Source organism: Salmo salar, chromosome ssa21 (genome assembly GCF_905237065.1).
Source record: "Salmo salar chromosome ssa21, Ssal_v3.1, whole genome shotgun sequence".
NCBI lineage: Eukaryota > Metazoa > Chordata > Actinopteri > Salmoniformes > Salmonidae > Salmo > Salmo salar.
Window position 1 is genome coordinate 7,640,586 of NC_059462.1, and position 288,358 is coordinate 7,928,943.

General features: G+C 41.0%; 1 protein-coding gene across 1 annotated transcript; it reads right to left on the reverse strand.

Moving 5' to 3' along the window:
• Positions 1-8,438: 8,438 nt before the first annotated feature.
• Positions 8,439-205,666, reverse strand: tmeff2a (transmembrane protein with EGF-like and two follistatin-like domains 2a). The gene is made up of 10 exons (XM_014163911.2): positions 204,869-205,666; positions 192,566-192,675; positions 139,872-140,001; positions 118,913-118,939; positions 34,689-34,785; positions 30,705-30,853; positions 26,820-26,879; positions 26,327-26,453; positions 19,199-19,357; positions 8,439-9,103 (listed from the first exon to the last, which is right to left on the reverse strand). Exons 1-10 carry the CDS (start codon positions 205,053-205,055, stop codon positions 9,007-9,009), a joined length of 1,143 nt encoding a protein of 380 aa, XP_014019386.1. The 5' UTR covers positions 205,056-205,666; the 3' UTR covers positions 8,439-9,006.
• Positions 205,667-288,358: the final 82,692 nt, after the last annotated feature.

Sequence of the window (288,358 nt, forward strand, 5' to 3'; positions counted from 1 at the left end):
AAATATGAACTTGATTGAAAAAAACATGCATGTATTGTATAACATAATGTCCTAGGAGTGTCATCTGATGAAGATCATCAAAGGTTAGTGCTGCATTTAGCTGTGGTTTTGGTTTTTGTGACATATATGCTTGCTTTGAAAATGGCTGGGTGATTATTTTTGACAGGGTACTCTCCAGACATAATCTAATGTTTTGCTTTCGCTGAAAAGCTTTTTTGAAATCGGAGAATGTGGTTAGATTAACGAGAGTCTTGTCTTTAAAATGGTGTAAAATAGTCATATGTTTGAGAAATTGAAGTTATAGCATTTTTTAGGTATTTGTATTTCGCACCACGCTCTACCATTGAATATTGATGAGGCGTTTCGCTAGCAGAACGTCTGTCCCTAAAAGGTTATGGTGTCAGACCGAGGCTCTGCATCTGTCCTCATGCTCCTAGATCTTAGTGCTGCGTTTGATACCATCGATCACCACATTCTTTTGGAGAGATTGGAAACCCAAACCCAAGTTCTGGCCTGGTTTAGATCTTATCTGTTGGAAAGATATCAGTTTGTCTATGTGAATGGTTTGTCCTCTGACAAATCAACTGTACATTTCGGTGTTCCTCAAGGTTCCGTTTTAGGACCACTATTGTTTTCACTATATATTTTCAATATATATTTTACCTCTTGGGGATGTCATTCGAAAACATAATGTTAAATTTCACTGCTATGCGAATGACACACAGCTGTACATTTCAATGAAACATGGTGAAGCCCCAAAATTGCCCTCGCTAGAAGTCTGTGATTCAGACATAAGGAAGTGGATGGCTGCAAACTTTCTACTTTTAAACTCGGACAAAACAGAGAAGCTTGTTCTAGGTCCCAAGAAACAAAGAGATCTTCTGTGAAATCTGACAATTAATCTTGATGGTTGTACAGTCTTCTCAAATAAAACTGTGAAGGACCTCAGCGTTACTCTGGACCCTGATCTCTCTTTTGAAGAACATATCAAGACTGTTTCAAGGACAGCTTTCTGTCCAAAAATGATGCAGAAAAATTAATCCATGCTTTTGTTACTTCTAGGTTGGACTACTGCAATGCTCTACTTCCCGGCTACCCGGATAAAGCACTAAATAAACTTCAGTTAGTGCTAAATACGACTGCTAGAATCCTGACTAGAACCAAAAAAAGTGATCATATTACTCCAGTCCTAGCCTCCCTACACTGGCTTCCTGTTAAGTCAAGAGGTTATTTCAAGGTTTTACTGCTAACCCAGTGACTCAGCCTTAGGTAGGAGCAAGCCTATATATCTTTCCGATTTGGTCCTGCCGTACATACCAACACGTACGCTATGGTCACAAGACGCAGGCCTCCTAATTGTCCCTAGAATTTCTAAGCAAACAGCTGGAGGCAGGGCTTTCTCCTATAGAGCTCCATTTTTATGGAATGGTCTGCCTACCCATGTGACAGATACGGACTCGGTCTCAACCTTTAAGTCTTTACTGAAGACTCATCTCTTCAGTGGGTCCTATGATTCAGTGTAGTCTGGCCCAGGAGTGTGAAGGTGAACGGAAAGGCTCTGGAGCAACGAACCGCCCTTGCTGTCTCTGCCTGGCCGGTTCCCCTCTCTCCACTGGGATTCTCTGCCTCTAACCTTATTACAGGGGCTGAGTCACTGGATTATTGGTGTTCTTCCATGCCGTCCCTAGGAGGGGTGCGTCACTTCAGTGAGTTGAGTCACTGACGTGGTCTTCCTGTCTGGGTTGGCGCCCCCCCTTGGGTTGTGCCGTGGTGGAGATCTTTGTGGGCTATACTCGGCCTTGTCTCAGGATGGTAAGTTGGTGGTTGAAGATATCCCTCTAGTGGTGTGGGGGCCGTGCTTTGGAAAAGTGGGTGGGGTTACATCCTTCCTGTTTGGCCCTGTCCGGGGGTATCATTGGATGGGGCCACAGTGTCTCCTGACCCCTCCTGTCTCAGCCTCCAGTATATATGCTGCAGTAGTTTATGTGTCGGGGGTTTAGGGTCAGTCTGTTATATCTGGAGTATTTCTCCTGTGTTATCCGGTGTCCTGTGTGAATTTAAGTATGCTCTCTCTAATTCTCTCTTTCTCTCTTTCTTTCTTTCTCTCTCTCGGAGGACCTGAGCCCTAGGACCATGCCTCAGGACTACCTGACATGATGACTCCTTGCTGTCCCCAGTCCACTTGGCCGTGCTGCTGCTCCAGTTTCAACTGTTCTGCATGCGGCTATGGAACCCTGACCTGTTCACGGGACGTGCTACCTGTCCCAGACCTGCTGTTTTCAACTCTCTAGAGACAGCAGGAGTGGTAGAGATACTCTCAATGATCGGCTATGAAAAGCCAACTGACATTTACTCTTGAGGTGCTGACTTGTTGCACCCTCGACAACTACTGTGATTATTATTATTTGACCATGCTGGTCATTTATGAACATTTGAACATCTTGGCCATGTTCTGTTATAATCTCCACCCGGCACAGTCAGAAGAGGACTGCCCACCCCTCATAGCCTGTGTCACGTCCTGGCCAGTATAAGGGTTAATTGTCATTGTAGTTTGGTCAGGACGTGGCAGAGGGTATTCGTTTTATGTGGTTCGGGGTGGTGTGTTTATTGAAGGGGCATTTGATTTAAGTATTCCGGGGTTTTTGGGCACTGTTTGATTTTCATGTATTCTATGTTTAGTCTAGTGTGTCTGTTTCTATGTTTGGTTAATTGGGGTTGGGGCTCTCAGTTGAAGGCAGGTGTTGTCTATTTGCCTTTGATTGAGAGTCCCATATATTAGGGTGTGTTTGTGTTTGTCATTTGTGCGAGATTGTTCTGTGTTTAGCCTTGTGCCTTGCCAGACTGTTTTGTTGATCGGTCGTTCTTTTGGTGTTGGCTTGGTTTTTGCTCTGACATGCACTGTCAACTGTGGGACCTTATTTTGACAGTTGTGTGCCTTTCCAAATCATGTCCAATCAACTGAATTGATCACAATTGGACTCCAATCAAGTTGTAGAAACATCTCACAGATGATCAATGGAAACAGAATGCACCTGAGCTCAAATTCGAGTCGCATAGCAAAGGGTCTTAATAGTTACAGTTGAAGTTGGAAGTTTACACACACTTAGGTGGAGTCATTAAAACTTGTTTTTCAACCACTCCACACATTTCTTGTTAACAAACTAAAGTTTTGGCAAGTCAGTTAGGATATTCACTTTGTGCATGACTCAAGTCATTTTTTCAACAATTGTTTACAGACAGATTATTTAACGTATAATTCACTCTATCACAATTCCAGTGCGTCAGAAGTTTACATATACTAAGTTGACTGTGCCTTTAAACAGCTTGTGGAAGGCTACCCAAAACGTTTGACCCAAGTTAAATAATTTAAAGGCAATACTACCAAATACTAATTGAGTGTATGTAAACTTCTGACCCACTGGGAATGTGATGAAAGAAATTAAAGCTGAAATAAATAATTCTCTCTACTATTATTCTATTATTCTGACATTTCACATTCTTAAAATAAAGTGGTGATCCTAACTGACCTAAGACAGTGAATTTTTACTAGGATTAAATGTCAGGAATTGTGAAAAACTGAGTTTAAATGTATTTGGCTAAGGTGTATGTAAACTTCAGACTTCAACTGTATATGATATAGTCTTATTTGAACTAACCTAATGTTAGCTAGCTAGCTAACAAGCTGGAAACGCACCAACATTTCTTTTAGAAAGTTGCTTTGAGTTACATGGTTTTCTATATTGGCATATACTAAATTCATTTTCAAATGGATGGGTTTATTGGTGTTAAGGTTATTTTGGACCACCAGGATGCTGATGTAATGCTGCCTGTTGTTTTTGTGTTCATACTGTTTCACAACGTCAACAACAAATTTGATGTTGGACGACAATAGAACGTTCATGATATCACTGCAACAACTGTCTACAGACATGTCGATAGACGTAGTATAAACCAGCCTTTAGTCTTGAATCCTTTTGTTGTGCACTGCAGTAGTCACTATGTTTAGCACATGGCCTTAATTGATGTAGTTCTGTCCTTGAGCTGTTCTTGTCTATTAATGTTCTGTATTATGTCATGTTTCATGTTTGGTGTGGAACCCAGGAAGAGTAGCTACTGCTTTGACAACAGCTAATGGGGATCCTAATAAAATACCAAATTCCAAAAATGTGCATCCTTAAAGAGATGGGTGGGGCTTAGGCTTAAGAGGGTGTGAACAAAGCTGAATGGGTGTAGACAAAGAAGAGCTTTCCCAGTAGGTGTACCAAATTATTCAAGGGCCATTTTCTCAAAAGTGGGGTTACCAGCTTATCAACTTTCAAAACAGAATTACTTTACAATTGTTCCTCAACTGTGGTGTATAATATACCATTTTCTACCTCTGAGTCTGTACTTTCATCCAATGTAAAAAGCACAATTTCAAATGTTGCTACATAAGACCGAATCGAGTTGGTCGATCACAATTCTGAAGGTAATGGGTCGATTCATTCAAGTATACGGTTTCAAGGTTGTTGTTTGTGTTGATAAAAAGTCCGTGGAAGGGCACAATTTAATGAAACCACAGGAAGGATGCTGGTAGGAAAGTTGATATGTTGTTCTTATACCCTCAGCTTCCCAATTGTCACCCTATATAGTGCACTTCTTTTGACCAGGGCGCATTGGGGTCTGGTCAAAAGTTGTGCACTATATAGGGATAATGTACCATTTGAATGCATCCACTGTAGGCCTACCCGTGGGATGCTGGAGTTGGGTATGCATAGTTTTCAGCTGACCACCGGATTCTATGGTTTACTGGCTTCAGAATGAGATGGAACGGGACAAGGTGTGTGATTTTGGGGAGAGGGGTGTGTTTTCTTGCGTGTGCATGTGTGTGTTCATGTGTGTGTTTGTGGATGTACATGTGTGTGTGCGGTCTGTCTCTGTCTAGACCGGAGTAAACACATGGGGCCATCTGGGAGATGAGGAGCCTGGGTGAAAGGGCCATTACCCACTCCAGACAACCCAGGACTAATCCCTATATACTACTTCAATTTGACAGAGGGTGCCTCCCTTCATTGCCTCCTTTTAAGGGCTCCTCGAGTCATCACGAATTCATCCATTTTTGGTCTTTATAGCCTCACATGCATGCACGCACAGACACGCTCACACCCCTCTCGTGTAAACTAGGGTCATGCAAATGGATGCAAATGTTCAACGTAATGACACATTTTAAATCCAAATATAGCAGAACATTATCAGAAATTGGATATCAGACTAGTGATATGAAAAACATCACTTTAAAAATCACACATTATAACCCACAAGCAATTACTGACAGATTTTCACATGAAATGTATGTTGCATTCAAATCGATGACCACCATGACTAAAGCACTCTTCATTGTCCACATTCTGATTGTGCCTACCTCCAGTTGGTCAGGAAGATCAGATCACAATGAAATCTCAAAGCATTTTTAATTGTCTACATCTGTCTAAAAATGTGGGCACAATCAGAATGTGGACAAGATCAGGACAAAGGATGCATGTTAGCATAATATATAAATGGGGCTTTAAGGACTGAGAAAACATTTAAACAGAGATGGAAAAGGAAGCGAGATATCCCACTCCCTCATTTGTTCTGTTTCAATGGATGTCTATGAACTAAGTAGACTAGACCCAGCTGCTATCGCATTGATGTCTATGGAGTCCCACCCCCTTAACCTGTCTGGGATAGGGGGCAGTATTTTCACGGCCGGATAAAAAACATACCCGATTTAATCTGGTTACTACTCTTGCCCAGAAACGAGAATATGTATATAATTACTAGATTTGGATGGAAAACACTCTAAAGTTTCTAAAACGGTTTGAATGGTGTCTGTGAGTATAACAGAACTCATATGGCAGGCAAAAACCTGAGAAGATTCCATGCAGGAAGTGGCCTGTCTGACAATTTGTAGTCCTTCTGTTGCATCTCTATCGAAATTACAGAATCTGTGCTATTATGTGACACTTTCTAAGGATTCCATTGGCTCTCTAAAGCCTTCAGAAAGCAGAATGACGTGTCTCCTGTCTCTGGACAAAGTACAGCAGCAGAGTTTGTAAGTGGTCTGCCTGGGGACAGTGAGACTGGAGATGCGCGGTCACGAGACATCGCCATATTTTTATTTTCCTCTTTGAATGAATACAACGTTGTCCGGTTGGAATATTATCGCTATTTTATGAGAAAAATAGGATAAAAATTGATTTTGAACAGCGTTTGACATGCTTCTAAGTACGGTAATGGAATATTTTGAAATTTTATGTCACGAAATGCGCTCGCGTATTACCCTTCGGATAGTGACCTGAAAGCACGAAGTCCTGGGAGTGCATTCTGACGAAGAACAGCAAAGGTAATCACATTTTTCTAATAGTAATTCTGAGTTTAGGTTGCCCCAAACTTGGTGGGTGTCAAATTAGCTAGCCATGATGGCTGAGCTATGTACTCAGAATATTGCAAAATGTGCTTTTGCCGAAAATCTATTTTAAAATCTGACATAGCGTTTGAATAAAGGAGTTCTGTATCTATAATTCTTAAAATAATTGTTGTGTATTTTGTCAACGTTTATCATGAGTAATTTAGTAAATTCACCGGAAGTTTTCGGTGGGTATGCTAATTCTGGACATCACATGCTAATGTAAAAAGCTGTTTTTTGATATAAATATGAACTTGATTGAACAAAACATGCATGTATTGTATAACATAATGTCCTAGGAGTGTCATCTGATGAAGATCATCAAAGGTTAGTGCTGCATTTAGCTGTGGTTTTGGTTTTTGTGACATATATGCTTGCTTTGAAAATGGCTGTGTGATTATTTGTGGCAGGGTACTCTCCTGACATAATCTAATGTTTTGCTTTCGCTTTTAAGCCTTTTTGAAATCAGACAACGTGGTTGGATTAACGAGAGTCTTATCTTTCAAATGGTGTAAAATAGTCATATGTTTGAGAAATTGAAGTTATAGCATTTTTGAGGTATTTGTATTTCGCGCCACGAGATTCCACTGGCTGTTGAATAGAGTGGGACGCTAACGTCCCACCTAGCCCAGAGAGTAGACAGGAACTGACCATTTTTTTCAATAGTAAGCAATCTGAGTGAACTATCTTCATTTATCCAGTCTTTGATTTAAAGGTAATTTAAATAAAGTTGGATTCATTTTGAATTTGAGATGGAACGCTCACGTACCATGATAAATATTTAATTTCTCAGACATTTTCTCTCTCTCACAGAATCAGATTGTTAGGATTAACCACATCCTATGGGTAAAGTGTTTCATTACACAACAATCATTGCAATCAGTCATTTATGTAACCTGTGACGAGGACAAACATCTAATTGAACACTGTTGACCTTCCTGAAGTGAAAACTAAACAACATAAATCTGTTGGTGGAATCCTGGTCCCAGAATGATAACATTCCTATGGTGTATATCTGGGCAGACATGCAGACACTCTGAGTTTTCTGCTCCACCCTTACCCCCCGAAGCTGGAAAAATGAGGGGAGAGTACAGGAAGATAGAGGACTCCACATGCTCGTCTGTGGGGTGAACTGGGAAGTTACCCCCCGCTGTGTCTGTGGAATTTGTGTAGAATCCTGCAGTCTGGTGGTGTAGCCTTTGCGTGACCCTGACTATCATTCTAGTCAGGTCAGCTTAACTTTGAACACAATAGAACCTGGTCAGTAAGACCACATCGAATATTTCTCCACCGTGGTGTGTACAATGAAAAATTATGCATTTGACAACTTGACGATCTTGAACACAATATCAGACTTGTAAAGTTACCTGTATGATATTTGAAATCTGTCAGCTGTGTATATAAAGTGTGTGTATGTGTGTGTGTGTGTCTGTGTGTGATGCATAGAAAAGACATCACCTGCCATAGCTCATCAGGTACGGCTACTATAACTTAGCTACTCTAACTCAGTTCTCTTGTATAGGGTAGGCATATGTTGAAATAGTACCTCCTCATGGCAAGACAGCTCCTCACCATCAATTACAGTCCTCAAGGGCCAAAGTCCTACTGGGGCATGTTCAGGAAGGCACAACGTTATGGAATATTCAGATATAAATAGGTTATGTAGAACAAACATGCCTCTCTGACATTCTGAATGAAGAGTCATCATGTCTTGTCAGCTGTAACACACATTTCATCACATTTCTATTCGCAATGTTCCACAATGTTGGAGTTCAGGTTTTCTTTTCTATCTGATAGTTAATTGATCAATTAATGTCACTGATTGCCGGGGTGTTTACCCACCTGTGGCCCACTATAATTGATAGATTCCAAAGTGAAGATCTGTAAATACACCTTTCATCTCAGACAAACCTACCCCACCGTTTCCTCCTGAGTGATGTTATCTTAACTGTAAATGTGAAAATTGACACCCAACAGCGATATTTTAAAGATGGGCCAAAGTTACTTTTGTGATATAAATTATTTATTTACATTACAGAAAAAATACCCCACCAAGACAATGTAATAACTATTGGAAATAGATCAGTAATACATAACCAAATAGAGCTGTACTGTAGTACCATAGTTTCCTCTCCGGTGACCTATACCACAGGTGCAAGGCATCACGTGTAGCCCCCCTCCCCCTCCCAACCCCCCATTGCTTCTCCCCCTAAAAACAACCAACATCCCCCACGAACATCAGCTAACCCACTTCAATACCCCCCCCCCCCCCTCAACACACCAACCCCCAACACACTGACCCTGTATCCTCACCCCCAAAGCCCATTGTTCAATGCATCATCATTGGTGTCGGGGCAAAGCGCTGGTCTCCAGAAGGATGAAGTTGCCCCTAGAGGCTGATCTAAGGTCAGTTTTGCATTTCGTCCCCCTCCCACCACCCAATCCTTTATAGTTCATTCAGGTTGGGATTGTAGGGAAGTACAAGAAGGGTGAAGCTGATCCTAGATCTGTGTCTACGGGGCAACTTGAACTCAGAGAGAAGCGGGTCTCAGGGTTTCCCCCATCGCGGGGCGGCTCAGTCAGATGAGGCGGGTGGAGGCGCGCATGGTGTTCTCCGAGCTGTAGTGGGTGGCATTCTGCTTCTGCCGATTGACCCTGTTGCTCCGCGGGCACTTCCTGTCCAGACAGGAAGTGGAGTAGAGGAGAGAGAAAGGAGAGAGAGAGACAGAGAGAGGGGAGGAGGTATAACATTAGAGAGAGAGATAGAGAGAAAGAGAGTACTGTAAGCCATTTGTTTTATGTTCATTATCCAAGGGTTTAATGCCGAAAACAGTTTTTTTTTCATAATAAAGAAATAGTTCTGATTTATTGACCCTCAGTTGCTTTTATCTTTTGGTTGCTCATATACTTGAAGGGAAATCAACAAGTCAAAAAGGGAACTAACTAGGGAAAAGGGTATTGAATTGCTTTGGAAATGCTTGTTATAAAAAATGTGATAGCCTTCATTGCCACCTAGTGGCGCGGTCAATGATATGCAAGTACATAGAGAAAAGTCAGCAAATACAAGATAACAAAATACACTGAACAAAAATATAAATGCAGCATGTAAATTGTTGGTCCCGTGTTTCATGAGCTGAAATAAAAGATCCCAGACATTTTCCATATGCACAAAAAGCTTATTTCTCATTTTTTTGGGGCACACATTTGTTTACATCCCTGTTAGTGAGCATTTCTCCTTTGCCAAGATAATCCATCTACCTGACATGTGTGGAATATCAAGAAGCTGATTAAACAGCACAATCAATACACAGGTGCACCTTGTGCTAGGGACAATAACATTTTGAGGGAGTGTTCAATTGGCATGCTGACTGCAGGAATTTCCACCTGAGCTGTTGCCAGAGAAATGAATGTTCATTTATCTACCATAAGCCACCTCCAACATCGTTTTAGAGAATTTTGCAGTACATCCAACTGCCTCACAACCGCAGATCACGTGAATGGCGTCCTGTGGGTGAGTGGTTTGCTGATGTCAACGTTGTGAACAGAGTGCCCCATGGTGGCAGTGGGGTTATGGTATGGAAAGGCATAAGCTATGGAAAACGAATGCAATTGCATTTTATCGATGGCAATTTGAATGCACAGAGATACCGTGACGAGATCCTAAGGCCCATTGTCGTGCCAGTCATCCGCCGACATCACCTCATGTTACAGCATCATAATGCACAGCCCCATGTCACAAGGATCTGCACACAATTCCTGGAAGCTAAAAATGTCCCAGTTCTTCCATGGCCTGCATACTCACCAGACATGTCATCTATTGAGCATGTTTGGGATGCTCTGGGTCGACGTGTACGACAGTGTGTTCCAGTTTCCGTCATACCCAGCAACTTCGCACAGCCATTGAAGAGGAGTGGGACAACATTCCACAGCCCACATGTGAAGGTGATGTGTTGCGCTGCATGAAGCAAATGGTGGTCACACCAGATACTGACTGGTTTTCTGATCCACGCCCCTACTTTTTTTTAAAGGTATCTGTGACCAACAGATGCATATCTGTATTCCCAGTCATGCGAAATCCATAGATTAGGTCCTAATGAATTCATTTCAATTGACTGATTTCCTTATATGAACTGTAAGTCAGTAAAATCTTTTAAATTGTTGCATGTTGGGTTTATATTTTTACCAGAGCGCACATGTTCAAACCTTTGCACCGCCAGGGTTGTGGGTTCGATTCCCGGGGCCACCCATATGTAAAATGTATGCAAGCATGACTGTAAGTTGCTTTGGATAAAAGCTTATGCTAAATGGCATATATAAATAAATACGTATAAGTGGTAGAAATCCGCTAAATTAATGACTCAAATAGTTTCTATAAGAATGTAAAGGAAAATGATTCCCTCAACAGTCAATAAAGGACATCAATAAACATCAATATAATGCATTATATTACAACTCCTGTTGATCTTCTACTTCATTGATACATATAAAATGGTTGGTACCTAAGTATAGAAAAGAGCTATTATGTTCGTATTCTAAATATTCTGTACCGCATTCTATAATTTGCATCTCTGACACTGTAAAACCAATGCACCTAGGGATTAATTACGCAAACCATTAAAAACAGAATTCACTAATTAACAGAAATTCGATTAAGCAGCCTGGAATGTGGATATGGGGAGACACCATTTCTATAATGAAGCACAAATTAGCCTATACACTGTGAACAAAAGGTGCTATAAATGAATGGTAATGTAGTATAGTACCTGAATGCAATATTTTCAAAATACATAGATTGGTCTTCGGCCTGTTCTTTTGAACACTTGGTATTTTAACTATTTGTTCCCTGTATAAATAAATTAAAGGGTTCGTTCACCGAAATTACAAAAAGACACATTGGTTTCCTTACCCTGTATGCAGTTTAATGACAACATATGACAGCAATCCATGCTTTGCTTAAGTTTCCTTGGCACTGTTTCCACATGCTAATGCTTTAGCATTTGTGGCACAAATCGCATTCAAATGTTGGTTCAAATATTATATTTTTTTGTGCATCATGTCCAAATCATACGAAAGTAACTAAAATTAATTGTGAAGGTCAACAAAGTCACTTATAGATGTTTTGAACATGATGCGTGAAAAATGCTAATATCGGTCCCATTACTTGAATGGGATTTGTGTCACAAATGCTAAAAAGTTAGCGTGAGGAAACATTGCCAGCGAAAACAAAGCATTGATTTCAGTTATATCTGCTGTCAGGGAAAGGAAACCAATATATAATTTTGTAATTTGGGTGAACTATCCCTTTAAATTAAATGTGTGCATTAAGAATAATGGGGAAGTGTGAGGGCCTAATGTACTAATGTGAGCGAGTCGTAAAACGCATGCGTGTCGTTTGCTACAGAAGCAATGTGAATTTGATTAAACTGCATTGAATTCAGAGGTTTATTGGAAGATAAATGAAAGTGAAAGTAAACTGACTGGACACAACCTCATAACTGTGCCTTCTGTAATTGACCTTCACAGACAGTGTCTCTCTCTCTCTCCTCTCTTTCTCTCTCTCTCTCTCTCTCGCTCTCTCTCTCTGCACATAGCCTGTTTTTTCTTGAGAGCCAGGTCTGCCTATGTCGGCCTTTCTCAATAGCAAGGCTATGCTCACTGAGTCTGTACGCACTCAAAGTTTTCCTTAAATTTGGGTCAGTCACAGTGGTCAGGTATTCTGCCACTGTGTTCTCTCTGTTTAGGACCAAATAACATTATAGTTTGCTCTGTTTTTTTGTTAGTTCTTTCCAATGTGTCAAGTAATTATCTTTTTGTTTTCTCATGATTTGGTTGGGTCTAATTGTGTTGCTGTCCTGGGGCTCTGTGAGGTCTGTTTGTGCTTGTGAACAGCTTGCTTAGGGGACTCTTCTCAAGGATCATCTCTCTGTAGGTGATGGCTTTGTTATGGAATGTTTGAAGGCTTCCTTTTAAGTGGTTAATGAATAAGTGGTTGTAGAATTTAACGGCTCAATTCTTGATTTTGATAATTAGAGGGAATAGGCCTAATTCTGCTCTTCGTGCATTATTTGGTGTTTTACATTGTACACAGAGGATATTTTTGCAGAATTCTGCCTGCTGAGTCTCAATTTGGTGTTTGTCCCATTTTGTGAATTCTTGGTTGGTGAGCGGACCCCAGACCTCACAACCATAAAGGGCAATGGGACATGCACGTTTTGTTTTTTGCCCTAACAATACACAGCTGATTCGATTATGAAAGCTTGATGATTAGTTGATTATTTAAATCAGCTGTGTAGTGCTAGGGCAAAAAACAAAATGTGTACTCCTTGGGGTCCCGAGGACAGAGTTTGGGAAACCCTGCTCTTGGGCAATGGTGTCTAGATGGAATTTGTATTTGTTGTCCTGGCAACTGGACCATTTTTGGAACACCATTATTTTTGTCTTACTGAGATTTATTGTCAGTGCCCAGGTCTCACAGAATCTGTGCAGAAGATCTAGGTGCTGCTGTAGGCCCTCCTCGGTTGGGGACAGAAGCACCAGATCATCAGCAAATAGTAGACATTTGACTTCGGATTCTAGTAGGGTGAGGCCGGGTGCTGCACACAGCTCTAGTACCCTCACCAATTCGTTGATATATAAAGTGAGGGAAAAAAGTATTTGATCCCCTGCTGATTTTGTACGTTTGCCCACTGACAAAGACATGATCACTCTATAATTTTAATGGTAGGTTTATTTGAACAGTGAGAATTACAACAAAAAAATCCAGAAAAAAATGAGGGAAATAAGCATTTGACACCCTCTCAATCAGAAAGATTTCTGGGGAGTGCTCCTAATCTCCGCTTGTTACCTGTATAAAAGACACCTATCCACAGAAGCAATCAATCAACCAGATTCCAAACTCTCCACCATGGCCAACACCAAAGAGCTCTCTAAGGATGTCAGGGACAAGATTGTAGACCTATACAAGGCTGGAATGGGCTACAAGACCATCGCCAAGTAGCTTGGTGAGAAGGTGACAACAGTTGGTGCGATTATTCGCAAATGGAAGAAACACAAAAGAACTGTCAATCTCCCTCGGCCTGGGGCTCCATGCAAGATCTCACCTCGTGGAGTTGCAATGATCATGAGAACGGTGAGGAATCAGCCCAGAACTACACGGGAGGATCTTGTCAATGATCTCAAGGCAGCTGGGACCATAGTCACCAAGAAAACAATTGGTAACACACTACGCCGTGAAGGACTGAAATCCTGCAGCGCCCGCAAGGTCCCCCTGCTCAAGAAAGCACATATACATGCCCGTCTGAAGTTTGCCAAAGAACATCTGAATGATTCAGAGGACAACTGGGTGAAAGTGTTGTTGTCAGATGAGACCAAAATGGAGTTCTTTGGCATCAACTCAACTCGCCGTGTTTGGAGGAGGAGGAATGCTGCCTATGACCCCAAGAACACCATCCCCACCGTCAAACATGGAGGTGGAAACATTATGCTTTGGGGGTGTTTTTCAGCTAAGGGGACAGGACAACTTCACTACAAGAATCTTCTGACCTCTGTGATTGCCAACAAGGGTTTTGCCACCAAGTACTAAGTCATGTTTGGCAGAGGGGTCAAATACTTATTTCCCTCATTAAAATGCAATTCATTTTATAACATTTTTGACATGCGTTTTTCTGGATTTTTTTGTTGTTGTTCTGTCTCTCACTGTTCAAATAAACCTACCATTAAAATTATAGACTGATAATTTCTTTGTCAGTGGGCAAACGTACAAAATCAGCAGGGGATCAAATACTTTTTTCCCTCACTGTACGTTGAAGAGGGTGGAGCTTAAGCTGCATCCCTGTCTCACCCCACGGCCCGGTGGAAAGAAATGTGTGTTATTTTTGCAATTTTAACCACACACATGTTGTTTGTGTACATGGAATTTCTAATGTCGTATGATTTTCCCCCAATATCACTTTACATCAATTTGTATAGCAGACCCTAATGCTAAATTGAGTCAAAAGTTTTTTTGAAATCAACAAAGCATGAGAAGACTGCTTTGTTTTGGTTAGTTTGTTTGTCAATTAGGGTGTGTTGGGTGAATACGTGGTCTGTCGTACGGTAATTTGGTAAAAAGCCCATTTGACATTTGCTCAGTACATTGTTTTCACTGAGGAAATGTACGGGTCTGCTGTTAATGATAATGCAGAGGATTTTCCCGAAGTTGCTGTTGACGCATATCCCACAGTAGTTACTGGAGTCAAATTTGTCTCCACTTTTGTGGATTGGGGTGATCAGTCCTTGGTTCTAAATATTGGGGAAGATGCCAGAGCTAAGGATGATGTTAAAGAGTTTAAGTATAGCCAATTGGAATTTGTGGTCTGTATATTTTATAATTTCATTGAGGATACCATCAACACCACATGCCTTTTTGGGTTGGAGGGTTTGTATTTTGTCCTGTAGTTCATTCAATGTAATTGGAGAATCCAGTGGGTTCTGGTCTTTAATACTGTAGTTGATTCTAAGATTTGTATTTGATCATGTATATGTTTTTGTTGTTTGTTCTTTGTTATAGGGCCAAAAAGATTGGAGAAGTGGTTTACCCATACATCTCCATTTTGCATAGATAACTCTTCGTGTTGTTGTTTGTTTACTGTTTTCACAGAAGTGGTTAGAGTCACATACATCAAGCTGATTTCTGACATGCTGTACCTTCTTTTTCCATAGTGTATTTCTGTATTGTTTTAGCGATTCACCATAGGGATGGCGTATGCTCAAGTTTTCTGTGTATCTATGTTTTTGGTTGGATAGGTCTCTCAATTTCATTCTTAGGTTTTTGCATTCTTCATCAAACCATTTGTAATTGTTATTAATTTTCTTTGGTTTTCTGTTTGACATTTTTAATTTGATAGGGAAGCTAAGAGGTCAAATATACTGTTTAGATTTTCTACTGCCAAATTTACACCTTCACTATTACAGTGTAACGTTTTGTCCGGGAAGTCTAAAAGTGATTACATTTGTTGTTGTCTAAATGTTTTTTTTGGTAGGTTTCCACACTACTTTCCTTCCATCTATTGCATTTCTTTACATTATTCAGTTCCTTTGGCTTTGATGCCTCATGATTGAGTATTGTTCTGTTCAAGAAGACTGTGATTTTGCTGTGATCTGATAGGTGTGTCAGTGGGCTGACTGTGAATGCTCTGAGAGACTCTGGGTTGAGGTCAGTGATAAAGTAGTCTACAGTACTACTACCAAGAGATGAGCTATAGGTGTATCTACCATAGGAGTCCCCTCGAAGCCTACCATTGACTATGTACATACCCAGCATGTGACAGAGATGCAGGAGTTGTGACCCGTTTCGGTTGGTTAATGAATGAGAATGCTGTCACCTCCAATTAGATGTTTGTCCCCCTGTTTGCTGAAGGTGTCAGGTTCTGTTCCAGTTCTGGCATTTAGGTTGCCACAGATTAGTACATGTCCCTGGGCCTGGAAATGATTGATTTCCCCCTCCAGGATGGAGAAGCTGTCTTCATTAAAGTATGGGGATTCTAGTGGGGGGATATAGGTAGCACACAGGAGGACATTTTATCAACATAACCCGAAAGGCCTCTCAGCAAGGAAGAAGCCACTGCTCCAAAACCGCCACAAAAAAAGCCAGACTACGGTTTGCAACTGCATATGGGGACAAAGATCGTACTTTTTCGAGAAATGTCCTCTGGTCTGATGAAACAAAAATGGAACCGTTTGGCCATACTGACCATCATTATGTTTGGAGGAAAAAGGGGGAGGCTTGCAAGCTGAGGAAAACACCATCCCAACCGTGAAGCACGGGGGTGGCAGCATCATGTTGTGGGGGTGCTTTGCTGCAGGAAGGACTGGTGCACTTCACAAAATAGATGGCACCATGAGGTAGGAAAATTATCTGGATATATATTACATTTACATATTGAAGCAACATCTCAAGACGTCAGTCAGGAAGTTAAAGCTTGGTCGCAAATGGGTCTTCCAAATGGACAATGACCCCAAGCATACTTTCAAAGTTGTGGCAAAATGGCTTAACTTCTATGGGCTACGTGAGACGCTAGCTGCGAGACACAGCCTGTGAAATATCAGGGCGGCGTGTAGGGGGCAGTATTTTCACGGCCGGATGAAAAACGTACCCAATTTAAACAGGTTACTACTCTGGCCCAGAAACAAGAATATGCATATTCTTAGTAGATTTGGATAGAAAACACTCTGAAGTTTCTAAAACTGTTTGAATGGTGTCTGTGAGTATAACAGAACTCATATGGCAGGCAAAAACCTGAGAACAATCCAAGCAGGAAGTGGAAAGTCTGAGAATTGTAGTTGTTCTTTTGATTCTCTATCGAAACTACAGTGTCTGTGGGGTGACGTTGCACTTCCTAAGGCTTCCATTGGCCTTCAGAACGTGGTTTGAGCATTCTCCTGTCACTGGGCAGATAATAGGAGCTCCGTTACTGAGTGGACTGCCTGGCAACAAAGGGATTGGATATGCGCGGTCACGCGAGCGCACCGTTCCTCCTTTTCCTTCTTGAATCAATATGCTATTGTCCGGTTGGAATATTATCGCAATTTTGCGTTAAAAATACCATAAAGTTCGATTTTAAACAGTGTTTGACATGCTTCTAAGTACGGTAATGGAGCATTTTGACTTTTCGTCTCTGGTTCCGCGCTCGTGTGTTATGCCTTTGGATAAGTGATCTGTACGCACGAACAAAACGGAGGTATTTGTACATAAATATAGATTATTTCGAACAAAAACAAAATATCTTGTGGAAGTAGCAGTCCCGGGAGTGCATTCTGACGAAGATCAGCAAAGGTAAGACAATATTTCTAATACTAATTCTGAGTTTAGGTTGCCCCAAACTTGGCGGGTGTCTGTATAGCCCGCTGTGATGGCTGAGCTATGTACTCAGAATATTTTAAAATCTGACACAGCGGTTGCATCCAGGAGTATTCTATCTATAATTCTTTAAATAATTGTTATATATTTGTCAATGTTTATGATGAGTATTTTTGTAAATTGATGTGCACATTCACCGGAGGTTTGGTGGGAATACATTTTCTGAACATCACGCGCCAATGTAAAATGCTGTTTTTGGATATAAATATGAACTTTATCGAACAAAACATGCATGTATTGTATAACATAATGTCCTAGGAGTGTCATCTGATGAAGATCGTCAAAGGTTAGTGATTCATTTAGCTGTGTTTTGGGTTTTATTGACACATGTCCTTGCTTGGAATATGGCTGTGTGATTATTTTTGTCTAAGTACTCTCCTAACATAATCTAATGTTTTGCTTTCACTGTAAAGCCTTTTTGAAATCGGACAATGTGCTTACATCAAGGAGAAGTGTATCTTTAAAATGGTGTAAAATAGTTATATGTTTGAGAAAGTTGAATTATGACATTTTGTTGTTTTTGAATTTGCCGCCCTGATATTTCACTGGCTGTGTCCCGCAGGGAGCCCATAGAAGTTAAGGGCTTTGACACCTCTCATTTCACAACTCAGTGCTAATTGAAATTGCAGTCAGATACGTTCTGTCCTAGCAAGCTTGGTAGCCTTAACTTAGCATTCAGTCCTTATAATTGTAATGTATTTTCTTCTTGGCTTTAAACGTGGCTTCAGACTAAACATTACTCACTCAGTTCCAGGTAGGATGGTGTTTTCAGGTTTATGTTGTTTGTTTGCCAGAGCATTTGCGTAAAGCTTGGAAATCTTTGGTAGTAGGAATCCTTCCAGGTGATTTTGTCCAAAATTGGGGTTGTAGGTTTGTAGTTTTGATTTGGAGTGAAGGTTATATTGTGGAGGGTAGTATCCTGTATATGTCCTTGCCGAAAAAAATCCAAGTTTATCTAACTCTAAATCTGTCTTTTTGTAAAAACATGCTGAAAAATGCGGGAGCTCATCTCTCTCTCTCTGTCTTTCTCTGTCCCTCTCTCCCTGTTGTCTCGATTTCTCTCTCGCTCTCTCTCTCTCTCTGTCATCTTGATTTCTCTCTCTCGTTTTATCTTGGTTATAGCTTTTTAAAAACGTTATTAAATGTCATGTCTTGCATAGGTCAAGATGACCTTTCCACGTTCCCTACGCAGCACCAGAACGTAACCCCCTATGATGCACTACCTCTCATCATGACATCCCCAATGTGGAAAATGGATCTCTGTTTGTGTATGTAGTCCTATGTAGGGGTGTGAACGCACATTGTGCACTGTATGTGGGTGTGAACGCACATACAGTGCCTTCAGAAAGTTTTCACACCCCTTAACTTTTTCCACATTTTGTTGTGTTACAGCCTGAATTTAAAATTGATTAAATTTAGATTTTTGGTCACTGGCCTACATGTCAAAGTGGAATTATGTTTTTCAAACATGCGGACTAAAACCTCCCGGTCTCTGTGTTAATCTCTGCACGCACAACCCAACACCTCACGGTTTACCACAGTGTGTATGCACAGCATGTGAGAGTTTACACATATGGTTGCATATTGTAGTGGTTCTCAACCCACAATCTAATTTTGCTTTGCCCAAAGTACCCCCTTGTGTGAACCTGATCATTAGGCCAATGTTCTTATGGGTCTTTCCAAGTACCTCCTGTGGCTAGCCTAGGTACCCCAAGGGTACACCCTTAGGTTGAGAAGCACTGGCATAATGCATATGCTTGCTCACACAAGTTTGTGTATGTGTGTGTGTGATTGCTCAATGTGTATGTGTGCTTGTATGCGTGTACCTGCATGTGTGTACTGTGTGTGTATGCATGTTTGTGTGTGTGTCCTACCTGGTAATACAGAGCACCACCACACAGATGATGGCCACCTGCAGAGCTCCGATGATGGAGGCGATGAGGACGTAGCGCAGCTTGCCAGAGCCGGGGACCACGTAGAGAACATTGTACTCCTTCGTTTCACACTGGGGCCCGCTGAAGCCTGAGTGACAGCTGACAGACACTCACACACACACACATACACACACACACACACACACACACACACACACACACACACACAAACAAACAAACACACAAACACACAAAAACACACAAATAAGCACATACACAAAGGTTGATGTTAGTTTGTGTACATGATACATGTGTGGTGTTTGTGTTTGCATTTGAGGTCACCACAGTACACAGGCTAATGTGTGTCTTTAAATTAGTGCTTGAAGTAACTATACGTGTGCATATATCTGAATGCGGTAGTTGTGAGTGTGTGTATATATCTGAATGCGGTAGTTGTGAGTGTGTGTATATATCTGAATGCGGTAGTTGTGAGTGTGTGTATATATCTGAATGTGGTAGTTGTGAGTGTGTGTATATATCTGAATGCGGTAGTTGTGAGTGTGTGTATATATCTGAATGCGGTAGTTGTGAGTGTGTGTATATATCTGAATGCGGTAGTTGTGAGTGTGTGTATATATCTGAATGCGGTAGTTGTGAGTGTGTGTGTATATCTGAATGCGGTAGTTGTGAGTGTGTGTGTAGGGGGGGGCTAAAAGCGCTATATTTTAATCAGTATGTCCATCTCTCCAAATCTCTCTTTCTCTTGGGAGGTTGTTACCTACCAACACCTGCATCCCCTGCTCTGTACAGGCCTACACATTCACATGTACACACACACACGTACACACACACACATGTACACGTACACACGTACACACACAAACACACATACACACACACTCACACACACACACACACACACACACACACACACACACACACACACACACACACACACACACACACACACACACACACACACACACACACACACACACACACACACACACACGATGATTCATTTCTCAGTGAGACACATGAGGGTGAGCGAAAGTCAGACTACTCTTTTATCCCCTCAACCTTAGCTATTTGTCTCTCTCTCCTTCTCTTATATCGTCTCTCTCTCTCTCACCTCTCTTCCCTCACTCCCTTCTATTTCCACCTCTCCTTTACTCAACCTTACCATCTCCCTCCCACTCCCTTTTCTCTTTCCTCACATATCTTTCATCATGATGCAGTGGACAGGTGTACTGAGAGAAAACTCTCTGTCCTCTCACAGTTATTCCAATGGAGAAGGATGAAGTGGTCTGTAGACACTGATATAAGATCAGTTTGGCTATTTATTTTATCCAAATTGTCATTTGGATAAACTGATCTTCGATCAGAGGTAAAATATCAACTTCTACCTCAAACCTTGAACAGTGGCTGTATTTATCAAACATCTCAAAGTAGAAGTGCTGATCTAAGATCAGTTCCCTCCTGTCCATGCAATCACAAAACTGATCCTAAATCAATACTCCCATTCATCAAAACACTACCTCCTCCATACAGCTGGTGGTGCCAGAGACCTTCCCCTATTTTTCCTATTCAACTATCACCACTATTCAGTATGCAGGGCATGTAGGCTTTAAGAGCTAGGGGGGTAGAGCCATGTTTCTGTGAGGGGAGAGATGAGAAGAGGCTAAAGCCCTGTGGCTGTGACCACAGCACAATCACACTGACCCCACAGGTTAATGGGCTTGGCCTGGCCATGGGCTTATTACTCACCTAGAGGGCTGGATGGGGCACATGTGATCAGGGGTGTGTGTGTGTGGGGAGGGAGGGGGGTTTCTGTGTGGGTTAGTAATTATAGGTATATGTCTTGTGTGTGTATGTGTCAGCATGTGTGTGTGTGTGTGGGTGGGGTGGGGGTGAGGTTGTGTGTGTGTCACTATCAGTGTTGGGGGTAATGCATTACAAAGTAATACGTTACACTAATAATATGACATTTTGCGGTAATTAGTAATATAACGTAATACTGTTCCAATTTGTGTAATAATATTACAGTTACTGATCAAAGATAGGGCATCGTTACTTCGTTACTTTTGTTATCATTCCCTTCCTATTACAGATTCAAAAGAAATTTGTCCTGAGTCTGACGTCCTCTCACCAAGTTCCTGTTTACGCACGCACTACTACTAACTGCTTTAGTAAGGGAGATGAAAAATATCAGAAGCGTCTAAAACATTGAGTTTCTCAGCGTGGAGGTAGTAGTAGTTAAATAAAGGTTAAATAAAAAATGTAATAAAAAGTACTCCCATTACTTTGATTTGGTAGGAGAACAAAATGACGAGAATAACTGTAAAATGTAAGCTGTGTCCAGGCAAGAAACACCTCTCCACTGCTAGAAATACAAATTCCAATCACTTGAAGCACCTGCAAAAGCAACATGTCAACACAAAACTCATAGAAAAAGAGCCCCGAGGCCTGACTACTGCTGCTAAAGATGACTGTAGGCCTACCTCATCGAAAAACAACCTAGGCTACATTTTAATCATTCAGGAAGACAGCCTGTAACCCAGGGAAAGCTGAACAAGCTTGTAGCTGGGTATGTAGTGGAGGAAACGCTGCCCTTATCCACAGTAATGTAATGTAACGTTGACATTGTTTACATTGGGTGAGGACGCACAACATTTTGGGATGTAACGCAAAAGTAATATAACGAATAGTATATCTAATTACAAGTAAATAAAGAAGTTGAAAGAAGTAACGAGTAATAGGTATTGTAGAACAGGTTGATTGCATCCTGGATGCTGATTGGTTGATAGAAGGGAGTTTATTTATTTTTATTTAACCTTTATTTTATCAGGGAATCATACTGAGACCAAGGCCTCTTTCACAGGTGAACCTTGAATTACATAAATGACAGAAAATACACACATCAATATGAATACAAAATACAAGCTTTGCAGGCGCCCGGCCCGCCACAAGGAGTCGCTAGAGAGCATTGAGCCAAGTAAAGCCCCCCCGGCCAAACCCTCACCTAAGACACGTGGCCAATTGTGTGCTGCCCTATGGGTCTCCTGGTCACGGCCGGTTGTGACACAGCCTGGGTTCGAACCCCAGGCTTTCAATATGCTTTTTAAAAGACTGCTTTTCATCTATTCAGATGCCCAAATATTTGTCAGCAGGGACACAATCAATATGGACACCAACCAAAGAACATAATTAAATCATCAGTTATTTTTATGCACTCTCGAGAACAAAATATACTTAGTTTTACCTGTATTCAATACAAATTTCAGGTCAATAAAGTTTTTCTGTAATACAATGAAGGTAACTGTGGCGCAGCATACACAACAGTACCTGGCATATAAGTGCAGGTTACAGTTTTTTACAGACAAGTCGATTTGTCATTGTAAACAGTAAAAAGTACAGGACCCAAAATCGACCCCTGCAGGACACCTTTCGTAATATCCAGGAAACATGATTTAACAACATCAGTACATACACATTGAGTTCTATCTGTCAAGTAATTTTTCAACCATTTACATGCAGCCTAGACCAATTGAGGAAAGGCTCTGAATTAGCAATGAGTGATCAACAGTATCAAATGTCTTTGACAGGTCAATGAAGAGGGCAGCACAATGTTGCCTTTTATCCATACAGTTAACCACATCATTTATAACTAGGAATGCAGCAGTGAGTGCTATGACCTGGACTAAAACCAGACTGATGTATATTTAGAGTACATACATAGGGCCACCACCTTTGTCAAGGGGGAGTACATGGGCCGAGTACCAGATGTAACTGTAAAAAAATGTGTATTAATGATTCAGCAGTCAGGGGGGCAGAAAGCTGCAGCAAAAATGGATAAAGCATATCAGCCCCAGTGGATTTGTTTTACATCAAGGCATCTAGCACATCACAGATAGTAAATTGTTAATATTAAAACAAAGATTCACTAGAAGTTGACGGGTTAACCGTCGAGTCAGCTAGAGGCTGGCAGAGGGAAGAGCAGTCAATTGACTAACCAGGGTCAATTAAACCACTGTTTTCCTCAAATAAAAAGCCTGCCGAGATAAAATGATGATTAAAAGCATCACTTATTCCATTCTTCTCAGTTATGATGCCAGAGTCAGACAGAACTTGCTTAGCCAGGGAAGAAGAGGAATTTGTACGCTTCACTGCATTTACTGTTTTAAAACATTTGGAAGGATCACCAGCAGAGTCATAGATAGAGCTTAAAAATTTGCTTGATTTAGCTTTCTTAATCGAGATAGTACATCTGTTTCTCAATTGTCCGAAAGATTGCCAGTCCACTACAGTCAGTTTTCCTTGCTTTGGCCCAGGCCTGATTTCTCATCTGAATGAGCTCAGATAGCTCAAAAGAAAACCAAGGGTTAGATCTATCTTTGTCTCTGAATTGTTTAAAAGGAGCGTGTTTATCTGCCAGAGAAATATATATGGAGGAGAAATGTTCTAGAGCCAACTCAGGGTCAGGAATACAGGAGATAGTGGCTAAATCAGAGTCGAACATGTCATGTAAAAACCCTTGAGAAGAAAGCTTTTTAAAATGTCTCTTCTTAACTTAATTAAACAAGGATTAGTATTTTGCTGTTTCCTATCTCTAATACATACTATGGGACAGTGATCACTGAGATATATGCAAACACTCCACTAGACAAATATTGATGAGGGTTATTAGCAGTGGTGTAAAATAATTACGTACAAATACTTTAACCCTCCTGTTGTGGTCGTTTCATGTTTTTTAATTCTGTGTTCCCGGTCCAAAATGACCACCCCATTATAGCTGATTATAAATCCATAATAATACATATATTATCACCTAATGTTGTGTTAGATATTTTTATCAACTTAAGTTCTTATGAACATTACAAGTTTTGAACTTCTATTTGCTATTTATGGCCTGTAGGCCTCATTGACCTGAGCTCATACAACTCGTCTTTGAGTAAAAAGAAAGCATAATGTATGGATTATTTTGACTATAACAAATACTCAGATGAAACATATTGTGTTATTTATCACAGACTACTTTGTGTCAAAGTTTAACAAGGACTCTCCTCACCAGTGTCATGATCAAAGATATGATCAAGAGCCTCACATACAGTATATCGTTTGGTCATTGTGCTGCCACAGAATGAATTGTGAGCAAGGCCTTAAAAAAGCTTTATATACCAGAGCTGCGAGAAAAATTCTACATATTATTGAAACAATGTTGCGATTGTTTGTGAGAATGCCAACAGGTGTGGTTCTATTGGTGAAAGGTTCCTGTGGGGGTTGCTGTGGGGGTTGCCATAGAAGCCAAGAAGGGGAGTGAGGTGTGTGTGTGTGTGTGTGTGTGTGTGTGTGTGTGTGTGTGTGTGTGTGTGTGTGTGTGTGTGTGCTCAAACACACATGCATGTGGGGATCTGGGAGAGGAAGTGTGTCCATCTGATGAACGGGCATGTGCCTGAACTCAATTTTATACACTAATTGTAGTCTCACCCATTCATTTCTAATGACCGGTAATTTTGTACACAGGTGTACAAAAGTTAAATAAAACACCCAAAATGTAATGAAAATCATCAAAATGTATTTTGTGTGTTCAGAAGCCCTGTGTGGACAAAGTCATGGAACCTTATGACAATCAGATTAAAATAACTACATTTTTCAGAGAGAAAACGTTCAATTCGTCCAATTCGACCAGAACACAGCAGGAGGGTGAAAGTACTACTTAAGTGAGGACAACTCTGAGCACAAAAAAGGTGTTAAACACTCGGATATAGCACCAATAGCATCAACCGTGGCAGCAGAGGGGCGGTAAATCCCAGTAACAAATACATGTTTATTCTGGTTTATGGACACATCTACAACCAGGAGCTCAAATTTCTTGGGAACAGAAATATTTAAAGTTTGGGACGCCATGAAATTATATTTTACATACCGTAAATTCCGGACTATAAGCTGCAACTTTTTTCCCACGCTTTGAACCTCGCGGCTTAAACAATGACGCGGCTAATATATGGATTTTTCCCGCTTTCAATTTTTTTTTTCCAAAAAAACACATTCTGTTTTTTCAGTTTTTTGCCGGCATGAAGCTTTCATTAGACCAATGAAATTGCTGAACGGGTTAAGGTCAAACAGTGACGAGAGCGACAATGAAAACGATCCAATATCGGATGAAGCAATTCTGAGGCTATTCAACTCCGACACCGAAGGAGATGACTTCAGTGGTTTCAGTGCACAGGAGGAGGAAGATAGTGACCAATTACTTTCTTGGTAGGCTACTGTTTATTGCTATTTTTTGATTTTTGTTACAAGCCGTGTTTTGTTAAAGCCTATTTATTTTTGTTACAAGCCGTGCTTCATTAAAGCCTATTTATTTTTGTTACAAGCCATGTTTCGTTAAAGCCTATTTATTTTTGTTACAAGCCGTGTTTCGTTAAAGCCTGTGTAAAGTTCATTTGTTTCATTGTACCGGTAGGCACCTGTGGCTTATAGACATGTGTGGCTTATTTATGTTCAAAATAAAATACAAAAATGTAATTCAGTGGGTGCGGCTTATATTCAGGTGCGCTCAATAGTCCGGAAATTACGGTATATGGCCACTCCTCCGCCTTTCTGTAATCTGTCACATCTAACTACATTATAATAATTTACTTCAATGTCTTTATCAGATACAGGACCATTTAACCATGTTTCCCGGGGGACCAGAATGTCAGGACACAAGTTCTGTACCCAAATATCAATTGTGTCCATTTTTTAAATCATACTTCGCACATTTAGGTACATTAGCCCAAGCCCCCTACGAGATTTTAAATCAGGTATTCACGATAATCCCTGCAAACTGCCATGATGACATAATGCCATAATTCCATTTCAACAAATGTACTCACTAAATTAATGTTTTCAATGAAAACATGTTGTTAATCTTTTCTAATATGTTGGCAACCATTTAAAAAAAAGCTTAGCCTTGGGCCTAAGATCAGCCCTAAGTAGGGAGTTATCACACGATAATCTCCGGGTTCTCATGCCTTATTGCTTAAATATCTAACTTTTTTTGAGTAACGACTCCAACACTGGTCACTATGTACTGGTATGTGTGTCCACACATATGCGTCCGTGTGTAGGCCTGTGTGTGCATACCTGCAGGACGGCACAGACAGTATGTTGGGATATTCACACTCTCCGTGGACACAGTAGTTCTTGTAGTGCTCAGGACAGGGGATGTACAAGCCTATGGCCACCTCTCCTCTCTGGTCCGGCTTCTCTTCTACACACACACAAACGCACACAGCACAGAGCACAGAAGAACTGAAGGTTAGGGATAAAAATGATAGGATTGAAAGGGTAAAGGTGAGTGTCAGTAATTTAGTATAATAGCGTAACTGCTGTTCATCCGATTAAAAGCTGTGTAAATTACATTTATCCACCACTGACATCCCTGATGCTAATAGTCGGCATGTTATTCAATTTGGCCTGCATCCCAAATGGCACCTTTTTCCCTATATAATGCATTACTTTGACCAGAGTGATATTTGCCCTTGTCAAAAGTGCCATTTGGGACACACAATAAACTGTCTGCCATTGTTCACGTCTTTCATGGATTTGACACACACACACACACTTTACCACCTACCTGAGTAATCTTTCCTGGCATAGTGTTCGTCTCCGGCTTTGGTCCCTGTCATGATGTCACCTGAGAAGGCACAATCATAATACAGTCTAAGTAGGATTGCTGATCTAGGATCAGGTCCCTGCTGTCTATTTTTATTCATTGTGATCTAACAGGCCAGACTGATCCTAGTTCAGCACTCTGTGAGTCTTGCTATGGACAAAATTACAGGTCAAAACACAAAACTGACCTTGAACCAGTAGCTAGGGTAGGACAGTACCTCACTTAGGAATTAAATTATCTCATCTTTGAGAGTATCATGTGGATTACAATATTTAGGACAACGTTTAAGGATTAAAAGACAAATTATTATAATAATAAATATCCTCTGAGCACTCTATTAAACAAAATAAAAGGAATAACAAACAATTATAAGATAACAAAACATTTATTTATAGTATATATGTTATAGGGATCATGATTTATCTTATTCAAATGATCCAAACCATTTAATGGTCAGTTGATTATTGCAATACAAACTTCAATACAATATAATTATACCTTTATTGATCCATTTGATGGGTTTCATTCCAAAATGCAATATTTGCAATTTGGAAATGTTGGTGAATTGACATTGATTAAAGACACATCTTGTGAAAGTGATAGAGCTATTATTTTTTCATCTTACGATTACTTGAAATATACTAAATGACCAAAAAGTATGTGAACACCTGCTTGTCGAACATCTCATTCCAAAACCTGAGCATTGATATGGAGTTGGTCCCGCCATTGCTGCTATAACAGCCTCCACTCTTCTAGGAAGGCTTGCCACTAGATGTTGAAACATTGCTTGGACTTGCTTCCATTCAGGCATAAGAGCATTAGTGAGGTCGGGCACTGATGTTGGGCGATTAGGCCTGGCTCGCAGTCGGTCTTCCAATTCATCCCAAAGGAGTTTGGTGGGGTTGAGGTCAGGGCTCTGTGCAGGCCAGTCAAGTTCTTCCACACCAATCTAGACAAACCATTTTTGTATGGACCTCATTTTGTACACTGAAGCATTGTCATGCTGAAACAGGAAAGGGCCTTCCCCAAAATGTTGCCACAAAGTTGGAAGCACAGAATTGTCTAGAATGTTATTGTATGCTGTAATGTTAAGATTTCCCTTCACTGGAACTAAGGGGCTTAGCCCGAACCATGAAAAAAAGCCCCAGACCATTATTCCTCCACCACCAAACTTTACAGTTGGCACTATGCCTTAGGGCAGGTAGCGTTCTCCTGGCATCCGCCAAATGCAGATTCGTCCGTTGGACTGCTAGATGGTGAAGCGTGATTCATCACTCCAGAGAACGCATTTCGACTGCTCCAGAGTCCAATGTCTTTACACTACTACATCCGACACTTGGCATTGCGCATGGTGATCTTAGGCTTGTGTGCAGCTGTTCGGCCATGGAAACCCATTTCATGAAGCTCCTGACGCACAGTTCTTGTGCTGACGTTGCTTCCAGAGGCAGTTTGGAACTCGGTAGCGAGTGTTGCAACCGAGGACTGATGATTTTTAAGCGCTACGAGCTTCAGCACTCGGTGGTCCCGTTCTGTGAGCATGTGTGGCCTACCACTTCGTGGCTGAGCCGTTGTTGCTCCTAGATGTTTCCACTTCACAATAACAGCTCTTAAAGTTGACCGGGACAGCTGTAGCAGGGCAGATTTTTACGAACTGACTTTTTAGAAAGATGGCATCCTATGACAGTGCCACTTTGAAAGTCACTGAGTTCTTCAGTAAGGCTTTTTTAAAACCTTTATTTAACTAGGCAAGTCAGTTATGAACAAATTCTTATTTACAACCCATTCTACTGCCAATGTTTGTCTATGGCGATTGCATGGCTGTGTGCTCGATTTTATACACCTGTCAGCAACGGTTCTGGCTGAAATAGCCAAATCCACTCATTTGAAGGGGTGCCAACATACTTTTGTATATACAGTGTATATTGCAAAGTCATTTTATTTTAGAGAGACAAATAATCATGTTTTGTGACAAAACGCTATACAGTATATTCACCCCAAACAACAGAAACCCAATAGAAAAAGTATCCCAATTGTGTTTTAAACAGTAACGCTACATGCAATTAAGTATCAATACATAAATAAATAAATATAAAAATAATCTATTAGTTTCAACTATATTGTGCAAATATCACATAGACAATTTATTGTATCCAGAGGGTGAACAGTGTATACAATGTGGGTTTTATTTTTGGGACATTTAACATTTAAAGACATGCTCCGGAACTTTGGCGTCTACTAAGTCTTTTTTTTAAACTCATTTTGGGCTGGATGTGTCAATGTGTAGTTCATACATGCATAATCTATGAGCAGAATTACTGTTTTACCTCAATTAGACACGAAATCCCTAGTTTGAAAGCGATTGTTTTCCTGGAAGCTATGCTCTGCCATTTTCCCTACATTTTCCCCCATGTGGGCCAGTTCCCTAGCAATTCGATTTCCAGCCAATGAGCTTCAGCCCCTCGCCATTTGCGTGACAGCTAGCAAGATGCACACACAGCAGAGCGAGAGAGACAGAGAGCAATGAGGTGGTGCACATATCTGCACATATGGGACGTAGTAGGCAATGTTCATGGGCCACTTTTGGCTTGTGAGTGCTACTTTCATAACTACTGGCTAAAAGGTATACAACATTACCGGAGAATGTCTTGAAGCAACTTTTGAAACATTTTATGGTGGTTTTACAGATTTTTTCGATAGGTTAAATCAAGGGAAGATTTTTGAGTTTGACTATATACACGTTAGGGAAGGATATAACGTACAATAAGGGCATTGAAAGTCTGTCACAATTAATTTCCCGGCCAAGGATGGATTGATTCTCATTGTCGTAGTGACACAGCCCACTGTTTGCAGCCTCCCTATGTTTGCAGGCAGTAGCCTATTAAGGTAGCCTATTAATGTTACATTATTTGGGAAAACATTTAGAGAAACTAACTTATGACTGAACAGACAAATATAATGGAAATTATTTGCTAAATGACTCAAAAACCATATAGGACGTTCCATCCATCTGGACAGTAAATATAGCCAGCCATATATTTAGAATTTTGAATATTGTTGTAGATCTAGATATTCAGTTACATAGTATTTTTTTAATATTCCCCATGTATATGAATGTTTAAGTGCCATGTAAATGGATCACAATGTTCATTCTGTTAATCAGAGCTATCATGGCTGCCATTGAATGTTGTAGTGTCATGTTAATGCATCAATATGTAGAAGCCTCAAAAAGTATGAGAACAGCCATAACTCATAGACATAGAATAGGACCCATGAGCCTTCATTTCAGATGAAAAAATGCAAATGTAAAAAATATGGAATCAAACCCTTCATTTGCAATGAAAATCTAACAAATGTTGCTGTCACAGAACCCAACCACAGTGCCCATGCTTCATTATATGAATTGCTGGGCTCCATTTGCTGGGCTCCACATTTATGCTTGGTGAATAGGTTGGGTTCTAAGACATAATGATGGTGTTTTGTTGATGTGGTTGTGTGGTATTGCTTTGCACTGGATCAATTGTTGGACAAAAGAAAATTACAAAGGCCCCAATTGCTGATAAAGAATATTAACATTGTATTCAAGGACAGGCATGTTTCCACGTCAATATTCTGCAAGAGGAGGTTTTGATGGTTGTAAGGAGTTTGAAACTTCCAATATAGCACACATTTTATATTTGCAATTGATTGGTCTCCTAAATTACCAAATATTAATGTAATTTAAAATTAATTTAATATTAATGGGGCATATATTACTAAATATTAACGTAGAAAGAGGAGAAGGGAGAAGAAGAAGCAGAAGAAAGAGATACAGAAATACGTTTCGTATACCGTAGTAGCATATCTCACCTTGACAGTGGCCCAGGTATTTGACCTCGATCCGCTCCTGCTTCTGACATGACTCCTCCTTCACCTGGCAGGGGTTGTCATAGGAATGGCCATCCGAGGCGCAAACCGGGTTGAAGCTGATGTGGGAGCAGTCGATGTTACACACGCACCTGTCGCAAAGGATGGTGGAACACATCAGTAGTGGTCACACCAAAAAAAGAATAGAGTGATGGAGAACTGGAGTTCTTCAGGATTTGTCATTCAGTGAATCAGCGCCTGTGTCGAGTGTAGTCTATTGTGTTTCTTTTATCACATGTATGTGTGTCAGAGGGAGTGTTTGTGTGTGTGGGTGGGTGGGTGTATGTGTGTAGGTGTTTGTGTTTTTACTTTATGTGCACGATTCAACTTGTTTCTTTGTGGTGGATACTGCCTGTTCTGTTAACCATTTAGTCCATGAATTTCACTTTATATCTCAGTCGGAAAGTCTCTATGTGCATCTGAGCGTGTAGTGGGTGTGTGTATGTGGGTACGCACAGTACCAGTCTAAAGTTTGAACACACCTACTCATTCCAGGGTTTTTCTTTATTTTTACTATTTTCTACATTGTAGAATAATAGTCAAGACATCAAAACTATTAAATAACACATATGGAATTCTTGAGAGAATGCCAAGAGTGTGCAAAGCTGTTATCAAGGCAAAGGGTGGCTACTTTGAAGAATCTAAAATATAAATATAAACATTTCTTTAACACTTTTTTGGTTACTACATGATTCCATATGTGTTCTTTCATAGTTTTCATGTCTTCACTATTATTCTACAGAGTAGAAAATAGTACAAATAAAGAAAAACCCTGGAATGAGTAGGTGTGTTCAAACTTTTGACTGGTACTGTATGTATGTACGTGAATGTGTATATGTGCATAACTGACTGACTTACTGACTGTCTAACTGACTGTGTGTGCGGTCTTCATTGAAACGACAGTGTGTGAGAATGTGCGTGCATGAGTTAGCTTGTGTGTGTGTGTGTGACCCAAAGCGCTCAGTGAGCATGTTCAGCAGAAATTACACCAAAATTGCAGTCCCTAGACAGTTCTTGCTGAGTAGCTCTGAACGTTAGACACTGTAATTATAAATCTGTCATTATACTCTGCTCCTTTTTTATTTTCCCCTGGCCCAGAGCTGTCTATGAGGAAAGCACTGGCCTTGCTTCATACCCGCTCTCTGCCCAATTTGCATACTGCAAACACACACATTATCACACACACACAAACACTCTCGTACATAGAAATATAAATGTACATACTGTGAAATGGTATGCATGACCTATACGCACACACACACTCGCACTCACAAACAAACAAATAACACATACACAATCCCCCACCTGTTATTACCACATATACATGAATGCACATACAAAGACCCAGAAGTGACAATGCTTTCAGAGGCTTGCCATCCCGAGTGGCCATCTGTGGCGGTCATCAAGGATAATGTCTGTAGGCCATGCATTTTTAATAGAGCTTCTCACTTTCTCCACAATAGGCACTACCACTGCAATACTGCACTGCGTCAGCACATCCTCACACACACACACACACACACACACACACACACACACACACACACACACACACACACACACACACACACACACACACACACACACACACACACACACACACACACACACACATACACACACACCCACGCATGGGCGCACATTCTCTGGCCTACATATGCACACACACATAATATACAAAGGTGATAAGAATGTCGGTCTGTGTTTGTGTTTTAACCTTGCTTTTGTTGTTGTTAAACATTTCTGTAAGTTTTTACATTTCTTCATGGCTTCTGGAGGACTTATCCTTGGTGGGCTAAAAAAGACCCTAATAAAATAAAATAAAATCACACACACAAACGTACACTGAGTGCACCCCCTTTTGCCCTCAGAACAGCCTCAATTTGTCGGGGCATGGACTCCACAAGGTGTCGAAAGCGTTCCACAGGGATGTCGGCCCATGTTGACTTCAATGCTTCCCTCAGTTGTGTCAAGTTGGCTGGATGTCCTTTGGGTGGTGGACAATTGTTGATACACACGGGAAACTGTTGACTGTGAAAAACCCAGCAGCGTTGTAGTTCTTGACACACTCAACCGGTGCGCCTGGCCTACTACCATACCCCGTTCAAAGGCCCTTAAATATTTTGTCTTGCCAATTCACCCTCTGAACGGCCCACATACACAATCCATGTCTTAATTGTCTCAAGGCTTTAAAAACATTATTTACCTGTATCCTCCCTTTCATCTACACTGATTGAAATGGATTTAACAAGTGATATCAATAAGGGATAAAAGCTTTCACCTGGATTCACCTGGTCAGTCAGTTATGGAAAGAGCAGGTGTTCCTAATGCTTTGTAAACTCTGCGTATATCGAGACGGAGAGAGAGGGAGCAGAGATGAACAATAAGAGCGTGTATTGGTGTGCCTGTGTGTGAGGAGCACTTCTTAGTAGGATGTGTCTTATTGATTTGCACAGTGCCATGTGGTTTACACTCTATCTAAACTCAATGATTGCCTGCAGGCTTCCTGTGTACCTGTCCTCTAACGGCCACTTCCAGTCATGCACACACACATGCACACACATACACACACATGAAAATACACACACAAAAACATGCACATACAAATGCACACGGATACACGAATGCACACACACACGAACGCAGACAGAGGTACGCACACAGGCAGGCACACACTCTATCATAAAAACACACACACAAATATACATTTACATGCACACACAAACACACACACTTGCAAACACACACAGACTTTGATCTTATATGCACGCAAGCAGACACACACCACACAAACACACCTCATCACGTGCATGCACACACAGTCAGTGGCTAGACCACTCGGCACCCTTCCCTAGCCTCTTCCATGTCGTGCAAAACCACAGCTATAAACCCTATTGCTGCCGAATATAACATTGATTTTTTATAATCCCCAGCCTCATATTTCAGAGTAATCCTTCTAAAGGACTGATGGACAGAAAGAGGAAGGGAGGGAAGGAGAGAGAGGGATAGAGAGAGTAGGGGGAGAGAGACAGATAAAGAAAGAGAGAGGGAAATAAAAAGAGAATGATAGTAAGAGACGGAGAGAGAACGATGGGAACAGAGGCAGTGAAGCATGTTTGGGGCACTGAAGTGGGACTGAAGCAGGACACACACACAAACAAACAGATTGGAATGGGGAGTGTGTGTGTGTGTGTGTGTGTGTGTGTGTGTGTGTGTGTGTGTGTGTGTGTGTGTGTGTGTGTGTGTGTGTGTGTGTGTGTGTGTGTGTGTATGTTGGGGGATAAGGTGTGGGGGCCATTAAGCCTGATAAAGACCTTTTCCACCTTCCCTCTCTTGGTCTGTGGCACTCAGTCCATCCACCCTTTAAAGCCTATCCTCCCATGGGGCTGAAGAAGTCAATGGAGTTGAATTAGGGTTAAAAGAGGTGCACTGATGTGGCACTAAAGTGTTGGAAATGTAAACGGTGTACCATAAGGGAATTAAGGGTTGCATAAATGTGGTAAGACACAAAAATACACTCAGTCATTAATTTGTTCTTTCATTCGTCATTTGCTCATTTGTTTATTCATTTGTTCATTCTTTCATTCATTTAACCCCAATCAATTTGCTTATTGCTGAGTGCTGTGCAGAAATGAGTCGGGTACATGGTTGCTCATGTACTTGTAATGAGGTAGCCCTGCATGCCACTTCAACATCAGGGAAAGGGAATTTCCTCTTGGTTTAATGGTCAAGACATTGATTTCTCCCATGGGAGACCAGGATTCAGACCCCTCCCATGACATTTAGTATGACCCGCCTGGGGATTGAACCCCCAGCCTCCTAACTCAGGGTGGACACTAACTACAAGCCTACTGAGTTGGTACTACTGTTGCTGTTAACTTCCTGAATGAGTTGGCCAGCTGTGCACTAACCCTGAGGTTTACTTACCATACATCCTCAGCGTCCACATCACACTCCGCCCCAAACTGGCATATGTCACAGGTGGACGTCTCCTTCTGCCCAGTCTCTGCCGACCCCTCACCTCCTGAATGAGAGAGAGAGAGAGAGAGAGAGAGAGAGAGAGAGAGATATAAGTCTAACTAATTCATTTATTCGATGTTCTGAATTTGATTCATTCTCGCTGTTATAAAAATATGTCAGCATGCAGCCAGGCAATTCCTCTTGTTTCAGAGCGTGTGTTCACTACATGACAGGAGCAAGTGCACAGATCTCTCATGCACTAAATTATGTCATGTTAGAATGTAAGGATTTTTCTCCGCTGGGAGAGGACTGCAGATATTAGCATGTATGAGCCATACATTGACAAGTCGAGTCCACACAGAAGGTTTAAAGGACATTTGAAGGTCCACATTTGCATCACTTATTTAAAATGGTCAACTGGCCACTCACAACAACATGTGACATAACAATATGGTTATTTAATAAGCATATTAGTGGCCCATGCAGGTTCCATGGTCCAATCCACTAAGCCTTTGGTACCACAACTATCACAGACCCCTATTAGGCCCCTATAGACACCCATATAAACCCTGAGGTTCAATAAGATCCACACTACTTCTGCCAAAAAAAACTGTAAAACCCATTTGGCGAAAATCTCACAAGTCCTCAATCCCACAATGTTACCATGACCCCTAGCAACCGGAGCAAGGCGTCTCAAGTGCCTCTACATCCACCGTATCCAACAATCAGCCCATACTGTCTCTCTGATTCCTACTTTCCCTAACCTCCTTCCTTCCCTCTTTCCCTTCCTCCATCTCTCCCTGTCTCTCTCTCTGTCACCTGAAATCCCTGCTGATCTTTCTGGAGTCTCTCCTTTATTTCATCGTGATGATTTCTTTTCTGCAGTGCGCCGGCGGCTGGAGGGCTTAGCCCCCCACTGGTGCATAGCCACGACTCATCAGTACCGGGCGGGGGAAAAAGCAATCTGCCCAAACTCAAATTGCGTATCCCTCCTCTGAGGATCCCTGGTCCCCTTTCCCTCTTCCATCCCGGCCCTCTATTACTGAGTGCTATTTTTAAAAAGGTAGGGCCCGTGAGGAAGAGAAAGAAGAAGCAGGGAGAGAAGTATCATCTCCCAGTATCACATCCTTCATTTTTCCCCCAACTTGGGTTGTTGGAGTGTGTTCCCTTGTGGTGTTTGGAAATAACTTTTGGACTGGATTATCCTGGTTTATAGTCTAGCTTTCATCTGGTTTAGTGCCTGTTTGACCTGGTTTGTCCTGGTTTGTCCTGGGTTGACCTGGTTAGTCTGTTTTATTGTGTTTATTACATCAAGTTTTGTCCTTGTTTTGGTCTGTTCGCTGTTTGTTTTGTCTACTCTCTTACATACATGTAACTGCCAAAACATTGAAAACACAAGTAAATGAAGGATATAAAGTATCTGCTTCCACACAGGTGTGGTTCCTGGGTTAATTAAGCAATTAACATCCTATCATCCTTAGGGTCATGTATAAAAATGCAGGACAGTTCAATATTGTGGCCATTCATTTAGCTACCATGCTAAGCTCTCATAGGATGACAATGCCGCATTCCACAGGGCATGAGTGGTCACGGAATGGTTTGATGAGCATGAAAACGATGTAAGCCATATACCATTGCTTTCTCAGTCACCAGACCTCAACCCAATTGAATACTTATGGGAGATTCTGGAGCAACGCTTGAGACAGCGTTTTCCACCACCATCAACAAAACACCAAATTATGGAATTTCTCGTGGAAGAATGGTGTCGCATCCCTCCAAGAGTTCCAGACACTTGTAGAATCTGTTTGGTCTGGTTAGTGCTTTGGTTTGTGACCATTTTCTGACTGTTTCGGTGCCTATTTGGCCTGATATTTTCTGGTTTTGTCTGGATAGCACTTTCTCGAGGTTAAGTTTTCTCTGCTTCAGCAATCATTCTTACCATGCACATGCATTTGCCACGAAGTCCTTACACACCAGTAGAAAGGATAGAAAGGTAGAGAAAAACAAGAAAGGAGAAAGTTTCCTTGCAGTGAGAGTTTGAACATTTCTCCCCATTCCTCAATTTTAGTTTGAACCTGTGTCTGTGCCCTCAGGTCTTGGCAGAACATACATACCCACACACCCACCCACCCCTCCTGAATGCTTAAGATGCTCTCTCTTTTCCTGTCTCTGTGAAGACAGAACCCAGTCAGGCGAGAAATGTGTATATTCTGTATTCATGGGACTACTCTATAACTTAGATCTCTCCAGAAGGTAAGGTGAGCCTCAATTATCTTTGTCTGCAAAGCAGTAACAACACAACGATACCAACTGCAACTCAAACCAGAGAAAATATGCAAAAACGTTGTATTCACACTCTATCCCTCGAAAGCAATTTAGACATTTAACTTTATTTCAAAATATATCATACAAATTATACAAAAGTCTGTGTTGTGTTCAAATAAGGGTTCAACAGACTTGAGGTTGACAGTTCAATTATGTTGTTAATTTTCCTATCCAGGTTGAATTGATATGATTGACGGCTACTGATTGGATTAGCATACACAGATGTCTTCTACTTTCTCTGTTCTATAAAACTTTCAATCGTTTTATACTGAAACTGCATTTCAAACTGCATCCTTTGCCTCTCTATACTGTGTCAAACGCTACGTACACTTCACACAAATATTCTCACACACACACACACACACACACACACACACACACACACACACACACACACACACACACACACACACACACACACACACACACACACACACACACACACACACACACACACACACACACACACACACACACACACACACACACCTCTCTCCCCACCCACCCTACATTGTCAGTACAATTATGAAGTGACTTAGAACAACAGGCAGTGCTTTACCCTCTTTCCCTCATTCTCTTTTTCCTCCCAATCCCCACATCCCAGACTACAGTAGATCTGTGTCTTGGTAGCAACATTACACAACATCTCCCCTGTTCCTGTCTACTATCCCAAGTGTCAGAAGACACAAGCAGACAATGACTGTAACAATTAGCCATGTTTGTGCTCTTCACATCTCCCGGTATCGATCGGAAACAGAGGCAGACCAGCCCCCCCACTTGGAACCATTAGTAGGGAGGAGAGTGGAAGATACTACGCAGCACTGGGTTATAGTAATAACACCCCTGCCACACACAATGGCACGCATGTGTGTATGCACACACACTCATATACAAGCACACACGTATACACATGCACACACACACACACACACACACACACACACACACACACACACACACACACACACACACACACACACACACACACACACACACACACACACACACACACACACACACACACACACAAAGAGAGAGAGACATACAATCAATCTTTACAAAGGGGATGACAAAGAGAGAGAGAGAGAGAGAGAGATAAATGACATGCCAGAAAAGACATGTATAGTACAGTTAGATTTTGTTCTCAATAATAGAGCTCCCCACACTGACCAAGAGCCCTCTCTCAAACGAGAGAGAGAGAGAGAGAAAGAGAGAGAGAGAGACCGATGAAGAGAAAAGTCGAGCGAGAGACCGATGAAGAGAGGCAGAGCGCGAGATTTAGTGCACTACAGCACCACCTATCACAGGGATGATGAATGAAGCCCACACACCTCTGAAAAAAACACAGCGGTTCAAGAGCAACCTTGGTTACAAACACAGAGAGAGGGGAAAGGCATACACACTCTCAAACACACACAAAAGGGTGCATCCACAGATGATGAGGACTGTTGCTGGTGTGTGGTCACTAGGACAATGCAGCTTCAGAATGGAGTAAACCATATGGTTCCCTGTTATAACTGGTTGATCTCCATTACATTTCGACTCAGTAGAGCGTGATGATCGTAGTGTCAAAAGACACCATGCTACTTTTAATACTTGAACTGGCAATTAGCCAGTGTGCATAAGCAATGTGCAAGACCTCAATTCAAACAAACCTTCATTGCAGTATGTTTTTCTATTCAATTGATATAGCAGAATATGATCGGCTACTGCAGAAATAGCAAGTAGACTCCTGAAATGTAAATTTTACAAGTTTTCAGGAAAAAGGGATGTTGATATTATAACAGCAAGAACTGTGCTGGGTGAGCCATTCTTTTCTGTGGCAATTCCTTAGTATGGTGCACCACATCAACTCCAGTGTGGCACTGCTGCACTCAACAAGTTCAAAGAATTCAACTTTGAAATGATTTGAATTTAAAAGTTCAACCACTGACACTGTCAAGACATGCTTGATGGAATCTTGCCGTTTGGTGTAGGCTACTTCCAGGTCGAGGTCATTGATAGGGACTACGCAATCATGAACTACATAGAGTAAAGGACTATACACCATCTGAACCATAATCTGTCTGTACTGAGAGACCATCCATTATTAGAAGACTTGTACTGAATTAAACGATTAAAACAATCAATCAAAATGACATTATCAACAGCCGGATGCCCCTAAGCATTGAATCTACGAATCTGATACACAGGTCCCACGTACCAAGGAATAGAGGCAGCAGCCAAACAATCCATAAACATAATGGACATTGATATTGAAAAAGGTGAAAGATGATACCACTGAAGCATAGATTACATTTTTCCATTTATTTTCTTTTTTATTTATTGTTTATAGCACTTTTTACAAAGCCATTTGTCACCAGCAGCCTAACAAAAAGTCCCTGCCTGAATCCCCAAAAGCAAGCCAAGGGCGACAGAAGAAATGACAGGGATGACAAAATGACAAAGAATATGAGACATGGCGATAATGACTGCGATGTAAATAATGATACTATTAAGGGATTTGATGAGAAGCAACGGCAAAACACAAAACTTGCAAATATCCTGCAGGGGAGGATGAGGAAAGTAGAATTTCTATGAAAAAGAACCATCAACCATCTCAAGCTTCAATTTTCATAAAAGGACACATGCATATATTACCTATACTTTGTATACTGTATATTACAGCGACATGTTCAATTGGTTTGTATGCCATTGGTAAAGTATCTAAAAAGGTTGCAAATCATTTCAAAGGTAGAAAACAACAATAAAATAGAGGTTTAAAAACGAAAAGATTAAGGGCAAGTGCAAATGTCTAAATTGGTGATGACATGTTTAAGCTTCGTTGTTTTATTTAATCTGAAACAGTGACAAATATCATACAGCTCTAAACTATGTGTGGCCTTTGAAGATTTCACCATTATATTTATATATAAGGTTATTGAAAATGTGGGTGAGCTATAGGCTTGCCTACACACTATAGTGCAACGGATTGGATGACTGATCGGTCTATCCTAAACCATTAAATGACAAAGAAATCCTTTGAGGGACCCCAGGATCCTAATGTTGACAGTGCTAGATGATTTAATGGGTAATTCTCATGCTTTAGCACGACCCAATCATGTGCTGACACCTATCACTCCACAATGAGGCGTGCTCTGGAATACTGATGAAATGATTAAATATTGTTAGAACAAATACTTTTTCATGGCTTAGTAGACAGTGACACCTTTTACAACAACATTCTACTGTATTTTCACTACATTTTTCAACTGAGGAAATGCAGGGACATTATCACTTTCCCGTACCCAGAATTTAATCCTGTTCCTGGACTAAAAAGCACTATCAATGGACATTTTCCATAGACCCAATGAAAATCATGATAGGTCTAAATCTAACTTCAAACATGGTCTGGAACACATACGGTATGTCAGGCTCAAGAATGACTTCGGAATTGGACGTCTATCCATGTCCTGAGGACTTCTGGAAATGCCTATATAACCGGCCACTAAGGGAAACAGTAAATCAAATCTAATGTAGTTATTAACATCAAGTAGGCTTGGGTCTTGCTAGGGTGCTGTGGATGGGGGTGGTGGATGAGCGTAATCCCATGACTCTAGATCCTATGACTCTGGATCCCATGATTCTGGATCCCATGACTCTGGATCCCATGACTCTGGATCCCGTGACTCTGGATCCCGTGATTCTGGATCCCGTGACTCTGGATCCCGTGACTCTGGATCCCGTGATTCTGGATCCCGTGACTCTGGATCCCGTGACTCTGGATGCCATGACTCTGGATCCCATGATTCTGGAACCCATGATTCTGGATCCCATGATTCTGGAACCCATGATTCTGGATCCCATGATTCTGGATCAGAAGGTTGCGTGTTTGATCCCAGTGGTGGACACTCGTTATTATGATTTTTTTTTTAACCCTATCCCAAACCTTAACCCTTACCTTAAAAATGTGGAATAAGTGCCTAGTTGTTATGTTTTAACCAAATCGAAAACCTTAACCTTCTAAATTTGACGTTTGGAGCAACTTCGAAATTTGACAAGAAACAGAACGATATTTGAGCAGGAGGACTCAACCCAGGGTGTCAAAAACACTTCAAATTTGACATTAGGACCAACTTCAAAATGTTACATTTGGAGGAATGAGTATAAATGTCTAATTCTGCAGTTAAATCCATACATAATAGTTACAGACTACCAATGTGGAACAACATATATCAGAAAAACTACTTGGTTTACTGTAGTAAAATAATTGTTATTTTCTATATTTGCAATAGGCTAGTTGTCCAATTGCTCACCCAGCGAGGCTTTACATTTTCCAAATATCACAAAGTCAAATATCCTCAAACAATGTTTAATCATCTATTTCAGTCTTCGATCTCTCTTTAGTAATTACTAGTGCTGAGTGCTTTTTGAGGTCGGTTCAGTTTCAGTTCGATTATTTAAAAAATAATCACGATTTTTGACTTGGGTTTCGATAATTTTATTAAACATTAAATGCACTATGCATTATGTGGGTTGAATGCCATAACACAGAATAAAACAATTAATAAAAGTCCCATGATGGTAGTGACTGCCCATCACTGCTTATTTATTCACATTACTTTAATAAAATATTACATTTGTTTTCTTTAATTATTATTATTATTATTATTATTATTATTTCATTCCAAGTCCTCATTTCAACAGAGCTGCTGCCTATGCTGTCTGACAAAATCACTATTTTAGTAGCTCTTCAAAGTAAATAAGGCATACTTTTACTACTTCTGAATACCAATTTCACTGAAAAAACTGGACAAGGTGGGCTGTCACATTTATGAAAACATTATTTGTGATTTATTCAAACATGTTTTGTTTCCCCTCTCAAAGCGATTTCATTGCTTGCAATCAATGCAGCATGAATAAAAATCAGGTCTACTAGTTTGAATCATGTAGGGGAATGTGAACCAATAAAGCAAATTCATGATGAGTAATGAGGAACAATTCAAACCTCGTGAGAAAAGACTACCTAGGATCTTGGTCACGGTAAGCATTGTGATTGATTTTATTCAACGTTTGTCTGTGTGGTTGTAGTCAGAATTTGATTTTATTCAACGTTTGTCTGTGTGGTTGTAGTCAGAATTGTAAGCAGTAACGTTATTAGTGATTGCTCCATATCCACATTTTGTGCTCTTGAGTCTGAAACATTTTGGCATGGCATTCTAAGGTAAAAGACAATGTTGCTAGCTAGCTTCTATGAACAGTGAAACAGGACTAGGTCAAGATTAACATTTTGCAAGGAGGTAATGTTAGTTGGCGAAACACCATGATATTTACCAATTGGTCAAGAACTTTGAATTCACCAAGCCAAGAACTAATTAATGTTTGCTGAGGAGTGCACACCGCTTGAGCTAGCTAACTAATGCTTTGGTGCTTGTGCACGACATCATCTGCAATCACTTTGCAGCAGCATTTAGTGTGCCATTTAAAAAATATATTTTGTGAGGTAAAAGTAATAAAAAAAAAAAGTTTATGTATTTGCATCAAAACAGACATTTTGCCCATGGCTACAGTTTGCCCATTGCTGCCTTCATGTTGTAAATGTGGTGCAAAGGTGACATACAGACTTATTGAAATGGGATGTGGAGTTCATTTTAGCACTTGAACAGTGTTACTTTACATTATGGGGGTCCATTTATCAATACATTAAAAATGATTTGACAAAAATAAAAATCATTCAACGTATGTGCATATGACTGGATGCATGCATAAATCAATAGATCATTGAATCAAACATTTCATAATGAAAAAAATTATAATTTCATGAACAAAATTTTTATTTAAGGTCCATGATGCTTGCCTACTACATTTGTGCTGCTTTGTCTACCCATTCTAAGGCTATACAGTGTTGATGATTACTGTTGTCACGTCCTGGCCAGTATAAGGGTTAATTGTCATTGTAGTTTGGTCAGGACGTGGCAGAGGGTATTTGGTTTATGTGGTTCGGGGTGGTGTTTTTGTAGTAAGGGCATTTGATTTAAGTATTCCAGTGTTTTTGGGCACTGTTTGAGATTCATGTAATTCTATGTTTAGTCTAGGTAGTCTGGTCCTATGTTTAGTTAATTGGGGTGGAGACTCTCAATTGAAGGCAGGTGTGGTCTATTTGCCTTTGATTGAGAGTCCCATATATTAGGGTGTATTTGTGTTTGTCATTTGTGGGAGATTGTATGAGCCTGAGAAGACTGTTCGGTGATTGTGAGTTTGTTTTGTTGTGTTCATTTTGAGTTAATAAATGTTCAAAATGAACAAACACAGTCCTGCTGCATTTTGGTCCTCCTTTACCGACGATAACCGTGACAACTGTTATTAGACGTTGTTTTAATACCAATAGAAAAATTGCTCCGAATGTCAGTCTTTAGGTTTTATGGTATTTCTATTCTCTTTTTTTCAGTGTTGTGTGAATATGGAAATGTAAGGGGTGTTCAGAATTGGTGTCAAGTACGTCCCAACTTTTGCATCATTACAAGTTAAAGCACCCACATTACGGCCGTACTGTCCGTTACCCATGTACATACATTGACTGTCCATGTGCATTTAAGACCTGGAATGCCTTAATTGTGCATCAAAGTAAAGTCCACTCAACGAAGGTTACTCCAAATCTGACTGAGAAGTGGTCCTTCACTGGATGTGGCGGATGGAAAACCAGTCTGAAATACAAACTGGCAAACTACCGCACTCGCCTGAGAAGACTGAGATGTCCAGAGGTGACGATAAACTCCTTGAAGCACAAACCTGCAGGGAAGTCAAGTGCAGCATATGGCGTTAAAAAGACAAAGAGAGCAGAAGTGAACTTTTGCCCCACATATCCCTCAGGAGAAACAGAAGAGAGCCTCGAGGACATGTGGAAAGCTCTACTTTCCAATGTGAAGAAAAGGAACAACAGAGACAGTGAAGTTCAAAATGGAGAAGATGTTTGCATACAGGAGACATGAAGTTGTCCGTGACGCACACCTTGGTAGAGGACTTCACTGCAGATGGCCTGCGCTCTTTGAAGTCATTCAGGTAAGTTAACCATGCTTGTCTTATTGTTGATCTATTGGGTATGTTATCTGAAGGTAGAAGATTATTGTCCCTCAGCTTGCCACATAAGTGAGCCTTATTCAGAGTTAACACAATTTGTTCTGACTGCCTAGTTATTTCTCTCCCTATAGAGAACCCTATAGTTTGATGCTTGTGTGATCATCTCCAGTCTATTTTCCTTTCTGCAGTTTTTTATCTAATTTGTTTAATTACTATGTTCAGGTCAATGCTGAGTTTAAGAGAATCACCACAACCCCACCCCACACCAGTCCAAATGTCTTTCTCAACTTGAAATACACTCAGATAACCTGCTGAAGTTGTTCCAAAGAAGAGGAGGACAGCTGGGCAGAAGACTCATATCAATCATGGCACCTATGGCTGATGTAATAATTCCTTATGCTTCAAAAGACACATTCATATGTAGTTCTACACCAAAAGTTTATTCAAAAATCGTTCTCTTTTCTTAGAATAGCAACATAGATGTTGGACGAGAGTGCATCATAAAGGGAGTGTGTGTCTATGGGTGAAGACCCAGAAAACCTTGTTCAGGAATATGTGGTTTGTTAATAGATTGAAGTGTTTCCTTCTTCCTTCTTCTTTCTCTTCCTCTCCTCCTCTCCTGTTCCGTGCCACCATCATATTCTATCACTAGCTATTCTATTACTGTGTCATCTCCTCTGTCTTCCATCTTGTTTCATTAGCTGCGGTTAGATGCACCATTTTTTTCTTCTGAATGTTATTATTCAGATTTGTCTTTTTTTATTTGCATGAATGCTGAATACAGTGATCAAATTGGCTATGTCTCAAATGTAATCTGAATGGAAATCTTGGTTAGAACCACTTTTAATTTTAGCCTTGTAATAGGCGGAGTTCAAATATTACCAGCAGTTCTTGATTTAGTTGACACTTAAAAGGACTCCAGTCTTGATTTATTTCCGTCTGTTTCAAGCTCTTGTGCTTCATGAGCTATACTTTTTGCAATCTAGAGTCCCTAACTGTAAACACTTTATTGATGAATGATTAATCTTGTATGATTGACAAGTTTTGCCTTTCTGTCTTGTTCAGGGCATGGATGAAGAGTCCACCAAGGCAGCCATTGAGGACACAACTGTGGGGATCTACATTATCAAAGACCATGCTTTGAGTGAGGAACCAGAGGACACTGGGATTGTCCTTGAAGGCGTCAAGGTGCTGTAGGATCTGGGCAATGTAGCATTTGCTGTTGCAATGCTGTTCGGCCTCATGCATGACATGAACCTCAGTTACCCTACTGAGCTCCGCTATACCTTTGAAGTCTTTCTGAAGGTTTTTTTGGAACTGAATGGGGACAAACTTTCTAACAAAGCTGTTGCATTTAAAAACAGGCTGTTTCAGTGAGCTGTTTTGTTGTGTTTAAGACTATATGTTTGACTTATGTTGAACTTGTTAGATTGTTCACAAAAACTCAAAACAGAATGAGCATGTCCAAAGATGGAGCTATTGTGATTTTGTTAGATATTTTGTATGGTGTTTTGAGTAGATGCTCTTAATTTCTTTGCTGCTTATGGAAAAAGTTCAGTTTCTCTTTGTAGTGACTTTTAGTCAATAAAATTAACATGCACAAATATGTACGCATACCTACCTCATTCTTTGTCTATGTTACTCCTTATGAAAAATAACTACCTAATTTTGTAACAAAATGCATTAGAGAGAGTGCCCAATCATTGTGAACACAACACTTCTTATTGTTTTTATACAGATATATAGCCTACAGCACTGTGATTTAGACCTGTGCCATTCATTGAACACTGAATGTCAGTGAATGGACACTGATACACATGGTCTCTTGCTCCTTGGTTCCACATCTTTTTATTTCCCTATTCATTTGTGTAAATTCAAACACTAAAGTAGGAAATGGCAGCATTTAATCTTGTGCTCACATTAATAATTATGTAGAACCTTCTACATAATTATGAGCAATATCATCAATAAAATAATGTTCATTATTAAGTAGTGATCAGGTTTAGGGAACATGATCAAATCCATTTGAAGCTACACATTTACTTCAAATAAAATGAGCTTTACCAAATCATGTTAAATGTATTCTATTACATTACAATATATTTACTTGAACAAATTATATTTGCTTGACAATAAAAAAAGTAAACTGAAAAATAAAATGTGTTTGTCTAACATCATTCATGTGGAACCGATATGTAAAGTAAGTAAATTCAAAGCACCATTTCTTTCAGTTAGATCATGTATTTTCAGGTAGAGATACCTCTCCAAGCAACTTCTCTCTATCCCTCTCGATCGTACATTCTTCTCTCCCTCCCCGTGTCTGCCCCACACAGGCCGGACAAGTAGTAATGCAATGGATTATAGTCATTGTAGTTAATTACCATGTTTTCTGTACTAAACTATGTAGAACATTTGTCTCCCTAATACATTGAACATTTCGGGCTTGATTCAATTTATCTCCAGAGAAACAGCATTGAGCTCAAAGAAAAAAACAGAACGAAATGGAACGCTGGGCCACGATGGGTAGCGATGCTTTGTGGGGTGTCAGTTGTTGTGTGCAAGGGTCCCTGGTTCGAGCCCAGGTTGGGGTGAAGAGAGGGACGGAACCTACACTGTTACATTGATGCTGTTGACCTGGATCATTGGTTGCTGCGGAAAAGGAGGAGGTCAAAGGGGGGGGTGAGTGTAACTGATGTGAAATGTCTAGTTAGTTAGCGGTGGTGCGTGCTAAATAGCATTTCAATCAGTGACGTCACTCGCTCTGAGACTTGAAGTAGGGTTTCCCCTTGCGTTGCAAGGGCTTTTGTGGCGCGATGGGTAAAGATGCTTCGTGGGTGTCAGTTGTTGATGTGTGCAAGGGTCCCTGGTTCGAGCCCAGGTTGGGGCGAAGAGAGGGACGGAACCTACACTGTTACACTTGGCACACCTGTATTTGGGGAGTTTGTCCCATTCTTCACTGCATTCTTCACTCCTCTCAAGCTCTGTCAGGTTGGATGGGGAGCGTCGCTGCACAGCTATTTTCAGATCTCTCCAGAGATGTTAGATCGGGTTCAAGTCCAGGCTCTGGCTGGGTCACTCAACAACATTCAGGTACTTTTCCCGAAGCCACTCCTGCGTTGTCTTGGCTGTGAGCTTAGGGTCATTGTCCTGTTGGAAGGTGAACCTTCGCCCAAGTCTTATGTCCTGAGCACTTTGGAGCAGGTTTTCATCAAGGATCTCTCTGTACTTTGCTCCTTTCATCTTTCCCTCGATCCTGACTAGTCTCCCAGTCCCTGCGGCTGAAAAACATCCCCACAGCAAGATGCTGCCACCACCATGCTTCACCATAGGGATGGTGCCAGGTTTCCTCCAGATGTGACGCTTGGCATTCAGGCCAAAGAGTTCAATCTTGGTTTCACCAGACCAGAGAATCTTGTTTGTCATGGTCAGAGTCCTTTAGGTGCCTTTGGCAAACTCCAAGTGGGCTGTCATGCACCTTTTACTGAGAAGTGGCTTCTGTCTGGCCACTCTACCATAAAGGCCAGATTGGTGGAGTGCTGCAGATATGGTTGTCCTTCTGGAAGATTCTCCCATTTTCACAGAAACTCTAGAACTCTGTCAGAGTGACCATGGGATTGTTGGTCACCTCCCTGACCAAGGCCATTCTCCCCCGATTGCTCAGTTTGGTCGGCCGGCCAGCTCTAGGAAGAGTCTTGGTGGTTCCAAACTTCTTCCATTTAAGAATGATGGAGGCCACTGTGTTCTTGGGGAACTTCAATGCTGCAGACATTTTTGGTACCGTTCCCCAGATCTGTGCTTCGACACAATCCTGTCTCGGAGCTCTATGGACAATTCCTTCAACCTAATGGCTTGGTTTCTGCTCTGACATGTACTGTCAACTGTGGGACCTTATATAGACAGGTGTGTGCCTTTCCAAATCATGTCCAATCAATTTAATTTACCATAGGTGGACTCCAATCAAGTTGTAGAAACATTTCAAGGATTATCAATGGAAACAGAATGTACCTGAGCTCAATTTCGGGTCTCATAGCAGAGTCTGAATACTTATGTAAATAAGGCAAACTTATTTTCTTTGTCATTATGGGGTATTGTGTGTAGATTAATGAGAAAAATACATTATTAAATCAATTTTAGAATAAGGCTGTAATGTAACAAAATGTGGGAAAATTCAAGGGGTCTGAAAACTTTCTGAATGTACTGTATATTCTCTCAACTCCCTTTCTTTCCTTTCCCCTCCAAAATAACCCAAAATGGCCATGAGTCCGTGACAGGTAGCTAGTAACAGTACAGTGGGAACAAGTTTGATTTATAAGGTCCCAAACTGGGTCATTCATTTTGAATGGATTAAGGGGGTTTAGAATTATTGGAGGAATTAAAGCTTGAAACTTCCTTTTTCACAGCTTTGAGAGGATTAGACCCTGTTCTCTCTCTGGCTCGCTGTTTGGCTGCTACTGCTGTGGTGGCAGAGAGTGGTTCTACTGTACTCAGGTCTGCTTCCCAAATGCACCCTTTTCCCTTTATAATGCACTACTTTTGAACAAGGCCCATAGAACTCTGTTAAAAAGTAGTGCACTATATAGGGAAAGGGGTGCCATTTGGGAAGAATCCCACGTCTGGGAAGGCTGCTCTGTGTACCACTGTGTACAACTGCTCTTCTCTCTTGCCCACTGGGCACAAGGTCAACTGCAGAAGAGCATTCTTCTCTCCACTCTGTATGCACGCAGATGGACAGAGAGCAAAATATGTCCGGCACAAACATATACATACTGGTTCACGTGGACGTACACACACAGCCAAGCACGCTCATCCTCGACAATGACATAACGCGTCTACACACACATGACCATACACATTCAAAGTAGATACATGTTTACGTATAAACAAAAGCATGTATGCACACACATGCAAAAACATGCACACACATGCATATACGATATACCCATAAGCATAGTATTTTGAACACAAACATGCAAGCACGCACCCACACACCCACCCACAGAAGTGCACACGCACACATAATCCATATAGTTCTCATCACATCTTGCATCAGCATGTTCATTGCAAATTCAATTAATTCCCCTCTACAACCTGCAACATACTTGCTCTCTAAGCCCCATGTTGTGCTTGATACACAGCAGTAAGACAGGGAAGAACAAATAGCCTCTCTCTCCCCCTATCTCTCTCTCACACACACATCCACACTCTCTCTCTCTCTCTCTCTCTCTCTCTCTCTCTCACTCTCTCTCCATCCATCTCCATCTCTCTCTTTCTACCTCTCTCCGTCTCTGGTGTCTGTGTCTCTCTCTGTCTCTCTCTCACCCCTTCCATCACCCCTCCCCCCTCTCTCTCGCTCTCCATCCATTTCCCTCCAGAGCACTCAGTGCAGCACGCATCAAGTGCACTCTCAGTGGAGAATAAACTCCTAGTAGCAGCTATGAGGAGCAGCTTTACATACGGTATGCTCCAGAATAGGTCTGCACCAGGGACAAGAGCTGTAGAGGCTAGAGGGGCTAGAGGGATACTTATTTCTGTCTAAGGAAAGAGGGGAGGAGGTTGAGACAAGGTAAGGTAAAAGAGAGGGTTGGCCTGGAGAGGACATTTGTGTGAGTGTGTTTGTGCATACGTGGAAAGAGAGACAAAGCTACAGGGTTGAAAACATAGGATGTCTGAGAATGATGTATGACAATACACATTAGTTATAATGTGAGAGAGTTTCAGATGAGAGCAATGAGGATGATATATAAGTCTGAGTCTGGTGTTGGGTTGAAACAGGTGTACCAAAGCACACAAACGACTGAAATGTCCTTTCATGAAGATGAATATTTAAATATATGAAGTCAGATAAGACAGCATAGGACACTAATTATTCAGCCTTAGCCTATCTCCTCAATGCACCCTTTGTGATACTACAAAATACCCTGTCATTCTCCAGAAATGCTATTCAAAACAACTTAGTCAAAACACCTTACACCTATACACACAGTATGGAATCAAACCCACAGCTCTGGTGTTGCCAGCACCACTCCAACCCACTGAGCCATGGGAATAGATTCTTGGCTGTATTTTCCTGTTGACTGTGCTATGTGCTGCAGAGTGTGAAACAGAAGTGTTTTAGTTCCCCATCAGCCCATCTGCTCACTGATACGGAAGATATGGAGATAAGACGCTGTTATGGCCAGGCGCCAATACAGTACTAGAGATTAACACCGGTAACAGGGATCCCGGGACTGTCCCCGGACCACTCTTCACATTTCCCGAAAAAATAAAATGACAAGATCCGGGAAATTACAACATTTTCTCCCAATGTCGCACTAATGCAATTCCGCAAAATACAGAACATGCGCAGCGGCAGATTGGCAAAAAATGTAATGGCACATTATCCAAACAGGTATTGCATGGAAGCCTTTAGACTAGCGTATTTACTTCACAAAAAGTCGCCTTAAATTCAAAGCACACCCATATTTGACACTGCCAGACTGCACATGAGACCAGAATGCAATTTAGAGTTATCATCAGAACAGAACATTCGTTCCAGGTCTGACGAATTGAATGCATGTATCAAATTCTTGTTTATATTAAAATTCCCAAAGTCATATCCAAACATTATACTAATTTAAAGCAATAGTCATGTGGTCACCAAGATTATAATTTCAGCACCGTTTTGATTGTGACAGCGTCATAGCGCGGCTTTGGAACAAGAGTGGGGAGTCGTCTAGATAGAAATGTCAGATTTTTGTTCTCACTGAATCTCTTGTTGGATATTTGGTAACAATTAGGCTGGGGAAATGTTAGCTAAATTGAGGTGAGTGCTAAAGATAATCTTTATTCTAGTTTGCTCATATACAATATTAGTTGATCAGAACATTTTGCTAGCATGTTATACAAGTGGATTTTGCACTTCACTCACGTAGTAGCCTGTCCTACTCCTGACCAAAAGCCGGTGACTTGTCTGATAATCAATCAATGTGATTTTGTTTTACAAAATCTCTGTCTGTATATTTGTTTAATTGATTGCTGGCTGGACAAGTGGAAATGGTAGCTCATTATTTATTTTACTAATCTATCACTGATCAAAAACATTTAAATTGCAATAATGTAGCCTAAATCGAGTGTATTATTTATCTGTTGACTCACGTCAATAGAGGCTATTTTCCTATAGCGCCAATCCCACTGAAACCCTGTCTAGTTTGAGAATTCCTAACCTTAATCTGTAATCCATAGGTAGCATTACCACAGCGCTATAACATTTTCCCCGCTTCTCTGCGCTGTCTTGTATTGCTTCCCATATGAGAGCTTCGGTAGAGAATGTGCGATCAACAAACAGTATAAGAGTAGATATAGATATTTTTTTTAAACAGAGTTGATCTCAGTTAAGATACCTTGATATTTAAACAATTTTCTCTCTTCATCTCCCTGTTATTCATGAGCTGATCTGATATCTGCATAATCGTCAACTCAATGTTAGGAGACATTCTGTTACTCGTTTGAAGTTATCTAGCAAGTTTAGCAACTTCAGTCATTTGACTTTTGTTTGACTGCCGTTACAAAGTTTGTATGATTCGACAATGCTATAGCCAACTTGGGGTGCTCTCTGAGACCTGAGCATGCGCTGTGTCGAGATAGCCTAAGCCTACTGCTGTAATGCACTGAATTATTTGAGGCACATGATAACGCTTTGAAATTATGAACGGCCTATTTCCAATTCACAACAATGTCATTGGCGATCAAAGTAACACTATCATTACTAACAGTTTCACTTTCTGTGAAATCTTTACACTCACATCTACAGTTGAAGTCAGAAGTTTACATACGCCTCAGCCAAATACATTTAACCTGTTAGGGCTAGGGGGCAGTATTGACACGGCTGGATAAAAAACATACCCGATTTAATCTGGTTACCACTCCTACCCAGTAACTAGAATATGCATTTACTTATTACATATGGATAGAAAACACCCTAAATTTTCTAAAACTGTTTGAATGGTGTCTGTGAGTATAATAGAACTCAAATGGCAGGTCAAAACCTGAGAGATTCCTTTACAGGAAGTGGCCTGTCTGACCATTTCTTGAACTTCTTTTCCATCTCTATCATTTACTAAGGATCTCTGCTCTAACGTGACACTTCCCACGTCGTCCATAGGCGCTCAGAGCCCGGGAAAAAACAGAATGTCGTCATTCCAGCCCCAGGCTGAAACACATTATCGCCTTTCTCAAGTGGCCGATCAAGGGACACTGGGCTTATGCGCATGACCCGACCGCCCCCGCCTTTGGGATTTTTTCCTCTGTTTGCCGAAAAGGAGATTCCCTGTCGGAATATTATCGCTTTTCTACGAGAAAAATGTCGTAAAAATTGATTTTAAACAGCGGTTGACATGCTTCGAAGTACGGTAATGGAATATTTAGAATTTTATTGTCACGAATTGCGCCATGCGCGCGACACTTCTTTACTATTTCGGATAGTGTCTGGAACGCATCGAACAAAACGCCGCTATTCGGATATAACGATGGATTATTTTGGACCAAACCAACATTTGTTATTGAAGTAGCAGTCCTGGGTGTGCATTCTGACGAAGACAACAAAAGGTAATCAAACTTTTATAATAGTAAATATGATTATGGTGAGTGCTAAACTTGCCGGGTGTCTAAATAGCGAGCCCGTGATGCCTGGGCTATCTACTTAGAATATTGCAAAATGTGCTTTCACCAAAAAGCTATTTTAAAATCGGACATATCGAGTGCATAGAGGAGGTCTGTATCTATAATTCTTAAAATAATTGTTATGCTTTTTGTGAACGTTTATCGTGAGTAATTTAGTAAAATGTTAGCGAATTCCCGGAAGTTTGCGGGGGTATGCTAGTTCTGAACGTCACATGCTAATGTAAAAAGCTGGTTTTTGATATAAATATGAACTTGATTGAACAAAACATGCATGTATTGTATAACATAATGTCCTAGGGTTGTCATCTGATGAAGATCATCAAAGGTGAGTGCTGCATTTAGCTGTCTTCTGGGTTTTGGTGACATTATATGCTGGCTTGAAAAATGGGTGTCTGATTATTTCTGGCTTGGTACTCTGCTGACATAATCTAATGTTTTGCTTTCGTTGTAAAGCCTTTTTGAAATCGGACAGTGTGGTTAGATTAACGAGAGTCTTGTCTTTAAATAGCTGTAAAATAGTCATATGTTTGAGAAATTGAAGTAATAGGATTTTTAAGGTTTTGAAAATCGCGCCACAGGCTGCCAGTGGCTGTTACGTAGGTGGGACGCAAGCGTCCCACCTAGCCCATAGAGGTTAAACTCAGTTTCACAATTCCTGACATTTAATCCTAGTACAAATTCCCTATTTTAGGTCAGTTAGGATCACCACTTTATTTTAAGAATGTGAAATGTCAAAATAATAGTGGAGAGAATGGTTTATTTCAGCTTTTATTTCTTTCATCACATTCCCAGTGGGTCAGAAGTTTACATACAATCAATTAGTATTTGGTAGCATTGCCTTTAAATTGTTTAACTTGGGTCAAACGTTTTGGATAGCCTTCCACAAGCTTCCCACAATAAGTTGGGTACATTCTGGCCCATTCTGCTGACAGAGCTGGTGTAACTGAGTCGGGTTTGTAGGCCTCCGTGCTCGCACACACTTTTTCAGTTCTTCGCACAGATTTTCTATAGGATTGAGGTCAGGGCTTTGCGATGGCCACTCCAATACCTTAACTTGGTTGTCCTTAAACCATTTTGCCACAACTTTGGAAGTATGCTTGTGGTCATTGTCCATTTGGAAGACCCATTTGCGACCACACTTTAACTTCCTGACTGACATCTTGAGATGTTGCTTCAATATATCCACATCATTTTCCCCCTCATGATGCCATCTATTTTGTGAAGTGCACCAGTCCTTCCTGCAGCAATGCACCCCCACAACATGATGCTGCCTGCCAACCCCGTGCTTCACGGTTAGGATGGTGTTCTTCGGCTTGCAAGCCTCCCCCTTTTTCCTCCAAACATAAGGGTGGTCATTATGGCCAAACGGTTCTATTTTTGTTTCCTCAGACCAGAGGACATTTCTCCAAAAAGTACGATCTTTGTCCCCATGTGCAGTTGCAAACCGTAGTCTGGCTTTATTTATGGTGGTTTTAGAGCAGTGGCTTCTTCCTTGTTGAGCTGCCTTTCAGGTTATGTCGATATAGGACTCGTTTTACTGTGGATATAGATACTTTTGTACCCGTTTCCTCCAGCATCTTCACAAGGTCCTTTGCTGTTGTTCTGGGATTGATTTGCACTTTTCGCACCAAAGTACATTCATCTCTAGGAGACAGAACGCGTCTCCTTCCTGAGCGGTATGACGGCTGCGTGGTCCCATGGTGTTTATACTTGCATACTATTGTTTGTACAGATGAACGTGGTACCTTCAGGCGTTTGGAAAGGATGAACCAGACTTGTGGAGGTCTACAATTATTTTTCTGAGGTCTTGGCTGATTCCTTTTGATTTTCCCATGATGTCAAGCAAAGACGCACTGAGTTTGAAGGTAGGCCTTGAAATACATCCACAAATTATGTCAATTAGCCTATCAGAAGCTTCTAAAGCCATGACATGACTGTTTAAAGGCACAGTCAACTTAGTGTATGTAAACTTCTGACCCACTGGAATTGTGATATAGTGAATTATATGTGAAATAATCTGTCTGTAAACAGTTGTTGGAAAAATTACTTGTGTCATGCACAAAGTAGATGTCCTAGCCGACTTGCCAAAACTATAGTTTGTCAACAAGAAATTTGTGGAGTGGTTGAAAAATGAGTTTTGATGACTCCAACCTAAGTGTATGTAAACTTCTGACTTCAACTGTATATAAAGTGCATCAACCTGAGTTGTCCATTTTCTTCCCATCCTGCAGTGAACAGACACTGGCACTGTAGATTGAGGGGTTGCAGTATATTCTGTAAGAAATAATCAACAGATAATAGACTAAAGACAGAAACGCTCTAAGACACACACACTCACTCTCCCCTACCCCTCTTCCCTACTTGCGTGATACTTAGCACAGCGGTACCCCTCCCGTCTTCTTGTTGCCCCTCCTTGTTTCTGCAACCAAGGCAGAAAAGGAAATCTTCCAGCCCACGCCCATCCCTGTGCCAGGCTATAACACCCCAGCTGGTGCCAGCCAGTACCCCACTGACTCCTTGACTAATCCTATCATTGTCCAATCTCTGTCTCCCCACACTGTTGGTCTTTAGAGAAGGGTCTTGGTCAGCACTGTAGCACTGTAGCTAACTGAATGGGGCTCACGGGGCTGAGAGCAGTAACGGCTAATCGCTAATCCCCTATGCAGAGGAGAAAGGTACAGTAGGACACCGGTGCCAGGTCCCGATACGGAGCTAGGGCACTAAAGAGGGAGAGGGGAGAGATGAAGGGAGGGAGGGAAGCACACAGACACTGAAATAAAGAGAGGAAGAGACAGACAGGTGCATTGAGTGAGAGTATGATCAGCACAAACAGAGACATAGATAGAGACAAAGAGAGGGAGTAACCGGACAGAGGGAGTGACCGGACAGAAGGCAAACCTAAACAGTAATTTCACACTCCACCGTTTTGCTTTGTGGCTCTCTATACTTCCCTAATGCAGCCCAGACAAGCGGTAGATCAGTGTCTCCTAAAATGAACATAATCTTATAAGTAATAAATTGTCTGAAAGTTAACACATACAGTGCATTCGGAATGTATTCAGACCCCTTGACTTTTTCCACAGTTTGTTATTCTGCCTTATTCTAAAATATATATATTTTGAAATGATCATCAGTCTACACACAATACCCATAATGACAAAGCAAAAACATGTTTTTAGACATTTTTGCTAATGTATTAAAAATAAAATACTGAAATATCACATTTACATAAGTATTCAGATCCTTTACTACTTTGTTGAAGCACCTTTGGCAGCGATTACAGCCTCGAGTCTTCTTTGGTATGACGCTACAAGCTTGGCACACCTGTATTTGGGGAGTTTCTCCCATTCTTCTCTGCAGATCCTCTCAAGCTTTGTCAGGTTGGATTGGGAGCGTCGCTACACAGCTATTTTCAGGTCTCTCCGGAGATATTCGATCGGGTTCAAGTCCGGGCTCTGGCTGGGCCACTCAAGGACATTCAGAGACTTGTCCCAAAGCTACTCCTGTCACCCTAGACACACTTTGATTTGCTTACCGCCCCAATAGGTCCACAGACGATAAAACCACCATCACACTGCACACTGCCCTATCCCATCTGGACAGGCAGAATACCTAGGTAAGAATGCTGTTCATTGACTATAGCTCAGCATTCAACACCATAGTACCCTCCAAGCTCATCACTAAGCTTGAGGCACTGGGTCTCAACCCCACCCTGTGCAATTGGGTCCTGGACTTCCTGATGGGCCATACCCAGGTGGTGATGGTAGGAAACAACACCTCCACTTTGCTGATCTTCAACACTGGGGCCCCACAAGGGTGTGTGCTCAGCCCCCTTCCTGTATTCCCTGTTCACCCATGACTGCGTGGCCATGCACACCTCCAACTCAATCATCAAGTCTGCAGACGACAAAACAGTAGTGGGCTTGATTACCAACAACGACGAGACAGCCTACAGGGAGGAGGTGAGTGCACTCGGAGTGTGGTGTCAGCAAAACAACCTCTCACTCAATGTCAACAAAACAAATGAGATGATCGTGGACTTCAGGAAACAGCAGAGGGAGCACCCCTATCCACATTGACAGGACAGCAGTGGAGAAGGTGGAAAGCTTGGAGTACACATCACGGACAAACTGAAATGGTCCACCCACACAGACAGTGTGGTGAAGAAGGAGCAATAGCGCCTATTCAACCTCAGGAGGCACTGCCCACAACCATAAGGCTCTCCAGAGGGTGGTGAGGTCTGCACAACGTATCACCGGGGCAAACTACACACCCTCCAGGACACCTCAAGCACCCAATGTCACAGGAAGGCCAAAAATATCATCAAGGACAACAACCACCCAAGCCACTGCCTCTTCACCCCACTACCATCCAGAAGGCGAGGTCAGTACAGATGCATAAAAGCTGGGACCGAGAGACTGAAAAACAGCTTCTATCTCAGGCCATCAGACTGTTAAACAGCCATCACTAACACAGAGAGGCTGCTGCCTACATACAGACTTGAAATAATTGGCCACTTGAAAAAATGGATCACTAGTCACTTTAATAATGCCACTTTAATAATGTTTACATATCTTGCATCACTCATCTCTTATGTATATACTGTATTTTATACCATCTATTGCATCTTGCCTATGCCACTTCTGTGATTGCTCATCCATACATTTATATACATATATTGTTATGCCATTCCTTTACTTAGATTTGTGTGTATTAGGTAGCTGTTTAGGAATGTTAGACTACATGTTAGATATTGCTGCACTGTTGGATCTAGAAGCACAAGCATTTCGCTACACTCGCAATAACATCTGCTAACCATGTGTATGTGACCAAAAACATTTGATTTGACTTGATTTGTATTGGCTGTCTGCTTAGGGTCGGTGTCCTGTTGGAAGGTGAACCTTCGCCCTAGTCTGAGGTCCTGAGCACTCTGGAGCAGGTTTTCGTCAAGGATCTCTCTGTACATTGCTCCGTTCATCTTTCCCTCGATCCTGACTAGTCTTCCAGTCCCTGCCGCAGAAAAACATCCCCACAGCCTGATGCTGCCACCACCATGCTTCACCATAGGGATGGTGCCAGGATTCCTCCAGACATGACGCTTGGCATTCAGGACAAAGAGTTCCTTCTTGGTTTCAACAGACCAGAGAATCTTGTTTTTCAAGGTCAGAGTCTTTAGGTGCCTTTTGGCAAACTCCAAGCAGGCTTTCATGTGCATATTACTGAGTGGCTTCCGTCTATCCACTCTCCCCCGATTGCTCAGTTTGACCGGGCGGCCAGCTTTAGGAATAGTCTTGGTTCTTCCAAAATTCTTCCATTTAAGAATGATGGAGGATAAGCCAAAGAGGGACAAGGAACCAACCCCGACAAGGCCACTGTGGGACCTTGGGGACCTTCAATGTTTTGGTACCCTTCCCCAGATCTATGCCTCGACACAATCCTGTCTCGGAGCTCTACGGTCAATTCCTTTGACCTCATGGCCTGGTTTCTGCTCTGACATGGACTGTCAACTGTGGGACCGTATATACACTGGTGTGTGCCTATCCAAATCATGTCCAATCAATTTCATTTACCACAGGTGGACTCCAATCAAGTTGTAGAAACATCTCAAGGATGATCTATGGAAACAAGATGCACCTGAGCTGAATTTCTAGTCTCATAGCAAAGGGTCTGACTACTTATGTAAATAAGGTTTTAATGTTTTACATTTTTTATAAATTTGAAAACAATGTAAAAAATCTGTTTTTGCTTTGTCATTATGGGCTTCTTCAGGATAGGGCCTATTTTTCTCAATTTCCGCCTGACTGATGTGCCCAAAGTAAACTGCCTGTTGCTCAGGCCCTGAAGCCAGGATATGCATATAATTGGTACCATTGGAAAGAAACACTCTGACGTTTTTAGAAATGTTAAATTAATGTAGGAGACTATAACACAATAGATATATGGTAGCAGAAAATCCAAAGAAAAAACATCCGGAAATGTTTGTTTTTTTGAGAGCGCATGCTCTTCCAATGGAACGTATAATGAAAAATGTTAATCTTGCTCCCAGTATGCAATTCCCATGGCTTCCACTGGGTGTCAGTAGTCTTTGTTCAAGGTTTCAGGCTTGTTTCTTCCCAACAGAGGAAGAATTATGAGTTTTGATACATGGACTCAGACTTGGAAACCAGTGGATGCGCTCACGAACAAGAGGGCATGCACCCGCTAATATCGTTTTCCTATTGAACATACTTCTTTCGGTATGAAATATTATAGTTAAATTACATTTTATCTGAGGATTAAACAGAAACATATTTTGACTTGACAGTATCTTTTTGGATTCCTTTCTCTGCATGTTGAACAAGTGGTTTACTCAAATCGATGGCGCCAACTAAACAGACTTTTGGGATATAAAGAAGGATTTTATCTAACAAAACGAGACTACATGTTGTAGCTGGGACCCTTTGGATGACAAATCAGAGGAAGATTTAAAAAAAGTAAGTGAATATTTAATTGCTATTTGTGAATTTATGAAACCTGTCCTGGTGGAAAAATATTTTGATGTGGGGCGCCGTCCTCAAATAATCGCATGGCATGCTTTCGCTGTAAAGCCTATTGTAAATCGGACAGCGCAGTTAGATTAACAAGAATTTAAGCTTTTAACCGATATAAAACACTTGTATGTTCCTAAATGTTTAACATCCATAATTTCCATGATTATTTATTTGAATTGCGCACCCTCCAGTTTCACCGGAAGTTGTCCCACTAGCGGGACATCTAGCCTTAATTATGGGGTGTTGTGTGTAGATTGATGAGGAAAACAGGTCATTTAATCAATTTCAGAATAAGGCTGTAACGTAACAAAATGTGGAAAAAGTCAAGGGGTCTGAATACTCTCCGAATGCACTGTACAAAACTAAAACATGCGTGAAAGTAGTGAAATGTTAATTCTTTATGCCAAGTTTTGCATCTTATAAACAACCAACAAGTCACTGAGGACATGGTGATTGACTTTCAAAGGAACACCATGCACACACCATCACTGATAAAAGGTGAGCACATCGAAATTGTGGAGGAGTACAAATACCTTGGGCTAGTCATTGACAACAAGCTCTCCTGGGATCAATGTACTGATGCTATTTTTAAGAAAGGGCAACGAAGACTGTATTTCCTACGGAAACTGCACTTTTTAATGTTGATCTATCCATCATGGTTCTCTTTTATAAATCATTAATTGAGAGAATTATGTCCTACTGCTTCACCTGCTGGTTTGGGAATATCAAGGTTGCACAGAAAAATAGGTTGGGCAAGATCGTCAGGACTTGCGGAAAAATCACGGGGCAGCAACAGCAAGAACTGTCATCGCTCTACCTGGGCAGAGCCCTCCAGAAGGCGAATAAAATAGCGGTTGACTCTTCCCACCCACTCCACTCCGAATTCCAGCTCCTTACCTAAGGTCAACAAAAATAGGGTGTCGTGGAAAATTACATATTTAGTCATGCTATCCTGTGTTTTACTGCTTAAAGAATAGTCTCTTGTTAAATGCTTGTGTTTTTGTAACCTGATACAAACTTGTCTTTGTGGGACTTAGTCATAAGACTGGGCGTATAGCTATGGTCTGTTTGGGTGTGACTGCAGCATGTGACATCCCATTAGGTTTACTATCTATAGAAAGTGACATGTATGGAAACTAACATAAAGGAGCACATTATAGTATTTGTTGTTTGTGAATGCAGTTAGACGGTTGAGCCCTCTGGCTATCAACCTCGTGCTATCTTTAAATCTGCACAGACAACTAATTGCATTTTACACACTATCTGCTGACTGCCACATCTACAAAAAAATGTGTTTCTCTATAGAAGCTGAGAACTGACACTGTTCGTTGAGCTTTCAACTATGCACTGTTGAGTTGATAGTTGATTCTCCATTTTTGCAAATTTTATAATAAAGTGTTGTTTTAAAGAATCTGCAGTCTCTCTCCCCTTTCATTAGAATTACCATGACATCTTGCTAATTTCTCCCTGGAGACTGAGGTTAAACTGCGTGCAGGGGCTCCGTTAGACGTGGCTCAGGGTACCCCACACTCTGACTAAAGCAGAGCAGAGAGTGACCTGCTGGGAGTGTCAGTGAGTGGATACGTCATTCCGGACAGATAAGATAAATTAAGGCTGAGATTGATTTTCTTAAACAATTGGTGAAAGTTAACTTTTAGAAAGTCCTGTTCTAGCAACAGGTCACGCGTGTTATAGATACCAGGACAGAGTCCTGATGAAAGTGTTTCAGGATAAAATCCTGAAGAAATAAGAAAATATTCCTGCAGGTTAGAAAAAATACAATTATTCGTGCAGGTAAAAAAAATTGACGGCCTTGGACAGCATTTTAATATTTTTTTTTCAAATCCCTGTGAGGAGCCGATGGTTTATCTCTTTGGCAATGGTGAGTCAATAGATTTTCTAGTAGATACTGGCGCTGCAATATCTATCATAAATTCACATCCATGTCCCATGCCAAATGAATCAGTCAGCAATGTGGAGTGACCATGAAAGAGTTGCTCACGATGCCCCTACCTGTTAAAATTGATAAGACATGCATGAAACATCAATTCATTTTCTGCATTTCTGTTGTCCTTTAAATTTGTCAGGAATAGATCTCTGTAAATGTGGGATTACATGTGATTGGTACTATGTATGTAATGTACAGGATATCTTCTCAACTGCTCGCAGTTGTTGGAATCAGAAAGACAGTTTTGTGTCACAGACTGGCTTACACTGCACTGCAAATTTCTCACCATTGACAAGACATTTATATTACGGACAGATGAAGGACACTAATTTTGATTAATTCATGTGTTGTCAACAACAGTGATATTTGAAGTGTGAGACTGGTATTAGGTCTCCCATATTCTCCAGTAGTAAATTGGCAGATCTTCAGTATTGGTTCTAATACAAGGTATCAGGTTCTGTTACCAATTAAAAGGCACAAATACCATAACTATTCTCCAGGGAAGTGGGTATCACTACCTTCGAAAATAGTTAAATTGGCATATATTAGAGCGATGAGTCAGTAAATCTAAACACTCTGGCAACGGTCAGGAAGAGGTAAACTATAGCAAAACCATAGATGCACGAAAAGAAGCGCATAGGCATTCCACCAATTCGGCTCGAATATTGGGAGCAAAAGAAAAATCGAATTATGGATAAAATTCCGTAGCATTTCCCTGCTGGTGGAAAATTCAAATCTAATAAAGAATTCAGATGCTACTGTGAGTTGGCAAAATGACATAAAATAAAAATCTAAAGCTCAATACATCAGCGTTTTGATGTCACTGTTCTATCAACAGAAAAGAAAAACAATAAAACCAAGATTTACATTTACATTTAAGTCATTTAGCAGACGCTCTTATCCAGAGCGACTTACAAATTGGTGCATTCACCTTATAATATCCAGTGGAACAACCACTTTACAATAGTGCATCTAAATCTTTTAAGGGGGGGTTAGAAGGATTACTTTATCCTATCCCAGGTATTCCTTGAAGAGGTGGGGTTTCAGGTGTCTCCGGAAGGTGGTGATTGACTCCGCTGTCCTGGCGTCGTGAGGGAGCTTGTTCCACCATTGGGGTGCCAGAGCAGCGAACAGTTTTGACTGGGCTGAGCGGGAACTGTGCTTCCTCAGAGGTAGGGAGGCGAGCAGGCCAGAGGTGGATGAACGGAGTGCCCTTGTTTGGGTGTAGATGTACTCAGCATAACCGGACTAACAGTACTATACTGCTCAAAAAAATAAAGGGAACACTTAAACAACACATCCTAGATCTGAATGAAAGAAATAATCTTATTAAATACTTTTTTCTTTACATAGTTGAATGTGCTGACAACAAAATCGCACAAAAATAATCAATGGAAATCCAATTTATCAACCCATGAAGGTCTGGATTTGGAGTCACACTCAAAATTAAAGTGGAAAACCACGCTACAGGCTGATCCAACTTTGATGTAATGTCCTTAAAACAAGTCAAAATGAAGCTCAGTAGTGTGTGTGGCCTCCACGTGCCTGTATGACCTCCCTACAATGCCTGGGCATGCTCCTGATGAGGTGGCGGATGGTCTCCTGAGGGATCTCCTCCCAGACCTGGACTAAAGCATCCGCTAACTCCTGGACAGTCTGTGGTGCAACGTGGCGTTGGTGGATGGAGCGAGACATGATGTCCCAGATGTGCTCAATTGGATTCAGGTCTGGGGAATGGGCGGGCCAGTCCGTAGCATCAATGCCTTCCTCTTGCAGGAACTGCTGACACACTCCAGCCACATGAGGTCTAGCATTGTCTTGCATTAGGAGGAACCCAGGGCCAACCGCACCAGCATATGGTCTCACAAGGGGTCTGAGGATCTCATCTCGGTACCTAATGGCAGTCAGGCTGGCGAGCACATGGAGGGCTGTGCAGCCCCCCAAAGAAATGCCACCCCACACCATGACTAACCCACCGCCAAACCGGTCATGCTGGAGGATGTTGCAGGCAGCAGAATGTTCTCCATGGCGTCTCCAGACTCTGTCATGTCTGTCACGTGCTCAGTGTGAACCTGCTTTCATCTGTGAAGAGCACAGGGCACCAGTGGCGAATTTGCCAATCTAGCTGTTCTCTGGCAAATGCCAAACGTCATGCACGGTGTTGGGCTGTAAGCACAACCCCCACCTGTGGACGTCGGGCCCTCATACCACCCTCATGGTGTCTGTTTCTGACCGTTTGAGCAGACACATGCACATTTGTGGCCTGCTGGAGGTCATTTTGCAGGTCTCTGGCAGTGCTCCTCCTTGCACAAAGGCGGAGGTAGCGGTCCTGCTGCTGGGTTGTTGCCCTCCTACGGCCTCCTCCATGTCTCCTGATGTACTGGCCTGTCTCCTGGTAGCGCCTCCATGCTCTGGACACTACGCTGACAGACACAGCAAACCTTCTTGCCACAGCTCGCATTGATGTGCCATCCTGGATGAGCTGCACTACCTGAGCCACTTGTGTGGTTTGTAGACTCCGTCTCATGCTACCACTAGAGTGAAAGCACCGCCGGCATTCAAAAGTGACCAAAACATCAGCCAGGAAGCATAGGAACTGAGAAGTGGTCTGTGGTCCCCACCTGTAGAACCACTCCTTTATTGGGGGTGTCTTGCTAATTGCCTATAATTTCCACCTGTTGTCTATTCCATTTGCACAACAGCATGTGAAATTTATTGTCAATCAGTGTTGCTTCCTAAGTGGACAGTTTGATTTCACAGAAGTGTGATTGACTTGGAGTTCCATTGTGTTGTTTAAGTGTTCCCTTTATTTTTTTGAGCAGTGTATTTGTGAAGTATGCTTATTGGTCATAAATACAAATTCATTGATTTAAACTAGTTATAACAAATGTTAAGAAAATGTTGAGACAATCCGGCTGAGGCATGACTTGGGATGGGAGCCTGCCGAGCCAACCAGGGCAAGGAAAGCTCTCGAGCCAGATAGGGTGTAGAAGCCAGACGAGCCAGTGGCGGCACCGGACCCGACGTCACCACCAAGACCAAAAACCAGCACTCCCTGATACTTCAAATGGTGGCTTCAGCATTCTGTAAGAACCGACGCTGATGATGAGAAGCAGGTACAGGGAGTGAACATTTAATTAAGAACGGACATGGAACAGGACAGGAACAGCGTCAGAACAAGATAACAAAACGACATACAACAATAATGCTGAAGCAGGGAAACAACCTAGGGAACAGACAGATATAGGGGAGGTAATAAAACAGATGATTGAGTCCAGGTGAGTCCAATGAATCGCTGATGCGCGTGATGAGGGAAACAGGTGTGCGTAATGATGGTGGCAGGAGTGAGTAGTGCTGGGCAACCCGGCGCCCTCGAGCGCCAGGGAGGGAGAGCGGGAGCAGGTGTGACAATTCCGTCTTATTCTAAAATAGATTTCTAGAATTGACAAAAGGGAGGATGATGCACGAGTAATTAAAGTGGCATCCCTGTGAACAGAACTTATCATGTTTGTTTTGACTGTAATTTAAAACTTTTTGTTCACCTGGTAAAGTAAATGTTAGACGGAAAGACGGAGGTAGAGTAAAATAGAGATTGTAGAGGGAAACAAGTGTTTGAGTGGAAGAGAAATGTACTGGGTGATAGTGATTGAGAGGGCTTCTGAGTTAAAGGAAACAGAGATGTAGATTAATTGGGAAGTAAATTGGTTTAAGATTTAGCAAAGTGAAAACTAACTAAATGTTTATTTATTTTCTATTTTAGGAGAGAATGGGTGTCCCTATCTCTCTCTTTGAAATGTTGCCTTGGGAGAACAGTTTGTGAAATTTTGCAGTTTTATAAAAGTATAAAGGTATCAGATCCGGACGTAAAGGGTGCAAACAAATAAGTAAGGCCTGGCCATTGGTTTCTTTGTTTTTGCCCTAAGTTTTAACACACACACCAGCACGCACACACAACTCACCTGTTATGAATATTTCTAAGTGGTGTTAATACCTTGTTTGACTTATTGTAAACCAGGTAAGCAGAATGATGGAAATATTTTTAATGGTTTTGGAAGAACAGGGAAAGAAAAGGGAAAGAAAATACTTAATAGGGCTGACTGACCTATGACCTCTGTTCTGACTTCCCGGTGAGGCATGATCACCCTCACTAGAAAGACTGAAGACATTGGGTGAGATTTAAATGGTCTATGTAAACACTAATAATTAGGAAGAAGTTTATAATTCAGCAATAGTCCTATGAAGGATTCGGAACACAAGAAGGAGAGAGTGCTGCCCTGAATATGGGACACCTGTCTCTAGTCTATTTTACCATTACCTTATGGGATACAATTATTTCTTCATGGAGTTATCAAGAGTTGTCATTCTAATTTGATTTGTTATTCTAATTTGGTTATTTTTGATTTAACAGGCAGTGTTGTTTTTAATTACTGGTCCTCTGGGCCTTTGGTAAATATGCAAATTACTTTCTTCACATGTTTGCCTATGAAAGGAAGAAACGTTTTTCCCACCTCTAGTTTATATGAACAAGTGTATTGCTGTTGTTGTGTTGTTTGTTTTGTCTTGTTTTGATACAAATGTCACCATATTGGGTCTGCTGTATGGTCGGGATTTCTCGCTAAGGGATAACTCTGCAGGGAGGTCGTCAGTATGATAAGGGTGTATAAGCAAATTTGCAAAATGGTTTCAACAAGTATGCTGTTATTCATTTGTTTTAAGAATGTTATACTAAGAAAATTGGGAAGGTAATAATTTGTCATAAGATAAATAGTTTTCTGAATCAAAAATGCCTTAACCTCTCTGGGGTAGTCCCACCTGGCTAACATCCGGTGAAAATGCATAGCTCTAAAATTCTAAATACACTATTCATAATATTAAACATTTATGTGAATACATGTATCTAACATCATTTAAAAGATTAACTTCTTGTTTATCCAGCCGCTGTGTCAGATTTCAAAAAGGCTTTATGGCAAAAGCATACCATGCGATTTTCTGGGGACATCGCCCCGCACACACAAGTATTACTAGCATTTTCCAATCAAGCATTAGCGTCACAAAAGTCAGAAATAACAATAAAATACATCGCTTACCTTTGAAGATCTTCCTCTGGTGGCAATGCCAAGTGTCCTAACTACTTAGTGAATGTTCGTTTTGTTTGATAAAATCAATTTTTATAGCCTAACACGAAACATATGTAAACCGCTTGCGTCATGATTTCCGTCTCATTCAACTTTGGACGAAACATTTGTGGTAATTACACACACAAAACAAACGTTTATCCAGTCATGGTTGGTTTCATTGCAATCCTCTGGTTGTTACTAACACAACTATACTTGATGGTTCTTTTCCCGGGACGTATTGACCGAAACAAACCGATTTCAAGACAGCAATCAATGACCTCATTGTGCACCAATGGTAGGACCGGTCTATCGTTGATTGATCTAGCTTGGAAGATAACCAATGAGCTAAGGTAAATGACAATATGTAATGGTTATACGTTCGAAGACCAGCCTTTGTCATAAACTCTGGCGTAAAAGAGGTTCATTCGCCATTGCAAATCCTACTTGACGGAGCCACGAGTGTTATGCATAGCAGTACATAGTCAATAGCATTTTCAGCAAATTTATATATTTAAATTATGGCTAATAAATCAGGAAAAGCTAAAACAAAGTCTAGGTATACAGATTTAACCCAAATTATAGAGGAAATTGATAGAGAAAGCGAGACCAAGTTGCTTGAGGAAGATCAATCTTTCAGCGAAGCTAGTTTTGACTCCCAGGCGGAAGACATGTTTCTGCATGGAGAGGATGCCATGCTGGACTGATGAGTTCTAATGCTAATGTCAGTGTTTGAAATTAATAATATCAAATATTATTAATTTGAGATTTTTTTGTTGTTGATTTTCTTATTTTATTTGCAATATATAAAAATATAATCAGTAATGAAATGTGTAAAGTACACATTGGCTATACTGTGTGTGTTATATATTTTTTACATTTAATTTACATAAACGTGGAATGGAACAGCACTTCACCATAGTGATTATGTTCCCTGTACTCTATATAATACATATCTGTTTATTTTACGTGTTGATACAGGGCTCATACGTGAAAGTATTCTTACTGATTTTTGTCTTTCATTCACAGTGGCAGTGATTCTGATTATGAGCCACCAATGTCTAGGTGTCCATCCCCCTCTGAAGCTGGTTCATCCAGCCGGACCCCTGCTGTCTCCAGCTCCACACCTACCCGGCCATCTAGAGGTGTGAAGTCAGTTACAAAGAAGCGGAGGTGGGGAAGAGAGAAACCTGCAGACAGCGGGCCAGAGGGTCATTGGCACTCTGTGTTAGAAGAGGATGTGGAACCAATTCCACCAGTTTTTAGACGAAAAAGGCAGCCAGGACCTCAACTCGACATGACCGCAAAGTACAGCCCCCTTCAACTTTTTCAACTGTTTTTCACCTCGTCAGTTGTTGATTCCCTGGTGTCGAACACCAATAAGTATGGGGCTAAGAAGCAGGCAGGAAAGAAAGAGGCATGGAAGCCCCTTTCCATGTCAGACCTTTTCTGCTACCTTTCACTGGTCATTTACATGGGGCTGGTGAAGTTGAAAACTCTAAGGGACTACTGGAAAACAGCTCTCTATCAACTGCCTTTCCCTATGACTGTCATGTCTTGTAAAAGGTTTCTGATTATCTCACGGGCGCTTCACATCAGTGACCCAGAAGTTGATGGGGAGAATGACAAGAAGAGGCACACCAAGGTTTGATAGGCTCTGCAAAATCAAACCTCTCTACCTCAACATCGTTGAGGCATGCAAGACCTATTTTCAGCCTGCCCAGAACCTGTCCATCGATGAGAGGATGGTAGCCTCAAAGGACAGAATTAGCCTCAAACAATACATGCGTAACAAACCAACTAAATGGGGTTACAAACTGTTTGTTTTGGCTGATTCTGTGTGTGCCTACACTTGTAATGTTTTTGTTTATGAGGGGAAAAACAGTTTTGCTACCGGTAATGGACTGAGTTATGATTCCGTTATGGAGTCATTCGATTTTCAACTGCTGGGGAAGGGCTACAAACTGTTTATGGACATTCGGGACCAACAGAGTGGGCTTCCCATCCGAAAACAAAGGTGAACGACATGCGGGCTGAGTGGGGTACGATGCGATGGATTCGTGAAGATGGCCTGCTCTTTGTGAAGTGGATGGATACCAGAGAGGTGGTCATGTGCAGTACTATCCACAAGTCCATCAGTGGCGATCACGACTTCAGGCGTGTGAAGGACGATCGCGGGCATGGACCACAAAAAATGTCCCCATTCCAGCTGCTGTGAATGACTACAACAAGGGCATGGGAGGTGTGGACCTGTCAGACACACGGATAGGATACTACAATGTTGTCCACAAGACCATGAAATGGTACAAGACATTTTTCTATCATTTCATTGACATTGCTATGGTGAATGCCTTCATCCTCCAGAAGGAAATGGCCAAGAGCTGTGGACATCCCCCCGATCTCACAGCTAGCCTTCAGGGAGCTGCTCATCCAGGAGCTTGCTAGCTACAGCATGTCCACTGCATCACCTTCTGTCCCCTCTACCCCTGTCCCTTCTGCTCCTTCAACCAGTGGTGTTCACCTGCCCAAATTCATCTCTGCAGGCATGAATGTGCCTCAGGGCAAAAAGGGCACAGTAGGGAGGCGTCGTTGTGCCCTTTGTCACAGGAAATGCCCCATCACCTGCACCAACTGCTCAGTAAGCCTCTGCTTTACAGCAGAAAGAGACTGCTATGGGCCATGGCATTAGCAGCACAGTTTTGTGTAGAGGACTGAGGTTCTTCACAATATTGTAAATAGAAAATGTGTAAATAGTTACCCTTGTTATTTTAGATTTGTCTTTTATTTTATTTTTTTTATTTTTTTTGTGGGGGGGATGTGTTAGAATAGCATTTATGTATTTTGTATATAGGTCTTTCCTTCAAAATGTATCACTGTACCAATTCGGCTACTTGGGTACATTTGGGTACATTTAATTTCAGGGTGACTTCATGCTCAATGTCATGTAGCTCACTCATTTTTGAAGTTATGTCTAAAACTTTGCTCAGCTATTGTTGCCAGCTTATGTTCTTCATTCAAATCATCCCCAGCATCCTATCTGTATGTTTGGCTGTTCTTGTTCATTTGAAAGATGATGCAGCAAAAAGAAAGAAAATGTATGTTTATGTCCTTGTATTTTCTTCTACCAGATCTATTGTGTTATATTCTCCTACATTCAATTCACATTTCCACAAAGGTCAGAGTGTTTCCTTTCAAATGATACCAAGAATATGCATATCCTTGCTTCTGGGCCTGAGCTACAGGCAGTTAGATTAGGGTATGTCTTTAGGTGGAAATTGAGAAGAAGTTAAACTGTTGTTTTGGTCTGTCCTCTTCGAGGTTATGGCAAAGTTGACCACAGATGTTGTCTAGATGCATGACAGGGATAATTTGTCCAAGAACAGTGTGAACCTCAACCACCCTAACTGGCTGAAGAAATGCCATTCACTACGATCTTGTCCTTCACCACTTCTACAGTGACACCTGAGTCCGAGCCAGCAACCTGTACACAGCATCCAGTAGAAGCTATCAACTGTTTTTTATCTCATGCCTTTTCTCTCAGGAGTGTGACATGAGTCCACATGGAGTGAGCATGGAGAGAGATCCTGTCAACTTCTGTCATGCTGCTGGTGTACTGGTAGGAAAATGGACAAGACATAATGGACTGTAAAGGACAATGACGGCTCAGGAGAGAGCCATTACCAAGGGCCATCCACTTTGAACATATGCCATTGGAAGAACGAAGTGAAACACTATCTAAAGAAGAACATGAAGACACACCAGAAGAATGAGTGCCGGGAAACAGGGGGTGGACAACCAGCTCAGTGGTGATCTCGCAAATGAACACCAACCAGACAACAATTGGAATCCGTTTGGATGGTTTCAGTCATTGTTTGGTGTTATAGGAGATACAATATTTTATTGGTTGATTTATGGCTTAGTTATATGTTTTACAATAATGCTTATTATAACTTGTGTTAAGAAATTGTGCAGCAAATCTTTTGAGTCTATTCTTGTCATGCCATTACTGACCCCGGAAGGAGATAACCCTATTTACCTGATTTATTTCCTATGTCTGATGAAGATGATGATAATCCATAACACCAAGGTATAAAACATTGAGTTAATGGTGCAGCATGTCCATATGCCATGCTCACGGTGGGGGTTATGTGAATATTGCTCCCAAGGTAGGGTTAAGGGCCTACCAACATGGTGACCCTGTGGCAATATGGACAGTCTCAACAAAGCGTGTGTGGTGATAAAGTATGTACTGATGTTTAACCTGTTAGGGCTAGGGGGCAGTATTGACACGGCTGGATAAAAAACATACCCGATTTAATCTGGTTACCACTCCTACCCAGTAACTAGAATATGCATATACTTATTACATATGGATAGAAAACACCCTAAATTTTCTAAAACTGTTTGAATGGTGTCTGTGAGTATAACAGAACTCAAATGGCAGGTCAAAACCTGAGAGATTCCTTTACAGGAAGTGGCCTGTCTGACCATTTCTTGAACTTCTTTTCCATCTCTATCATTTACTAAGGATCTCTGCTCTAACGTGACACTTCCCACGTCGTCCATAGGCGCTCAGAGCCCGGGAAAAAACAGAATGTCGTCATTCCAGCCCCAGGCTGAAACACATTATCGCCTTTCTCAAGTGGCCGATCAAGGGACACTGGCTTATGCGCATGACCCCGACCGCCCCCGCCTTTGGGATTTTTTTCCTCTGTTTGCCGAAAAGGAGATTCCCTGTCGGAATATTATCGCTTTCTACGAGAAAAATGTCGTAAAAATTGATTTTAAACAGCGGTTGACATGCTTCGAAAGTACGGTAATGGAATATTTACAATTTTATTGTCACGAATTGCGCCATGCGCCGCGACACTTCTTTACTATTTCGGATAGTGTCTGGAACGCACGAACAAAACGCCGCTATTCGGATATAACGATGGATTATTTTGGACCAAACCAACATTTGTTATTGAAGTAGCAGTCCTGGGTGTGCATTCTGACGAAGACAACAAAAGGTAATCAAACTTTTATAATAGTAAATATGATTATGGTGAGTGCTAAACTTGCCGGGTGTCTAAATAGCGAGCCCGTGATGCCTGGGCTATGTACTTAGAATATTGCAAAATGTGCTTTCACCAAAAAGCTATTTTAACCTGTTAGGGCTAGGGGGCAGCATTTGCACGTCTGGATAAAAAAAATGTACCCGATTTAATCTGGTTACTAATCCTACCCAGTAACTAGAATATGCATATACTTATTATATATGGATAGAAAACACTCTAAAGTTTCTAAAACTGTTTGAATGGTGTCTGTGAGTATAACAGAACTCATTTGGCAGGCAAAACCCTGAGACATTTTCTGACAGGAAGTGGATACCTGATGTGTTGTATTGACTTTAAACCTATCCCATTGAAAAACACAGGGGTTTAGGAATATTTTGGCACTTCCTATTGCTTCCACTAGATGTCACCAGCCTTTACAAAGTGTTTTGAGTCTTCTGGAGGGAGATCTGACCGAACAAGAGCCATGGAACGATGATGTCCCATTAGACACCTGGCGCGGAGTTCATGTTGGGTACCCTCGTTCCAATACGTTATAAAAGAGTATGCATTCGTCCACCTTGAATATTATTCATGTTCTGGTTAAAAAAGGCCCTAATGATTTATGCTATACAACGTTTGACATGTTTGAACGAACGGAAATATATTTTTCCCCTCGTTCATGACGAGAAGTCCGGCTGGCTTAGATCATGTGCGAACAAGACGGAGATTTTTGGACATAAATGATGAGCTTTTTTGAACAAAACTACATTCGTTATGGACCTGTGATACCTGGAAGTGACATCTGATGAAGAGAATCAAAGGTAATGGATTATTTACATAGTATTTTCGATTTTAGATCTCCCCAACATGACGTCTAGTCTGTATCGCAACGCGTATTTTTCTGGGCGCAGTGCTCAGATTATTGCAAAGTGTGATTTCCCAGTAAGGTTATTTTTAAATCTGGCAAGTTGATTGCGTTCAAGAGATGTAAATCTATAATTCTTTAAATGACAATATAATATTTTACCAATGTTTTCTAATTTTAATTATTTAATTTGTGACGCTGACTTGACTGCCGGTTATTGGAGGGAAAACGATTTCCTCAACATCAATGCCATAGTAAAACGCTGTTTTTGGATATAAATATGAACTTGATAGAACTAAAAATGCATGCATTGTCTAACATAATGTCCTAGGAGTGTCATCTGATGGAGATTGTAAAAGGTTAGTGCATCATTTTAGCTGGTTTTATGGTTTTGGTGACCCTGTCTTTGACTTGACAAAACATTACACACAACTCTTGTAAATGTACTGTCCTAACATACTCTAAATTTATGCTTTCGCCGTAAAACCTTTTTGTAATCGTAAAACGTGGTTAGATTAAGGAGATGTTTATGTTTCAAATGGTGTAAAATAGTTGTATTTTTGAAAAATTTGAATTTTGACATTTATTTGGATTCAAATTTGCCGCTCTTGAAATGCACCTGCTGTTGATGGAGTGCACCACGGGTGGCACGCTAGCGTCCCACCTAGCCCATAGAGGTTAAAATCGGACATATCGAGTGCATAGAGGAGGTCTGTATCTATAATTCTTAAAATAATTGTTATGCTTTTTGTGAACGTTTATCGTGAGTAATTTAGTAAAATGTTAGCGAAATCCCCGGAAGTTTGCAGGGGGTATGCTAGTTCTGAACGTCACATGCTAATGTAAAAAGCTGGTTTTTGATATAAATATGAACTTGATTGAACAAAACATGCATGTATTGTATAACATAATGTCCTAGGGTTGTCATCTGATGAAGATCATCAAAGGTGAGTGCTGCATTTAGCTGTCTTCTGGGTTTTGGTGACATTATATGCTGGCTTGAAAAATGGGTGTCTGATTATTTCTGGCTTGGTACTCTGCTGACATAATCTAATGTTTTGCTTTCGTTGTAAAGCCTTTTTGAAATCGGACAGTGTGGTTAGATTAACGAGAGTCTTGTCTTTAAATGGCTGTAAAGTAGTCATATGTTTGAGAAATTGAAGTAATAGTATTTCAAACGATTCAAAAATCGCGCCACTGAATTCAGGTGGCTGTTACGTAGGTGGGACGAATTCGTCCCGCCTTGCCCATAGAGGTTAAAGACAAGACTCTTGTTAATCTAACCACATTGTCCGATTTCAAAAAGGATTTACAGCGAAAGCAAAATATTAGATTATGTCAGGAGAGTACCCTGCCAAAAATAATCACACAGCCATTTACAAAGCAAGCATATATGTCACATAAACCCAAACCACAGCTAAATGCAGCACTAACCTTTGATGATCTTCATCAAATGACACTTCTAGGACATTATGTTATACAATACATGCATGTTTTGTTCAATCAAGTTCCTATTTATATCAATAAACAACTTTTTACATTAGCATGTGATGTTCAGAAATAGCATACCCACCGCAAACTTCCGGTGAATTTACTAAATTACTCATAATTAACATTCACAAAATACATAACAAATATTTTAAGAATTATAGATACAGAACTCCTTTATGCAATCGCTAAGTCCGATTTTAAAATAGCTTTTCGGCGAAAGCACATTTTGCAATATTCTGAGTACATAGCTCGGCCATCACGGCTAGCTAATTTGACACCCACCAAGTTCGGGGCTCACTAAACTCAGAATTAATATTAGAAAAATTGGATTACCTTTGCTGTTCTTCGTCAGAATGCACTCCCAGGACTTCTACTTCAACAACAAATGTTATTTTGGTTCCAAATAATCCATAGTTATATCCAAATGCCGCCGTTTTGTTCATGCATTCAGGTAACTATCCAAACGGTGATGCGGGAGCGCATTTCATGACAAAAAATGTCAAAATATTCCATTACCGTCCTTAGAAGCATGTCAAACGCTGTTTAAAATCAATTTTTATGCTACTTTTCTCGTAAAATAGCGATAATATTCCAACCGGGCAATGTTGTATTCATTCAAAGGCTGAAAGAAAAAAAATGGAGAAGTCTCGTGAACGCGCATCTCAGTCTCACTGTCCCCAGGCTGACCACTTACAAACAGAGCTGTTGTACTTTTCCCAGAGACAGCAGACACCCCATTCCACTTTCTGGCGGCTTTAGAGAGCCAATGGAAGCCTTAGAAAGTGTCACGTTACAGCACAGATGCTGTATTTTCGATAGAGATGCAACAGAAGGACAACAAATTGTCAGACAGGGCACTTTCTGTATGGAATCTTCTCAGGTTTTGGCCTGCCATATGAGTTCTGTTATACTCACAGACACCATTCAAACAGTTTTAGAAACGTTAGAGTGTTTTCTATCCAGATCTACTAATTATATACATATTGTAGTTTCTGGGCAGGAGTAGCAACCAGATTAAATCGGGAACGTTTTTTTATCCGGCCGTGAAAATACTGCCCCCTATACCACAACAGGTTAACACAATGTTGGACTAATTACACTTAGCACTTACCCTATGTAACTGCCCTTACCCTGCCTATTTGCTTGTAAATATCCATTGCTATTTTTTTCTTTTTTATAGATGTGATATATTTTATGACTGCTGCAAATTTAATTGCCCCCCCGAGGACATTAACATTTTCTATAATGGAGAGAATGATATTCACCTAAGGTACATATGCATACCTCCAAAGTGAAGCCCACAATGAGCTGATGCTAAACTTGTGAAGAATTACCCATTGAGAGTTCCCTTCGCTCCTAAATTCTTCATCAAACCATATTTAACCTGTTAGGGCTAGGGGGCAGTATTTACACGGCCGGATAAAAAATGTACCCGATTTAATCTGGTTATTACTACTGCCCAGAAACTAGAATATGCATATAATTATTGGCTTTGGATAGAAAACACCCTAAAGTTTCTAAAACTGTTTGAATGGTGTCTGTGAGTATAACAGAACTCATATGGCAGGCAAAAACCTGAGAAGATTCTGTACAGGAAGTGCCCTCTCTGACCATTCCTTGAGCTTCTTGACTCTTTTTATTGAAAACTTAGGATCTTTGCTGTAACGTGACACTTCCTACGGCTCCCATAGGCTCTCAGAACCCGGGAAAAAGCGGAATGATGTCGAGGCAGCCCCTGGCTGAAAAACATTAGCGCGTTTGGATAGTGGTCGGTCAGAGTACTATGAGACTGAGGCGCGTGCACGAGGCGACCCCATGTTTTTATTTTCTCTCTCTTTGTACTAAAACACAGATTCCCGGTTGGAATATTATCGCTTTTTTACGAGAAAAATTGCATAAAAATTGATTTTAAACAGCGGTTGACATGCTTCGAAGTACGGTAATGGAATATTTATATATTTTTTGTCACGAAACGCGTCGTGCGCGTCACCCTTCTTTACGCTTCAGATAGTGTCTTGAACGCACGAACAAAACAGAGGACATTTGAACATAACTATGGATTATTTTGAACCAAACCAACATTTGTTATTGAAGTAGAAGTCCTGGGAGTGCATTCTGATGAAGAACAGCAAAGGTAATAACATTTTTCTTATAGTAAATCTGACTTTGGTGAGGGCTAAACTTGGTGGGTGTCTAAATAGCTAGCCCTGTGATGCCGGGCTATCTACTTAGAATATTGCAAAATGTGCTTTCACCGAAAAGCTATTTTAAAATCGGACATAGCGAGTGCATAGAGGAGTTCTGTATCTATAATTCTTAAAATAATTGTTATGTTTTTTGTGAACGTTTATCGTGAGTAATTTAGTAAATTCACCGGAAGTTTGCGGGGGGTATGCTCGTTCTGAACGTCACATGCTAATGTAAAAAGCTGGTTTTTGATATAAATATGAACTTGATTGAACAAAATATGCATGTATTGTATAACATAATGTCCTAGGTGTGTCATCTGATGAAGATCATCAAAGGTTAGTGCTGCATTTAGCTGTGGTTTGGGTTTATGTGACATTATATGCTAGCTTGAAAAATGGGTGTCTGATTATTTCTGGCTGGGTACTCTGCTGACATAATCTAATGTTTTGCTTTCGTTGTAAAGCCTTTTTGAAATCGGACAGTGTGGTTAGATTAACGAGAGTCTTGTCTTTAAAATGGTGTAAAATAGTCATATGTTTGAGAAATTGAAGTAATAGCATTTCTAAGGTATTTGAATAACGCGCTACAGGATTCCACTGGCTGTTATGTAGGTGGGACGATTTCGTCCCACCGACCCTAGAGAAGTTAAAGAACAACTGCCCCTAAAAGAAACATCTCATTTTGAAAATGGCTTATGTGGCATCAATATGAGTTAAGATGGACTACAAAGTGTAAATAGGATAATTGTGGTCATAAGGTAAGTCTCGTCCCAAAACTGAGATTTGCGAGAAAAAATTGAAAAAATGGTATGTCAAGGAATGAAGGGTACCGTGGGTTGGGGTTTATTTTAATACTGCCCACATGCCCACAGCTGGCAGTACCCAAGTAATTATCAATTCGGAGAGCAGCTGCACGGGACCCAATCGTAATGCGACCCAATCATAATGGTCAATTTGGTTTGACATTCAATATCCCTATGGGGCTAGATAGCGACCATCAGTAAATTACACAATGTACATGTGACAATATTTTCAAGGTCAATAGCTCCAAATTTCAATGACTTAAAAACCTAAAATCAACTATAAATTGTAGAAATCCAAATACAAATATTGAAAGATTTAACTAAAAGATGTGCAACATGAAAATATTGTCCCATTTACATTGTGTAATTTGTTGACGGTACCTAACTATCCCCAGAGATAGGCTATCCAAAGTCAAAACCAACTTTGCCACAGTAGCACACCAGCCGGCTGAAGCAAATTGGCTAAATAATTTGTCTAACTCTTCCCACCTGCGAACACACACAAGAGACATCCACATCAAACCACACCCCAAAACCAACTCACGTTTGAATTCAAGCATGGCCGCTAGCCTTTCTTAAAGCTGCAATCTGCAGAAATCGTTCTGCCATTTCCTGGTTGCAAAAATTCTAATAGTTCGCCTAATTTCAGTTTATGTGACAAAACAAGCAGTTATTGTGTAGAGAATCATTGTACCATCTAAATCACTGTGAAATATATTTTCCATAACCAAAAATATTGTATTTTCTGTTGTTTGAAGCTGGTGTATAAAACAGAAAGCAAGACACAAAAATGAAACTTTAGAACGGAAAGCATAGAAATAGCACTCATAGAACATATCTACCTCTTCTAAGACTTGTTTTCAATGAGAATGACAAATCTATAACTCACACATCTAGGGTCGCCCAAAAAGTTACATTTTGCTGCTTTAATGAACCAAATCTAAAACGAGGCCAAATCAGGAGCTGTAGCCGCCCTTTAAACACAAACAACCATCTTAACTTCCTAAAGACAGTACACAGAACAAAAATATAAACGAACATGTTTCATAGGCTGAAATAAAAAATTCCAGAAATGTTTCTTATGCACAGAAAGCTTATTTCTCTCAAATTTTGTGCACAAATGTGTTCATATCCCTGTTAGTGAGCATTTCTCCTTTGCTAAGATAATCCATCCTCCTGACAGGTGTGGCATATCAAGACGCTGATTAAACAGCATGATTATTACACAGGTGCACCTTGTGCTGGGGACAATAAAAAGCATTTTAAAATGTGCGCACCCGTTTTGTCACACAACACAATGACAAAGGACCTCTAAATCCAGCTTCTTCGCCTATGGGATTGTCTGAGTGCCGGTGGGGGGTGCTGATGAGCATTTCTGTCTTTAATCAAGCACTTTTGTGTGGGAAAACTCATTCTGATTGTCTGGGCCTGGCTGCACCCTTGCCCAATCATGTGAAATCCATAGATTAGGGCCTAATGAGATTATTTGAATTTACAAATTTCCTTGTACTGCAACTCAGTAAAATCTTTGACCTTTTTTTATGTTGCAATTTTATTTTTGTTCAGTATAAGTATCCATAACACATTGAATTAAGTGTCCAAATTACCTTCTATTCGAATACAAAGCATCAGCTCCCCAAAACGTTAATTGAAACTCTGCACTGGAACAGAGTCCACTGGAACAGAGTCCATTCAAATAAAAAACGCTTTATTGGCATGAATGTCAAGGTCAAACAAAAGTTTACCACTACACTCAAAACACCTCAATTGAACCAGGAACTCCTTCATTATCCCAAACACCACTCTGCTCGAACCCATACACCAAAGTAGACTCCCTTTCACTTCTACTTTAATCCTCACTTTGCAATGCAAATAAACACTTTTCATCGTCGCCACCCATCCCCTCTCCACCCGTCCCATCACACGCTATTTTCAGATATAAACAAACAACTCACAACATGGGTATTCCCTAAGCACTACCACTCTTCCTACTTCCTACCCTTTCAAATAACAACCAGCCCTCAACATATCACGGTGGAGTTCTCCCCTTCGTACCTCCAGGGATGCACTAGTTTCTCCAGAGATAGCGGCTAAACCGGTAAATAAACAGCCTTTAGATGTTTACATATGGAACACAGAGATGCATGGCGTTTCCAGGGAGTGGGTGGGTGGGTGCGGTGAGCAATTTACACTACCTACTATTGATAAGCCAAAGAAGTTAGGGGGAGAAGCTGGGTGTGGAGTATGATGAGTCACAGCTGTGAACCTACAATAAATAGAAAAAGATGGGTTTGTTGCCTACAACACTCATAACACTACTGTTGTTTTGCATACAGACACTTGTTCAAAATGAATTGTGATATTGAACATGTTATCTGATGGCTGTTTGTAATTGGCCACACTATATTGCCTTAAATCAGAGTAACTACAGTGTGATAGGCATTTTTTCTTTCACCCAGTTCCATTCCATTCCATTTTTTCTTACATTCATCTGTCATTTATTTATTGAATTAATTGTTTATTTCTCTCCTTACTGACATCAACACAGGCAGTCATAGGTACTTATTAGGAAGCATCAATTATTACAAGATTGCTGCTTAAATAGCTGCAGCTGCATCATCCTGAGACACCGAATGAGCCCCAGATGGAACACTATTCCCTATATAGTGCATTCATTTTGACAAGAGCCCCATATAGCGAATAGGATGCCATTTCAGACACAACCTGTGTTTCTAATGAGCTAACCTTGCTCCATGGTGACAGAAGTGAAAGGAAGTGGAAGATCAGAGAGATCAGAGAGTGTTGGCTCTATAATGGGACTAAACACGGACCTGTGGAAACAAATGGGAGGGGGTACTTTTAGGGTCATCAATCGAGAGCACATAGGCACATTACACTGTATTAAACCAGAAATCGCCCAGTAGCCCAGTCACCATGGTTACGTAGGCTATTAGGCTGGAACAAACACATGGAAATTAACACATTTAATTTATTCGATTTATTTTTGCAACAAAGATGTTTCATTACGGGAGTGGTAAAATGTGTTGTTTTGTTCAGCCGGATGAAGTTGGAATAGGGTTTACATGGTGGTATTGCAGGAGATGGTCTTATCAAGAGTACATAAGGTTACATTACCATTCAAGTCCTGTTAAAGTGCAGGGTCTCAAGCCTGGCTATTACTGTTAGCCATACTTTTTAGCCATATTGCTAGCAAGCATATCACTAAATAGTCTGGATACGGTCCTTTGAAGTTGTCCGCTTGATGATGAAAGGATTGGGATTCGTGCTGATTGAATTACCTCTTTTCGATTCGAATCAATCAGTCTCTGTTTTTGTTATTAATGCTGAACCAGAGATCAACCTATCAGAAGGAAAAAGCTAAATAGGTAACTTAACTGACAACATGCTACATAAAAAATAATATAATTAAAACATGTTTAACATAACATTCTATAAGAGTATGAGTCATCCCAGCAAACAATTTCCAGTTACCTCTCTATTCCCAGAACGTAAGTAGGGTGTTCTGAGAAGCGAGTCTGAGAGAAGAAATACCAATTCATGGGTTGAACCTCAATCACTCAGTTGCGTCACGCCATTGTTATGAGCATTCTAAAGCCGCCATTTCCCCATCCCTGATCTAAATTCAATCAGGCAACATCACAATGATAACAAAAGGTTTTCCTACTAATTATTTGCCTCCATTAGAAATGTCATTGTATTTCCAAGCAACTATAATGCACTTTTGACAAAATCTCTATTAGCACCAATTGAGAATGCATTGAGTAGAATGTTCAGTCGGGCACCAGTCTTCAAGAGAATCTTCAAAACAGTATTATGATGCAACGTGCAACCTATGAGTTGCATTCTGAGAAGCAATAGCAAGTCCGAATATAAACAGTTCAAGTCGGAGGATTACATACACCTTAGCCAAATACATTTAAACTCTGTTTTTCACAATTCCTGACATTTAACAGTAAAAATTCCCTGTCTTATGTCAGTTAGGATCACCACTTTATTTTAAGAATGTGAAATGTCAGAATAATAGTAGAGAGAATGGTTTATTTCAGCTTTTATTTCTTTCATCACATTCCCAGTGGGTCAGAAGTTTACATACACTCAATTAGTATTTGGTAGCATAGAATTTTCATTGTTCAACTTAGGTCAAACGTTTCAGGTAGCCTTCCACAAGCTTCCCACAATAAGCTGGGTGAATTGTGGCCCATTCCTCCTGACAGAGCTGGTGTAACTGAGTCAGGTTTGTAGGCCTCCTTGCTCGCACACACTTTTTCAGGTCTGCCCACACATTTTTTATAGGCTTGAGGTCAGGGCTTTGTGATGGCCACTCCAATACCTTGACTTTGATGTCCTTAAGCCATTTTGCCACAACTTTGGAAGTATGCTTGGGGTCATTGTCCATTTGGAAGACCCATTTGCGACAAAAGCTTTAACTTCCTGACTGATGTCTTGAGATGTTGCTTCAATATATCCACATAATTTTCCTCCTCATGATGCCATCTATTTTGTGAAGTGCACCAGTCCTTCCTGCAACAAAGAACCCCCACAACATGATGCTGCCACCCCCGTGCTTCACAATTGGGATGGTGTTCTTCAGCTTGCAAGTCTACCCCTTTTTCCTCCAAACATATCGATGCTCATTATAGCCAAAGAGTTCTATTTTGGTTTCATCAGACCAGAGGACATTTCTCCAAAAAGTACAATCTTTGTCCCCATGTGCAGTTGCAAACCGTAGTCTGGATTTTTTATGGCAGTTTTGGAGCAGTGGCTTCTTCCTTGCTGAGCAACCTTTCAGGTTGTCGATGTAGGACTCATTTTACATTTACATTACATTTTACATTTTAGTCATTTAGCAGACGCTCTTATCCAGAGCGACTTACAGTAGTGAATGCATACATTTCATACAATTTCTTAATTTTTTTTGCTGGCCCCCCGTGGGAATCAAACCCACAACCCTGGTGTTGCAAACACCACGCTCTACCAACTGAGCTACAGGGAAGGCTATTTTACTGTGGATATAGATACTTTTGTACCTGTTTCCTCCAGCATCTTCACAAGGTCCTTTGCTGATGTTCTGGGATTGATTTGCACTTTTCACACCAAAGTACATTAATCTCTAGGAGACAGAACGCGTCTCCTTCCTGAGCGGTATGACGGCTGCGTGGTCCCATGGTGTTTATACTTGCCTACTATTGATTGTACAGTTGAACGTGGTACCTTCAGGCGTTTGGAAATTGGAAACCAGACTTGTGGAGGTCTACAATTTTTTTTCTGAGGTCTTGGCTGATTTCTTTAGATTTTGCCATGATGTCAAGCAAAGATGCACTGAGTTTGAAGGTAGGCCTTGAAATACATCCACAGGTACACCTCCAATTGAGTCAAATTATGTCAGAAGCTTCTAAAGCCATGCCATCATTTTCTGGAATTTTACAAGCTGTTTAAAGGCACAGTCAACTTAATGTATGTAAACTTCTGACCCACTGGAATTGTGACACAGTGAATTATATGTGAAATAATCTGTCTGTAAACAATTGTTGGAAAAATGACTTTTGTCATGCACAAAGTAGATGTCCTAACCGACTTGCCAAAACTATAATTTGTTAACAAGAAATTTGTGGAGTGGTTGAAAAACGAGTTTTAATGACTCCAACCTAAGTATATGTAAACTTCCGATTTCAACTGTATACTCGCGTCCTAAATAGTAGGCCATTTGAGTATGAAGAAAAATACAATTTTATAGTACGTGAAATGTAAAAAACCTAGTATACTTTAAATGTCCGGATGTCATTTAATCTAGTAGAATTCGCAGATACATGTGTCTTACACACACACACACACACACACACACACACACACACACACACACACACACACACACACACACACACACACACACACACACACACACACACACACACACACACACACACACAGAGACCTAACCATCCACCCACACGTCACCCTGTTTGCTAAAATTCCTCTCAACCGGTATGCTAGCCCACCTGTCTCTCCCTATTCTCCGCTAAACCCACCTAATCCCACCATTATAGAGACAGGTTCAATCCCTTCATCCCTCTATCTTCATCCCTCCATATCCTTCACTTCCCGGGCGGGCTCGGTTCCACGTCAGCCCAATTTCATTATTTCATACACAGGGAAAAAATTATAAAAGCCAGAGATGGCCCAGAGGTGACCCCCTTCCTAATACAGCAGATGCCTTTTCTGTCCCACAGACTGAGCTCACACATCACACGCACGCACGCATGCGCACACACACACACACACACACACACACACACACACACACACACTTGTTTTACTATCCTTGTGGAGAACAAACAATTGATTCCAATTCAAAATTTCCCTAAACCCTAAACTTATCCCTTAACCGTAACTAATAACCCTAACCTTAATTCTAACCATAACCCAAATTGTAACCCTAAACCTAACCGCTAAGCCTAAAATTGCATATTTCCTTGTGGGGACCGGCAAAATGTCCCTATTTGTCCAAATTTGTATTGTTTTATTATACTTGTGAGGACTTCTGGTCCCCACAAAGATAGTAAAACCAAAAACACAGACAGACACACGCAGATATGCATGCACACACACTGCACATACCTTAAACTCACACACACACCCATACCCTTTAGTGTTTGCCTGAGATTTACTGTTCATCAATAATAATTCCAGAGCTATTTGATTTGAAGAACCACCACAGGGAGACAGGGAGACAGAGACAGAGGACTCATGAAAAATTGCTGCAGTTTACTGTAGTATACTACAGTACTTACTATAGAGTTCTATAGAATGTTGTAGTATACTGTAGAATACAGTGTTATCCGAATAAACACTACAGTCCGCAAAAACAGTACTTTTTTTAACCTGTTAGGGCTAGGGGGCAGTATTGACACGGCTGGATAAAAAAACATACCCGATTTAAACTGGTTACCACTCCTACCCAGTAACTAGAATATGCATATACTTATTACATATGGATAGAAAACACCCTAAATTTTCTAAAACTGTTTGAATGGTGTCTGTGAGTATAACAGAACTCATTTGGCAGGCAAAACCCTGAGATATTTCTGACAGGAAGTGGATACCTGATGTGTTGTATTGCCTTTAAACCTATCCCATTGAAAAACACAGGGGCTGAGGAATATTTTGGCACTTCCTATTGCTTCCACTAGATGTCACCAGCCTTTACAAAGTGTTTTGAGTCTTCTGGAGGGAGATCTGACCGAACAAGAGCCATGGAACGATGATGTCCCATTAGACACCTGGCGCGCGAGTTCATGTTGGGTACCCTCGTTCCAATACGTTATAAAAGAGTATGCATTCGTCCACCTTGAATATTATTCATGTTCTGGTTAAAAAAGGCCCTAATGATTTATGCTATACAACGTTTGACATGTTTGAACGAACGTAAATATATTTTTTCCCCTCGTTCATGACGAGAAGTCCGGCTGGCTTAGATCATGTGCTGACAAGACGGAGATTTTTGGACATAAATGATGAGCTTTTTTGAACAAAACTACATTCGTTATGGACCTGTGATACCTGGAAGTGACATCTGATGAAGAGAATCAAAAGGTAATGGATTATTTACATAGTATTTTCGATTTTAGATCTCCCCAACATGACGTCTAGTCTGTATCGCAACGCGTATTTTTCTGGGCGCAGTGCTCAGATTATTGCAAAGTGTGATTTCCCAGTAAGGTTATTTTTAAATCTGGCAAGTTGATTGCGTTCAAGAGATGTAAATCTATAATTCTTTAAATGACAATATAATATTTTACCAATGTTTTCTAATTTTAATTATTTAATTTGTGACGCTGACTTGACTGCCGGTTATTGGAGGGAAACGATTTCCTCAACATCAATGCCATAGTAAAACGCTGTTTTTGGATATAAATATGAACTTGATAGAACTAAAAATGCATGCATTGTCTAACATAATGTCCTAGGAGTGTCATCTGATGGAGATTGTAAAAGGTTAGTGCATCATTTTAGCTGGTTTTATGGTTTTGGTGACCCTGTCTTTGAATTGACAAAACATTACACACAACTCTTGTAAATGTACTGTCCTAACATACTCTAAATTTATGCTTTCGCCGTAAAACCTTTTTGAAATCGTAAAACGTGGTTAGATTAAGGAGCTGTTTATCTTTCAAAGGGTGTAAAATAGTTGTATGTTTGAAAAATTAGAATTTTGACATTTATTTGGATTCAAATTTGCCGCTCTTGAAATGCACCTGCTGTTGATGGAGTGCACCACGGGTGGCACGCTAGCGTCCAACCTAGCCCATAGAGGTTAACTAAAGTAAATATTAGTATTCAATTTGCATATAACCTGACCATTCCCCTCTGCCATATCGCAATTTGTGCCACCCGTAAGTGAGCAACCTACATGCCAAGTATAGACCATTTGTTCCCTACAGGTTATAGAAAGAAGCAAAAGCTCTGAACTATCCAGTCAGACCCCAGTCCTACCTGCCTACAGGTTATTGAAAATTTGGCCTTTTAGTATTTGTCAAGCAGGTTTCCTGAAGGAGAAAGCTTCCACTTCTATGTCCAAGATAATACAATAAAAACACAAAAGTAAATATTACAGTATATCCACAAAAACACTACAGTAAATAATATAGTATACTACAGTCCGCAAAAACACTACAGTAAATATAGTATTTATATACCGGATGCTGGAGTGAGTAGTCGTGCTGTACTTCGCACCGCGGGTAATATTACATTTCATTACATTACAACGGAACGATTTGATTTGATTAGCTAGCTAGCTAGCTACATGGTTGTCTTTGCTGTCTTTGTATCAAGGATAAAGGTGTAGCTTTGAGAAACTAACAAGGTTAGCTAGCTATCTGTATTCGTTCGCAGCGACGCAGCGACAACACCACAACACTACAGCCACTGCTAGCTAGCCAACTTTACCAACTAGCAGTACTGTAGAAACTAAATACATTACAATGGAACGTTTTGATTAGTGTAATGTTAGCTAGCTACATAGTTGTCTTTGTATCAAAGATAAAGGTAAACGCAGCCATTGCTAGCTAGCCAACTCTACCAGCTAGCAGTACTGAATCATTTTTAGTCAATAAGATTTTTGCAACATAAGCTTAACTTTCGAGATGTGTAGTCCACTTGTGTAGCTAGCAGGACTGACTTTGTGTTAGCTAGCCAACGTTTAATTACTTCTGCGTTATGAATGGAACTAGACACGGACACGGATGATCCATTGGTAGTTTATTGTAACTAAGTATTGGTGCTAACCGTGTGTTATTGGATGCTAGCATGCTAGTTAGCAACTGCGTCATAGGATACGGTGCACTGGGTGGGTTTCACGGAAGAATACTGTACCAAGTTATCTAGCTGAATAAACTAAGTTTGAGCGTATTCCTGGAAACATTGAACCACTGTAGTTTACATCAATTATAATTTCTAAAGTGGAAGTTGGAAAAGTTATATTTGAGTGTTTCAGTGAATGGTTGGTGAGGGAGGCCCTGCTCTCTCGCTTCCCCAGTTGTTTAGTTAATTTTCATTCCAATCTCCTTTGCATTAGCGTAACCTCTCCTGTAGCCTGTCAACTATGTGTCTGTCTATCCCTGTTCTCTCCTCTCTGCACAGGCCACACAAACGCTTCACACCGCGTGGCCGCCACCACTCTAACGTGGTGGTCCCAGCGCGCACGACCCACGTGGAGTTCCAGGTCTCAGGCAGTCTCTGGAACTGCCGGTCTGCGGCCAACAAGGCAGAGTTCATTTCAGCCTATGCTACCCTCCAGTCCCTCGACTTCTTGGCGCTGACGGAAACATGGATTACCACAGAAAACACTGCTACTCCTACTGCTCTCTCCTTGTCTGACCACGTGTTCTCGCATACCCCGAGAGCATCTGGCCAGCGGGCTGGTGGCACTGGAATCCTCATCTCTCCCAAGTGGACATTCTCTCTTTCTACCATGACCCATCTGTCACTAGCCCATTCAAGCGTAACATCCTTATCATTTATCGCCCTCCAGGTTCCCTTGGAGAGTTCATCAATGAGCTTGACGCCTTGATAAGTTCCTTTCCTGAGGATGGCTCACCCCTCAAAGTTCTGGGTGACTTTAACCTCTCTGGGCTAGGTGGGACGTTTGCATCCCACCCTAGTCAACAGCCAGTGGAATCCCGTGGCGCGATATTCAAATACCTTAGAAATGCTATTACTTCAATTTCTCAATCATATGACTATTTTACACAATTTTAGAGACAAGACTCTCGTTAATCTAACCACACTGTCCGATTTCAAAAAGGCTTTACAACGAAAGCAAAACATTAGATTATGTCAGCAGAGTACGCAGCCAGAAATAATCAGACACCCATTTTCTAAAACTGTTTGAATGGTGTCTGTGAGTATAACAGAACTCATATGGCAGGCCAAAACCTGAGAAGATTCCAAACAGGAAGCGCCCTCTCTGACCATTTCTTGGCCTTCTTTGTCATCTCTTTCCAAAACAGAGGATCTCTGCTGTAATGTGACACTTTCTAAGGCTCCCATAGGCTCTCAGAAGGCGCCAGAACGTTGAATGATGACTCTGCAGTTACTGGCTGAAAAACAGTAGCGCATTTGGTAAGTGGTCGATCTGAGAACAATGAGACGGGTGCACGTGAAGAGTCCATGTTACTTTTTCAGTCTTTGAACGAAAACAACGTCACCCGGTTGGAATATTATCGCTATTTTACGAGAAAAATAGCATAACAATTTATTTTAAACAGCGTTTGACATGCTTCGAAGTATGGTAATGGAATATTTAGAATTTTTTTGTCACGAAATGCGCTCGCGCGTTACCCTTCGGATAGTGACCTGAACGCACGAACAAAACAGCGGTAATTGGATATAACTATGGATTATTTGGAACCAAAACAACATTTGTTGTTGAAGTAGAAGTCCTGGAAGTGCATTCTGACGAAGAACAGCAAAGGTAATCCAATTTTTCTAATAGTAATTCTGAGTTTAGTGAGCCCCAAACTTGGTGGGTGTCAAATTAGCTAGCCTGTGATGGCCGTGCTAAGTACTCAGAATATTTCAAAATGTGCTTTCGCCGAAAAGCTATTTTAAAATCGGACATAGCGATTGCATAAAGGAGTTCTGTATCTATAATTCTTAAAATAATTGTTATGTATTTTGTCAACGTTTATCATGAGTAATTTAGTAAATTCACCGGAATTTTCGGTGGGTATGCTAGTTCTGAACATCACATGCTAATGTAAAAAGCTGTTTTTTTATATAAATATGAACTTGATTGAACAAAACATGCATGTATTGTATAACATAATGTCCTAGGAGTGTCATCTGATGAAGATCATCAATGGTTAGTGCTGCATTTAGCTGTGATTTGGGTTTATGTGACATATACGCTTGCTTGGAAAATGGCTGTGTGATTATTTGTGTCTATGTACCCTCTTAACATAATCTATTGTTTTGCTTTCGCTGTACAGCCTTTTTGAAATCGGACAATGTGGTTAGATTAACGAGAGTCTTATCTTTAAAATGGTGTAAAATAGTTGATTGTTTGAGAAAAGTGAATTGTGGTATTTTAGTTGGTTTTGTATTTCGCGCCGTGCGATGCCATTGGCTGTTGACTAGGGGTTCCGCTAGCGGAACGTCTGTCCTCAACAGGTTAAGGAATACCTGGGATAGGATAAAGTAATCCTTCTACCCCCCCCCCCAAAAAAAATATATATATAGATGTACTATTGTAAAGTGGTTGTTCCACTGGATATCATAAGGTGAATGCACCAATTTGTAAGTCGCTCTGGATAAGAGCGTCTGCTAAATGACGTAAATGTAAATGTAACTGTAAATACTACAGTATACTACAGTTAATGCTACAATAAATACTGTAGTGCTTTTCCAGACTTTAGTATTCTGTATTTATTTAGTATTTCCATAGTATATTATAGCATTTTTTATGTGGGTGTAACGGCTGTCTTCAGAAATGGACCAAAATGCGGCGGAGTTAGTGTTCAACATAATTTAATTCAACCGAACACTTTACAACTACACAAAAACAAGGAAACTGACAGCCAACACAGTCCTGTCAGGTGCAACCCCTGTGACAAGAACAATTACCCACGAAACACAAAGGAAACGTAGGCAACTTATGTGTGACTCCCAATCAACCACAACCCTCTACAGCTGTGCCTGATTGGAAGTCACATGGGCAAAATCAATGAAACAATAAAAAAGACACACTCCATTCTACCACGTCCTGACCCAACTACACTCTCTACTGGTCAGGACGTGACAGTACCCCCCCCCCCCCTCAAAGGTGCATACCCCGAAATGCACCTACACAAAACACAGAAAAAAAAGAAAAAAAACGACTAAAAAAATAAAAATCCCCTAAACAAAAAGGGAGGGAAGAGAGGGTGGCTGCCGTCAACGACGGCACAGTGCTACACCCTCCCTCCCCCAACCCACCTATCCTGGAGGTGGCTCAGGTGCGGGACGTAAACCTTGCTCCACCTTCGGCGTCGTCCACTTTGGTGGCGCCGATGGCTGCGCCGGGCAGACGGGCCACTCGGGCTGGGCCGGAGGACAGGCGGGCCACTCGGGCTGGGCCGGAGGACAGGCGGGCCACTCGGGCTGGGCCGGAGGACAGGCGGGCCACTCTGGCAGATCCGGCACGGCGGGCCACTCTGGCAGATCCGGCACGGCGGGCCACTCTGGCATATCCGGCACGGCGGGCCACTCTGGCAGATCCGGCACGACGGGCCACTCTGGCAGATCCGGCACGACGGGCCACTCTGGCAGATCCGGCTCAGGATTCACCAGGCTGGGGAGACATGAAGGAGGCCTGGCTCTGGGGCAGGCCCTGGACTCACCAGTCTGGGAAGACCCGCTGGAGGCCTGGTTTGAGGAGGTGGCACAGGAGAGACCAGGATAGAGAGACCCACTGGAGGACTGGTCTGTGGAGGAGGCACGGGTTTGACCAGGATGGGGAGACACACTGGAGGACTGGTCCGTGGAGGAGGCACGGGTTTGACCAGGATGGGAAGACATGCAGGAGGCCTGGTTCTGGGCGTAGGCACAGGACGTGCAGGGCTGGGAAGACATGCAGGAGGCCTGTTTCTGGGCGCAGGCACAGTCTTTACCAGACAACCAGCACGCACCTCAGGACGAGTATGGAGAGCTGCCTCAGGTGACATCATTCCCACGACACGCTCATTAGGGCGAATGCCGTACTTTATGCACCACACTAGCAGCTCTCTCATCTCTCTCTCTCTTAATTTCCCCATTAACCCTGTCACAGTCTCTGCCTCGTACCCCTTGCTCACCTCCAATGTCATCCCGACTGGCTCTGGTTCCGACCTTGACTCCACCGACTGTCCCGTGTGCCCCCCCCCCAAAAAAAATTGGGGCTGCCTCTCGCGCTCGTTGCGCTCTCTCTCCTCGTAATAGCGCCTCTCCGCTTCAATCTCACACTGCGGGAGGCGATAATCCCCAGCCTGAGTCCATGGTCCCTCTCCGTCCAGGATTTGTTCCCAAGTCCATTGGTCCATCACGCTGTACTCCTGCTGCTCCTTCCTCCTCCGCCGCTTGGTCCTGGTTTGGTGGGTAATTCTGTAACGGCTGTCTTCAGAAATGGACCAAAATGCGGCGGAGTTAGTGTTCAACATAATTTAATTCAACCGAACACTTTACAACTATACAAAAACAAGGAAACTGACAGCCAACACAGTCCTGTCAGGTGCAACCCCTGTGACAAGAACAATTACCCACGAAACACAAAGGAAACGTAGGCAACTTATGTGTGACTCCCAATCAACCACAACCCTCTACAGCTGTGCCTGATTGGAAGTCACACGGCCAAAATCAATGAAACAATAAAAAAGACACACTCTCTTCTGCCACGTCCTGACCCAACTACACCCTCTACTGGTCAGGACGTGACAGTGGGGAGGATGAGGGCATGAGAGCAAAAAATGTGATCTGAGGACTTTTGCTTTTGTCCCTTTACAGATCCTATCCGGAACCCACGCTGTGTAACATGACACAATCTTATCAATGCACAGGTTTTGAAAACACACTTTGAGTGATGGAAAAGTTGTGGGCTATTATCAGGATAGTGATTTGACATATTGTGGTACATTATGCAACCGACTTCTCCATAGCCATTGCTAATGCATGGTGAACAGTCTAGTGTAAAATGGTTGCTTGCATCACCAAGGTGGTATCCAATGGGGTGAGTGAATGTACATGAAATGTAGAATGTATAGCATGAAGAATATAGAATGTAAGTCAAGGGTGGCCAACACTACTCCTGGAGAGTTACTAGATGTGCAGTCTTTTTCTCCAGCCCTGATCTAACACCCCTGATTCGAATAATCAACTGCTCCGCAGGACCCTGACAAGCTGAATCAGTTTTGATAAAACAGGGCTGGAACAAAAACCTGCACAACCAGTAAGTCTCCAAGAGGGTTCGTCACTGCTGATGTACACAATACACCTAGTAAAAAGTACAATGAAATACCATCCATTATCCTCATGACCAGTCTCTTTTCAACTTTTTGTAATTTTTTGTAATTTTATGTATTTCACCTTTATTTAACCAGGAAGGCCAGTTGAGAACAAGTTCTCATTTACAACTGCGACCTGGCCAAGAGCAAAGCAGTGCGACACAAACAACACAAAGTTACACATGGGATAAAGAAACGTACAGTCAATAACACAATAGAAAAGTGTATATACAGTGTGTGCAAATGTAGTAAGATTAGGGAGGTAAGGCCATAGTGGCGAAATAATTGTGCAGAAGATGAATGTGCTAGTAGAGATATGGGGGCGCAAAAGAGCAAAAAAATAAATAACAATATGGGGATGTGGTAGTTGGGTGGGCTATTTACAGATGGGCTATGCACAGGTGCAATGATCGGTAAGCTGCTCTGACAGCTGATGCTTAAAGTTATTGAGGGAGATATAAATCTCCAGTTTCAGTCATTTTTGCAATTCGTTCCAGTCATTGGCAGCAGAGAACTGGAAGGAGGAGTTGGCTTTGGGGGTGACCAGTGAAATATACCTGCTGGAGCGCGTGCTACAGGTGGGTGCTGCTATGGTGACCAGTGAGCTGAGATAAGGCGGGACTTTACCTAGCAAAGACTTATAGATGACTTGGAGCCAGTGGGTTTGGCGACGAATATGAAGCGAGGGCCAGCCAATGAGAGCATATAGGTCGCAGTGGTGGGTAGTATATGGGGCTTTGGTGACAAAACAGATGGCACTGTGATAGACAACATCCAATTCGCTGAGTAGAGTGTTGGAGGCTATTTTGTAAATGACATCATCATAGTCAGTTTTACGAGGGTATGTTTGGCAGCATGAGTGAAGGATGCTTTGTTGCGAAATAGGAAGCCGATTCTAGATTTAATAATGAGTTAAGGATGCCATCTGAACACAGACCTAAAAGTACTAATTAAAACCGATCTTTGTTTTCACTTTTAAGTGCCAGCAATATAGGATCAATTTCACAATCTCCCTTCCCTCTGGTTAGAAAAGTATGGCAAATGGCATATGATAAGGGATGGTTCGAAATGTACAGAATGGGAACCTGAAGGAAAATGGGGGAGGGTCATGCTTTTTCAATTTCAGTCAGGGGGAGGGTTTAGTTTAATGACGTAAATCTAATTATTATTTTTTATTAAAATATATATATATATATATATATTTAGTCCAGGGGAGGGTTATGGAATTTGTAATTTGTGACATTCAATATTTCTCAGTGTTTTAGAATTAGTTGCTTATTAGGTTATATATTGATGTGGGCCCGATGCCACCCCTCACCTCTGATTCTCCACTAGCGTGCAATATCAAGTGCGCCTATAGGCTATTTAGTGTTGCCTCGATCAAATGATCCATAGCCTAGGCTATAGGAAGTGCATGCTCAGAGAAGCACCAAGAAAAAGTTATATTTATAAGAAAATGTACTTCTTTCCCAGAGTCTTTTACTTTTCAAAGGCTTCTTCCGAAAATAATGCTAAGTTAGTTTAAAAAAATGTACTATCATAAGCATGGAACAACCTTTGTTCTGTTCAGTTTGAGAGGGAGAGCGCAAAGATGAGAAGGAGGACCAGAGATCAACTTTGATAGCTTGCTATGTTTCTGAAACTTGAAGAGGCAGCCGTGCCATACAGGGTTCTTCAATTCTTCCGCATAGGAGAACCGTTTTCCGGAGACACCTGAAACCCCACCTCTTTAAGGAATACCTGGGATAGGATAAAGTAATCCTTCTAACCCCCCCCTACCCTCCCCCCCAAAAAAGATGTACTCTTGTAAAGTGGTTGTTCCACTGGATATCATAAGGTGAATGCACCAATTTGTAAGTCGCTCTGGATAAGAGCGTCTGCTAAATGACGTAAATGTAATGTAAATGAGCCAAAATAAATCGGAAATGGACAGCTCATTGTGCTGAAAGTAGATATATTTGAGTAGGCCTAATTCATTTCAACAGTCTTCACTTTAATTACACTTTACAAAAAACATGAGGGCTTTGTGTTGGAGCCTACTTCATCCTATTTAATATTTAAGAAGTAATAGATAAGTCTACCTGTTTGACAGAGGAAATTAGGCTAGGCTGCTATCCATAGATCTTTCTGCCAATTCCTCCACCCACCACGTACTCTTTAAATAGCCTACCTCTGTGTCAGGGAAGTCAAAACCAGGACTCAAATTGAGGCGGTATGAGAGGTTATGCGTATGCCATAGGCCTATCTTTTGTTAAAGAAAATGGCAAAAAGCAGTTTCTTGGCAATTTCTCACATGAATAGCCTTCATTTCTCAGAACAAGAATAGACTGACGAGTTTCAGAAGAAAGTTATTTGTTTCTGGCTATTTTGAGCATGTAATCGAATCTAAAATGCCGATGCTCCAGATACTCAACTAGGCTAAAGAAGGCCAGTTTTATTGCTTCTTTATTCAGAACAACAGTTTTCAGCTGTGCTAACATAATTACAAAAGGGTTTTCTAATGATCAATTAGCCTTTTAAAATGATAAACTTGGATTAGCTAACACAATGTGCCATTGGAACACAGGAGTGATGGTTGCTGATAATTGGCCTCTGTACACCTATGTAGATATTCCATAAAAAATTCTAGCTACAATAGTCATTTACAACATTAACAATGTCTACACTGTATTTCTGATCAATTTTATGTTACTTTAATGGACAAAAAAATTGCTTTTCTTTCAAAAACAAGGACATTTCTAAGTGACCCCAAACTTTTGAACGGTAGTGTATGGGGATATCTTTGTTTCGTTTCTATGACATTCATCGGCTGAGCTACAACATTCCACACTCAGAAAAAAAGGTGCTAAATTGAACCATACAGGGTTCTTCAATTCGTCTGCATAGGAGAACCATTTTTGGTGCTGGGTAGAACCCTTTGCAGAGGGTTCCATCTAGAACCCTCTATGTACGGTTCTTCAAAGAACCCCCTGTTCTAGGTCCCAAGAAACAAAGAGATCTTCTGTTGAATCTGACAATTAATTTTGATGGTTGTACAGTCGTCTCAAATAAAACTGTGAAGGACCTCGGCGTTACTCTGGACCCTGATCTCTCTTTTGACGAACATATCAAGATTGTTTCAAGGACAGCTTTTTTCCATCTACGTAACATTGCAAAAATCAGAAATGTTCTGTCCAAAATTGATGCAGAAAAATGTATCCATGCTTTTATTACTTCTATGTTAGACTACTGCAATGCTCTACTTTACAGCTACCCGGATAAAGCACTAAATAAACTTCAGTTAGGCTGTTAGGCTGCTAGAATCCTGACTAGAACCCAAAAATGTGATCATATTACTCCAGTGCTAGCCTCCCTACACTGGCTTCCTGTTAAGGCAAGGGCTGATTTCAAGGTTTTACTGCTAACCTACAAAGCATTACATGGGCTTGTTCCTACCTATCTTTCCGATTTGGTCCTGCCTAACATACCTACACGTACGCTATGGTCGCAAGACGCAGGCCTCCTAATTGTCCCTAGAATTTCTAAGCAAACAGCTGGAGGCAGGGCTTTCTCCTATAGAGCTCCATTTTTAAGGAATGGTCTGCCTACCCATGTGAGAGACGCAGACTCAGTCTCAACCTTTAACCTCTTGGGGCTATGTGGGACGCTAGCGTGCCACCCGTGGTGCACCCTATCAACAGCAGGTGCATTTCAAGAGCGGCAAATTTGAAACCAAATAAATGTCAAAATTCAAATTTTTCAAACATACAACTATCTTACACCCTTTGAAAGATAAACATCTCCTTAATCTAACCACGTTGTCCGATTTCAAAAAGGTTTTACGGCAAAAGCATAAAGTTAGATTATGTTAGGAGAGTACATTGACAATAGCTGTGTGTAATGTTTTGTCAATTCAAAGACAGGCGTCACCAAAACCATAAAACCAGCTAAAATGATGCACTAACATTTGACAATCTCCATCAGATGACACTCCTAGGACATTATGTTAGACAATACATGCATTTGTAGTTCTATCAAGTTCATATTTATATCCAAAAACAGCGTTTTACTATGGCGTTGATGTTCAGGAAATCGTTTCTCTCCAATAACCGGCAGTCAAGTCAGCACAACAAATTAAATAATTAATATTAGAAAACATTGGTAAAATATTATATTGTCATTTAAAGAATTATAGATTTACCTCTCTTGAACGCAATCGACTTGCCAGATTTAAAAATAACCTTACTGGGAAATCACACTTTGCAATAATCTGAGCACTGCGCCCAGAGAAATACGCTTTGCGATACAGACAAACGGCCATGTTGGAGAGATCTAAAATCGAAAATACTATGTAAATAATCCATTACCTTTGATTCTCTTCATCAGATGTCACTTCCAGGAATCCCAGGTCCATAACGAATGTAGTTTTGTTCAAAAAAGCTCATCATTTATGTCCAAAAAGCTCCGTGTTGTTAGCACATGATCTAAGCCCGCCGGACTTCACTTCATGAACGAGGGGAAAAAATATATTTACGTTCGTTCAAACATGTCAAACGTTGTATAGCATAAATCATTAGTGCCTTTTTTAACCAGAACATGAATAATATTCAAGGTGGACGAATGCATTCTCTTTTAAAACGTATTGGAACAAGGGTACCCAACATGACCTCGCGCGCCAGAGTCTAATTGGCCATCACCGTTCCAAGGCTCTTGTTCGGTCAGATCTCACAGTAGAAGACTCAAAACACTTTGTAAAGGCTGGTGACATCTAGTGGAAGCAATAGGAAGTGCCAAAACATTAATAAGCCCCTGTGTGTTTCAATGGCATAGGCTTAATAACCTCTTACATCTAGACGTTCCGCTAGCGGAACACCTGCTCCAATATCCAATGATAGGCGTGGCGCGAATTACAAATTCCTCAAAAATACAAAAACTTCAATTTTTCAAACATATGACTATTTCACAGCATTTTAAAGACAAGACTCTCCTTTATCTAACCACACTGTCCGATTTCAAAAAGGCTTTACAGCGAAAGCAAAACATTAGATTATGTCAGCAGAGTACCAAGCCAGAAATAATCAGACACCCATTTTTCAAGCTAGCATATAATGTCACAAAAAACAAAACCACAGCTAAATGCAGCACTAACCTTTGATGATCTTCATCAGATGACAACCCTAGGACATTATGTTATACAATGCATGCATGTTTTGTTCAATCAAGTTCATATTTATATCAAAAACCAGCTTTTTAGATTAGCATGTGACGTTCAGAACTAGCATACCCCCCGCAAACATCCGGTGAATTTACTAAATTACTCACGATAAACGTTCACAAAAAACATAACAATTATTTTAAGAATTATAGATACAGAACTCCTCTATGCACTCGATATGTCCGATTTTAAAATAGCTTTTCGGTGAAAGCACATTTTGCAATATTCTCAGTAGATAGCCCAGCCATCACGGCTAGCCATTTAGATACCGACCAAGTTTAGCCCTGATCAAACTCCGATTTACTATTACAAAAGTTTCATTACCTTTGTTGTCTTCGTCAGAATGCACTCTCAGGACTGCAACTTCAATAACAAATGTTGGTTTGGTCCAAAATAATCCATCGTTATATCCGAATAGCGGCGTTTTGTTCGTGCGTTCCAGACACTATCCGAAATGGTAAAGAAGGGTCGTGCGCATGGCGCAATTCGTGACAAAAAAATTCTAAATATTCCATTACCGTACTTCGAAGCATGTCAACCGCTGTTTAAAATCAATTTTTATGCCATTTTTCTCATAGAAAAGCGATAATATTCCGACCGGGAATCTCCTTTTCGGCAAACAGAGGAAAAAATCACAAAGACGGGGGCGGTCAGGTCACGCGCCTAAGCCCACAGTCCCTTGATCGGCCACTTGAGAAAGGCGATAATGTGTTTCAGCCTGGGGCTGGGATGACGACATTCAGGTTTTTCCCGGGCTCTGAGCGCCTATGGACGACGTAGGAAGTGTCACGTTAGAGCAGAGATCCTTAGTAAAAGATAGAGATGGCAAAGAAGTTCCAGAAATGGTCAGACAGGCCACTTCCTGTAAAGGAATCTCTCAGGTTTTGACCTGCCATTTGAGTTCTGTTATACTCACAGACACCATTCAAACAGTTTTAGAAACGTTAGGGTGTTTTCTATCCATATATAATAAGTATATGCATATTCTAGTTACTGGGTAGGATTAGTAACCAGATTAAATCGGGTAAGTTTTTTATCCAGCCGTGAAAATACTGCCCCCTAGCCATAAGAGGTTAAAGGTAATTCAACACATCAGGTATCCACTTCCTGTCAGAATCTGTCTCAGGGTTTTGCCTGCCAAATGAGTTCTGTTATACTCACAGACACCATTCAAACAGTTCTAGAAACTTTAGGGTGTTTTCTATCCATATATAATAAGTATATGCATATTCTAGTTACTGGGTAGGATTAGTAACCAGATTAAATCGGGTACGTTTTTTTATCCAGCCGTGAAAATACTGCCCCCTAGCCCCAACAGGTTAAGTCTTTATTGAAGACTCATCTCTTCAGTAGGTCCTATGATTGAGTGTAGTCTGGCCCAGGAGTGTGAAGGTGAACGGAAAGGCACTGGAGCAATGAACCACCCTTGCTGTCTCTGCCTAGCTGGTTCCATCTCTCCACTGGGATTCTCTGCCTCTAACCCTATTACAGGGGCTGAGTCACTGGCTTACTGGTGCTCTTCCATGCCGTCCCTAGGAGGGGTGCGTCACTTGAGTGGGTTGAGTAACTGACGTGGTTTTCCTGTCTGGGTTGGCGCCCCCCCTTGGGTTGTGCCGTGGCGGAGATCTTTGTGGGCTATACTCAACCTTGTCTCATTGAAGATATCCCTCTAATGGTGTGGGGGCTGTGTTTTGGCAAAGTGGGTGGGGTTATATCCTGCCTGTTTGGCCCTGTCTGGGGGTATCATCGGATGGGGCCACAGTGTCTCCTGACCCCCCTGTCTCAGCCTCCAGTATTTATGCTTCAGTAGTTTATGTGTCGGGGGGCTAGGGTCAGTCTGTTATATCTGGAGTATTTCTCCTGTCTTATCTGGTGTCCTTGTGTGAATTTAAGTATGCTCTCTCTAATTCTCTCTTTCTTTCTTTCTTTCTTTCTTTCTTTCTTTCTTTCTTTCTTTCTTTCTTTCTTTCTTTCTTTCTTTCTTTCTTTCTTTCTTTCTTTCTTTCTTTCTTTCTTTCTCTCTCTCTCTCTCTCTCTCTCTCTCGGAGGACCTGAGCCCTAGGACCATGCCTCAGGACTACCTGGCATGATGACTCCTTGTTGTCCCCAGTCCACCTGGCCGTGCTGCTGCGGCTATGGAACCTTGACCTGTTCACTGTGATTACTATTATTTGACCATGCTGGTCATTTATGAACATTTGAACATTATGGTCATGTTCTGTTATAATGTCCACCCAGCACAGCCAGAAGAGGACTGGCCACCCCTCATAGCCTGGTTCCTCTCTAGGTTTCTTCCTAGTTTTTCCAAGTCACCGTGCTTCTACACCTGCATTGCTTGCTGTTTGGGGTTTTAGGCTGGGTTTCTGTACAGCAATTTGATATATCAGCTGATGTAAGAAGGGCTATATAAATACATTTGATTTGATTTGATCTGTATACTGTACGGTTCTACCTTGAAGCCTCTATGAAGGGTTCTGCCTAAAACCCTATATGAAGAGTTCTACCAATAACCCTTTTATCTTCTGAGGTTTTTTCCTAGAACCAACCTTAGCCTTTAAAAATGTATTATTTATGACAATACATTATATATATACAGTACCAGTCAAAAGTTTGGACACACCTACTCATTCAAGGGTTTTTCTTTATTTGGACTATTTTCTACATTGTAGAATAATAGTGTCGTGTCTTTGGCTATGCCGGATTAAGTAATATGACATGTTAACCTATAAAATTCTTTCTCTAATTAATATTACCTGATTAAGCTAATCATGTAAATGTAATTAACTAGAAAGTCGGGGCACCACGGAAGAACGTTTATAGAGCCGTTATCTTCCGAATAAACTCTTAAAATACTTAGTAATACTTTACATCGGTAGCAGTCAATATAAGAACCTTGGCGTGATCCTGGACAACACCCTGTCCTTCTCCACTAACATCAAGGCGGTGACCCGATCCTGTAGGTTCATGCTCTACAACATTCGCAGAGTACGACCCTGCCTCACACACGCAGGTCCTAATCCAGGCACTTGTCATCTCCCGTCTGGATTACTGCAACTCGCTGTTGGCTGGGCTCCCTGCCTGTGCCATTAAACCCCTACAACTCATCCAGAACGCCGCAGCCCGTCTGGTGTTCAACCTTCCCAAGTTCTCTCACGTCACCCCGCTCCTCCGCTCTCTCCACTGGCTTCCAGTTGAAGCTCGCATCCGCTACAAGACCATGGTGATTGCCTACGGAGCTGTGAAGGGAACGGCACCTCCATACCTTCAGGCTCTGATCAGGCCCTACACCCAAACAAGGGCACTGCGTTCATCCACCTCTGGCCTGCTGGCCCCCCTACCTCTGAGGAAGCACAGTTCCCGCTCAGCCCAGTCAAAACTGTTCGCTGCTCTGGCACCCCAATGGTGGAACATGCTCCCTCACGACGCCAGGACAGCGGAGTCAATCACCACCTTCCGGAGACACCTGAAACCCCACCTCTTTAAGGAATACCTAGGATAGGATAAAGTAATCCTTCTAACCCCCCCCCTTAAAAGATTTAGATGCACTATTGTAAAGTGGTTGTTCCACTGGATATCATAAGGTGAATGCACCAATTTGTAAGTCGCTCTGGTTAAGAGCGTCTACTAAATGACTTAAATGTAAATGTAAAATGTAAATATTAACCCTTATCTTATTTTCAGTCTCATAATGAAAGTTGTAAATTCTTGGCTATCTTCACGAACCCTTGCTAACAAGTTGAATCAGCAATACCAAATTGGGTTTAATTATTTATTTACTAAATACCTAAACTAATCACACAGAATTACATATACACAAAATACAAATGATGTCCTACAGAAAACGTCCTGGTGGACGGAACCTGTATGATGTCTGGTTACACAAAGGAAAGGGGGTTGGGCTTGAATGAAGGAGCGGGAAGACTTAGGAACGAAGAAACAGCAGCTATGCTAACGTAAATACATTATCTTATGCATTACTAAATTACCGCCCATTTGGAAAAGGAAAATGCAATAAATATTTACTCTGAGCTGCGCTTCGGTATATTGGTCGTAGATGCTGGCCGGGTTGGCCAACAGATCTTCCTGTCCTCGGAAGAATGTCTCTGGTGGTAAATTGGATACGTGGTGGTATCTTTGTCCGTCTGTTAGACTGGATCCGTCGTCCGTCCTTTCCTAGCCCCCGTCTACAGCGGCCGCTGCTAACTCAACGGCTAGGAAGTATCACTTCTGTAGTGAATAAGCTCAAAGTTCATACCATTCGCCACCAAAGCTCACGCCGAGGTTGGCTTAGTTCTGTACTTGACGTGTGTCCTTCTAACGTAGAGGCTGCAGACCTCACGTACTGGAACCACCGTGGTTACCTTTTCGTCAAAGGCTTATATAGTGGAGAGGGGGGATGGATGTGTTTCATCGTTTATAACCCCTCCTCTTCACAGGGGTGGGCCACTGATCAAGCAGGGCACTTTCCTTATGAAAACCCAAATCTCTCATTTGGAAGCTAAAATTACATTTAACCTCTATGGGCTAGGTGGGACGCTTCGTCCCACCTACGTAACAGCCACTGCCAGCCTGTGGCGCGATTTTCAAAACCTTAAAAATCCTATTACTTCAATTTCTCAAACATATGACTATTTTAGAGCCATTTAAAGACAAGACTCTCGTTAATCTAACCACACTGTCCGATTTCAAAAAGGCTTTACAACGAAAGCAAAACATTAGATTATGTCAGCAGAGTACCAAGCCAGAAATAATCAGACACCCATTTTTCAAGCCAGCATATAATGTCACCAAAACCCAGAAGACAGCTAAATGCAGCACTCACCTTTGATGATCTTCATCAGATGACAACCCTAGGACATTATGTTATACAATACATGCATGTTTTGTTCAATCAAGTTCATATTTATATCAAAAAACAGCTTTTTACATTAGCATGTGACGTTCAGAACTAGCATACCCCCCGCAAACTTCCGGGAATTCGCTAACATTTTACTAAATTACTCACGATAAACGTTCACAAAAAGCATAACAATTATTTTAAGAATTATAGATACAGACCTCCTCTATGCACTCGATATGTCCGATTTTAAAATAGCTTTTTGGTGAAAGCACATTTTGCAATATTCTAAGTACATAGCCCAGGCATCACGGGCTCGCTATTTAGACACCCGGCAAGTTTAGCACTCACCATAATCATATTTACTATTATAAAAGTTTGATTACCTTTTGTTGTCTTCGTCAGAATGCACACCCAGGACTGCTACTTCAATAACAAATGTTGGTTTGGTCCAAAATAATCCATCGTTATATCCGAATAGCGGCGTTTTGTTCGTGCGTTCCAGACACTATCCGAAATAGTAAAGAAGTGTCGCGCGCATGGCGCAATTCGTGACAATAAAATTCTAAATATTCCATTACCGTACTTCGAAGCATGTCAACCGCTGTTTAAAATCAATTTTTACGACATTTTTCTCGTAGAAAAGCGATAATATTCCGACAGGGAATCTCCTTTTCGGCAAACAGAGGAAAAAAATCCCAAATCCGGGGGCGGTCGGGGTCACGCGCATAAGCCCAGTGTCCCTTGATCGGCCACTTGAGAAAGGCGATAATGTGTTTCAGCCTGGGGCTGGAATGACGACATTCTGTTTTTTCCCGGGCTCTGAGCGCCTATGGACGACGTGGGAAGTGTCACGTTAGAGCAGAGATCCTTAGTAAATGATAGAGATGGAAAAGAAGTTCAAGAAATGGTCAGACAGGCCACTTCCTGTAAAGGAATCTCTCAGGTTTTGACCTGCCATTTGAGTTCTGTTATACTCACAGACACCATTCAAACAGTTTTAGAAAATTTAGGGTGTTTTCTATCTATATGTAATAAGTATATGCATATTCTAGTTACTGGGTAGGAGTGGTAACCAGATTAAATCGGGTATGTTTTTTATCCAGCCGTGTCAATACTGCCCCCTAGCCCTAACAGGTTAATCTCCTAACAAACAATTTCAATATCAAACATTTCAATTGCATAACAATTCCATGTTACTCTGATAACTAGAGGGTGTATACTTTCTCAGGTACAGTTTATGTCGTCCTGTCATCAGTCATAATGTCTCAGATGACAACCGAACTGACATACATACTCATTACGTTCCCAAGCATATTTCCAACTGGTTTTATTACCAAAATATGGTTCCTTTTCCCCATTTGTTTGATGTTCCCAGACTCTCTATATTTAACACAGGCTATTCAAGTCCTTCAGTAGGGTCAGAGAGGGGAAGGGAGAAAGGTATTTATGGGGGGGGGGGGGGTCATGAACCTTACCCACAGGCCAACGTCATGACAATAGTGAAGACATCAAAACTAAGAAATAACACATCTGGAATGATGTAGTAAAAAAAATAGTTAAACAAATCAAAATATATTTAAGATTTTAGATTCTTGAAAGTAGCCACCCTTTGCCTTGATGACAGCTGTGCACACTCTTGGCATTCTCTCAACCAGCTTCATGAGGTAGTCACCTGGATTGCATTTCCATTAACAGGTGTGCCTTGTTAATTTGTGGAACTTCTTTCCTTAACCTGTTGGGTCTAGGGGGCAGCATTTGCACGTCTGGATAAAAAAAATGTACCCGATTTAATCTGGTTACTAATCCTACCCAGTAACTAGAATATGCATATACTTATTATATATGGATAGAAAACACTCTAAAGTTTCTAAAACTGTTTGAATGGTGTCTGTGAGTATAACAGAACTCATTTGGCAGGCAAAACCCTGAGAAATTTTCTGACAGGAAGTGGATACCTGATGTGTTGTATTGACTTTAAACCTATCCCATTGAAAAACACAGGGGCTTAGGAATATTTTGGCACTTCCTATTGCTTCCACTAGATGTCACCAGCCTTTACAAAGTGTTTTGAGTCTTCTGGAGGGAGATCTGACCGAACAAGAGCCATGGAACGATGATGTCCCATTAGACACCTGGCGCGCGAGTTCATGTTGGGTACCCTCGTTCCAATACGTTATAAAAGAGTATGCATTCGTCCACCTTGAATATTATTCATGTTCTGGTTAAAAAAGGCCCTAATGATTTATGCTATACAACGTTTGACATGTTTGAACGAACGGAAATATATTTTTTCCCCTCGTTCATGACGAGAAGTCCGGCTGGCTTACATCATGTGCTAACGAGACGGAGATTTTTGGACATAAATGATGAGCTTTTTTGAACAAAACTACATTCGTTATGGACCTGTGATACCTGGAAGTGACATCTGATGAAGAGAATCAAAGGTAATGGATTATTTACATAGTATTTTCGATTTTAGATCTCCCCAACATGACGTCTAGTCTGTATCGCAACGCGTATTTTTCTGGGCGCAGTGCTCAGATTATTGCAAAGTGTGATTTCCCAGTAAGGTTATTTTTAAATCTGGCAAGTTGATTGAGTTCAAGAGATGTAAATCTATAATTCTTTAAATGACAATATAATATTTTACCAATGTTTTCTAATTTTAATTATTTAATTTGTGACGCTGACTTGACTGCCGGTTATTGGAGGGAAACGATTTCCTCAACATCAATGCCATAGTAAAACGCTGCTTTTGGATATAAATATGAACTTGATAGAACTAAAAATGCATGCATTGTCTAACATAATGTCCTAGGAGTGTCATCTGATGGAGATTGTAAAAGGTTAGTGCATCATTTTAGCTGGTTTTATGGTTTTGGTGACCCTGTCTTTGACTTGACAAAACATTACACACAACTCTTGTAAATGTACTGTCCTAACATACTCTAAATTTATGCTTTCGCCGTAAAACCTTTTTGAAATCGTAAAACGTGGTTAGATTAAGGAGATGTTTATCTTTCAAATGGTGTAAAATAGTTGTATTTTTGAAAAATTTGAATTTTGACATTTATTTGGATTCAAATTTGCCGCTCTTGAAATGCACCTGCTGTTGATGGAGTGCACCACGGGTGGCACGCTAGCGTCCCACCTAGCCCCAAGAGGTTAATGGGTTTGAGCTAATCAGTTGTGTTGTAACAAGGTAAGAAAGTAAAGGGAAATGGGGATACATCATTGTTGCTGTTCCATGTTGGTGCGCTGTTTGTGTTTCTTGTTTTGTTCATTTATTTATTATATGTATTCACTCCCTGAACTTGCTTCCCGACTCTCAGCGTACATCGTTACAAAAATAAACAATTCTGAAAATCTCACTGCAATAGAGCATGCTGGGAAATATTATATTTGGTTCTTTGTAGAACCCTTTTTGCCTTCCAAAGAAACCCTCTTGCCTTCCAAAGAATGATCAAAGAACCCTTTCTTACAAAAACAGTTATTAGGATGTTAAAGGTTCTAGGTAGAAGCCTATGCCTTACAAATAACCCTTGTCTTCCAAAAAGGGTTCTTGATAGAAACCTATCTCTACGCAAAGAACCCTTTTGGAACCCTTTTTTCTAAGAGTGGATAGCCAAGGTGACAAAACTATTACTTTGCTTGGAAAGTAGTCTAATTCTGCAGGTGGCCATTTATTGTCATGAGTCCTGGAAGCAGAACTGAGCGATTTCCCATTAGATAGGCAAGATGCAAAGTCAAAATTGGCTATACAATATTATTGTAAAACTGTATGAAAACTAAAATTATCTTATTGGTCTTAATTTAAGGTTAGGATTAGGCATTGGGGTTAGCAGTGTGGTTTAGGTTAGGGTTAAGGTTAGGATTAGGTTTAAAATCCGATTTAATGACTTCATGGCTGTGCCAGCTAGTGACCACTGCATAAAATGTTTTGGACCTTAACAGTTCAGTTTCTAAATGTATCAGCTTGAAATGTGTCAAATTCTACGTCAGATTCTGATACATCGTGGCAGTGTTTGACACAATGAATCCAGGTATTTGAATACATCCTGACACATATGATACAGTGTGTCTGACAGTTTAGAGTATTGTCAGTATTCCCTCCAAGTAATGTAATTGGCTGTTGAGAAGGAGGCTCTGTCCGAGGGTTCATCCAATGAAATCATATAACATTTCTAACAGTCAATGTTGACTCTGGTATTTTTCAAGTGCTGTCTTTAAAAAGATTCCAAGCCTATTCACAAGCTGTGACTTGATTTCAACAAGAAGACTTTAACCTGTTAGGGCTAGGGGGCAGTATTTACACGGCCGGATAAAAAACGTACCCGATTTAATCTGGTTATTACTACTGCCCAGAAACTAGAATATGCATATAATTATTGGCTTTGGATAGAAAACACCCTAAAGTTTCTAAAACTGTTTGAATGGTGTCTGTGAGTATAACAGAACTCATATGGCAGGCAAAAACCTGAGAAGATTCTGTACAGGAAGTGCCCTCTCTGACCATTCCTTGAGCTTCTTGACTCTTTTTATTGAAAAGTTAGGATCTTTGCTGTAACGTGACACTTCCTACGGCTCCCATAGGCTCTCAGAACCCGGGAAAAAGCTGAATGATGTCGAGGCAGCCCCTGGCTGAAAAACATAAGCGCGTTTGGATAGTGGTCGGTCAGAGTACTATGAGACTGAGGCGTGTGCACGAGGCGACCCCATGTTTTTATTTTCTCTCTCTTTGTACTAAAACACAGATTCCCGATCGAAATATTATCGCTTTTTTACGAGAAAAATGGCATAAAAATTGATTTTAAACAGCGGTTGACATGCTTCGAAGTACGGTAATGGAATATTTCGAATTTTTTTGTCAAGAAACGCGTCGTGCGCGTCACCCTTCTTTACACTTCGGATAGTGTCTTGAACGCACGAACTAAACAGAGGATATTTGAACATAACTATGGATTATTTTGAACCAAACCAACATTTGTTATTGAAGTAGAAGTCCTGGGAGTGCATTCTGACGAAGAACAGCAAAGGTAATAACATTTTTCTTATAGTAAATCTGACTTTGGTGAGGGCTAAACTTGGTGGGTGTCTAAATAGCTAGCCTTGTGATGCCGGGCTATCTACTCAGAATATTGCAAAATGTGCTTTCACCGAAAAGCTATTTTAAAATCGGACATAGCGAGTGCATAGAGGAGTTCTGTATCTATAATTCTTAAAATAATTGTTATGTTTTTTGTGAACGTTTATCGTGAGTAATTTAGTAAATTCACCGGAAGTTTGCGGGGGGTATGCTAGTTCTGAACGTCACATGCTAATGTAAAAAGCTGGTTTTTGATATAAATATGAACTTGATTGAACAAAACATGCATGTATTGTATAACATAATGTCCTAGGTGTGTCATCTGATGAAGATCATCAAAGGTTAGTGCTGCATTTAGCTGTGGTTTGGGTTTATGTGACATTATATGCTAGCTTGAAAAATGGGTGTCTGATTATTTCTGGCTGGGTACTCTGCTGACATAATCTAATGTTTTGCTTTCGTTGTAAAGCCTTTTTGAAATCGGACAGTGTGGTTAGATTAACGAGAGTCTTGTCTTTAAAATGGTGTAAAATAGTCATATGTTTGAGAAATTGAAGTAATAGGATTTTTAAGGTTTTGAAAATCGCGCCACAGGCTTCAAGTGGCTGTTACGTAGGTGGGACGAATTCATCCCGCCTAGCCCATAGAGGTTAACTAAGGCTGGCTAGTGTTCGTCTGTAAGCTCCATTTGTTGAGGAAGCATGCTAAGTTAGCTAGCTGGCTGGCTAGCTGGCTGGTCTACATAAGACCGAATCAAGTAATGTAGCACTCCAGTTAAGAGTCCCCAATCACAGCCACTGTATTTTTCTTCAAGGAACATGTAAGGAATAACCAGCTCCTTTCTGCTGGTGGAGGCTTGTTCTATGCTGTCTAGTTAGCTAGCTAACTAGCTGGCTAAAGTTCGTTAGGCAGCTGTATGGTAGCCAGCCTGGAGTAGGCAAGCCAATACCAGCAGAGGAGGCCTTATTTATAATACAGCCAACTGCAGTTGCTAGCTAGCTAGCTACATACATCAAATTGTTCTACTCCATTTAATTGGCACAGGGCTTCTGTCTTTTGACCCAGTGTAACAGAGTTTGCCAGCATGGGTTTCATACATAGGTAGCTAGGTTCAGAGCTCTTGACTACGAAATGTATTTTGCTCTGTAAATAACCTCTCTAGGGGAGGTGGGACAAAATCGTCCCACACTATTCAACAGCCAGTGAAAAATCAGAGCGCCAGATTAAAAACCACAAAATGTCATAATTCAAAGTTCTCAAACATAGGACTATTATACACCATTTTATAGATACACTTCTCCTGAATCGAACCACGTTGTCCCATTTCCAAAAGGCTTTACAGCGAAAGCAAAACATTAGATTATGTTAGGAGAGTACATCGACACAATAACCACACAGCCATTTTCTAAGCAAAGAGCATGCATCACAAATACCCAAAACACAGCTAAATGCAGCACTAATCTTTGACGATCTTCATCAGATGACACTCCTAGGACATTATGTTATACAATACATGCATTTTTTGGTTCGATAAAGTTCATATTTATATATAAAAACAGCATTTTACATTGGCGCGTGATGTTCAGAAAATATTTTGCCTCCAATACTGCCGGTGAATCAGCACCACAATCTACAAACATACTCGTCAATAACATTGATAAAATATTAAACTGTCATTCAAAGAATTATAGATTAACATCTCCTGAATGCAACCGCATTGCCAGATTTCAAAATAACATTACTGGGAAATCACACTTTGCAATAATCTGAGTACTGTGCTCAGAAAAATACACTAGGCGATACAGATAGCCGCCATGTTGGAGTCATCTAAATTAATAAATAGTATTAGAAATATTCACTTACCTTTGATGATCTTCATCAGAAGGCACTTCCAGGAATCCCAGGTACTCAACATATGTTGTTTTGTTCGATAAAATCCATAATTTATGTGCAATAGCTTATTGTTGTTCGTGCGTTCAGTTCAGCTACTCCAAATGTTACGACGACGAAAAGTTAAAAGAAATTGTATTTACGTTCGTTCAAACATGTCAAACGTTGTAAAACATCAATCTTTAGGGCCTTTAGAATGTGAAGATTCAGTAACATTTCAACCGGACGGTTCCTGTGTCTTGAAAAACGTTTTGGAACGGAGGATCCACCCTCGTGAACGCGCACCAATGAAGTGATGTCATTCCCTGGCTGACCACGTTCCCAGCCTTCTCATTCGGTCTCTGTTCATCGTAGACGCTTCAAACAACTTCCTAAAGACTGTTGACATCTAGTGGAAGCCTTAGGAAGTGCAAAATGAACCCTAACTCACCGTGTGTTCGATTGGCAATGACTTGAAAGGACTACAAGCACCAGAATTCTCACTTCCTGTTTCGATTTTTCTCAGATTTTTGCCTGCCATATGAGTTCTGTTATACTCACAGACATCATTCAAACAGTTTTAGAAACTTCAGAGTGGTTTCTATCCAAATCTACTAATAATATGCATATTCCAGTTCCTGGGCCCGAGTAGTAGGCCGTTTAATTTGGTTACGTTTTTCATCCGGCCGTGAAAATACTGCCCCCTACCCTAGAGAGGATAATGTTTCCTTCTTTATTTAGTATGTTGGAGGTGTAAATTGTGATTTGTGTAACATGTTTGTGTAGTTTTTGTTATTGTAAACAAATTCAATATAAGTCAACATACCGGTAAGGCAATTGCTGTCTTTAAATTCGTATTTGTAGTATTAACTGCATCAATTACAGTAGGCAGGGTTCGCACAAAGTCCTTGAGGTGCTTAACCTCTTACATCCAGACGTTCCGCTAGCGGACCACCTGCTCCAATATCCAATGATAGGCGTGGCGCGAATTACAAATTCCTCAAAAATACAAAAACTTCCATTTATCAAACATATGACTATTTCACAGCATTTTAAAGACAAGACTCTCCTTTATCTAACCACACTGTCCGATTTCAAAAAGGCTTTACAGCAAAAGCAAAACATTAGATTATGTCAGCAGAGTACCCAGCCAGAAATAATCAGACACCCATTTTTCAAGCTAGCATATAATGTCACAAAAAACAAAACCACAGCTAAATGCAGCACTAACCTTTGATGATCTTCATCAGATGACACACCTAGGACATTATGTTATACAATACATGCATGTTTTGTTCAATCAAGTTCATATTTATATCAAAAACCAGCTTTTTACATTAGCATGTGACGTTCAGAACTAGCATACCCCCCGCAAACCTCCGGTGAATTTACTAAATTACTCACGATAAACGTTCACAAAAAACATAACAATTATTTTAAGAATTATAGATACAGAACTCCTTTGTGCAATCGAGGTGTCCGATTTTAAAATAGCTTTTCGGTGAAAGCACATTTTGCAATATTCTGAGTAGATAGCCCAGCCATCACGGCTAGCTATTTAGACACCCAGCAAATGTAGCACTCATCAAAGTCAGATTTACTATAAGAAAAATGTTATTACCTTTGCTGTCTTCGTCAGAATGCACTCCCAGGACTGCTACTTCAATAACAAATGTTGGTTTGGTTCAAAATAATCCATAGTTATATCCAAACAGCGACGTTTTGTTCGTGCGTTCAAGACACTATCCGAAGTGTAAATAAGGGTCACGAGCATGGCGCATTTCGTGACAAAAGATTTCTAAATATTCCATTACTGTACTTCGAAGCATGTCAACCAATCATTTTTTATGCCATTTTTCTCATAAAAAAGCGATAATATTCCGACCGGGAATCTGCGTTTAGGTAAACAGACGAAAGAAAACAAAGCATGGGGTCGACGCGGGCACGAGCCTGAGTCTCACAGTACTGTAACCAGCCACTATCCAAACGCGCTACTTTTTTTCAGCCAGAGCCTGCAAAGCCACGATTCAGCTTTTTGCCGCCTTCTGAGATACCATGGGAGCCGTAGGAAGTGTCACGTAACAGCAGAGATCCTCTGTAATGGATAGAGATAATCAAGAAGGGCAAGAAATTGTCAGACAGGGCACTTCCTGCATGGAATCTTGTCAGGTTTTGGCCTGCCAAATGAGTTCTGTTATACTCACAGACACCATTCAAACAGTTTTAGAAACTTTGGAGTGTTTTCTATCCAAAGCTAATAATTATATGCATATTCTAGTTTCTGGGCAGGAGTAATAATCAGATTAAATCGGGTACATTTTTTATCCGGCTGTGAAAATACTGCCCCCTAGCCATAACAGGTTAACCAACAGTAAAGTTCAAGAAATAGAGTTAAGAAAATATTTACTAAAGTATTTATTTTTATTTTTTAAATGACAAAATTACATAACAATATCGAGGCTATGTACAGGGGGTACCGGTAACTTTAAATTAAGACCGAAAGCTAATTTGTACAATATAGCTAATAAAACAAATGCCTCCAGTACAAGACTAATCACAATAAATGTCAACCTGTGGGGTGGATGGGGCTATATTTCGCTGGATATCTGGGAGCAGAACGTATTTGGCCGGATGGGAGGTGTCTGTATTTGGTCATTCTGCCCCCCCACATAAAGTGGATAGCAGAGAACATGCCTACTATTTACCCTCACTTCTAGGACAGACTAGAGACTTAGATATGCAGTTTTAGAAACTTCTTCGTCCTGTAAGGGATTTTTGTAGCACAAAAGGCTGCGGGCCAGAAGGTTGTGGGTTCGCAGACCACCATTGACAACAGTAGTGGTGGAAATACGGTATAGACACTTTATATTAAAAGCATCTGCGACGTCATTATGAATCTAAGCATGGTACTTTCAAAATGTAGGCCTACTTTTCCAATCCAGACAGAGTAGGCCTAACCGATGCAGAAAAGTGTTTGCTTTAACTGCTGGAAACTCATCTTCCGTGGCTTAACCCAACTAGAGGACACAAGTGTTTCCCTAAAAGCTGTCTGGGTTTAAACATCTTCTATTTTACATTAAGTGAATAGCTCAATCAATTGATAGCGACAGAATAAGAGCAGGTTAGCGTTTTTCAACATGAATCTTGTTCTGGAGGCAGCTCTGCAGAGTGGCACTGTGCAAAATACCCCTGTATCAAGATCAGACAGGTCTTGATGCACATTCCAACACAGCATTATGTTCATGAGTATCCAAATGTGTCCAGGTCCGATACAGACCGTATCAACACTTCAACACACAGTTGGACACACCGAGAAACGCACCCACTTGTGTCAGAATCCATGAACACATTTGGACACATACATGTGTCAAATGTTTCAAACCACCTTGATACAGTCCATCCTAACATCTCAAAAGTAAGCATTTAATCCCTTTTTGAATAAATGTATTATACATTTTAATGTACCTTTTAAATTAAGGGTGCTCATCGCCATGAACCCAGACCTTCAGAGTTACAGACCGGGACTTTTATTATTGATTCACAATGTGCTCTTTAAAAAGAGAAAAAAGATATATGTTCATACCTCATATCAAGTCTGTCAAACAAATTACTACTTTTAAGTCCTAGGCCAGAGAGTGGCAAGTCAAATTCAAGTACTTTCAAATACTTTTTCAAGCACTAATATTTATTTTGAAGGACCATCCATTTGTAATAGTTCATATTATGCAATTGTTTCTAGGCGCCACCAGATGACAGTATATCGCCACAACCTCATGAAAAAAAACAACTAACTTAGTATTCATCACCACCTGACAACTTGTAATCAATAATACATTGTTCCACTACTTATTTACTACATACATGAGTGGTAAATCAGTACTGATGATGTTGTAATTTGAGTAGTGAGGAGCAGAGTTTTGGGACATACCTACTGGTGAACACACATTTCCTATTTGCATTACTACACAATTCCAGCTTAATTACTGTTTTATTGGGCATTTGGGAATCTACTACTCAATAGCTATGAAAAAGCGTCTTGCTTCCGACTGGCAGCTTTAGTGTCGCCAGTCCAGGAGAAGGGTGGGCTGTATGAGGAAAACGGCCCGTGAACGGCTACCAGAACAGCCGAAGCACAGCTGCCGCTTGATAAAGTGGAATATCGCGGGCGCCTCGTGAATGAGGCGATTGGCAAAAAGCTCTGGAGGTTGTTGCAGAGAAAAAGTCACATAATGTAGAACTGGCGCCAGTGTAGGATGCAGCGTTGTGTCTTTCCCCTTTCATGTGGCTCTTCAGGGCCGATTCACCCATGCTCGCAATGTCAAAGTCCGACACATTTTTTGCACATTACACGGGGTCAGTTGGTTGGGTCCAGTGGTGCAGTTGTAAAAAAGTGGGTAAACTACACTTAACGAAAATATTAAATGCAACATGTAAAGTGTTGGTCCCATGTTTCATGAGCTGAAATAAAATATCCTAGAAATGTTCCATACACACAAAAGGCAGGGTTTAACCTACATTTTCCTGGAATTTTAGCTATTGATGTGACGTTTGGCGGCGCCTAATCAGTCAGTTCTGTACCTGCCTGGCTGAGTGGCAGTGTGGGTGTAATGAGCGAGCTCGCCTGACAACCACAGAGCGAAACACGTAAGGAAATGAAACTTGGTAGTCTGTCTGAAAACTTATTTGCAAGACCAATACATTTTTCAAATATTTTTCATAAACTTAATTGATCATTATCTGTTCTCTCATTTTACTTCAGAAAATGTCAGATTTTCAAGGTATTCCTGTACTTGAATTTCAGAGTGCCAAATTCAAGTACTTTAACCTGTTATGGCTAGGGGGCAGCCTTGTGTGCTACAAAAATCCCTTACAGGACGAAGAAGTTTCTAAAACTGCATATCTAAGTCTCTAGTCTGTCCTAGAAGTGAGGGTAAATAGTAGGCATGTTCTCTGCTATCCACTTTATGTGGGGGGGCAGAATGACCAAATACAGACACCTCCCATCCGGCCAAATACGTTCTGCTCCCAGATATCCAGCGAAATATAGCCCCATCCACCCCACAGGTTGACATTTATTGTGATTAGTCTTGTACTGGAGGCATTTGTTTTATTAGCTATATTGTACAAATTAGCTTTCGGTCTTAATTTAAAGTTACCGGTACCCCCTGTACATAGCCTCGATATTGTTATGTAATTTTGTCATTTAAAAAATAAAAATAAATACTTTAGTAAATATTTTCTTAACTCTATTTCTTGAACTTTACTGTTGGTTAAGGGCTTGTAAGTAAACATTTCAAGGTAAGGTCTACTACACCTGTTGTTACTTGGCGCATGTGACATATAAAATTTGATTTGATTTTGAGTGTGATCCTGTATACAGCAGTGAGTAACTTGTTAAGCCCATGGCGTGTCATTACAGTATGTATTGACTATGGGAGATCAATTGAAATTGAATTCATATTTGGGTATCACACTTAATTCAAATGAATGGAGTGGAGGCGAATCCATATCGCTGTGGTTTCTGAATGATCATTTTATAAATCTTTCAGTTCAGCTATGGTATTTCAATGAAGTTAAATGCATTGTTTGTCCCGCAATTATTCAACCCACACATCAGACACAATACTCATGTGGCCACATGCGCACATACACAAGTGCATTTACACACAAGCACGTGGCAGTACACACACACACACACACACACACACACACACACACACACACACACACACACACACACACACACACACACACACACACACACACACACACACACACACACACACAGCATAAAGATTGGGCCACAAGAGGCCATAATATGAACTATACATTACAAGTACTATTTTACAAAAAAAAGTTCACTAAGCTTCTTACAAAGGCCGAAAGATAGGAAGAATTATAAGAGAATAGAGTGAAATAGGAGAGGAAAGGTAAAGAGAAAGACAAAGAAAAAGAGAGAGAGACATGGAGAATACCTTATAAATACTGATAACTAGGCAATAGACCGCTGCATTTGTCCCTACCAACCAGTGTTCTGAAAGGGCATCTGTAGTAATGAAGGAGTTTTTCACCGTTTAAATAGTTTCTCAATGAACCTAATAAGTTGTAAGATGCTCTTTCCCAGCACGATTAAGTACCTTTGGCTATGTGGACAGAGGTGGTTGGAAAATTTGGTAACAATAATATCACTATAACACAAAGTTGAAAGGTTCTTCATCCTAGACCTGGGTGTATGTTTTTGTTCTAGCCCACAACTAACGTGAATACCCCAAAGCTTTATGTGTCATAGCTCTACATGTAGCCTTCATTGTACTGCGGCCCAATCCCAAACCGATCCCTTTGCCTAATGCCTAGGCCATTGTTGAACTAGGATCCTTGAGGATATGATAAGACAGCCACTTTTTGTCTTCAGTCTTTTTAGAGGACTCTATCAAATGTCTTGAGGCTTGAGAAGCCCCTGATAATATTGTAGTGTATTTTTTTCACCATCTCTACATTTATGTGCTATCAGACTGGTACGGAAGAGTCTTAGGGCTAAATTAAGAGAAAAAATAAATAAACGGTGATGGCTGGTGGTAGTTGGATTAAAAAAAAGGCACAGATAGCACTTTAAAAAAGTGGCAATATTTCTAGAATAAAGTGCCAATATTTCCAGAATAAACTCAACATTTTTATAATAAAGTCGACATTTTGAGAATAAATGTATAGTTATATTTCAAGATTAAAGTATAAGATTTGGTTATTAATTGCGTCTTCCTGGCTCCCTGTTGCTGTGCGTGCCACCATTGAAATTCCGGAGTTAGATGACAGGTGAAACTATACTATAGAATTGGCTTTAGTAACAAGGAAATCCTTGCTCTTTTAGCACATAATAACCATATGATAATAAGTATTACTGTAGGACCTGGAAGAGGTTGTGTTGCAGATTGGAGGAACCACAGAAGGAGGAACCACACGGACTTGGATGAGGTATTTCATGCAAATCTGTGTGGTTACATATAGGGAACAAAAATAAAAATGCAACACGCAACAATTTAAACGATTTTACTGTTACAGTTCCTATAAGGAAATCAGTCAATTGAAATAAATAAATTAGGCCTTATTTCACAAGTGGGCAAGGGCCCACCCACTTGAGATCCATGCCCAGCCAATCAGAATGAGTTTTCCCCTACAAAAGGGCTTTATTACAGCCAGAAGTACTCCTCAGTTTCATCAGGTGTCTGGTTGGCTAGTCTCAGATGATCCCACTGGTGAAGAAGCCTGATGTGGAGGTCCTGGGCTGGCGTGGTTACACGTGGTCTGCGGTTGTGAGGTAGGTTGGACGTACTGCCATATTCTCTAAAACAACGTTGAAGGGGGCTTATGGTAGAGAAATTAACATTCAATTATGATCTGGCAACAGCTCTGGTGGACAATCCTGCAGTCAGCCTGCCAATTGCATGCTCCCTTAAAACTTGACACATCTGTGGAACTTGAGACATTTCAGTGGCCTTTTATTGTCCCCATCACAAGGTGCACCTGTGTAATGATCATGCTGTTTAATCACAGATATGCCACATCTGTCAGGTGGATGGATTATCTTGGCAAAGGTGAAATGTTCACTAACAGGGATGTAAACAAATTTGTGCACAAAATTTGAGAAATAAGATTTTTGTGCATATGTAAAAATTCGGGATCTTTTATTTCAGCTCTTGAAACATGGGACCAACACTTTACATGTTTCATTTATATTTTTGTTCAGTATACATAGGTAGAAACAGGTGGGTTGTATGTGTATGCAGCTGTGTGTGTGTTGGGTGGCGGAGATCTAATACATTTGTCCAAACACACGCATGCTCACACACACACACACACACACACACACACACACACACACACACACACACACACACACACACACACACACACACACACACACACACACACACACACACACACATACACATACACATACTCATACACATACTCATACACATACTCATACACGCAAACACAAACGGTATCCCCAAAGCAATACCATTCTAACAGCCATGGTACGTTGTCAGAATACAAAGAGACATGAGTTGCGTGCATCAGTCCCTGTCATGGTGCCCTTCAAATTTGCTACAATGTTATCCTCAGTCCCTTGTGTATGCCAACACTTTGCATAGTATCTTGGAGAGTAACAGCTATCCCAGAAGACTATATGTCGAAACCGAAAGGGTAAATTACAAATGTGTGTGTAATTGCATGGTGTTTTATGTACACTTCCAATAAAGTAGTCTCATAGGCCATGCTTATAATCTTGTGAATGTAAGTCACGGATTGCGTGGAAAAGGATGTGGCGCGTCCCTGTTGGGCTCAAGGGCTGCCCCCAAACCCCTGTCATGGACCTTGCACTTGCATAGCCACAGGGCAGGGGGGTAGGGGTTTGGTTAAAGCCCCATCTGAAACAGTAATTTAACCTAACATGTCTAAACACTACCCTCTGTAAGGTGAACAAGTGGTAGCCTAAGTTAGCGGGAGAGCTGAGACAAATAGCCTTTAACAGAGACGATGCCCCTGTTTTGGGATAACCTATGCATCCTTTGGTCCTCCCATTCTTGAAGACATCCCTGATAGATGGATAGTGAAAGGAGATATTATGCTAGGCTACCAACAGAGTCATGTCATGTCAGTGATTATTTCTTCATAGCCTAAATAGCCTATTATTGATTTAATAGGTCTATATTTAAATAAATGATTATTTCAATAAAGGGAGAATCCATCCATGAATATATTCAAACAGTGCCTAAGATTAGCTGCTTTGCGCATGCAGGAGTTGTCCTTGGGTTGCCTCTCCTCCCACAGACACGTTTGCATAAAATCCCTGCTTCATTGTTTATTCCTCCCACATAAGTTGGATAGGCCTATAATTTACTTTCACTTGCCCACTGTATGATATATTTTTTGCCTTAGCACTACACAGCTGATTCAAATAATCAACGCTTGATGATGAGTTGGTTATTTGAAGGAACTCCCCTCATCTGGTTGTCTTGGTCTTAATTGAAAGGCAAAACCAAAAACCCACAGACACTCGGCCCTCCGTAGAATGAGTTTTACACCCCTGCCCTACAGGGTCACAGATTAGTCATGGTTTGAGAAATGACTACAAGATATATTTTGTGCAATAGGTTTCCTCAAAAGTTTTGAGTAATGACAGTACATTGGGGTTTACAGTGTGTGTGTGTCCAAATCTCCTTATCTATATTTCAATCGGGACCTACCAGACTACCATAAACAGCTCTGAGATTCATCGTCGGCCATTAATAGACATTAGATTTTTATTGGGGGCTGTACTTGTGTTAGTGCCTCTGTACTACTCTAACCCCATTTTATAACTGTCTTTACCTTCTTTTTACCCATACACTGCCATATTTTCTCTATCCCTTCTTCCTGCCATCCTCACCTTTCTATTATTTCTCCATCTATCTCTACCTCCCTCCATCTTTTTCTATCACTCTACCTCCATTCTCGCTCTCTGCCTCCTGCTTCCTCCCTTTCTTTATCTCTCTTCCTCATCTCTATGGTAATTTCTGTCTTATTTCACTGGTTGACCTCCCACCCTCTTCATTTCCGCTTCTCTCTGTCTGTCTCTCATTTGGAGGTCCATAGGCAGAGTGCAATCTGTTTATCATATCTGGCTCCGGGATACTTGTTATTCCTCCATCCACATGCACTAATGAACACACTTGCATGGACAAACCCACATACACACACAGGAACACACACATGTGAGCACATACGAACGAGAGCGCATACACATGCACGCACGCAAACACACAAATCAACATACATGAGCTAAACAAACACATGTATATACAGAAAATCCAGCTAAAAGAATTACATCTCTTTAGCACAGATACACACAAGCGTGTATGCTCGTACCTACACCTTTCCTGTCACCTACTCCAAAGCTTCCCATTCCTTTCTACTTTTATCCCAGATCTGCCACCATACAGGTTATAACAGCAACATTAGGAGGAGGGGGAGTGTGAAGAGAGGGGTAAAGAGAGAGAGAGGGTGATGGAGAGAGAGAGGGTTATGGAGAGAAAGAGAGTTAGGTGGATGAGAGAGAGATTGAGAGAGAGATGGAGAGGAAGAGGAAGCAAGCAACACACTCCAGAGAAGGGACTCATTTCCTGTTTCTCTCACCAGGCTCTGTGACCATAGCTGCATCCCAAATGGCAACATGTTCCACTTCTTATGGGCCCTGGTCAAATGTAGTGCACTATATTGTGAATAAGGTGTCATTTGCATGGTACTGGGGTTTGCTAAGCATCTTAGAGTGCTCTTACTGTTTACATGCATGATTATTTAGTTATTGCATGGTGTGTGTGTCAGGATGTGTCTGCATGTCTGAGAGAATACAAACAAGTGTGTGTGTTTGTGTGTGTGTGTTTATGTTCTAGAGCGCGTTTGTTTGTTCATTTGTCCATGCAGTGTGTTTATTGTGCGCGTGTGCGTGCATGTTTGTGAATATGCATTCGTTCCCCATCTGAATATGTTATGTGAAAGCTCACTTCCAAGTAGTGTGTCATGGCCAGTCTTGTTTCTAAGCAAGGAGAATGAGTACAGAAACAACAGTAAATGAAAATGAAAATGAATGAAGAGAAAAGAGTAGAGCGATCTTACCGTCATCTCCCGAGCCTGACCCCGCATCTGTGAGAGAGAGTGAGAAAGAGGGGTTGAGAGAGAAGGAGAGTGAGAGAATTAAAGACAACATCTGAGAATGGTTTGTGACAACAGATGAACCAAGCCTCCTGCTAAACACCTATTGTAATCACAACCTCACAATCACAAAATTATATCTTCCAATCTATCATCGTCTTTGTATACGCTTTCTCAATATGGTTGTGTGGTATATCATTCCATCTGTATGCCCATTCGAATCCTGCTGCATCCTTGTACAGCGTCCTCCAAGACATCTAGCATACACTGTTGTTTAGTGATATGCCTCTGAAAGGGATACTGATGGCCACTTATTGGAGCTGCTGCAGTGGTAACATGAGAAGCAGCAGACCACTATGCTAAACCGACTAGAGGAGAAGCAGACATTCACTCCCACCATGTTCATTATGCACCAAACAGGAGAAAATGGTCTGAAACAGGGAAGCAGTACATGGACTTATCCAATAAGAAACGTTCATTTTCATTTAATGTTGCAAATTGTTAAATAACGTTTGTTACAGTGTGCCTTAATGAACACGACCCAGGTATCCGTTGTAAAGCTAGAAGCAAACCTGATAAGCCTAAAAACGAGGACCCCTAGTTAACCATCTTCATTCTTTACCGTAAACCTTACGACATACTGTCTGTCAATGAGAGAAAACAAATAAGACAATACTTTGGAGAATCATTATTGTTTTATTTTTTTAATTTCACCTTTATTTTTAACAAGGAGACCCTATTTCGATAAAGACACCATTTTACTGGGGAGGAGAGGTACACCAGGGGAAAGTTATTAACCTTGCTGTGCCTCACTGTACCTCAGACACCTAAGGTTATGTTGCATTACTCTCACTCTATCACACACACTCACAGACTGACACACTAAAACACACACTTAAAATGTACTATTTAAGAATGCATATATACTGATAAAAACAGAAAATGTGAGATGGAGAAAGAGCAGAGTGACTCGCTGTGTCCGAATATCCAAACTTGCATTCAGATTACTAATCCGTTAGATGTAACCGATTACAGAGAAAATGTAACTGTAATCACTTACTAGTGCTGAGCGATTAACCGAAATTTCGGTTATTTTTTGTTTTTTTACCAACTAATTGACCGATGTCTGTTCAATTATTTGAATTCCATTTCTTTCCATTTTTTTCTGTGAGCTCAATGCGCATTTTCTCTAGAAATACTGTAAATCAGATCAAACCCGAACTGTGCGATCTATTAGGGAGCTGTAGTTTCCATCAGGCCAATATCCGACATAGATTTGCGCAGAAAATGTGGTTAACCCACACTGCCCTCAAACCAAGGCACGCTGTCTGCTAATTATCTATATGCTTGTCAATTTCAAATGATTTTCTAAAAAGTTATATTTCGGAAAGTATTTAGACACCTTAACTTTTTCCACATTTTGTTATGTTACAGCCTTTTTCTAAAATATATTTTTTTATTATTTTTATTATGAAATATCACATTTACATAAGTATTCAGACCCTTTACTCAGTACTTGTTGAAGCACCTTTGGCAGTGATTACAGCCTCGAGTCTTCTAGGGTATGATGCTACAAGCTTGGCACACCTGTATTTGAGGAGTTTCTCCCATTCTTCTCTGCAGGCCCTCTCAAGCTCTGTCCGGTTGGATGGGGAGGATCTCTATACAGCTATTTTCAGGTCTCCTCAGATATGTTCTTTTGGTTTTAAGTCTGGCTGGGCCACTCAAGGACATTCAGAGACTTGTTCCGAAGCCAATCCGACGCTGTCTTGACTGTGTGCTTAGGGTCGTTGTCCTGTTGGAAGGTGAACCTTTGCCCCAGTCTGAGGCCCTGAGCGCTCTGGAGCAGGTTTTTGTAAAGGATCTCTCTGTACTTTGCTCTGTTCATCTTTCTCTCAATCCTGTCTCATCTCCCAGTCACTCCTGCTGAAAAACATCCCCACATCACGATGCTACCACCACCATGCTTCACCATAGGGATGGTGCCAGGTTTCCTCCAAATGTGACACTTGGCATTCAGGTGACAGAGTTCAATCTGGGTTTCATCAGACCAGAGAATCTTGATTTTCATGGTCTGAGAGTCCTTTAGATGCCTTTTGCAAACTCCAAGCGGGCTGTCATGTGCATTTTACTGAGGAGTGGATTCTGTCTGGCCACTCTACCATAAAGGCCTGATTGGTGGAATGCTGCAAAGATGGTTGTCTTTCTGGAAGGTTCTCCCATCTCCACAGAGGAACACTGGAGCTCGGGTTCTTGGTCACCTCTGTGACCAAGGCCCTTCTCCCCCGATTGCTCAGTTCGGCAGGGCGGTCTGCTCTAGGAAGAGTCTTGGTGGTTCCAAACGTCTTCCTTTTAAGAATGATGGAAGCCACTGTGTTCTTGGGGACCGTCAATGCTGCAGAAATGTTTAGGTCCCCTTCCCCAGATCTGTGCCTCAACAAAATCCTGGGACGGAGCTCTACGGACAATTCCTTTGACCTCATGGCTTGGTTTTTGCTCTGACATGCACTGTCAACTGTGGGACTTTATATAGACAGGTGTGTGCCTTTCCAAATCATGTTACAATCAATTGAATTTACCAGAGACGGACTCCAATGAAGTTGTAGAAACATCAAGGATGATCAATGGAAACAGGATGCATCTGAGCTCAGTTTTGAGTCTCATAGCAAAGGGTCTGAATACTTATGTGAATAAGGTATTTCTGTTTTTATATTTAAATCATTTGCAAACATTTCTAAAAACCTGGATTTGCTTTGTCATTATGGGGTATTGTGTGTAGATTGATGAAGAATTTATTTTATTTAATCCATTTTATAATAAGGATGTAATGGGGAAAAAGTGAAGGGGTTACAATCCTTTCCGAATACACTGTATATTTCCATATTTCTAAGTCCTATTCTTGAAGATCAACGGGTATGTAATTCATTGGAATGACTACAAATCTGTCTGACTTTGGTGTTTTATATAAATATATAGCCTAATCGTTTTATTACCTGTAATGAAGTAGAAAGTAATGGGTTAGAAGTCTACATAACCCATAAAGTAAAATGCAACATCCATTTTTTGTTATCTACAGTATGTAAACTCTAACATTGATTTATATTGCAATAGATGTCATTTAATTGTGACCGACTGGCTCGATTCAGACTTATTTAGCAAAATTTGAAATGGTGTTTTTTACATTGGATAAAAGTAGAGACTAGAAAAGTGAAATTCATACACTACAGTTGAGGAACAATGGGAAAGTAATTTTTATTGGAAAGTTGATAAACTTCTAACATTGAATGTTTTGGTACACATGCAGGAGAGTACTTCTTTGTCTATGCCCATTTAGCATCGTTCACACCCTCTTAAGCATTAGCCCCACCCATCTCTTTAAGGATTCACATGTGAGGCCATGTGTTAAACAGTGAGTACAGTTGTGTACTAAACAACCAAAGATTTCAAGACTAAAGTCTGGTTTATACTGCGTCTACTGACATGTCAGTATACAGTTGTCATTCATTATTACATGAAAATAAACTCACAAGAAGATCATTATTTACAAGTTAATGGCGAGCTAATTACAGAAAATAACTTACGGTTGTGAGTGTGATGAAATAAAAGCAGTGCATTCTACCGGAGAATTTTAGAATTAGGACACTGTCTCGTTGGCCTAACGTTAACCTGTTAGGGCTAGGGGGCAGCATTTGCACGTCTGGATAAAAAAATATACCCGATTTAATCTGGTTACTAATCCTACCCAGTAACTAGAATATGCATATACTTATTATATATGGATAGAAAACACTCTAAAGTTTCTAAAACTGTTTGAATGGTGTCTGTGAGTATAACAGAACTCATTTGGCAGGCAAAACCCTGAGACATTTTCTGACAGGAAGTGGATACCTGATGTGTTGTATTGACTTTAAACCTATCCCATTGAAAAACACAGGGGCTGAGGAATATTTTGCCACTTCCTATTGCTTCCACTAGATGTCACCAGCCTTTACAAAGTGTTTTGAGTCTTCTGGAGGGAGATCTGACCGAACAAGAGCCATGGAACGATGATGTCCCATTAGACACCTGGCGCGCGAGTTCATGTTGGGTACCCTCGTTCCAATACGTTATAAAAGAGTATGCATTCGTCCACCTTGAATATTATTCATGTTCTGGTTAAAAAAGGCCCTAATGATTTATGCTATACAACGTTTGACATGTTTGAACGAACGTAAATATATTTTTTCCCCTCGTTCATGACGAGAAGTCCGGCTGGCTTACATCATGTGCTAACAAGACGGAGATTTTTGGACATAAATGATGAGCTTTTTTGAACAAAACTACATTCGTTATGGACCTGTGATACCTGGAAGTGACATCTGATGAAGAGAATCAAAGGTAATGGATTATTTACATAGTATTTTCGATTTTAGATCTCCCCAACATGACGTCTAGTCTGTATCGCAACGCGTATTTTTCTGGGCGCAGTGCTCAGATTATTGCAAAGTGTGATTTCCCAGTAAGGTTATTTTTAAATCTGGCAAGTTGATTGCGTTCAAGAGATGTACATCTATAATTCTTTAAATGACAATATAATATTTTACCAATGTTTTCTAATTTTAATTATTTAATTTGTGACGCTGACTTGACTGCCGGTTATTGGAGGGAAACGATTTCCTCAACATCAATGCCATAGTAAAATGCTGTTTTTGGATATAAATATCAACTTGATAGAACTAAAAATGCATGCATTGTCTAACATAATGTCCTAGGAGTGTCATCTGATGGAGATTGTAAAAGGTTAGTGCATCATTTTAGCTGGTTTTATGGTTTTGGTGACCCTGTCTTTGACTTGACAAAACATTACACACAACTCTTGTAAATGTACTGTCCTAACATACTCTAAATTTATGCTTTCGCCGTAAAACCTTTTTGAAATCGTAAAACGTGGTTAGATTAAGGAGATGTTTATCTTTCAAATGGTGTAAAATAGTTGTATTTTTGAAAAATTTGAATTTTGACATTTATTTGGATTCAAATTTGCCGCTCTTGAAATGCACCTGCTGTTGATGGAGTGCACCACGGGTGGCACGCTAGCGTCCCACCTAGCCCATAGAGGTTAAATCCTAATTTGAACTTGGTGCAGGTCATGTTGTTCTTCACAGAAACGTCTCTGGTAAACAAACACTAAATCAAATAAAATGGTACCGTGAAATGGTTACTTGCATAGTAGAGTCTTTTGTTTAAACATGTAGCTAGATAGCTAGATAAACAATGAGCCATAATTCCAACTCATAACGTTACTACCCTGCATGAATCTACAGGTAGCTAAACACTAACCAACTAGGTTCAAAATAAGAAGCGTTTAATTTCCGAAAATGTAGCTAGCTACAGTGTCTTGCAAAAGTATTAATCCCCCTTGGCGTTTTTCCTATTTTGTTGTAATTCAACCTGTCAATGAAATTGATTTTTATTTGGTCTTCATGTAATGGACATATACAAAATAGTCCAAAATGGTGAAGTGAAAATGAAAAAATTAAACACCCTTTGCTATGAAGTCCCTAAATAAGATCTGGTGCAACCAATTACCTTCAGAAGTCACATACTGTAATTAGTTAGATTGCACACAGGTGGACTTTATTTAAGTGTCACATGATCTGTCACATGATCTCAGTATATATACACCTGTTCTGAAAGGCCCCAGAGTCTGCAACACCACTAAGCAAGGGGCACAACCAAGCGGGCGGCACTATGAAGACCAAGGAGCTCTCCAAACAGGTCAGGGACAGTTGTGGAGAAGTACCCGATCAGGGTTGGGTTATAAAAAAATATCCGAAACTTTGAACATCCCACGGAGCACCATTAAATCCATTATTAAAATGTTTTAAAGAATATCGCATCACAACAAACCTGCCAAGAGAGGGCCGCCCACCAAAACTCACAGACCAGGCAAGGAGGGCATTAATCAGAGAGGAAACAAAGGGACCAAAGATAACCCTGAAGGAGCTGCAAAGCTCCACAGCGGAGTTTGGAGTATCTGTCCATAGGACCACTTTAAGACGAACACTCCACAGAGCTGGGATTTACGGAAGAGTGGCCCAAAAAAAATAAGCAAACACTTTGGTGTTCACCAAAAGGCATGTGGGAGACTCCCCAAAGATATGGAAGAAGGTACTCTGGTCAGATGAGACTAAAATTGAGCTTTTTGGCCATCAAGGAAAATGCTATGTCTGTTGCAAACCCAACAGCTCCCATCACCCCATGAATACCATCCCCACAGTGAAGCATGGTGGTGGCAGCATCATGCTGTGGGGATGTTTTTCATCGGCAGGGACTGGGAAACTGGTCAGAATTGAAGGAATGATGGATGGTGCTAAATACAGGGAAATTCTTGAGGGAACCTTGTTTCAGTCTTCCAGAGATTTAAGACTGGGACAGAGGTTCACCTTCCAGCAGGACAATGACATTAAGCATACTGCTAAAGCAACACTCGAGTGGTTTAACAGGAAACATTAAAAAATCTTGGAATGGTGTAGTCAAAGCCCAGACCTCAATCCAATTGAGAATCTGTGGTATGACTTAAAGATTGCTGTACACCAGCGGAACCCATCCAACTTGAAGGAGATGGAGCAGTTTTGCCTTGAAGAATGGGCAAAAATCCCAATGGCTAGATGTGCCAAGCTTATAGAGACATACCCCAAGAGACATGCAACTATAATTGCTGCAAAATGTGGCTCTACAAAGTTTTGACTTTGGGGGGGTGAATAGTTATGCACGCTCAAGTTCTGTTTTTTAATCTTATTTGTTGTTTGTTTCAAAATAAAAAATATTTTTGCATCTTCAAAGTAGTAGGCATGTTATGTAAATCAAATGACACAAACCCCCCAAAAATACATTTTAATTCCAGGTTGTAAGGCAACAAAATAGGAAAAATGCCAAGGGGGGTGAATACTTTCACAAGCCACTGTAGACTCGCTTACCCATTGATGAACGCTTCTCTCTCTGTCACGGATGCCCTGGTTGCCCTTTGTTTGAAGATGTAATCCGGAAAGAGGTGTATATACAAAAGCCTTCTGTGTTCTGTTTGACTCCCTCAGCATTTAAAATCAAACACCTGAATTTACCCCTTCTCCTTAGCTATCATACTCTGCTTCCACCGTGCATTCCACTGATTTCAAAACTCGGTCCTCCAGAAAGTTTTGAGCTATCTTTAAAACAAATCTGCGTTCGAAAAGGATTACCTACACATACTGAGAAGCTCATTATAGACAGAATCGTGCTACATGGCAGACCAATCTAAACTCATCTCTCAGCATGTCCAGCCCACCCATTATCTCAGCCAATCATGCCTTTTTCTGTGGCTAAACCAACTAGGCTCGTAATTTAACAATTTTATTTTTATTTACAGATCAAAAAATTCCATTACTGATTACAATTTTAGATTATAACATTTTGAATGTAACCTAATCTGAGAGAGAGAGAGAGAGAGAGAGAGAGAGAGAGAGAGAGAGAGAGAGAGAGAGAGAGAGAGAGAGAGAGAGAGAGAGAGAGAGAGAGAGAGAGAGAGAGAGAGAGAGAGAGAGAGAGAGAGAGAGAGAGAGAGATATGCATGGGGCTGAGGGATTGATATTGGCCACATTTCAAGCAACCAAGTGTATTAAACCACTTCTCATTCCATGTAAAAGCAAAGTATGTGTTTCAATGGGCTATTTCTGCGGCCCACAGTTCTCATTATTATTTCTGTCTGAGACCAGATGGATAGCCCAGGACATGAACCAGAAGCAAAGATATAATGGCTTGTGTCACACACCTACACGCATGCACAAACAAATCAAATCACCCTCATCCATATGCATGCATGGCATGCACTTGAATGAATGACATTTTTACAGAAATGTGTGTGAGCACACATATATACGAATGCATTCAAGCACACACAGGAACCTACACACGCATGTAAGCCCACACACATGCACACACCTGTACAAGCACACACATACACACACACAAACACACACACTGGTTTTGCAATCTGTTTTCTTTTCACATTCCTGTCCATTTCTGTGGATCAACAATCTTCATCTCCAAAACTATCACTCATGCCATTACACCTTGCAGCATAATAAATTATTATTGATTAAAAAGAAGGGTAAAACTTTACAATTCACGCAGGTCAACTATATGGTCACAGACTCCTGTCTTTCACCAGACAGATGGGACTACTGAAGAGAGGTTACAGTGACTCCACACATTTTCCTTCGATATCTGGGATTGTGCATCTTCCCAGTCAACCAATGAGTTGTGACTGCCTAAGCAGCCCTAAAAGGAGCGCTTTATTTGAGCCACTGGAACAGGATCCATAACCTCTCAATTTTGGATGCTTGCGTTACAGAAACTATTTGGCATGAAACATAATTTTTATTGTTTACAATGGAAAAATTCTAATAAGAACGGAGATAAATGAAGTTGACTCCTCATTAATTATCCTACCCTTCAAAAAATCTTAGAAGAAAAATAGAAATACCTTATAACACAGTACCAGTCAAAAGTTTGGACACACATACTCATTTAAGGGTTTTTATTTATTTTTACTATTTTCTACATTGTAGAATAATAGTGAAGACATCAGCACTATGAAATAACACATATGGAATCAGGTAGTAACCAAAAAAAGTGTTAAACAAATCAATAAATATTTTATATTTCAGAATCCGTTTTTTTATGTTTAACACATTTGCAAAATGTTTCTAAAAACCTGTTTTCGCTTTGTCATTATGGAGTATTGTGTGTAGACTGATGATGAAAATGTTTTATTTAATCCATTTTAGAATAAGGCTGTAACGTAACAAAATGTGGAAAAAGTCAAGGAGTCTGAATACTTGGCGGTGGCCTGTCTACCTGAATGCTGGCCTAGAGCACAGGCGGAAACACATCTGCAGTTTGATAGGAACAGACAGACTGTAGCCCACTTAAGTCACAAAATGGAAAACCAACTGAAATCAGGTTAGAAACATCGATATTGATCTGTTTTCACAACAAAACTAATTTCATTAAACTGATGAGAGCCCCTCTCTCTGCATGCTTGAGAAAGGAATAAAGGAGAGAGGAAGGAGGCGATGGAAACGCTCATGGTGAGATATTCAGTAAGGTAAATATTGAATAAACATTGTAACAATGTTGTCACTTTCCCTCAATAGCACCAGCCTTCGGCCATGTTGGAAAAAAAACTTGTTGTTCACCTATGGGGAAATGGACTCAGTTTTCACTGTTCCACGTGGCTATGCTAATGGTTAACTGCACTCCACAGTGCAGCACCACCACTCAATCTGATGGAGTAACAGTAGCATCCCATGCCTATCAACTACCATTAACTCTCTGTTAGCTCACTTTTAGCCTAGCAATAGCTTGGTAAATACCAGTTCATCCGTAACCTAGAGGTAAACAAACACAACCTTTACCTCAATTCTAAAAGTATACAAAAAATGACCATCTCTTCTTGAAAAACATGTTGAAAACATTATTTCACCTTCAATTAATATTACTAACAACTCAAAGAACTTCCAATAATTTGTTTTCCAACTTTGTTTAATTTGGAAATTACAGCGCTCTACCAGGCGGTTGAGAAGTCAAGGGACTGATGTCGATTTTGAGCAAATTATGGTCATTTTGTGTCCAAACATGAATAGCATAGACACCATTTCAATGTCTAGTTTTGATTTACATTTGGTTGAGTTGTCAACTAACGTGAATTCAGTGTGAAATCAACAAAAAATGTCACCATGTCATTGGATTTAGTTTAAAAGTTGGGTGAAAAAAAGACGACATGCCCTTACGTTGATGACTTTTAGCAAACCCAATCAGTTTTTTTTTGGGGGGGGGGGTGGGGGGGGGGGTGAAATGACATGTAAACAATGTTGATTCCATCAGTTTTTGCCCAGTGGGATTTACCCCAAATGTTTTTCTTGAATTTAAAATGATCTAGGTTCTTCCATCATATTTCTCACATGTTCAGACAACATTTTGACATAATAAATCAAAAAGTGCAGTTTTTTATTACTATTATAACATTAAACTGCAGAAACCCAAAAGGATACAAATGATGTAAATTGATGCAGGAGGGCTGTCAAAACATGCTATACCAGCCTGTTGAAAATAGGGTTAAAAGGTTAAGAAATAAAAGATGATACAACTTGAAGGCATAATTATAGATAAGTGTTGTGTTGTGAGTCATAAAAACTGCAAAGCCAGGGCTGGAACATTTAAGCAACTTTTATACATGGTCTTCTTCCTTACAGAAACTCTCTACAGAGTCACCCAAATGTGACTCTTGGTGAAACAGTACTTAAAAATTACAAAAATAACAATCAAATATCAGAAGTACACAGTGGTACCCTAAAGAAATGCATTTGAGTACATGCCTCAGTAGCATGACTACAAACCTTGGCGCTGTGTCCTTGATCGCCATTTGGCAGAGACATCAGATCCTGACGTCTGGCCTATCGGCCTTGGCTCTGGTCACACAGGGCTGCTGGGAGGACAGAGCCCTGCTGTCACACGGCTGTCAGACGTGTTTACTGAGGTAAACAACAACAAGGAGCCTGGCTGTGTTGTCAACATGTAGGCTAGTGTACTGATGGAGACCAGACCTGTTTACACGTAAACACAGGTGTTCATGGAGATAGCGTAGCCTATCAGAGAACAGAGATGCCTGGATACTAGACAGCCAATTAGAAGTTTGGTGTGGATAGACGGGGTGTGAACCATCCAATCAGATGCTGTTAAGATATGCCTGGACATACAGTATCACGTTTGTCCAGGCATATCTTAAACATACAAACATATCACATTCACTGACAGTCCATTCCAGAGTTTAACATGAGTCCTACTTTAACATGAACAATTTAAGCACAAAGGAAACCATATGGGGGGACATATCGGCATGGTATCCATATACATCCATCACACCGTGTGATGTTTTCTCTAGAGGTAGTGAAGAAGATGGAGAGAGTGAGTAGGCAGATGAAGGATGGAGTGACAGCTCTTATTTAAGCCATGAAAGGAACTACCCACTGTGCACAGCACATCATTTCAAAGTGGAGAATTTGGAAATATTTGGTTGATATGTTGATCAATGAGATTATAAACTATTTTCACCCACTCAAAAATACAGTCAAAAATGTGTTGAATTCCCAATGTCATATCACTGTGCTGTCAACCATTTAAAAGAACAACAAAGTTCAAATGGGAATACAATTTAGATATTTTACTTAATATGTTATCACTGTACTTCATCTACTAGCACAAACAAAATGACCTGGACTGCAATTAAGAATATTTAAATACATGGTTCAAGTGGTCATTGCCGTTTCAGATCATGTGCAGATTATTAATCCAATTGTGAAGATCTCCACAGACCTGCAACATTTGCATGCTACTTTAACATTTATTGTTACAGTAACCTCAAAATGTGGCCAAGGATGTGTTACTCATTTTAAAGTGGAATAAATACTGTTACATTAGTTTGTAAAATAGCCTTAACTTAAGGCTATTTACATATTACAAGGGTAATATTCAAATGTGTTTAGTTGACAACACAACCAAATATCAACATTTAAGGAAATGTATACACTGCATGAATAGTTTCATTCTTTAACTTTTATTTTTGGTTGAGATCGAGACCTGAATGCAACATATCATTTGTTAACTAATCATAAGTTAATTAATAGGACTAAATCAAACCAAATCAAACTTTAACTTGAACTTTAAATACAATTAGATTTGATTTAGTCATATTCTTTAACTTAGATATTTGGTTGGGCTGGAGATGTGAATCCAACATCTACATTTTGATAGCAACAGTGAATCTATTAAGTGGAGATTTGTCAACAATCATTCTCACAATAGCACATTGGTGACAAATATCAAAGCTAAGCAGTGCTGGGTTTGCAACCCTGGAAAGAAGACAAACTGGTACCTCTAGATAGATCAGTAGGAGATGCTGCTCAGCCTATTGTTTTTTCTTATAGAGGATATTACGTTGAAGATCTGACGTTATTTCAAAGATACAAAATCAACATATACTGCTCAAAAAAAATAAAGGGAACACTTAAACAACACATCCTAGATCTGAATTAAAGAAATAATCTTATTAAATACTTTTTTCTTTACATAGTTGAATGTGCTGACAACAAAATCACACAAAAATAATCAATGGAAATCCAATTTATCAACCCATGGAGGTCTGGATTTGGAGTCACACTCAAAATTAAAGTGGAAAACCACACTAGAGGCTGATCCAACTTTGATGTAATGTCCTTAAAACAAGTCAAAATGAGGCTCAGTAGTGTGTGTGGCCTCCACGTGCCTGTATGACCTCCCTACAACGCCTGGGCATGCTCCTGATGAGGTGGCGGATGGTATCCTGAGGGATATCCTCCCAGACCTGGACTAAAGCATCCGCCAACTCCTGGACAGTCTGTGGTGCAACGTGGCGTTGGTGGATGGAGCGAGACATGATGTCCCAGATGTGCTCAATTGGATTCAGGTCTGGGGAACGGGCAGGCCAGTCCATAGCATCAATGCCTTCCTCTTGCAGGAACTGCTGACACACTCCAGCCACATGAGGTCTAGCATTGTCTTGCATTAGGAGGAACCCAGGGCCAACCGCACCAGTATATGGTCTCACAAGGGGTCTGACGATCTCATCTCGGTACCTAATGGCAGTCAGGCTACCTCTGGCGAGCACATGGAGGGCTGTGCGGCCCCCCAAAGAAATGCCACCCCACACCATGACTGACCCACCGCCAAACCGGTCATGCTGGATGATGTTGCAGGCAGCAGAACGTTCTCCACGGCGTCTCCAGACTCTGTCACGTCTGTCACATGTGCTCAGTGTGAACCTGCTTTCATCTGTGAAGAGCACAGGGTGCCAGTGGCGAATTTGCCAATCTTGGTGTTCTCTGGCAAATGCCAAACGTCCTGCACGGTGTTGGGCTTTAAGCAAAACCCCCACCTGTGGACGTCGGGCCCTCATACCACCCTCATGGAGTCTGTTTCTGACCGTTTGAGCAGACACATGCACATTTGTGGCCTGCTGGAGGTCATTTTGTAGGGCTCTGGCAGTGCTCCTCCTGCTCCTCCTTGCACAAAGGTCGGAGGTAGCGGTCCTGCTGCTGGGTTGTTGCCCTCCTACGGCCTCCTCCACGTCTCCGGATGTACTAGCCTGTCTTCTGGTAGCGCCTCCATGCTCTGGACACTACGCTGACAGACACAACAAGCCTTCTTGCCACAGCTCGCATTGATGTGCCAACCTGGATGAGCTGCACTACCTGAGCCACTTGTGTGGGTTGTAGACTCCATCTCATGCTACCACTAGAGTGAAAGCACCGACAGCATTCAAAAGTGACCAAAGCATCAGCCAGGAAGCATAGGAACTGAGAAGTGGTCTGTGGTCTCCACCTGCAGAACCACTCCTTTAGTGGGGGTGTCTTGCTTATTGCCTATAATTTCCACCTGTTGTCTATTCCATTTGCACAACAGCATGTGAAATGTATTGTCAATCAGTGTTGCTTCCTAAGTGGACAGTTTGATTTCACAGAAGTGTGATTGACTTGGAGTTACATTGTGTTGTTTAAGTGTTCCCTTTATTTTTTTGAGCAGTATATATATATATAATTTTTTTGACTGCTTAATTTCAAACAGGGATGTCCAACACCAGTCCGTGAAAGGTACTGTGTGCAGGCTTTTGCTCCAGCCCAACACTCGGGGTGACAGGTAGCCTAGTGGTTAGAGCGTTACCCAGTAACCGAAAGGTTGCTAGAATGAATACCCGAGCTGAGAAGGTAAAAACCTGTCATTCTGCCCCTGAACAAGACAGTTAACCCACTGTTCATAGGCCATCATTGTAAATAAGAATTTGTTCATAACTGACTTGCCTAGTTAAATATAGAGTTGAAGTCGGAAGTTTACATACACTTAGGTTGGAGTCATTAAAACTCGTTTTTCAACCACTCCACAAATTTCTTGTTAACAAACTATAGTTTTGACAAGTCGGTTAGGACATCTACTTTGTGCATGACACAAGTAATTTTTCCAACAGTGCCTCTTTGCTTGACATAATGGGAAAATCAAAAGAAATCAGCCAAGACCTCAGAAAAAAAATTGAAGACCTCCACAAGTCTGGTTCTTCCTTGGGAGCAATTTCTAAATGCCTGAAGGTACCACGTTCATCTGTACAAACAATAGTCCGCAAGTATAAACACCATGGGACAACGCAGCCATCAAAGCGCTCAGGAAGGAGACGTGTTCATCCACCTCTGGCCTGCTCGCCTCCCTACCTCTGCGGAAGCACAGTTGCCGCTCAGCCCAGTCAAAACTGCTGGCTGCTCTGGCAAAGCTTGTTCAATGGTGGAACAAGCTCCCTCACGATGCCAGAACAGCGGAGTCAATCACCACCTTCCGGAGACACCTGAAACCCCACCTCTTTAAGGAATACCTGGGATAGGATAAAGTAATCCTTCTAACCCTCCCACCCCCTACCCTCCCCCCCAAAAAGATACAGATGTACTATTGTAAAGTTGTTCCACTGGATATCATAAGGTGAATGCACCAATTTGTAAGTCGCTCTGGATAAGAGTGTCTGCTAGATGATGTAAATGTAAAAATGTAAATGTAAAATGTAAATGTGTTCTGTCTCCTAGAGATGAATATACTTTGGTGCGAAAAGTGCAAATCAATCCCAGAACAACAGCAAAGGACCTTGTGATGATGCTGGAGGAAACAGGTACAAAAGTATCTATATCCACAGTAAAACGAGTTCTACATCGACATAACCTGAAAGGCTGCTCAGCAAGGAAGAAGCCACTGCTCTAAAACTGCCATACAAAATCCAGACTACGGTTTGCAACTGCACATGGTGACATAGATCGTACTTTTTGGAGAAATGTCCACTTGTCTGATGAAAAAAAATAGAACTATTTGGCCATAATGACCACCGTTTGGAGGAAAAGGTGGGAGGCTTGCAAGCCAAAGAACACCATCCCAACCGTTAAGCACAGGGGTGGCAGCATCATGTTGTGGGGATGCTTTGCTGTAGGAGGGACTGGTGCACTTCACAAAATAGATGGCATTATGAGAAAGGAAAATTACGTGGATATCTTGAAGCAACTTCTCAAGACATCAGTCAGGAAGTTAAAGCTTGGTCGCAAATGGGTCTTCCAAATGGACAAAGACCTCAAGCATACTTCCAAAGGTGTGGCAAAATGGCTTAAGGACAACAAAGTCAAGGTATTGGAGCGGCCATCACACAGCCCTGACCTCAATCCTATAGAAAATTAGTGTTTAGAACTGAAAAAGCGTGTGCGAGCTAGGAGGCATACAAACCTAACTCAGTTACATCAGTCTGTCAGGAAGAATGGGCCAAAATTCACCTAACTTATTGTGGGAAGCTTGTGGAAGGTTACCTGAAACGTTTGACCCAAGTTAAACAATTTAAAGGCAATGCTACCAAATACTAATTGAGTGTATGTAAACTTCTGATCCACTGGGAATGTGATGAAATAAATCAAATCTGAAATAAATCATTCTCTCTCTCTTACTATTATTCTGACATTTCACATTCTTAAAATAAAGTGGTGATCCTAACTGACCTAAGACAGGGAATGTTTTAGGAGAATTAAATGTCAGGAATTGTGAAAAACTGAGTTTAAATGTATTTGGCTAAGCTGTATGTAAAATTCTGACTTCAACTGTATATATATTTTTTTTTAAACACTAACGCACCATGACCATGTCATCACATGTTCATAAAAGCATTTTGTTGATCTTATGGGGTGTCAAGTAAATTGTAACTTTTTAGGTATGTTGACTTACATTGAATGCAGAAAAAAAGTAGAGGCGAGGTGTTGAATTCAAGAGAGTAACAGGTGAAATGTCTGTCAACCTGAGTTTAGCACTTCACATCTTTCTTAAAACACATGACCCATGTCAATCGAGATATCAGTGTGTGAACACATTCAATCGCCCCTCGATTATTTATCTGACGTGTAGTTATGTAGGTAAAGGGTGAGGAAGAACCAACAAAGAAAATAAAGAGAGAGGGAGAAAAAGGTGGATGGAACAGGCAAGATGGAGGTGTCATGACTGGCCTGTGAGGATCAGGTTACAGTGGATCATGGCTCTACAGAGATATCTCTCCCTCCCGCAGAGGGGGGTGGGGGGTTGGGGGGGGGGTTATGACATCTGACACCCATTGTAAATCTTAAGGCAGCAGACAAATCCTTTTTACCTTTCGTGTTTGGGACTGGAATGTCTGTGTGGGCCTTATGGAGAATCTACCTCAGAACTGTAACATGCAATAAATGGACTTTGGGACATTATATTTCATCAGCCAAAATGGTGGTAACAATAATAGATGGAATATGAAAATGAAGGTCGATTTTGTGATGTCATTAAGAGTTAAATGATGACGTTATAATGAAAACGTTGTAACTTTAAGAGTTTTCATAATATGTACATAATATGTACATGTACATAATATGAACATGTACAATATGTACAATATCCAGATCAAAGAGAATGTTTTTGTAACAAACTGTGATTCAAGTTGTCTAAACAAGATCATAGTAAGTTCTGATACCTTGCCTTGTAACTACCTACACCACAGGGAACCCAGAGAGTGTGTCATAAAGATGGGAACACCCCTTTCTACCCTGGGGTATAAAACATGTGAGTTAAGAATTTACATAGCAGACTAAGTTGACCGCACGCTGCAGCCGAGCCGAAACGCAACGTGAGGAAGAGGACAAAGGAACCTCTTAACAATCAATGCTACGATTGAGTACTGAATCTAAGAAAGTTAATTCAAGAAGGACCAACCGGCTATTCTCTTCAAGTCATCGGTTGTCTACACGGCCCTCCTACCCAAGCTGGGAGCGTCGACACGGCTGATTAGCCTCCTAAGAAGACCACTCTCACAGAATGAGTCAAAGGAAACATAACTAAGAGAAAGGACATTGTGACATCGTGTGGACAATCAGAGACTTACACCCGATAACGAAGGAGACGCACGCAGCCATCGAAAGAATAGGGCTTCGACCAATCCTATCCCACTAAGCGGAACTCGGCCCACGAAGAGATACCCAATGGAGAACTTCAACACATAAATACATGCATTATAATTCTGACCCATAAGTGTTGCAGTTCGGGGCAAGGTGTTTGGGTTAAACTAAGCATAGTTTACAAATGTATGCAAGTGTGCTTTTCTCTCGTGCACTTTCTCTCTCTCTCTCTCTCTCTCTCTCTCTCTCTCTCTCTCTCTCTCTCTCTCTCTCTCTCTCTCTCTCTCTCTCTCTCTCGCTTTCTTTAAATATCCATCTTGTGTAACACGTGTCATATTGTGTTGGTGAGCTAGGGACCTGTTGCCATTGTATTAAGTTCTAACCAATAACCTAGACTGTGTGTGTATCTTATGTTATCATTTAGCTTGTTAAATAATAAATAATCAACTAAATTTGTGTGGTACAGAATGATTTAATGAGACCCGGGTTTGTGCAGATTTACGAATTATGCGATGTTCAGAATGAGACTGATGAGGAAATTAATTAATTAGTGACTGTTATGAAATCGATATTCTGATATTTTTTTTGTGAAATTCGGGAAACGGTAACTCAATAAACAAACTTTTCCCGTGGTGCCCCAGGTTACTGAGTTAACCTGTTAGGGCTAGGGGGCAGTATTTACACGGCCGGATAAAAAACGTACCCGATTTAATCTGGTTATTACTACTGCCCAGAAACTAGAATATGCATATAATTATTGGCTTTGGATAGAAAACACCCGTAAGTTTCTAAAAATGTTTGAATGGTGTCTGTGAGTATAACAGAACTCATATGGCAGGCAAAAACCTGAGAAGATTCTGTACAGGAAGTACCCTCTCTGACCATTCCTTGGGCTTCTTGGCTCTGTTTATTGAAAACTTAGGATCTTTGCTGTAACGTGACACTTCCTACGGCTCCCATAGGCTCTCAGAACCCGGGAAAAAGCTGAATGATGTAATTCCAGCCCCTGGCTGAAAAACATTAGCGCCTTTGGTAAGTGGTCTATCAGAGGACCATCAGACTGAGGCGCGTGCACGGGGCGACACCAGGTTTTTATTTTCTCTCTCTTTGTACTAAAACACAATTTCCCGGTCGGAATATTATCGCTTTTTTATGAGAAAAATGGCATAAAAATAGATTTTAAACAGCGGTTGACATGCTTCGAAGTACGGTAATGGAATATTTAGAATTTTTTTGTCACGAAACGCGTCGGGCGCGTCATCCTTCTTTACCCTTTCGGATAGTGTCTTGAACGCACGAACAAAACGCCGCTATTTGGATATAACTATGGATTATTTTGAACCAAACCAACATTTGTTATTGAAGTAGAAGTCCTGGGAGTGCATTCTGACGAAGAACAGCAAAGGTAATAACATTTTTCTTATAGTAAATCTGACTTTGGTGAGGGCTAAACTTTTGTGGGTGTCTAAATAGCTAGCCTTGTGATGCCGGGCTATCTACTTAGAATATTGCAAAATGTGCTTTCACCGAAAAGCTATTTTAAAATCGGATATAGTGAGTGCATAGAGGAGTTCTGTATCTATAATTCTTAAAATAATTGTTATGTTTTTTTGAACGTTTATCGTGAGTAATTTAGTAAATTCACCGGAAGTTTGCGGGGGGTATGCTAGTTCTGAACGTCACATGCTAATGTAAAAAGCTGTTTTTTGATATAAATATGTACTTGATTGAACAAAACATGCATGTATTGTATAACATAATGTCCTAAGATTGTCATCTGATGAAGATCATCAAAGGTTAGTGCTGCATTTAGCTGTGATTTGGGTTTATGTGACATTATATGCTAGCTTGAAAAATGGGTGTCTGATTATTTCTGGCTGGGTACTCTGCTGACATAATCTAATGTTTTGCTTTCGTTGTAAAGCCTTTTTGAAATCGGACAGTGTGGTTAGATTAACGAGAGTCTTGTCTTTAAAATGGTGTAAAATAGTCATATGTTTGAGAAATTGAAGTAATAGCATTTCTAAGGTATTTGAATAACGCGCCACGGGATTCCACTGGCTGTTACGAAATCGTCCCACTGGCCCTAGAGAAGTTAATGGTTACAGGATTAATTTAATCACGTAATTATAAACATAGTTAATATTTAGATAAATAGCATGTCATCATATTAACGATAACAACGTCACGACAGAGGGTAATAACTTTCTTGTGCTCTGTACTCCCTTTTTTGTTCCTGTCATTTGTTTGTAAGACCACTTCCAAGAGTCACCGGCCGGTACATAAATCGTGTCTAATTTGATTTTTACCACACACGCTTTTGACGTGACAGTGAAGAATGGAGTGAAATAAAGGGAAAGAAAGACAGAGGGGATGAGGGGGCTGGGTCTGAAGGAGGGGAGTGAGCTGTCAGCCTATTCTCATCACTATCACGCCCGTTCTGCCGAAGTACGACCACATTCCATTTGTTTTCTAAAGCTTGTTTCTTGAAATTAGCTCTTATCACGTGGAAAAGGCCATTCTCTCATACAAAAAGACACACAAACACGCACGCATGTACACACACACACACACACACACACACACAGACACAGAAATCACAAACACACAAGCAATTTACAGAGAGTTAAGAGCTTCCATGTGAGTCAGGCGAGAAGGTGAAGTTTTTTCTTGCGAAACAAATCACAACCACCCACACACACACACTCCCACTCCCACTCCAATTCTGACTGTGTTCCCTGTGAGTGTGGTGTGGACTGCTGAGCTATATGAGTGTTTAAAGTCCCTTAAGTGGAGTTGACCAGGCTGGCAGTGAGGTTAACTGAGTCAGCGACACCCCAAGTGTGCTACTCTACCCCACCAGTGAAACTTTGAGTGAAGCCAACATGTTCCCCTTGCCAAAGATTCACTTTGGTCAGACACCAAACGGAAGAAAACGGACTGAAAAAGGGAGGGACTACCTGGACTTGTCCAATCATTGTTAAATTTTCGTTTCCCACTCAAAATGTTTTAGAACGTTTTCTGTTGCATATCCTAATGAACACGACTCTTACTAGATGTTAAACGCTAGACTTTTTCGACATGCTAGGTTCTTTTCTTGAATAAAGGAATCGTGGGATAATACTAGATTACTGTAGCGGTGAACATGGCACGTAAAGTCTAATACCCTTTTCACACAAAAGTGCTGTCCTAAACCATGCTGTGCTAGCTCTGATATGTTCTTCTCTACAGTCTTTTCCAGCACAGTTCCAGCAACCTTAGTGGATGCTGAACCCGGCCAACAAAGTGCAGATTGACTCGGCTTGGCTGCGTCTCCAAGTTTCATGCTCTAATAGTAACTTTGATGGACTAAAGTACTGTGGATGAAGTCAGTTTGGCTTTATATTTTGACAATGGAATGCAGGCGAATGTATTGGCTTCAAACAGTTTTTCCAACTTTCTATAGGCACTTCCTTCAGACAACTTTACAGAGAGTTTTTGGTTCAAATGTAACATTGGGCACACAAGAACTCTTGAGCGAGGCATTTAACGAAGCCCTTATAAGTAATATGCATGTGTGACCATGCTTTAGGAAAGTCCCTTTCGCTGAACTCTATTGTGCCTTGAAAAGTGGCTGAGTGGCTAGCCTTGCAGGTGGCAATAATTCTCCCTAGCTTTTAGTGTGTTTGTCAGAGAGAGAGAGAGAGAGAGAGAGAGAGAGAGAGAGAGAGAGAGAGAGAGAGAGAGAGAGAGAGAGAGAGAGAGAGAGAGAGAGAGAGAGAGAGAGAGAGAGAGAGAGAGAGAGAGAGAGAGAGAGAGAGAGAGAGAGAGAGATTGTGTGTCTGCATGCATGCAAATGAACATGTGCAGTATAAGTCCATCCTTGAGATGCTACATAGGCTACGTACCGACAGGACAAGAGCCCTCTGACACCACCAGCACTTCAGACTGCTGCTTGCAGGCGTCCCTGCGTAGATAACACTCGTTCTGGTAGTTCTCATTGTTGGAGCCACACACTGGGACGTAGTCATTGTTGCACTGCAGAGAGAGCAAAGGTTAAGGTTATGGTCAGATTACTAAAATAATCATCCATCTCGACTCTCCACATAATACATTATGATTTCCTAAATACAAGCTTATGCATCCATAACGTATTTCTTTATGTGTCTCTATATGTATTTCATACTAGTGCAACGTTTATACATAGGAGAGGTAGCTCTTGTACAATGCACATAACTATACCACCATCTCTAGGCCTACGGCACTATAGAACATGTAAACTGTAGGCTACTGTATATACAATACAGTATCTCTATTGTCATGATGATTCAACTGCAAATACTGTATAGGCTTGTAGCTCAGGAACACATAGACTGGAAATGCAAACCACGAAACAATATGTCACCGCCATGTGTGACATCACAAGGATCCCACAGGACAGGAGCTAGACTGTCTCTTACAGGCCCCTGGTGGCCCCTAATAGATGAACAATGTGCAGGTCTACACAACGGTATAATGTTGGGTTATATTTTATTAAACTAGATGTGGTGCATAGCTTATGAATACATTAATGTTAAACATAACAGGTTTGTGCTGTGCTGACATAGATTGATCACCATATAATAAGATGTGACTAATGGGGGGGTTACTAGGGTGTAGGCTGAGTAGACTCGTGACACACACACACAATGCCTGGTTGTGAAGCCGCTCAAGGACAGGTGTACGTGAGGAACTGATAGAGGGGAGAATAACTGTAGCATAAAAACAGGCACTGTCTTTGGGTGTCTGACTCTCGGGTACACACACGAAGATAAGCTGGAAGACAACTACGCCTGGCAACAGTGATGCGCCAAGAGGCTGGGACCAGCCTGTGCGCCTGCGATAGGCTGAGCAAGTCTAAACCACGCTCAGCCTCTACTCTGACAGGCCCGCTCTGAGCGGGAACTATCTCTGTCAGAGTATTAAAAAATAACTTTGTGTTCGAACAGTTAGTTCTCTGTTTGCCCTGCGAGGTGTTACAGTGAACCCGTATATACGAAGATTGCATTTACCATTTATTGCTTGACTAATTATATTGAATAAAAAAGCTGAGAATATGACTTAGTGACTTAGTGTTAAATTCTGTTCTGATACCAGATTCGATTGACGCAACCTAACAATTGGTGACCCCGACGTGATCTGGTAGAAGGACTTCGCTGGAACTTGTCCGGCAGATTGGCCATTGCTGTCGTCGGACGGTGTGCCTCACAAATCCTGACCGGTCAAACAAAAAGGTAAGCAGACACCTTTTGTGAATAACTAAAGTTCTGCATAGTGGCATTATCCAAATTTATTTTGTGAGGCACCTATTTGATGTAAGTGACTAAATTCTATAATGGAATGTGGATACTAAAGTATATGAAATTCTGTGTGACGGCGTGCATTGTGGTGAATGCAAATATTGGGAATGATCGATCTTGAATGATACAACAAGTGAATGCATTGTACTAGGTACAGGGTACCGAGTGATTGTGTGGTTATTTGAGTTAAGGCGGCGCACTGATACCAAGTTTGACTGACCTCCGGGTAATACTGAGTTATACTGATGTAACAATCGAGTGAATGTAGTACATAAGAGGTTGTGAACCTAGGGTTATATCATTTAGCGCTGGGGAAAAGAGATTTATAGACACGTTTTACTAACAACGTACACTAGGTACACAGATTTAATAATGATTGTTAAGTATACGATGGCCAACCAGGAGAGTGAGAGGGTGCTAAAAGCTTTGAAGTCTGTACAAGAAATCAATGGGGGCCGCGATGGAAATGAGTGGAAAAGGAAGGGGCAAAAATTATATAAGGGATGGATAAAAGAAGGTAGTATTAATGCACCCAACAGACTCCCAGTCGACGTGGAGCCCGGTAGAATATTGAAAATGCTAAAATGAAAAAACAGATCAAACCTGTTCCGAATGGAAGCAGGAGGGGGAAACGCGTAGAGGCAAATTTAAAGAAGCAGTGGAGAAGGCTAAATTAACCTGTTTGGGATAGGGGGCAGTATTTTCACGGCCGGATAAAAAACGTACCCGATTTAATCCGGTTACTACTCCTGCCCAGAAACTACAATATGCATATAATTAGTAGATTTGGATAGAAAACAGTCTAAAGTTTCTAAAACTGTTTGAATGGTGTCTGTGAGTATAACAGAACTCATATGGCAGGCCAAAACCTGAGAAGATTCCATACAGGAAGTGCCCTGTCTGACAATTTGTTGTCCTTCTGTTGCATCTCTATCGAAAATACAGCATCTGTGCTGTAACGTGACATTTTCTAAGGCTTCCATTGGCTCTCAGAAGGTGCCAGAAAGTGGAATGGGGTGTCTCCTGTCTCTGGGCGAAGAACAGCAGGAGAATTTGTAAGTGGTCAGCCTGGGGACAGTGACACTGGAGATGCGCGGTCACGAGACTACTCCATTTTTTTCTTTCAGCCTTTGAATGAATACAACGTTGCCCGGTTGGAATATTATCACTATTTTACGAGAAAAATAGCATAAAATTGATTTTAAACAGCATTTGACATGCTTCGAAGTACGGTAATGGAATATTTTGAATTTTTTTGTCACGAAATGCGCTCGCGCGTCACCCTTCGGATAGTGACCTGAACACATGAACAAAATGGAGCTATTTGAATATAACTATGGATTATTTGGAACCAAAACAACATTTGTTGTTGAAGTAGAATGTCACGTCCTGGCCAGTATAAGGGTTAATTATCATTGTAGTTTGGTCAGGACGTGGCAGAGGGTATTTGTTTTATGTGGTTCGGGGTGGTGTTTTGGTAAAAGGGCGTTTGATTTAGTATTTCCGGGTTTTTGGTTTATGGTCTATGTTTATGTATTTCTATGTTTAGTCTAGTGAGTCTGTTTCAATGTTTGGTTAATTGGGGTTGGGACTCTCAGTTGAAGGCAGGTATTGTCTATTTGCCTTTCATTGAGAGTCCCATATATTAGGGTGTGTTTGTGTTTGTCATTTGTGGGAGATTGTTCTGTGTTTAGCCTTGTGCCTTACCAGAAGGTTTTGTTGATAGTTCGTTCTTTTGTTATTTTTGTGTTGATTTTGAATTTATTAAAACGTCAGGATGAGCATACACATACCTGCTGCGTTTTGGTCCTCCTTTACCAATGACAACTGTGACATAGAAGTCCTGGGAGTGCATTCTGACGAAGAACAGCAAAGGTAATCCAATTTTTCTAATAGTAATTCTGAGTTTAGGTTGTCTCAAACTTGGTGGGTGTCAAAATAGCTAGCCCGTGATGGCCGAGCTATGTACTCAGAATATTGCAAAATGTGCTTTCGCCGAAAAGCTATTTTAAAATCTGACACCGCGATTGCATAAAGGAGTTCTGTATCTATAATTCTTAAAATAATTGTTATGTTTTTTGTGAACGTTTATCATGAGTAATTTTGTAAATTCACCGGAAGTTTGCGGTGGGTATGCTAGTTCTGACCATCACATGCTAATGTAAAAAGCTGGTTTTTGATATAAATATGAACTTGATTGAACAAAACATGCATGTATTGTATAACATAATGTCCTAGAAGTGTCATCTGATGAAGATCATCAAAGGTTAGTGCTGAATTTAACTGTGGTTTTGGGTTTTGTGACATATATGCTTGCTTTGAAAATGGCTGTGTGATTATTTTTGTCTGGGTACTCTCCTGACATAATCGAATGTTTTGCTTTCGCTGTAAAGCCTTTTTGAAATCAGACAATGTGGTTAGATTAACGAGAGTCTTGTCTTTAAAATGGTGTAAAATAGTCATATGCTTGAGAAATTGAAGTTATAGCATTTTTGAGGTATTTGTATTTCGCGCCACGCTCTACCATTGGATATTGGTCCTCAACAGGTTAAAGGAGCGGATAGGTAATTGCGATAGAATTGTAACCACCGACAGGTGTTTATTTTTATGCTAAAAGAGTTAAAGAAGTATTTTATAAATTTGGAGATATACATGATATTTAAAAAAAAGTCTTGGACATTTCATAAGAGTGAAGCCGAAAGAGAGATAAAGTTGTAAAATTGGTTTTAATCTTACGATAGAGGTAAGGCAGAACGCTGTTTGAAAAGAGGTAAAAATAAAATAACATTTAAAAAATCCTAGGGGTAAAACGAGGAGAGTTGGTTGTGAGCGCTGGACTATATGTGGCTGGAAGCGATTCTGGTCTGAATAATGGAATCGTAAAAGTTTTGTGATAAATTCTGGTTATTGATTCGTGGTTTGATTATTTAGTAACACCAGTGGATTGAGAAGGAAGTGAATGTATTCTAGCCTTATAAACTTTTTCAATTAATCACAGTTGTACGTGTGCCTGGCCGGCGTGCATGTTCCTGTTGGACGTAGAGTCGCAAGCTATTGCGAGGATGCGCTCTTTGTAAGGGGGGTGAGTGTAACCGCGGTGGTGCGCGCTAATAGCGTTTCAATCGGTGACGTCACTCGCTCTGAGCCCTTGAAGTATAGTTTTGCTTGGAAATTAGCTAGGTTGCATTTGGTTATTTGAATTACCTTTTTCATTTGCTTTTTAAATGTTGAAAGATTGGAATCAATGGTCAAACAAATAAATTGGTACCAGGACATGGTGATTTGATAGTAGTGCCCTGGGCGATAGATGGACAATATGTCGAGAAAATCACACAGCTGTGTAATAATCTGAGGGACCACCATTACCGACATGCAGATTTCTCTAAGGTTCACGAGTGTAAACAAGAAGACAGTGAGAATATAAGCCAATACCTAGAGAGATTGAAGGACGTGTTCAATGTAAATAGTGGGTTAATAGAACCCCCGGTAGTGGATGGATTTGATGCCCCGTATTATCAGCAATTAAAAATTGCTTTCCTCAGTGGAATGCGTCCCGAGATAAGTCGTGCCATCAAACAGAACCTCGTGGGGTGGGGTGGGGGGGAGGGCTAAGGTGAAAGAAAAGAACGTAAAAGCAGGACAGGAGAGGAAGAGGAATACAAATGTTTAAATTGTCACATGATAGGACATTTTGCTAGAAATTGTAAAGCACCGTGTACCCACTGCAAGGAGGGAGGCCATTCTCGTAAAGATTGTAACAATAACAGAGGCAAGAGAGGCAAGAGAGGGGGTCGAGACAAATACAGAGAGAAGAAGGACAGGCGCCCACAGCCATACTCAGAGGAGGAGGAAGGAAAGGCATGTTCAATCACATAAACCATTGAGGAAGTTTAAAACTAATGATTGGGGAGAGTACAATGGAATTATAAGTATTATTAGGTTTTGTTTGTAGCTAACGTTTGGGTTTCTGAATCGGTGTAGTATAAGGAATGATGACCAAATGTCCGTGGTTATTAAATGGAAAAAGGAGCGCTTAGCTCTCTTTGGGAAAAATTCCTAGGGACAGGATATCTTAAAGGGGTATACACACATGGCATTTTGGAAGTTTTGTTTTCTGAGTTTTAATTAAGCACATTAAATTCTTTTGATAGGTAATGTTCTGGGAACCTGGGATACAAAATGTAGATAAAGTTCTTAGCCTTCATTTGTCTAATGTAGTAAGAAACACGGTTCTGAAAGGGTGGTATGACTTTTGACCCCTCTGGTGACTTTTCCTTTGTGGTCTGATCAGCCGCAATGAAAAGCCATTTGGATGGTGAATTTAAGGTCATTGATGATATTGATTTTAAGGAAATTTGTAGAACTGATAATTATGATGGAGATAAAGTTCTTAGACACAATTGATCATTTGAACCAATGAGAAGACAGAATGACGATAAGGGTACAATGATTTTTTTTTGTGGAATTGTTCAGATTAGTCATTTTGATCGATTATGTTATTTGAATATCTTTTGACCAGTAGTAGTATTCTTGTACATTATCTAGCCAAGTTTATTTCCCCCTAGGTAGTCAGCTGTTGTTGAATTCAGTGGAAGAGATTTAACACAACAAGGCTGTGGAATTGATATAATAAGTATTATTATATTTGGCTATTGAACAAGGTCATTGAGTTAGCAAGAAAAGTTTAATAATGGTAGAATTAGGTTAAGAATTTAGGACATGTTCTAAGCCAACAAGACAGTGAGACATTTAGTCAATATTTGGAAACAACCCATATTTGATACTGACTGTTATGAGAAAGAGCGACAGACAGATAGAAGGAAGGGCGGACAGAGAAATCCTCCCCCGCACTGCTGAAACCTTGAGGGTTGGGAAGTAGCAGGAAGAAAGGAGGGGGGCCAGCAGGAGAAGAGAGTAACAGAATTTGGGTTGCTTAACTTAATTCATGGAGAGACTATCGGCTCCATTGGCATGTATTTTAGTTTTGATTTTAAGTTATGTTTGGTAATTTTGTTGAAAGTAGTTGTTAAATCTTAAAGACAATAAGACACTTGACAGAGAATTGTTACAGGATAGCCAAGGATGAAGGCCCCAGCGTGAATTGGACATGTGAGGTCTGACATAAGGATAATTTACTAATCTTACCAAAGACATTGTTTAGATATTCAGCAATATTGATACATGGCTTGAGAGGATAGTAGAGCAGTTAGGAAAGAGTGGTAGCCTAGAGGATAATTAATTAACACATTTTTTGTAGAATATCCATTCCAACAGTTGGAAATGAACTTATTGAACTATTCCGAAGTGAGGGGAAGAAGGGGTGTTTAACAATAACAGATAAGTATAGCAAATGGGTAGAAGAGTTACCAACTTACTTGGTGGATATGATTATGGTAGTTAAAATGTTAGGTCAAGATATTATCCCTAGAGTTGGTTTACTAGGATCTATCTCTTTAAATGATGGATGACATTTTAGCTAATCAGGTAGAGCCTATAGAATGCCAGAGTTAGGGAGTTATAGATACCAGAACAGGTAGACATAGAAGTTGAAGAAATACTAGCAGAGCACATGAGAAGACTGTTTGTTTGTTAACCAAACCCGTATGTCCAAGATTTTGTGTCCAACAGGTGAATTATAGGAGAAGGTGATTCACTCAATCCAACCAGGAGACTGGGTGTGGATCCAGTCCCTGAGGAGAAAAAACTGGAAGCAGTCCCGTTGGGAAGGCCCATACCAGGTGCTGTTAAACCATTGCCTTTGCCATTTGAAAAGCTGAGAGAGTCACTTGGGTCCACGTTATCCACTGCAAGAAGGTATGTACACATATGAGCACTGCTGATCACACACAGAGTTAGGAGAAGAACCGAGTACCAACAGGGTCCGGGGGTTACCTCCTTAACAAAGATTCCCTATCCCGACCGTTCATCACTGTGTGTGCTCCTAGAGGTGTGAGTATGGGGCAGTAACTAGCAGATCGACTAAGGGCGGAAGAGGGTTGGCGGTTTTTGGGACTCTGAGCTGCATCATAGTCTAATCTTTCTGATACATTCAGATCCACCACCTTCCGGTACTAATCATACGACACTATTGTCATTTATAAGGATGAAAAGATAAACTATATAATACACTGATGAGTGACATACAGAATAAGGAATCAAAGAAGATCAAGATGTAGAATTTAACCTGTTATGGATAGGGAGCAGAATTTTCACGGCCGGATAAAAAACATACCCGATTTAATCTGTTTATTACTCCTGCCCAGAAACTAGAATATGCAAATAATTGTTTGATTTGGATAGAAAACACCCTAAAGTTTCGAAAACTGTATGAATGGTGTATGAGTATAACAGAACTCATATGGCAGGCCAAAACTTGAGAAGATTCCAAACAGGAAGTGCCCTCTCTGGCCATTTCTTGGCCTTCTTTAGCCTCTTTATTGAAAACAGAGGATCTCTGCTGTAACGTGACACTTTCTAAGGCTCCCATAGGCTCTCAGAAGGCGCCAGAACGTTGAATGATGACTCTGCAGTCCCTGGCTGAAAAACAGTAGCGCATTTGGATAGTGGTCGATCTGAGAACAATGATACGGTTGTGCGCATGCACGTGAAGAGTCCATTTTACATTTTCAGTCTTTGAACGAAAACGACATCTCCCGGTCGTTTTTACGAGAAGAATTGCATAAAAATTGATTTTAAACAGCGTTTGACATGCTTCGAAGTACGGTAATGGAATATTTTGATTTTTTTTTGTCACGATACGTGCCGGCGCGTCACCCTTCGTTACCCTTCGGATAGTGTCTTGAACGCACAAACAAAACGCCGCTATTTGGATATAACTATGGATTATTTGGAACCAAACCAACATTTGTTGTTGAAGTAGAAGTCCTGGGAGTGCATTCTGACGAAGAACATCAAAGGTAATCCAATTTTTCTTATAGTAAATCTGAGTTTGGTGAGTACCAAACTTGGTGGGTGTCAAAATAGCTAGCCTGTGATGGCCGGGCTATCTACTCAGAATATTGCAAAATGTGCTTTCACCGAAAAGCTATTTTAAAATCGGACACCGCGATTGCATAAAGGAGTTATGTATCTATAATTCTTAAAATAATTGTTATGTTTTTTGTGAACGTTTATCATGAGTAATTTAGTAAATTCACCGGAAGTGTTCGGTGGGAATGCTAGTTCTGAACGTCACATGCTAATGTAAAAAGCTGTTTTTTGATATAAATATGAACTTGATTGAACAAAACACGCATGTATTGTATAACATAATGTCCTAGGAGTGTCATCTGATGAAGATCATCAAAGGTTAGTGCTGCATTTAGCTGTGGTTTTGTTTTTTGTGACATTATATGCTAGCTTGAAAAATGGGTGTCTGATTATTTCTGGCTGGATACTCTCCTGACATAATCTAATGTTTTGCTTTCGTTGTAAAGCCTTTTTGAAATCGGACAGTGTGGTTAGATAAAGGAGAGTCTTGTCTTTAAAATGGTGTAAAATAGTCATGTTTGAAAAATTGAAGTTTTCGGATTTTCGAGGAATTTGTCATTCGCGCCACGCCCTATCATTGGATATTGGAGCGAGAACATCTAGATGTAAGAGGTTAAGGTAAACATTAAACAATTTCCTGGGGAAGCAGAAAACTGTACAGGAATTGGGGTTGGCCAGATAGAAGTGCTTAGCCAACCCACCTCGGTTCACCTTAACCTGTTATGGCTAGGGGGCAGTATTTTCACGGCCGGATAAAAAACGAACCCGATTTAATTTGATTATTACTCCTGCCCAGAAACTAGAATATGCATATAATTATTAGCTTTGGATAGAAAACACTCCAAAGTTTCTAAAACTGTTTGAATGGTGTCTGTGAGTATAACAGAACTCATTTGGGAGGCCAAAACCTGAGAAGATTCCATGCAGGAAGTGCCCTGTCTGACAATTTCTTGGCCTTCTTGATTATCTCTATCCATTACAGGGGATCTCTGCTGTTACGTGACACTTCCTACGGCTCCCATGGGCTCTCAGAAGGCGGCAAAAAGCTGAATCGTGGCTTTGCAGGCTCTGGCTCAAAAAAAGTAGCGCGTTTGGATAGTGGCTGGTCACAGTACTGTGAGACTCAGGCGCGTGCCCGAGTCGACCCCATGCTTTGTTTTCTTTCGTCTGTTTACCTAAACACAGATTCCCGGTCGGGAAAATTATCGCTTTTTACGAGAAAAATGGCATAAAAATTGATTTTAAACAGCGGTTGACATGCTTCGAAGTACGGTAATGGAATATTTTGAAATCTTTTGTCACGAAATGCGCCATGCTCGTGACCCTTATTTACACTTCGGATAGTGTCTTGAACGCACGAACAAAACGCCGCTATTTGGATATAACAATGGATTATTTTGAACCAAACAAACATTTGTTATTGAAGTAGCAGTTCTGGGAGTGGATTCTGACGAAGAACACCAAAGGTAATCAAACTTTTCTAATAGTAAATCTGACTTTGGTCAGGGCTAAACTTGGTGGGTGTCTAAATAGCTAGCCGTGATGGCTGGGCTATCTACTCAGAATATTGCAAAATGTGCTTTCACCGAAAAGCTATTTTAAAATCGGACACCTCGATTGCACAAAGGAGTTCTGTATCTATAATTCTTAAAATAATTGTTATGTTTTTTTGTGAACGTTTATCGTGAGTAATTTAGTAAATTCACCGGAGGTTTGCGGGGGGTATGCTAGTTCTGAACGTCACATGCTAATGTAAAAAGCTGGTTTTTGATATAAATATGAACTTGATTGAACAAAACATGCATGTATTGTATAACATAATGTCCTAGGTGTGTCATCTGATGAAGATCATCAAAGGTTAGTGCTGCATTTAGCTGTGGTTTTGTTTTTTGTGACATTATATGCTAGCTTGAAAAATGGGTGTCTGATTATTTCTGGCTGGGTACTCTGCTGACATAATCTAATGTTTTGCTTTCGCTGTAAAGCCTTTTTGAAATCGGACAGTGTGGTTAGATAAAGGAGAGTCTTGTCTTTAAAATGCTGTGAAATAGTTATATGTTTAAAAAATTGAAGTTTTTGTATTTTTGAGGAATTTGTAATTCGCGCCACGCCTATCATTGGATATTGGAGCAGGTGTTCCGCTAGCGGAACGTCTAGATGTATGAGGTTAACTCCTGATGAATACCAGTGTTATAGATACAAGAATGGCACAGAGAACTTAGACGATTTTAATGGCTGAAAGGTAATGGTTAATGTGACTGACTTAGGTTTGAAAGCACAGGAGAAAATTCTTAACCTCATAGCACCTATAACTGATATAGGGTGGGCTAGTACCAGTAAAGGACGCATACAACAGAAGATTCCACAAAGGGTGGTTAGGAACTTGCGCCCGGGGTTGTTGGTCCAACCAGTTCGAGTTAGTCATCAGAGGCCAGTTATAGGAGGCTAAAGTAGGCACAGGAGGAGTTTTGACCAGGATGGGAGTAGCTTTGTCTAGATGGATGCTATTGCCATCCTCAGGGAAGTTCCAGATGAATACAAAGCTATGAATCAAATAGATGAAGACTTTACCACTACGTTCTTTTGGTAGTTGACAATAAATAAAATGTGGATTGGATTAATGACATCATTGGGTTAATGCAACAGAGATTCATGAATGAAACCGGGGATGTAGTAAAGGGGTTCTCTGACCAATTATCCGCCACCTCCCTCATGACCTGGTAAAATAGACTGACTCTCGATATGTTATTGGTAAAAGAGGGCGTTGGGGGTAGAATGATTAGGTTCATTGCTGCACGTACATTCCTGATAACACAGCTCATGTTTGGGAAATGGAAAAGTGTTGTAAGAACTGTATTATGGGCTGCTTTCACCTGTATGAGTGTGTTTGTGTTGTGTGGTTGTTGTTTGGTCCCGTGTGCGAGAGGTCTCATTTCCAGGGTTCTGGAGAGATCGATAATGGTGCAGATGGTGAGATACGGACCGAGTCCAAGTTCAGACCAGTGGGACGACAAATACCTACCGCCGAGCCTGGTGGAGGATTCATTCAATTATGAGGAGCCCATGTTAGATGAGACCATCTTTAGAGTTTCCTGAATTACAACGGTATAATGCACAGTAGGCTTTCATTTCATCTGTTCACATTCTGGCAGAATACTGCACACATACACACATGCACACATGCACACACAACACACGCACGCACAGACTCAAACACACACAAGCACACGCACACGCACAGAGACAGTCGACTGCCAGGAGCAGCACAAAAATAACCATGTTATCGATTCTAGAGCCTGGAAGCGGTGCAGGGCTACAGAGCGGCAATCATTTTTAACTGGCTGAGAGAGTAAGGGAGGGCGCCATAATGCAGGAGGGGAGGAACAGAGGGTTGGCTCCTGATCAAAGAGAGAGAAAGAAAGGGAAGGAGAACGAGAGAGAGTGAGGGGGCGTAGAGGAAAGAAGGGAGTTAGAGATAGAAAGCAACAGAGGGAAAAAAGGAAGATAGAGAGGGAGGGAGGGTGAGTAGTGAGGAGGAGGGGTAGAGAAAATAAGAGACTCGGAGATAGAAAGCAAGGGATGGGGGAATAAGGAAGTTAGAGAGGGAGGAGGGTGAGGACAAGTGAAGGGGAGAGGAGTGGAAAAAACAGGATTGGAAAAAAGGAGAACGGGAGTAAATTAGAGACAGAAAAAAGAAAGAAAGGGGTAAATACAGTGAGGGAAAAAGTATTTGATCCCTGCTGATTTTGTTCGTTTGCCCACTGACAAAGAAATGATCAGTCTATAATGTTAATGGTAGATTTCTTTGAACAGTGGAGACAGAATAACAACAAAAAAATCCTGAAAAACACATGTCAAAAAGGTTATAAATTGATTTGCATTTTAATGAGGGAAATAAGTATTTGACCCCCTCTCGATCAGAAAGATTTCTGGCTCCCAGGTGTCTTTTATACAGGTAACGAGCTGAGATTAGGAGCACACTCTTAAAGGGAGTGCTCCTAATCTCAGCTTGTTACCTGTATAAAACACACCTGTCCACAGAAGCAATCAATCAACCAGATTCCAAACTCTCCACCATGGCCAAGACCAAAGAGCTCTCCAAGGATGTCAGGGACAAGATTGTAGACCTACAGAAGGCTGGAATGGGCTACAAGACCATTGCCAAGCAGCTTGGTGAGAAGGTGACAACAGTTGGTGCGATTATTCGCAAATGGAAGAAACACAAAAGAACTGTCAATCTCCCTCTGCCTTGGGCTCCATGCAAGATCTCACCTCGTGGAGTTGCAAATGATCATGAGAACGGTGAGGAATCAGCCCAGAACTACACGAGAGGATCTGGTCAATGATCTCAAGGCAGCTGGGACCATAGTCACCAAGAAAACAATTGGTAACACACTACGACGTGAAGGACTGAAATCCTGCAGCGCCCGCAATGTCCCACTGCTCAAGAAAGCACATATACATACCCGTCTGTAGTTTGCCAATGAACATCTGAATGATTCAGAGGACAACTGGGTAAAAGTGTTGTGGTCAGATGAGACCAAAATGGAGCTCTTTGGAATCAACTCAACTCACCGTGTTTGGAGGAGGAGGAACGCTGCCTATGACCCCAAGACACCATCCCCACCGTCAAACACGGAGGTGGAAACATTATGCTTTGGGGGTGTTTTTCTGCTAAGGGGACAGGACAACTTCACCGCATCAAAGGGATGATGGACAGGGCCCATGTACCGCCAAATCTTGGGTGAGAACCTCCTTCCCTCAGCCAGGGCACTGAAAATGGGTCGTGGATGGGTGTTCCAGCATGACAACGACCCAAAACACACGGCCAAGGCAACAAAGGAGTGGCTCAAGAAGAAGCACATTAAGGTCCTGGAGTAGCCTAGCCAGTCTCCAGACCTTAATCCCATAAAAAATATGTGGAAGGAGCTGAAGGTTCGAGTTGCCAAAAGTCAGCCTCGAAACCTTAATGACTTGGAGAAGATCTGCAAAGAGGAGTGGGACAAAATCCCTCCTAAGATGTGTGCAAACCTGGTGGCCAACTACAAGAAATGTCTGACCTCTGTGATTGCCAACAAGGGTTTTTCCATCAAGTACTAAGTCATGTTTTGCAGAGGGGTCAAAAACTTATTTCCCTCATTAACCTGTTTAGGATAGGGGGCAGTATTTTCACGGCCGGATAAAAAACGTAACCGATTTAATCTGGTTATTACTCCTGCCCAGAAACTAGAATATGCATAAAACTGTTTGAATGGTGTCTGTGAGTATAACAGAACTCATATGGCAGGCCAAAACCTGAGAAGATTGCATACAGGAAGTGCCATCTCTGACCATTTCTTGGCCTTCTATAGACTCTTTATGGAAAATAGAGGATCTCTGCTGTAACGTGACATTTTCTAAGGCTCCCATAGGCTCTCAGAAGGCGCCAGAACGGGGAATGATGACTCTGCAGTCCCTGGCTGAAAAACAGTAGCGCATTTGGATAGTGGTCGATCTGAGAACAATGAAACAGGCGCGAGCGTGCACGTGAAGAGTCCATTTTACATTTTACGTCTTTGAACGAAAACGACGTCTCCCGGTCGGAATATTATCGCTATTTTACGAGAAAAATCGCATAAAAATTGATTTTAAACAGCGTTTGACATGCTTCGAAGTACGGTAATGGAATATTTTGAAATTTATTGTCACGATACGCGCCGGCGCGTCACCCTTCGGATAGTGTCTTGAATGCAAGAACAAAACACCGCTATTTGGATATAACTATGGATTATTTGGAACCAAAACAACATTGGGTGTAAATTAGAAGTCCTGGGAGTGCATTCTGACGAAGAACAGCAAAGGTAATCCAATTTTTCTTATAGAAAATCTGAGTTTGGTGAGTGCCAAACTTGGTGGGTGTCAAAATAGCTAGCCATGATGGCCGGGCTATCTACTCAGAATGTTGCAATATGTGCTTTCACCGAAAAGCTATTTTAAAATCTCACACCGCGATTGCATAAAGGAGTTCTGTATCTATAATTCTTAAAATAATTGTTATGTTTTTTGTGAACGTTTATCGTGAGTAATTTAGTAAATTCACCGGAAGTGTTCGGTGGGAATGCTAGTTCTGAACGTCACATGCTAATGTAAAAAGCTGGTTTTTGATATAAATATGAACTTGATTGAACAAAACATGCATGTATTGTATAACATAATGTCCTAGGAGTGTCATCTGATGAAGATCATCAAAGGTTAGTGCTGCATTTAGCTGTTGTTTTGGTTTTTGTGACATTATATGTTAGCTTGAAAAATGGGTGTGTGATTATTTCTGGCTGGGTACTCTCCTGACATAATCTAATGTTTTGCTTTCGTTGTAAAGCCTTTTTGAAATCGGACAATGCGGTTAGATAAAGGAGAGTCTTGTCTTTAAAATGGTGTAAAATAGTCATATGTTTGAAAAATGGAAGTTTTTGGATTTCTGAGGTGTTTGTAATTCGCGCCACGCCCTATCATTGGATATTGGAGCGGTGTTCCGCTAGCGGAACATCTAGATGTAAGAGGTTAAAATGCAAATCAATTTATAACATTTTTGACGTGCGTTTTTCTGGATTTTTTGTTGTTGTTGTTATTCTGTCTCTCACTGTTCAAATAAACCTACCATTAAAATTATAGACTGATCATTTCTTTGTCAGTGGGCAAACGTACAAAATCAGCAAGGGATCAAATACTTTTTTCCCTCACTGTAAGTAACAGAGTTGTTCGAAAAAGAGCGGGGATCACAGTAAAAGAGAAATAATTTGAGAGCTCAAGGATGGAGGGAAGAACTCTCCCCTTCTCACTCCCTCCCCCTTTTCAAGAGAAAGAAAGTACGGCCAATTCTACAGATACGGCCTGGATGGCTTATACTGTACGTTTTCATCCTCCTCTCCATCTGGCTCAGCGTTTTTTAACACCAGGGACGTCTTTTGCCAGTCATGATGCAACTGAGGGAAAGATTCCCGGCAAGAACCTGCGGGTGTCTTGGAGTGTGCCTGTTTCTCTTTGTAAAGCCTCCCCTAGTCTGATCATATCCCTGTCTCTCTCTCCCCTAAGGGGAGTCAGGGGGTTTAAATATCCCTCTCTTAGGGAGGCAGGCATGGGAGGAGGAGGAACCGTGTGAATTCGGCCCCCGTCTCGGAGCACAGCTATGCAGGCACAAAGATGCCGCTGAGCCTCAATGTCTCACAGTTCTCAGTTGCCCAGTCTGGCTTTCATCCTTTTCGATAAGGCGGGATGGTGGAGAGGAGAAAGAGAGGAGGAGTGGAGAGAGAAAGAAAGCATGCAGGGAGATAAACAGGCAATGGTGGTGAGAGGAATCAGAGAGACAGACAGAAAACTGAAGGATGAGAGAAAAATACATGAGGGATGAAGTTAGAGGGATATGAGGAAGTGGGGATCGAGGGAGAGGGGTGAATGAGAAGTGATGGAGAGAGGAACAGACAGAAGGTGAGAGAATTTGATCCCCCGCTATTCTCTACAGTGAGCAAAAGCGATGGGCTAAGGCCATATGGCATGGCCTTCTGCGCCCGCACTGGGCCTTACAAAACGGACCACACCTCTGAACAGAACTTCAGCCCTCCACTGTGACAAAACATGGAGCACAGGGTAGAATTTCAACTCCCTACATGGTAGTCCGCACAAGAATAGTAAACTAACAAATATTTGACCAACCGGGGATATTTTGTAAGTCCCTACAATGTCAAATGCTATTTCTAGGGTGTTTAAGGTTAGAATTAGTGTTAAGGTTAGAATTAGGTTTAGGGTTAGGAGCTAGGGTTAGTTTTAGGGTTAGGAGCTAGGGTTAGGTTAATGTTTAGGGTTAAGGTTAGGTTTTCGGGTTAGTGTGTGTGCATGTGTGTCTATGGATGTATGTGTCTTTGCCCATCTACATTCATCATCGACATCCCATCCAATTGTATCTACTCCAGGCTGCTGGCTGAGCTGTTGTTCCCAAATACACCTGCAGGGGCTGCTGTGGCTCTGCGTAGTGAGCAACTTCCCCTGCCGCCCCAACCTCCCCTCACTTCCTCTATATTACGGCAGAGAAATAAGGCACGGACATGTAGACCTGTTGTCTACCAGCCTGTGAAACTGTCCTGGCACACAATCATTCAGGGCCAGGGCACTTTGTACACTATGTAGAAAAGGCCTCCTTGACATTGCAGGTGACAACACAAAGCGTTCGCAAATATTGCAAACATTGTCACTCGACACAGACTCCCATGCTGCACACCGAATAACATTGGACATAGCAGTTGCTTGAAAAGGTTGAACATAAAAAGGAGAGCGCAAGAGAGACATGGAGACAGGAAGTAAGGGATGAAGAAGAGAAGTGAAAAGGAGGAGAGAGAAAGAGGAAGAGTAGTGAAAAGGTAGAGATAAGAATAGGTGAAAAGGAGAGAGAGAGTAGGAGCATCACTGTCTGTATACGTATAAGAAAGGGACCAAGCGCAATTTAGTGTGTGTAAATCCGAGAGGTAGAGGAATCCGAAACCCGTACAAACCAAACATGACAACCCATCAGCATCAATAAACAAAAAAGTAAATGAATCAGCTGCCCATCTATTTATCCAACCATCCATTGAAATTGGTATCCATCACTCTACACTCATCTACACATGAATAAAAGCAGAGGGCTAGCTATTCACAGAAGGCTTTGCAGGGCCAGACAATTAAATTCAGCCAGTGGAGACAGATATAAACATGGTGATTAGGGAATGGAACCCAAATGGCACCCCATTCCCTTCATAGTGCACTACTTTTGAACAGGGCCCATACTGTAGGGCTGTGGTTAAAAGTTGTGCACTATGTAGGGAAATGAGTGCCATTGATGCTGATGGGTTGTCATGTTTGGTTTGTACGGGTTTCGGATTCCTCTACCTCTTGGATTCACACACATTAAAATGTGCTTGGTCAGATTCTTATACTTATACAAACAGTTAATCATAAAAATGACCATAATGTCATGAAAGCATGACAATTGCCACTAAAGTTTGTATTTCGATCTTAAAAGTTAAAAGGTAAACCAGCGAACAACAAACGTTCCCACTAGTTTAGAGGAGTTCCCATAACCTCTATGGGCTAGGTGGGACGCAAGCGTCCCACCCGTGGTGCACTCCATCAACAGCAGGTGCATTTCAAGAGCGGCAAATTTGAATCCAAATAAATGTCAAAATTCAAATTTTTCAAACATACAACTATTTTACACCATTTGAAAGATAAACATCTCCTTAATCTAACCACGTTTTACGATTTCAAAAAGGTTTTACGGCGAAAGCATAGATTTAGAGTATGTTAGGACAGTACATTTACAAGAGTTGTGTGTAATGTTGTGCCAATTCAAAGACAGGCGTCACCAAAACCATAAAATCAGCTAAAATTATGCACTAACCTTTTACAATCTCCAACAGATGACACTCCTAGGACATTATGTTAGACAATGCATGCATTTTTAGTTCTATCAAGTTCATATTCAGGTATCCACTTCCTGTCAGAATCTGTCTCAGGGTTTTGCCTGCCAAATGAGTTCTGTTATACTCACAGACACCATTCAAACAGTTTTAGAAACTTTAGGGTGTTTTCTATCCATATATAATAAGTATATGCATATTCTAGTTACTGGGTAGGATTAGTAACCAGATTAAATCGGGTACATTTTTTTATCCAGCCGTGCAAATACTGCCCCCTAGCCCTAACAGGTTATTAAGAGTCTCATTAGGTCTTAACCTGTTAGGGCTAGGGGGCAGCATTGACACGGCTGGATAAAAAACATACCCGATTTAATCTGGTTACCACTCCTACTCAGTAACTAGAATATAATATATATATTTCTGACAGGAAGTGGATACCTGATGTGTTGTATTGACTTTAAACCTATCCCATTGAAAAACACAGGGGTTTAGGAATATTTTGGCACTTCCTATTGCTTCCACTAGATGTCACCAGCCTTTACAAAGTGTTTTGAGTCTTCTGGAGGGAGATCTGACCGAACAAGAGCCATGGAACGGTGATGTCCCATTAGACACCTGGCGCGCTAGTTCATGTTGGGTACCCTCGTTCCAATACGTTATAAAAGAGTATGCATTCGTCCACCTTGAATATTATTCATGTTCTGGTTAAAAAAGGCCCTAATGATTTATGCTATACAACGTTTGACATGTTTGAACGAACGGAAATATATTTTTCCCCTCGTTCATGACGAGAAGTCCGGCTGGCTTACATCATGTGCTAACGAGACGGAGATTTTTGGACATAAATGATGAGCTTTTTTGAACAAAACTACATTCGTTATGGACCTGTGATACCTGGAAGTGACATCTGATGAAGAGAATCAAAGGTAATGGATTATTTACATAGTATTTTCGATTTTAGATCTCCCCAACATGACGTCTAGTCTGTATCGCAACGCGTATTTTTCTGGGCGCAGTGCTCAGATTATTGCAAAGTGTGATTTCCCAGTAAGGTTATTTTTAAATCTGGCAAGTTGATTGCGTTCAAGAGATGTACATCTATAATTCTTTAAATGACAATATAATATTTTACCAATGTTTTCTAATTTTAATTATTTAATTTCTGACGCTGACTTGACTGCCGGTTATTGGAGGGAAACGATTTCCTCAACATCAATGCCATAGTAAAACGCTGTTTTTGGATATAAATATGAACTTGATAGAACTAAAAATGCATGCATTGTCTAACATAATGTCCTAGGAGTGTCATCTGATGGAGATTGTAAAAGGTTAGTGCATCATTTTAGCTGGTTTTATGGTTTTGGTGACCCTGTCTTTGACTTGACAAAACATTACACACAACTCTTGTAAATGTACTGTCCTAACATACTCTAAATTTATGCTTTCGCCGTAAAACCTTTTTGAAATCGTAAAACGTGGTTAGATTAAGGAGATGTTTATCTTTCAAATGGTGTAAAATAGTTGTATTTTTGAAAAATTTGAATTTTGACATTTATTTGGATTCAAATTTGCCGCTCTTGAAATGCACCTGCTGTTGATGGAGTGCACCACGGGTGGCACGCTAGCGTCCCACCTAGCCCATAGAGGTTAAATCCTAATTTGAACTTGGTGCAGGTCATGTTGTTCTTCACAGAAACGTCTCTGGTAAACAAACACTAAATCAAATAAAATGGTACCGTGAAATGGTTACTTGCATAGTAGAGTCTTTTGTTTAAACATGTAGCTAGATAGCTAGATAAACAATGAGCCATAATTCCAACTCATAACGTTACTACCCTGCATGAATCTACAGGTAGCTAAACACTAACCAACTAGGTTCAAAATAAGAAGCGTTTAATTTCCGAAAATGTAGCTAGCTACAGTGTCTTGCAAAAGTATTAATCCCCCTTGGCGTTTTTCCTATTTTGTTGTAATTCAACCTGTCAATGAAATTGATTTTTATTTGGTCTTCATGTAATGGACATATACAAAATAGTCCAAAATGGTGAAGTGAAAATGAAAAAATTAAACACCCTTTGCTATGAAGTCCCTAAATAAGATCTGGTGCAACCAATTACCTTCAGAAGTCACATACTGTAATTAGTTAGATTGCACACAGGTGGACTTTATTTAAGTGTCACATGATCTGTCACATGATCTCAGTATATATACACCTGTTCTGAAAGGCCCCAGAGTCTGCAACACCACTAAGCAAGGGGCACAACCAAGCGGGCGGCACTATGAAGACCAAGGAGCTCTCCAAACAGGTCAGGGACAGTTGTGGAGAAGTACCGATCAGGGTTGGGTTATAAAAAAATATCCGAAACTTTGAACATCCCACGGAGCACCATTAAATCCATTATTAAAATGTTTTAAAGAATATCGCATCACAACAAACCTGCCAAGAGAGGGCCGCCCACCAAAACTCACAGACCAGGCAAGGAGGGCATTAATCAGAGAGGAAACAAAGGGACCAAAGATAACCCTGAAGGAGCTGCAAAGCTCCACAGCGGAGTTTGGAGTATCTGTCCATAGGACCACTTTAAGACGAACACTCCACAGAGCTGGGATTTACGGAAGAGTGGCCCAAAAAAAATAAGCAAACACTTTGGTGTTCACCAAAAGGCATGTGGGAGACTCCCCAAAGATATGGAAGAAGGTACTCTGGTCAGATGAGACTAAAATTGAGCTTTTTGGCCATCAAGGAAAATGCTATGTCTGTTGCAAACCCAACAGCTCCCATCACCCCATGAATACCATCCCCACAGTGAAGCATGGTGGTGGCAGCATCATGCTGTGGGGATGTTTTTCATCGGCAGGGACTGGGAAACTGGTCAGAATTGAAGGAATGATGGATGGTGCTAAATACAGGGAAATTCTTGAGGGAACCTTGTTTCAGTCTTCCAGAGATTTAAGACTGGGACAGAGGTTCACCTTCCAGCAGGACAATGACATTAAGCATACTGCTAAAGCAACACTCGAGTGGTTTAACAGGAAACATTAAAAAATCTTGGAATGGTGTAGTCAAAGCCCAGACCTCAATCCAATTGAGAATCTGTGGTATGACTTAAAGATTGCTGTACACCAGCGGAACCCATCCAACTTGAAGGAGATGGAGCAGTTTTGCCTTGAAGAATGGGCAAAAATCCCAATGGCTAGATGTGCCAAGCTTATAGAGACATACCCCAAGAGACATGCAACTATAATTGCTGCAAAATGTGGCTCTACAAAGTTTTGACTTTGGGGGGTGAATAGTTATGCACGCTCAAGTTCTGTTTTTTAATCTTATTTGTTGTTTGTTTCAAAATAAAAATATTTTTGCATCTTCAAAGTAGTAGGCATGTTATGTAAATCAAATGACACAAACCCCCCAAAAATACATTTTAATTCCAGGTTGTAAGGCAACAAAATAGGAAAAATGCCAAGGGGGGTGAATACTTTCACAAGCCACTGTAGACTCGCTTACCCATTGATGAACGCTTCTCTCTCTGTCACGGATGCCCTGGTTGCCCTTTGTTTGAAGATGTAATCCGGAAAGAGGTGTATATACAAAAGCCTTCTGTGTTCTGTTTGACTCCCTCAGCATTTAAAATCAAACACCTGAATTTACCCCTTCTCCTTAGCTATCATACTCTGCTTCCACCGTGCATTCCACTGATTTCAAAACTCGGTCCTCCAGAAAGTTTTGAGCTATCTTTAAAACAAATCTGCGTTCGAAAAGGATTACCTACACATACTGAGAAGCTCATTATAGACAGAATTATATTATAGACATAATGTCCTAGGAGTGTCATCTGATGGAGATTGTAAAAGGTTAGTGCATCATTTTAGCTGGTTTTATGGTTTTGGTGACCCTGTCTTTGACTTGACAAAACATTACACACAACTTTATGCTTTCGCCGTAAAACCTTTTTGAAATCGTAAAACGTGGTTAGATTAAGGAGATGTTTATCTTTCAAATGGTGTAACATAGTTGTATTTTTGAAAAATTTGAATTTTGACATTTATTTGGATTCAAATTTGCCGCTCTTGAAATGCACCTGCTGTTGATGGAGTGCACCACGGGTGGCACGCTAGCGTCCCACCTAGCCCCAAGAGGTTAACGAGAGTCTTATCTTTAAATGGCTGTAAAATAGTCATATGTTTGAGAAATTGAAGTAATAGGATTTTTAAGGTTTTGAAAATCGCGCCACAGGCTGGCAGTGGCTGTTACGTAGGTGGGACGAATTCGTCCCGCCTAGCCTAGAGAGGTTAACCTAACGTTTCAATAGGAATGATCCTGTGACGTGCAAGGACTGTTTCCAAGAGACCAGTCCCTTAATGTCCAACAGAACTACCATGTTCTCATGGCAAGAACATTCATGTGTCCAGTTTTCTCAGGGTTAATAGAATATTCCAACAACGTCCAATCAAAATATAAGTTATTAAATTTCTAGACACATTTCATGAGAACGTTGCATGAACATTAATGTGTCCAGTTTTCTGTGGGTTAGGCAAATATTTCATCAACGTCACACCAAACATACACAGAACATGGTTGGCATGTTCTCAGAATATAAGATAATGTTGTAGACACGTTTTGGCGAACATGCAATCACTGTAGAACAAACTAGATGAGCTTCATTTGAGAATATCCTATCAACGGGACCTGAAAAACTCATATTCTATGTTTCTCAGTGTAGTGGCTGAACGAGGACATGGATAATATCCATCTCGCTGGTTTTTCTATTCATTGTCAAGACCGGACGGCAGTCTCGGATAAGAAGAAGGGAGGAGGAGTGTGTCTCTTTGTTAACAACAGCTGGTGCGCAATCTTTAATGTTAAGGAAGTCTCATGTTTTACTCACCTGAGTAAGAATACCTCATGATAAGCTGCAGACAATGCTATTTACCAAGAGAGTTTTCATCTATATTTTCCGTAGCTGTCTATTTACCACCACAAACCGATGCTGGCACCAAAATCACAATCAACGGGTTGTATAGAGCCATCAGCAAACAAGAAAATACACATCCAGAGGCAACGTTTCCTGTGGCCAGTGATTTTAATGCAGGGAAACTGAAATCCGTTCTACCTCATTTCTACCAGCATGTCACCTAGAAATGAGGCGACAATACTTCTACTCCACACACAGAAACACATACAGACCATAACTATATTCTTCTCCTTCCTACTTACAAGCAAAAACTCAAACAGGAAGTACCAGTAACAGACTCAAAAGGGAAGTGGTCCGATAAAGTGGATGCTAAGATACTGGACTGTTTCGCTAGCACAGACTGGAATAACATTGAGGAGTTTATCACATCAGTCACCGGCTTCATTAACCTATTTTGGGTAGGGGGCAGTATTTTCACGGCCGGATGAAAAACGTACCCAAATTAAATCGGCCTACTACTCGGGCCCAGGAAGTAGAATATGCATATTATTAGTAGATTTGGAAAGAAAAGACTGTGAAGTTTCTAAAACTGTTTGAATGATGTCTGTGAGTATAACAGAACTCATATGGCAGGCAAAAACCTGAGACAAATCCAACCAGGAAGTGGGGAATCTGGTTCTTGTAGTCTTTTCAAGTCATTGCCTATCGAACACAGTGACTTAGGGTTCATTTTGCACTTCCTAAGGCTTCCACTAGATGTCAACAGTCTTTAGAACCTAGTTTCAGGCTTTTGCAGTGAACAGAGAGCGAACAAGAAGGCCGGGAAGTTGGTGACTCAGAAAATGACATGAGTTTTGTGGCGTGCATTCACGTGATGAGGTATGTGTGTTCCAAAACGTTTTTCAAGACATTGGAATCGTCCGGTTGGAATATTATTGAAGTTTCATGTTAAAAAGGCCCTAAAGATTGATGCTATACAACGTTTGACATGTTTCAACGAACGTAAATATAACTTTTTTCAACTTTTCGTCGTGAAATTTTGGGCGCGCTTCCTACATTTGGAGTAGCTTACTGAACGCGCAAACAACAAGGAGGTATTTGGACATAAATTATGGACTTTATCGAACAAAACAACATTTATTGTGGACCTGGGATTCCTGGAAGTGCCTTCTGATGAAGATCATCAAAGGTAAGTGAATATTTATAATGCTTATTTATGATTTTAGATGACTCCAAAATGGCGGGTATCTGTATTGCCTGGTGTATGTTTCTGAGCACCGTACTCAGATTATTGCAAAGTGTGCTTTCCCCGTGAAGCTTTTTTGAAATCTATCACAGCGGTTGCATAAAGGAGATGGTTATCTATAATTCTTTGAATAACAGTTTAATATTTTATCAACGTTTATGATGAGTATTTTCCCCGGCAGTATTTGAGGCAAAATATTTTCTGAACATCACGCGCCAATGTAAAATGCTGTGTTTGGATATAAATATGAACTTTATCGAACAAAACATACATGTATTGTCTAACATTGAGTCCTAGGAGTGTCATCTGATGAAGATCGTCAAAGGTTAGTGCTTCATTTTAGCTGAAATTCTTTTATTTGTGACCCCTCTCCTGCTTGGAAAATGGCTGTGTGGTTTTTCTTGTGTTGTACCTGTCCTAACATAATCTAACTTTATGCTTTCGCCGTAAAGCCTTTTTGAAATCGGACAATGTGGTTACATTAAGGAGAAGTGTACCTTTAAAATGGTGTAAAATAGTCGTATGTTTGAGAACTTTGAATTATGACATTTTGTTGTTTTGAATTTGGCGCTCTGATTTTTCACTGGCTGTTGAATAGTGTGAACCGTGGGTGGTAGCATCCCACGCTAGCGTCCCACCTGCCCAAGAGAGGTTAAAAAGTGCATTGACGACTTCGTCCCCACAGGAGCGGGACACTAATCCAGACACTTTAAAGAAACACCGCCAAGACCTCCGATTAGCCATCAAACAGGCTAAGCATCAATACAGGACTAAGATTGAATCCTACTACGGCAGCTCTGACATTCGACAGATGTTGCAGGGCTTGCAAACTAACACAGATTACAAAGGGATACCCAGCCGCAAGCTGCGAGCCTACCTGATGAGCTAAATGCCTTCTATGCTCGCTTCGAGGCAAGTGAAACTGAACCACGCATGAGAACACCAGCTGTTCCAGACGACTGTGTGATCTTGCTCTCCATAGCTGATGTGAGTTGTTCGTTGTTCATCGGAACAACCTTTAAACAGCTTCACATTCGCAATGCTGTAAGGCCAGACGGAATACCAGGATGCATACTCAGAACATGCACTGACGAGCTGACTAGTGTCTTCACAGACATTTTCAACCTATCCCTGACCCGATCTGTAATAGCAACTAGTTTCAAGCAGACCACGATAGTCCCCATGCTCGAGAATACCAAGGTAACCTGTCTAAATTACTACCGCCCCATAGCACTCACATCTATAGCTATGAAATGCTTTGAAAGGCTGGTCATAGCTCTCATCAATGCTATCATCCCAGACACCCTGGACCCCCTCCAATTCACATACTGCCGTAAAAGATCCACAGATGACGCAATGTCTATAGCGCTCCTCACTGCCCTCAGCCACATGGACAAAAGGAATACCTATGTAAGAATTCTGTTCATTGACTACAGCTCAGCATTCAACACCATAGTCCTCTCCAAGCTCATCACCAAGCTCAGGACCTTGGGACTGAACACCTCCCTCTGCAACTGGATCCTGAACTTCCTGACGGGTCGACCTCAGGTGGTGAGGGTAGATAACGCATCCTCCACGCTGACCATCAACACTGGGGCAGTGTGTGCTTAGTCCCCTCCTGTACTCCCTATTCACCCACGACTGCTTGCATGACTACAACACCATCATCAAGATCGCTGATGTCATGACAGTGGTAGGCCTGATCACCGACGACGAGGCAGCCTATAGAGAAGGTCAGAGACCTGGTAGTGTGTTGCCAGCACAACAACTTCTCCCTCAACATCATCCTCTGAACCTCTGTCAGAGTGTGCAAAGCTGTCATCAAGGCAAAGGGTGGCTAATTTGAAGAATCTGAAATATAAAATATATTTTGATTTGTTTAACAATATTTTGGTTACAACATGATTCCATACATGTTGTTTCATAGTTTTGATGTCTTCACTATTATTGTACAATGTAGAAAACAGTAAAAATAAAGGAAAACCCTTGAATGAGTAGGTGTGTCCAAACATTTGACTGGTACTGTAAGCATTTCACTGTTAGTCTACATCTGTTGTTTACAAAGCATGTGAGAAATATTATTATATAAATTTGATTTGCAAGAATATTCCTGTGTAAGAGTGTTCAGGAACTCACCTGATGGTCCCAAACAAATGTTCTCCAAAAAAACACATTTGTTTCATTATTACACATCACCCCTTGTTACTGTATAACTGTATAATGTTGATGAGTCATATAACCCTATTTTAATGTTACTCCTGAATCACTGAGAGAAAATAGTTTTTCTTGAGTGTACTTAACAGAGCTGAGATTTACAGTGCATTCGGGAAAAGTATTCAGACCACTTTACTTTTTCCACATTTTGTTACATTACAGCCTTATTCTAAAATTGAAAAAAATAATATTATCCTCATCAATCTACACACAATACCACATAATGACAAAGCAACAACAGGTTTGTAGAAATGTTTGCACATTTATTAAAAATATAAAACTGAAATATCACACTTAAATAAGTATTCAGACCCTTTAGCTTGGCACACCTGTATTTGGGTAGTTTCTCCCAGTCTTCTCTGCAGATCCTCTCAAGCTCTGTCAGGTTGAATGGGAAGCATCACTGTACAGCTATTTTCAGGTCCCTCCAGAGATGTTCGATCAAGTTCAAGTCCGGGCTCTGGCTGGGCCACTCAAGAACATTCAGAGACTTGTCCTGAAGCCACTCTTGCATTGTCTTGGCTGTGTAGTTGTTGTCCTGTTGCAAGGTGAACCGTCGCCCCAGTCTGAGGTCCTGAGCACTCTGGAGCAAGTTTTTATCAAGGATCTCTCTGTACTTTGCTCTTTTCATATTTTCCTCAACCCTGATTTGTCTCCCAGTCCCTGCTGTTGAAAAACATCTCCACAGAATGATGCTGCCACTACCATACTTCACCGTAGGGATGGTGCTAGGTTTCCTCCAGATGTGACACTTGGCCTTCAGACCAAAGAGTTCAATCTTGATTTCATCAGACCAGAGAATCTTGTTTCTCATGCTCAGAGTCCTTTAGGTGCCTTTTCGTAAACTCCAAAAAGGGATGTCATGTGCATTTTACTGAGGAGTGGCTTCCGTCTGGCCACTCTACCATAAAGGCCTGATTGGTGGAGTGCTGCAGAGATGGTTGTCCTTCTGGAAGGTTCTCCCATTTCCACAGAGAAACTCAGGAGCTCTGTCAGAGTGACCATCAGGTTCTTGGTCACCTCCCTGACCAAGGCACCTCCCTCCTGATTGCTCAGTTTGGCTCTAGGAAGAGTCTTGGTGGTTCCAAACTTCTTCCTTTTAATAATGATGGAGGCCACTGTGTTCTTGGAGACCTTCAATGCTGCAGAAATGGTTTGGTACCCTTCCCCAGATCTGTGCCTCGACATAATCCTGTCTCGGAGCTCTACGGACAATTCATTTGACCTCACTTTACATAGACAGGTGTGTGCCTTTCCAAATCATGTCCAATTAATTGAATTTACCAAAGGTGGACTCCAATCAAGTTGTAGAACCATCTCAAGGATGATCAATGGAAACAGGATGCACCTGAGCTCAATTTTGAGTATCGTAGCAAAGGGTCTGAATACACATGTAAATAAGGTATTTCTGTAAAAAAAAATCATAAGTAGGCAAACATTTTTAAACAGTTTTTTCGCTTTGTCATTATGGTGTATTGTGTGTAGATTGATGAGGGAAAAAAATATTTAATCAATTTTAGAATAAGGCTGTAACGTAACAAAATATGGAAAAAGTCAAAGGGTTCTGAATATTTTCCCGAATGCACTGTACTTCGAAGTTCACTCACCGTATCGCTTACACCTATCCAGTTGTTTCAAATCTACAAAGGTGCCTAAGGAGAAGGGGTAAGCGTTTGCTTCTGTACAGGGCTTAACTATACTGGCCCAATAAGCACATGCCTGAGGGATATCGCTTACTGTGACAGTGGTTAGGGTGTTCGTCATTGGTGCTGGTGGCCTACGTTCGAGACCTGTTAGGGACCTGCACTACTCTCACATTCTTAGCAATATATACAGTACTGAACAAAAAAAGGGTAACGTGTTGGTTCCATGTTTCATGAGCTGAAATAAAAGATCCCAGAAATTTTCCATATGCACAAAATGCTTAATTATTTTACAGTTTGAGCACAAATTTCTTTACTTCCCTGTCGGTGTTCATTTCTCCTTTGCGAAAAATAATCCATCCAGCTGACAGGTGTGGTATATCAAGAAGCTGATGATTGAATAGCATGATCATTACACATGTGCACCTTGTGCTGGGGACAATAAAAGGCCACTCTAAAATGTGCAGTTTTGTCACACAACACAATGCCACAGATGTCTCAAGTTGAGGGAGCATGCAATTGGCATGCTGATTGCAGGAACGTCTACCATAGCTGTTGCCAGATAATTGAATGTTCATTTCTCTACCATAAGCCACCTCCAACGTTGTTTTAGAGAATTTGGCATTTATTTAAATTGACTGATTTCCATATATGAACTGTAACTAAAAATAAAATGTTGGTTCAGTATATGTTAATGTAATTATTTGGCAACATTTACAACACCCCTAACAGATCTAATTAAAATCAGTTTCTCATTGAAAGATGGGAATCTGTAGGTTTACCGCTTGTTTTTATTTATATATTTTACCTTTGTTTAACCAGGTAGGCAAGTTGAGAACAAGTTCTCATTTACAACTGCGACCTGGCCAAGATAAAGCAAAGCAGTTCGACACATACAACAACACAGAGTTATACATGGAGTAAAACAAACATACAGTCAATAATAAGTAGAAAAATACGTCTATATACAATGTGAGCAAATGAGGTGAGATAAGGGAGGTAAAGGCAATAAAAAGGCCACGGTGGCGAAGTAAATACAATTTAGCAATTAAAAACACTGGAATTGTAGATTTGCAGTAGGTGAATGTGCAAAGTAGAAAGTAGAAATACTGGGGTGCAAGGGAGCTAAATAAATAAATACAGTAGGAGATGAGGTAATTGTTTGGGCTATTTATAGATGGGCTATGTACAGGTGCAGTGATCTGTGAGCTGCTCAAACTAGAGCACAAACTATGACCACATTTCCACTACCTCTCATTAATTATCAGTATTTATTAATTTCATATAGTTGAGCATCTCTCCATCGTCTTCTTGAAATGCACTTTCAAGTAAATCTCAGCTATGTTAGAAGTACACTCAAGAAAAACTATTTAATTGATCTTAGTGATTCAGGAGTAACATTAAAACAGGGTAAAATGTTCCACCAAGATTATACCACTTTCCAAAAAGATATAAAATGTCAATGATGAGAGAGTAGTCAGATTAACTGATAACTGACACAGACATGGTTGCGTAGTAGAAAGATCAGAATGCAGTGAAGTAGAGGTCGACCGATTAATCGGAAAGGCCAATTAATTAGGGCCGATTTCAAGTTTTCATAACAATCGGTAATCGGCATTTTTGGACACCGATTATGGCCGATTACATTGCACTCCACGAGGGGACTGACTGGCAGGCTGACTACCTGTTACGCGGGTGCAGCAAGGAACCAAGGTAAGTTGCTAGCTAGCATTAAACGTATCTTATAAAAAACAATCAATCTTAACATAATCACTAGTTATCTACACATGGTTGATGATATTACTAGTTTATCTAGCTTGTCCTGCGTTGCATATAATCGATGCGGTGCCTGTTAATTTATCATTGATTCACAGCCTACTTCGCCAAACGGGTGATGATTTAACCTGTTATAGATAGGGGGCAGTATTTTCACGGCCGGATAAAAAATGTACCCGATTTAATCTGTTTATTACTCCTGCCCAGAAACTAGAATATGCATATAGTTTGATTTGGATAGAAAACACCCTAAAGTTTCTAAAACTGTTTGAATGGTGTCTGTGAGTATAACAGAACTCATATGGCAGGCCAAAACCTGAGAAGATTCCAAACAGGAAGTGCCCTCTCTGACCATTTCTTGGCCTTCTTTAGCCTCTTTATTGAAAACAGAGGATCTCTACTGTAACGTGACACTTTCTAAGGCTCCCATAGGCTCTCAGAAGGCGCCAGAACGTTGAATGATGACTCTGCAGTCCATGGCTGAAAAACAGTAGCGCATTTGGATAGTGGTCGATCTGAGAACAATGAGACGGGCGCACGCGTGCACGTGAAGAGTCCATTTTACATTTTCAGTCTTTGAACGAAAACAATGACTCCCGGTCGGAATATTATCGCTATTTTACGAGAAAAATCGCATAAAAATTGATTTTAAACAGCATTTGACATGCTTCGAAGTACGGTAATGCAATATTTTGACATTTTTTGTCACGATACGCGCCGGCGCATCACCCTTCGTTACCCTTCAGATAGTGTCTTGAACGCACGAACAAAACGCCGCTATTTGGATATAACTATGGATTATTTGGAACCAAACCAACATTTGTTGTTGAAGTAGAAGTCCTGGGAGTGCATTCTGACGAAGAACAGCAAAGGTAATCCAATTTTTCTTATAGTAAATCTGAGTTTGGTGAGTACCAAACTTGGTGGGTGTCAAAATAGCTAGCCTGTGATGGCCGGGCTATCTACTCAGAATATTGCAAAATGTGCTTTCACCGAAAAGCTATTTTAAAATCGGACACCGCGATTGCATAAAGGAGTTCTGTATCGAGAATTCTTAAAATAATTGTTATGTTTTTTGTGAACGTTTATCGTGAGTAATTTAGTAAATTCACCGGAAGTGTTCGGTGGGAATGCTAGTTCTGAACGTCACATGCTAATGTAAAAAGCTGGTTTTTGATATAAATATTAACTTGATTGAATAAAACATGCATGTATTGTATAACATAATGTCCTAGGAGTGTCATCAAAGGTTAGCTTTGCTGCATTTAGCTGTGGTTTTGGTTTTTGTGACATTATATGCTAGCTTGAAAAATGGGTGTCTGATTATTTCTGGCTGGGTACTCTCCTGACATAATCTAATGTTTTGCTTTCGTTGTAAAGTCTTTTTGAAATTGGACAGTGTGGTTAGATAAAGGAGAGTCTTGTCTTTAAAATGGTGTAAAATAGTCATATGTTTGAAAAATTGAAGTTTTGGGATTTTCGAGGAATTTGTAATTCACGCCACGCCCTATCATTGGATATTGGAGCGGTGTTCCGCTAGCGGAACATCTAGATGTAAGATTAACAAGCACATTCGCGAAAAAAGCACTGTCGTTGCACCAATGTGTACCTAACCATAAACATCAATGCCTTTCTTAAAATCAATACACAAGAATATATTTTTAAACCTGCATATTTAGTTAATATTGCCTGCTAACATGAATTTCTTTTAACTAGGGAAATTGTGTCCCTTCTCTTGCGTTCTGTGCAAGCAGAGTCAGGGTATATGCAGCAGTTTGGGCCGCCTGGCTCGTTGCGAACTGTGTGAAGACCATTTCTTCCTAACAAAGACCGTAATTAATTTGCCAGAATTGTACATAATTATGACATAACATTGAGGGTTGTGCAATGTAACAGCAATATTTAGACTTAGGGATTCCACCTGTTGGATAAAATAGGGAACGGTTTTGTATTTCACTGAAAGAATAAACATTTTGTTTTTGAATTGATAGTTTCCGGATTTGACCATATTAATGACCTAAGGCTCGTATTTCTGTGTGTTATTATATTATAATTAAGTCTATGATTTGATATTTGATGGAGCAGTCTGACTGAGCGGTGGTAGACAGCAGCAGGCTCGTAAGCATTCATTCAAAAGGCACTTTCCTGCATTTGCCAGCAGCTCTTCGCTGTGCTTCAAGCATTGCACTGTTTATGACTTCAAGCCTATCAACTCCCGAGATTAGGTTGGCAATACTATAGTGCCTATAAGAACATCCAATGGTATAGAGAGAAATAGTACTATAATAACTACAACCTAAAACTTCTTACCTGGGAATATAGAAGACTCATGTTAAAAGGAACCACCAGCTTTCATATGTTCTTATGTTCTGAGCGAGGAACTTAAACGTTACATTTTTTACATGGCACATATTGCACTTTTACTTTCTTCTCCAACACTTGGTTTTTGCATTATTTAAACCAAATTGAACATGTTTCATTATTTATTTGGGATTAAATAGATTTTATTGATGTATTATATTAAGTTAAAATAAGTGTTCATTCAGTATTGTTGTAATTGTCATTATTACAAATATACATATAAAAAAAATCGGCTGAATAATCGGCATCGGATTTTTTGGTCCTCCAATAATCGGTAACGGCGTTGAAAAATCATAATCGGTCGACATTTACCGCGAACCAAGAGTTTGTGAGTTAAATCCCAGGTGAGTACATGCTGAATAATAATTCATGTATAAATGAACAGGCACAATGTAATAATATATGTCAAGTGTGTCAAATATTTAAATTGAAAACATTGTATTTTAAAAGCACTGTGCATTCAGTATGTGTGTCTCTAACCTTGCCAAAAGACAAAGAGCTGTGAATTAATCAGTTGCCTTGATGGGCTTGGCAACAATAACAAGGCGTGACGTGTAATTAAACAATTTTTGGAGAGGATAACGTTTCTTTGGGACCAAAAGGTGACGTCCTGACAACAGATACACAGAAATATTAATATTTTTTATTCTGAGAACATGGCAACCATGTTCTGTATATGTTTGGTTGGACATTGATGGAATATTGTCCTAACCCTTTGAAAACTGGACACGGGAATGTTAAAGAGCAACTGCCCCAAAAAACCAACTAAAACCAACTTACTCTATGTGGCATCGATTTGAGTCAGAAACATTTATTCTAGTGTCAAAATTTCCCAAAAAGTATAACTAGGATAATTTTGGTCATAAAGTAAGTCCTGTCTAAAACGGAGTTTAAAACCTCAGTGGTCTTCAACAAGTAAATGAAGGTTGGGTTTGGATTACATTTATTTCAACAATTAATGCCCCCTTTTTCCCAAACACGGTATGACAATGCCCCTATAAAGGCCAAGCTCCACGTGCAAATTGTCCTCTTTGAGACTGAGCGAAAAGCCTTCTACAGATTTTTTGTTCATTAGTGTATTCAGTATAGTTATAGTAATAGCATAGTATCCACTAGATTCGAGATTATAATTACAGTTAGTAGTAGTAGCAGTAGCTAGCAGTGTTAGCCATGAGCATGCCTTCGGTTCGAAAATGCATGCTAGGATACATAGCTATCCATGGTTTGCATGCCCTGCCGAAGGACCCTAACGTTACCATATGGAATAGGTGGTTGTAGTTCCCACAATCTTGCTAGATAGCATCCAACGCTACCACTTTTGCTGTCCGTCAATGTCTGTCTGCTGTCATACCCGCGACCAGTGGTAATGAGTATAGCTAGACACTGCTGGTTATGTATATTTTGATAGCTAATCATTATCACTATAATGCTAGCGAGGCAGGCTAGCTGACGTTGGTTGGCTACCTCAATTTTGTGGCTTGGAAACACGGTAACATTTCAAAAGGAGGCAAATAATTAGTAGGAAAATCTTTTGTCATGATTGTGATGTCGCCAGATTGACTTCAGATGCAGTTTAACTTTAGTCAGCTAGCTAACTAAGATGGAAGGAACTAACTAAGATGCTAGCAAATTTGTCGACATCATAATGATGGTAAAGTTGTTTTCCTACTAATTATTTGCCTACTTTAACAATGACATCATATTAGGCTCCATTCAGAATGATAGACCAGTAGCTATGGTGGTAGCTAACTCATGTCTGACTACTACAACAGTGTACTAATTTGCAGCAACAAACCCAAACCAAGCCATGTCACAGTTGGTTGCATAGTGTAACGTCTGCATAGCGTAGATTGACTGGAGCATCTGTCAAGCATAGAATTACCTTCCAAATGAGGTTAAGTATTTTTTTGGAGTTATGTTTATAATTGACAAAATCTTTGACCCTGTTTTTCTGTTAGATAAAGTGCACAGTTGGATGCCAGACTGATCCCCTGGTCATGAACCATGTATGGATGCCAGGACCAACCACAAGGAGCAAGGGTGGGTATTATAACATGTCCAACAATGTGATTGCAATAGTTTAGCCACCTCCAAAAATAATTAATTTCACTGTTGTCAGGCAAGACCTCCGAATAAAAGTGTGTCATGCAACACAAGTACCCTTGTGACATTGACACCTAGTACTTTGTTGCCAGAGTCTCCTCCTGACTCCTATGAAAAGGACAAGTCATCATGAGGCCTCTGATAGTGACCCGAGTTACTGCCCTGTTGGCACAGACAGCTTCATCAACAACGACAGGTAATGTGTGGTATGTGAAAAGTTATATAAAAAAATACCCGCCTAGATAAACGAATAGGCTAATTACCCAGTCAAGCAGACACAAGCAGTAGAGTCATTTTGGTTGTAAAGTGCATTACCAAAAACCTTAATTATTTCGTTAGAACAAAATGCAATGTGTCACTTGGCTGTCTCATATCACCCTGTCACAGGCCCTCCAAGTCAACACCACCTCATAAGATGAGAAAGAACATTGTTTGTGAGGATTGCCTGCTGCAGTTGTTCGAGAGATGTCCAGTTTGCAGCCGACCATGGGGCATAGAGAAGACCAGCAAGGGGACCCTCATCAGCATCATGCAGACATGCCCTCGCTGTGAGTATTTTTATAAATGGAACAGTCAGCCACATGTTGGCAATTATCCTGCCGGCAATCTTCAACTGTCAGCTTTCACAGGCTCATCATTTGAAGAAAAATAATGAAGGTAAACCACTTAATTACTTTGATACATTTGATAACCCAATTGTGAAACATAGTTTATGTAAACTGATATTATTTGTTGCTTATTTTTTAATGTCCAGGGCATACGTCAGAAGACCTACCACAAACACCAGGCTGAATCCCACTATCAACTGGCAGTGGAAATCCAAGCAAACCGCCCTCTTCCAGCTGGCCACTAAAGAGGGAGCTATTTGTCTTGGGGGTGATATGAGGGCTGACACTCTAGGGCACTGTTTAAAATGTGGGAGTTACACTACAATGGATGTGGAGGCCAAGAAAGTGTTGGACATTAAATTTGATAAGGTAGATTTCACATCAATTACAACACAAATCCATACTTGACAAAGTGATGTCAATATAAGATCTGTAAGACTTTAGTTTCCTGCACATAGCAACGAGGTGCCAGCGCATGGAGAAGGAGGGGCTGGTGCAGAGCCTCTCTGCCCTGGAGGCGGCAGGGGTCAAGATTCACAGCATAGTCACAGATCGACACCCTTCCATCCAAAAGTTCCTGAGGGAAGAGAAGCCTGATATTCAACATTTCTACGATACATGGCACATTGCTAAAGGTGTGTAGTTTGTTGGTAATGTTGTATTCACATTCATGTAATTGTTTAGATATTCCCCAGTGTTATGTGCATTACATATTTTGTAAACATTCTCAATGTAATTTAATATTATTAGGGCTTGGAAAGAAAATTAATGCCCTGGCTAAATCAAAGACCTGTGAGCAAGTTGGACCCTGGAGGAGTATAGTGAACCACTTCTACTGCGCAGCCTCAATCTCAACCTCCAGAGAGGAGAAAGTGGCCAAATGTGCATGATGCCCACACACATTTTTTTTATATTTGTTTTTATTTAACCTTTATTTATCTAGGCAAGTCAGTTAAGAACAAATTCTTATTTACAATGTCAGCCTACCCCGGGCAAACCTTAACCCGGACGATGCTGGGTCAATTGTGCGCCATCCTATGGGACTCCCAATAACGGCCGGTTATGCAATGAAACCAGGGTCTGTAGTGACGCCTCTATCACTGAGATGCAGTGCCTTAGACCGCTGCGCCACTCGGGAGCCCCATGATGGTGAGGAGTTCCCCAACTGCCTGCATCCAACCCTCATCGCTGAAGAGACCAGGGATTGGCTGAAGCCAAGAAAGCGGATTTATAATTTCTATTCTTCCTCACTTTGTATATTTGATCCATCACTGAATGTTGAGTAATCACTGTTCATTTTCTATTGTTATAGGCCCTATGCCAGGAGCTTCCTCAGAATGGAAATTACAGGTGCATAAAGTTTGAAAGAAAATAAATCATATTTTCACCTAGACCTGGTTACATACAGTTTAAGTCGGAAGTTTACATACATCTTAGCCAAATACATTTAAACTCAGTTTTTCACAATTCCTGACATTTAATCCTAGTAAAAATTCCCTGTCTTACATCAGTTAGGATCACCACTTTATTTTAGAATGTGAAATGTCAGAATAATAGTAGAGAGTGATTTATTTAAGATTTTATTTCTTCCATCACATTCCCAGTGTGTCAGAAGTTTACATACGCTCAATTAGTATTTGGTAGCATTGCCTTCAAATTGTTTAACTTGGGTCAAATGTTTCGGGTAGCCTTCCACAAGCTTCCCACAATAAGTTGGGTGAATTTTGGCCCATTCCTCCTGACAAGAGCTGGTGTAACTGAGTCAGGTTTGTAGGCCTCCTTGCTCGCACGCGCTTTTTCAGTTCTGCCCAAAAATGTTCTATGGGATTGAGGTCAGGGCTTTGCGATGGACACTCCAATACCTTGACTTTGTTGTCCTAAGCCATAACATGGAAGCATGCTTGGGGTCATTGTCCATTTGGAAGACCCATTGGCGACCAAGCTTTAACTTCCTGATTGATGACATGAGATGTTGCTTCAATATATCCACATAATTTTCCCCCCTCATGATGCCATCTATTTTGTTAAGTCCCTCCTGCAGCAAAGCACCCCCACAACATGATGCTGCCTGCCACCCCCGTGCTTCATGGTTGGGATGGTGTTCTTCGGCTTGCAAGCGTCCCCCTTTTTCCTCCAACCATTACGATGGTCCTTATGGCCAAAGAGTTATATTTTTGTTTCATCAGACCAGAGGACATTTCTCCAAAAAGTACTATCTTTGTCCCCATGTGCAGTTGCAAAACCGTAGTCTGACTTTTTTATGGCGGTTTTGGAGCAGTGGCTCCTTCCTTGCTGAGTGGCCTTTCAGGTTATGTCAATATAGGACTCGTTTTACTGTGGATATAGATACTTTTGTACCTGTTTCCTCCAGCATCTTCACAAGGTCCTTTGCTGTTGTTCTGAGATTGATTTGCACTTTTCGCACCAAAGTACATTAACCTCTAGGAGACAGAACGCGTCTCCTTCCTGAGCGGTATGAAGGCTGTGTGGTCCCATGGTGTTTATACTTGCGTGCTATTGTTTGTACAGATGAACATGATCCATGAGCCATGACATCCTTTTCTGGAATTTCCTAAGCTGTTTAAAGGCACAGTCAACTTAGTGTATGTAAACTTCTGACCCACTGGAATTGTGATACAGTGAATTATAAGTGAAATAATAAGTCTGTAAACAATTGTTGGGAAAATTACTTGTGTCATGCACAAAGTAGATGTCCTAACCGACTTGCCAAAACTATAGTTTGTTAACAAGACATTTGTGGAGTGATTAAAAAATGAGTTTTAATGATTCCAACCTAAGTGTATGTAAACTTCCGACTTCAACTGTACATTACATAGAGACTGACTTGGCTTAGCTGAGAATGTCTTTCTCTGACACTGGAGATAATAGGGAGATGGATAATAGAAACATATGTGCACAAACATGTGTAGCATAGGTATGACACATTGCAGAATGCAATATATTAGATGAGGTTGTGATTGCCAGGGGTTGTGTACTTAAAGATCTCCACAGTTTGACCTCATAGAGCACCATGTCAACCAGCACAAGCTACACCATTGGCGATTAACACTGATATTCTAATCAGCTGCTGCCGAACCCATTATAGCTACATCAATGGCCAATTACTCAGCACTGGCTGACCCGGACAGTCACACAAACTCTTTGAAGTCCGGTCCTGGGTTGCCAAGCAGTAAACCGTCGCCCTGTAAAGAATCCATCCGCTCCCTCTCGATGTTTGTTTCGTGTTGTAATGAATACTTTTTTTCATGGCCACCGTAGTCTCTGTTTACTGTGAGGGATGTTAAAGGTTTAGTTTCCGGCTGTGTGACAACACAAGATCACAAACGTGTACACAGACACACACACACACAAACACACACACAGAAAAACACACACACAGACACATATCGACACAGACCCACACACAAACACCTCCTAGCCTCATGCATTTCCTGTATCCATTAAAGCCAGCTCTCGATTATGCAATACATCCCAAGGCTATCATCCACCCCTATCAATAATAAACATCTCTACAAATCTGGGGCTCACCTCATAAGATGGCAACTATACTGCACGGCATGTTCCGATTCTCATGGAATCAGTTCACCATTCGACCTATATAATACGCGGTATTCACGGTTTCCACTCATAAGACACCGAGGCATAGTCTTTACTTACATCTGCTCATACTAATCAAAGCTAAGTCTCTGTAAGCCTCTGACTGAGATGACTCACTAGTTCCAGCAGTAGGGACACCAGTGGTTCATGACAAAAGACAGATGTTTTTGTCCGAGATCGCGTCTCAGTCTCTGATGCAGTCTCCTCTGTCAGTCGACCTCAGAGCGTGATGAATGTCTCGTGTAGTGTTTCTGACATGGCACAGAGCTCGGGGGACGGAGAGCGGAAAATCAGGGGCTTTTGTCAAATCATGATCTCCACACTGGGGGTAAGCTCTGACCTTCCACCAGGGAAAATAAAACAACTGAGGAAGGCTTTCGTGAAGACGAGCCGCGAAACGGGAGGCGGCATTGGGTAGCTTGATCATGAAGGTCTTTGTCAGAGTTGGGGTCAATTTCCTTTCAGTTCCAATTTAATTAGAATTTGTTTCCTGATCTGACTAGAGTTGTCAAGTCTCCATTCACTTCAAATCATGTACTTTATTTTTCTTATGCTCTCTTTCAAGGGCTCCTTATGTCCAGCCTTCAATCCAAAAGTGGGTGTTAAAGTTCTGTGTTGCCAAAGTAGGTGCCAAATCAGATAGAGTTCCAATACAGTGTAACCCAGTGCCAGAAGCACAGATATCAACTCCCAGTTTCTGTTGGTTTGTTTAGACTCAGACTTCAACAACACTCCACATTTACATGGATAATATCTTGGAGATAATATACAACAATTACTTGAAACAATTGAACATTATGAAACATCAAAGATACCAAGTCTGGTCTTCATAGCAGATTTTGAAAAAGTGTTCGATAAAGTATGACAAAAATGTATATACACTGCCGGTCAAACGTTTTAGAACACCTACTCATTCAAGGGTTTTTCTTACATTTTTTACTATTTTCTACATTGTAGAATAATAAGGAAGACATAAAAACTATAAAATAACACATATGGAATAATGTTGTGACCAAAAAAGTGTTAAACAAATCAAAATATATTTTATATTTGAGATTCTTCAAATAGCCACCCTTTGCCTTGATGACAGCTTTGAACACTCTTGGCATTCTCTCAACCAGCTTCATGAGGTAGTCACCTGGAATGCATTTCAATTAACCTCTTACATCTAGACGTTCCGCTAGCGGAACACCTGCTCCATTATCCAATGATGGGCGTGGCGCGAAATACAAACTCCTCTAAAATACAAAAACTTCAATTTTTCAAACATATGACTATTTCACAGCATTTTAAAGATAAGACTCTCCTTTATCTAACCACACTGTCTGATTTCAAAAAGGCTTTACAACGAAAGCAAAACATTAGATTATGTCAGCAGAGTACCAAGCCAGAAATAATCAGACACCCATTTTTCAAGCTAGCATATAATGTCACAAAAACCTAGAAGACAGCTAAATGCAACACTAACCTTTGATGATCTTCATCAGATGACAACCCTAGGACATTATGTTATACAATACATGCATGTTTTGTTCAATCAAGTTCATATTTATATCAAAAACCAGCTTTTTACATTAGCATGTGACGTTCAGAACTAGCATACCCCCGCAAACTTCCGGGGAATTCGCTAACATTTTACTAAATTACTCACGATAAACGTTCACAAAAAGCATAACAATTATTTTAAGAATTATAGATACAGACCTCCTCTATGCACTCGATATGTCCGATTTTAAAATAGCTTTTTGGTGAAAGCACATTTTGCAATATTCTAAGTACATAGCCCAGGCATCACGGGCTAGCTATTTAGACACCCGGCAAGTTTAGCACTCACCAATATCAGCTTTACTATTATAAAAGTTTCATTACCTTTTGTTGTCTTCGTCAGAATGCACTCCCAGGACTGCTACTTCAATAACAAATGTTGGTTTGGTCCAAAATAATCCATCGTTATATCCAAATAGCGGCGTTTTGTTCGTGCTTCCCAGACACTATCTGAAATGGTAAATCAGGGTCGCGCGCGTGGCGCAATTCGTGACAAAAAAAAATCGAAATATTCCATTACCGTACTTCGAAGCATGTCAACCGCTGTTTAAAATCCATTTTTATGCAATTTTTCTCGTAAAAAAGCGATAATATTCCGACCGGGAATCTCCTTTTAGCTAAACAGAGGAAAGAAAACAAAGCATTCGGTCGACGCGGGCACGCGCCTGAGTCTCACAGTACTGTAACCAGCCACTACCCAAACACGCTACTTTGTTTCAGCCAGAGCCTGCAAAGCCACGATTCAGCTTTTTACCGCCTTCTGAGACCCTATGGCAGCCGTAGGAAGTGTCACGGGACAGCTAAGATCCTCACTCTTCAATAAACAGAGACAAGAAGAACGACACCTTGTCAGACAGGCCACTTCCTGCATGAAACCTTGTCAGGTTTTTGCCTGCCAAATGAGTTCTGTTATACTCACAGACACCATTCAAACAGTTTTAGAAACTTTAGGGTGTTTTCTATCCATAGGTAATAAGTATATGCATATTCTAGTTACTGGGTAGGAGTGGTAACCAGATTAAATCGGGCACGTTTTTTATCCAGCCGTGAAAATAATGCCCCCCTAGCCATAACAGCTTAACCTGTTGGGGCTACGGGGCAGTATTTGCACGGCCGGATAAAAAACGTACCCGATTTAAACTGGTTACTACTCTTGCCCAGACATGAGAATATGCATATATTTAGTAGATTTGGATAGAAAACAGTCTAAAGTTTCTAAAACTGTTTGAATGGTGTCTGTGAGTATAACAGAACTCATATGGCAGGCCAAAACCTGAGAAGATTCCATACAGGAAGTGCCCTGTCTGACAATTTGTTCTCCTTCTGTGGCATCTCTATCGAAAATACAGCATTTCTGCTGTAACGTGACATTTTCTAAGGCTTCCATTGGCTCTCAGAAGGCGCCAGAAAGTGTAATGGGGTGTCTGCAGTCTCTGGGCGAAGTACAGCAGCTCTGTTTGTGAGTGGTCAGGCTGGGAACAGTGACACTGGAGATGCGCGTTCATGAGAATTCTCCATTTTTTTCTTTCAGCCTTTGAATGAACACAACGTTGCCCGGTTGGAATATTATCTCTATTTTACGAGAAAAAATTGCATAAAAATTGATTTTAAACAGCGTTTGACATGCTTCGAAGTACGGTAATGGAATATTTTGAATTTGTTTTGTCACGAAATGCACACGCGCGTCACCCTTCGGATACTGACCTGAACGCACAAACAAAACGGAGGTATTTGAATATAACTATGGATTATTTGGAACCAAAACACCATTTGTTGTTGAAGTAGAAGTCCTGGGAGTGCATTCTGACGAAGAACAGCAAAGGTAATCCAATTTTTCTTATAGTAAATCTGAGTTTGGTGAGGGCCAAACTTGGTGGGTGTCAAATTAGCTAGCCGTGATGGCCGGGCTATGTACTCAGAATATTGCAAAATGTGCTTTCACCGAAAAGCTATTTTAAAATCTGACACCGCGATTGCATAAAGGAGTTCTGTATCTATAATTCTTAAAATAATTGTTGTGTATTTTGTGAACGTTATTCATGAGTAATTTAGTAAATTCACCGGAAGTTTGCGGTGGGTATGCCAGTTCTGAACATCACATGCTAATGTAAAAAGCTGTTTTTTGATATAAATATGAACTTGATTGAACAAAACATGCATGTATTGTATAACATAATGTCCTAGGAGTGTCATCTGATGAAGATCAAAGGTTAGTGCTGCATTTAGCTGTGGTTTTGGTTTTTGTGAAATATATGCTTGCTTTGAAAATGGCTGTGTGATTATTTTTGGCAGGGTACTCTCCTAACATAATCTAATGTTTTGCTTTCGCTGTAAAGCCTTTTTGAAATCGGACAATGTGGTTAGATTAACGAGAGTCTTGTCTTTAAAATGGTTTAAAATAGTCATATGTTTGAGAAATTGAAGTTATAGCATTTTTTAGGTATTTGTATTTCGCGCCACGCGATTCCACTGGCTGTTGACTAGGTGGGACACAAACGTCCCACCTTGCCCAGGGAGGTTAACAGGTGTGCCTTCTTAAAAGTTAATTTGTGTAATTTCTTTCTTTCTTAATGCGTTTGAGCCAATCAGTTGTGTTGTGACAAGGTAGGGGGGGTATACAGAAGATAGCCCTATTTGGTAAAAGACCAAGTCCATATTATGGCAAGAACAGCTCAAATAAGCAAAAAGAAATGACAGTCCATCATTACTTTAAGACATGAAGGTCAGTCAATATGGAAAGTTTAAAGAACTTTGAAAGTTTCTTCAAGTGCAGCCACAAAAACCATCAAGCGCTATGATGAAACTGGCCCTCATGAGGACTGCCACAGGAATGGAAGACCCAGAGTTACCTCTGCTGCAGAGGATAAGTTCATTAGAGTTACCAGCCTCAGAAATGGCAGCCCAAATAAATGCTTCACAGAGTTCAAGTATCAGACAGATCAACATCAACTGTTCAGAGGAGACTGTGTGAATCAGGCCTTCATGGTTGAATTGCTGCTAAGAAACCACTACTAAAGGACACCAATAAGAAGAAGAGACTTGCTTGGGCCAAGAAACATGAGCAATGGACATTAGACTGGTGGAAATGTATCCTTTGGTCTGGAGTCCAAATTGGAGATTTTTGGTTCCAACCGCTATGTCTTTGTGGGATGCAGTGTGGGTGAAAAGATGATCTCTGCAAGTGTATTTCCCACCGTAAAGCATTGAGGAGGAGGTGTTATGGTGTGGGGGTGCTTTGCTGGAGTCAGTGATTTATTTAGAATTCAAGGCATACTTAACCAGCATGGCTAACACAGCATTCTGCAGGGATACACCATGCCATCTGGGTTGGGATTAGTGGGACTATAATTTGTTTTTCAACAGGACAATGACCCAACACACCTCCAGGCTGTGTACGGGCTATTTTACCAAGAAGGAGAGTGATGGAGTGCTGCATGAGATGACCTGGCCTCCACATTCCCCCGAACTCAATCAAATTGAGATGGTTTGGGATGAGTCAGACCGCAGAGTGAAGGACAAGCACCCAACAAGTGTTCAGCATATGTGGGAACTCTTTCAAGACTGTTGGAAAAGTATTCCAGATGAAGCTGGTTGAAAGAATGCCAAGAGTGTGCAAAGGTTGTCATCAAGGCAAAGGGTGGCTATCTCAAATATAAAATACATTTTGATTTGTTTAAAATGTTTTGGTTACTACATGATTCCATATGTGTTATTTCATAGTTTTGATGTCTTCACTATTATTCTACAATGTAGAAAATAGTAAAAATAAAGAAAAGCCCTTGGATGAGTAGGTTCTGTAAAACTTATATAAATGCCTGGATTACTTTAATTTTGGTGAATCCCTTATTCAATGGGTTAAAGTTATGTACAGCAACCCCAGATGTAACATAGTAAATAATGGTTACTTCTCAGAAAGTATTGAGCTTCTAAGAGGAGTAAAACAAGGCTGTCCTTTGTCTCCATATCTATTTATTATGTCCATTGAAATGCTAGCTATTAAAAGTAGATCCAACAAGAACATCAAGGGCTTAGAAATCCAGAGGATAAAAATGCAAGTGGCAATGTATGCCAGTGACTCAAGACTCAAGTCCACAATAAGGATCCCTGCACAGTCTCATTGAAGATCTTGATAACTTTTCTAGCCTCTCTGGACTAAAATCTAATTATGACAAGTGTAACATGATGGATCGTTAAAATACAGTGTTTACACTACCTTGCAGTTTCCAAAACCAAGTAGATATACTTGATATTCACATCTCAAAAAATATAAATGGACCTACCACATTCAATTTCAATAGAAGGTTTGCAAAAATAGATACGATTCTGCAAACATGGAGAGGTAAATAGTTATCTATTCATGGAAAAATCACATTGATTAACTCTTTGGACCTATCACAGTTTACTTACTTACTAATGGCGCTGCCTACTCCAGACAACTTGTTTTTAAATCATATGAACAAAAAATATTAGATTTTTTATGGAATGCTAAACCAGACAAAATTAAACATGCCTATTTATATAATGAATATGAGTTTGGGGGGCTAAAATGATTAAATATTAAAGCTTTAAACCTCTCACTAAAAGCTTCACTCATACATAAGTTATATTTAAATCCAAAATGGTTCTCCAGTAGATTATTAAGAAAGGCTTATCCTTTGTTTAAAAATAGCCTTTTTGCCTTCACACAGATTACAACTTCTCATATCCGACTAATTGAAAATGAAATGTTTAAAGTATTGCCCTTTCTTAAACAAGCTATACAAAGCTGGTTACAATCTCAATTTTATCCTCCAGAAAAGGATATAACAAATGTTATTGATCCCTCCCTCAAATATACTGATTAATAAAAAAACAATCATCTTTATGGATAAAAAAAAATGGTATTATATTTATTAATGATTTTAGGAATATAAACGGTTGAGTTATGTATGGCACATATGCTGCTATCACAAATATATGGGAATGTTTGCTCAATCCAAACTTTATCACAAAAATGGAGGAGGCAAGTGGAAAGTGAGAAGGTAGGGAATTTGTTTACCTGCCATATATTAAAGATACAAATTGGCTGAAAGGAATTGGCATGAATACAAAAATATACCAGTTTAATGTGAGGACAAAAATGTTGACAGCTGCGCCATACAGTTTGCAAAATAAATGGGAAGAGATTTTCGATGTACCGATTCCATGGCACATGGTATGAACTGGTACAAAAAACAACACATGATTCAACACTTCGAGTTTTCAATTTAAATGTGTGGCTCAGTTGGTAGAGCATGGTGTTTGCAACACCAGGGTTATGGGTTTGATTCCCACGGGGGACCAGTATGGGAAGAAAAATAATGTATGAAATGTATGCATTCACTACTGTAAGTCGCTCTGGATAAGAGCATCTGCTAAATGACTAAAATGTAAATGTAAAATGTACAAAATTCTTGCCACCAACAGAACGCTATATACAGTTGAAGTCGGAAGTTTTACACATTAGCCAAATACATTTAAACTCAGTTTTTCACAATACTTGACATTTAATCCTAGTAAAAGTTCCCTGTCTTACGTCAGTTAGGATCACCACTTTATTTTAAGAATGTGAAATGTCAGAATAATAGCAGAGAGAATGATTTATTTCAGCATTTTTTTCTTTCACCACAGTCCCAGTGGGTCAGAAGTTTACATACACTCAATTAGTATTTGGTAGCATTGCCTTTAAATTGTTTAACTTGGGTCAAACATTTTGGGTAGCCTTCCACAAGCTTCCCACAATAAGTTGGGTGAATTTTGGCCCATTCCTCGTGACAAAGCTGGTGTAACTGAGTCAGGTTTGTAGGCCTCCTTGCTCGCACACGCTTTTCAGTTCTGCCCAAAAATGTTCTATGGGATTGAGGTCAGGACTTTGTGATGGCCACTCCAATACCTTGACTTTGTTGTCCTTAAGGCATTTTGCCACAACTTTGGAAGTATGCTTGGGGTCATTGTCCATTTGGGAAACCCATTTGCGACCAAGCTTTAACTTCCCAACTGTTGTCTTGAGATGTTGCTTCAAAATATCCACATAATTTTCCTACCTCATGATGCCATCTATTTTGTGAAGTGCACCAGTCCCTCCTGCAGCAAAGCACCCCCACAACATGATGCTGCCACCCCCGTGCTTCACGGTTGGGATGGTGTTCTTCGGCTTGCAAGCCTCCCCCTTTTTCCTCCAAACATAACGATGTTCATTATGGCCAAACAGTTCTATTTTTGTTTCATCAGACCAGAGGACATTTCTCGAAAAAGTACAATATTTGTCCCCATGTGCAGTTGCAAACCATAGTCTGGCTTTTTTATGGCTGTTTTGGAGCAGTGGCTTCTTCCTTGCTGAGCGGCCTTTCAGGTTATGTCGATATAGGACTCGTTTTACTGTGGATATAGATAATTTTGTACCTGTTTCTCCAGCATCTTCACAAAGTCCTTTGCTGTTGTTCGGTGATTGATTTGCATTTTTTACACCAAACTACGTTCATCTCTAGGAGACAGAACGCGTCTCCTTCCTGAGCGGTATGATGGCTGCGTGGTCCCATGGTGTTTATACTTGCGTACTATTGTTTGTACAGATGAACGTGGTACCTTCAGGCCTTTGGAAATTTCTCCCAAGGATGAACCAGACTTGAAGAGGTCTACAATTTTTTTTCTGAGGTCTTGGCTGATTTCTTTTGAATTTCCCATGATATCAAGCAAAGAGGCACTATGTTTGAAGGTAGGCCTTGAAATGATGTCAATTAGCCTATCAGAAGCTTCTAAAGCCATGACATCCTTTTCTTGAATTTTCCAAGCTGTTTGAGGCACAGTCAACTTAGTGTATGTAAACTTCTGACCCACTGAAATTGTGATACAGTGAATTATAAGTGAAATAATCTGTCTGTAAACCATTGATGGAAAAATTACTTGTGTCATGCACAAAGTAGATGTCCTAAACGACTTGCCAAAGCTATAGATTGTTAACAAGAAATGTATGGAGTGGTTGAAAAACTTGTTTTAATGACTCCAACCTAAGAGTATGTAAACTTCCGACTTCAACTGTATATGGGGCATAAAACAATTTCAGCTCTGTAGACTTTGCTGCGAAGAGAGAGAATCACTAGATCATTTATTCTGGTATTGCCCCTATGTAGCTTGTTTCTGGTCACAGGTTCAGGAATGGTTAAAAAAAACATTCACTTAAACTGAACCTTACAAATAACAGTGTTGGGCGATTTGGAAAGCCATAGTCAGTCAATAAATACTATGATATTTACTCGTAGGAAAGGTTTTCATCTTTAGCTCACAATCTGTGGATACTATATGATTAGAAAGGTTCAACATTTATGTAAAACATCGAAAAACACAATCGAAAAATATATGGCACATGGAAACCAAACAAGGGTGGTCTATGGTGATACAGTAGGTGGGATGTGCTGAGAGTGGCTGAGGGGTGGGATTAAAGAATTTATGTTTGGTAATGTATTATTGTTATGTGACTGCTTTATATAAAAGTACCATGTATGTAAAATGTGTATGTAAAATGTATACATAAAATGTATGTATATGTAGCAGAAAAGCTGTAAAAACCAAAAAGATATGTGTCCTCCAAAGAGGGTGGATTGGTTAATAAAAACAAAGTTTAAAAAAAAGTACAAATAAATAACGCTCCACATTACTCAAGACACATCCGAGGGAGCTTATGTCAGTTGGGGTCGATGACAAAAAAGCAATGGACCAACAGCTAATTCCTGAAGAACACCATCCCAGGATAAAATCCATTCCGTGTCTAACCTGATGATGTATTCCTCCCATCCCCCAGACAGAAATGTGTTGCGCATTGTCTGAGTGATTGACAAACTCCCATGATGCCTTGCAATGGTTGAGGATGCTAGTCTGCTCTGACAGTTGGTGGGAAAGACTGGGGGCTGCTTGGCTTGTGCTTCTGCTCTTTAACCGGTTGGCAGTCTCCTCTTGATTAGGCCTCTGCCTGCATGTCCCTGAGGAGTCTCCCCAGTGCAGTCACCGGAGACGGGCTCTCCTGTAATGGTGTCTGACAGGCCAGCTAGAGCTGCTGAGGAGCTGACACAGATGCTAACTTCCGAGGAGAGAGCCCTGCCCCCCCCCATACATTCTGATGGTGTTAAATGATTCAATTAGGTTGTTTGGATGACTTGAGATGGGTTGTGTGGGATTTCTACATTGAATGATAAATTTAGGATAATGTCTTCAGATCTCCTCTTAATTACTAACGTCAAATGAGCTAGTTGGGCTATTGCATCACATCAATACCGAACATACTCACCAGTGAGTTTCCCTTATATTTTCCCCTTATTGCTACACTTTCATCTACGGTCCATCTATTACAGTTAGTGTTGCAAGGTATACCAGTAACATGGTAATATCACGGTACCAAAATGTCATGATACTTATGATACCAACATTTTATAATACCATAGTACTGTTTCATACGATACTACCAATATTTTCGGCCCTACCAATCTGAAGAACCCGCTGGCACCAGTTATAAAATGTTTATAAAGTCAGTTATTCATAAATTCAGTAAAAAAAATGTAAGCAACAGCAACTAGTCTCTTGTATGCACCAGTCCAATAAAGTAAATATAATTTAGCAGTGATGGCGAGCGGGGATGGAGAGACCCTGGTCAGGCTTCTGTTGTTACATTTGTACATTTGATACATTGGCGCAGTGCTCAGAGCAAGCAGAGTTGATACATTGTATTTAATTTAATCCCTGAGGTAACCAGGAGCATAGGCCAGTCTCAGTATAGGCTTTGCAAGTTTGCTGTCATGCAGCAGTGCCAGAGATGAAAATCAGCTTTGTGACAGGCATTCACAATTTTTTTGCACCTTTACAGCTAAGAAAACGTCTTGTCTCGAGCTAAAACGGTTACAAAAATATGACTCCTATAACCAGAGCTACATTTTTTTTCTTCCTGTGCAATTTGATAAAATTTCACAAACGATGTTGCAGGCCATTTTAAACTAATCCCTCTATTTATTGGTTTGATATTGTTCAGTCATGTTACCTAGCTAGCTAAAAATCTGGTAACTTGACAGTAGGCATAGGCACATTTTATTGGCACAAGTAGAAAGAAAAAGGGTCTGTTACTCAAGAGATGTGCTTCAAAAGGTAGGATTCACATAAGCCAAACTATATAAAAAATCTTTCTCTTTCTGGTGCTCATTACATTCTGATGGTGCTTCACATTTTTAAAGTTGGGAACAGTGAGTGTATGTTTGAGAGATATTGGTGTGTGTGTGTGTGTGTGTGTGTGTGTGTGTGTGTGTGTGTGTGTGTGTGTGTGTGTGTGTGTGTGTGTGTGTGTGTTTATTTACGAGAGAGAGGGAGACAGAGAGAGAGAGTGTGAGGGAGGGAGAGTGTGTGTGTGTCTGTGTGTTAACTGAAGAGTAGAAGGTTTCATGCAGTGTTTTCCCCTTACTGCCACAATAACCTGCAGATCATTATGCATGTATATTCCTTCCTCCTGTTCCTCCAGCCAAATCACAGGTAGACCTTTGTAAATATGAGCAGATTAGCCATTCTATGCAGTATTCTATTATACAGAGTGAAGTTAAATTCCGTATGTGTTGTATTGAGTATAAGTGTGAATATCAGTGGCTGGTTTTTTGTGTAGGACATGCACATAACGTTTAGAAAATGGAAACAAGCGTCCAGGGGACGGGGCGAACAGGACACTAGGCCACAGAAGTTTTTCCTCGTGGTACTACTTGGTATCATGATACTTGGCCTGGTATCGTATCGTTAGGAAAATGTTATCGTGACAACACTAATTAAAGTAGCATCACGTTATACACCAACGGACTTCCCTTCTGGCCTTCAGGCTCCATTTCCAGGCCCTAAAACATCATGTGTTGCTGGACACTACAGGAGTGCCCATCTATCGACGTTGCCCTTCACTCAACCTGCATCAGCTCACACAGTCTGCTCACAAAGACAAAGGCACAGCTCAGGGAGCTGCCGCTGGTACTGGACTCTTCTTCACGCTGATTTTAATTGGCACATTCGTCATGCAAAGGTAGAAGTCAGCTTTGCAGCACACTATGACAGTAGAGCCCAAGGGAAGTCTGAGGGCTTGCAGGTCCAGAGACCCACTACTAATGCAATACAGATAAGAGGAACACCACATCTGTGAGAAAGGAGTAGGAGAGTAGAAGCTGCAGGGAGAATAGACAATATATAGATAGAGGCAGACGTAGAGAGAGGGAGAGAGAGGTAAAGAGGTAGGGGGTAGAGAGTCAGTGGAAGGTATAAGGGAGGGAGTGGAGCAACAGATAAGCGGGGTTGGATGGAAAGAAGGAAGGAAAGAGGGGAGATTAAACATATTGTATCATGTATTATCCATCGTCCTGTCATTTCACGTTAGTGACGATACCTACCTCTGCCAATAGGAGGTGTTGGTGTAACAACTCCCAATAAAAGTTGTCTTAGAAAATATTTAGCTATACTTAGCCACTTCCTGACAAACGTACGGCTCTATGGACTGTATGTCTCCTTCCCAGACGGTTCACATGGCCCCAGATTAAAGTATCATAAATGCATACAAATATATGGAACAAGGTCTCCATCAGGAATGCTCTGATAATGGCCTCCCGAATGCCACTTGGGACTGCTCCGTGGCATAGCTACGGTCCTTCAGTGTGTGTGTATTTAAGTGTGTGTGTGTGTGTGTGTGTGTGTGTGTGTGTGTGTGTGTGTGTGTGTGTGTGTGTGTGTGTGTGTGTGTGTGTGTGTGTGTGTGTGTGTGTGTGCATATGCATGTGTATTTGAGTGTGTGTGTACGAGAGTGATATCTGGTAGTTTGCTCTGAGAGCTAAGAAGGAGATGCTCTCCTTTCCCACTCTCACATCCACAGAAGTCTGAATCTCATCACAACCTAACATTGGAAGGAGAATGACATCAAAATGTTGAGTGACCAGTAACAACCTGATATTAGAGGAAATAAAAGCAACATTGTGGACTGATACACAGAATGCCATTAAACTGCTTGAAAGACAGTCATGGGCAGATATTAGAGAAAATTACAGCAACATCATGGCATGACATCCAATGTATTACAGCAGAGAAAATGGCACAACCCCACGTTTTATGGAGTTACAGAACACATTACAGACAGGGTCAAAACTACATCTTGAAGAGCAAGCCGGAGCCGTTATCACAATATAATTTTGGAGAAAATAAATACTGAGGTGCTAGAAAGTGAGTCATAAGCCAATACGGATGGATGACAAATGACCTTCAACCAAAAATCCAAGCATGACTCAAGACAAAATACTACATTACATTCATTCAAGGACATACAAAAAATGTACAGTGAGCACAACAACCCACCAATTAAACACAGATAAGAGAGCCCAGTTCAAGTGTCATTAAACGATAACAAGATATTTCACAGCATGTCCAAGAATCACATGAGCATGAAGCTTTAGCTACACACGCATACACAGAAACGTGTGTACACACACTCACACACGGGCAGCGTGGGTTGACTAGCTATCTAACACAGCTGCTGAATGGGCATCCTGCCGTTGAATAGCATCCATTGATTCTCGCAGATCAAACCCACTTCCTCCTCTCAACTATACTGCACGTAACCCCTCAAGGGCTGAAAGTGTGTGTGTGTGCGTGTGTGTGCCTGCACACTAATGCATGTTTGTGCATGCTAGGACATTAGGGGTTGGGGAGTACACAGCCTCCCTCAGACACAGTCCCCCCATAAGAGGATACATTTTGCTGAATTACTGCGCTTAATGGAATAAAGACATGACGGCTAGTAGGTTTAAGCGCATTGGCGTCAGGTCCCGTCCTGTCCATGAGACACAGGATGCCACGGCAGGCCGTGACCCAAGGCCACACCAGCATTAAGTCAGTATGACATGAAAGCGGTGTTAACCGCCTCTTGCTAAGCTTCACAGAGAGAGCTCTGTCCCGAATGACAGCCACTATCAGTGCGAGATCTCGGGGATGAGAAATGGAGAGGTAATGTCATTTATCTGTGCGCTTCTACTAATGTTCGCTCCCAGGGAAGTACAAAATTGAGATAAAAGCAAGCTTTGGCGCTGGATGTGCTGATAAGCTCGCAGGATTGGACATGAGAGCATCGAGCTGAAACGCATTAGGCATATCCATGTGCTTTATCTCAGTATCTTAATTTATGTAGGTAATATAGAGCATATTTGTTTGAATGAGGTAAAAGCAATACAAAAAAATCAATCAATGGATGGCTGGTTTGTTGCATTTTTGTTATAGATTGGTAATAAACTGAAGCATAAGCCGTAAAGTACAGCATCATTCACTGGATTTATGTTATTAATAAGGGTATTTAAATCTGTGTGTTGTCAATGGCTATACCATCAATGAAGTGGAATGCATAAAACAGCCACCATGATTGAGAGTGACATTCGATTTTATGAGAAGCGGTAAATTATGTCTTCACTATACATCGTAGTCCCCTCCCTCTTGATAGCTAGTGGGTTTTGGTGTCCAGCCACCAATCAGCGAGTTATAAAAGCACATTTCTGAGTCGAAGCACTAAGGATGTTGAAACACTGGTGTAGACTACAAAACACAAATGTTTAAATTAAATTTTTGTTACATTAAAGGCCCACTCCTTCGTTTGAAAAACAACAAACAGGCATCCCCACCATGAAAATAATTCTACAACCAAATGAGGTTGCAATAATAATATGCCATTTTATAACGACCTCTGCATATGAACAGAAGAATATGCAACTTTTTCTCAAAACATTTTTCTGAGAATAAAACATTGAACAGTGTCTTACCTTGAAGTTGCAGATGCACGTCACTGTCTCTCCAATTCTTAGACACTCTCCGTCAAACTTGCAGGTGTTGGTGTCACACAAAAAGAGGTCTGTATCCCGGTCATCAAAACCTGCCATGTAAAAACACAAAACATAAAACTTTAGCTGAATGCATAAACATACTGAAGCAAAAGTTGCAAAAATGGCACCCTATTCTCTAAAAAGTTTCTTCTACTGTCCCATTTACACAGAGGGTTGTACATGGAACCCAAAAGAGTTATTCTACCTTTTTTTGAAGAGTGTACAGTCGCATTGAGATTAAAATATTTTTGGTTGAATAAGACTTCCTAACATTAGAACACCTACTGAATGGCACCAATAACAGCTTTGAAGTTATTATCAATGGCCAGCCTGGAAACTGGCCAAGTGGTAATGATGGTGGACCCTCAGCTGCCTCGAGCCTCCTGGCCTGTGGGCCGTATCACTAAGATCATGCCTGGGACCGATGGTCGTGTTAGATCGGTGGAGATCCAGGTAAAGAACCGGACATATATCCGGCCAGTTGCCCGACTAATTCCTCTCCCTGAGATGACAGAGGACGGGGAGCAATGAGCCTTTTTTGAGGAGTGTGGAAATGAACCAATTTCCGGGGTGGCTGTAGAAAAAGCCCATGGAGTTGGTGGAATAATCCTTTAATTCATTGCCACTTACTCAGCTGGGCCAGGGGCGCTTTAATTAGGTCAGGTGGAAATATCCGACAGATCTCCACTCCATAAAAGGAGGAAATCACCATCGCCTGATCGCGCTGCTTTCTCTTCCTTCACTCTGTCAAATCCAGAAGTTCTGTGCGTCCATGAATCCACGTAAGTCCACCGACTCTGTTACCTTTCATCTGAACTTTCATCTGAACTTTCATCTGAACTATCTGTTGCGATCGGGAGAGTGGGCCATCAGTTGTTGTTTGAAGTTATTATCGCGTGGCTTGGAGCGCACGCTTCAAACATTTTGTTTAATGTGAATGGTCAATGATTCCGGCCCTACGGATCATCATAGGCCAATTATGCAATTGGTATGGTTAATATGTAATGAAATTCCGTGTACACATGAAGACACTTGAAAGGGTGAAATAATAAAGTAATTGTTTGTTGAACTGATCGGCACTGATAATGGCGATTATAGATTGAATAACCGATCAGTGTTTGAATTATTCTTTCATGATTTCTGATAAATAGTTACGAGCCTAAATTACTCACCGATGATTCCTATTGACTTATTAATGAACTGGATTGTTGAATTCCCTAAATGATGTTCATAATGAAAGAATGTTATGATTAGATCTTTGTGATGATGGATTTGATTGGATACACGTTATTCTGTTTCCTTTGTTATGCAACACAGACTACTCAGTAAATATACCACTTTATGGTTAAAGGAATTCCTGCCTCAGTCTCATCCATTCCTCTGTCACCTGACCCGTGACCACCTGTTCACCCTCACTGTCAGTCATCCTACCTGTCCAGCTACCCACACAGATTCCACTAATCTTTCAGTAAGGGATACATTTTGTTATAATCCAATTAAACATATACCATTGCAAAAAAAAGTCCATTGGAAAAACAACCGTACAAATGATCCACACACTGGTTGAATCAACATTGTTTCCACATGTAAATAACGTGGACTAGATGTTGAATTGATGTTTGTGCCCAGTGGGGACTGGAGAAATCAATGTCTTCCATTAGTCATGCTACATTTTATAACAACATAGTCTGTCTTTGTCTTTAGGGAAGGACGTTCTGTCTGTCTTTATACAACAAGGTTGACCCCAGGCATTGTCCCGAGGAGGCAAAAAGGACACTGCCCCACTGGGCACACACTGATTTAATCAATATTGTCTCCACGTCATTTGAATGACATAACGTTGAACCACTGTCGGATAGACGTTGAATTGACGTCAGTGCCCAGTAGGGTGGGTGCATCCCAAATGGCACGCTATTCCCTTTAAATTGCACTACTTTAGACCAGGGCCTATTGGGCTCTTGTCAAAAGTAATGCACTGTATAGGGAATAGGGTGCCATTTGGGACGTAATGTTGGATTTTATACAATTCAGTCTGAATTAGGTATATCAAATGACTCAGACGAAGCATCCCAAATTGAATCAAGCAGTCTCATGGGCATGAAACAGGACAGAAAGCTCCAGGCTATTATTTTACCTGAGCACATTGCTTACAAATAGCACCCGCATGTTAAAGTGGTCTTAAAAGCGTCCATTTGAAACTGAGAAGGCGTAGTCTTTTATACAACACATTGACAAAAAAGGAGCTATTATTTGGGATGAAAACAAAGTTAGGTAGAGTGAAGTGGAGGCTCTTCCAGAGAAAAAGAGGATGATGGTTATCCTCATTATAATACATAAAACCTGCATTAATAGGTAATTAGGCTTGGCCTTCTTTTGTGTTGTGTACACCATTCACTCATTTTTGTCATACAAACTTAGTTCGAGTTAGCTCAGAAATGTTGGACAATTGACATTCATGTCATTCATGTACAGTACCTGCACACTAAATATACATTTTCATCTATGCGTGTGTTTCACGTTTTGAGATTAAAGATAAGAGATTCTCAACATTTTTGAAAGAGGATTCAATGTAGTTATGCATAACCTAAGCTATCACTTTTTGATATGTTTTACTCAAATAGAAGGCCAATTTAGTCATATGAGCAATTTCTGCTTGACATTTCTTCCAAAATAAAATGAAAACAGCAATAATCTGAGTCATGCACTTGGCCTCTAAAAGCTCAGCAATTAATGTGTTGTTGATTGTTAGCCAGCTACATGACAATGTTGTTTTCAAGAGGGGATGGGTAGTAAGGTGATGGATTAAACATTACGACGGCACTTCTGTCCCGAGTGCTGCCCAACTCTCCTGCCATCAGCCTAAAAGCTCTCTTCTCTGGATGGTGCTCATTGCTCAGAGGAAAGGAGTCTAGCATGCTAAAATAGCCAACCTGCTATTCACATGGGTTCTTAATGGGCAGCAAGTGTTAGCTCTTAGCGGCGCCACATAATCATACAGCCAGAAGCAGCAGTATGGACGTCGGAGTGACACTTGGATTATATGGCTGCTGTACTGAAGCACTTATGAGACGAGGGCCCTGGGAAAGTGGCAAGGGGCTGACACATGGGTGACACTCACGCGGAGAGGAATGGTAGCAGTCATGCTACAGGCTAATTCACTTCTTGGAAAGAAACAGAGGTGTTCACGTGTTCCCAGCACACTAACAATAGCCTGTTTAGTCCCGGAAACCTTATTCACCAACAAGTCTTTAGAAATGCCCACTTAAAGGATACAATACTCCAAAATTAAACTTGTCAGCCTTTTCAAACCTTGGGAGTGTTCTAAATTCAGGCGATCCCATGGTATTTTTGCCATATACAGTTGGGGTGATTCCTCACAAAACTAGAACAAAAGAAAAAGGTTGACACATATTTGACATTTGTATCTTAAAGCATAGTTGAGAAATAATTGAAGTTGGAATATTTGTCACTTTTTTGCCTGACCCAGGCCTCCTTTAAGACTCCATAATGTTTCATCTTCGATTGATTTATGAGTATTGAAAATTATAAACATGAATATTGAAAACATATCATTTTTGATTTGTCACATTTTATATATATATATATAATTGAACATTATATACTCTATGGGCATATCAAAGTTCCAGAGTGGGATCTCTTGTTACTTGTAGAATTATGATCCAATTTGTAAGCATTTCCAACAGAGTGAATGTGAAAATGGATTCAAAATGGTCACCCTCTGCTGGTGGTAAAAGGAGGCCTGTGATTGGTTACATTGCCAACTAAGCAAATGTCTCTGTATAAAATGGGCCATAACTTTAAAACTATCATAGATCCCACTCTGAAACTTTGATATTCCTATAGAGTATATTATGTTCAACAATATATACAATAATTTGCCAAATAAAAAAATCTATATTCATGTTTATATTATTACATTTTCATAAATGTAAGAAAATTATTATTGAAAATAAAATACTAATCATATGACACCAATGTTTGCTTTGTAGCACCTACAGATGAAACATTATGAGTCTTAAAGGAGGCCTGGGTATGGCCAAAATGTCATAAATGTTCCAACTTCAATTAATAATTTCTCAATTATGCTTCAAGATACAAATGTCAAATGTATGTCAACAATCCTTCCTCCAAAGGAACCTTCTATTGATTAAATGTTCATGGTCTTTTTTGTTCTAGTTTCGTGGGGAATCACCCATAGGCTATCCAGAATATACGGAAGGAATGGGAAAAATAGCACCAGCCAATTCCAACAAAATTGTCCTAAAATAGCATACATCTCAAAATCTGCTAAGTAATCCAAAATCACCTCAAAAACACGCCTTTGAAACATCAACTTGACCCACCCTCAAAGATAGAGCTGTTTCTCTTCTACCGCTGACAGAAAACAATTAGCCTAAATCACTTCAAGTTGTGTTTCCTTGGGTAATATGCTAGAATACATGGCATGCAAGTTGCATAAGGATTTACTAAGCAGGTGTCAAATGTGGCACATGAGCAGTGCCCCAGGAGTTTAGAGAGGTAATGTATCCTACTTGTCAAAAATAGCTCTTGGAATGCAATAAACTGCCTTTAGAAGTGGCACCACATTAAGATCAATATATGAAATAATATATAACTTAGTGTAGGAGTACTGTACATATGTTTATATACATTATAGGCATATTAAACAGACAATTGTAGAAAAATTCCCTTGAAAAATCCCAACTGTTTGCAGGACAACATTTTGAAAGATAAACATGACAATAAAAATATAAATTTTTCAAATTACAATTAGGGAGCAATTACTACACTTCATTTGTTGACTGTAAATTGATGAAATAGTAAATGTCATATGAAAAGGCACAAAGACAGTAACAATCAATCTCAGATGAATGTAAACGCCACTGTAGGTTTAGTCAGAACGTTTTGCTGTATTTTAAAGCTGAGATCCACCCCAGATCATTTGTTATTGTTTTGTTTTTGAAAAGGAGGAGATGAGCATCCAACAACGTAACAAAAAATAAAATAAAAATCGCACTACATACTCTGTTTTATCACGCGTGCAGTGATGTACAATGATGTTCGAGGGGAAAAAAACATTGTTCGATATTTGAAGAAACGTTTTTGTAATATCGCAAATGGACGTGGCACTTTCACCGAAACAGATTTCAACTTTAAGGACAGGTGTGGTTATGTGTCAACATCTAATGACAATGTCCGTAAGGGTGATGGGACAGCTTGTATGACAAGTAGTTTCTACAGCTTGTGAGGTGTGGTGGTTTTAATGCTCGTGAGTGCAACCGCAATGCAGTCTGCATTTATCTGTGAATGAATGTGGACCAAAGAGTCAAATAGATACCAGATATGAATACAGACTCAATAGCTGTGCTTTGCTGACTGTCAGACACAAAAAGCAAGTCACAGTCATAGCAGTTACATAATCAGATAAATTACTGCACAGTCAGACCCAAAGCCATAGACTCAAAGACACAGTCAGAGCTACAGACTGCCAACATCTAGGACATTCAGTAGTGAAGCCGAAAGTGTCTTGTGTTCTCAGTTCTAGGCTGAAAGTATTGCAATCCACTTATTCTCTGAAAAAACGGAAAGAAAAAAGAGTGGGTGAGAAACACGTTTTTTTTTCAAAAGACATTGAATCTCAGAACTTGCGGTGTTTCTTTTTGAGACATTCTTGGATTTCTGGAAAATCACAAATTAACAAGACTCAAATATATAGGCCAACCTGGAAAACTAAAGGTACAATTCATAAAGTATGTGCAGGCGTGAGGTAGTGTCTCCCTGACAGACATTTATGGGTTGGTCCAGCCTAGAATTTCAGGTACAGTAGCAGTAACAGTTCTCGTTGTTGCTCAGTGTTTTTTGAACCTGTGATACACTACTGCCTTCGGGAACAATATGAATCGGTGAGCTGCTTGTAGCTAACATTTGCTAACTGCAAAAAACACTCAGGTAACAAATGAATTGAAATCAAATGTTTTATTTGTCACGTGCTGAATACAACAAGTGAAGACTTTACCGTGAAATGCTTACTTACGAGCCCTTTCCCAACAATACAGTTAAAAAGTAAGAAGATTAACGAATAGATAAAAAGATCATAGTAACACAATATAATAACAATAGCAAGGCTACATACAGGCTATATACAAGGAGTACCGGTACCGAGTCAGTGTGCTGGGGTACGAGGTAATTGGGGTGATTGATTCATATGTCATATGTACATGTAGGTTTGATTAGGTGATTGACTGAAGTACTATGTACATGTAGGTAGGGGGTGAAAAGCAGAAAATCTAATTAACTGTTCAGCAGTCTTATGAATTTGGGGTAGAAGCTGTTCAGGAACCTTTTGGTCCAAGACTTAGCGCTCCGATACCGCTTGCCATGTGGTGGCAGAGAGAACACCCTGTGACTTGTGTGGATAAAGACTTTAACAATTTTTTGGGCCTTCCTCTGACACCGCCTGGTATAGAAGTCCTGGGTGACAGGAAGCTTGGCCCCAGTGATGTACTGGGCCGTTCGCACTACACTCTGTAGCGCCTTGTGGTCGGATGACGAGCAGTTGCCATACCAAGCGGTGATGCAGCCAGTCAAGATGCACTCAATGGTGCAGCTGTATAACTCTTTGAGGATCTGAGGGCCCAGTGTGCTGAGGGCCCATGCCAAATCTTTTCAGCCTCCTGAGGGGGAGAGGTGTTGGTATACCCTCTTCATGACTGTGTTGGTGTGTTTGGACCGTGATAAGTCCTTAGTGATGTGGACAACGAGGAACTTGAAGCTCCTGACCATCTCCAATACAGCCCTGTCGATGTTAATGGGGGCCTGTTCGGCCCGCCTTTTCCGATAGCCCACGATCAGCTCCTTTGTCTTGCTCACATTGAGGGAAAGGTTGTTGTCCTGGAACCACACTACCAGGTCTCTGACCTTTTCCCTATAGGCTATCTCATCGTTGTTGGTGATCAGGCCTACCACTGTTGTGTCATCAGCAAACTTAATGATGGTGTTGGAATCGTGTTTGGCCACGCAGTCGTGGGTGAATAGGGAGCACAGGAGGGGACTAAGCACACACTCTTGAGGGGCCTCACTGATGAGGATCAGCGTAGCAGACGTGTTGTTGCCTATCCTTATGTGAGCCAAGACCAGCCTTTCAAAGCATTTCTTGGCTACGGGGCGATAGTCATTTAGACAGGTTACCTTGGCGTTCTTGAGCTCGGGAACTATCATGGTCTGCTTGAAACGTGGGTATTACAGACTGGTTCAGGGAGAGGTTGAAAATGTCAGTGAAGACACTTGCTGGCTGGTCAGCGCATGCTCCGAGTACGTGTCCTGGTAATCCGTCTGGCCATGTGAATGTTAACCTGTTTAAAAGGTCTTACATTGGATACAGAAAGCGTGATCACACAGTCGTCCGGAACAGCTGGTGCTTTCATGCATGGTTCAGTGTTGCTTGCCTCGAAGTGAGTCTATGGGAAGGTCAGTTTGTGTGTCTTTAAACATATTGCCATTCTTAGAAAATGCAGCAATAGTCATTACAGGAATTGGTGAGCAGGTTGGTAGGTTGGGGCGGCCGAGCGTTTCACGCACAGGACTTGAAGGCCACAAGTGGTAGTTGGTCGAATGCAGACGTGTTTATATACTAACCCCTACGCTAACCATTACCTTAACCACTCACAAGCATGCCTAAACCAGAATTGTGTGAAAATACCCACCCATATACATACATTTACACATAGTGAGCTGCTAATGCAGTCGTTGAACTATGAACCAATCATGTGAGGGGGTGCTTTGTTTCCATCAGGCCATTATTTACCAGAGCAACACTAGTTGGAGCCCCACCGGCACCTCCACAAGATAAAAAATTGATGTAGGATCTTAATTTGATCACTCTGTTGTTGCTGAGAATTGCAGATGAGCTTCGTGATTTACATAAATTCACTGAAAACCCACACTAACACACAGTTATATTAACAGTATTGCACTTTTCATGCAGCCTCATTTTGGCCAGCTTATAGTTTAACCACCCATCAAACAACATTATGGGCTTAACGTTAAAATCCTGTTGCTGCAGGATTATTTTGCTGTGACAATACTGGTCGAATTAAGATCCTACATCTGTATATTGCTCCAGGCCTAATGTGCTCTTAGCTGCAAAATATGCCATGTCAGAGGCCAAGACTATTTGTACTTCCTATGCCCCACCCACTGTTAAAGGAGGAGATAACAGTGAACTAAATAATTTACCAAAACAAGCTGGCAAACATCAAATATGCAAAAGGTGATGTTTATATGACAACTATTAAGATGGCAAGCAAAGCACTTATGCAACCCAAAGCAATTTCTCCACAGCCCAATGCGTCACCAACATACGTGGAACTGCATCTGTCACATAGAGCCAGATAGCTCTATAGGACATTCCCTGTTTTCAAGCCTTGTGTTGGTCAAAAAAAGAAGGAATAAATTAGAAATGTAGAACAGAACAACAGCAAGGGTGAGACTCTTCTTTGACCTCATTCTTACGTCAAGTATGTCATAGTTCCTGGCTACAGTTTTGAATTGTTTCTCCTGTAAGAGAACCATTGCTTGTTAGTGGTAACAAGCATTGCAAAGAGCGGGGGATTTATGTGTTCAAGAGCACTCTTTCTGATCTCTCATGTGTAAATGAAAGGGGGAACTCAGGTCATGGCCATTAGTTAATCTACGGTGATTTATACATCCAAAAAGGCCTGTTTGAAAGGTTGCTGGAGGCAAGCAGTCAACAATTACAGATCTAGGATCTTAATTTCAGCCTGTTTGCTACAGCATGAAAATAATCCTGTAGCAACAGGAAATGTGAATTATGTGGATTATAATTAACAAACATTTTTGTAAGGGAAAATCAAGTCTAAAATTTCTAAATGGAAACAAAGTTCAGAAGTCCATTTAAACTGCAAATAAACTGCACGTTTTACATTTCCTGCATAGCAGGAAAGTTATCCTGCAACGGGATGATCAAATTAATATCCTACATCTGTAAACCTAGCAATTTTTTATCCTGTTTCGATTAGATGATATTGGGCCTTTCTCGTCACATAATTCCCAATCTCCTGATTTCAGCTATCTTTTTCTGTGTATAATGTATGTGGGGCAGCTTGTGAAGAGAAGGATTTTCCACCTCTATCCAGAGATTCTGTTGACCTTGGGCCACTGATAATTCTATTGGATGTGGTTTCTCGCGTTCAATGATTTTTTAGTTTTTTTTACAACGGTGGTTAATAATGAAGTGCAATATAAACACTGACTGTATAAACTCAAGAGAGTCTCACCAGCTTGTGGAAATATCTGCAAACGTTGCCTCTTATTAAACCAATGACTTCATATTCACAGAGAGTTACGTTTCGTTGGTCAGTTTTAGAGCAACAGTGTTTTACGTCTTTAGGGAAACAGCTCAATTGCTAAAGATGTAACTTCATTTGGATCTAGCTATGAACACAAATTTTAAAAACATATCTGTGAAACGAGGCCCAGGTTGATGGAATTATTCTCCTAATAGGTTTTAGTCCACAATCTCTATTGAAGACTGTGTCATGGGTATTTCAGATAAGATCATCCTAAAATCAGAATTGACATGGTAAAATGGTAATTACACGATAATAACCTGCACCAATAGACACAATGTGTGTTTGACACCAGAGACACACACACCTTTTGGATAAAAGCGTCTGCTAAATGGCATATATTATTATTATTTATATTACCATTAAAGTAGGATATGATGACAAATAATGCATTTCCTGCTTTGCAATCAAAGTATTTTCACTGTCATGTCAAAGCAGCCACGGACATGGTGTTGAAAACATCCATTCATTATATCATTAGTTTATATAGACCATGACGAGGAAGGCGGCTTCCATTGAGTCCAGCTGCTATTTATGTTTCAGTGTTTTGCATCATTGTGGATGACCATTCATGTTCATAATGGACAATGTGTCACTTGTTACATTTTCATGTTGGGAGGGATAAAAGCTCAGACACAGCCCCTAAGAGGATCATGTGGCTTTGAGTGGGGGACACCTACTCTTCATCATCATCAACAACAACGCATTCACCCTCACAATTACCTTCAATGAACTTGACCATGTTGGTTAGGCCTATGAACACACACACACACACACACACACACACACACACACACCACAGTCACAAAGTTTAGACCCTAAAAAACAAAGTGAAACTAGTTATATGAATCCATTAATAAGATAGACATTCAGGATGTGAAAAGGCAATAAGACTAAAATAAGTCTCTTAAGTCTAGTCCAGACCATTAGAGATAAACGAGGGATGCAAACCGGGGTTGATAAATGACAGAGTTTTGACCTAATTATCTACAGCGGTTCAGTAATAGCTTAGCTACCAAGCATATGTCCCAAATGACACCCTATTCCCTATATAGTGCACTACTTTTGACAATAGCCCTAAGGGCCCTGGTCAAACATAGTGTATTACATAGAGAATACGGTGCCATTTGGGACGCACTCAAGTCATTCCTCACTGGCTGAGGAAATGGGACATAAAACGCATTCAGGATAGCATATTTAGTCCCCTGGTCCCAAGATTGCCATCGTAACCTGTTACTCTGGCAATGTTGGCCAAATATTTAATGTTGGCTTTTAAGCATTCAGACCTTGCAGCCTACCATTTTCAGGTAGTGCTCTGCATTCATTTCCACTTAAATGCAAAGTTTGTTAGACACTGTATTTTTTAGCAAGAATGTTCTATTTGCTTATCTACATTTCTTGTGTGATAATAAGCAACCTGATGGGTAATTGGACTGGGGGTTAGTAGAGTGCTTTTCTCAAGTACATGCATATGCTTATGAAGAAAATTAGTTGAAGGCTACAGGTCCAAGTGTATGGATTAACGAAAATAATAAATTGTCATCACAATCATTTTGCATTTTATGTAAGCTACAGGCAAAATAACAGTGATAATTGCACGATGCAAAATCAGTGGGTATTGAATAATGCTCTAGCACTCAGGCCTACTGTTCTCAAATGTGGGGTAAAGGGTTGAGGCTATTTTAGGATTCAAATTTAGAAACGCGACAGAAAATCTACGACGGCACAGTCAGATGATTTACAAAGGCAGGCTGTCGCGCGAACGTGCTTTACAGCCTCGCGACCATGTTTTTATCGGTTTGGCACAGAAAATGGAAAACAAGTTTACATTACACCGGGCTATAAAAAAAATATGTAAGGTTCATATTCCGGGTAGCACTAAATGAAACTCCTGCAGGTAACGGAACAGCCCCAGGTAGATTAAAAGAAAAGGCTATATTTCGCCGTATAGTAGGCTAAAGAACAGACAAATAGGCTAGCTGTATTCTGGTAATCTATAGATTACACAATTGAAATGGTTTGTAGAAGCCTATAGTGAACAAATAAATGCATTGTAGTGCATGCAATGGATTAAATATTGTCTTTGGTGACATTTCCAATTGCTCACAAGTTAAGAAATAATACGTTATCCATGCGTTATTAAAATGAATTAAACATACACTTGGAGACATTGATAGAAGTGTATAGGAGGATTTCAGACCACTGTAGACTCTTGGGGAGTCTAAAATATAAACTAGAATGTGGCACTTGAATTCCTCAAGTGAGGAACCTATGTTGAGAAATAACTGCAATTAAACATTGCACCGCGCAAATTCTTCCGCAACAACAGTGACTAATAATAATAATAAAATAGGCTAGTTATAATAATAACAGGCTCATAATAATAGCCAAATATGGCTAATTAATTGATTTCTAAGCGAAACAATGCAAGAAAGGTAAACATTTAATTTCATGGACATTTACATCAATGTGCCACTTTGGTAAATCAGAAGAAAATTGCGAATAAATGGATGTGTATGTTGTCGATGATAAAGTCATAGCGTATTATAATATAATGGGACCTTTAGGCAACCCTGAAATTCTCGAGGGCTGATGACCATCCTCACTCCTTGGCTATTTGGAATCAGGTTTTACTGTAAAACCCAAACGATGCTACTTGCAGACAATGCCCTCGATAATGTATCAGCCTGTCCACCCCAAATTTCCATATGCATTAGGACTTCTATTACCGTTTACCACAAAAACTATCAGCCGCCCTGCGTACCATTGCGAACATCTGGAACAGGCAGACAGAACAGACAGACGGGAGATAATGTAGCCCAAAGAAATGCCCCCGAGTCCTTGGCTTTCTTACCAGAGCAGTTCCAGCCGGTAGGCGTCTGACAGTCGCTGAGGGATGACGGGAAAGCGCAAAGTTGCTCTACAGGTAAAGTGGCTAAAAACGAAACGACGGTGATCCAGACCCAATCTCCCACTGTCCGGCTCCACTGGTGCGGGCGTCGGGGCTCCTGTAGTGCCGCCGCCGCCACCGATAGACCCATCTCAGTTCAGCGGCGTACCCCGACAACACAAGCGAGCTGGGCAAAAGAGGCAGACACGCACCAACAACTCCGGTCCAGACGTTGGCTGTTTCACCGGGGCGCTCAGTGACCAAGAAAGGGACATCTTCCGTGCAAGAAAGCGTGCCCCATTAAGTGCTGTAGAGTAACCAACGGGTTCCGCCCGATTCGAGGTGGCGCAGCTACAATATGAAGGGGGTTCGACTGAAAAGGTCTGGTGGGGGGAGGGGGCGGGCAATGGAGGGTGTGTGGGATGGTGTCAAGGGGAAAGTTAGTCAGGTAAACCAGTGAAAGAGGACGGGCAGGCAGGTAGAGGAAGGATGCTCAACGATGAGGAGAGAAAATAAAGATGGAAAAAGGGGGTTGGTGGAAGGAATTGAAACAAATAATGTTTATATCACTCGGTTTCGATACGGAGACGTCCTAGTAATATCCAGAAATGCCACGGGCTTCCTTGACAAGCGCTCCCCTCGTAGTTGTGTTCAGACGCGCAGTGAGTTTGTCTGTTGCGCTCGCCTCCTCATCTCTCTGGATTCCGCGTTGCGCCCACCAGCAGCAGGTTACAGGTCTGGTTATGATCACGTGGTGTCGGATGCGAAAGAGAGGGGGGAGGGGGTTCTCGGTAATTATAGAACGCTGATTGGAGGAGAGAGAAGAAGCTATGCGATGGAGAAGGAGAGGAAGGAGGAAGATACGGCTTTGTGGTGGACACAACGGTCAGTGTCTGTTCACTGTTTGGGCTTGGAACGGGCGGGTTTCGGCTCTAGTCACAGCTGAACCATGCAGGAAGGGTGGGAAGAGATGTACTCACAATCTAATTGGCCACTTGCTTTTAAAAAGGTTGCAGAAATCGATTCGTCCAACTGGGGCTTGGATTATTGATTTGCTATGAAATGATGCCGAGTCCGTCACTGAGTTGCCTGTATGCTAAAATCCCTCAATATTCGAAATATTATTCACAGACATATTGTTGCCATAGCTGCTTCGACCCAGTAATTGATATCCTGTCAGACACAAAGGCACTGTTATTTTTACGCCTTAGAACAGGGATGGGCAACTGGCTCCCATTTTGTACCCCCCTCTCAATTAGCCAATGACCCCCCTCTCAATTAGTCCATGGCAGCTAACATTTTTTTGATTGGTAAATATGCCTATGGGTAATTTCCGTCTCACAAGTCGAAGGCGCAGAAAATAATGTTGAGCGCAGTTGGAGAGGGTTGAGATAAAAAAAAATCTCGAGGACGCGGAGGATCATGTTGAGGAGCTGAGAGAGAGTTAAGAGCTCAGACCAAAATGTTGCGTGCCCAGAAAGTGCAATTGAACGCAAGAAATTAGGTGTCGACATGCATCCCCCTGCTCACGGTATACTTGCCAGTGCTCTCTGGAATTGCACCTGTGCTTGCACGATATGAGAGCTTGCAAATCTACAAAGACTTGTTACTCAAATACGATTGGCAGCATTATTGACCAATGAATTACTACAATGACATTGACTGACTACCTAAATGGAAGGCGGGACCCATACAACGTGAGGTTTACATACCCAGGTAGCTAGCTTGTAGCCACATTACAACATGGAGGACTCCCGGCAAGGCACTTCTTCTTTTAGGTAAGAAAGCTAGCTAGCGAATTCAGCCTAATGCTATTTCAACGTGTCTTTAATGATCTCATTGATGTAGGCGGCTCTAAATGCATATATTTATATTATCTATAAAGATTTTTTTTTAATAGGTAGCTAGCTACAGTAGCTAGGCTGAAACTGCTGGGGAAGAGCTACAGTAGATAGCCAGCTAACTCCCACCATCAGCTGAGTTCATCAATGAAGCTAATGATAGGTTTCTAGACAATAAACTATATATTTGCTAGTTATATTTTAAAGACTTAACACCCAGACAGATGTTAAACATTAGGAACCTCGTGAGCACCAGTAAAATCTTGTTCTTGAGGTTTATTCTGGAGTTTATTCAGGAAGGTGCAATTTGTTAGATAAAAATACAGGTAACTGCCAAAATAATAGAAACGCTTGAGTAAATGAGGGATACCAAACATATTGAAAGCATGTTCTTCCACACAGGTGTGGTTCCTAAGTTAATTAAGCAGTTAAAGTACAGTGCATTTGGAAAGTCTTCAGACCCCTTCCCTTTTTCCACACTTTGTTACATTAGTCTTATTCTAAAATTGATTGAATTTAATTCATACCTCAATCTACACACAATACCCCATAATGATGAAGCAAAAACTGTTGTTCTTTTGTGCCCCCAAAAATACAAAAAATAAGAAATACCTTATTTACATAAGTATTCAGACTCTTTGCTATGAGATCATCCTTGAGATGTTTCTTCAACTTGATTGGAGTTCACCTCTGGTAAATTCAACTGATTGGACATGATTTGGAAATGCACACATCTGTCTATATACGTTACCACAGTCGACAGTGCATGTAAGAGCAAAAACCAAGCCATGAGGTCGAATGAATTGTCCGAAGAGCTCCGAGACAGGATTGTGTCGCGGCACAGATCAGGGGAAGGGTACCAAAGCATTTCTGCAGCATTGAAGGTCCCTAAGAACACAGTGGACTCCATCACTCTTAACTTCTATGGGCTAGGTGGGACGGTAGTGTCCCACCTGCGGGACACAGCCAGTGAAATATCAGGGCGGAAAATTCAAAAACAACAAAATGTCATACTTCAACTTTCTCAAACATACGACTATTTTACACCATTTTAAAGATACGCTTCTCGTTAATCTAACCACATTGTCCGATTTCAAAAAGGCTTTACAGCGAAAGCAAAACATTAGATCAGGTTAGGAGAGTACATAGCCCAAAATAATCACACAGCCATTTTCCAAGCAAGGACATGTGTCAATAAAACCCAAAACACAGCGAAATGATGTACTAACCTTTGATGATCTTCATCAGATGACACTCCTATGACATTATGTTACACAATACATGTATGTTTTGTTCGATAAAGTTCATATTTATATCCAAAAACAGCATTTTACATTGGCGCGTGATATTCAGAAAATGTATTCCCACCAAAACGTCCGGTGAATGTGCACATCAATTTACAAAAATACTCATCATAAACGTTGACAAAATACAGAACAATTATTTTAAGAATTATAGATCGACTACTTCTTTATGCAACCGCTGTGTCAGATTTTAAAATAGCTTTACGGAGAAAGTACATTTTTCAATATTCTGAGTACATAGCTCAGCCATCACGGTGAGCTATTCAGACACCCGCCAAGTTCGTGGCAACCTAAACTCAGAACTAGTATTAGAAATATTGTATTACCTTTGCTGACCTTTGTCAGAATGCACTCCCAGGACTGCTACTTCCACAAGAAATGTTGCTTTTGTTCCAAATAATCCATATTTATGTCCAAATACCTCAGTTTTGTTCGTGCGTTCAGAGCACTATCCAAAGGGTAACGCGCAAGCGCAGAATGTCAAAATGTTCCATTACCGTACTTAGAAGCATGTCAAACGCTGTTTAAAATCAATCTTTATGGTATTTTTAATGTAAAATTGTGATAATATTCTAACCGGACAATAGCATATTCATTCAAGAAGAAAAAGGAGGGGCACGCTGTTGGGACTGAGCATAACCAATCCCTTTGTTGCCAGGCAGACCACTCAGTAACTGAGCTCCTATTATCTGCCCAGTGACAGGAGAAGGCTCAATCCACTTTATGAAGGCTTTAGACAGCCAATGGAAGCCTTAGGAAGTGCAACGTCACCCCACAGACACTGGAGCTTCGATAGAGAATCAAAAGAAGAACTACAATTCTCAGACATTTCACTTCCTGCTTGGATTTTTCTCAGGTTTTTGCCTGCCATATGAGTGCTGTTATACTCCCAGACACCATTCAAACAGTTTTAGAAACTTCAGAGTGTTTTCTATCCAAATCTACTACTAATATGCATATTCTAGTTTCTTGGCCAGAGTAGTAACCTGTTCAAATTGGGTACGTTTTTCATCCCGCCGTGAAAATACTGCCCCCTAGCCCAGACAGGTTAATAAATGGAAGAAGTTTCGAACAACCAAGACTCTTCCTAAAGCTGGCCAAACTGAGAAAAGAGTGATCATAAGAACCTGATGGTCACTCTGACAGAGCTCCTCTGTGGAGATGGGAGAAGATTCCAGAAGGACAACCATCTCTGCTGCACTCCACCAATTAGACGGAAGCAACTCCTCAGTAAAAGGCACATGATAGCTCGCTTGGAAAAGGACTCTCACAGACCATGAGAAACAAGATTCTCTGGTCTGATGAAACCAAGATTGAACTCTTTGGCTTGAATGCCAAGCGTCACGTCTGGAGGTAACCTGGCACCATCCCTATAGTGAAGCATGGTGGTAGCAAAGTCATGCTGTGGGGATGTTTTTCAGCCGAGAGATCAGTACAACGAGATCCTTGATAAAAACCTGCTCCAGAGCGCTCAGGACCTCAGACTGGGGTGAAGGTTCCACTTCCAACAGGACAATGACCCTCAGCACACAGCCAAGACAACGCAGGAGTGGCTTCGGGACAGGTATCTGAATGTCCTTGAGTGGCCCAGCCAGAGCATGGACTTGAACCCAATTGAACATCTCTGAAGAGACCTTCAGCAAAGTACTGAGTAAATGGTCTGAATACTTACAGTTGAAGTCGGAAGTTTACATACACCTTAGCCAAATACATTTAAACTCATTTTTTCACAATTCCTGACATTTAATCCTAGTAAAAATTCCCAGTCTTAGGTCAGTTAGGATCACCACTTTATTTTAACAATGTGAAATGTCAGAATAATAGTCGAGAGAATGATTTATTTCAGCTTTAATGTATTTCATCACATTCCCAGTGGGTCAGAAGTTTATATACACTCAATTAGTATTTGCTACCATTGCCTTTAAATTGTTTAACTTTGGTCAAATGTTTTGGGTAGCCTTCAACAAGCTTCCCACAATAAGTTGTCTGAATTTTGGCCCATTCCTCCTGACAAAGCTGGTGTAACTGAGTCAGGTTTGTAGGTCTCCTTGCTCGCACACACTTTTTCACTTCTGCCCACATATTTTCTGTAGGGTTGAGGTCAGTGCTTTGTGATGGCCACTCCAATACCTTGACTTTGTTGTCCTTAAGCCATTTTGCCACAACTTTGGAAGTATGCTTGGGGTCATTGTCCATTTGGAAGACCCATTTGCGACCAAGCTTTAACTTCCTGACTGATGTCTTGAGGATGTTGCTTCAATATAGCCACATCATTTTCCTACCTCATGATGCCATCTATTTTGTAAAGTGCACCAGTCCCTCCTGCAGCAAAGCACCCCACAACATGATGCTGCCCCCCCCGTGCCTCACGGTTGGGATGGTATTCTTCAGCGTGCAAGCCTCCCCCTTTTTCCTCCAAACATAACGATGGTCATTATGGCCAAACAGTTCTATTTTTGTTTCATCAGACCAGAGCACATTTCCCAAAATGTATGATCTTTGTCCCCATGTGCAGTTGCAAACCGTAGTCTGGCTTTTTTATGGCGGTTTTGGAGCAGTGGCTTCTTCCTTGCTATTCGGCCTTTCAGGTTATGTCGATATAGGACTCGTTTTACTGTGGATATAGACACTTTTGTACCTGTTTCCTCCAGCATCTTCACAAGTTCCTTTGCTTTTGTTCCGGGATTGATTTGCACTTTTTGCACCAAAGTACATTCATCTCCAGGAGACAGAACGCATCTCCTTCCTGAGCGGTATGAAGGCTGCGTGGTAACATGGTGTTTATACTTGCGTACTATTGTTTGTACAGATGAACTTGGTACCTTCAGGCATTTGTAAATTGCTCCCAAGGATGAACCAGACTTGTGGAGGTCTACAATTTTTTTTCTGAGGTCTTGGCTGATTTCTTTTGATTTTCCCATGATGTCAAGCAAAGAGGCACTGAGTTTGAAGGTAGGCCTTGAAATACATCCACAGGTACACCTCCAATTGTTCACCTTTATTTAACCACGTATGCAAATTGAGAACAAGTTCTCATTTACAATTGCGACCTGGCCAAGATAAAGCAAAGCAGTTTGACACACACAACAACACAGAGTTACACATGGAGTAAAACAAACATACAGTCAATAATATAGTAGAAAAATAAGTCTATATACAAAGTGAGCAAATGAGGTGAGATAAGGGAGGTAAAGGCAAAAAAGGCCATGGTGGCGAAGTAAATACAATATAGCAAGTAAAACACTGGAATGTTAGATTTGCAGTGGAAGAAAGTGCAAAGTAGAAATAGAAATAATGGGGTGCAAAGGAGCATAAATAAATACAGTAGGGGAAGAGGTAGTTGTTTGGGCTAAATTATAGATGGGCTATGTACAGGTGCAGTAATCTGTGAGCTGCTCTGACAGCTGGTGCTTAACCTGTTATGGCTAGGGGGCAGTATTTTCACAGCCGGATAAAAAACGTACCCGATTTAATCTGATTATTACTCCTGCCCAGAAACTAGAATATGCATATAATTATTAGCTTTGGATAGAAAACTCTCCAAAGTTTCTAAAACTGTTTGAATGGTGTCTGTGAGTATAACAGAACTCATTTGGCAGGCCAAAACCTGAGAAGATTCCATACAGGAAGTGGCCTGTCTGACAATTTCTTGCCCTTCTTGATTATTTCTATCCATTACAGGGGATCTCTGCTGTTACGTGACACTTCCTACGGCTCCCATGGGCTCTCAGAAGGCGGCAAAAAGCTGAATCGTGGCTTTGCAGGCTCTGGTTGAAAAAAAGTAGCGTGTTTGGGTAGTGGCTGGTTACAGTACTGTGAGACTCAGGCTCGTGCCCGCATCGACAGAATGCTTTGTTTTCTTTCGTCTGTTTACCTAAACGCAGATTCCCGGTCGGAATATTATCGCTTTTTTACGAGACAAATGGCATAAAAATTGATTTTAAACAGCGGTTGACATGCTTCGAAGTACGGTAATGGAATATTTAGAAATCTTTTGTCACGAATTGCGCCATGCTCGTGACCCTTATTAACACTTTGGATAGTGTCTTGAACGCACTAAAAAAAAGCCGCTATTTGGATATAACGATGGATTATTTTGGACCAAACCAACATTTGTTATTGAAGTAGCAGTCCTGGGAGTGCATTCTGACGAAGACAACAAAGGTAATCAAACTTTTGTAATAGTTAATCGGAGTTTGGTCAGGGCTAAACTTGGTCGGTGTCTAAATGGCTAGCCGTGATGGCTGGGCTATCTACTGAGAATATTGCAAAATGTGCTTTCACCGAAAAGCTATTTTAAAATCGGACATATCGAGTGCATAGAGGAGTTCTGTATCTATAATTCTTAAAATAATTGTTATGCTTTTTGTGTACGTTTATCGTGAGTAATTTAGTAAATTCACCAGTTTGCGGGGGTATGCTAGTTCTGAACGTCACATGCTAATGTAAAAAAGCTGTTTTTTGATATCAAATCAAATCAAATTTATTTTTATATAGCCCTTCGTACATCAGCTGATATTCTCAAAGTGCTGTACAGAAACCCAGCCTAAAACCCCAAACAGCAAGCAAAGCATGTGAAAGAAGCACGGTGGCTAGGAAAAACTCCCTAGGAAAAACTCCCTAGAAAGGCCAAAAACCTAGGAAGAAACCTAGAGAGGAACCAGGCTATGAGGGGTGGCCAGTCCTCTTCTGGCTGTGCAGGGTGGATATTATAACAGAACATGGTCAAAATGTTAAAATGTTAAAATGTTCATAAATGACCAGCATGGTCAAATAATAATAATCATAGTAGTTGTCGAGGGTGCAACAAGCACGTCCGGTGAACAGGTCAGGGTTCCATAGCCGCAGGCAGAACAGTTGAAACTGGAGCAGCAGCACGGCCAGGTGGACTGGGGACAGCAAGGAGTCATCATACCAGGTAGTCCTGAGGCATGGTCCTAGGGCTCAGGTCCTCCGAGAGAAAGACAGAAAGAGAGAAAGAGAGAATTAGAGAGAGCATATTTAAATACACACAGGACACCGGATAAGACAAGAGAAATACTCCAGATGTAACAGACTGACCCTAGCCCCCGACACATAAACTACTGCAGCATAAATACTGGAGGCTGAGACAGGAGGGATCAGAAGACACTGTGGCCCCATCCGATGATACCCCGGACAGGGCCAAACAGGCAGGATATAACCCCACCCACTTTGCCAAAGCACAGCCCCCACACCACTAGAGGGATGTCTCCAACCACCAACTTACCGTCCTAAGACAAGGCCGAGTATAGCCCACAACGATCTCCGCCATGGCACAACCCAAGGGGGGGGCGCCAACCCAGACAGGAAGACCACGTCAGTGACTCAACCCACTCAAGTGACGCACCGCTCCCATGGACGGCATGGAAGAACACCAGTAGGCCAGTGACTCAGCCTCTGTAAAAGGGTTAGAGGCAGAGAATCCCAGTGGAAAGAGGGGAACCGGCAAGGCAGAGACAGCAAGGGCGGTTCGTTGCTCCAGCCTTTCCGTTCACCTTCACACTCCTGGGCCAGACTATACTTAATCATAGGACCTACTGAAGAGATAAGTCTTCAGTAAAGACTTAAAGGTTGAGACTGAGTCTGCGTCTCTCACATTGGTAGGCAGACCATTCCATAAAAATGGAGCTCTATAGGAGAAAGCCCTACCTCCAGCCGTTTGCTTAGAAATTCTAGGGACAATTAGGAGGCCTGCGTCTTGTGACCGTAGCGTACGTGTAGGTATGTACGGCAGGACCAAATCGGAAAGATAGGTAGGAGCAAGCCCATGTAATGCTTTGTAGGTTAGCAGTAAAACCTTGAAATCAGCCCTTGCCTTAACAAGTTCATATAAATATGAACTTTATTGAACAAAACATGCATGCATTGTATAACATAATGTCCTAGGGTTGTCAACTGATGAAGATCATCAAAGGTTAGTGCTGCATCTAGCTGTGGTTTTGTTTTTTGTGACATTATATGCTAGCTTGAAAAATGGGTGTCTGATTATTTCTGGCTGGGTACTCTGCTGACATAATCTAATGTTTTGCTTTCTCTGTAAAGCCTTTTTGAAATCGGACAGTGTGGTTAGATTAACGAGAGTCTTGTCTTTAAAATGCTGTAAAATAGTCATGTTTGAAAAATGGAAGTTTTCGGATTTTAGAGGAGTTTGTATTTCGCGCCACGCCCATCATTGGATATTGGAGCAGGTGTTCCGCTAGCGGAACGTCTAGATGTAAGAGGTTAAAGCTAGTGAGGTAGATAAGTGTTTCCAGTTTCAGAGATTTTTGTAGTTCGTTCCAGTCATTGGCAGCAGAGAACTGGAAAGAGAGGCAGCCGAAGGAGGAATTGGCTTTGGGGGTGACCAGAGAGATATACCTGCTGGAGCGCGTGCTGCTATGGTGACCAGCGAGCTGAGATAAGGGGGAACTTTACATAGCAGGGTCTTGTAGATGACCTGGAGCCAGTGGGTTTGGCGATGAGTATGAAGCGAGGGCCAGCCAACGAGAGCGTACACGTCGCAGTGGTGGGTAGTATATGGGGCTTTGGTGACAAAACGGATGGCACTGTGATAGACTGCATCCAATTTATTGAGTTGGGTATTGGTGGCTATTTTGTAAATGACATCGCCGAAGTCGAGGATCAGTAGGATGGTCAGTTTTATGAGGGATGTTTGGCAGCATGAGTGAAAGATGCATTGTTGCGAAATAGGAAGCCAATTCTAGATTTAACTTTGGATTGGAGATGTTTTATGTGAGTCTGGAAGGAGAGTTTACGGTCTAACCAGACACCTAGGTATTTGTAGTTGTCCACATATTCTAAGTCAGAACCGTCCAGAGTAGTGATGCTGGACGGACGGACGGGCAGGTGCAGGCGGCGATCGTATGAAGAGGATGCATTTAGTTTTACTTGTATTTAACCTGTTAGGGCTAGGGGGCAGTATTGAGATTTTTGGAAAAAATTTGCCCATTTTTAACTGCCTCCTACACCAACTCAGGAGCTAGAATATGCATATTATTGTTCAGGTTTGGATAGAAAACACCCTAAAGTTTCTAAAACTGTTTTTATGGTGTCTGTGAGTATAACAGAACTCATTTGGCACGCAAAACCCTGAGACATTTTCTGACAGGAAGTGGATACCTGATGTGTTGTATTGACTTTAAACCTATCCCATTGAAAAACACAGGGGTTTAGGAATATTTTGGCACTTCCTATTGCTTCCACTAGATGTCACCAGCCTTTACAAAGTGTTTTGAGTCTTCTGGAGGGAGATCTGACCGAACAAGAGCCATGGAACGATGATGGCCCATTAGACACCTTGCGCGCGAGTTGATGTTGGGTACCCTCGTTCCAATACGTTATAAAAGAGTATGCATTCGTCCACCTTGAATATTATTCATGTTCTGGTTAAAAAAGGCCCTAATGATTTATGCTATACAACGTTTGACATGTTTGAACGAACGGAAATATATTTTTTCCCCTCGTTCATGACGAGAAGTCCGGCTGGCTTAGATCATGTGCTAACAAGACGGTGATTTTTGGACATAAATGATGAGCTTTTTTGAACAAAACTACATTCGTTATGGACCTGTGATACCTGGAAGTGACATCTGATGAAGAGAATCAAAGGTAATGGATTATTTACATAGTATTTTCGATTTTAGATCTCCCCAACATGACGTCTAGTCTGTATCGCAACGCGTATTTTTCTGGGCGCAGTACTCAGATTATTGCAAAGTGTGATTTCCCAGTAAGGTTATTTTTAAATCTGGCAAGTTGATTGCGTTCAAAAGATGTAAATCTATAATTCTTTAAATGACAATATAATATTTTACCAATGTTTTCTAATTTTAATTATTTAATTTGTGACGCTGACTTGACTGCCGGTTATTGGAGGGAAACGATTTCCTCAACATCAATGCCATAGTAAAACGCTGTTTTTGGATATAAATATGAACTTGATAGAACTAAAAATGCATGCATTGTCTAACATAATGTCCTAGGAGTGTCATCTGATGGAGATTGTAAAAGGTTAGTGCATCATTTTAGCTGGTTTTATGGTTTTGGTGACCCTGTCTTTGACTTGACAAAACATTACACACAACTCTTGTAAATGTACTGTCCTAACATACTCTAAATTTATGCTTTCGCCGTAAAACCTTTTTGAAATCGTAAAACGTGGTTAGATTAAGATGTTTATCTTTCAAATGGTGTAACATAGTTGTATTTTTGAAAAATTTGAATTTTGACATTTATTTGGATTCAAATTTGCCGCTCTTGAAATGCACCTGCTGTTGATGGAGTGCACCACGGGTGGCACGCTAGCGTCCCACCTAGCCCCAAGAGGTTAACAAGACATTTGTGGAGTGGTTGAAAAACGAGTTTTAATGACTCCTACCTAAGTGTATGTAAACTTCCGACTTAAACCGTATGTGGGAACTCCAAGACTATTGGAAAAGCATTCCAGGTGAAGCTGGTTGAGAGGATGCCAAGAGTGTGCAATGCTGTCATCAAGGCAAAGGGTGGCTATTTGAAGAATCTCAAATATAAATTATATTTAGATTTGTTTAAAACTTTTTTGGGGTTACTACATGATTCCATGTGTTATTTCATAGTTTTGATGTTGTCACTATTATTCTACAATGTAGATAATAGTAAAAATAAAGAAAAACCCTTGAATGAGTAGGTGTTCTAAATCTTTTGACCGGTAGTGTATATATGCGCCCGTCTCGGTTTACTAATCCATTGCAGAGGCCAAGCATAAATTGTCTTTTACTCAAGATCTGAAAATGTGGTCAGAGGCTCCATATGAAGGGTGTGTCGCAATTGTGGAGCCTCCAGAGGCATGCAAAGGCCAAAATCGAGCTCCATACCCCATCCCCATGCAGTACATCCTTTATTAACACAAACTCTGCTCCGCGAAGCTCAAAGGGGTATGAATGCTCTTACTTCTTCTGATGCCATATCACCGGAAATGATGCATTGCCGATGCAGATGTCGGATTGACCATGCGGCCAGATGCACAATGCACTTCTCTTTCCCGAATACGCTCTCTCCCGCCAATTTGTGCAATTCATTATTTCATAATGTAATTGGGTGAATTGTTTATGTTTGATTGTTAGTGTATATCAATTCTACATTATATATGTCACCAGTAGTACATTGACCGTTAATTCCTATAATTTATCATCTACAATGTTTGTTACTCCGGTTATGGTAATTTATTTTAATGCATTCAATATTATTATTCCAGTCTTTTACCGCAGAATGTGAGAAAGCCAGCAGGAGCGCGAGGAGAATAGCTGTGTCAGGTTAAGGTTTTTTTCTTCTGGTTATCTAGATCTCTGGCGCCCTCTTGAGCCATTTGCCTTGTTTCATGAAACCGTAAGCATAAAGCATCAATGCATATATTTGATTTTCATAAAACTTAAAGGGTGTTTCTATATATGGAAAAATATACATTCAATCGATTTGTCAGGTTCAGCCCTACAATACAGTAAGAGTACATTGAGGCATCAAGTGGTTTGTGATGATGTGATTTGGAGAGTGGTAGATCATGGCGCTTGCAATGCTATGGTTGTGGGCTCGATTCCCACGTGGGACCAGTACGAAAAAGTATGAATGTATGTAATCGCTACTAGAGGTTGACCGATTATGATTTTTCGACGCCGATACCGATTTATTGGTGGATCCCAAAAAAGCCGATACCGATTAATCGGCTGATTTGTTTTATTATTTTTATTTATTTGTAATAATGACAATTACAGCAATACTGAATGAACACTTATTTTAACTTAATATAATACATCAATAAAATCATTTTAGCCTCAAATAAATAATGAAACATGTTCAATTTGGTTTAAATAATGCAAAAACAAAGTGTTGGAGAAGAAAGTAAAAGTGCAATATGTGCCATGTAAGAAAGCTAACGTTTAAGTGCCTTGCTCAGAACATGAGAACATATGAAAGCTGGTGGTTCCTTTTAACATGAGTCTTCAATATTCCCAGGTAAGAAGTTTTAGGTTGTAGTTAATATAGGAATTATAGGACTATTTCTCTCTATACGATTTGTATTTCATATACCTTTGACTATTGGATGTTCTTATAGGCACTTTAGTATTGCCAGTATAACAGTATAGCTTCCGTCCCTCTCCTCGCTCCTACCTGGGCTCGAACCAGGAACACATCGACAACAGCCACCCTCGAAGCAGCGTTATCCATGCAGAGCAAGGGGAACAACTACTCCAAGTCTCAGAGCGAGTGACGTTTGAAACGCTATTAGCGCACACCCGCTAACTAGCTAGCCATTTCACATCGGTTACACCAGCCTAATCTTGGGAGTTGATAGGCTTGAAGTCATAAACAGCACAATGCTTGAAGCACAGCGAAGAGCTGCTGGCAAAACGCACGAAAGGGCTGTTTGAATGAATGCTTACGAGCCAGCTGCTCCCTACCACTGCTCAGTCAGACTGCTCTATCAAATCATAGACTTAATTATAATATAATAAACACACAGAAATACGAGCCTTAGGTCATTAATATGGTCGAATCCGGAAACTATCATCTCGAAAACAGAACGTTTTCCTTTCAGTGAAATACGGAACCGTTCAGTATTTTATCTAACGGATGGCATCCCTAAGTCTAAATATTCCTGTTACATTGCACAACCTTCAATGTTATGTCATAATTACGTAAAATTCTGGCAAATTAGTTCGCAACGAGCCAGGCGGCCCAAACTGTTGCATATACCCTGACTCTGCGTGCAATGAACGCAAGAGAAGTGATACAATTTCACCTGGTTAATATTGCCTGCTAACCTGGATTTCTTTTAGCTAAATATGCAGGTTTAAAAATATATACTTCTGTGTATTGATTTTAAGAAAGGCATTGATGTTTATGGTTAGGTACAGTCGTGCAACGATTGCGCTTTTTTCGCAAATGCGCTTTTGTTAAATCATCCCCCGTTTGGCGAAGTCGGCTGTCTTTGTTAGGAAGAAATAGTCTTCACAGTTCACAACGAGCCAGGCGGCCCAAACTGCTGCATATACCCTGACTCTGTTGCAAGAGAAGTGACACATTTCCCTAGTTAAAATAAATGAATGTTAGCAGGCAATATTAACTAAATTTGCAGGTTTAAAAATATATACTTGTGTATTGATTTTTAGAAAGGCATTGATGTTTATGGTTAGGTACACGTTGGAGCAATGTGTACCTAAGCGACTGTATGCAGCGCAGGACAGGCTAGATAAACTAGTAATATCATCAACCATGTGTAGTTAACTAGTGATTATGATTGATTGTTTTTTATAAGATAAGTTTAATTCTAGCTAGCAACTTACCTTGGCTTCTTACTGCATTTGCGTAACAGGCAGGCTCCTCGTGGAGTGCAATGTAAATCAGGTGGTTAGAGCGTTGGACTAGTTAACCGTAAGGTTGCAAGATTGAATCCCCAAGCTGACAAGGTAAAAATTTGTCATTCTGCCCCTGAACAAGGCAGTTAACCAACCGTTCCTAGGCCGTCATTGAAAATAAGAATGTGTTCTTAACTGACTTGCCTAGTTAAATAAAGGTGTTGCCTAATTTGCCACGCCACCTTTCCTTCAGAAATGTTCAATGTAGAATCAGTTGCATAATCACATCAAGGCCTAAAAATATGTTGCTCAAGTGAGCCTATCCACACCCCTGCATCAATCTTCATTGGACCAATAGAAATTGATAATGGTTTGGTTTGTATCATATCTGCCCCCCCCACCTCTTGTTTCCATTTTCCCTTAGACGGACCCTTCTTCTCATAAAATCATGTTTTCTTTTCCTACATTCTCGTTGCCTGTGACCAGAAATCCCGCAATAACGACATACACCAGGTTTCTCTTTTACTGAATGACTAATGTTGTTAGTTTCACTCGGAACCTGCATAACTCTGATAACCACGTCTCGTGGATGCTTAAAAGTTTGACCATTCATCCAACTGTTTTGGAGATGCTGATTTATGTGTGATTACTGTCACAAGAAGTTTGTCTTTACTTCCTTTTACAGCCTGTGTTCTGGTTGGCTTTAAGACATTGTTCGTCACTGCTGTCAGAATCTGTTGACTCAAAGACTGGCAGTGCTGACCAGATGGTTGAAACCTGATCTGCCTTGCACAACTCAGTGAGAATAGATTGGGAGAACAGAGGCCACAGGTGGGGGTCACGTCTGACTTTTTCACCCGTGTCTCCTGCTACAATTGTTGAATTTCTCCTTTTAAGGTCTTTATTTGTTCACCAAGAGCTTTCAAACTATCCTTTTCTCTCTGCAATGTCATTATATTAACTTCAAAAGTGGTATAGTGGACATTGTTAATATCTCTGTTTATATATTTATTTATTTATTTATCCCCTAAATATATACATTACCGTTCAAAAGTTTGGGGTCACTTAAAAATGTACTTATTTTTGAAAGAAAAGCTAATTCTTTTGTCCATTAAAATAACATCAAATTGATCAGAAATACAGTGTAGACACTGTTAATGTTGTAAATGACTATTGTAGCTGGAAACGGCTGATTTAATGGAATATCTACATACAGAGGCCCATTTATAGGCGTACAGAGGCCCATTATAAGCAACCATCACTCCTGTGTTCCAATGGCACGGTGTGTTAGCTAATCCAAGTTTATCATTTTAAAAGGCTAATTGATCATTAGAAAACCCTTTTGCAATTATGTTAGCAGAGCTGAAAACTGTTGTTCTGATTTTAAAGAAGCAATATACAGTCGTGGCCAAAAGTTTTGATAATGACACAAATATTAATTTTCACAAAGTCTGCTGCCTCAGTTTGTATGATGGCAATTTGCATATACTCCAGAATGTTATGAACAGTGATCAGATGAATTGCAATTAATTGCAAAGTCCCTCTTTGCCATGCAAATGAACTGAATCCCCCAAAAACATTTCCACTACATTTCAGCCCTGCCACACAAGATTCTCTCGTCAACACAGGTGTGAGTGTTGACGAGGACAAGCCTGGAGATCACTCTGTCATGCTGATTGAGTTCGAATAACAGACTGGAAGCTTTAAAGGGAGGGTGGTGCTTGGAATCTTTGTTCTTCCACAGTCAACCATGGTTACTTGCAAGAAAACACATGCTGTCATCATTGCTCAAAAAGGGCTTCACAGGAAAGGATATTGCTGTCACGTAGAGTAGGCCAGAAGGCTAAACTGGAAAACCTAACCTCTATAAAAATTAAAAAAGATGGCAGAGCCGCAAAAGTGTTTATTTACATAGTGATTCCGGAACAAAAACAACAGTACTGCCATCAAACATATACCTTATGGGACAGCTTAAAAACAAAGCTGCCCCACCCACAGCTCAATCCAAAATGCCTCTCCATGGACTGAAAGAGAGGCTCCTTTTGTAGGGGTAGCCCCTCCCCTCAGAACAATTAACACTAATTAATTAAGCAATTACCTATTCAACCTACAGTTTCCATTTATCTAAACATACCAAAATATATACATTGCAACACGTTTATGGAACAACATCACAATATAACATTTACAAAATGACATCACTACTGACAGTGTCTTCCAATATTCCATTTACATTAATGAGCCATTCCGGACAGGCACTACAAAGTAAGCCCAGTTCCCTTAGCTCGGGTCCTTATCCAGCATACCCGTAAGCTATAGAGATGGAGAGAGAGAGGAACAGAACAAACAACCGCGCTCATCCATAACATCGATAAGTATACTAAATATTGCTTATATTAAATATGAACACCTGTCTTTATTTCTTTATACCCTAACTGGTTACTGAAGTAAGTGTGAAATGTATGTACTAAGATAGAGAAGCTAACTTTTGTGTCGACCCACATTGTTAACCTGTTAGGGCTAGGGGGCAGCATTGACACGGCTGGATAAAAAACATACCCGATTTAATCTGGTTACCACTCCTACTCAGTAACTAGAATATGCATATACTTATTACATATGGATAGAAAACACCCTAAATTTTCTAAAACTGTTTGAATGGTGTCTGTGAGTATAACAGAACTCAAATGGCAGGTCAAAACCTGAGAGATTCCTTTACAGGAAGTGGCCTGTCTGACCATTTCTGGAACTTCTTTGCCATCTCTATCATTTACTAAGGATCTCTGCTCTAACGTGACACTTCCCACGTCGTCCATAGGCTCTCATAGCCCGGGAAAAAGAGAATGTCGTCATTCCAGCCCCAGGCTGAAACACATTATCGCCTTTCTCAAGTGGCCCATCAAGAGACACTAGCTTATGCGCGTGACCCCGACCGCCCCGCCTTTGGGATTTTTTTCCTCTGTTTGCCGAAAAGGAGATTCCCTGTCGGAATTTTATCGCTTTTCTACGAGAAAAATGACGTAAAAATTGATTTTAAACAGCGGTTGACATGCTTCGACGTACGGCAATGGAATACTTTGAATTTTATTGTCAGGAATTGCGCCAAGCGCGACACTTCTTTACTATTTCGGATAGTGTCTGGAACGCATCGAACAAAACGCTGCTATTCGGATATAACGATGGATTATTTTGGACCAAACCAACATTTGTTATTGAAGTAGACGTCCTGGGTGTGCATTCTGACGAAGACAACAAAAGGTAATGACATTTTTATAATAGTAAATATGATTATGGTGAGTGCTAAACTTGCCGGGTGTCTAAATAGCGAGCCCGTGATGCCTGGGCTATGTACTTAGAATATTGCAAAATGTGCTTTCACCAAAAAGCTATTTTAAAATCGGACATATCGAGTGCATAGAGGAGGTCTGTATCTATAATTCTTAAAATAATTGTTATGCTTTTTGTGAACGTTTATCGTGAGTAATTTAGTAAAATGTTAGCGAATTCCCCGTAAGTTTGCGGGGGTATGCTAGTTCTGAACGTCACATGCTAATGTAAAAAGCTGGTTTTTGATATAAATATGAACTTGATTGAACAAAACATGCATGTATTGTATAACATAATGTCCTAGGGTTGTCATCTGATGAAGATCATCAAAGGTGAGTGCTGCATTTAGCTGTCTTCTGGGTTTTGGTGACATTATATGCTGGCTTGAAAAATGGGTGTCTGATTATTTCTGGCTTGGTACTCTGCTGACATAATCTAATGTTTTGCTTTCGTTGTAAAGCCTTTTTGAAATCGGACAGTGTGGTTAGATTAACGAGAGTCTTATCTTTAAATGGCTGTAAAATAGTCATATGTTTGAGAAATTGAAGTAATAGGATTTTGAAGATTTTGAAAATCGCGCCACAGGCTGGCAGTGGATGTTACGTAGGTGGGACGAATTCGTCCCGCCGGTCCCATAGAGGTTAACTTATCTGATAATGGAGCAGGGAGGAGTGATGAATGTGTGCGTGCGTTAAAGTACCAAATGCTGCCCGCGGCCAGTGACGGACTTCTACGTCACACCCTCTTTGCCATGCAAATGAACTGAATCCCCCAAAAACATTTCCACTACATTTCAGCCCTGCCACACAAGATTCTCTCATCAACACAGGTGTCAGTGTTGACGAGGACAAGCCTGGAGATCACTCTGTCATGCTGATTGAGTTCGAATAACAGACTGGAAGCTTTAAAGGGAGGGTGGTGCTTGGAATCATTGTTCTTCCTCTGTCAACCATGGTTACCTGCAAGGAAACACATGCTGTCATCATCGCTCAAAAAGGGCTTCACAGGAAAGGATATTGCTGCCAGTAAGTTTGCACCTAAATCAACCATTTATCGGATCATCAAGAATTTCAAGGAGAGCGGTTCAATTGTTGTGAAGAAGGCTTCAGGGCGCCCAAGAAAGTTCAGCAAGCGCCAGGACCGTCTCCTAAAGTTGATTCAGCTGCGGGATCGGGGCACCACCAGTACAGAGCTTGCTCAGGAATGGCAGCAGGCAGGTGTGAGTGCATCTGCACACACAGTGGGGCCGATTTCAAAAAGGCTTTACAGCGAAAGCAAAACATTAGATTATGTTAGGAGAGTATATAGCCCAAAATAATCACAGAGCCATTTTCCAAGCAAGCATATATGTCACAGAAACCCAAAATGCAGCTAAATGAAGCACTAACCTTTGATGATCTTCATCAGATGACACTCCTAGGACATTATGTTATACAATACATGCATGTTTTGTTCAATCAAGTTCATATTAATATCAAAAAACAGCTTTTTACATTGGCGTGTGATGTTCAGAAAATGTATCCCCACCGAAAACGTCCAGTGAATTTACTAAATTACTCATCATAAACGTTGACAAAATACATAACAATTATTTTAATAATTATAGATACAGAACTCCTTTATGCAATCGCTATGTCAGATTTTAAAATAGCTTTTCGGCGAAAGCACATTTTGCAATATTCTGAGTAGATAGCTCAGCCATCACGGCTAGCTATTTTGACACCCGCCAACTTCGGGGCACACTAAACTCCGAATTAGTATTAGAGAAATTGTATTACCTTTGCTGATCTTCGTCAGAATGCACTCCCAGGACTGCTACTTCCACAAGAAATGTTGTTTTTGTTCCAAATAATCCATAGTTATGTCCAAATACCTCCGTTTTGTTCGTGCGTTCAGAGCACTATCCAAAGGGTAACGCGCGAGCGCATTTCGAGACCAACAAATTCAAAATGTTCCATTACCGTACTTAGAAGCATGTCAAACGCTGTTTAGAATCAATTTTTATGGTATTTTTCTCAGAAAATAGCGATAATATTCCAACCGGACAATAGTGTATTCATTCAAAGAGGAAAAGAAAAAACAGCGTGGTCTCATGAATGCGCATATCCAATCCCTTAGTCACCAGGCAGACCACTGAGAAACTGAGCTACCATACTCTGCCCAGAGACAGGAGACACCTCAATCTGCTTTCTGAAGGCTTTAGAGAGCCAATGGAAGCCTTAGAAAGTGCTATGTAACCCCAGAGATACTGTAGTTTCGAAAGGGACTAGAAAGAACTACAAATTCTCAGACAGGCCACTTCCTGCTTGGAATTGTTTCAGGTTTTTGCCTGCCAAATGAGTTCTCTGAAATCTGCTAATAATGTGCATATTCTGGGCAAGAGTAGTAACCAGTTTAAATCGGGTACGTTTTTTTTATCCGGCCATGAAAATACTGCCCCCTAGCCCAGACAGGTTAAACTACTCAGTCTGCAACCCAGAGTTTGTAAGATTCTGGTTGAATGAAACAGACGGAGTCCCAGCTTACAATCGTCAAAATGTTTATTCACGAGTGCTCTAAATATCATACAATGCACATAGGTATAAAAGGCTAACACGTTTGGTTATGACATACACTTTATAAATGCCCCTCCTCTCATCTAACTCTGTCACAATGTTCAACTTCGATAGCTCCTTCGGTCTAACCGGGTTCCTCTATCTACTTGTCTGCAACTGACAGGTCAAGCTCAGAACAGGAAACTTCTGTGGTTTCCCAGTGCCTGACTTACTTCTCTACTCGGAACATAGTCTAGTCTATAAGGTCAGAGTAATATAATGCAATTGTTTCCTGAAAATCCTCATAGACATGGTATGAGAATCGTTAATATTTCTCTAACCTATTGTAACACACACTCATGTTAAATGTCTCCTATTATTTAGCATTAACTCAATAAATGAATACTATGTGTAAGTCCTCTCCAAACGGTCATTGCTTATCATATTCTACAACATGTTTCCTAATCTACTGCAAGTCTAACGGTTTCTCCTCTCTCTGGGTTGGGAGATCTCCTTCCTGTTATCAGTTTCACAGTTGTCACAATACATTGAGTGGTTGTTTTAACTTTTAGCCCTTAACTTATATAATTTCTATATCAAGCACGTAACACAGCATTCACCCTCACAATTCCCATCAAGGCCTTCTTTCTCCATTTCAACACTGGTCCGAGCCTGCTCCAGCAACAGCAAGCATTCTCCTCAGTCACAGCTCCGGCTCTGCAGACACGCAACGTCACAGCTCACATCTATGGCGTGCTACTTCTGGCGTTCACCTTAAATAAAGAATAGGTGCAAGTGACTCCCAGGTCCCAATTAGTGACGTGTCAAATTAATATCTACTGTGATCAACAGGTGGAAGAGTTACTAGGGACAAAAAAAGGTGCGCACCTTATTTGCCTGGGTGAATCTAGGCATATAATGCAATGTACAGTATGTGGGAAGCTTCTGATAGATACATAGTCCCCTCCGTGACATACCTTTTATCACCAAAGCTTTGTTAGCATTTACTGCTCATGTTGCTGAAATCCAACCCTTTTGTTAGTGCCAATGATATAAATAGGCAATTCACACACAATATTCAGTTCATAAGCATTGACTGTTATACCTCTGCTGTGCAACAACAGCTTTCTTCCTGGTCTGTCAGCATGCTGCTATCTAGTGATCTTACTCCCTGTCCACCTGAAATGGAATAACAACAAAAACATTAATAACAATGTGCCTACTACTCAGTCAGTAATTTAGCTAACTAATGAAACTGATGTATACATGTATGAACCTAGTCTTTATCAGCCACATTATACCAAAACAACAGCCTCTTCACTTATTTTTTAGTTACCAATTCATTAATAAACAGGGGAACGAACTCGTTTGGCAAAAAGTGTTCAATAGTGAGTAGCAAGTATTTAAAACTTAGCTAGCAAATTATATAGTTTTTCTTTTCTAAAATCATTAGCTAACTACATTGATGAACTCAGCTGATTGTGGGAGTTAGCTCTTTCCAAGCAGTTTCAACATAGCTAGCTAGCTCAGCCAACAGGACTAAGCTGCAGTGAAAAAGAGACAATACCAGACCAGACAGCCTGACCCTGATCCTATTTAGTTTATGCTAGCTAGCTACATATTGCCTTTTTATAATTTGAGTGAGATGAAATTACTTAGTCTACCATTACAGATATCCACTGGCAAATCTTTACATAAATTAGATAATTAAAAACATGTTGAAATCGCATTAGGCTGAATTAGCTAGCTAGTTTTCTTAACTAAAAGAAGTGTCTTACGGGGAGCTCTCCATTTTGCAATGTGGGTAATGGGCTGGTTATCTACTTGGGGATGTATACGTCACATTGTATGGGCCCCATCTTCCAGTTAGTTAGCCAATCAATGGCATTGTAACAAAAAGCACTGTTATGATTGGTCAATAAGGCTGCCAATCATATTTCAGAAGCATGTCATTGTAGATTTGCAAGCACACAGAGTTCATACAAGCACAGGAGCGCAGGCAAATATACCGTGAGTAGGGGGATGAATGCTCGACACTTACTTTCTTGCGCTCAATTCCATTTTCTGGGCATGCAGCATTTTTGTCTGAGCTCTTCACTCTCTCCACCTGCACTCAACATTATTTTCTGCGTTCTCGACATGCCCCCCTGCGCCTTCGAATTGTGAGACGGAAATTCCGCAATAGTTTAAGTTAGTCTAGCGACCAGTAGTAATCATGGTCGAATTACTGACCGGGGGCCCACATTGATTTTGTTAGTCACTCTTACTCAGGTATCATATTAAAAACTGAAAACATTTCTCTCCAACCTATGACAAAATGTGAAGAATTGCTGAAAATGAACTCTATAACTTAAATTTCTTTCTCTTCGCTGTGGATGTGGCTACATTTACATTTAAGTCATTTAGCAGACGCTCTTATCCAGAGCGACTTACAAATTGGTGCATTCACCTTATGATATCCAGTGGAACAACCACTTTACAATCGTGCATCTAAATCTTTTAAGGGGGGTTAGAAGGATTACTTTATCCTATCCTAGGTATTCCTTAAAGAGGTGGGGTTTCAGGTGTCTCCGGAAGGTGGTGATTGACTCCGCTGTCCTGGCGTTGTGAGGGAGCTTGTTCCACCATTGGGGTGCCAGAGCAGCGAACAGTTTTGACTGGGCTGAGCGGGAACTGTGCTTCCTCAGAGGTAGGGAGGCGAGCAGGCCAGAGGTGGATGAACACAGTGCCCTTGTTTGGGTGTAGGGCCTGATCAGAGCCTGAAGGTACGGAGGTGCCGTTCCCCTCACAGCTCCGTAGGCAAGCACCATGGTCTTGTAGCGGATGCGAGCTTCAACTGGAAGCCAGTGGAGAGAGCGGAGGAGCGGGGTGACATGAGAGAACTTGGGAAGGTTGAACACCAGACGGGCTGCGGCGTTCTGGATGAGTTGTAGGGGTTTAATGGCACAGGCAGGGAGCCCAGCCAACAGTGAGTTGCAGTAATCCAGACGGGAGATGACAAGTGCCTGGATTAGGACCTGCGCCGCTTCCTGTGTGAGGCAGGGTCGTACTCTGCGAATTTTGTAGAGCATGAACCTACAGGATCGGGTCACCGCCTTGATGTTAGTGGAGAACGACAGGGTGTTGTCCAGGGTCACGGCAAGGTTCTTAGCACTCTGGGAGGAGGACACAAGGGAGTTGTCAGCCGTGATGGCGAGATCATGGAACGGGCAATCCTTCCCCGGGAGGAAGAGCAGCTCCGTCTTGCCGAGGTTCAGCTTGAGGTGGTGATCCGTCATCCACACTGATATGTCTGCCAGACATGCAAAGATGCGATTCGCCACCTGGTTATCAGAAGGGGGAAAGGAGAAGATTAATTGTGTGTCTGCATAGCAATGATAGGAGAGACCATGTGAGGATATGACAGAGCCAAGTGACTTGGTGTATAGCGAGAATAGAAGAGGGCCTAGAACAGAGCCCTGGGGGACACCAGTGGTGAGAGCACGTGGTGCGGAGACAGATTCTCGCCACACCACCTGGTAGGAGCGACCTGTCAGGTAGGACGCAATCCAAGCATGGGCCGCGCCGGAGATGCCCAACTCGGAGAGGGTGGAGAGGAGGATCTGATGGTTCACAGTATCAAAGGCAGCAGATAGGTCTAGGAGGATGAGAGCAGAGGAGAGAGTGTTAGCTTTAGCAGTGCGGAGAGCCTCCGTGACACAGAGAACAGCAGTCTCAGTTGAATGACCAGTCTTGAAACCTGACTGATTTGGATCAAGATGTCATTCTGAGAGAGATAGCAGGAGAGCTGGCCAAGGACGGCACGTTCAATAGTTTTGGAGAGAAAAGAAAGAAGGAATACTGGTCTGTAGTTGTTGACATCGGAGGGATCGAGTGTAGGTTTTTTCAGAGGGGGTGCAACTCTCGCTCTCTTGAAGACGGAAGGGACGTAGCCAGCGGTCAAGGATGAGTTGATGAGCGAGGTGAGGTAAGGGAGAAGGTCTCCGGAAATGGTCTGGAGAAGAGAGGAGGGGATAGGGTCAAGCGGGCAGGTTGTTGGGCGGCCGGCCGTCACAAGACGCGAGATTTCATCTGGAGAGAGAGGGGAGAAAGAGGTCAAAGCACAGGGTAAGGGCGGTGTGAGCAGGACCAGCGGTGTCGTTTGACTTAGCAAACGAGGATCGGATGTCGTCGACCTTCTTTTGAAAATGGTTGACGAAGTCATCCGCAGAGAGGGAGGAGGGGGAGGAGGATTCAGGAGGGAGGAGAAGGTGGCAAAGAGCTTCCTAGGGTTAGAGGCAGATGCTTGGAATTTAGAGTGGTAGAAAGTGGCTTTAGCAGCAGAGACAGAAGAGGAAAATGTAGAGAGGAGGGAGTGAAAGGATGCCAGGTCCGCAGGGAGGCAAGTTTTCCTCCATTTCCGCTCGGCTGCCCGGAGCCCTGTTCTGTGAGCTCGCAATGAGTCGTCGAGCCACGGAGCAGGAGGGGAGGACCGAGCCGGCCTGTAGGATAGGGGACATAGAGAATCAAAGGATGCAGAAAGGGAGGAGAGGAGGGTTGAGGAGGCAGAATCAGGGGATAGGTTGGAGAAGGTTTGAGCAGAGGGAAGAGATGATAGGATGGAAGAGGAGAGAGTGGCGGGAGAGAGAGAGCGAAGGTTGGGACGGCGCAATACCATCCGAGTAGGGGCAGAGTGAGAAGTGTTGGATGAGAGCGAGAGGGAAAAGGATACAAGGTAGTGGTCGGAGACTTGGAGGGGAGTTGCAATGAGATTAGTGGAAGAACAGCATGTAGTAAAGATGAGGTCAAGCGTATTGCCTGCCTTGTGAGTAGGGGCGGAAGGTGAGAGGGTGAGGTCAAAAGAGGAGTGGAAAGAAGGAGGCAGAGAGGAATGAGTCAAAGGTAGACATGGGGAGATTAAAGTCACCCAGAACTGTGAGAGGTGAGCCATCCTCAGGAAAGGAACTTATCAAGGCGTCAAGCTCATTGATGAACTCTCCATGGGAACCTGGAGGGCGATAAATGATAAGGATGTTAAGCTTGAAAGGGCTGGTAACTGTGACAGCATGGAATTCAAATGAGGAGATCGACAGATGGGTCAGGGGAGAAAGAGAGAAAGAGAGAATGTCCACTTGGGAGAGATGAGGATTCCAGTGCCACCACCCCGCTGGCCAGATGCTCTCGGGGTATGCGAGAACACGTGGGCAGACGAGGAGAGAGCAGTAGAAGTAGCAGTGTTATCTGTGGTAATCCATGTTTCCGTCAGTGCCAAGAAGTCGAGGGACTGGAGGGTAGCATAGGCTGAGATGAACTCTGCCTGGTTGGCCGCAGACCGGCAGTTCCAGAGGCTGCCGGAGACCTGGAACTCCACGTGGGTCGTGCGCGCTGGGACCACCAGGTTAGAGTGGCAACGGCCACACGGTGTGAAGCGTTTGTGTGGCCTGTGCAGAGGGGAGAGAACATGGATAGACAGACACATAGTTGACAGGCTACAGAAGAGGCTACGCTAATGCAAAGGAGATTGGAATGACAAGTGGACTACACGTCTCGAATGTTCAGAAAGTTAAGCTTACGTTGCAAAAATCTTATTGACTAAAATGACGAAAATGATACAGTACTGCTGGCTGGTGAAGTAGGCTAGCTAGCAGTGGCTGCGTTGTTGACTTTGTTTGAACGTGTAGCTGGCTAGGTAACCTCGATAGTTACAGTACTACACCTTATCATGATACAAAAGCAACTATGTAGCTAGCTAACATGGAAATAATCAAGACGTTCCTTTGTAATGTATTTAGTTTCTACAATGCTGCTCGTCGGTAATAGTTGGCTAGGTTTGGAAAAATGGCGTCGCGGGGCACGAAAATAGCTGGCTAGCTAACCTCGATAATTACTCTAAACTACACAATTATCAAACTATGACAAAGACAACTATGTAGCTAGCTAACACTGCACTAGTCAAATTGTTCCGTTGTAATGTATTCGTTTCTACAGTGCTGCTAGTCAGTAAAGGTTGGCTAGCTAGCAGTGGGTTTGATGATGACTAGGTGTGTTGACTAAGTCTGGAGTCTGGACAACGGCGTCGCGGCGCGGATGGCTAGCTAACCTCGATAATTACTCTAAACTACACAATTATCTTAGATACAAAGACCGCAAAGACAACTATGTAGCTAGCTAACACTACACTAATCAAGTCGTTCCGTTGTAATGTAATAGTTTCTACAGTGCTGCTAGTCGGTAGAAGTTGGCTAGTTGGCTAGCTAGCAGTGTTGACTAAGTTAGGAGGACGAAAACAGCTGGCTAGCTAACCTCGATACGTAGACCCGCAAGCCACTATTGATGAGTAAATGTTGTTTTGTGCACCCACCCCATCAAAGTTACCCATCCCTGCCTTAGAAATACACTACATGACCAAAAGTATGTGGACCCCTGCTCGTCAAACATTGCATTCCAATAATGGGCATTAATGTGGAGTTGGTCCTTTGCTGCTATAACAGCCTCCACTCTTCTGGGAAGGCTTTCCACTACATGTTGGAACATTGTTGCAGGGACTTGCTTCTATTCTCTGAGTCTCTGATCCACCTCTACGCAGACGACACCATTCTGTATACTTCTGGCCCTTCTTTGGACACTGTGTTAACTACCCTCCAGACGAGCTTCAATGCCATACAACTCTCCTTCCGTGGCCTCCAACTGCTCTTAAATACAAGTGAAACTAAATGCATGCCCTACAACCGATCGCTGCCTGCACCTGCCCACCCGTCCAGCATCACTACTCTGGATGGTTCTGACTTAGAATATGTGGACAACTACAAATACCTAGGTATCTGGTTAGACTGTAAACTCTCCTTCCAGACTCACATCAAACATCTCCAAGCCAAAGTTAAATCTACAATTGGCTTCCTATTTCGCAACAAAGCGTCTTTCACTCATGCTGCCAAACAACCCTCGTAAATCTGACCATCCTACCGATCCTCGACTTCGGCGATGTCATTTACAAAATAGCCTCCAATACCCTACTCAATAAATTGGATGCAGTCTATCACAGTGCCATCCGTTTTGTCACCAAAGCCCCATATACTACCCACCACTGCGACCTGTACTCTCTCGTTGGCTGGCCCTCGCTTCATACTCGTTGCCAAACCCACTGGCTCCAGGTCATCTACAAGACCCTGCTAGGTAAAGTTCCCCCTTATCTCAGCTCATTTGTCACCATAGCAGCACCCTCCTGTAGCACGCACTCCAGCAGGTATATCTCTCTGGTCACCCCCAAAGCCAATTCCTCCTTCGGCTGCCTCTCCTTCCAGTTCTCTGCTGCCAATGACTGGAACGAACTACAAAGATCTCTAAAACTGGAAACACTTATCTCCCTCACTAGCTTTAAGCACCAGCTGTCAGAGCAGCTCACAGATTACTGCACCTGTACATAGCCCATCTATAATTTAGCCCAAACAACTACCACTTCCCCTACTGTATTTATTTATTTATTTTGCTCCTTTGCACCCCATTATTTCTATTTCTACTTTGCACTTTCTTCCACTGCCAATCTACCATTCCAATGTTTTACTTGCTATATTGTTTTTACTTGCTATATTGTATTTACTTCGCCACTATGGCCTTGTTTGCCTTTACCTCCCTTATCTCACCTCATTTGCTCACTTTGTATATAGACTTATTTTTCTACTATATTATTGACCGTATGTTTGTTTTACTCCATGTGTAACTCTGTGTTGTTGTATGTGTCAAACTGCTTGCTTTATCTTGGCCAGGTCACAATTGTAAATGAGAACTTGTTCTCAACTTGCCTACCTGGTTAAATAAAGGTGAAGAAAAATAAAAAATTCAACCACTAGAGCATTGGTGAGGTCGGGCACTGATATTGGGCGATTAAGCCTGGCTCGCAGTTGGCGTTCCAGTTCATCCCAAAAGTGTTTGATGGGGTTGAGGTTAGGGCTCTGTGCAGGTGTAACAGTGTAGGTTCCGTCCCTCTCTTCGCCCCAACCCGGGCTCGAACCAGGGACCCTTGCACACATCAACAACTGACACCCCGTGAAGCATCGTTACCCATCGTGCCACAAAAGCCGCGGCCCTTGCAACGCAAGGGGAAACCCTACTTCAAGTCTCAGAGCGAGTGACGTCACTGATTGAAATGCTATTAGCGCGCACCACCGCTAACTAACTGGCCATTTCACATCGGTTACACTGGCCAGTCAAGTTCTTTCACACCGATCTCGATACACCATTTCGTTATGGACCTCGCTTTGAGCACAGGGGCATTGTCGTGCTGAAACAGGAAAGGGCCTTCCCCAAAATGTTGCCACAAAGTTGGAAGCAAGAATCATCTGGAATGTCATTGTATGTTGTAGCGTTAAGATTTCCCTTCACTGGAACTTAGGGGCCTAGTCCGAACCATGAAAAACAGCCCCAGACCATTATTCCTGCTCCACCAAACTTTACAGTTAGCACTATGCATTGGGGTAGGTAGTGTTCTCCTGGCATTCACCAAACCCAGATTCGTCCGTTGGACTGCCAGATGGTGAAGCATGGTTTACCACTCCAAAGAACACGTTTCCACTGGTCCAGAGTCCAATGGCGGCGAGCCATTGTTTACACCACTCCAGCCGACACTTGGTATTGCGCATGGTTATCTTAGGCTTGTGTGAGGCTGCTCGGCCATGGAAACCCATTTCATGAAGCTCCCGTGCTGTCATTGCTTCCAGAGGCAGTTTGGAACTCAGTAGCGAGGACAGACTAGTTTTATGCGCTACAACACTCGGCGGTCCCGCTCTGTGAGCTTATGTGGCCTTCCACTTTTCAGCTGAGCCTTTGTTGCTCCTAGAAGTTTCCATTTCACAATAACAGCACTTACAGTTGACCGGGCCTGCTCTAGCAGGGCAACATTTTTTACGAACTGAGTTGTTGGAAAGGTGGCATCCTATGACGGTGCCACATTGAATGTCACTGAGCTCTTCAGTAAGGCTATTCTACTGCCAATGTTTGTCTATGGAAATTGCATGGCTGTGTGCTCGATTTTATACACCTGTCAGCAACGGGTGTGGCTGAAATAGCTGAATCCACTAATTTGAAGGGGTGTCCACATACTTTTGTATATATAGTGTAGCTAGAGGTCAATTCCAAAAGGTTTGTGTTTAAACTATTATTTTTAAGGGAAATTGGAGCCCATAAGTATTCAGAAGGCCTAGTATAACAAAACAAACAGGCCACTGTTGCGGCCAAATGTGGTGTCAAAACTCAGCCAAACATCTTTGACCTCGTGACAGTGCGTCTAGCTCCATTTCTCAACAGACAGGCAATTTTATTGTCCTTCTGTAGTATAGGGCCAACTGTTCATTGCTTGGGTGGGGATAAAGGATCGTAACTCTATCATGCAAATAAAATGATAACCAACTAATATATCATTGATTTAGCCTACTATATATTTGACTGTGTTGCAGTTGTTAATTGGACTATAGATAATACGCATTTGCATTTCTGTCTTTTAAAAGTGATCTGACTTCAATAACAATGAATGACTCAAACATTTATAAAGCCTGTATATAGTAGGCGAAACTGGACCCATCATATGACATAATACCCTGTACACTCATCAGTGTCATCCAACGGCATGCTTGTTTTTTCTCTCAGTCAGGTAGCAGTGTTACCAGTGTTCAAACCAAGGATATACAAACTTGAATCGTCGTTTTCATCCATAAATATGTTTCTCTAGCTCTCTCACAGCAGGAGTGAGGTATTATGAGGACAACATTAGCTAGATTTGAACTATAATTTTCTGGTAAATAGCATGTTCTGTAGACAGTCCGTGAGTACATCCATCAGTGCACATGGGAGCATATAAGGGAGTAGGCCTTGTTTGTGTGTTTGTCATGTGCATGTGTGTGTTTGCCTTATGTAAAATTAAATCCCTCTGAACCCTTGAACGAATACAGTGAGTGTGCGTGTGCGTTCGTGCGTGTGCTTCTGCATGTCAGAGAGATAAAGAGTTGTCTGGGTATTCGAGGACAATGTGGTCTGTGGGGATGCCTATAAATGCTAGTTTTTCAAAGTGCATGGGGGCTACTTGAAACTTGATGGGTGGTTTTATGCATATTGAGCACAGTCGTATGTGTGTGCCTATGCTTATGTAAGAAAGAGAGAAAGAGATCATGCAAGTGTCTGTATATGAGCACATTGCTGTTTGGAGGAAGAAGAGTTTTTAGAGCACCATTCCCCAAACAGGCCAATTAGCAGAATGGTGGAGAGTGAACCCAAGGCTGCCTTTGTGCCTGTGCTAATTTGGATGCCAAAGAGAAACTATTCTCTGGGCTGACTTTATCCTTGAATTTGTCCAATGCTACACTTGGACATGTTGAGAAACACACACACACACACATACACTATATTTGTTCAAGGGTTCAGATGGATTTGATTTGGCATAAGTTGTAGGCTGTGCGTAAGGCCTGTTAGTGATTGCTTATCAATGTGATGGGTTCCATATTACATTATATAAACATTTTAGATAGACATGAATGTAGTGCTCTGTAAAGTGGGACTTTTTCACAGTGATACGAATATTAAAAGTTTCTACACCATTTTTCATTTAGTGCATCTCCACCCAAGTCCATTAGGAAATATTTTTACCTTTATGCTTTTTGTAATCTATTTCCATCTTTCTGCGTCATTGGCAGCTGATCATACTGGTATCAGCGACGCCCATGCAGGCAGTTTTGAGGATGTTAGCCTAAACGCAGCATTCTCAGGGGTTAAAAGGCTAATTACATTCCTGACTTGCTGAAATGCACACCATCTCCTGAGGGAGCGTTCTAGAGCGACTCTCGCCCTGGTATCAAATATCTGATGATTGATTTTTACCTCATAATTACTATAATAAATCAATAAATAATCCATTTTGTTGCAAATCTGGAGGCCGGCCCCATCGAGGGACTCATTCGTCAGTGTGTATTACCGACTTCGAGAGTTGAAAGGTTAGAGTGCACAGGTTGTGCTGGGTATATTGTACAGTGGAGTTATCACATTACATGGACTTTATGATATTGCACAATTGTAGCAATATCTACAAAACAGATTTTTTACGAGGCAGTTAATTGTGTGGAGGGGCTGGTACCCAGCAAACAACAATCCCTGGACATTAGCTAACATTAGATCATAACGCTCCATAAACATTCAAAGAATATCATCATCATCATCATCTACCCTACAAACATCCATACAAGAATCGCCACCCTTTGGTCATGCAATAGCAACATAGTCATTCCATTGTCTTGGACTTATTACAAGATAGTCCATGCCTTGTGACCAGTGACTATAAACCAAAGTTGACACAGCGCTGACATACTAGTTGTCACATCTCACATCTTACCCAGTACAAATCACCCATTGGCATATGAGAAGGAGTTGACATGGCAACCGGAGAAGAGCCCACAGTAGTTGACTAATGTGAGTCTCCCTGGGTGAACAGTGATTAATTGCATCCCAAATGGCACCCCATTCCCTACATAGTGCACTACTTTTAACCAGAGTCCTATGGGTGGCTGGTTGAGTAATGAGGTGGTGGAGCAGTGTGCCTAGGGATCCAAGTGATACTACACTACTCAGGGAACCTTCCCCACTGCACGACTACTTGTCACCATAGTCCTCTCCCTGCATAAGCTCACTCCTAATGACGCCGGCTTGCTCCGACACTCCCCGGCACTTTGAGAACAAGACCTAGCAGTGTGGGAAGAAGACCTGCCAACCCTACTGTGTAGTGTGCGAGCCCTGCGGCATGTCGGTCAGTGAGTGAGTGAAATAGTCAGTGAGTCAGTCTGTCTGTCTGACTTAATGTTTCTAGCCTTCTACTAAGGCCATCTCTATGAGCACCGATATTGCAACTATGGTTTACATGTCAGTATTACCACTACAGGCCTACTCTCATGATCACTGTTACCACTAAACTACTTCTACTACTTACAATAGATCTATATCACCCACTACCACACAACTAAGATTACTACTACTACTGCATCTGTTTTTTTTACCCTTACTATCAATCATTTTGATGATACTGTAATGAGCGTAATAATTAGGCTATGTGATAATTACACTCAGCTGGGCAAAACACCTGGTGTCAGAGGAGCACAGTCTCACTGTGTGTGCTGGTTCCCCACATCAGCTTGTATGCGAATGGAGCACCTGTGCCGGCGTAGCAAAGAGAACCTACTCCTGTTTGATTGCGCACCTGTTCATTAAACAAAATACAAACTGAACAGGCATTGGTGTCCACCTAATTTCTCCTAATGTAGCTGGCAGAGTTATCCCCGTGCAAGGTAATTATAGTTTGTTTTAGGGACAAAAGGCATGCCTGGGAGGCTAGGAGACATTTGTGTTGTATGGCTTTTTTTTTTTTTCTTTGGGATGTCACTTCATGCAACTGGGGGGCAGTAAAATACATAAGGTGATGGGTCAGGTCATTGGTTAAGTTAGGTTTAAATTATAAAGTCAATCTCAATGTGACTTGGATTTGAAAGGAATAGCACAGAGACGGGTGCAAAAAATAGGGTGGAGGGGAAACCTGTTTTCTTTTTTGCTGTTTAGCTTGTGAAAGCTAGTCATAGTGAAGCACAAGCTAGGCCTATTTTTAACATCGCCATCTCCTAACAGCATTTACCCACCAGATTCATTAGCTTGAAAACCCCCCAAAAGCTTTAAAACCCCATTGAAAACAACATTTGATTTTCCCCGAAGTTTAGAAAAAAAAAAAAAAAAAACGAAATTCATGAATGTTCTTTTTTTATTAGGGGTTCACAGCAAAGTTGTGAAACTTATTGTTATTGTCTGAATTCTTATTATAATTTTTTCCTTGACATGGCCAAATAGCTCAAGCATAGATTGGTAACTTGTTTTCTAATTTGGCACACAGAAACGGAAGGCTATGAGTAACTTGGTAAACATTAACCTGTTAGGGCTAGGGGGCAGTATTTGCACGGCTGGATAAAAATTTTTTACCCGATTTAATCTGGTTACTAATCCTACCCAGTAACTAGAATATGCATATACTTATTATATATGGATAGAAAACACTCTAAAGTTTCTAAAACTGTTTGAATGGTGTCTGTGAGTATAACAGAACTCATTTGGCAGGCAAAACCCTGAGACATTTTCTGACAGGAAGTGGATACCTGATGTGTTGTATTACCTTTAAACCTATCCCATTGAAAAACACAGGGGCTGAGGAATATTTTGGCACTTCCTATTGCTTCCACTAGATGTCACCAGCCTTTACAAAGTGTTTTGAGTCTTCTGGAGGGAGATCTGACCGAACAAGAGCCATGGAACGATGATGTCCCATTAGACACCTGGCGCGCGAGTTCATGTTGGGTACCCTCGTTCCAATACGTTATAAAAGAGTATGCATTCGTCCACCTTGAATATTATTCATGTTCTGGTTAAAAAAGGCCCTAATGATTTATGCTATGCAACGTTTGACATGTTTGAACGAACGTAAATATATTTTTCCCCCTCGTTCATGACGAGAAGTCCGGCTGGCTTAGATCATGTGCTAACAAGACGGAGATTTTTGGACATAAATGATGAGCTTTTTTGAACAAAACTACATTCGTTATGGACCTGTGATACCTGGAAGTGACATCTGATGAAGAGAATCAAAGGTAATGGATTATTTACATAGTATTTTCGATTTTAGATCTCCCCAACATGACGTCTAGTCTGTATCGCAACGCCGTATTTTTCTGGGCGCAGTGCTCAGATTATTGCAAAGTGTGATTTCCCAGTAAGGTTATTTTTAAATCTGGCAAGTTGATTGCGTTCAAGAGATGTAAATCTATAATTCTTTAAATGACAATATAATATTTTACCAATGTTTTCTAATTTTAATTATTTAATTTGTGACGCTGACTTGACTGCCGGTTATTGGAGGGAAACGATTTCCTCAACATCAATGCCATAGTAAAACGCTGTTTTTGGATATAAATATGAACTTGATAGAACTAAAAATGCATGCATTGTCTAACATAATGTCCTAGGAGTGTCATCTGATGGAGATTGTAAAAGGTTAGTGCATCATTTTAGCTGGTTTTATGGTTTTGGTGACCCTGTCTTTGAATCGACAAAACATTACACACAACTCTTGTAAATGTACTGTCCTAACATACTCTAAATTTATGCTTTCGCCGTAAAACCTTTTTGAAATCGTAAAACGTGGTTAGATTAAGGAGATGTTTATCTTTCAAAGGGTGTAAAATAGTTGTATGTTTGAAAAATTTGAATTTTGACATTTATTTGGATTCAAATTTGCCGCTCTTGAAATGCACCTGCTGTTGATGGAGTGCACCACGGGTGGCACGCTAGCGTCCCACCTAGCCCATAGAGGTTAAGGAGATGTTTATCTTTCAAAGGGTGTAAAATAGTTGTATGTTTGAAAAATTTGAATTTTGACATTTATTTGGATTCAAATTTGCCGCTCTTGAAATGCACCTGCTGTTGATGGAGTGCACCACGGGGGGGACGCTAGCGTCCCACCTAGCCCATAGAGGTTAATAGCACCGATTTGGTCTATAGTGAGCGCTGTTATAAGCAGTCTCACTTAAACCCTCATATCTGTTGACCTGTTTGTTTTTAAGACTTGAAACTTTATGTTAGGCGTCTTTCCTCATGCTGAACAAATGTGCCTCAAGGAGGATGCATACGGCCTGTCAGGATCATAGAGTTAGATAGAGGACTCTAGATGGCTAAAACCCGTTTTGGCATGGACATTGCAATTGAGGGCATCCACCATTTTTTAAAGTAGTCAACTGGGTGGGACTTCCTATGGGTTAATGAAGGATCACATGATTCCATCCGTGTCATCAGGAGGGATCAGCCAATTATACTTGTGACAAACACTAGGTAGCAATATGCACCCTTTCAGTTTGTTTGGCAACTCATAGAAGTAGGAGAAGAAGAAAATGGATGACTTCAAAATGGAGATTGCCTCAATGGCGCTGATCGTGCACTCAGACTCCATAATGGGACATAGAGATATCATCTTTATATATCTATATTTGTGGCCAGGATCGATTTTCCTCCAGCTTACAATTTTTGGAAAACCCTGTTTTTTTTCCAGGTGTTTGATGCCATTCCCTTTGCTCCGTTCCAGCCATTATTATGAGCCGTTCTCCCCTCAGCAGCCTCCACTGCTGTAGACTCAATTAATTATCTTCTAATGAATTTGAGAATGATTAGTTGCTGCGTTCGTAGATGGCCACGCTACACCACTACACTCTAAAAAGAAAATGTTCCTGGAGTATCCTTCAGGGGTTCTTCAAATTGAAACTGTGGGGGAACCCCTTATAATGGATCCTTGAAGAACCGTTTGGGGTACATTTTTATTAATTAATTAATTTTATTTTTTATTAATAATAATAATAATAATATGCATAACAATAACCCAATATTTTAGTTCTCAGTGTTCATTATGATTTTAGTGGCAAAGCAGAATATAAAAATCTAAATAGGAAACTCCCAGCAGAACTCAAAGTCCAATGGGTATATCCTCTTGCACATTGATGTTAATATGGTGATGTTCTCCATATCCATACTGTTCTGCCTGCGGCTATGGAACCCTGACCTGTTCACCGGACGTGCTTGTTGCACCCTCGACAACTACTATGATTATTAATATTTGACCATGCTGGTCATTTATGAACATTTTAACATCTTGACCATGTTCTGTTATAGTATCCACCCTGCACAGCCAGAAGAGGACTGGCCACCCCTCATAGCCTGGTTCCTCTCTAGGTTTCTTCCTAGGTTTTTGGCCTTTCTAGGGAGTTTTTCCTAGGGAGTTTTTCCTAGCCACCGTGCTTCTTTCACATGCATTGCTTGCTGTTTGGGGTTTTAGGCTGGGTTTCTGTACAGCACTTTGAGATATCAGCTGATGTACGAAGGGCTATATAAATAAATTTGATTTGATCCATAGTGTCATGACGTTGCCCTCTTTGGGTACAGCGAGCACAGTTAAACCCCCCCTCTGCACCAGGCCTTTTCTATGCACCATCCCCCTACCTACCTCCCCCTACCCAGGCTGCTGTGGTCAGAAGGCGGTCGTAAATTCCAAAGGGAATGTCCTGGCTCACAGGCCACAGTTTTGAGACAGAATGGTTTCATAGAGAAACAAAGGAATTCTTCCACCTCACCGGATGGGGGAACCGAATGACATTTATGTTCTGGAGAAGGTATAAAAGATCGGTGAAGAATCCAGCTACGAACTGGTCCGCTTGGTACAATTTTGTGAAACTCATTAGAGACAATATGGCCATATTACCATACTAAGGTTTATATACTAGCCTCAGTGATGAGACTTAGATCTAATGGTTGTATAACATTTATGAATAAGGATAAAGCTATTTGGAATATGTTGAGATGCTATGTACTTATGTTAATGTGAGAGAATTGTATGTCTGTTCAAAGCTTAACTAAGTCATCGGCACGCCCCCAGGGACACAGACAGGACAAGGCGTCATGTGACAGCCTTTTCTACGTTCAGTATATAAGCCCACCCAGGGATTCTTTCTGCAGACCAGCTTACCTCGAACAGAGAGAGCCAAGGTTTGACCATGCATTCCTCTACTGAACTTTAACCATACCACATGGTTAAACTTTTAGACTATCGATACCGACAGAATAATAACAATTCTTTGATATTAATTACTAGTCTGCAGCTAGAAATTTGGTATCATTAAACGCGAAGACCGACGGAACATCCATTCTATAACGACATTAATGAATGTCGCTTTGAAAGATCCATTCTAACGGAGAGAGAGAGGACGAAACTCTCCAACAAAGATCACGACAACACAATGAGCGTAAATATATATATATCGATTGCAATTGTTTCCGAATGAGTGAGCGTTCATGTGCAAAGACTTAGCATATCAATTGTTAATATTTATCAACTCTGTTGTGCCTCCTCAGCTGCCCTTTATCACCCTTTGTTTAACAAGCCGCCATGCCGGTTTAGCCCACTAGGGCACATTCCTCTCCCATTGCTTTGTAACGATACCTACTGTTTTGTATGCTTTCTGTGAATTACTTAGTTTAGTAAATAAATTATTTTAAGACAATTGATGTATGGATGACTTAGTGAAGACTGGGTTTGTGCAGATAACAATTTACGACGTTTGGAATGAGACTGGACATGAGGTAATAACACATTAAAACAAGAAGATAATAGATCAGATCTTATAATATATAATGTTATAATATCTGACAGTTATATTAGGAAAATTATAACTGTGTAATCTGAATATTTTCCTTGGTCCCCCAACCTCCTAGTTAATTACAGTTACACGATTAATCAGTTAACCTGTTAGGGCTAGGGGGCAGTATTGACACGGCTGGATAAAAAACATACCCGATTTAATCTGGTTACCACTCCTACCCAGTAACTAGAATATGCATATACTTATTACATATGGATAGAAAACACCCTAAATTTTCTAAAACTGTTTGAATGGTGTCTGTGAGTATAACAGAACTCAAATGGCAGGTCAAAACCTGAGAGATTCCTTTACAGGAAGTGGCCTGTCTGACCATTTCTTGAACTTCTTTTCCATCTCTATCATTTACTAAGGATCTCTGCTCTAACGTGACACTTCCCACGTCGTCCACAGGCGCTCAGAGCCCGGGAAAAAACAGAATGTCGTCATTCCAGCCCCAGGCTGAAACACATTATCGCCTATCTCAAGTGGCCGATCAAGGGACACTGAGCTTATGCGCGTGACCCCGACCGCCCCCGCCTTTGGGATTTCTTCCTCTGTTTGCCGAAAAGGAGATTCCCTGTCGGAATATTATCGCTTTTCTACGAGAAAAGTGTCGTAAAAATTGATTTTAAACAGCGGTTGACATGCTTCGAAGTACGGTAATGGAATATTTAGAATTTTATTGTCACGAATTGCGCCATGCGCGCGACACTTCTTTACTATTTCGGATAGTGTCTGGAACGCACGAACAAAACGCCGCTATTCGGATATAACGATGGATTATTTTGGACCAAACCAACATTTGTTATTGAAGTAGCTGTCCTGGGTGTGCATTCTGACGAAGACAACAAAAGGTAATCAAACTTTTATAATAGTAAATATGATTATGGTGAGTGCTAAACTTGCCGGGTGTCTAAATAGCGAGCCCGTGGTGCCTGGGCTATGTACTTAGAATATTGCAAAATGTGCTTTCACCAAAAAGCTATTTTAAAATCGGACATATCGAGTGCACAGAGGAGGTCTGTATCTATAATTCTTAAAATAATTGTTATGCTTTTTGTGAACGTTTATCGTGAGTAATTTAGTAAAATGTTAGCGAATTCCCCAGAAGTTTGCGGGGGGTATGCTAGTTCTGAACGTCACATGCTAATGTAAAAAGCTGGTTTATGATATAAATATGAACTTGATTGAACAAAACATGCATGTATTGTATAACATAATGTCCTAGGGTTGTCATCTGATGAAGATCATCAAAGGTGAGTGCTGCATTTAGCTGTCTTCTGGGTTTTGGTGACATTATATGCTGGCTTGAAAAATGGGTGTCTGATTATTTCTGGCTTGGTACTCTGCTGACATAATCTAATGTTTTGCTTTCGTTGTAAAGCCTTTTTGAAATCGGACAGTGTGGTTAGATTAACGAGAGTCTTGTCTTTAAATGGCTGTAAAATAGTCATATGTTTGAGAAATTGAAGTAATAGGATTTTTAAGATTTTGAAAATCGCGCCACAGGCTGGCAGTGGCTGTTACGTAGGTGGGACGAATTCGTCCCGCCTAGCCTAGAGAGGTTAATCGCGTAATAATAATTACAGAGTTATTTGATAAACATGTCTTCAAGTTAATGATGCCCAAAGACACAACAATAGCCAGAATGATTTTGCAGTGCATGGTGATTGAACAGGTTTCCTGTTATATTCTTCAGAGGTGTAGGAGGGTGAAGTCTGTGAATCCCAAGAAATAGTAATTATACAGGTGATTAACAAAACCTGCACACAACAGTATTCATACCTTGGTTTCTGTGGTGAATGTGAATGAAAAAAACTGTTTTGATAATGGTTTTCATACACATACGTTGTCCATAATGTAGAGGCCTATGGGATATTCATTGAAGTGGTAAGGGAGGAGGATGGTACATGTTATCTGCATACCATACCAATTGACATACCTTTGTGTGCCTCTTCGTCTGTATACCTACAGACACAAAAGAAGAACCTTTTGGGGGCAATTTTCAGTACAAAGAACCCAAAGGTTCTTCAATGAACTTTGAGGATCTTAGAAGAACCCTTGTTGAACCCCTAATTATTTTGCGTGTAGATTAGAGGACGACCAATTAATCTGAAGGGCCGATTAATTAGGGCCGATTTCAAGTTTTCATAACAATGGGTAATCGGTATTTTTGGCCGCCGATAAAAAAAATAAATAATAATAATAATGTAATTTTTTTTTATATACCTTTATTTAACTAGGCAAGTCAGATTAAGAACACATTCTTATTTTCAATGATGGCCTAGGAACGGGGGTTTAACTGCCTTGTTCAGGGGGGATTCGGGGATTTGTTTTTGCAACCTTCTGGTTACTAGTCCAACGCTCTAACCACCTGCCTTACATTGCACTCCACGAGGAGCCTGCATGGCAGGCTGACTACCTGTTACACGAGAGCAGCAAGAAGCCAAGGTAAGTTACTAGCTAGCATTAAATTTATCTTAACATAATCACTAGTTAACTACACATGGTTGATGATATTACTAGTTTATCTAACGTGTCCTGCGTTGCATATAATCGATGCGGTGCCTGTTAATTTCTCATTGAATCACAGCCTACTTCGACCAACGGGTGTTGATTTAACAAGCGCATTTGCGAAAAAAGCACTGTCGTTGCACCAATGTACCTAACCATAAACATCAATGCCTTTCTTTAAAATCAATACACAAGTATATATTTTTAAACCTGCATATTTAGTTAATATTGCCTGCTAACATGAAATTGTCACTGCTCTTGCGTTCAATGCCTGGCTCGTTGCGAACTAATTTGCCAAAATTTTACGTAATTATGACATAACATTGAAGGTTGTGCAATGTAACAGGAATATTTAGACTTAGGGATGCCACCCGTTAGATAAAATACGGAACGGTTCCTGCTGTCTCTGCCTTGCCGGTTCCCCTCTTTCCACTGGGATTCTCTGCCTCTAACCCTTTTACAGGGGCTGAGTCACTGGCTTACTGGTGTTCTTCCATGCCGTCCATGGGAGGGGTGCGTCACTTGAGTGGGTTGAGTCACTGACGTGGTCTTCCTGTCTGGGTTGGCGCCCCCCCTTGGGTTGTGCCATGGCGGAGATCGTTGTGGGCTATACTCGGCCTTGTCTTAGGACGGTAAGTTGGTGGTTGGAGACATCCCTCTAGTGGTGTGGGGGCTGTGCTTTGGCAAAGTGGGTGGGGTTATATCCTGCCTGTTTGGCCCTGTCCGGGGGTATCATCGGATGGGGCCACAGTGTCTTCTGATCCCTCCTGTCTCAGCCTCCAGTATTTATGCTGCAGTAGTTTATGTGTCGGGGAGCTAGGGTCAGTCTGTTACATCTGTAGTATTTCTCTTGTCTTATCCGGTGTCCTGTGTGAATTTAAATATGCTCTCTCTAATTCTCTCTTTCTGTCTTTCTCTCGGAGGACCTGAGCCCTAGGACCATGCCTCAGGACTACCTGCCATGATGACTCCTTGCTGTCCCCAGTCCACCTGGCCGTGCTGCTGCTCCAGTTTCAACTGTTCTGCCTGCGGCTATGGAACCCTGACCTGTTCACCGGACGTGCTTGTTGCACCCTCGACAACTACTATGATTATTATTATTTGACCATGCTGGTCATTTATGAACATTTTAACATCTCGACCATGTTCTGTTATAATATCCACCCTGCACAGCCAGAAGAGGACTGGCCACCCCTCATAGCCTGGTTCCTCTCTAGGTTTCTTCCTAGGTTTTTGGCCTTTCTAGGGAGTTTTTCCTAGGGAGTTTTTCCTAGCCACCGTGCTTCTTTCACATGCATTGCTTGCTGTTTGGGGTTTTAGGCTGGGTTTCTGTACAGCACTTTGAGATATCAGCTGATGTACGAAGGGCTATATAAATACATTTGATTTGATATTTCACTGAAAAAAAAAAAGTTTTGTTTTCGAGATGATAGTTTCCGGATCCGACCATATGAATGGCCTAAGGCTCATATTTCTGTGTGTTTATTATATTATAATTACGTCTATGATTTGATAGAGCAGTCTGACTGAGCGGTGGTAGGCACCAGCAGGCTCGTAAGCATTCATTCAAACAGCACTAACGTGCGTTTTGCCCGCAGCTCTTCGCTGTGCTTCAAGCTGTTTATGACATTAACCCGGGTGGGTATAATTTCTGGAACGTTCCAACAGGAATCTATTCCAAAAACTTTGTAAATAACAAGGTTGCCAAAAAACAACGCATACCAAGTTGTATAGCGGCAGAATAAGATACCGGGTAGGGAGTGGTCTATTTCATTGCGTTTTTCACTCATCACATTTATTCCGAAAAATGTCTGTCACTCTGGTTGCCTATGGACAAACATTAAGAATAAGCTACGTGGTGAGTTGATGCCTATTCGGCAGCTAGTTAGCTAGGTTTGTATGCGCTGTTACTTTGTATGCGTTGTTGGTTGGCAACCTTTTACTTTACGTTTTTTGGAACAGATACCTGTTGTAACGTTCCACAAATGATACCCACCCCTTCAAGCCTATCAACCCCCAAGATTAGGCTGGTGTAACCGATGTGAAATGGATAGCTAGTTAGCCGGGTGCGCGCTAATAGCGTTTCAAACGTCACTCGCTCTGAGACTTGGAGTAGTTGTTCCCCTTGCTCTGCATGGGTAACGCTGCTTCGAGGGTGGCTGTTGTCGATGTGTTCCTGGTTCGAGCCCAGGTAGGAGCGAGGGGAGGGACGGAAGCTATACTGTTACATTGGCAATACTAAAGTGCCTATAAGAACATCCAATAGTCAAAGGTATATGAAATACAAATCGTTTAGAGAGAAATAGTCCTATAATTCCTATAATAACTACAACCTAAATCTTCTTACCGGGGAATATTGAAGACTCATGTTGAAAGGAACCACCAGCTTTCATATGTTCTCATGTTCTGAGCAAGGCACTTAAACGTTAGCTTTCTTACATGGCACATATTGCACTTTTACTTTCTTCTCCAACACTTTGTTTTGCATTATTTAAACCAAATTGAACATGTTTCATTATTTATTTGTGGTTAAATAGATTTTATTGATGTATTATATTAAGATAAAATAAGTGTTCATTCAGTATTGTTGTAATTGTCATTATTACAAATGTTAAAAAAATTAATCGGCCAATTAATCGGCATCGGCTTTTTTGGTCCTCCATTAATCGGCATCGGCGTTGAAAAATCATAATCGGTCGACCTCTAGTGTAGATAGCACCATATCACACCAGGGCTACAAGAACTGCACCAGACCAGTTGGTGGCACAATAGATGTCTTTGGCACGATTGATCAAGTGGACTTTGTCTAGTACAAATTATTATTGTATTTAAAACCTCTTCAGGATCGGACCCTTTTTTTCAATTTTCGCCTAAAATGACATACCCAAATCTAACTGCCTGTAACTCACGACCTGAAGCATGGATATGCATATTCTTGACACTATTTGAAAGGAAACACTTTGAAGTTTGTGGAAATGTGAAATTAATGTAGGAGAATATAACACATTCGAGCTGGTAAAAGATAATACAACGAAACCATCTTTTTCTTTGTTCCATCGTCTTTGAAATGCAAGAGAAAGGTCCCGGTGTATTATTCCAGGTTAGGCGCAATATTATTTTTGGCCACTAAATGGCAGCAGTGTATGTGCAAAGTTTTAGACTGGTCCAATGAACCATTGTATTTCTGTTCAAAATGTTGTATCGAGTCTGCCCAAATGTGCCTAATTGGTTTATTTATACATTTAAGTTAATAACTGTGCACTCGCCTCCTTATTTCACTGTAATAGCTACTGTAAATTGGACAGTGCAGTTAGATTAACAATAATTTATGCCTTCTGCCCATGTCAGATATGTCTATGGCCTGGGAAATGTTCTTGTTACTTACAACCTCATGCTAATCATATTAGCCTACGTTAGCTCAACCGTCCCACTGGGGGGACACCGATCCTGTAGAGCAGGTATTCCCAAACTGGGGTACGCGGAATGCTGTCGGCGCCAAATAAAAACGTGATTCACATTTGTTTTTTATAATTCCAGAGCTATCTATATATATATATATATATATATATATATATATATATATATATATATATATAACTGCTCAAAACACATCCTAGATCTGAATGAAAGAAATAATCTTGTTAAATACTTTTTTCTTTACATAGTTGAATGTGCTGACAACAAAATCACACAAAAATAATCAATGGAAATCCAATTTATCAACCCATGGAGGTCTGGATTTGGAGTCACACTCAAAATTAAAGTGGAAAACCACACTACAGGCTGATCCAACATTGATGTAATGTCCTTAAAACAAGTCAAAATGAGGCTCAGTAGTGTGTGTGGCCTCCACGTGCCTGTATGACCTCCCTACAATGCCTGGGCATGCTCCTGATGAGGTGGCGGATGGTCTCCTGAGGGATCTCCTCCCAGACCTGGACTAAAGCATCCGCCAACTCCTGGACAGTCTGTGGTGCAACGTGGCGTTGGTGGATGGAGCGAGACATGATGTCCCAGATGTGCTCAATTGGTTTCAGGTCTGGGGAACGGGCGGGCCAGTCCATAGCATCAATGCCTTCCTCTTGCAGGAACTGCTGACACACTCCAGCCACATGAGGTCTAGCATTGTCTTGCATTAGGAGGAACCCAGGGCCAATCGCACCAGCATATGGTCTCACAAGGGGTCTGAGGATCTCATCTCGGTACCTAATGGCAGTCAGGCTACCTCTGGCGAGCACATGGAGGGCTTTGCAGCCCCCCAAAGAAATGCCACCCAACACCATGACTGACCCACCGCCAAACCGGTCATGCTGGAGGATGTTGCAGGCAGCAGAATGTTCTCCACGGCGTCTCCAGACTCTGTCACGTCTGTCACATGTGCTCAGTGTGAACCTGCTTTCATCTGTGAAGAGTACAGGGCGCCATTGGCGAATTTGCCAATCTTGGTGTTCTCTGGCAAATGCCAAACGTCCTGCACGGTGTTGGGCTGTAAGCACAACCCCCACCTGTGGACGTCGGGCCCTCATACCACCCTCATGGAGTCTGTTTCTGACCGTTTGAGCAGACACATTCACATTTGTGGCCTGCTGGAGGTCATTTTGCAGGGCTCTGGCAGTGCTCCTCCTGCTCCTCCTTACACAAAGGAGGAGGTAGCGGTCCTGCTGCTGGGTTGTTGCCCTCCTACGGCCTCCTCCACGTCACCTGATGTACTGGCCTGTCTCCTGGTAGCGCCTCCATGCTCTGGACACTACGCTGACAGACACAGCAAAACTTCTTGCCACAGCTCGCATTGATGTGCCATCCTGGATGAGCTGCACTACCTGAGCCACTTGTGTGGGTTGTAGACTCCGTCTCATGCTACCACTAGAGTGAAAGCACCGCCAGCATTCAAAAGTGACCAAAACATCAGCCAGGAAGCATAGGAACTGAGAAGTGGTCTGTGGTCTCCACCTGCAGAACCACTCCTTTATTGGGGGTGTCTTGCTTATTGCCTATCATTTCCACCTGTTGTCTATTCCATTTGCACAACAGCATGTGAAATTTATTGTCAATCAGTGTTGCTTCCTAAGTGGACAGTTTGATTTCACAGAAGTGTGATTGACTTGGAGTTACATTGTGTTGTTTAAGTGTTCCCTTTATTTTTTTGAGCAGTGTATGTATATATATATATATATATATATATATATATTTATTTTTTAATCAAGAGACCACAGCAAAATTATCAGTTCAAATACACTTTAACTCAGTTTTTCACAATTCCTGATATTTAATCCTCGTAAAAATTCCCTGTCTTAGGTCAGTTAGGATCACCACTTTATTGTAAGAATGTGACATGTCAGAATAATAGTAGAGTGATTTATTTCAGCTTTTATTTCTTTCATCACATTCCCAGTGGGTCAGAAGTTTACATACACTCATTTAGCATTGCCTTTAAATTGTTTAACTTGGGTCAAATGTTTTGGATAGCCTTCCACAAGCTTCCCACAATAAGTTAGGTGAATTTTGGCCCATTCCTCCTGACAGAGCTGGTGTAACTGAGTCAGGTTTGTAGCCCTCCTTGCTCGTACATGCTTTTTCAGTTCTGCCCAGAAATGTTCTATAGGATTGAGGTCAGGGCTTTGTGATGGCCACTCCAATACCTTGACTTTGATGTCCCTTAAGCAATTTTGCCACAACTTTGGAAGTATGCTCGGGGTCATTGTCCATTTGGAAGACCCATTTGTGACCAAGCTTCAACTTCCTGACTGATGTCTTGAGATATTGCTTCAATATATCCACATAATTTTCCTACTTCACGATGCCATCTATTTTGTGACGTGCACCAGTCCCTCCTGCAGCAAAGCACCCCCACAACATGATGCTGCCACCCCCGTGCTTCACGGTTAGGATGGTGTTCTTAGGCTTGCAAGCCTCCCCCTTTTTTCTCCAAACATAACGATGATAATTATGGCCAAACAGTTCTATTTTTGTTTCATCAGACCAGAGGATATTTCTCCAAAAAGTACGTTCTTTGTCCCCATGTGCAGTTGCAAACCATAGTCTGGCTTTTTTATGGCAGTTTTGGAGCAGTGGCTTCTTCCTTGCTGCGCAGCCTTTCAGGTTATGTCGATATAGGACTTGTTTTACTGTGGATATAGATACTTTTGTACCTGTTTCCTCCAGCATCTTCACAAAGTCCTTTGCTGTTGGTCTGGGATTGATTTGCACTTTTTGCACCAAAGTACGTTCATCTCCAGGAGACAGAACACGTCTCCTTCCTGAGCGGTATGACGGCTTTGTGGTCCCATGGTGTTTATACTTGCGTACTATTTTTGTTCAGCTGAACGTCGTACCTTCAGGCATTTGGAAATTGCTCCCAAGGATGAACCAGACATGTGGAGGTCTACAATTTCTTTTCTGAGGTCTTGGCTGATATCTTTTGATTTTCCCCATGATATCAAGCAAAGAGGCACTGAGTTTGAAGGTGGGCCTTATACATCCACAGGTACACCTCCAATTGACTCAAATTATGTCAATTAGCCTATGAGAAGCTTCAAAGGCCATGTCATCATTTTCTGGAATTTTACAAGCTGTTTAAAGGCACAGTCAACTTAGTATATGTGATATTCCGACCCACTAGAATTGTGATATAGTTAATTATAAGTGAAATAATCCGTCTGTAAACAATTTTTGGAAAGATTACTTGTGTCCTGCACAAATTAGATGTTCTAACCGACTTGCCAAAACTATAGTTTGTTAACCTCTTACATCTAGACGTTCCGCTAGCCGAACACCTGCTCCAATATCCAATAATAGGCGTGGCGCGAATTACAAATTCCTCAAAAATACAAAAACTTCAATTTTTCAAACATATGACTATTTCACAGCATTTTAAAGACAAGACTCTCCTTTATCTAACCACACTGTCCGATTTCAAAAGACTTTACAGCGAAAGCAAAACATTAGATTATGTCAGCAGAGTACCAAGCCAGAAATAATCAGACACCCATTTTTCAAGCTAGCATATAATGTCACAAAAACCCAGAAGACAGCTAAATGCAGCACTAACCTTTGATGATCTTCATCAGATGACACACCTAGGACATTATGTTATACAATACATGCATGTTTTGTTCAATCAAGTTCATATTTATATCAAAAAACTGCTTTTTACATTAGCATGTGACGTTCAGAACTAGCATACCCCCCGCAAACTTCCGGGGAATTTGCTAACAATTTACTAAATTACTCACGATAAACGTTCACAAAAAGCATAACAATTATTTTAAGAATTATAGATACAGAACTCCTCTATGCACTCGATATGTCCGATTTTAAAATAGCTTTTTGGTGAAAGCACATTTTGCAATATTCTAAGTACATAGCCCAGCCATCACGGGCTAGCTATTTAGACACCCGGCAAGTTTAGCACTCACCAATATCAGATTTACTATTATAAAAGTTAGATTACCTTTTGTTGTCTTCGTCAGAATGCACTCCCAGGACTGCTACTTCAATAACAAATGTTGGTTTGGTCCAAAATAATCCATCGTTATATCCGAATAGCGGCGTTTTGTTCGTGCGTTCCAGACACTATCCGAAATGGTAAAGAAGGGTCGTGCGCATGGCGCAATTCGTGACCAAAAAATTCTAAATATTCCATTACCGTACTTCGAAGCATGTCAACTGCTGTTTAAAATCAATTTTTATGCCATTTTTCTCGTAGAAAAGCGATAATATTCCGACCGGGAGTCTCCTTTTCGGCAAACAGAGGAAAAAAATCACAAAGACGGGGGCGGTCAGGTCACGCGCCTAAGCCCAGAGTCCCTTGATCGGCCACTTGAGAAAGGTGATAATGTGTTTCAGCCTGGGGCTGGGATGACGACATTCAGGTTTTTCCCGGGCTCTGAGCGCCTATGGACAACGTAGGAAGTGTCACGTTAGAGCAGAGATCCTTAGTAAAAGATAGAGATGGCAAAGAAGTTCCAGAAATGGTCAGACAGGCCACTTCCTGTAAAGGAATCTCTCAGGTTTTGACCTGCCATTTGAGTTCTGTTATACTCACAGACACCAATCATCAGTTTGAGAAACTTTGGAGTGTTTTCTATCCAAAGCCAATAATTATATGCATATTCTAGTTACTGGGCAGGAGTAGTAACCAGATTAAATCGGGTACGTTTTTTTATCCAGCCGTGTCAATACTGCCCCCTAGCCCTAACAGGTTAACAGGAAATACATTTACACTGTACTGAACGTTACTTCGTCAGGTTTATAATACACATCTGTCGTGTCTTTGGCATCATTAACCTCTTGGGGCTAGGTGGGACGCTAGCGTGCCACCTGTGGTGCACTCCATCAACAGCAGGTGCATTTCAAGAGCGGCAAATTTGAATCCAAATAAATGTCAAAATTCAAATTTTTCAAAAATACAACTATGTTACACCATTTGAAAGATAAACATCTCCTTAATCTAACCACGTTTTACGATTTCAAAAAGGTTTTACGGCGAAAGCATAAATTTAGAGTATGTTAGGACAGTACATTTACAAGAGTTGTGTGTAATGTTTTGTCAAGTCAAAGACAGGGTCACCAAAACCATAAAACCAGCTAAAATGATACACTAACCTTTTACAATCTCCATCAGATGACACTCCTAGGACATTATGTTAGACAATGCATGCATTTTTAGTTCTATCAAGTTCATATTTATATACAAAAACAGCGTTTTACTATGGCATTGATGTTGAGGAAATCGTTTCCCTCCAATAACCGGCAGTCAAGTCAGCGTCACAAATTAAATAATTAAAATTAGAAAACATTGGTAAAATATTATATTGTCATTTAAAGAATTATAGATTTACATCTTTTGAACGCAATCAACTTGCCAGATTTAAAAATAACCTTACTGGGAAATCACACTTTGCAATAATCTGAGCACTGTGCCCAGAAAAATACGCGTTGCGATACAGACTAGACGTCATGTTGGGGAGATCTAAAATCGAAAATACTATGTAAATAATCCATTACCTTTGATTCTCTTCATCAGATGTCACTTCCAGGTATCACAGGTCCATAACGAATGTAGTTTTGTTCAAAAAAGCTCATCATTTATGTCCAAAAATCTCCGTCTCGTTAGCACATGATGTAAGCCAGCCGGACTTCTCGTCATGAACGAGGGGAAAAATATATTTCCGTTCGTTCAAACATGTCAAACGTTGTATAGCATAAATCATTAGGGCCTTTTTTAACCAGAACATGAATAATATTCAAGGTGGACGAATGCATAGCCTTTTATAACGTATTGGAACGAGGGTACCCAACATGAAGTAGCGCGCCAGGTGTCTAATGGGACATCACCGTTCCATGGCTCTTGTTCGGTCAGATCTCCCTCCAGAAGACTCAAAACACTTTGTAAAGGCTGGTGACATCTAGTGGAAGCAATAGGAAGTGCCAAAATATTCCTAAACCCCTGTGTTTTTCAATGGGATAGCTTTAAAGTCAATACAACACATCAGGTATCCACTTCCTGTCAGAAAATGTCTCAGGGTTTTGCCTGCCAAATGAGTTCTGTTATACTCACAGACACCATTCAAACAGTTTTGGAAACTTTAGAGTGTTTTCTATCCATATATAATAAGTATATGCATATTCTAGTTACTGGGTAGGATTAGTAACCAGATTAAATCGGGTACATTTTTTTTATCCAGACGTGCAAATGCTGCCCCCTAGACCCAACAGGTTAAAACTGAAAACGTATTTATCAAATAACTCTCTGTAATTATTATTACGCGATTAAACTGATTAATCTTGTAACTGTAATTAACTAGGAAAAGGAAGGAAAATATTCAGATTACAAAGTTATAATTTTCCTAATATAACTTTCAGATATTTTAACCTGTCTGGGCCAGTGGGACGCTTGCGTCCCACCCTAATCAACAGCCAGTGGAATCGCGTCGCGCTAAATGCAAAACCTCATAAATGCTATAACTTCAATTTCTCAAACATATGACTATTTTACACCGTTTTATAGATACACCTCTCCTGAATCGAACCACGTTGTCCGATTTCAAAAAGGCTTTACAGCAAAAGCAAAACATTAGATTATGTCAGCAGAGTACCCAGCCAGAAATAATCACACAGCCATTTTCAAAGCAACTAGCATGCATCACAAATACCCAAAACACAGCTAAATGCAGCACTAACCTTTGACAACCTTCATCAGATGACACTCCTAGGACATCATGTTACACAACACATGCATTTTTTGTTCGATAAAGTTCATATTTATGTATAAAAACGGCATTTTACATCGGCGCATGACGTTCAGAAAATATTTTCCCTCAAATGCTTCCGATGATCAGCGCTACAATTTACAAAATTACTATTCGAAAACATTGTTAAAATGTAATATTGTCATTCAAAGACTTATCGATGAACATGTCTTGAATGCCATCTCTTTGCCAGATTTAAAAATAACTTTACTGGGAAATCACACTTTGCAATAAACGACGTGGTATGCCCAGAAGAAAAGTCTAGGCTATACATGTTGGAGCCAACTTGGAACGATCAACCATCAAAAATACTATTGTAAATAATACCTTACCTTTGATTATCTTTATCAGAAGGCACTTCTAGGAATCCCAGGTCCATAACAAATGTAGTTTTGTTCAAAAAAGTTAATAATTTATGTCCCAATAGTGTTAGCGCGCTCCGAATGCTAGTGAAAATGTACCGGGTGCATCTGACTTGTCGTCAGGAATGAGCAAAAAAATAATATTTAAGTTCGTTCAAACATGTCAAACGTTGTATAACATAAATCTTTAGGGGCTTTTTCAACCAGGGCTTCAATAATATTCCATTGGGACGGTTGCATTGTCTTTCAAAACGTTTCGAAAAGGGAGAGTACCCATGGGCGCCGGCCCATCCCCTGTGACCAAGGTAAACATCCTCTCTTTCAGTCAATTTTGATGGCAGGAGGCTCAAACCACTTTGTAAAGACTGGGAGATCTAGTGGAAGTGCTAAATTACTCGCAAGCCCCTGTGTGTTTCAATGGCAAATGTTTGAAGTGATATCCACACATCAGATTTCAGTTTCCTGTCAGGATTTGTCTCAGGGTTTTGACTGCCATATGAGTTCTGTTATACTCACAGACACCATTCAAACAGTTTTAGAAACTTTAGGGTGTTTTCTATCCAAATCAAACAATTATATGCATATTCTAGTTACTGGGCAGGAGTAGTAACCAGATTAAATCGGGTATGTTTTTTATCCGGCTGTGCAAATACTGCCCCCTAGCCCTAACAGGTTAATATCTGATCAATTAGTCTTCTGATTAATGACGTATTCTTCACCTCACATCAGTCTCATTCCAAACATCGTAAATTGTTGGTTATCTGCACGAACCCAGTCTTCACTATGAGTCATCCATAAATCAATTGTCTTAAAATCATTTATTTACTAACTAAGTAATTCGCAGAAAAGCATAACAAACATTAGATATCGTTACAAAGAAATGATAGAGGAATGTGCACTAGTGGGCTAAACCGGCATGGTGGCTTGTTAGACAAAAGGGGAGTGGGGGGTCAGCTGAGGAGGCACTACAGAGATAATTATAACAATTGAAATGCTAATCCTTTGCACATGAATGCTCACTCATTTGGGAACAATTGCAATCAATATATATATTTACGCTCAGTGTGTCGTCGGGATCTCTGTTGAAAAGTTTGTTTCTGTTGGAGAGTCTGTCCGCCCTCTCTCTCTCTCTGTCGTGGTTAGGATGGATAGTTCAGAGTAACATTCATTCATGTCGTTATTGAATAGCTGTTTCGGCGGTTGTCAGTCTTTGCATTCAATGATACCGAATTCCTAGCTGCAGACTAGTAATTAATATCCAAGACTTGTTCTTATTCTGTTGGTATCGATAGTCTAAGAGTTTAACCACGTGGTATGGTTAAAAGTTCAGCAAGAGGAAAGCTTGGTCTCCTCTCAAACCTTGGCCCTCTCGTTATCGAGGTAAGCTGGTCTCCAACCTTTAGCCATCTCGTAATTCAGGTAAGCTCGGTCTCCAACCTTTAGCCATCTCGTAATTGAGGTAAGCTCGGTCTTGTGATAGAAAACCTAGGTGGGGGTTTTATTCGGAAGAGCAGAAAAGGGCCTGTCCCATCACGCCAGACCATAACTGTGCTCATGGGCGGTCCTCTGATTTAAACTCCAAAGGGAATTGGAGTTTCCTTCATTAACCTGTTAGGGCTAGGGGGCAGTATTTGCACGGCTGGATAAAAAAATGTACCCGATTTAATCTGGTTACTAATCCTACCCAGTAACTAGAATATGCATATACTTATTATATATGGATAGAAAACACCCTAAAGTTTCTAAAACTGTTTGAATGGTGTCTGTGAGTATAACAGAACTCAAATGGCAGGTCAAAACCTGAGAGATTCCTTTACAGGAAGTGGCCTGTCTGACCATTTCTGGAACTTCTTTGCCATCTCTATCTTTTACTAAGGATCTCTGCTCTAACGTGACACTTCCTACGTCGTCCATAGGCGCTCAGAGCCCGGGAAAAACCTGAATGTCGTCATCCCAGCCCCAGGCTGAAACACATTATCGCCTTTCTAAAGTGGCCGATCAAGGGACTGTGGGCTTAGGCGCGTGACCTGGCCGCCCCCGTCTTTGTGATTTTTTTCCTCTGTTTGCCGAAAAGGAGATTACCGGTCGGAATATTATCGCTTTTCTACGAGAAAAATGGCATAAAAATTGATTTTAAACAGCGGTTGACATGCTTCGAAGTACGGTAATGGAATATTTAGATTTTTTTTGTCACGAATTGCGCCATGCGCGCGACCCTTCTTTACCATTTCGGATAGTGTCTGGAACGCACGAACAAAACGCCGCTATTCGGATATAAGGATGGATTATTTTGGACCAAACCAACATTTGTTATTGAAGTAGCAGTCCTGGGAGTGCATTCTGACGAAGACAACAAAGGTAATGAAACTTTTGTAATAGTAAATCAGAGTTTGATCAGGGCTAAACTTGGTCGGTGTCTAAATGGCTAGCCGTGATGGCTGGGCTATCTACTGAGAATATTGCAAAATGTGCTTTCACCGAAAAGCTATTTTAAAATCGGACATATCGAGTGCATAGAGGAGTTCTGTATCTATAATTCTGAAAATAATTGTTATGTTTTTTGTGAACGTTTATCGTGAGTAATTTAGTAAATTCACCGGATGTTTGCGGGGGGTATGCTAGTTCTGAACGTCACATGCTAATGTAAAAAGCTGGTTTTTGATATAAATATGAACTTGATTGAACAAAACATGCATGCATTGTATAACATAATGTCCTAGGGTTGTCATTTGATGAAGATCATCAAAGGTTAGTGCTGCATTTAGCTGTGGTTTTGTTTTTTGTGACATTATATGCTAGCTTGAAAAATGGGTGTCTGATTATTTCTGGCTTGGTACTCTGCTGACATAATCTAATGTTTTGCTTTCACTGTAAAGCCTTTTTGAAATCGGACAGTGTGGTTAGATAAAGGAGAGTCTTGTCTTTAAAATGCTGTGAAATAGTCATATGTTTGAAAAATTGAAGTTTTTGTATTTTTGAGGAATTTGTAATTCGCGCCATGCCTATCATTGGATATTGGAGCAGGTGTTCCGCTAGCGGAACGTCTAGATGTAAGAGGTTAATCTAACCACATTGTGGGATTTCAAAAAGGCTTTACAGCGAAAGCAAAACATTAGATTATGTCAGGAGAGTACCCTGCCAAAAATAATCACACAGCCATTTTCAAAGCAAGCATATATGTCACAAAAACCAATCCCTCCGTTTTGTTCATGCGTTCAGGTCAGTATCCGAAGGATGACGTGCGAGCGCATTTCATGACAAAAAAATTCAAGATATTCCATTACCGTACTCCGAAGCATGTCAAACGCTGTTTAAAATACATTTTTATGCGATTTTCTCGTAAAATAGCGATAATATTCCAACCGGGCGACGTTGTATTCATTCAAAGGCTGAAAGAAAAAAAATTAAGAATTCACATGAACGCGCATCTCCAGTGTCACTGTTCTCAGCCTGACCACTCACAAAATCTCCTGCTGTTTTTCGCCCAGAGACAGGAGAGACGTCATTCCACTTTCTGGCACCTTCTGAGAGCAAATGGAAGCCTTAGAAAATGTCATGTTACAGCAGAGATGCTGTATTTTCGATAGAGATGCCACAGAAGGAGAACAAATTGTCAGACAGGGCACTTCCTGTATGGAATCTTCTCAGGTTTTGGCCTGCCATATGAGTTCTGTTGTACTCATAGACACCATTCAAACAGTTTTCTATCCAAATGTACTAATTATATGCATATTCTCATTTCTGGGCAAGAGTAGTAACCAGTTTAAATCGGGTACGTTTTTTATCCGGCCATGCAAATACTGCCCCCTAGCCCTAACAGGTTAATGAAAATGAGTTTTCCCTGTGAGATGTCAGTGGATATTTTTTTAACATTTTAAAACATTTTAAGAAGCAATCCTTTTTAGATAAAACTATAATAAATAATTGATTAAAACACTATTTTGCAAAAAAGGTCTACAGTAGCCTCAACAGCACACTGTAGGGTAGCACCATGGTGTAGCTGGAGGACAGCAAGCTTCCGTCCTCCTCTGCATACATTGACTTACATAAACCTAGGAGACTCGTGGTTCTCACCCCGTTCCACAGACTTACACAGTAATTATGACAACTTCCGGAGGATGTCCTCCAACTTATTAGAACTCTTGTAGCATAAACTGACATGATGTTCAGAGAATTAATCAAGTACTGAAAGCATAAGATACAGCTAGCTAGCACTGCAGTGCAAAGAAATGTGGTGAATAGTTGTCTCGGAGAGAGAAAGAAATAGTTTAACCGTTTTCAACAAACTAATTTCTTCCTAAATTAAGTTAAGCAAGAGAGAAATAGAGAGAGAGATTACCTTTTTTTCACTTTCAGTTTCACTTACTTAGCTAACACATGCAGCTAGCTATTTTAGCCTACTGAAAAGTCAAGGTAAGTTTTTGGTCTTACAAATGTATTGCTACCGGGACCCGCCGGCATAACTGCTTACTGAAACGTTACTGCATGATTGTAGCGGGTTTACTAATGTGTTAGTTCTATTTGCTATGCTGACTATGATGTTACTTTAGCTAATATGGTGATAACGATGTAGGCTGTGTGTAGCAGTTTGGCTTGGAAAGGTTGGTCACATACAGCTGATGTGTTGTGCATTGAAGTCCACAAGCGAAGGGAAGAGGTGAAGCAGCTAGGTTCCTTCATTTCAACACATTTTGCCGTAGAGCTGTTTGAAAAATGTGCAGTTTCATAATGCTATTCTACACATTTTGTCATGAGGCTGAGAGATAATTTTGCAGTTTTAAAGCTAATTTCCTGCAATTTTACACATTTTGCCATGGGACAGAGAGAGATTGTGCTGTTTTAGAGCTCATCTCATGCTATTCTTCACATTTTGCAGTGAGGATTAGAGACAATTGTACAGTTTTAAAGCAAATGTCCTCCTATTCTACACATTTTGCCAGTGCTTATGACGTGTTCATATGCTATCTCGGGGGGCCCCCGACCCCATATTTCTTTGTGGGGGCACGTGCACTGCATGCCCGTTTGGTAATCTGGCCTTGAAGACTGCAAATTGAAATGGTTTGTGAAACTCTTGTGTTGTAGCCTGTGTTATAGCTTGTTGTTTGTTGCTCTGATTTCTGTACGAGTGAACCTAGAACTTTGGTAATGTTTACACTAGTAAATCCTTTGAAATTGCAATGGATTTACTCCCGTCTCATGGCTCAGATTTATTGCCGTCATTTTGAGCAACAGTTGCCAAACGAACATTGAGTCAGTTAGAGGGCTAACAGCCATGAACATCCGATGCTCTATGGTGGTCCGGAAATCATGCCATTGTCCCTGTAGCATCCGATGGAACAGTTCAAAGGAAGAATTCAATGACGAACTTAGAGGGCAAGAAGGACTAATCATGTTCTCAGCTCTCGGTTCTAAGTAATTAAAGTCATAATTGACTCAGGAGCTCAACTCATTCTTAAATATTTTTATCTTTCATCTAAGAGAAAGAAACATCCCAGAGACGACTTGGCCCTCCTGGAGGGTTGGCAGAATCTGCAATGCTTTTTTCCTTGTCCTTAGCTTTATTATCGTAGTCAGCTAATTGGTTAGGTTGAGTTAATTTGGCTGCCTTTTCTCATTCTGGGAGCCATTGGGGAGTCTTTAAGTAGTGATGAGGAACTCACCAGACTGAGTTTGGCCCTTCGGAATCTTAAATGAGAATAGTGGGAACGATTTTTTTCATGACTTCCGGGTGCGTGCAAATTATCTGAAAATTTTAACCCCAACTATTGCTTTGGAGGCATCTCTACCGGCCAGGCAGATGTCTAACAGAAGCACCACCCTTTATATGACTATAGGACGTTGCATTAAACTAGGGGAAAACTACTAAACAAGTTCCCCAGTATCTTTGGACACAGTGGAATCGCTTGGCACAAAGGAGTATGTAAATGTGAGGCTAGGTGGCTATTTAACAGAATATTTCATGTCAATGCACAAATTATTGGCCACAGAAAAATTCCCAAATCTCCCATGTATCAACTGGAATTTTGAGCATAAATACATTGAACATATACAGTATCTTTAAGGAGTAGTACACATGGGGCATCTTAGTAGAAGCTTCTCTAGAGTGCAGCTCTTTAGAAAAGCCAGAGAAAGATCCTTAGAGAAAGTATATGGTCTATGATTGGTTTGTCAAATTAGTACTTTTTTAAGAGGCTGTGGAAAATAAACCTTATGTCATATGAACCGATCGCACAGATGCTTTCGGGAGTCAATTGAGTTGTGTGTCAACGTGACTAGATGGTTCAATTATTTAAAAATCATTAACGTAAACTGTTTTTTTTTGTCACATTTCAAATCAGATTTAAACCAAATGACAACTGAAAACTGATGTGTTTGCCAGTTAGAGGCTTTTCCATACAGTTGATTAATTTAAAATACCCAAAGCTACAAAATTATTGCATTTCACTATGTGGAACAAATATAATGCTTTCTTAGTTCCCAGAAGATCACTTCTGAGAACTGAGGAGACATTGGTTGTTTTTCTATTTGCAACCATTCTATTGACAACGTTCAATACAAAATATTTGTATTTATTTTACAAGGTATGTTGTGTCACAAGGTGTGGCTCAAGGAAGCAGGAGAGGTAGAGTCAAGCGCAGGAGACAGATGATTCCATGAATACTTCTTTAATATATCCACACGGAAAAAAATACAAGCACGGTCGGGCAGGGCGTATAGATAAAACACACCACCCTCTCCAAACATAACGCAGGGACGCAGCCCAATATAAACTCCGCGTAAAACACGGGCAGAGGAAAAACACAGACCCTCACTTCCAAACAAGAGCCCTGACAAAAACCATCCCGCACAAAACACAAACCTACCTAGCTAGCCTAAATACCCCCCCCCCCCAAACAACTAATACAAAACAGGTGCGTGCCTATCCTAGACCTAACCAACAGAACGTGAAACAGAGGATCGGTGGCAGCTAGTAGGACGACGACCGCCGAGCGCGCCCGGGCGAGTTGACTGAGAACATATTCTTATTTACAGCACCGACCTGGGGAATAGTTACAGGGGAGAGGAGGGGGGATGAATGAGCCATAAGGAACTGAATGCAAACGGTCTTGGTTCTCCCCAGTACTGATGCTCATTCTGTTCACCAGTTCCAGAGGTCTACGTCACCAAACGGGATTCATTATCATCAATCCCGGACTGTTGTCTGATTACACACACCTTGTTCCTATTTCCCCTGATTGGTATGCTATATACAGTTGAAGTGGGAAGTTTACATACACCTTAGCCAAATACATTTAAACTCATTGTTTCACAATTCCTGACATTTAATCCTAGTAAAAATTCCCTTTAAGAATGTGAAATGTCAGAATAATAGTGGAGAGAGATTTATTTCAGCTTTATTTCTTTCATCACATACCCAGTGGGTCAGAAGTTTACATACACTCAATTAGTATTTGGTAGCATTGCCTTTAAATTGCTGAACTTGGGTCAAACGTTTCGGGTAGCCTTCTACAAGATTCCCACAATAAGTTGGATGAATTTTGGCCCATTCCTCCTGACAGAGCTGGTGTAACTGAGTCAGGTTTGTAGGCCTCCTTGCGCGCACATGCTTTTTCAGTTCTGCTTACAAATTTTCTATGGGATTGAGGTCAGGGCTTTGTGATGACCACTCCAATAACTTGACTTTGTTGTTCTTCAGCCATTTTGCCATAACATGGAAGTATGCTTGGGGTCATTGTCCATGTGGAAGATCCATTTGCGACCAAGCTTTAACTTCCTGACTGATGTCATGTGATGTTGCTTCAATATATCCACATAAGTTTCCACCTCATGATGCCGTCTATTTTGTGACGTGCACCAGTCCCTCCTGCAGCAAAGCACCCCCACAACATGATACTGCCACCCCCGTGCTTCACGGTTGGGATGGTGTTCTTCGGCTTGCAAGTCTCCCCCTTTTTCCTCCAAACATGATGGTCATTATGGCCAAACAGTTATATTTTTGTTTCATCAGACCAGATGACATTTCTCCAAAAGGACGATCTTTGTCCCCATGTGCAGTTGCAAACTGTAGTCTGTCTTTTTTATGGCAGTTTTGGAGCTGTGGCTTCTTCCTTGCTGAGCGGCCTTTCAGGTTATAGCGATGTAGGACTTGTTTTGCTGTGGATATAAATAATTTTGTACGTGTTTCCTCCAGCATCTTCACAGGGTCCTTTGCTGTTGTTCTAGGATTGATTTGCACTTTTTGCAGCAAAGTATGTGCATCTCTAGGAGACAGAACGCGTCTCCTTCCTTAGCGGTATGACGACTGCGTGGTCCCATGGTGTTTATACTTGCATACTATTGTTTGTACAGATGAACGTGATACCTTCAGGCGTTTGGAAAGTCCTACAATTTTTATTCTGAGGTCTTGGCTGATTTCTTTTGATTTTTCCATGATGTCAAGCAAAGAGGCACCGAGTTTGAAGGTAGGCCTTGAAATACATCCTCAGGTACACCTCCAATTGACTCAAATTATATCAATTAGCCTATCAGAAGCTTCTAAAGCCATGACATCATTTTCAGGAATTTTCCAAGCTGTTTAAATGCACAGTCAACTTAGTGTATGTAAACTTCTGACCCACTGGAATTGTGATACAGTGAATTATAAGTGAAATAATCTGTTTGTAAACAATTGTTGGGAAAATGCCTTGTCATGCACAAAGTAGATATCCTATCCAACTTGCCAAAACTATAGTTTGTTAACAAGAAATGTATGGAGTGGTTGAAAAACAAGTTTTAATGACTCCAACCTAATTGTATGTAAACTTACGACTTCAACTGTATGTGCCCTCTGTTCCCTCTGTCTTTGTCGGTTACTGTACCCATGTCCGTTGGTCGTGTGAGTACCTATGCGTTGGTGCAGCTGTTATGCTGCTTGCTGTATATATTGTGTGTTATGGGTATCGTCCCGTGTCATTCAACAAGGTTTACCCTCACTCTTTTGTTTGGGCACAGCCCAGTGTTTTTGTATACGTGTTTGTTTTGGGTGTATTAAAAACCCCTATTGTGTATTCCTGCTCCTGTCTCCAAATCCTTTATACCAGCGTGACACAAACACATATATTATGATTGCTTTTTCTGGCTTCTCACTTGTCAGAAGTGATCTTAAGGACAATACTATCAAGAAAATCATTCAAGTAATTGCAGTTGTTAAATACCTCCAATACCCAAATATCCACATGCATTATGTCCTTAAAAATCTCACAGACAAAGACCAAAAGTAAGCATGACTCAAATAGCAATATCAGATGGGCTTAACTCTATTTTTCATGCCCGAACAAACAAACCCATTGTCTAGTTTAAAACTATAATTCCTCCATCTTGTGTAACCACATCAATAGCTTAAATGATATATACAGAAATATAGTACTGAGAAGCGAGAAGTACAGAGTGCAATATTTGAAGACCTCTGAGACCCACATACTTACAGTTGAGTGTCATAAAACATCCTGTGACATTGTTTACTTGTAGCGATAGTTATGACTTCTCTGTTTATCCCCTGTGACTTACTTAATCATTTTTGCCAAGTTTGAAATCATCCCTAGCCCCTTCCCTAGTCATAGATCTGAAAGGATTGGATGGATATAAGCAGTAGGGGAGAGTGCGGTATGTTGAGCTGTTTCTTACATTCAGCATCACTATGTCAAGGGAAATATAGTATTATTTCTAAGAAATATATTTACATATATTTCAGGATGATGTGTAAACATAACAGATTTGAAAACATAGCTTGTCCAAAAAAAGTGGTCTCTTGGCACAACTTACCCAGGGTATGGGGCAAGTTGAGCATAGGGACAGGGTAAATTCAGCTGCCTACAAATTTCTTTACTGAATGAAATATGACCTACCTTTTTAAAACTCATGTCTATCTTTATTTGCCAATCACAATTAAGCACAATCCCTTTTTTGTCTTTGAATAATTGTATGCATTTTTTAACACAGGCTTAACACCTAGCAAACACTTTGTACTTTTTAACACTTAACCTAGGCCAGGCCTTGGTGTTACCTCATATCCCAGTGATAATGCCTTGCAACCGCGCCTGGGAAGAAAACACTTCAATTTGCTCAACTTTCCATTGGCTCAACCATTGGCTCTGGCCAAATGGCTCAATTTACCCCACAGCAAGCATTTTGACTATATTAGCCCAAAAAGCTACAACGATGCACTTTCATGCTAGGTTTAGTACTTCATATTAGAGCTTATAGAGTCCAAACTGATGTATAGAACAGTTTACAACAAAAATCTACTTTGGTTCAGATGCAAGCGTCATGAAACCTATAACACAATAAATTCATTTGATTTTGTGAAAATCTGTTTTTTGGACCAATCTTGCCTACACCTTTTTCCATGTAGTTTCTTCTATCACAAAATGAAATGATTACCTCTTCCTAAATATTTGTTCACATTATTCATTTTGTGTATAGTTTTCTAGAAAACAAAAGGTAGCTCAACTAACCCTTTGGCTTACCTTACACTCCTCCCCCCTATGGTATTAGCTCCTCCTACATCTGTCATGCGGCTAGTTTCCATTGTATTGCCTTCGCACAATAACATGGCTGTGTTGGAAGACATTACTAGAAGTCAAATCTTTGCTTCCTCTTTCCTTATTTCTTCAATGCTCATTGGAGGAGGACTGATAAGTTCCAATACACTTTGAGAGGAAACAAGGATGGAGGAAGCAAGGATTTGATGGTTAGTAAGGTTTTCAGACATAGCTCATGCCTATGTGGTTGGGGTTAGCGATGGATTAGACTGGGCATCTCTTTTTCTCTCTCTCACCTCTGTCTTTCTTTATGGCAGGATGTCTTCCTAATGATCGTTAAGCTTTGTCCATATGCCCCCTAAGCCAACCCTTTTCCTCACTGTCTGCAGCTGTGAACTAATGAACAGCATGTTTGTGGCCTTCAACTCATTACTCTTACAAATTAACATGGGCCTGTTCTGATGTTTGGCTCTAAATGGTCAAAGGTTAGAACTAGTTTTAGGCAAGAGCTGATCCACAATCAGTTGTTAGAAGAGGAAGCACATACTTAAGCATGCCATTCCTACAGCAGTCAACTTGACAGGGGAGAGAGCTGTTCATTTTGTCTCTCCGGCCCTCCTGTAGTAGCGGGCCTACATGTACGCTGTCTCGCACCCTGACAGCTGTAATGCGTTGATCAAAGGAATCAAATGAACTGGTGCTCTAATGAGTCAAGGAAACAAAAACAGTGGGAAATGTAACAAATTATTAGGCCCAATCCCAGCTAGCTCCCTCTCCCTCTATTCACTGCCTCACCCGCCTACCGAATTCAGAGAACCACCACCTCGTCCTGTTCATCACTACTCCCCCTTCAGCCTCTCTCCTCCTCCTTAACCTGCACACCTCCACTTACTCTGCCTCTGGTTTGCCTCCAACTGAATCATTACCATGATATGGACCAAAACATTGTGTCAGGATATCGACAACAGTAAATGTGAAAACGGGTTTAAAAGTTCAGAAAGAGAAATCCTCCCTTAACTCATCAGAGTGGATGCTACTAAGGGGAAGACGGCTCATATTAATGGCCGGAATGGAGTCAATGGAATGGTATCAAGCATATGGTTTCCATGTGGTTGATACCATTCTATTGACTCTATTCCAGCCATTACTATGAGCCGTCCTCCCCTCAGCAGCCTACACTGACTAATCATGCATTGCGGTCAATGGAAGATTTGCTCAAAAACTTGTGCATAGATTCCAAGTTATCATCCTAACTCAATAATCTTCCTGAGTAATCTTCCTGATTTAACGAATAAAGTTGGAATGTTTCTCTTTCTTTTTGTTGGCTATGGATGATTTGGGATAGATTTAGACGTATTTCAGTAATGTCCACAGCTGATACAGGAAAGTCTTGAACCAAGCTCTCAGTTTAATTTGTTAGGACATACATTTTTATTTTACCCTGAACAAAAATATAAATATAAATATTTTAATGAGTTACAGTTCATATAAGGATATCAGTCAATTGAAATATATTCATTAGGCCCTAATCTATGGATTTCACATGACTGGGAATAGAGATCTGCATCTGTTGATCACAGATACCTTTAACTTGTTATGGATAGGGGGCAGTATTTTCACGGCCGGATAAAAAACGTACCCGATTTAATCTGGTTATTACAAGCAAGCATATATGTCACATAAACCCAAACCACAGCTAAATGCAGCACTAACCTTTGATGATCTTCATCAGATGACACTCCTAGGACATTACGTTATACAATACATGCATGTTTTGTTCAATCAAGTTGATATTTATATCAAAAAACTGCTTTTTACATTAGCATGTGATGTTCAGAACTAGCATACCTACCAAAAACTTCCGGTGAATTTACTAAATCACTCATGATAAACGTTGACAAAATACTTAACAATTATTTTAAGAATTATAGATACAGAACTCCTTTATGCAATCGCTATGTCTGATTTTAAAATAGCTTTTCGGCGAAAGCACATTTTGCAATATTCTGAGTACGTAGCTCGGCCATCACAGGCTAGCTAATTTGACACCCACCAAGTTTGGGGCTCACTAAACTCAGAATTACTATTAGAAAAATTGGATTACCTTTGCTGTTCTTCGTCAGAATGCACTCCCAGGACTTCTACTTTAACAACAAATGTTGTTTTGGTTCCAAATAATCCATAGTTATATCCAAATACCGCCGTTTTGTTCGTGCGTTCAGGTCACTGTTCGAAGGGTGACGCGCGAGCGCAATTCGTGACAATTTTTTTTCAAAATATTCCATTACCATACTTAGAAGCATATCAAATGCTGTTTGAAATCTATTTTTATGCTATTTTTCTCGTAAAATAGCGATAATATTCCAACCGGGCAACGTTGTATTCATTCAAAGGCTGAAAGAAAAAAATGGAGAAGTCTCGTGAACGCGCATTTCCAGTCTCACTGTCCCCAGGCTTACCACTCACAAACAGAGCTGCTGTACTTTGCCCAGAGACAGCAGACACCCCATTCCACTTTCTGGCGGCTTTAGAGAGCCAATGGAAGCCTTAGAAAGTGTCACGTTACAGCACAGATGCTGTAATGTCGATAGAGATGCAACAGAAGGACAACAGATGGTCAGACAGGGCATTTCCTGTATGGAATCTTCTCAGGTTTTGGCCTGCCATATGAGTTCTGTTATACTCACAGACACCATTCAAACAGTTTTAGAAACTTTAGAGTGTTTTCTATCCCAATCCACTAATTATATGCATATTATAGTTTCTGGGCAGGAGTAGTGACCAGATTAAATCGGGTACATTTTTTATCCGGCCGTGAAAATACTGCCCCCTATCCCAAATAAGTTAATAATGTTTACATCTCAACTGTATATACTGTTTTCTATACCATCTACTGCATCTTGCCTATGCCGCACGGCCATCGCTCATCCATATGTTTATATGTACATATTCTTATTCATCCCTTTACATTTGTGTGTTTAAGGTAGTTGTTGTGAATTTGTTAGATTACTTGTTAGATATTACTGCATTGTTGGAACTAGAAGCACAAGCATTTCACTACACTTGCATTAACATCTGCTAACCATGTGTATGTGACCAATAAAATTTGATTTGATTTGATACACGCTGTTTGCCATATGCCCGGTACAGTTGAAACCGGGAGTGCACTTCTCCAGCGTGCCAGTGGCCATGGAAGGTGAGCATTTTTCCCACTGAAGTCGGTTACGACGCCTAACTGCAGTCAGGTCAAGACCCTGGTGAGGACGACGAGCACGCAGATGAGCTTCCGCAAGATGGTTTCTGATAATTTGTGCAGAAATCCTTTGGTTCTGCAAATCCAGTTTCATCAGCTGTCCAGGTGGCTGGTCTCAGACGATCCTGCAGGTGACAAAGTCGGATGTGGAGGTCCTGGGCCGGCATGGTTACACGTGGTCTGCGGTTAGGAGGCATGTTGGACGTACTGTCAAATTCTTAAAAATTACTTTGGAGTGGTAAAAGCTCTGGTAGACATTCTTGCAGTCAATGTGCCAATTGCACGCTCCCCTCTGTGGCATTGTGTTGTATGACAAAACTGCACATTTTAGAGTGGCCTTTTATTGCCCCCAGCACAAGGCGCATCTGTGTAATGATCATGCTGGTTAATCAGCTTCTTCATATGCCACACCTTTCAGATGGATGGATTTTCTTGGTTAACCTGTTGGGTCTAGGGGGCAGCATTTGCACGTCTGGATAAAAAAAATGTACCCGATTTAATCTGGTTACTAATCCTACCCAGTAACTAGAATATGCATATACTTATTATATATGGATAGAAAACACTCTAAAGTTTCCAAAACTGTTTGAATGGTGTCTGTGAGTATAACAGAACTCATTTGGCAGGCAAAACCCTGAGACATTTTCTGACAGGAAGTGGATACCTGATGTGTTGTATTGACTTTAAACCTATCCCATTGAAAAACACAGGGGTTTAGGAATATTTTGGCACTTCCTATTGCTTCCACTAGATGTCACCAGCCTTTACAAAGTGTTTTGAGTCTTCTGGAGGGAGATCTGACCGAACAAGAGCCATGGAACGGTGATGTCCCATTAGACACCTGGCGCGCTACTTCATGTTGGGTACCCTCGTTCCAATACGTTATAAAAGGCTATGCATTCGTCCACCTTGAATATTATTCATGTTCTGGTTAAAAAGGCCCTAATGATTTATGCTATACAACGTTTGACATGTTTGAACGAACGGAAATATATTTTTTCCCCTCGTTCATGACGAGAAGTCCGGCTGGCTTACATCATGTGCTAACGAGACGGAGATTTTTGGACATAAATGATGAGCTTTTTTGAACAAAACTACATTCGTTATGGACCTGTGATACCTGGAAGTGACATCTGATGAAGAGAATCAAAGGTAATGGATTATTTACATAGTATTTTCGATTTTAGATCTCCCCAACATGACGTCTAGTCTGTATCGCAACGCGTATTTTTCTGGGCACAGTGCTCAGATTATTGCAAAGTGTGATTTCCCAGTAAGGTTATTTTTAAATCTGGCAAGTTGATTGCGTTCAAAAGATGTAAATCTATAATTCTTTAAATGACAATATAATATTTTACCAATGTTTTCTAATTTTAATTATTTAATTTGTGACGCTGACTTGACTGCCGGTTATTGGAGGGAAACGATTTCCTCAACATCAATGCCATAGTAAAACGCTGTTTTTGTATATAAATATGAACTTGATAGAACTAAAAATGCATGCATTGTCTAACATAATGTCCTAGGAGTGTCATCTGATGGAGATTGTAAAAGGTTAGTGTATCATTTTAGCTGGTTTTATGGTTTTGGTGACCCTGTCTTTGACTTGACAAAACATTACACACAACTCTTGTAAATGTACTGTCCTAACATACTCTAAATTTATGCTTTCGCCGTAAAACCTTTTTGAAATCGTAAAACGTGGTTAGATTAAGGAGATGTTTATCTTTCAAATGGTGTAACATAGTTGTATTTTTGAAAAATTTGAATTTTGACATTTATTTGGATTCAAATTTGCCGCTCTTGAAATGCACCTGCTGTTGATGGAGTGCACCACAGGTGGCACGCTAGCGTCCCACCTAGCCCCAAGAGGTTAAGGAAAAATGCTCACTAACAGGGATGTACTGTGCATTCGGTAAGTATTCAGACCCCTTGACTTTTCCACATTTTGTTACATTACAGACTTATTCTAAAATTGATTAAATTGTTTTCCTCATCAATCTAGTGACAAAGTGAAAACAGGTTTTTAGAAATGTTGGCAAAATCATAAAAAATAAACAGAAATACCTTATTTACATAAGTATTCAGACCCTTTGCTATGAGACTCGAAATTGACTTCAGGTGCATCCTGTTTCCATTGATCCTCCAAGCTGTTTTTACAACTTGATTGGAGCCCACCTGTGATAAATTCAATTGATTGGACATGATTTATTTGGAAAGGCACACACCTGTCTATATAAGGTCCCACAGTTGACAGTGCATGTCAGAGCAAAACCCAAGCGTGAGTTTGAAGGAATTATCAGTAGAGTGCCGAGACAGGATTGTGTAGAGGCACAGATCTGAGGAAGTGCACCAAAAATGTCTGCAGCATTGAAGGTCCCCAAGAACACAGTGGCCTCCATCATTCTAAAATGGAAGAAGTTTGGAACCACCGAACCACTTACTAGTGCTGGCCGCCCGGCTAAACTGAGCAATCGGGCGAGAAGGGCCTTGGTCAGGGAGGTGACCATGAACCCGATGGTCACTCTTACAGAGGTCCAGAGTTTCTCTGTGGAGATGGAAGAACCTTCCAGAAGAACAACCATCTCTGCAGTACTCCAATAGTCAGGCCTTTTTGGTAGTGGCCAGAAGGAAGACACTCCTCAGTAAAAAGCTCATTATAGCCTGCTTGGAGTTTGCCAAAAGGCACCTAAAGATTCTCAGACCATGAGAAACAAACAAGATTATCTGGTCTGATGAAACCAAGATTGAATTCTTTGGCCTGAATTCCAACTGTCACGTCTGGAGGAAAAATGGCACCATCCCTATGGTGAAGCATGGTGTCGGCAGCATCATCCTGTGGGGATGTTTTTCAGCGGCAGGGACTAGGAGACTCATCAGGATCTTTGGAAAGATGAATGAAGCAAAGTACAGAGAGATCCTTGATGAAAGCCTGCTCCAGAGCGCTCAGGACCTCAGACTGGGGTGAAGGTTCCCCTTCTAACAGGACAATGACCCTAAGCACACAGCCAAGACAACACAGGAGTGGCTTCGGGACAAGTGTCTGAATGTCCTTGAGTGGCCCAGCCAGAGCCCGGACTTGAACCCGGTTGAACATCTTTGGAGAGACCTGAAAATAGCTGTGCAGCAACACTCCCCATTCAACCTGATAAAGCTTGAGAAGATCTGCAGAGAAGAATGGGAGAAACTCCCCAAATACAGGTTTGCCAAGCTTATAGCGTCATACCCAAGAAGACTCAAGGCTTTAATCACTGTCAGAGGTGCTTCAACAAAGTACTGAGTAAAGGGTCTGAATACTTATGTAAATGTGATATTTCAGTTTGGTATTTTTAATACATTTGCAAAAATGTCTAAAACCTGTTTTTGCTTTGTCAATATGGGGTATTGTGTGTAGATTGAGCATAAATTGTTTTTTTGAATAAGGCTGTAACGTAACAAAATGTGGAAAATGTCAAGTGGTCTGAATACTTTCTGAAAGCACTGTAAACTAATTTGTTTGTGCACATAAGCTTTTTGTGCACTTGGAACATTTCTGGGATCTTTTATTTTAGCTCATGAAACATGGGACCAACACTTTACATGTTGCTTTTATTGTTTTTGTTCAGTGTATTTTCATTTTGCTTGACCCTAGATCTCAAGACTCAAATTAGCCAAGTGCCCCAAGTTGATCTTTTCCTTAGAAAATGTCCACAATGGCCCCAGTTAGAATTTTTTTTTTAAATTGCAGAACTCACATGAGTACATTTAGATGTTTTATTTCCTCTCATTCCAAACTCGATGCACACACACACTCAAGTTGTTAATGTTTTTAAATGTATGTCAATTGTCAAAAGTATTATGTCTGTAATGTCTTTTTCGTTATGTGTTGGAACCCAGTAAAACTAGCTGTCTCCATTGGCGTCGGCTAATGGGGATCCTAATAAAATGTAAATATACCTCTCACTCACTCACTCACTCACTCACTCACTCACACACTCACACACACACACACACACACACACACACACACACACACACACACACACACACCATTCCCCTGATCAGCTAAATCCAGTGGTGCAACGTATCTCCAACTCACACACCCGCTTGTAATTAAACACCTCAATGAACAGATTACAAGCTTCCCCATTTGGAAATTTCATTACCATTCCCATAATTGGATTCCAAATTTAATTAGCGTTCCTGGGCTAAACAGCAGGTGATTCCAGAGCGACTGCAGACGCTGTCCGAGGTAATTAAGACTGTGTGATCCCCCTGTTCCTCTGACACCTGGCCACCAGGGATTAACACACAGACCCATTCAGTACTGTACAGGCCAAAAAACAACACTGTAGTCCTTCGCCTAAGGCCTACACTAAACAGGGCTAGGCTAAGCTGGTCCTACGTAGCTACACTGTGAAGGAACGTGATTCGTGAAGCAAAATGAGAAGTATGACCCACCATAGAAACAGATGTATATGCTTCATAGATGTAAACTCACACACACACACGCTCACTAACACCCACCCAAATGCCCAAAGACAACACGTTGTGATCCGCCCCCAGCTGTCATCAAGTCTGCATATGGATGCAACACAGGCACATTTCGCTCAGCAAATAGGAGTGAAAATAGGCTTCCATAAAGTTGGTGCAAACTTTATGGAAGCCCATTTTCCATTTCAACAATATTGCCAGATGGCCAGGAATGGATTACTTTCTTTAACCTAAAAGTCAACTTGTTTCGACATCGCGTTGTTGTTTTTAGATGTATAGATTGTCTTTTGTGTTTTCAGTGTATTTTGAACACTTTCAGACAATGCCATTAAATAAAAAAATGTGCACTAAAATGACCAAAAGTTAACTTGAGTTAACTGATTAATTTTGACAGCGCTATATATAACATGTTAAAAAGGATAAATAAGGAGACATGGAGCGCTTATTTGTCTGTTGTTGTCACTGGGCTTCTTCCAACGGTCACTGGCCAACATATGAAGAAAATAAAAGTGCGCCTGCAGCAGTAACACTCGGAATATATGGCATCTGAATGGCTTTCACATTTTAACTTGCAATTACACATGTGAACGAAAGATTTTCACAAGAAAATTACATTTTTATTTTAACTAGGAAAGTCAGTTAAGAACAAATTCTTAGTTACAATGACGGCCAAACCCTAACGCAGATGACGCTGGGCCAATTGTGCGCTGCCCTATGGGACTCCCAATCATGGCCGGTTGTGATACAGCCTGGAATCGAACCAGGGTCTGTAGTGACGCCTCTAGCACTGAGATGCAGTGCCTTAGACCGCTGTGTCACTCAGGAGCCCCACATTTGGTACTGCTTATCTGATTTTCACATGTGAAAGTTATGTGAAACCGCAAATTTCAAAAGGTGGTGTTAACATATGAACTCTAAATTTAAGCTTCACATGTGAAAATAGCTATTTCAATGTGAAATTGTGATTTGACATTTGAAGAAGCAATTTTCACATGTGCAAATTTTTTTTGTAAGGGTGTATTTTGTATGTGAGCGTATGTAGTGTGTTTGTGTTGGAGTGTAAGTACAGTTGAAGTCGGAAGTTTACATACACTTAGGTTGGAGTCATTAAAACTTGTTTTTCAACCACTCCATACATTTCTTCTTAACAAACTATAGTTTTGAAAAGTTGGATAGGACATGTACTTTGTGCATGACAAGTAATTTTCCCAACAATTGTTTACAAACAGATTATTTCACTTATAATTCACTGTATCACAATTCCAGTGGGTCAGAAGTTTACATACACTAAGTTGACTGTGCCTTTAAACAGCTTGGAAAATTCCTGAAAATTATGTCATGGTTTAGAAGCTTCTGATAGGCTATTTTACATAATTTGAGTTAATTGGAGGTGTACCTGTGGATGTATTTCATGGCCTACTTTCAAACTCACTGCCTCTTTGCTTGACATAATGGGGAAAATCTAAAGAAATCAGCCAAGACCTCAGAAAAAGAAATTGTAGACCTCCACAAGTCTGGTTCAGCCCTGGGAGCAATTTCCAAACACCTGAAGGTACCACGTTCATCTGTACAAACAATAGTACCCAAGTATAAACACCATGGGACCACGCAGCAGTCATACTGCTCAGGAAGGAGACGCGTTCTGTCTCCTAGTGTCACGTCTTGACCCTTGTAAGATGTCATTTTCTATAGTAGAGTAGGTCAAGGGGTGTTTTTGGGTGGTTTTCTATGTTATCTATTTCTATATGGTTATTCTAGGTTTCTATTTCTAGGTTGTTTTTTGGGGGATCTCCAATTAGAGGCAGCCGGTCCTCGTTGTCTCTAATTGGAGATCATATTTAAGTAGGGTTTTTTTCCACTTGTGTTTGTGGGTTATCTTTTGAGAAGTGTTTATTTCTCTCTGCGTCACGGTTTGTTGTTTCTGTTATTCAAGTTATTTGTGTATTGCAACGTTACACGGATTTAATAAAATGTGGAACTACAACCATGCTGCACTTTGGTCCGATCCTTTAGACAACCGTGACACCTAGAGATGAATGTACTTTGGTGCGAAAAGTGCAAATCAATCCCAGAACAACAGCAAAGGACCTTGTGAAGATGCTGGAGGAAACAGGTACAAAAGTATCTACATCCACAGTAAAATGAGTCCTATATCAACATAACCTGAAAGTCAGCTCAGCAAGGAAGAAGCCACTGCTCCAAATTCACCATAAAAAGCCAGACTATGGTTTGCAACTGCACATGAGGACAAAGATCGTACTTTTTGGAGAAATGTCCTCTGGTCTGATGGAACAAAAATATAACTGTTTGGCCATAATGATCATTGTTATGTTTGGAGGAAAAAGGTTGAGGCTTGCAAGCCGAAGAACACCATCCCAATCGTGAAGCGCGGGGGTGGCAGCATCATGTTGTGGGGGTGCTTTGCTGCAGGAGTGACTGGTGCACTTCACAAAATAGATGGCATCATGAGGGGGGAAAAGTATGTGGATATATTGAAGCAACAGCTCAAGACATCAGTCAGAAAGTTAAAGCTTGGTCGGAAATGGGTCTTCCAAATGGACAATGACCCCAAGCATACTTCCAAAGTTGTGGCAAAATGGCTTAAGGACAACAAAGTCAAGGTATTGGAGTGGCCATCACAAAGCCCTGAACTCATTCCTATAGAAAATTTGTGGGCAGAACTGAAAAAAGCATGTACAAGCAAGGAGGCCTACAAACCTCACTCAGTTACACCAGCTCAGTCAGGAGGAATGGGCCAAAATTCACCCAAATTATGATGGGAAGCTTGTGGAAGGCTACCCGAAACGTTTGCCCCAAGTTATTAAACAATTTAAAGCAATGCTACCAAATAATAATTGAGTGTATTTCTGACCCACTGGGGATGTGATGAAAGAAATAAAAGCTGAACTAAATCACTCTCTACTATTATTCTGACATTTCACATTCTTAAAATAAAGTGGTGATCCTAACTGAACAAGACAGGGAATTTTTACTAGAATTAAATGTCAGGAATTGTGAAAAACTGAGTTTAAATGTATTTGGCTAAGGTGTATGTAAACTTCCGACTTCAACTGTATGTGTGAGTGTGTGGGTAGAGTCTATTGGGTGTTTATGGGGTTAGTGTAAGAGAGTCAGTGCAAAAAAGGGCTATTGCAATAGTCCAGCTAGACATTTAATTAACTGTTCAGCAGTCTTACGGCTTTGGGGTAAAAGCTTTTCATGGGCCTTTTGGTCCCAGACTTGGCGCTCTGGTACTGCTTGCCATGCAGTAGCAGAGTGAAACGTCTATGGCTTGGGTGGTTGGGGTCTTTGACAGTTTTCCAGGCCATCCTCTGAGCCTGGTATAGAGGTCTTGGATGACTGGGCCCTCAGCACCAACCTCTGTAGTGCCTTGCGATCTGAGGAACCATGCCAAATCTTTTCATCTTGGCGGTTGTGTTGTTTCTTACCCTCAACACCTGGGAGCAGCCCGTCAGGAAGTCCAGGATCCAGTTGCAGAGGGGGGGTGTTCAGTCCCAGGGTCCTGAGCTTGGTGATGAGCTTGGAGGGGACTATGTTGTTGAACGCTGAGGTGTAGTCAATGAACAGCGTTCTCACATAGGTATTCCTTTTGTCCTCGTGGGAAAGAGCAGTGTGGAGTGCAATAGAGATTGTGTCATCTGTGGATCTGTTGGGCTGATATGCAAATAGGAGTGGGTCCAGGGTGTCTGTGTTGTTATGTGCTGTGACTAGCCTTTCAAAACATTTAATGGTTACAGATGTGTGCTACGAGATGACAGTTGTTTAGGCAGGTTACCTTTGAGTTCTTAGAAACAGGTGGTATGCTTGACACATGTTGGGATTACAGACTGGGACAACAAGATGTTGAAAATGTCTGTAAAGACACTTGCCAGTGTATGCTCTGAGAATGTACCCTGGTATTTAGTCTGGCCCATCGGTATTGCAAGTGTTAACCTGTTTAAAAGTTTTACATCAGCCAGGGATAGCGAGATCACACAGCTGTCCATGACAGCAGGGGTTCTCATGCCTGGCTTGGTGTTGTTTTCCTCGAAGCGAGCATATAACACACATTGTGTGTTATATTAGCAGAACACTGCTTCCACAGTATAATGTGAAGTATGGTTTATTCTACATGGAAATGTTACATTTGAAAGTTAATCAGAACACTTTGTTTCGAATATCTACATATGTTCAGCAATTGCACTTATTACTCTGTAGGCTCCACCTGGAGGAAGCTTTGAATTAGTCAGCAGCCTACAGAGTGGTATGAGAAGAGTGCTATCCACCTACATCTCTCATCTGCCTGTAGTTATTGAACTCTGCCTGCTGGACCCATGGGATGAGTCAAACTCTGCCATTTCCAGGATTGAGTGTCATGCACCTGTCCTACATTTTTACATTTTAGTCATTTAGCAGACGCTCTTATCCAGAGCGACTTACATTAGTGAATGCATACATTTCATAGAATTATTTTCCTGTGCTGGACCCCCATGGGAATCGAGCCCACAACCCCTGGCATTGCAAACACCATGCTCTACCAACTGAGCTACAGGGAAGGCTACCTGCCACCTAACTGCACCTGTCCACAATCTGTAATACATTACATAGATGGAATGGACTTCATCACCCACTGTAACCTCACCCAGTGAGCTGTGCATGTCAGTGTGTGGTTAGACAGCCAAATCCTTAGATTTGGACAAATGGAATGCCATTCTAGTTCTGGTTAGACAGCTGAAGTTGTACTCTATGCACAATTTATTTGTATTTGCTAGGTAGATGAGTGTGTACTGTCTTTATAAGCATATGATATTTAGATTTTTAGTTGATACGTGTATCTATACTCAAGCTGGGAAATGTTAGTGCTATGTCCAGATGTAGCCTACACCTGTTGTAGAGATATTAGTATTTCTGGGATTTGATCTAACAGCAGACATAAGGAGAGTCAAAACTAGCTAGTTACAGAATATTGTGTTGTAGGACAGCTGAGCTGACTTCAAGACTGGGTATTCAACTTGCAGTTGATACCGTCTCCACGGTAACATGTATTTACATGATGTGATGAAACGTTGAAACTACATTGCAAGCTACTTTTGTAACAATGTGTTGTAGAAATTAATGTCTTATGAAACACATTCCAGACACAGGCTCTTGCTATCTTGCCATAACTGATTTGACAGAGAAATATCAGCTATTTAGGGTAGCAGCTGTCACCAAGCTGTGCTACACAGACCCAAAAGGGTTCTACCTGGGAGCAAAAAGGGTTCCTCAAAGGGTTCTCCTATGACGACAACTGAAGAACCCTTTTAGGTTCTATGTAGCACCTTGTAGCTAGCTGCTGTTGGCTTGGCTAAACACAAGGTCAGCACGCCTTTAACCTACACATAGTCAGCTAATTCAGTTCTATCTTGAGATGGTGAGTCAGGATGGGAGAAGTCCTCAACTTCAAAACTTTGTTCTCTCCTTAGCTTAGCTTACCTCGCTGTACTCACTACTGTTCTCGTTTGTTGTGGTTGAATGGCAAAGACACAATCAAGAAACACCCACATCAAACCACACCCCCAAGACAACTCTAGTTTGCTTTTTGTCATGGCTGCTAGCATTTCTTAATGCGCTTTCATGAAAAACAAGGCCAAATCAGGAGTGCAGTCGCCCTTTAAGAAATGCCATTTCAAACTTTCTTGGCCAGCAATAACGGATAATTTGATAGGAGGCATTTTTCCACAGCCGAGAGAGTTCATTTCCAGTCAAAGAAAGAAAAATGAATGTTGTGTAAGCATTCTTTTCATTTCTCCCAGAGCCAAGAGTAATTGTAGAGCCCCACTTTTGAAAACCGTGTATTGGAGTTGATGGCTTGAAGTGATTAAGACACTAAATTAAATAAAAGGCCTAGAGGAAGAGAAAAAAACTCCCCCCAAATTAAGTCCAGAATACAGCAGAGAGTGATCATGCAGATAAAACCAAAACATGATATAATGGAGTCTACACAAGCACTGGAGAATTTCTGGCCTCTGTAATTCATTTTGAAAAACACACAATATCTACAGAAGATGTCATCTTCTCAGGTCCTGGCGCCTTGTCTCAGAGGTCCTTCATAAATTAACACACTAATCATTGGGCCAATCATGAGGGTTCAGGAGAATAATGACTTTGAATTCAATTTAACACTTAGCTACAGGCCTAAGCTTGACCTTAGTAAAAGCGAGCCAAGGGCAATACTGGCAGGGATGTTCTCCTTGAGGTGGTGAGAGCAGTCTGGAAATGGAACCTATCCTCCTATGACCCAGGTGTAAATTAAATGTTGCATTCTTACTGTAGGTCCAAAGTTAAGCCAATTGACATGATCGCATAAGACTTTCTTTTCCAATATCCTTCATTCTATAAGTCGAACCAGGATCTTCTGGAGTGATATTGTTGTGAAATAAATTGGATTGAATCACATGTGAGCTATTTTAGGATGTTTTTAGACAACCAAAGTGAATCAATGCAAACCAATTGGATGCCAACATGAGCAATTTGCTGCATACTGAACTAGGACAAATGGTGGATTTCTGTGACAATTCATCAAAGATCTTCTCTCAAGTCAAGAAAACGATTAAGATTGAGATAAAACCAGTGGCGTCATTTCAGTTAAACCTAGGGGTATGGCAAAGTGTGATGTTCAAGGATTATTTTGCATTTCTACACAATTTAAAAACTCAGAAATGCTATTTGGAGAACAGCAAAAACAAACAAAAAATACTCCAGCCATTAATTATCATTATGCAACATTAGGTTTAAAGTTCTGTGGAACGGAATATACAATGTCAGCCACTACTCAATCAATCATACCTTTTAAAACCTTTTATTTAACCAGGATAATCAATTAAGAACATATTCCTATTTCCAATGATGACCTGGCAAGAGGCAAAAGGCCTCCTGTGGAGACGGGGGCTGGGATAAAAAAAAAAAAAAACCTGTAAGACAAAACGGACTACACAGACAGAAGACACTGGCAACAGCACAAATTCAACAGCAAACAAACTGCGGGTGTGTGTGTGGTGTGTGTAAAGTAAAACGTAATGCTTCCTTTCATAAGGCAACACAAACTAGTAACAACTAGAAACAACTACGTCTCAACAACCTGTTCATCTATTTGTCCTTTGAACTACTCCATGGACACCAGGTCCTGAAGTTTTAGGTTGGCTTGCAGGAAATTTCAAGACCAGGGGGCTGAGTAATGAAAGGACTTTTTTCCATGCTCGGTTAAAATTTTCAGGACTCCTTAGCTCAAATCAAATTAAATCAAATTTTATTTGTCACATGCGCCGAATACAACAGGTGTAGACCTTACAGTGAAATGCTTACTTACAAGCCCTTTAACCAACGATGCAGGTTTAAGAAAATACCCCCAGAAAACAAATAATTAAAGAGCAGCAGTAAATAACAATAGCACAGGCTACATACAGCGGGTACCGGTACAGAGTCAATGTGCGGGGGCACCAGTGTCGAGGTATTTGAGATAATTATGTACATGCAGGTAGCGTTGTTAAAGTGGCTATGCATAAATAATAACAGAGAGTAGCAGTAGCGTAGTGGGGGGTGGGTGCAAATAGTCTGGGTAGCCATTTGATTACCTGTTCAGGAGTCTTATGGCTTGGGGTATAAGTTGTTTAGAATCCTCTTGGACCTAGACTTGGCGCTCTGGTAACACTTGTGTGCGGTAGCATAGAGAACAGCCTAGGCTGGAGTCTTTGACGATTTTTAGGGCCTTCCTCTGACACCGCCTGGTATTGAGGTCCTGGATAGCAGGAAGCTTGGATCCGGTGATGTACTGGGCCATACGCACTACCCTCTGTAGTGCCTTGCAGTCGGAGGCCGAGCAGTTGCCATACCAGGCAGTGATGCAACCCATCAGGATGCACTCGATGGTGCAGCTGTAAAATCTTTTGAGGATCTGAGGACCCATGCCAAATCTGTTCAGTCTCCTGAGGGGGAATAGGTTTTGTTGTGCCCTCTTCACAAAGGTCTTGGTGTGCATTGACTAGAGGTCGACCGTTTATGATTTTTCAATGCCGATATCGATTATTGGAGGACCAAAAAAAGCCGATACCAATTAACCTGTTAGGGCTAGGGGGCAGTATTGACACGGCCGGATAAAAAACGTACCCGATTTAATCTGGTTACTACTCCTGCCCAGTAACTAGAATATGCATATAATTATTGGCTTTGGATAGAAAACACCCTAAAGTTTCTAAAACTGTTTGAATGGTGTCTGTGAGTAAAAACCTGAGAAGATTCTGAACAGGAAGTGGCCTGTCTGACAAGTTGTTGTTCATCTTGGCTCTTTTTATTGAAGACTGAGGATCTTTGCTGTAACGTGACACTTCCTACGGCTCCCATAGGCTCTCAGAGCCCGGGAAAAAGCTGAATGATATCGAGGAAGCCTCTGGCTGAAACACATTATCGCGTTTGGCAAGTGGCCGATCAGAGGACAATGGGCTTAGGGGCGTGCACGAGTCGACCCCGTGCTTTATTTTCTTTCCTCTTTTTACCTAAACGCAGATTCCCGGTCAGAATATTATCGCTTTTTTATGAGAAAAATTGCATAAAAATGGATTTTAAACAGCGGTTGACATGCTTCGAAGTACGGTAATGGAATATTACGAATTTTTTGGTCACGAAATGCGCCATGCTCGTCACCCTTATTTACCCTTTCGGATAGTGTCTTGAACGCACGAACAAAACGTTGCTATTTGGATATAACAATGGATTATTTGGGACCAAACCAACATTTGTTATTGAAGTAGAAGTCCTGGGAGTGCATTCTGACGAAGAACAGCAAAGGTAATAACATTTTTCTTATAGTAAATCTGATTTTGGTGAGTGCTAAACTTGCTGGGTGTCTAAATAGCTAGCCCTGTGATGCCGGGCTATCTACTGAGAATATTGCAAAATGTGCTTTCACCGAAAAGCTATTTTAAAATCGGACATATCGAGTGCATAGAGGAGTTCTGTATCTATAATTCTTAAAATAATTGTTATGTTTTTTGTGAACGTTTATCGTGAGTAATTTAGTAAATTCACCGGCAGTGTTCGGTGGGAATGCTAGTCACATGCTAGTCACATGCTAATGTAAAATGCTGGTTTTTGATATAAATATGAACTTGATTGAACAAAACATGCATGTATTGTATAACATAATGGCCTAGGGTTGTCATCTGATGAAGATCATCAAAGGTTAGTGCTGCATTTAGCTGTCTTCTGGGTTTTTGTGACATTATATGCTAGCTTGAAAAATGGGTGTCTGATTATTTCTGGCTGGGTACTCTGCTGTCATAATCTAATGTTTTGCTTTCGTTGTAAAGCCTTTTTGAAATCGGACAGTGTAGTTAGATTAACGAGAGTCTTGTCTTTAAAATGGTGTAAAATAGTCATATGTTTGAAAAATTGAAGTTTTTGCATTTTTTAGGTATTTGAATATCGCGCCACGGGATTACACTGGCCCATAGAGGTTAATCAGCTGATTTAAAAAATATATATATATTTGTAATATTGACAATTACAACAATACTGAATGAACACTTATTTTAACTTTATATAATACATCAATAAAATCAATTTAGCCTCAAATAAATAATGAAACATGTTCAATTTGGTTTAAATAATGCAAAAACAAAGTGTTGGAGGAGAAAGTAAAAGTGCAATATGTGTCATGTAAAAAAGCTAAAGTTTTAGTTCCTTGTTCAGAACATGAGAACATATGAAAGCTGGTGGTTCCTTTTAACATGAGTCTTCAATATTCCCAGGTAATAAGTTTTAGGTTGTAGTTATTATAGGAATTATAGGACTATTTGTCTTTATACCATTTGTATTTCATATACCTTTGACTATTGGATGTTCTTATAGGCACTTTACTATTGCTAGTGTACCCATCGCTCCACAAAAGCTGCGGCCCTTGCAGAGCAAGGGGAACAACTACTTCAAGGTCTCAGAGCGAGTGACGTCACCGATTTAAATGCTATTAGTGCGCACCCCGCTAACTAGCTAGCCATTTCACATCGGTTACACCAGCCTACTCTCGGGAGTTGATAGGCTTGAAGTCATAAACAGCACAATGCTTGAAGCAGCTGCTGGCAAACGCACGAAAGTGCTGTTTGAATGAATGCTTACGAGCCTGCTGCTGCCTACTACCGCTCAGTCAGACTGCTCTATCAAATATCAAATCTTAGACTTAATTATAACATAATAACACACATAAATGCGAGCCTTAGGTCATTAACATGGTCAAATCTGTAAACTATGATTTCGAAAACAAAACGTTTATTCTTTCAGTGAAATACAGAACCGTTCTGTATTTTATCTAACGGGTGGCATCCCTAAGTCTAAATATTGCTGTTACATTGTACAACCTTCAATATTATGTCATAAATATGTACAATTCTGGCAAATTATTTATGGTCTTTGTTAGGAAGAAATGGTCTTCACACAGTTCGCAACGAGCCAGGCGGCCCAAACTGCTGCATATACCCTGACTGCTTGCACGGAATGCAAAAGGAGTGACACAATTTCCCTAGTTAAAATAAATTCATGTTGGCAGGCAATTTTAACTAAATATGCAGGTTTAAAAATATATTCTTGTGTATTGATTTTAAAGGCATTGATGTTCATGGTTAGGTACAAATTGGTGCAACGACAGTGCTTTTTTTGCGAATGCGCTTGTTAAATCATCACCCGTTTGGCAAAGTAGGCTGTGACTCGATGAGAAATTAACAGGCTCTGCATCGATTATATGCAACGCAGGACACGCTAGATAAACTTGTAATATCATCAACCATGTGTAGTTAACTAGTGATTACGTTAAGATTGATTGTTTTTTATAAGATAAGTTTAATGCTAGCAAGCAACTTACCTTGGCTTCTTGCTGCACTCGCGAAACAGGTAGTGAGCCTGCCACGCAGGCTCCTTGTGGAGTGCAATGTAAGGCAGGTGGTTAGAGCGTTGGACTAGTAACCGGAAGGTTGCAAGATCGAATCCCCGAGCTGACAAGGTAAACATCTGCCGTTCCACCCCTGAACACGGCAGATAACCCACTGTTCCAAGGCCGTCATTGAAAATAAGAATGTGTTCTTAACTGCCTTGCCTAGTTAAATAAAGGTAAAAAATAAATAAAAAATGCAGATTACTGATTGTTATGAAAACTTGAAATCGGCCCTAATTAATCGTCCATTCCGATTAATCGGTCAACCTCTAGCTTGGACCATGTTAGTTTGTTGTTGTTGATGTGGACGGCAAGGAACTTAAAGCTCTCAACCTGCTCACTACAGCCCCGTCGATGAGAATGGGGGCGTGCTCGGTCCTCTTTTTCCTGTAGTCCACAATCATCTCCATTGTCTTGATCACATTGAGGGAGAGGTTGTTGGCCTTGCACCACATGGTCAGGTCTCTAACCTCTTCCCTATAGGCTGTCTCATCGTTGTTGGTGATCAGGCCTACCACTGTTGTCATTAGCAAACGTAATTATGGTGTTGGAGTTGTGCCTGGCCGTGCAGTCAGGAGTGAACAGGGAGTACAGGCGGGGAATGAGCACGCACCTCTGAGGGGCCCCCGTGTTGAGGATCAGCGTGGCGGATGTGTTGTTACCTACCCTTACCACCTGGGGATGGCCAGTCAGGAAGTCTAGGATCCAGTTGCAGAGGGAGCTGTTTAGTCCCAGGGTCCTTAGCTTAGTGATGAGCTTTGAGGGCACTATGGTGTTGAACGCTGAGCTGTAGTCAGTGAATAGCATTCTCACATAGGTGTTCCTTTTGTCCAGGTGGGAAAGGGCAGTGTGGAGTGCAATAGAGATTGCATCATCTGTGGATCTATTGGTCCGGTATGCAAATTGGAGTGGGTCTAGGATTTCTGGGATAATGGTGTTGATGTGAGCCATGAACAGCCTTTCAAAGCATTTCATGGCTGCAGACGTGAGTGCTACGGGTCGGTAGTCATTTAGGCAGGTTACGTTAGTGTTCTTGGGCACAGGGACTATGGGGGTCTGCTTGAAACATGTTGGCATTACAGACTCAGACAGGGAGAGGTTGAAAATGTCAGTGAAGAAACTTGCCAGTTGGTCAGCAAATGCTCGGAGTACATGTCCTGGTCATCCGTCTGGCCCAGCGGCCTTGTGTATGTTGACCTGTTTAAAGGTCATAACTCACATCGGCTGCGGAGAGCGTGATCACACAGTCATCCGGAACAGTTGGTGCTCTCATGCATGTTTCAGTGTTACTTGCATCGACGCGAGTATAGAAGTTATTTAGCCTGTCTGGTAGGCTCGTGTCACTCTTGGCTGTGCTTCCCTTTGTAGTCTGTAATCGTTTGCAAGCCCTGCCACATCCGACGAGCTTTGGAGCCTGTGTAGTACGATTCGATCTTAGTCCTGTATTGATGCTTTGCTTGTTTGATGGTTCGTCGAAGGGCATAGCGGGATTTCTTATAAGCTTCCGGGTTAGAGTCCCACTCCTTGAAAGCGGCAGCTCTACCCTTTAGCTCAGTGCAAATGTTGCCTGTAATACATGGCTTCTGGTTGGGGTATGTACGTACTGTCACTGTGGGGACGACGTCCTCGATGCACTTATTGATAAAGCCAGTGACTGATGTGGTGTACTCCTCAATGCCGTCGGAAGAATCTGTATATACAGTACTGTATATACAGGGAAGCTAGCGTTAGCTAGGCTAACAGTAATGGCTAGCAGTGTAATGTACAGTGGCTAAAGAGCTAGCACACAATGTAACCAGATACAATAGTAGCTAGCATAGGGCTAGCATGCTAAATGACTATGCTATGTAACTGGGGCCGCCATTTTAGAATATACAATACATGACGGCCATTTTTAGCAATGGGCCAAGGCTACTGCCAAGGCTGGCTGCACTGCCAAGGCTGGCTGTACTGTCTGGGATGAATATTAAGACATATACAAGCAAAGACCCCTGACTCACCAAAGTCCACTTACATGGTATTCACGCACTAACACCACGATTATGTTGGGGAAAGACCAGAGTGAGGGAAAGTGTGCATGGGTGAGAGGTCTACAGGTGAGGCTCTCTCTGTTGATGCAGCCAGGAGGTTAGAAACCAGCTGTTCACTCCTGAAGCTGCAGAGAGAGACTGAAAAGCTCAGAGATAGTGTTGGGGTTTCTCCTACCCCAGGTGGGCCCATAATTGGCTGACCCCAGTCAGCTGGCTTGTTCAGGAGAGTTAGATAAGGCAACCTTAGCAACCTGGCCTACTTCAGCAGCTAGAGAATCCCAAAGTTTGTATCTTGTCCCAGGACCAGGGCTTTGAGAGAGTTATTTTTTACGCAGCTCTAGTTTCCTGACAGGGTTCTCTACATGGGTGGTGGAGCCCAAACTTCCAGATATTTGTACGTTTTGACTTGCTGTATAGAATGTCCTTTGTAGGTAGTAATTACATGGTTTTCAGAATGTTTAGTATTGGAAAATACCATGCATTTTTGTTTTAACAGAATTCAGAACAAGCTTAAAATTGTACAGATTCTGTTGAAAGATGTTAAAAGCTGTTAGAGCTTTTTCAAAAGCCAAAGTCGAACTGCTGCCACTTGAATAATGAACGGTGTCATCCGTATAAAAATGTACATCATCTGTCTCAGTATGTCACCCAATGTTGTTGATCTAGATACTAAACAACAGGGGACCTACATTTGATCCTTGAGGCACACCTGAGCCAAACTGTACTGTGTACAACTTACAACCATCTGCCTTAACATATTGGGTTAGATTTGACAGGTAGTTCACAAACCACTCCAGAGCACGACCAGTAATCCCAACACACTTCAATCTCTGCACCAAGAGAGTGTGGTCCACAGTGTTAAACGCCTTTGACAAGTCTATGAATACAGATACACAATGCGGCTTCATATCCAGGGCACAGTGAACATCATTTAAAACCTTAAAAGTTGCTGTGACAGTGCTGTAGCCAGACCTGAAACAAGATTGCATACCACTCAAAATATTGTTTTCCTGCAGGTAGGCCTTAAGCTGTTTATTGACTAGGGACTCCAATACCTTTGCCAGAATAGACAAGTTTGGCCGATAGTTATCCTACCTCCTTTCAAAAGAGGTAGGACAAATGCTGATTTCCACAAAAGGGGGCTCATGTTGACCTTTAACCCTATCAAATAATCCGCCTGTATCAAGAAAATGTTGATTAAAAGAGTTCAGAATAGAGGTTCTTGCATTTACCACCTGTGAGTTTTAGGGAGCTGTGCATTTTTTTGCACTCTAAACCTTTCACTACTTGCCCAAATTTTGAGGGATTATTCAGATTATCAACAGTATCTTGAGGTTGTGGTCTGCTTTTTTCTTTTGGGTCATAACCACACCGTGATTCCGAAGGCGCATTTGTGGAATGGTGCATACAGTGCAACGTTAAATAGTTGCATAATATACGCTATCACGTCACAACAAGGCCGACTTCAAATGCCGACATCAATTGATGGGTTGGTTGTTTAGCAACAAAA

Bases quoted from the DNA above. Each gene is read 5' to 3' on its own strand.
- tmeff2a (XM_014163911.2), bottom strand. From the start codon at position 205,055: ATGGGTCTATCGGTGGCGGCGGCGGCACTACAGGAGCCCCGACGCCCG. The intron at 118,940-139,871 runs GTACGTAGCCTA...TCTCTCTCACAG, and splicing joins AGAGGGCTCTTGTCCTGTCG to ATGCGGGGTCAGGCTCGGGA. The intron at 30,854-34,688 runs GTAAGTAAACCT...CCTTTGCGACAG, and splicing joins GTGGACGCTGAGGATGTATG to GTGCGTGTGTAACATCGACT.